The sequence below is a fragment of the Colias croceus genome, chromosome 13 (genome assembly GCF_905220415.1).
Source record: "Colias croceus chromosome 13, ilColCroc2.1".
Classification (NCBI taxonomy): Eukaryota; Metazoa; Arthropoda; class Insecta; order Lepidoptera; family Pieridae; genus Colias; species Colias croceus.
Window position 1 is genome coordinate 7,694,739 of NC_059549.1, and position 288,358 is coordinate 7,983,096.

General features: G+C 32.3%; 16 protein-coding genes and 1 long non-coding RNA gene across 27 annotated transcripts; 10 read left to right on the forward strand and 7 right to left on the reverse strand.

The window, feature by feature from the left end:
- The first annotated feature begins 19,888 nt into the window (after window positions 1-19,888).
- On the forward strand, window positions 19,889-24,851 carry LOC123696718 (vegetative cell wall protein gp1-like). The gene is made up of 3 exons (XM_045643076.1): window positions 19,889-20,082; window positions 22,363-22,825; window positions 23,602-24,851. The coding sequence occupies exons 1-3, from the start codon at window positions 20,013-20,015 to the stop codon at window positions 23,717-23,719; spliced, it is 651 nt and encodes a 216-aa protein (XP_045499032.1). The 5' UTR covers window positions 19,889-20,012; the 3' UTR covers window positions 23,720-24,851.
- A 46-nt stretch (window positions 24,852-24,897) lies between these two features.
- LOC123696717 (crossover junction endonuclease MUS81) lies at window positions 24,898-27,192 on the reverse strand. The gene is made up of 4 exons (XM_045643074.1): window positions 27,079-27,192; window positions 25,947-26,911; window positions 25,460-25,871; window positions 24,898-25,359 (listed from the first exon to the last, which is right to left on the reverse strand). The coding sequence occupies exons 2-4, from the start codon at window positions 26,852-26,854 to the stop codon at window positions 25,033-25,035; spliced, it is 1,647 nt and encodes a 548-aa protein (XP_045499030.1). The 5' UTR covers window positions 26,855-26,911; window positions 27,079-27,192; the 3' UTR covers window positions 24,898-25,032.
- Window positions 27,193-34,743: 7,551 nt separating this feature from the next.
- LOC123697055 (THAP domain-containing protein 2-like) lies at window positions 34,744-37,435 on the forward strand. Its single transcript, XM_045643473.1, has 7 exons — window positions 34,744-34,973; window positions 35,277-35,451; window positions 35,624-35,686; window positions 35,909-35,968; window positions 36,288-36,347; window positions 36,965-37,127; window positions 37,401-37,435. The coding sequence occupies exons 1-7, from the start codon at window positions 34,903-34,905 to the stop codon at window positions 37,433-37,435; spliced, it is 627 nt and encodes a 208-aa protein (XP_045499429.1). The 5' UTR covers window positions 34,744-34,902.
- A 275-nt stretch (window positions 37,436-37,710) lies between these two features.
- LOC123696801 (RNA polymerase-associated protein CTR9 homolog) lies at window positions 37,711-47,578 on the forward strand. The gene is made up of 19 exons (XM_045643167.1): window positions 37,711-37,872; window positions 37,960-38,058; window positions 38,156-38,395; window positions 38,600-38,868; window positions 39,312-39,507; window positions 39,612-39,839; window positions 40,274-40,480; window positions 40,792-40,946; window positions 41,179-41,349; window positions 41,709-41,923; window positions 42,215-42,372; window positions 42,594-42,722; window positions 43,004-43,266; window positions 43,498-43,708; window positions 45,035-45,237; window positions 45,780-45,909; window positions 46,225-46,472; window positions 46,724-47,014; window positions 47,273-47,578. The coding sequence occupies exons 1-19, from the start codon at window positions 37,837-37,839 to the stop codon at window positions 47,454-47,456; spliced, it is 3,633 nt and encodes a 1,210-aa protein (XP_045499123.1). The 5' UTR covers window positions 37,711-37,836; the 3' UTR covers window positions 47,457-47,578.
- Window positions 47,579-52,749: 5,171 nt separating this feature from the next.
- LOC123696940 (solute carrier family 35 member F1-like) lies at window positions 52,750-56,065 on the reverse strand. Its single transcript, XM_045643334.1, has 6 exons — window positions 55,874-56,065; window positions 55,599-55,790; window positions 55,033-55,280; window positions 54,372-54,739; window positions 53,936-54,078; window positions 52,750-53,291 (listed from the first exon to the last, which is right to left on the reverse strand). The coding sequence occupies exons 3-6, from the start codon at window positions 55,082-55,084 to the stop codon at window positions 53,114-53,116; spliced, it is 741 nt and encodes a 246-aa protein (XP_045499290.1). The 5' UTR covers window positions 55,085-55,280; window positions 55,599-55,790; window positions 55,874-56,065; the 3' UTR covers window positions 52,750-53,113.
- Window positions 56,066-56,957: 892 nt separating this feature from the next.
- LOC123696739 (THO complex subunit 7 homolog) lies at window positions 56,958-57,988 on the forward strand. Its single transcript, XM_045643101.1, has 3 exons — window positions 56,958-57,093; window positions 57,191-57,314; window positions 57,446-57,988. Exons 1-3 carry the CDS (start codon window positions 57,084-57,086, stop codon window positions 57,918-57,920), a joined length of 609 nt encoding a protein of 202 aa, XP_045499057.1. The 5' UTR covers window positions 56,958-57,083; the 3' UTR covers window positions 57,921-57,988.
- Window positions 57,989-64,684: 6,696 nt separating this feature from the next.
- Window positions 64,685-106,143, forward strand: LOC123696690 (5'-3' exonuclease PLD3-like). Of its 2 annotated transcripts, none has more exons than XM_045643039.1 (11): window positions 64,685-65,015; window positions 91,266-91,378; window positions 91,658-91,819; window positions 92,061-92,238; window positions 92,490-92,624; window positions 93,514-93,636; window positions 94,183-94,251; window positions 97,030-97,161; window positions 102,096-102,235; window positions 102,921-103,086; window positions 105,492-106,143. In XM_045643039.1, the coding sequence occupies exons 1-11, from the start codon at window positions 64,752-64,754 to the stop codon at window positions 105,771-105,773; spliced, it is 1,764 nt and encodes a 587-aa protein (XP_045498995.1). In that variant the 5' UTR covers window positions 64,685-64,751; the 3' UTR covers window positions 105,774-106,143. The 2 variants fall into 2 exon arrangements, with proteins under 2 accessions (XP_045498995.1, XP_045498996.1); XM_045643040.1 differs by lacking the exon at window positions 64,685-65,015 and adding an exon at window positions 90,993-91,187.
- Window positions 106,144-110,967: 4,824 nt separating this feature from the next.
- On the forward strand, window positions 110,968-115,760 carry LOC123696947 (serine protease inhibitor dipetalogastin-like). Its single transcript, XM_045643341.1, has 6 exons — window positions 110,968-111,235; window positions 112,551-112,695; window positions 113,456-113,619; window positions 114,137-114,328; window positions 114,859-115,059; window positions 115,468-115,760. Exons 1-6 carry the CDS (start codon window positions 111,214-111,216, stop codon window positions 115,674-115,676), a joined length of 933 nt encoding a protein of 310 aa, XP_045499297.1. The 5' UTR covers window positions 110,968-111,213; the 3' UTR covers window positions 115,677-115,760.
- Window positions 115,761-116,170: 410 nt separating this feature from the next.
- LOC123697057 (circadian clock-controlled protein daywake-like) lies at window positions 116,171-117,803 on the forward strand. The gene is made up of 4 exons (XM_045643474.1): window positions 116,171-116,521; window positions 116,705-116,829; window positions 117,030-117,182; window positions 117,652-117,803. The coding sequence occupies exons 1-4, from the start codon at window positions 116,517-116,519 to the stop codon at window positions 117,801-117,803; spliced, it is 435 nt and encodes a 144-aa protein (XP_045499430.1). The 5' UTR covers window positions 116,171-116,516.
- A 3,106-nt stretch (window positions 117,804-120,909) lies between these two features.
- LOC123696610 (monocarboxylate transporter 4) lies at window positions 120,910-155,018 on the forward strand. 6 transcript variants are annotated; one of them, XM_045642908.1, is made up of 14 exons: window positions 120,910-121,059; window positions 133,418-133,694; window positions 140,625-140,768; window positions 148,060-148,307; window positions 148,490-148,618; window positions 149,120-149,281; window positions 150,054-150,217; window positions 151,479-151,548; window positions 152,136-152,352; window positions 152,713-152,891; window positions 153,399-153,542; window positions 153,847-153,925; window positions 154,323-154,554; window positions 154,813-155,018. In XM_045642908.1, exons 1-14 carry the CDS (start codon window positions 120,973-120,975, stop codon window positions 155,015-155,017), a joined length of 2,337 nt encoding a protein of 778 aa, XP_045498864.1. In that variant the 5' UTR covers window positions 120,910-120,972; the 3' UTR covers window position 155,018. The 6 variants fall into 6 exon arrangements, with proteins under 6 accessions (XP_045498864.1, XP_045498866.1, XP_045498865.1 ...); XM_045642910.1 differs by having other exon boundaries at window positions 150,054-150,202; XM_045642909.1 differs by having other exon boundaries at window positions 149,123-149,281.
- A 20,217-nt stretch (window positions 155,019-175,235) lies between these two features.
- On the forward strand, window positions 175,236-200,583 carry LOC123696645 (monocarboxylate transporter 2). Of its 2 annotated transcripts, none has more exons than XM_045642969.1 (9): window positions 175,236-175,546; window positions 188,295-188,413; window positions 190,329-190,454; window positions 195,805-195,893; window positions 196,013-196,128; window positions 196,892-197,077; window positions 197,563-198,582; window positions 198,810-198,935; window positions 199,194-200,583. In XM_045642969.1, exons 2-9 carry the CDS (start codon window positions 188,303-188,305, stop codon window positions 199,343-199,345), a joined length of 1,926 nt encoding a protein of 641 aa, XP_045498925.1. In that variant the 5' UTR covers window positions 175,236-175,546; window positions 188,295-188,302; the 3' UTR covers window positions 199,346-200,583. The 2 variants fall into 2 exon arrangements, with proteins under 2 accessions (XP_045498925.1, XP_045498924.1); XM_045642968.1 differs by lacking the exon at window positions 175,236-175,546 and adding an exon at window positions 185,715-185,818.
- Window positions 200,584-203,351: 2,768 nt separating this feature from the next.
- On the reverse strand, window positions 203,352-205,573 carry LOC123696708 (ubiquitin-like protein FUBI). The gene is made up of 5 exons (XM_045643063.1): window positions 205,540-205,573; window positions 205,257-205,341; window positions 204,801-204,966; window positions 203,851-203,944; window positions 203,352-203,467 (listed from the first exon to the last, which is right to left on the reverse strand). The coding sequence occupies exons 2-5, from the start codon at window positions 205,329-205,331 to the stop codon at window positions 203,410-203,412; spliced, it is 393 nt and encodes a 130-aa protein (XP_045499019.1). The 5' UTR covers window positions 205,332-205,341; window positions 205,540-205,573; the 3' UTR covers window positions 203,352-203,409.
- A 1,177-nt stretch (window positions 205,574-206,750) lies between these two features.
- On the forward strand, window positions 206,751-207,948 carry LOC123696661 (dehydrodolichyl diphosphate synthase complex subunit NUS1). The gene is made up of 2 exons (XM_045642998.1): window positions 206,751-207,196; window positions 207,281-207,948. Exons 1-2 carry the CDS (start codon window positions 206,896-206,898, stop codon window positions 207,739-207,741), a joined length of 762 nt encoding a protein of 253 aa, XP_045498954.1. The 5' UTR covers window positions 206,751-206,895; the 3' UTR covers window positions 207,742-207,948.
- Window positions 207,949-208,279: 331 nt separating this feature from the next.
- LOC123696660 (arginine/serine-rich protein PNISR-like) lies at window positions 208,280-219,712 on the reverse strand. 2 transcript variants are annotated; one of them, XM_045642997.1, is made up of 12 exons: window positions 219,217-219,712; window positions 218,332-218,449; window positions 217,940-218,104; window positions 217,375-217,487; window positions 216,718-216,884; window positions 216,121-216,267; window positions 214,505-214,610; window positions 214,179-214,244; window positions 213,195-213,274; window positions 210,505-210,631; window positions 208,634-209,516; window positions 208,280-208,388 (listed from the first exon to the last, which is right to left on the reverse strand). In XM_045642997.1, exons 1-11 carry the CDS (start codon window positions 219,509-219,511, stop codon window positions 208,657-208,659), a joined length of 2,244 nt encoding a protein of 747 aa, XP_045498953.1. In that variant the 5' UTR covers window positions 219,512-219,712; the 3' UTR covers window positions 208,280-208,388; window positions 208,634-208,656. The 2 variants fall into 2 exon arrangements, with proteins under 2 accessions (XP_045498953.1, XP_045498952.1); XM_045642996.1 differs by having other exon boundaries at window positions 208,280-209,516.
- Window positions 219,713-221,014: 1,302 nt separating this feature from the next.
- Window positions 221,015-261,966, reverse strand: LOC123696859. The gene is made up of 2 exons (XM_045643239.1): window positions 261,708-261,966; window positions 221,015-222,099 (listed from the first exon to the last, which is right to left on the reverse strand). Exons 1-2 carry the CDS (start codon window positions 261,796-261,798, stop codon window positions 221,243-221,245), a joined length of 948 nt encoding a protein of 315 aa, XP_045499195.1. The 5' UTR covers window positions 261,799-261,966; the 3' UTR covers window positions 221,015-221,242.
- Window positions 261,967-266,392: 4,426 nt separating this feature from the next.
- On the reverse strand, window positions 266,393-284,951 carry LOC123696725. 3 transcript variants are annotated; one of them, XM_045643084.1, is made up of 3 exons: window positions 284,763-284,951; window positions 278,786-279,171; window positions 266,393-267,397 (listed from the first exon to the last, which is right to left on the reverse strand). In XM_045643084.1, exons 1-3 carry the CDS (start codon window positions 284,827-284,829, stop codon window positions 266,951-266,953), a joined length of 900 nt encoding a protein of 299 aa, XP_045499040.1. In that variant the 5' UTR covers window positions 284,830-284,951; the 3' UTR covers window positions 266,393-266,950. The 3 variants fall into 3 exon arrangements, with proteins under 3 accessions (XP_045499040.1, XP_045499042.1, XP_045499041.1); XM_045643086.1 differs by lacking the exon at window positions 284,763-284,951 and adding an exon at window positions 280,964-281,196; XM_045643085.1 differs by lacking the exon at window positions 284,763-284,951 and adding an exon at window positions 279,292-279,343.
- On the reverse strand, window positions 276,930-278,095 carry LOC123696726. Its single transcript, XR_006752116.1, has 2 exons — window positions 277,570-278,095; window positions 276,930-277,471 (listed from the first exon to the last, which is right to left on the reverse strand). It is a non-coding gene; the product is annotated as an uncharacterized LOC123696726 (long non-coding RNA).
- Window positions 284,952-288,358: the final 3,407 nt, after the last annotated feature.

Here is a 288,358-nt window from a genome sequence, read left to right on the forward strand (position 1 = left end):
TTTCGCAAATGCCTTCGCAAATGCCCCCGCAAATGCCATCGCAAATGCCTTCGCAAATGCCTTCGCAAATGCCTTCGCAAATGCTTTCGCAAATGCCTTCGCAAATGCCTTCGCAAATGCCTTCGCAAATGCCCCCGCAAATGCCATCGCAAATGCCTTCGAAAATGCCTGCGCAAATGGCTTCGCAAATACCTTCGCAAATGCCTTCGCAAATGTTTTTCGCAAATGCCTTCACAAATGCCTTCGCAAATGACTTCTCAAATGCCTTCGCAAATGCCGCCGGCATTTGAGGTTCGAAGACCTGGATATGACTTTGGGTATATACAGTTGCTAGTAACATGTTATTACTTTTTATTGTTGCCCCACCTTGAGCCCATGGCTAGCTACGCCCATGCCGGGTAGTATCATTAAATAGGGCCAATAATGGTGACAACTGGCAACGTAATTTATAAAGATATTTGCTCATATTTTTTCCTCCAACATATTCTTTTACCTCATATACACAAAAGAAATGATTTTCCTATTGTATCTATAAGTACCAATATTTTCAACCAGATTTTCCTCGTTATATAAAGTGACATAGTAAATAAAAAACGACGTTATTTTTGGAATAATAAGTAGAAATATTTTCGACGCAAAAGTTGAGCATCGTGTCTCCTACACAATAATATTAGGTATATGGAAAAATATTTTTCGAGGAATACTGGTAATATAACAATCAATATTATTCAGTAGCCATTAAATCACTCGCATTTAAATGTAAATAAGTAAAGTATTCAGATACTTCAAACAGAAGTGGATTTTCCATTTCTATTTTCAGTATCAGAAGTATCTGGAAATTACACACTTGAATTTAATGGTGTTGAAAACACAATATGATATTATATTCATAGTCGTACCATATATATTAGAGGTAAATAAATATACTAATTCATTTTTAACCGACTTCAAAAAAAGGAGGATGTTATCAATTCGGCCGGTATGTTTTTTTTTATGTATGTACACCGATTACTCCGAGGTTTCTGAACCGATTTACGTGATTCTTTTTTTGTTCGATGCGGGATGGTGTCGAATTGGTCCCATAAAAATTTTATTCGTATACTCTCAGTAGTTTTTGTTTTATGAGCATTTTTGTCTGTATTTGTAAATTTTGCAAGTGCAAGTTTGAAGTCGGTTGTTTTTAACGCAGTTATCACTTGTCTTAATGTTTGGACGTCTTTATTCAAGTTATTATAAGCTCTTTAACTACAGAGAACAGTTAACTGAAAAAACTAAATATTATTTTAATCCTCTTAACTACACAAAAAATTTAAAGAATGACATTTTAAAAATGTTCTCCATCTTAAACAAAAGGTGAAACTTGTTCCAACCTACTGGCAGTCTATGAATAGTTTACATCCTTTGACAGCGACATCCAAAGTTAGTTTTAGGATAAGGCTCTGAGTCGGTTGTTCTCTGAGGCTCAGAGAACAGCTGACTTTCTTAAGTTAATTTTCGACGTGTACACCCCGAATAATAATATTCAAGATATAACATGATAGTTTGACAACAATTCGGAAATAAAATTGATATCATACTTTCAGTTACAGCCTTATACCATATTCTTTATACGCCACCTCTGTCGTCTATAACTAAACCACACACAAATAGATAGGTACTTAAATTGCAAATACCTATGTAAATGGAGTTATGTATCATTGTGATTGGACAGGAAGGTCATGATTGCACCCAAATGTATTAGAGATGCATTCATAGAAGACGTGTCATCACTACATAGCAAAAACCAAAGTCGCTTTCTCTGTCCCCTGGTCCCTATATCCCTATGTCCCTTTGTATGCTTAAATCTTTAAAACTACGCAACGGATTTTGATGCGGTTTTTTTAATAGATAGAGTGATTCAAGAGGAAGGTTTTAGTATATAATTTATTAGGTTTTAGACAAAGCGGGCGAAGCCGCGGGCGGCAAGCTAGTATTACATAAATGGGTGTTGTACAATTGACGTCGACTAGTATTATATTATGCTCAGCTTTTTCTAGACCTTGAATCGGTACCAAATGTTGTTGTTTAATAAGAAGTCTTCAAAATAATATAGGTTGTTGTTTTTATAATGTATTTTACTCGTCACGTCATTTGTCTTACTGCGACACATACCTTCGTAAAAAATATAATTGCGCATATATAGTAAATATTTTTAACTTAATTTAAATAGGCGACGTAGTATATTGAAAAATAAACACAATTATCAATGAACGCAATGGTTGTAATATATCTATAGTCCCTAATGAAACTGATAATATTACGTAAGCGTGTACTTAATGTTTATCATAATATTATTGTCGTTTATTACATGTGTAATTGTGTATGTAGTTATAATGAATTTGCACATACGTAATAACTTTAATATAATATAAAGAACGTTTCCTTATATTTGCTATAATCTTTCCGTTTCCATTCATTATCAGTTACAAATTATTTCTTTAACTATAGCTAAAAAATTGTAAATACACACAAAATTTGAGAAACACTCTAGGTAGAGATTTATTACTTGTTAGGTTTTATCCATATACTGAAAAGTACCGAAAGTAATGCATATTTATAATATAGACTGGATTGTTTTGGATGATAATATATACCTCAAAATAGTCATAGAATAAGTTTTATCCCGGAAATCCCACAGGAACGGGGACTATGCGGGTTCGTCTTTAACAACACGCTCGAAGCCATGGGCAGAAAGCTAGTTCAGTTTTATATAGCTCTAACATAAGGGTCAGATCATCCATCAAATAATATGTGTAAAGTAGATTAAGATTTAGTACTAAGATTAATAATCTCGATTGAAGTGAACTAGTAACCCTGAGATTGACGTCATTAACCAATGTTCCTCGAACTTGAACTATAATGGAGCGTGCAAATATAACAATATCACACAACATACAATTATTAAAACTTCTGATTTTTATAGTTTTTAATATTAAATTTAAAAATACATCTAATTGTATTATGTTCCTAAGGCGAAAAATCTGTGAAAATCATCTCGTAAAATAATGTTATAATTAGTAGATTTATTGTTTCTGCAAACTACTTGATATATATTTTTGTACAGTTTGAAAAGTTGCGATCAAGATTATGAGTTGAAAAAAAATCTTAACAAGAGTGAAGTAAAAACTATCAGAAATAAAATAAAAATAAAACTTCTACGATAATCAAATGTCAATCGAAGGTTTAAAGAATGGATAACGAGCTGACGATGTACTTCGCAAAAACCAGGCATATCCAGCATTTACTATAGTAAAATTTAACCTTATTTGAGACTAAGTAATTAGTACCTAATTACTATTTGTAATTAACAATAATATTTATTAAAATGTACTTAAAGGAAAAATAAACAATAACTCTTACAATTTTAAACTACTGACACACTATCAGAGTTTCTGATTGAAATCAATAGACTTAATCTGAACAGCAATTAAATGTATATCTATCGGCTCTCACCGTCTCCTAGCTAATATGTTTAGATCAAATTCCGCAATTTGACGGCTCGTCTATCCTTTGCATCCCCTGCGGCAATGCGATGTCACGTAACATCAATTACTTCAATTGTTATCATTGTACAATTTGTATTGTATACACGGTACAAAGATCCATTAACTATACCTAGAATTATAAATTAAACATCACGTAAACTACTATTTGAAAAAGTCGTCTGGGAAAAAAGTATATTATTTATTTCAGCGCGTCGAAGCTCATTATTAAAAACGATATTCGAGGAAACATTAATCAAAGTCAAACTATTATCCGATAAATTTTCAGCATAATATATTCGGAGTTTTAATTTTTTATAAAAAAGACGTACATCACTTTTAATAATTGCACAAAACTTATTGTATATGCGTAAACAGAATATTTGGAAATGCCCACATTAAATAATTTCTGTAGTGTATTTATATATAAGTTCATGACTACGCTCTCTGCAAGAGAATAATAAGAAAAAAATGCAAAGCAAGAAGGCAATCCAGTCAGCAGATGGGGCATGCATTCGTATGGGTACGTAGGGAATCAGATTTACTAAAAAGGGATTAAAATTTTATTTATTGTCTTATTTTTAATAATAAATAGGTAATTTGCGATATTAATTCATACTACATACAATAACACTTCGTGTCGATTACAGTAGACATAATCGAATAGAGGAGTAAATATTTTCTGTTAAACGTGAAGGGGATAAAACGTAAGCATGTTTATTTACATACTTCTAGAATAGGTTAGTCTATAAAATACGTCGCAGGCTATGACTTAGTTTGCATTTAAATATTGATCTTACTACCCTATTTACATTTTATTTAAATTATTAAATAAAATGTGTATTATGGACTTGTATGCATTATGACTTATGTCATAACTCATAACTAGAAAAACGCATAAAAAACATTATAGTAATAGAGAATAGAGATTCTCTTTTAGCGGTGATAAAAATGAGTTCCTGTTAGAAATAGTGTCACCAGACCAGGCTTTTTTAATAAAACATTTTTTTCATAACAGAACCCTTCAAAACTATAACTTTACGACAAAAGAAGTCCAAGAAATTGCTATTATTGTACCTACAAGTTATTTTCCAATTAAAATTTAATACTTACTTAACTTTATTTACTCCAAGGTTTGCTTGTAGCGTTTGCAGTCGTTTAGAGTTTTTATCAATTGTACTCAAACTTTTCCTGAAGGTGTCGCATTAAGCAACTTGCAACCGTTGTTAATTATTATCCTTACATAAAGCTGGGTCAATATGAATACGTTATAAGTATTATAAATTTATAATAAATGATTGAATCGTTATATTAATTGATTTACATAATATAATAGGTACGTAAAAGTACGTAGTTTTCCTATGAGTAAGTACGATTATTGATCCATCCAATGTAGTATTATATTTTACTACCAATTAGAAAGTGTTCCGGATTCTAGAATGGTAAAACAGATTTTAGAAAAAAATATAAATACTTATTTCATCTTACGGTTTGTTTTGAAGAATTTTATTAATTTAAACTAACGTGTGGCATATTAACATCATACGATTTTGTTAACAATTTTGCTGCGTGAAATATGTATCTCAAACATTTTCCTACTACCTAACAAATCACTCAAGTGCGGTGTGTTATGATAACGTTTACTAAACAATTATTCATACCTTTATGATCATAATTCCTTTATACTGAGAAAATAATACTAGTTAGATATAAGAGGTAAGTACATAGTCTACTTATATATTATTCAATTAATATCTGTACAAGTGACACGCGCTAACACAAATTATCTGTAACTATCTATACATCTCTATACACTAGTTAATAGGTGGTTTGTACATAATTAATATTATTACACAGCTGTTTGATTTTTATTATTATTGCACTTTGCACTGAGCTAGTTATTTTAAATTACGGTTATATATTTTTATGTGAATATCAAGTATCATGAATATTTAATATACTGGATAGTATTATACTGGATGTATTATATTAATAGAAATAAGTTTCTTTAAATGAATGTTTACATCTTGCATACAGAATAATTCAGGCGGGAATGCCAGGTCACACGGCTGTTAATTTTAAATGAAACATCTATTTCAGATTTTTATGAATAAAATTGAACTAAAATAGAGAGCAAGGTCAAAACAGTAAGCTGATTGTACATTGAAAAAAGTTTCATAAAATTAAAAATAATATACATAAGTAAACCTAAGTACGTACCATACCATACATACGAAAAGTTAATATGGAAAGAAAATATCATATTTTTCCCTCTTTCACTATATTAGTTGTCTTGATATAAATGCAAAAAAAGTTTTAACTATACTTTTAGTATTTTTTATTTTAGCCAACTACTTATCCCATTTGACTATAGGTAGAGTTAGGTTAGTAGGTACCGGGTGTACCTACGTAAAATATTCAGCGTAATTTCGGACTTTTGATTTAATCATTACTGAACTATAGGAAAAATATTATAGAAACAATCTAACTCTATGCAATAACAAAATAACAGAAACTCTATGCTTTCAGAACTAATAAAGTTAAGTTTTAGTAAGATGTCCATTATTTCTATTTATTCAATCAGAAAGAATCGGCCTCGCAAACAAGGGGCGCTTTACACTTGAGACCCCATAACATAAATAAACATTGCCAATTGATTTTCTATTGTAATACATATAATATTTACAATATAACTCATTGAGTTCATAAAAGTTTTCCGCTCAGGAAATGTGATGTTCACGTCGTAACCACATGACAGCATTACGGCATCGTTTAATAGGATGTCACTCGATACATGTATCCTACACGCGGTTTACTCGTGAACCTTTCATGACACTTTCATACCTATTTTTAAGTAAAAAACACATTTTATGATAAACTTTTAAAGTTTGTTTGATATTTTCATTAATTCAATTTGAAAAATAGTTTTTTAGTTAAAGATCATAATTCGATGCAACCAGCTATGCAAACATACTTTCACGTCATCCAAAACTTCGCAGGAAAGTAAACTACCTAAACGTAAATTACCAAAACAGAATAATGACATAAATATGAGAGTGTAGGGGTAGGGATCGACAAATCAAGAGTAATTTAGAGCGCATTATTGTCTGACAAAATAATTTGGCAGCGGTCAATGATCTTAAATGCAACATTCAGAACAGTATAAAAGAGTATAAAGATCATCAGGCACATAATGCATTTATTCAGTAGGTACAATTATCTCCTCAGTACTCACGTTCAGTAGATTAATCATTATCGCATTCATCGCTAAAATTTCCACGTTTATTTATTAATTTAATATTTATGAATAAGATTAGTATTCAACGGCTGTACAAGCAAGCTGTTTTTGTTGTCGATCTTAATCACGTGCGACGGCAATTATTGTGGAATATTTTATCTGTATTGTTTTTAAACATTATTTAAACGAGGTGCGAGCGGCTGAGTACCTTTTAACATGATTAAATTTCACTTAGGGTCAAAACAGCAATACCTAGTTAAGATAAGACTTCACAGATAACATAAGATACCTACATAAAATAGATAATAGTATATTAATCAACAAATAGTATGATCTTATCTTTAAGCGTAATAGTTCTTGTCCCTCGAAGAGGTTAAGGTTATCATCAATCGTTAAAACCAAACTATTTATCCAAATCAAAGTACCTACGAAGGGTGTTTTGTAATAACAAACAAATGAAGTTGTGTAACTATATAATTAAATCTTTATCGTAAAAAATTGATTCTGTCGAGGCATTTGTACTATTATTCTAAATTACTTTAATTAATAAATTTAACCTGAAATTACGAAGCTTTTATTTCTAGAAGCTTTCGACTTATGAAGCAACTTTCGTAAATATTGAATTACTTACCTACTAGAATAATAAAACGTGATTTAATTGAAAACAAACACTTCAAATTGTACACAAAAATCCTTCCATTTTAACGAAATAATACAACGCTTCAGGCAGCTTCGACAAAAGCTCCAAATTTTTTCAAGTTTTCCTCTCTTATCACTGCCCTTTGTGCGCAGAGTGCGAATGTTTTGTTTCAATATACTTGACCTAGAATACCTTCCTTGACATTGTACTGAACATTTTGTGTAACATAAGCATATTCATAAGGCAACATATACTATGGAGTTGATCTCAAATTTCCTGCTGGGAATAGTGTAATGAAAATGGATAATTTATACATTGACGCGCATACAAATTTCCGCTCATGTGTAAACTTCTTGGAATACGGCTGGATAAATACATCTTATTCGATTAATTTATTAAGCAAAGCTCGAACTAAATCTATTATTAGAACAAACTCAAACTCACACTTCTAGAAGTAATTTAGAATCGTCTCATCACATAGATAATATAGGTTCCAGTTACCTACCATCGCATCGGTAATAGGATAAAAGTTAAAACTAGTTATTTTTCACCATAAAATTAAAATCGATCAATGTCATTCGTACTTAATCCGAATATATATTATTATCATAAAATAACGTAATTACGATACAGAGTAAAATATAAATGAAAAATTCCAATGAAATCTATCAATTTTGCAATGTGTATGTGTGTGCAGACGAGAAGGCAAACATTGTTTTTAAAAAAAGATAATACTTTTGATAGGCCTTCACGTATTACTTTTTAAAAGCTGAAATAATATTTTTGAGTATTTATTTTAAAGTAGGTATCATGATTTCGGTGCGAAGTTTCGATAAGCTATGAAGAGTGATAATTTTCATAAAGGACCACTTTCTTAACGCTATGTTTTGAGACTATTATCTTACCGTTATAATATAAAATATAAATTCATAAACGCGCATGAATTATATTGCCCTTCGCAACTTATATAGACTTTATTTTGTAATTATACCAAAACCTATTGACTTTTTAGAACTTCTATATATCAAACGACAATAAATAGGTTACGTTTCAAAGTAAGCTGAAGCACGACATCACCTGAAAGAGCAGTTACGGTGGTAACAGACAGTTGTTTTTATTTGTAAAATGATTCTAATTATAACTATGTATTAACAGATTGTTCGAAAGGACGTAACAGGAGCTATTTTACACCAATAGTTAATTAAGATTAGGGTAATCTTTCCGCTCCACGTTCCAACGCTTTATTCATGTCACTGCGAAAAGTTAAGAGAAGCGTTTCAAAGAACCTTTGCACACTGAAGAATTAAATGACTCATTGCGAAAAAACATGCTTACTAAAAAGTCTAAAATTTTGTGAAAGAATTTTTAAAATCGGTCCAGTAGTTTATGAGCCTATTCATTACAGTCAAACAAACAAAGTTTTCCTCTTTATAATATTAGTGTAGATAGACCGGCTGCGATTGATCGAGGAAAAGCTAGAGAAAAACTTGTGTCTCTGAAAAAATAATCAAAATATATTAGACTAGCTTTCCGCCTGCGGCTTCGCCCGCGTTTTCAAAGAAAAACCCGCATGGTTCCCGTTCCCGTGGGATTTCCGGGATAAAACCTAGCCTGTATTACTCGTGGATAATGAAGCTTTTGAATGGTGAAAGAATTTTTAAAATCGGTCCAGTAGTTTATGAGCCTATTAATTACAATCAAACACAAACAAACAAACAAAGTTTTCCTCTTTATAATATTAGTGTAGATAAACAAAATATCCTCCCCTCATACATCTTACCATTTTTACAGTTCTGCTTCTGTATATATTTAACAACATTAAACATCAGTGCGTCTTGGTACTGAGACAACCAACATTCTTAGCATAAACATGAGGTAAGGTCACAGGGTAAGGTAATTAAATCGGTTTAAGTCAGGAGGACACGTAAATCACAAATTTCAGCAGTCAGCGCTCTCCTGCCAACACAGGAGTACATAAATGCTTACCTACTTACCAACATTATAATATGACGTAATTTATAACAAAGATCACGAGTAAAAAGGGAAAACCTTACTTGTTTACCAACTTTTGCTAGTTCATTTTAATTACTGCTCAATATTAGTTAAATAAAACTATTGCTTGAAGGCTTTCAACCGCAGCTCAACTAAAATTAGATGTCAAAAGTGTCAGAAACTTGGTCGTTTAATTAGCCTTTGGTAGAGTTTGAAACAAAATAGCCTGATAATATTTTTCAGGTCAGCTAAATTAACAATACCTATTTCAATTTTAGTTTTATACCATTCATATACATACTTTATAAATTATGATCTATTTCGTACAGCGAAAGATGGGGGTTCGAATCCTACCTGTGATCGTTTTTATTTTTATTCCAAGGTCTAAGACTAAGGCATAGACACATAAAACTGAAAGAGTAGAATAAGGGTCTCGGCACACATATGGGATCGGAAAGGGATCGTAACCGTATCGCCTCGAGCCGTTCAGAATGGTTTGTATTAAACTCCCTACTGCAACGCACACTAATCGGAATAGTAACGTAATCGCCTCCCCTCGGGACAGGCTCCGAACTTGCAATTCAAGCGCTAACGGCTCATCGTCCCCGTGCTTACGTCTCTCCGTCCCCGCGCTTACGTCTCTCCGTCCACGCGCTTACGTGTCTGCCTGCTACGACTTGCCGTACTTACCGTTTTTAGGCGTAACGCCGGTGTCGCCTAGCCGTAGCCGAGTTGACGTACAGGCGCTGCTGATACGCTTTCGTCACGTGCATACGGTAGGTTGACGCCTGGTTGACAGCGAGGCGAAAGGCGTTACGGTTACGATCCCTTTCCGATCCCATATGTGTGCTGAGACCTTAAATTCGATTGCTCTGACGGGATCACGTGTGGCTGAATTGGTCAGGCGTCGTCCCGGAATGGCGGAAGACACGAGTAAAGAATCCCGCCTCGTGCATGAATTTGTTCTATTCTTCATTAATTATATATTTTAAAGCATTTGAATGCTATCAAACCAGTATATCAAATTCAGAAATAATATGTTTAAATTTCCCAAATATCACTGTTTATAAAGTATTACAGAATTGTAATTGCATTTTTGATATTATTATAATTATGCATTGTATATTACGTTTATTCAAAAAAAAAATATTTCAAGTATCGCTGCATACATGTTTCTATTACCAACCTAATTAATACGAATAGCTTTTCATTTTCACTGGAATAATAATTATAAAGCTATTTCAATGCGCTGTAATTTCGTTGATTCTATTCAGTAGATATTTATCTACTCGTGCAGATCGTTGGACCTGAAAGAAAAATAATTAAACAAACTTACGACTATTTCTTAAACATTTCTTTTAACAACATCGTAAGTTTCTGAGTTAAAATACAAATAACCGCCACAAAATAAATGTCATTCCTCACTCTTTCATACAACTACACCTGAAAGCTTTCGTCGAGATACGGAAGAATATTCTCAGACTTTCATTTTAACTTTTGTCTTTCTTCAAATCCTTATCTATGTTATATGATATACCAGTATATTCATATTCATGTAATATGCCTTCACTTCAAATAAAGAAACTTGATGAATAAATTCATCAAGTTTCTTTATTTTAATAGATTGCAGGATATTTATTTCTTTAATAGCATTTGAAGCGTTTCGCGTTCCTCTTATCAAGAATCAGTATAATAATTTCATGACTAAATCTTATTAAAGCAAGTTTTTTGATTTATGTGAAAAAGCATATTTATTTTCTTTAACCTACTAGTATGTACCTACGTGTATTACGTTGACATTCAATTGAAATAAAGCTGTACAGAGTCCAATTACGGAGGCGCAAACTGCAGAAACATATCTTCATTTCGGAATGTTGTTAAGTGACACACTAAAAAGAAAAATGGAAGGTACGACGTCCCTTAGGTTTTTCACTGACATTCTCATATCACGTACTACCTATGTCAAACTAACGAGCCGTTTATCACAAAGCTTATTCAGCTTAGCATATGACTATAGCCTATAGTCTAGATGGTCATACTTTTTATAATGTTTTGAACATCTTTTAACATTTTTACACATTTTAAGTGTTTACACAAGTTGTTATATTAACAAAACTAGAAATAAAAACATTAAGAGAGCAAAAATGTCATTTTTATACGATTCAGTTTGCATTGCTTTTTAGAAGTTTACACAATATATTTGATAGATTAGGTAAACATTAACAAAAAGGCTGACTGGTTTTACTACCTACTCTTCAAATGGTGTATTAGCGCCTTGGCGGGGTATTATAACATTCAGAAAACGCTTTATTACTTAATGACTGACAAATTCACGCCGTTCAAGCAGTCAATGCATTAGCTTATTCATGGGCGTAGCTAGCCATGGGCTCAAGGTGGGGCAACAATAAAAAAATAATATGTAACTAGCAACTGTATGTACCCAAAGTCATATCCAGGTCTTCGAACCTCAAATGCCGGTGGCACGGCCGGCGGCTGTGCCGCCGGCATTTGCGAAGGCATTTGCGAAGGCATTTGCGAAGGCATTTGCGAAGGCATTTGCGAAGGCATTTGCGAAGGCATTTGCGAAGGCATTTGCGAAGGCATTTGCGAAGGCATTTGCGAAGGCATTTGCGAAGGCATTTGCGAAGGCATTTGCGAAGGCATTTGCGAACGCATTTGCGAACGCATTTGCGAAGGCATTTGCGAACGCATTTGCGAACGCGCTTGCGAACGCGCCTGCGAACGCGCCTGCGAACGCGCCTGCGAACGCGCCTGCGAACGCGCCTGCGAACGCGTCTGCGAACGCGCCTGCGAACGCGCCTGCGAACGCGCCTGCGAACGCGCCTGCGAACGCGCCTGCGAACGCGCCTGCGAACGCGCCTGCGAACGCGCCTGCGAACGCGCCTGCGAACGCGCCTGCGAACGCGCCTGCGAACGCGCCTGCGAACGCGCCTGCGAACGCGCCTGCGAACGCGCCTGCGAACGCGCCTGCGAACGCGCCTGCGAACGCGCCTGCGAACGCGCCTGCGAACGCGCCCTCGAACGCGCCCTCGAACGCGCCTGCGAACGCGCCTGCGAACGCGCCTGCGAACGCGCCTGCGAACGCGCCCGCGAACGCGCCCGCGAACGCGCCCGCGAACGCGCCCGCGAACGCGCCCGCGAACGCGCCCGCGAACGCGCCCGCGAACGCGCCCGCGAACGCGCCCGCGAACGCACCCGCGAACGCGCCTTCGAACGCGCCCGCGAACGCGCCTGCGAACGCGCCTGCGAACGCGCCCGCGAACGCGCCCGCGAACGCGCCCGCGAACGCGCCCGCGAACGCGCCTGCGAACGCGCCCGCGAACGCGCCTGCGAACGCGCCTGCGAACGCTCTTGCGAACGCGCTTGCGAACGCGCTTGCGAACGCGCTTGCGAACGCATTTGCGATGGCATCTTCTTTACCTTGAAAACTTTTTTATAATTCTCACTTTATTCTGTGTAATATTTTCTGAAAGTTTTTTTTTCTAAGGCATTTTCATTTTTTTGAGTTGTAACTCACGTGACACGTTCTTTAGAACGTGAAACTTAAAACAAAATTGAAATTGGATAAAATAGTGGGGTAACTAACTGTACTACACTCATTTTTCTTACAGTTTATGTAACATAGAAGCCTCAGCTATTTTCTTTTTTCGTGTGTAATTCGTTATTCGAATTATTCTTATTCAAAACACCTTATTGTTCACCTACCACATCACGAAATAGATCCAAAATGTGTCCCTATCTTCAGCCGTTTGGTCGCTGGGCGTATGACAATTATTTGTTAATCAGTCATTGTAGAGGTAAATAATACTAATGTTTTGGTCTCATTTTCTGTGTCGACTGTCGACTTTCGAGAATCGAGTGTGAATTTTCTTACGGATATCAAGCTTAGTAGTTAGTACCTGGATAATTCAATTTTTAGATTTGGTTAGGTACCTTCCAGGTCAAAGCCTGGGTGGGGCAAGCGCCCCACCCTGCCCCACCGTGGCTACGCCCATGAGCTTATTAACGACCTATTATTAACGCTATCTGATTTGATGTAGAGCTAAATGCTTGAAACCAAGGATATTATAGTGCTAAATATTTTACTATCATAAAGCATAAAGTGTTGAAAATAATGTAACAGCTTGTATGTAGAGCTTAAAACTCTCAAATAACTGAACTTCTGGAAACTTCAATTCGTAAGATTCCAGTGCACTAGCTTATTGCATTGACCAAACAAAAAACTTATCCCGGAGACGAAGCCAGCCTTAGAAGCATAGTTTTATGAAGACTGACTTTTGGAAACTTTATTATATTTTTTTATATTTTTATTTCACTTCGATAATATGGTAGGAACATAAAATAAATTGGTAATGCAGAAAATCATGATTCTACCTCGTCAAGTGGAATAACTATGAACAGATAATAATATGCTCCTTTTAAATCTCAGTAGGCAACGTAAAAGCGCTTTAATAAGATTATAAAATATCTACAAGAATAGCGTTGTTGAAAATCTCAATCCCATTCTTGTTACCATAATTAGAAAATATTAAAAAATGTTAAGAGAATATTTTCCTCGACCCTTAATGGAATAACTGGAAATATTTTGTATGGAAATAATTTTCAACGATCATTTATATTTTTCAATTAAATGGTACCTAATACCTATGGAGGCTATAACTTAAAATGACTCATGAGTCCTTATGAGTAGGTATTCAGAATGAAGTGTTTATCGTTTATTATTTTGCAAATGGGACGATGTGTCGCTTTTTATGTATTCAGTCTGTCAAGGTCAAGAGGCTCGTGAAATTAATAAAACCTATTTTCTGGGGATATTTGTGCATGATGGTCCGTTGAAAATTCATGAGTAAGAGGGTCAGAATGCGACATTATATTCATTGGCCGTTAATTAATCATACGTAAAAATATTTTCCATTCCAGTAACTGCGAAAATTGTTTCCGCTAACTGAATATTATATTTTTAAAAATTAAGTACTTCACACGAAATTTTTGTAAGGAAGTGAATTATGACCATATTTCGTGTAACATTTTAAAAAGCCAATAAAACTTGAGCAATAATTACTCAGCTACGAACTCTAGCACTGTGTCTTGCATGAAAATGACAGGCGTTATTTTTCCAATACTATTATATACTATTGTACTTATGTTCCCTCAGAAACAACATTCTATATTTTTATTTTTATTCATTATAATATTTGCGCTTTACGTTGTAAGGTACAATGTTTTTTTTTTCTAATACATATCAAAAGACACATTTTTTTAGTATTTTCATAATTATTACTATTTTTAACCGTATAAATGCAAGATTTTTCATTAACAATCAAAATATGTAGGTACGAGTTTATCTACTTCTTTACTTTCCTTAACTCCATTTTAACTACCTAGGTACATTTAAGTACATGTAATAACTCATTAGTTCCGTTCGTTTCGTTCATTTATTTATTTTAATCAATTATCCTTAATCCTTTGTTAACTCTCAAACAATCTAAACATAGCGTGCTGAAAATTCACGCCAATACGGTGAAATCCTTTGAAATCTTATTTTAGTGGAATATTATAATGCCAAGAAATATGTATACTTCAATTCATTCAGGAATCCGGGGAACGGAAAATGTATTTAAAACTGTATTGAATTTCTTATCTATTGTTTATCGCTTAATGGTTACGCAATTTGCAATTCTATTATAATCGTTTATTAATTACCTTGCCGTTATTAAAGACGTACGGATTTTGAGGTTATAAAATATATAATTATGTATTACATACTAGATTTCCGCCCGCGGCTTCGCCCGCGTTTTCAAAGGAAAACCCGCATAGTTCCCGTTCCCGTGGGATTACCGGGATAAAACCTATCCTATGTGTTAATCCAAGTTACCCTCTATATGTGTGCTAAATTTCATTGTAATCGGTTCGGTAGTATTTGCGTGAAAGAGTAACAAACATACACACATCCTCACAAACTATCGCGCATTTATAATATAAAGTAGGATTAGTACCTAGGATAAGTAGTAGGATAGGATGATAATTACACATATTTTATTAACCGACTTCAAAAAAAAAGGAGGAGGTTATCAATTCGACTGTATTTTTTTTGTATATTTGTTACGCGATTACTCCGGCAATTATAAACCGATTTGAATAATTATTTTTTTATTTGGTAGGTCATACGTCAGAGGTGGTCCCATTGTCACCGGGTCAGGATCTGATGAAATCGGGATCCTGGGGAAATCGTGGGAATCCCTCAAATTCTGTAGGCATACCTATACACTGTTTATCAGAAATTATCTTAATATAGGTATGTAGATTTTTGCATCTTAATGGTCACCATCTGATGTTGCTGAGCTGGTGATGAATGGTAGGGGTATGTGATCTCTGTAACAAAATTGTGTAATACCATCAAATTTGAATGTGATTCTACTTTGTAGTTTAAATTTGTACATAATATAGGTATAGTCTTGAAGTCGGTTTTTGTTTTTTTTCAAAAAATTTACTTCATATTATTTGATTTATGATACAAACACATATATTTTAAAATATAAAAACAAGACATACCTACTGTTATTAAATATGTACCTATACAAATATAAACAGTGGTCGATGCTATATTCGTATATTGTAACCGTAAAGTGTTGTATTATGTGCTATAAAATAGTTACCTACCTGCCTAAATCGTAGTATTTTTCATAGAACATTTTATTCGCAAATAAAAAACGTATGAATAAATTACTAAATAAAATTGAAATATAATGGATGGCTGTACCTATGGCTTTGGTTGTAATGGTATTGATCTATGCTGCAGATTCAAAAGAGAATCATTGGTAGGTTTACTAATTTGCCAATTACATAGGTTTTATTACATAATTATAGAAAGCTTTTAATTCGTCGTTCACTCATTTCTTGAAAAATTCCGAACAGTTAGGTAACTTGTTAGAAGTTTAACGTCCAAAGTCTTGTGTCTTGTGGTCATGATTTCGCACATAAATCACGGTTCCATAAGCCGTAGATTTCGTCGTTTATCTGCAATACCATGTTTCTCTTACTATCGAAGCCTTTGGTAAGTCCGGGATTGACATGGACTTTAAGTTGAATGGCCGTTCCTTCCTTAAATTGTAGGTATATTCGTTTTAGATTTGATAACATTGGTTCATTTTATTTCCTTAATAGTAGTTAATAGGTAAATTAATTAATATCCTGCTAGCATTATAACAAATTTATAATTAAAGTCGATCTAAAATTACAAGATTATTAATTAGTACCTATTAACTAGAAAGTGTTTGTTACCTAGATAGCCGATAGGTAGGTACCTACCTACTATAAAATTTATGAGAATAGGTACAAATTACAAGATAAAACTACTTAATTAAGGTGAATAATTATAAATTAATTTTAAATTAACGACTAATTAATAATTCGAGTGAAATCTTCGACTCACTAAAAAGGAAATTACTGGTTTAATTATGGAAGTTCCATTATGGTCGTGACAGGTTAAATGATTTTCTCTAAACCAATTACATAATAATTTTTCCCCTGTAAAGATTTACCATGCGACATTTGATTAAAAGTCAGTTACCTACAATTTACCTACTGGCTACTACAACTGTTTATACAGGGTGTCCCACTATCGGTAGGTACTTATATAGCGCGAAGGGACTTGTAGATTTGCATACACTGATCGCGTAAAAAATACTCAAACAACAATATTACGCAAAAATTTTTTCGCTAAATGTTTCCTTAAAATTCATGTTTTACTTTTAAACAAGTAAGTATAAAAAATAATCATATTTTTAATTGCATATTTTTTACGGATTTAGAGATCATATTAATAAGAATTAATAATAACGTTTCATAACAGCTGTACCTACGTATTCTGTGCATGAGTATAAAACAAAGTCGCTTTCTCTGTCCTTAAGTCCCTTTGTATGCTTAAATCTTTAAAACTACGCAACGGATTTTGATGCGGTTTTTTTTAATAGATAGAGTGATTTAAGAGGAAGGTATATAATTTATTAGGTTTAACCTCCTGGGGCCTGCGGTCATATATATATTACATAAACAATAAAAAAATATTTCAACGCCATCTTTTGCGTATATGCGCGAATAATACCTCAAATCGATGTAGTGGTATGTCATCCACTATACTAAACGGTTTTTGGTTTTATAAGTGACAGTGATTTGAAGTATTCTCATTTCGAAGTTGACGGTGGCTGTGCGACGGCAAACACGTGGTCAGTAATCTTATATTTCTAGTGGAACCATTCGTATATTGCAGTATATCTTTGTATATCTAATGATAATAGATATTATTTCTGCAACTGCAATAGTTATTTTGTAAGATAAATCTAAAACTTGTGAAAAATATTAATGTTTTCTTTTATGTCATACTGGTAAGACATTTGGTCTCAATTCTTGCCAAATTGGTATTGGTTACTAGAGCCCCATGTATTACCTATATGACATTCTTTAGTTTATGTTACAGATTTTATTATAATTTCCAAGGATTATAAGATACTGAGATCTACCAACACCTGGATGAGTCAAATATTGACCTATATGATGGACCTATGGAGTTTCTTGCCGGTTCTTCTCCATAGATACTGCTTTCCGAATCGGTGGTAAATGTTAATACTGTTGTGACGATTCAAAATTGCTTTTAGAAGAAGTCTAATTGAATAAATAAATGTTTGAGATGAAGGTAATACCCCAAATGATACCGATGAAGCCGCCCAAATACCAGAACATGATTCTACTTCCATTCGTCCAATGAGTATGAGTCATTTCAGAACAGAATCGTCACTATGTATGTCATCTTCAGTTGTTGGCAGACCATCTCGGGGACGCACATGACGTGGACCAAGCTTATGGGGAGGCTGACCGAGAGGATGGATTAGAAATAAGACCTAGGGGTGGACGTGACAATATAAATACACCACCACGCCGGTGCAAAATACATGAACTGGTCGTTTCTCACCCTTAAAAATACCTATCTATGAACCAAGGTACAAAAAATAGACACAGAACAATGGATAGAATAATAACTATTTAGATTCAAGTTTAAAAATATATAATAACTAAAAAAACATGTAGTTTTTCTTCATTTTCATAAACTTATTACACTTGGAACTGGGACCCCCTGTAATATATACATGACATAAAGAAAATCCAAGTTTTCCACGAAAGATTTTTTTTACCATTTTTTTGAATATCTATAATTGCATTAGAACAGATACAGCTAATTTTTATTACAAAAGAAAGAGAAAAAAATCCTGGGTCTCAGGAGGTTAAGACCAAGGAGGCGAAGCCGCGGGCGGTAAGCTAGTATGCAATAAACTTAAGAATATTCTTAGAGTAGATAAACATTACAAGGTTTAATATAATAAAAATAAGTGATAGTAATTAACATAGTATGAACAAGGTTCTGTGTTCTGTTTTATTTTTCCACTTCAGTTGGAGAAGCGGCAATAGACGGCAGAAAACAAACTTATATGGGGTTTATTACCTCAATAAATAATTTTTTGTTGATACAGGTAAACATAAAAAATGTAAAAGGTAAATTTAATGCAAAGTTTAGTATAAATAGAATATAAACGTGGGTATCTTTGGAAGATTTCCCCACTTTTAAAAAAAAAGGTCCCAAAGTTTATAATAAAGTTAATTACGTTTTTTTTGGCATCTACCTACTTCAACGGATAAGACGTACCTACTCTAATAATTCTAACTACCTAAAAAATTAAAATTAATTCTAACTACCTAAATCAGAGCAGTGGTGGCTCAGTGGTGAGACCAAAGACTACTATGTATATACGGACAGGTGAGACCTCGGACTTCGAATCGATAAGTCCGTGGTTCGAGACCAGGCGAGCGCGCAGGAAATAAATTGATTTTTCAATTTATCTGCGCATGTTGGAACATCACCACTGCTCGAACGGTGAAGGAAAACATCGTGAGGAAGCCGACATGTCGAAGAATTAAAAAGTTCGACGACATGACATGACACATTGTGTTGTGTCATCCGCCAACCCGCACTTGGCCAGCGTGGTGGATTATGGCCTGTACCCTCATAGGAGGCCCGTGTCCCAGCAGTGGGAACGTATATGGGCTGATGATGATGATGATGATGATGAAAAAATTAAATCTGTTCTGTAGTATTCTATTATTAAAAACAATGAAAATTTTATTCTAATTTTTTAATGCCCCTGCGTCATGCTAGTTATCCAACACCATTATTTTGATGCATAATGTAGTGGATTCACAGAGTGGATTAGACAAAGCGTCTAAGTAAATATCGCTTTAATTAAAGACTCATAAAATTTTTGCAAGCAACAAAGAGAAAGAATAAAAAAGTAGGTAAAACATCCAATAATTTAACATGATAATCTGTTCTCTTCTGTCTGATGTTTGAATAAAAATAAAATCATTTATCTGGCAACATTAAGCCACTTCAAAAAGACTCCGCTCTAATGCCGTCAATCGTACTATTAAAAAATCACGATACGCACCGCACCTATCTCTATCTATTGCTGGCGTTTGTAATTTGTATTCGTAGAAGCAGTACTTTTCGACGTGTATTTTTAATAAATTAGTGTAATTACCTATTGAAAATATGAGGAAAGTAATATTTTTGTGTTTATTATCGCTGTCTCTGTGCCTCGGCAAACCTGCTGATAATCAAGGTAAGATTACCAGACCAATCTGGCGTCCATCAAATTATATTGCGTTTATATTCATTTTTTCTCATGGATAGCTTGTGCTAACGATTACAAAACAAGTTATTCTCAATAGTTGATCACTAATGAGTATTGCACCATATTTTGTCTCCAATGATATGAGACAAGTTATTATTTAGTATTTTCCTTTTCAATAAGCCAGAAATTGCAGAAAATAGCTTTATTTACTTAGAAGTATGGTTTATTTTTCTAGTAAGATTCATGATAATATTATACGGAGAGTTTTTACGACAAAAAATTGACTTGCGACGAAAGAATTCAGAGGGAAAGTAATGTTCGCTATAATAGATTGCAATTAACAAATAAATAACTGTATTATGATCGGCTAAATAATGAAACATATTATAGGTACTGAGATAATGCAGGCATTTAACCTAGGTATCATACATAGTTAACTCTTTGTTTTGGTTTAGATACATTTAAGATGCATACAGAAAACTAAAAATATTTCGAATAAGTAATCCTATCCTACTAATATTATTCGAAAGTGTGCGTGCAAATACTACTGAACCGATTACAATGAAATTTAGCACACATATAAGAGGGTAACTTGGATTAACACATAAGATAGGTTTCATCCCGGAAATCCCACGGGATCGGGAACTATGCGGGTTTTTCTTTCAAAACGCAGGCGAAGTCGCGGGCGGAAAGCTAGTAATTTATAAACAAAGCGAAAGTAACATTTATTGTTTTGTGTTCATGAACATTTCGTGTATCCGGAATTATGTTGAAATTAACTATAAAATTTATTTTATTATTATATAGCAAGATATTGGTATAATCCTGTCTAATTTTCTAAATGCGAGAGTATATCTGTCTTAGTGATTCTACTTCGCACCTCACCCGCTGAAGCAATTTAGATGAGTCTTGGAAATCTCATGCGAACGGAAACTATGCGGAAAAGCTAGTTTCTTATAAAAAAAATATACATATTATATGCATTATCAATCAACCAAAGTCAACTTATGTTTCTAAGAACATATTTCAATGTTTGCACCTCTTCTACAACTAGATTTCCTTTTAAACTGCAAGGTAGTAATTTCCAGTTAGTCAGACGTTGAACACTACCATTTACATACATAACTATTGAAATATAGTGTCTTGAGGTAATTGTAGGAGCCATTATTATAATAGGTATCACTAATGCCACAATAATTGGTTGGTATTTTCTTAAAATAATTTCATAGGCCTAAGTAAAGGTTGCATGGAACTTTCAAATGTATACACATGCATGTGAATTATTTACACTTCACTGGCTTGCACACACACATATCTTTTACAAATATCAACAACCTCAGGAAAAATATAGAATTACATGTCATCTTATCTTTTACTTGGTCTGAACTCTAATTCTATTTACTGTAAATATGATGTTAAAAAATAATTTATTTAAGTGTATTTAATATTTATGACATGATGTCTCAATTAATACATAATTAGAGGGAATGGAAAGTATATTACTGTGATAAAATAGTGATGTAAATGACCTTAGATACTTGTAATTGGAAATTCATATTATCATTAAGTAAACAATGTACCTATGCAGTTAGAATTTAATCAATGTTTAACAAGTACCTACCTACATTATATTTTTATTGCAAGTCTAGCTATCTTAAAAACTCATCATTAGATTAACTAATATGAATATAAAGTAGTTATGTCAACTCTATTCCAATAGATTATTGATAAGGTCCAAAATAATGTTATAATACCAGTTTAAAAATATTCCAATTTGCATAACCAGTATGAATGTGTATCAAACCTACATGAGGTTGATTCAATTCCAAAATGGTTGTAAAAAAAGTATTTTTTAAGCAGTCGCTTAGTTTGGTTTCCCATAAAAAAAATTATATTAGATAATAATTATTTGTTTCACAACAGTTTGGGCTCACAAATAAGTAGTGTAAAATTGAGCTATTTTATTCTCTCTTCTTCTTTCTGTTCAAGTTATAGATAATAATAATTATCTCTAATATTATTGTAATACTTTGGTATGTAATACATGGTATTACATCATATTATATATTTTAATCCTTTATTTCGAGTCAAACTGTTGCAGTCTCTTCCCATTTATGAAACTGATGAGCATAAATTATTCCAATTAATAAATGAAGCAACTAAGTTTGAAAATGTTACTTTTAATTGGTCTCTAAACCAAATACAATACAGTACTGTAATGTTAAAAAACCTTTGAAGCAATAATAAGCAAAATATTTTTATTTTCAGGTGCACCTGGTGTTCCATCCCCACCACCAGCTCCCTTACCATCACAGCCTCCAGTCCCAGTTAGTTCCAATGTGCCTGTAGACCCTAATGCGGCTAAAATCACTGCTCCTATTCCAGTTCCCATTATTGTTCCAGTACCCGGCCCAACGCCCAATCCCAATCCACAGGTGAAATCCGAACAAGCTGCTAGTCCAGCTGCACAAGCACCTGCAAAACCTGTAGATCCCGCTCCCGCGAAACCTGTTGCGCCTGCGCCAGTCCCGACCACAGATAATAATATAACTACAGAAAAGAAAGTCGAAATCCCCCCTCAGGGCAAGCCTCAAGAAGCCCCAGCGAACAAAACAGAGGAAGTACCCAAAACTCCCATTCCAGTACCTACTGAGAAACCTAGTGAGCCCACAAAACCTACTGTTGCACCAAAGGACGATGCTGCAGTTCATCCCATTGAAGCACGATCAGGGTTAGTTAACTATATCTTCTATTAGATTTCGTAAATACTTTTCTTTATAATATTACTTGAAGAATGAGGTGGGTTATTATGAAGAGAAAACATAAACATGTGCCACTAACGAAGCTGGGGCGGACTACTGTATAATTTGATTTTCCTCCGTCTCATACCTATAAATAATCAGCATGAATTTGATGTAGTCTGAAATGAGATTTTAAATCTATAAAATTAAGATGCATATCTTGTCTTTACAAACACAGATAATATTTAAATTTTAAAACAAGTCTCAGAGAACAGTTTCCACTTGTTGATTAATGTGCTTCAACTTATAAACAGTCCACAGACCTTCTTATTTCTTAAAATCGAATAAAATATGATGTGTGAAAATAAATTAAGATGATAAAGCATTTAGAATAATGAACAATACTTACTTTTTCGTACCTACGTTATAAACGCGAAACGTAAGAAAGTTTGTTTCTCTTTCATGAAAATACTACTGGACGGATTTAGATGATACTTGGCAGTCAAGTAGCTGATATAGGTACCAGAATGAGACAAGAAAATAAATCCATACTTTTGTCAGTTGGTTCGAATATGGAGGTGTAACCGCGCGACAGCTGCTATGAAAGAAACTAAGACATTTTTCAAAAGAGAGGATTTTAATTTGTAGCAGTTATTTATTTTACTTTTACAATTAGATACATACAATTATAATTCCATTTTTATTTTCATATTCTAATTATTGACCTCAAACTAATATTCATTCATTTTACAAATTGCTTTTTCAGATTTGATGGTCCTAGTTTCATTGGAGGCATCATATTGACTTTGGGACTACTTGCTATCGGCTTCATGGGCTTCAAGTACTACAAAAATCAAACTGAGAGAAACTACCACACTCTCTAAGTTTAATGATATATTTTTAAGTGCACCAAGCTATTTTAAGTTTGTTTAATATATTGTAACCTTGGGTTATAATGTATTTGCTGCAATGTTGTTAGAGCATTGTTTTTTTCTTTTTCATTTTAAACATATTTAAGTAACTATAAATTATATATAACATTACATTTTAGTTAATGAGTCTTATATTTTTGTTTTCTGATTCTATGAGGGAAAGTTTAAAGAATCAACTTCATTGCAGCAAAACAATACTCAATTTTTATATCTGGATGAGATTTGATTAAGTTTTATTAGTTAATTTTAAGTGCACTTTTTAATACGTCAAAAAATCTATAACAGGGTTTTATTGCGTGTAGATAAATTTCTTACGTAAAGATTGTGTAATATTATGGTGGCTGGTTATTATTTTTATAACATGTCCGAATTTATATACTAGATCTGTATGAGCCACTAATCTGTAGTTTAGTTTTATGTTACATTGATAATTTGGCATTTAATTTTAATTTTTCTTCTAAACATTAACTTTAAAAAAAATGTGTGTATATATGTGAGCACTTGTGATCTAAAACAGTAATCTTTTCTAAGATCTGAAAATTTGCTAAACTGATATTCTATAATATTGTGTGTTGAATTTATAATAGAGTTTTAAAATTTATAAATATATTATATTATATAAATGTTGAGTATTTCGAGTGCAACTAAGCCTTAGGCAATTTTATTCTTGTATTATTCTGTGCCATCCGCTCCTCAACCACAAATTGTTTGTTTCACGTCTTTTTCCAAAATTTGCCTAAGTAATTACTGCACTAACATGTATATAGGTGTAAGTTTATAACTAAGTCGAAAATGTGATTACGAAAATGAGGGTCTAAAAATGTAATCTAACCAAGGTTAGATTAGAACATTCTGTTCAGAATCTCTGTATTTCTCACAAATATTTGTCTAGCTTTTTTATTGAGTCTCAAATAAATCAGTAATTGCGCCAAACTATCCTGTCAAATTATTTACCCTTGTTTTATACTGACAAAAGTTGATTCCATCCTAAAGTGCTCTTAAATCTGAACTATTTATAATAGATTACTCGGACATCACTCATGTCACATTCAATATTTGTGTTTAATAAATGTTTAAACAATAATGTTCTTTCATTTATATTACAAAATCAATGAATTAATAACGTAAAATGTAGTAAAAATCTTTATTTACACCTTATATACCTATTAATTTAAAATAGAAAAATATGTACATGATTTCTTGTTAATATTCTAGTCATTCATGATTTATATTATTTGCAATATGTATACATAATTTTAAATGGACTAAAATGTAAATAAATGAAATACAGCAAGACTTACGCTGGGGCCGACATTACGATTTAGGTCGCCATATTTTAAATTAGCAAGTAAAAATTCTCCTTCCTTTTGAGAACAACTTTCATATGCAGTTAGCAATGATTTTGGAGTTTTATACGCATTTGTTATTGCTAAAGCTTTTTCAACAGACATTCCTTTCAGCTGAAGCAACATCTTTATAAACATTTCTGTGACGGTTAATACCTTATTTTTGATAGACGATTTATTGAAATACTCAAATGTCATTAGCATGCCATTAGCTGGGTCACAACTTGAACCTTGCAAGAATTTACCCTGAAATAAAACCATTATAGATGGCATTATACTAGTTATAAACATTAAACTTTATACCTAAATCTTTTGATTTGGTTTTTTTTTAGTGTTCTTAAATTACCTTGTATTCTTCATCCAGCCTCTTTGTCATCATAGCCAGAAATCTATTTGTTTTCACCAACGAATCAGTTGAATATACCTTAAATCCATCTTGAATTCTAGTATTAGCAAGTGCTTGTAAAAGAGATGGCAATGGCAATCCTACATGCTTATTCTTTTCATATGATTCTATTAAATATATAACATTATGCAAACCACTTTTACGCAATCTGAATTTTTGTTCATGAAATCTACCATCTTTTATACTTGATCCTAAATCATCCATCCTCTTTCTTTCAACAACATATGGTAGAACTAGTTCAGTCCCATTAGTTTTATGTCTTGCAATCCATGTAAAATCTCCCACTTTAAGACTTCTTGCCTCATATTTGAGATCAGGATAAACACGAAATGGATCTGGTGTATTTGCATTTCTAAAAAAAGGCGTATAAAATGTTAATTTTATGTGTAAGTATATAAATAGGATAGAATTAGTGAAAGAAACCCACCCATGAGTTTCATGTTTATCAATTATTAATACAATATCAAATGAATTTGGTTCCATTGTAATTATACTTGTAGCTAATTGTGGAACACCTTCAGTATCATTATTCTTATCTTCATTAGTTCTAATTGGATTATCTATCCTGATTAATTCTGGAAGGGGGTTTGTGATAATTTGACTTCTAGTTTCTTGTGGTGGAGATTTGTGAAATATCATATTGTTGATAGAAGGTTTATCTTTATTTTCCTCCCATAACTTATTTGCCAATGAAGTGCCATCTTCAGTCAGAGAATATTCTGCATACTTATGTTTTACCATTTTCACAAGACCTTTACTTATTAATCTTCCCATGTTTGACCAAGCAGAATATCTTACAGACTTAGACACTGTGTATGATTCTTCACAATACTTTTGAGCTATTTCAATCAGTTCACCTTTTTTTAAAGAAATTCCATTGTTTTTCTTTGAATGTTCCAATAAACCCATAAGTATTCCATAGCCGCCTGATCTAAAGGCAGGCTTATAGATATTTCTTTGTTTTTGGTTTGGAGATGTATCAGATTGATTTTTATCAGTAACCTTTTTCACTAATTCACTGGCACTGGATGGATCATCATCATCAATATTTATTACTTCCAAACTATTGTCTGTGCTTATACATTTAGAATTCTTCAAAGATTGATCCAAATATAAACATATCTTTTTATTGAACCCTTTAAGAATTGCACAATCAGCTCCAGATTTCAAAGGTAATGGATATTGGGACAGGGAATTTAATGCTGTTCTAAATATTGGTTCATGCTTACTTTTTGTTGCTTGTGCATCAACCAACAGATTTTTAAGACATCTCTCAAAATATTTATTTGGCTTCCTTCTTTTAAATGTTATTCTTTTTCCTTGAGGTGAATTCATTGTTGTGTTGAAACTGACAACCTATGTTGTTTTGTTAAATTGTATTTTATGTAGATACTAAAAAAGTAAAAAGCGAGTATAATAAAAAACAAGGGCAAGGGGTGGATATTTTTCATTGCAGTAGAGACCACAAAACTGAAGACTTCAGAGCTATTTAGGGAGCCACATGTTATATATTGGGCTTACTAGTTAGTAATTTTTTTTATGCTCACCACTTTACTTACCTTCGTGATTAAATAAATATCGCGTATTCTATATTTTTATTATTTGTTTTTCGCGCATGTTTTGAAATTTGAAACCTGAAGGCCTATCTCTCATCTATTCACAGAGTAAGTAATATTATTATGTCATTGTCAACTTTTTTTTTTTTTTTTTTTTAATATTTAATGGCCTGGTTACGAGACCTTTAAGCCAATTTTTATTTTTAATCACAAATGTTCAAGATATTTTTCCTTCATTTGTCCGTAATTAGATCGTTCCCACAGTATTTTTTATGTATTTGTATACCGCACTATAACACTTTTTGTTTTTTAACAAATCACACAACTGGCGGCGGGAGGAATCACTTACGTACTCTACTATTTCACTTGCCAATACTAGTCTATGAAATATGAACATATGGTTTTGACAGTTGAAGAAAATATGGTTCATACGTAGACTGAGAAACTAATAGACAAAGGTACTCTGTAACCGCGACTGAGACAAAGATAGTCTGTCAATGTATAAATTGAATGTTGCCACAGTATCCGAGCTCCCGGATGTTTTGGAAAGGGTAAATATTTTTAGGAGCAATTAAATAAAACCAGTTATGAGATTTTTCTTTTGTCTTTATAATCAATTTAGTAGATACAAAAAATATAAGCAGATTAATTATTGATGACGAAACACATTTCTTACTTTTTCATTGGCTTGTTCATATTTTACAATATTTTGTGAGAATCCAATCTTTTCTACCACTTCGATCCATTAATTACGTAGGTCTGGATCATCTGGAAACAAATCGATAAACATAGGTTAATAATAATTAATGCTCGCAGGTAGTTCAGGTTCTCTAAAATTATAAGTGTAATTTTATGTCAATCACAATTATTACTATGAGAAATAATAAATTAAAATATGTTTTCGATGCCGAAGTCTTCCCGAAACACTGGGTTATTATGGGATTTCATATTCATTTACTTTCGAGTTTCGCCATATTGTCAAATCGATATTTTTTTATTGATGATCGGGGTATTATTTTTCCCGACACTGGCAACACTTACTTGTTGATGTTTATAGGTTATTGAATGTAAAAATCGATATTACGCTAATATTTTCCTTGTTTTAACGCGACTTGTTGTTACTTTAAGCTAAAGTATAAATAATCATCACTGAGAAACTATAAATAAGGACAATAAAGTCGTACTTACGCGTGAAAAGACACACCGGCAATTTTCTTCTCACTATCGCTTATACTTGCAATAACACGACAACGCACCATTCTATTTACTTCGATGTCTATATTAAGATAATTTCACCGTCTTTTCAATGTACTCGTATCGATTTTTTACTAAATAATATCCAAAATTCGAACACCAAGCACGATGAAGGCACGAACTGTCAAAGTTTGTTTCGCAACTCAAGTTGCGGATCTTGAAAAACAGGTTACACACTAAGGGACAAAAAATTGGGTATTTGTGTCTTTGTCTTATGCATTTGTTATGGTATTTTCGCTCTCTTTCTTGTGTAAGTGAGAAAGGTATCGTCATTGGGTCTATTAGTTACTCTGTCTACGGGTTCATATCGGCGATCTTCTCATTACAGAAAGTGCATATATTGCTGTTAATTATGTTCAGTCTTGCAAGGTGTGCGGGTGCTTTATTGTGGCCAAATCTTAATCTATTGATTGTGGTGATAAACTCACGACTAGCTATATCCAGCTCATCATACCAAGGTCTTCTCTGTAAATCCTCTTGAATATTTCCATACCATTTTCCTTTAAATTTCTGATCCTCCTTCCAGAATTGTAACCACATACTATTTAACGAAACATTTACATCGTAATAATAATCAGTCATAGGAACATGTATCACATTTCTGACGTCAATAGCATTGACCCCTACATAAGCAGTTTTGTCCGCTATTTCGTTGCCCAGAATACCTTTATGTGAGGGAACCCACATAAATGCAACTGTAGCTCCTTTATTATGCAACCGCCATACAAAATCCTTAATAAAATAGATAATATAATTAGTTTTAAAATTAAGATTTACAAGTTTCAGACTATTTATAAGACTTAAAGAATCTGTTAAGATTAGAAAATATTTACAATTATTTACACAACTAATCAATTTTAAAGCTTCAAAAACTGCATATGCCTCTGCCGTATAAATAGAGCACTGTTGATGTAGAACAAAGCTTTGAGCAGTACCCCTTTGGGGATCATACACTGCACTTCTCACATAATCTGTACCTTTACTACCATCAGTGTAGATTGTATAATAGTTTTGGTTCTCTTCTAAGAATGCTAGAAAATCAGAATTGTTATCAATTGACCTAGATAAAATTGACATTGGATGTATAATACTATTGAATGAATGAGTGTAACATGACCAGTGAGATTGTTTTTTGACATTTGAACATTGAGATTTTATTTCCAGGAAAATATGGCACAAAGTTGGGCATATACCTTTTAGCAGATCATTAGGTGAAGTCAGTGGACCATCTGTGTTTATTAAATGAGGTGAGGTGATTTTATTTATAATAAGGAGATTATTTGATGATAGTAGTTTTAAACAATATCTTTTTGCAAGTTTGATTCGTCTCAATAACAGAGGCATAATATTTGTTTCAACTTCCATGGCCCTTATGGGAGTCGAACACATTGCCCCTGATATGATCCTCAAAGCTTTGTTCTGTATTATATCCAGTTTATGAGTATGAGTGCTATTTAAATATGCCAAAGAACTATAATCAAAATGACTTCTGACTATGGATTTATATAAAATTGAAAGTATTTTGGGATCAGCACCCCATGCTACACCTGCTAGACATCTCAAAATGTTAACACTTTTTAATGCATTTCTAGATATATGTTTAATATGTTCTTCAAATGTGAGCTTGTGATCAATTATGATACCCAAGAATTTGTGGGACATTACTCTTGGAATAATATCACCATTAAAAACAACATTGATTAGTGGTGAATCCTTACCAAATAGCATAACACTACTTTTAGCAGCATTTATTTTCAAATTTAATTCATGCTGATAGTAGTTACTCAACTGCCTTAAAGCAATGTTAACATTTTTAATGGCTGTGGTTAAATTCACATCTGAACTGTACAATGCTAAATCATCTGCAAACTGAAGTATATTTACATTTTTAGTATTTACATATTTACATATCTCACAAGTATACAAATTATATAATAAGGGTGATAAAGTTGCACCCTGCATAGTACCCTTTGACACAGTTCTGGGTCCATGTAAGATATTGTTATGCTTAACATATAATATTCTATTATTAAGAAAATCATAAATCCATTTACACAATTGTCCAGGTACACCTGCATTGCTTAAAACCTTCACCAGTATGCCAGGATCTACATTATCAAATGCACCTTGCACATCTAGAAATACACAAACTGTGTGTAATCTCTTGTCTTTTGCATTTTTCAGATCACTTATAAGAGAAACGAAACTGTCAGCACAACTTCGTCCTCTGCGGAATCCATATTGAACATGAGGGATAACACTATTTGATTCTGCATACCAATCAAGGCGAGTTTTCACCATGTTTTCAAATATCTTTCCAAGACATGACGACAGTGAAATTGGACGATAGGAACTAGCCTGTTCAGGTGGTTTATCTTGTTTAAGTATAGGTAGAACACATTGAGTTTTCCATGAATTTGGTATTAACTTTTTATGCCAAAGATTATTAAGAACATTCAAAAATAAATTTTGTATTGATTCAGGTAGATGTTTAATCAATAAATATGGAAAATCGTCTAAACCAGGACTAGTATTTCTCCTAGATTGTAAACTCATTAGGAATTCAGACCATGAAAAAGGATCCAATAAAAATCGTGATTGTGGATTTTCATTATTAATATTAAAATAATTGTCTAATTGAACCCGGTCAGTCAAATTGGTGCTATCTGATAGTCTATCCAGTAGTGGTTGCACAAATTCATCTTTATATGACTTATTACTAATTCTGATATTCTTAAATCTTTTAATCAGATTCCAGATTTGACTGATGGGAGTAGTTCTATTGAAATTGTTACAGAAACTATTCCAGCTAATTCTTTTTTGTTCCTTGATAGTCCTTTTTTTTAAAGCATCTAATTTTTTATAGTTAATGTAATTATTAATGGTTGGATCATTTCTGTACAATTTCAATGCTTCATAAGATTTAATAACAGATTGTTCACAGATGCTGTTCCACCAGGGAGCTGGTGGTCTACTCCTGAAGTTGGTCCTGGTGAATCTAGGAATTACAATTTCTTTGAGTTTATCAAGCCGATTACAGAACTCCTCATAAGTTTTCATCGGGTTCTCTGCACTGACTATCATGTCTTGGAAGACTGAATGTGAGGTTTCTGCATAATGAGTCCAATCAGTTTTGTTATATAAAAATTTGTCAACATGTTTATTGATTGTGTATCTTTCAATGCACATAGTAATGTCTGTGATGGTTGGGTAATGATAACTACCCATAGGATCATCATACACAGACCACTCACAAAGTGGGGCCAATTCAGGGCTAATAAAACTGACATCTATTGCTGAAGGATTGCGTGTAGGATAATTTACAGTAGTGAAGCTACCATTATTCAAAATACACAAATCATATTCATCAATTATATCATACAAGTTTTGACCACGAGCTTTAGTAGATAGACATCCAAAAGCAATATGGTGTGCATTGAAATCACCACTCACAAAAAGAGGTTTTGGTAAATCTCTTATAATATTGCGCAATCTATTCATTCTTATATGTCTGCTTGAGGGAGGGCAATACACACAAAGAATAGATAGTGAGGTATTTTCTGTATATAAACTTATTGCTATATTTTGTATATCTTCATAAAAAGAGGTATTTAAAACATTGTATTTCAAATGTTCCTTAACTAATATTCCCACACCATTACGAGCATTTTTAGAATTTCTGTTGTAAAAATTGTAATTAGAAATATGAAATGATTGATGATCTTTCAACCATGTCTCATTCAATAAACATATATCAATATCTTTTTCATTTAAAAATTTTATAAGAAGAGGTTTTTTGTGATTTGCACCTTGGACATTGAATTGCGCAATACGTAAAGAGGGAGTTCTATGAGTACTTGTATCCATTATGTTGACAAATTTTTAATGAGGACATCTTTAATTAATGAAGAAGTAATTGGTTCGTTATCACTTTTATTGCCTATTTGGACCAGTGTGTGTACTAGGGCCATAAGCACATCACTGTTTCCAATGATTTGTGATTTTATATCGTGAATATTTACATTCTTTAATACAGGTTTAATATTTACAGACTTATTTACAGGTTTTTGTACAATATTTACATTTTTATTTACAGGGATGCCACGTGATGGAAGAGAAGGGAAGTCAGTACTTTCTTTTGTTTTAGCAACACTAGCATAGGTAATTTTATTTTTCTTCTCTAATATTTTATTCATTTTAATAGGACATACTTTAGAAATAGCTAAATGAGGTCCACTGCAATTCACACAGCAAATCTCATCTGGTCTATTGCATTCTTTATATGAGTGATCACCTGAACAGATTGAACACCGCTGTTTGCCATTACATATATTAGCAGAATGATTAAATTTAAAACATTTGTAACATTGTTGAAGAGGAGGAATATAATCAAAAACTCTATATGAGAATAAATCATATTGTACGTTCTCCTGTAAGGAATTTGTCAGAAATGTGATACTGACAGTTTGTGTTCCTACTAACTCGTGTCCTACTTTTTTCATAAATCGCCTAACTGCAATTATTTCATATACTGAGGTTAACTTTGTAAACAATTCTTTATTTGATAGATTAGTTGGTACGAATCTGATTATACCGGTCTTTTCTATTTGCGCTGCTGGAATGTAAGCTTTGATGTTGTATTTTTGCAGAAAGTTGCCGTGGTTGAGAAAATTGTTAGCAGTGTTGTGCTGGTTGAAAATCACAACTATTTTATTGGCGCTAATACGCCTCAGTGCCACCACACCTTTTATATTGTTAAATATATGATTTAAATAAACTGGACTTTTATTTCCTATTCTTTCTTCTTTGTTGTTACTTTCCACAAATACTTTGAATTGCATGTTAATGTTATTTTCCGGATAAAGTCTTTTATAATTTGGTTTACGGAAAGGTAGAAAAGAAGAGTCACTCTCACCACCGCCGCCAGTACCCGAAACATCTCGATCTTCTGGATGTCGTGGTCTCTTCTTAGAGGTGGGCGGGTTATCGCCGCCCCCCTCATTTCCATCCATTTTTTATGAATACGCTATATTAATATTATAATTTTAAACTTATTTCCACTTATTTATAAAGAAATTGTATTTAATTTAATTTAAAGTTCAAAACTATGAACCGCGCTTTTTCAAATTCCCGCCAGAATCGTCATTGTCAACTATTGACATCACAGAGCAAGTAATATAGACTATAGTAATAGACATCTTATTCTAGTACAGTGCCTGTGGTACACCGTAGTCCGTTACGTAGTAACTAATACCTAATCTGTGGTAGTCCGTACAGTGCTAAACTGCTAACTGCTACGCGCTTATAGGCTACGCCGGAACATTTAGCGGGTGGAAATTTTCGAAAACAATTCGGGAATAACGCTGTAATCTTGACAAATCGTCCTTTAAGGACAGGTCCCATTTTAGCAACTAAATTAATTACCTATAATGAACTCTAAAACAAAGGAGATTTTTGTGTTAACAAGCTTTATATTTCTGCACCACAGTTCTGCACTCACTATTCGCTTTGCGCTCGCTATTTGCTTTACACTCTACTTCTCAGAAGAAATAACAAGAAACAATTTAGCTCCTTTGATTTATCACGGGGTAGGTATATTATGTATGATAATATACTATATTATAGTAGCACAGTATTACAATATTATTTCCTACAGTAAGGAAACGCCTTTAATGTCACGCGATGCCGCCGCCAGCGTAGGTACTTACGCTGCCACACGAAAATACGCTAGGGTTGCAACAAATGGGAAATAAAACATTTATTCATATGTACATTAAAAATAATTGCGATTATTAAATCTGATGTTATTTTTTGTTCATAAATATATAATTACAGATATTGCACTGCTAAATAATATTTACGTGGACACTTTATTTTTGAATGTTCTTTATTGTATATTATAACATTTGACTAAGTAATGCATTCGCATTGGGAAGTACAATCTGATAAGAAAATAATGAGGACAACATATACACAGCTTGGGATTTCAATGTACATCCGAACACGGAACAGTTTGTGCGCGCCATAATAGAATATTATGTAAGTACCTATTTATAATAAAATTATTACACAAAAAATACGACTGCGTCGTTATTTCGCGCTAGGTAATGCAAACTAAGCGTGTTTGCGGTACGCGGCCCGCGTCGCCCGACTAGTTCCCCAGTTCCCCTCCGTTCCTCTGTACAAGTACATTCGTTTCCGTACTGTATAGATATTGTAATACTGTGATAGTAGAATATAGGATGAATAAGGTTAGATTTTAAATAAAACTAAATAGCCTTGTACTCAGGCGTAGAGGGAGAATGAACTATAGAGGAGGCACTAAAATGACAAGTAATGCGTGAGAGAAATACACTTATGACTATAAAGCTAAGAGCAAGCGAGACAGAAACATTGTTTTTTGTTTCTCTCATGTTATGCGATTTCTTTTGTTGGGGACAAAGGCAGTTTGTCCCAAACAAGCGGCTACAGTCCATTGTTTTGCTAGTTTTCTGTTTTTTCTCGCTGTTAAGTGACTTCAAAGTTTAATAAACGTTGACAGTGATCTGTTTTAATCCGACTTTAAGTGAAAATATGGTGCGTTGTAGTGTGATTGGTTGTAAAAATCGGCCGGAACGAAGATTACCAAATATTACCTTTCACACGTAAGTAAACTTATTTGAAGTATATTGTTTTATAGAACTGGATATAGTTGATACATTTTCATTAACTCTAATGTGAAATTATCTACAAATATATAATATTTTCATCGAAATAGACGTAAACATTTTTTTGTGTTATCCGACTAAATTACGAAGTGTTCTTGTTGTTCAGGACGCCATTTGTTTTTACGTAGTTTCAAATTAATGGTATAATCATGTGATTAACATTAGGGATACCAGTACAGGGTAAAATTTTCCCCAAAATCGTGAAAATGTTTTTTTAATATTAAATAATATGTTTTTTAGGTTTCCAAAAGAAACAAGTACATTAAACAGATGGATTCGAGCTACCGGAAGGAAGAACTGGTTACCAGGAAAAAGTCACAGAATATGTTCTATACATTTTGAGTCGCGTTATTTTCGAAAAACGAAAAAAAAAACCTATTTGATGCCCAATGCAATTCCAACACTTTTTACAACAGTGAGATATTTTTGTGATGCGTTTAGTTTGGATTTAAATGTTGTAGTTTAAATATTCATAGACCGATTTTGTTGCTACGTCTACATAATAAACAAAACAAGTTATTAATTTATTTTTATATATTTTATATATGTATTTTCTAATTATACTAAATCAAATTTTATTTTTTTAGGATATTATTGTTGAGCGACTGAGTACTGCCCAACAATCAAAAATCCATGGACCAGGTCTTAAGGTAAATTAATAATTTCATTGCACTTTCCCACGAGCAACAACACTGCACTATTTTAGAACTGCACGACATACCGTGGAGAGGAAGTTTATGTGGTGTTGTTGTGTGTGTACACGGCTCATATGAATGTGTGAAGCCTGGATTAGTCACCGGTTTTTTTACACCTTTTATTTTGTACATGGATATTCTAAGTATTATCTGATTCAACTAACTTAATCTTTTCAGGATGTTGTTGAGCTACCTAATACAAGCGAACAGCCGAAAACCCCTGAACCAAGTCTTGAGGTAAATTGATTATATTATAAAATTATGGTGAAATATATATCTATACTAATATTATAAAGCTGAAGAGTTAGTTTGTTTGTTTGAACGCACTAATCTCAGGAACTACTGGTCCAATTTGAGAATTTCTTTCGGTGTTAGATAGCCCATTTATCGAGGAAGGCTTTAGGCTATATATTATCTCAACAGACCAACAGGAGCGGAGCAATGCGGGTGAAACCGCGGGACATAGCTAGTTAGTAATAATTTCATTTGGGTACATTTTGTACATTTATGTTATTTGAATTTTCTGGTTTACCGAAGTTAAACTTTATCTTTTCAGGATATTACTGAGCTACCTAGTACTAGCAAACAGTCGAAAGCCCCTGAACCAAGTTTTGAGGTATATCATTATTTCATAAGAGTACAACAATAAATTAATGAATGAATACATTTATTTCTGAAACAATGAAGTAGATAGAGTATAGTAATAATTTCATCACGCCGGTGCCAGCGCATGGTGACAGCGCTTGTGGCCGATCACGGATCCAGGAGCAGGAGCCGCCGTTGTGAAACTATATAGTGCTCGCGCAATAACTAAAACCGTAGCAAATGTTAAAGAACAGCCGAAGTGATATCATTCTTTAATGGCGTATAGGAAATGTTGCCACAGCGTGGTTTTATAGCGTGACCAAAAAATATATTTTGAAGAGTTACCGTGGGAGCACTGTAACTGTTTAGAGTTATTTGTATAAGTAGTACATTTTGTCTTATTTAGGTACATTTGTGTGGTCTTATATTTTTTTAAATTGTAAAATTATTTAAGTTGGAATAGGCATCAAATCTACTAAAATTGTGAGGGGAATCTAAAGCCTGTAACATAGTTTTGAACTAATACATGCTTTAATTTCCCCAAATATATAAACTGTATTATTTTAATACTTTTTAATTAAAGATTTTTTTCTATTCTATATTTCTGTTTCCAGTTTGCAAAAAATAACTTAATATTTTTTTTTCCAGGTGGAAACACCGAGAAAAATCAAATTAAGAAAAAAATTAATAAATAAAGAACATGTAGCCGAGCAAAGAAAAAAGAAAATTGCAGTATTGAGGACAAGAGCGTGGCGGTTAAAGAAAAAGAATGCAGAACTGTGCAGCATATTAGAAGATTTAAAAGCCCGATGTTTATGTTCTTTCTCAGGGTCTAAAGATTGTCTGTGCCAAATTTCATCAAAATCGGCCCAGTAGTTTATGCGTGAAAACCATACATACATACATACAAACCTTTCCTCTTTATAATATTAGTACAGATTTAAAAATTGCGGGTCGTAGCGTTTGCGGCGGTACCGGCCAGCCGGCTATATATTTTATACCCGTGCGAAGCCGGAGCGGGCCGCTATGTTTTTATATACAACGTTCATAATTTTTCTGTAGTGTATTTACTATTTGGTATCAGCATTGCACCCGTGCGAAGCCGGGGCGGGTCGCTAGTTAAGTTAATAAATAACAAAATCTTTTCAAATCTGTCTTTTTCTTCATAAACCTATCTTACAAAAAAATACCCAAACATTTATAGATATTTTGCCAGTTTTTCGGATAAAAAGTTTTTGTAATAGTTGGCAACATTGACGTAAGGATTTGCCATCTCGTTCGGGTATACGCCGATGACGTCTCTATAGTTCATTCTCCCTCTACGTACTCAGGCATGATTTTGATTTTTGACATTTGTAGTTGATTTGATGACAGTGACAGGATCTGGACAGACGCCGATACTTGTCAACATCGCGTATCAAGTTCAAGCGAGATTTTTCAGTGAATTTAAAAGAATTTTTTATTTTTCATCCATCTAAAATGTTTAATTTGTGATAGAGGTACTCAAATAAAGCCTTAAAATGTCGCTCGAAATACCTTTGATGAGCACCGATGAGGTAAGACTTAACATATTCTCATACTATGTTTACGGCTGGAATGAAATGTCATCAGCAAATTTACATTTTGTTTTCATAATACTTTAGGTGATTGAGCTCGACCCAGAACAGCTACCATCAGGTGATGAAGTTTTGAGTATATTACAACAAGAGCGCTCTCAACTTAATGTTTGGATCAATGTTGCTGTGAGTATTCTTTTAACCTCTAAAATGTTTTGAATCGTTTTAATTTTTTCAAATAAAACAAATCTATAGGACTAATCTATATATTTTTCCACTTCAGCTTGCGTACTACAAACAAAAAAAGATCGATGATTTCCTCAAAATACTGGAGGCATCCCGTGTGGATGCCAACATTGACTATAGGGACTTTGAAAGAGACCAAATGCGTGCTCTCGACATGCTTGCCGCGTACTATGTTCAAGAAGCAAATAAAGAAAAGTCAAAAGACAAGAAAAAAGAGCTTTTTACAAAAGCTACACTTCTGTACACAATGGCAGATAAAATTATTATGTATGACCAGGTATGTATAGTGTATATATACAATGTTTTAAACGGCAAACATATTGACATTAATTATTTGTAGAGCTTGTTTTAACAGCACTATAATTTAATAATATTATTTGTATATAATTAGTTTAGAAAACTTTAATGTAACTAATTGAATATATTGATAAAATCTGAATAGCCTAATTTGGATGACTTTTAAGTTCAAAATCAATTTCAGAATCATCTACTTGGCCGTGCATACTTTTGCCTGCTTGAAGGTGATAAGATGGGGCAAGCAGATACACAGTTTAATTTTGTACTAAATCAATCACCAAACAATGTGCCTTCTCTACTTGGTAAAGCTTGTATTGCATTCAATCGTAAGGATTACAGAGGTGCTTTAGCGTTTTATAAGAAAGCGCTGAGAACCAACCCTAACAGCCCTGCTGCTCTTCGTCTGGGAATGGGGCACTGCTTTATGAAATTAAATAACCAGGAGAAAGCTAGGTAAAGTATTTTATTATTATCTAGTTTGTTTGTTTAAACACGCTAATCTCAGGGAATACTGGTCCGTTTTGAAAAATTATTTAAGTGTTAAATAGCCCGTTTATCGAGGGAGGCTATAGGCTATATATTATTACGCTAAGACCAACTCCTGTTGGTCCTGGTTGTCACGGAGCCCAGCTGGTGAAACTGCGTAGCACAGCTAGTTATACATAAGGTTAAACTTAAATGTGCAAAACAGTGTTTTCAGTGAAAAAAAATTATAATTCCATCTATTATATACCATTTTGTTTGATTGTAACTAGGTATTTCTTAATGGAAATTATGGAATATTCAGCAAATGTGTATTTTATCTGAAACATTTCCAGCTATAACCTCTAGCTTAATAATATAAGGATTTTAGCTCATATTCGTATTGCATTTTTCTAAACTATCAAAAATTTCAGGATGGCTTTTGAAAGAGCATTACAACTTGATTCACAATGTGTGGGAGCACTTGTGGGCCTGTCAATATTAAAACTCAATCAACAGGAGAGTGAGTCCAATAAAATGGCTGTGATAATGCTGTCTAAAGCATATGCCATTGATCCCAAAAATCCAATGGTATTAAACCACTTGGCTAATCATTTTTTCTTCAAGAAGGTGCAGTATAATTTTTATAATATATAAAACTACAGAAAGAAATGTACTTCCATAATGTTTGTTATTTTTTTAAATAATCAATTTAATTCATTGTTTTGTTTTAGGATTATGGCAAAGTGCAACATCTTGCATTACATGCATTTCATAACACAGAAAATGAAGCAATGAGGGCAGAGAGTTGCCATCATCTAGCCAGAGCTTTTCATGCCCAAGGTGACTGTGATCAGGCTTTTCAGTATTATTATCAGGCAACACAGTTTGCCCCTCCTAACTTTGTATTGCCGCACTATGGTCTCGGACAAATGTATATCTACAGAGGAGACACTGAAAATGTAAGTCATTATAAAGTACCAGTAGTAAGTAAAAATTTATACATAGGGGGTGCAGTCAGATCTTTACATCTTCAGAATTATCTTTTCGAATTTTATTTATTATATTTTCAAGCACACCTATTAAGTTATTTATTTTATATTAATTAAGTTGCATAATCTTAATGATAAACTCTCTTTTACCAATCAACTTATAAATAAACAATTAAGAATTCTATCTAATCATAATCATAATCATTTATTCACCATAAATACAAAATTAAATACATAGAAATCATTATCTTAATTTATTAAACATAAAAAATACAAGGATATTATAATAGGAAATGATGATTAAAAATATAATATGACCTGCATATCTATATATTTTTTGGAAAAATCTAAAAAGTATTATATCTAAAAATCTAAAAAGTATTTATACATTTATTTTCCCACAGGCAGCACAGTGTTTCGAAAAAGTACTTAAAGCACAACCTGGAAATTATGAAACAATGAAAATTCTTGGTTCGTTGTATGCTAACTCTCCTTCACAACTACAAAGGGACATTGCAAGACAGCACTTAAAGAAGGTCACTGAACAGTTCCCTGATGATGTGGAGGCTTGGATTGAATTGGCACAAATATTGGAACAAAATGATTTACAGGTAAGTACTTACTAGACTTATGTACTCTTTTAAGCTCTTTTAAAAGTGATGGCGTATTGAATTTGATATTTTAGTTTTATTGTATTTAAATGCTTTTTACATGCACATTTTTAAAGAATATAAATATGTATGTCATACTTTTTGGGTGTACTGATTGATACTGATTAAAATTTTAACTAAATCTATCTTTAACAAACAAAAGAAAAAATATTTGCATATAATATCAGGCATTAACCAAATTTAATTTGGATTTTTGTTTGTGTATTTAACTTTATTCATATTTTTTGCTAATTATAATAAAAAAATTTCAGGGATCTCTAAATGCTTATAGTACAGCTATGAAAATTCTGAAAGACAAAGTCAATGCTGATATTCCTGCGGAAATCCTTAATAATGTGGCTGCTCTTCATTATCGTCTTGGAAATTTACCTGAAGCTATGAAGTATTTGGAAGAAGCCTTGGAAAGGTATGGTTTATAGAAATAGTGTGTATTTTGCATAATTTTTTTTTTAGGACAAGGATTAAATTGGAGACTATCTTTAACCCATTGAGCCCCAAGGGGCCCGATCGGTCATCGACACAATAGATTTTCTAATGTGTCTATGATTCCGGGGCCTGAGTTATTAATAAAACACAATATCATATCTTACATACTTTAGTCTTATAAATTAATTATACTTAAAAATATTATTTTACAGAGAGAAAGCAGATGCCGAAACTTTAGACGCACAATACTATAATTCTATTGCCGTTACCACTATGTACAATCTAGCTAGGTTGAATGAAGCACTCTGTGTATATAATAAAGCTGAAAAACTGTATAAAGATATATTGAAGGAACATCCCAATTATATTGATTGCTACTTGAGGTAATATTTAGATTTTTGTACGTATTTAATAATGTCCGCTCTCCTAGGTTCTAAAGAGATTAAATCTTGATAAACAAAAAATACTGCTTCTGAAATCTGAGTCAATTGGGAACCTAAAAGAAAAAGTGCATTTAATAATTACAATTGCATAAAATTTTTTGTATTGTTTTTTAGTTGTGTTGGACTAAGTTTTTTTCTTTCCTCCTAATATAGCATTCAGTTAGTTTCAGTAAGAAATTACTTTCTAAAAAAGTTAGTTTTGTCATTTGTGTACTTAGCATGGTAAAATTAAAGGACACTATTTTTGTTAAATCCATTCGTTGAATGGGTTTAAAATCAATAAAAGCATGCATTTTTAGGTTAGGTTGCATGGCGCGCGACAAGGGTCAGATCTACGAAGCGTCCGATTGGTTCAAAGAAGCGTTAAAAGTGAACATAGAGCACCCGGATACGTGGTCTCTGTTGGGTAACCTGCATTTAGCTCAACAGGAGTGGGGCCCGGGACAGAAGAAATTCGAAAGGATATTGCAGAATTCGTCTACGTCTACCGATGCGTACTCGCTGATCGCTCTCGGTAAGTTTTTATTATTTGTTTTAAAACTAGAAGATGATGGAGATGATTTTATTTTTATTCTTTTAATGGTATAAAATATTTTTTTTTACTTAAACTAGGTATCTTATTATTTAATCAATTAGCTTGCTGCTTGGTTTTATCCGCAGACAAACAACATTTCCTTAAGTCATGTGTTATTCTGATGTGCACCTGTAAATTCCTTTAATTTTATGTAATATACGAAAATATAACAATTTTTCAGTTATTTATATTTGCCTATTCGCAGTTGTTTAGTTTTTTTATCTATTTTAGGAAATGTCTGGCTTCAAACTCTTCACCAGCCGTGCCGGGAGAAGGATCGCGAAAAGAGACATCAGGAGAGAGCACTCGCTATGTACAAGCAAGTGTTGAAGAACGACCAGAAAAACATTTGGGCAGCTAACGGTATTGGTTGTGTACTGGCGCATAAGGTGAGAAATCATGGCTTTTTTAAATGAGACACAGATTTATTACAATTTAAATTAATTATTATTATAGGATTTTCCATCATATATTAGTTTTGTACCCTGGTTACTACTTAATAAACATAAAAATACTAAAAGAAAAAATTGTAAATAGTATAGAAATAATAGTAAGTTTTTCTGCTTAAAAAATTCTGTAAGAGTAGTAATTTCTGTATTTTTCGCTTCAGGGTTGTATAAATGAAGCGCGTGATATTTTCGCCCAAGTGCGAGAGGCAACTGCCGACTTTCCAGATGTATGGATGAACATCGCACACATATATGTTGAACAGAAACAGTACATCAATGCTATACAGATGGTGAGATTATTTTCTTAAATACATCGCAAGGTATAAAGTGAAGTGTATGTTTTTAAGTCAGTTACAAGACTTAAACAACTTAACAGTATATTTAAGTAACTATTTATTTAAAGAACATTTTAAATGTCATGTTTTATAACTAGTTGTCTTGTTTATATTTTTCTTATAGTTAAAATGGAGGTTTTATAATAATAATTAGTTTAATTCATGATAAGCATCAATTTAGTTGTATGATGAACTCTTATTACGTAAGTAACGCGTGTGTTGCGTGCACGGTGCAGTACGAGAACTGCATCCGCAAGTTCCGTGCGGCGCACTCGGTGGAGTGGCTGACGTGGCTGGCGCGCGCGCAGACGCTGGCGGGGCGCGCGCGGGCGGCGCGGGGCTCGCTGCTGCGCGCGCGCCGCGTGGCGCCGCACGACAGCGCGCTGCTGTACAACACCGCGCTGGCGCTGCGCCGCCTCGCCGCGCACGTGCTCAAGGACGAGCGCTCCGAGCTGCGCGTCGTGCTGCGCGCCGTGCACGAGCTGCACGTCTCGCACCGGTCAGTCCAAATTCTTTCTGATTGTTATTTATTGTGTATTTTATTCAATAAAGAGCGTGTGTGCCGTGCAACATACGTGTCAGAAGTGAAACTTTTTTGGAAGATTCAAAGATACAGAATCGTCGCCTTACTTCATGACGTGACCTTGACATTTTACTCTCAACGCGTCTAAAGAAGTTTCACTTCAAAAGTCTATTAAAGTAACTAACCACTTGTTTATGTAATTCGCAGGTACTTCCAACGTCTGGCGACAGTGGAGAGCGGTGAAGGCGCGGAGCGGGCGCGCTACGAGCCGAGCGCGGCGGCGGGCGAGGCGCGCACGTGCGCGGACCTGCTGTCGCAGGCGCAGTGGCACGTGGCGCGCGCGCGCCGCCAGCACGAGGAGGAGGTCACGCTGCGGGACCGCCAGCGCGAGCAGCGGGAGGCGTTCCGCCGGCAGCAGGTAGGGCACGCACGAGCCGAGCGCGGCGGCGGGCGAGGCGCGCACGTGCGCGGACCTGCTGTCGCAGGCGCAGTGGCACGTGGCGCGCGCGCGCCGCCAGCACGAGGAGGAGGTCACGCTGCGGGACCGCCAGCGCGAGCAGCGGGAGGCGTTCCGCCGGCAGCAGGTAGGGCACGCACGAGCCGAGCGCGGCGGCGGGCGAGGCGCGCACGTGCGCGGACCTGCTGTCGCAGGCGCAGTGGCACGTGGCGCGCGCGCGCCGCCAGCACGAGGAGGAGGTCACGCTGCGGGACCGCCAGCGCGAGCAGCGGGAGGCGTTCCGCCGGCAGCAGGTAGGGCACGCACGAGCCGAGCGCGGCGGCGGGCGAGGCGCGCACGTGCGCGGACCTGCTGTCGCAGGCGCAGTGGCACGTGGCGCGCGCGCGCCGCCAGCACGAGGAGGAGGTCACGCTGCGGGACCGCCAGCGCGAGCAGCGGGAGGCGTTCCGCCGGCAGCAGGTAGGGCACGCACGAGCCGAGCGCGGCGGCGGGCGAGGCGCGCACGTGCGCGGACCTGCTGTCGCAGGCGCAGTGGCACGTGGCGCGCGCGCGCCGCCAGCACGAGGAGGAGGTCACGCTGCGGGACCGCCAGCGCGAGCAGCGGGAGGCGTTCCGCCGGCAGCAGGTAGGGCACGCACGAGCCGAGCGCGGCGGCGGGCGAGGCGCGCACGTGCGCGGACCTGCTGTCGCAGGCGCAGTGGCACGTGGCGCGCGCGCGCCGCCAGCACGAGGAGGAGGTCACGCTGCGGGACCGCCAGCGCGAGCAGCGGGAGGCGTTCCGCCGGCAGCAGGTAGGGCACGCACGAGCCGAGCGCGGCGGCGGGCGAGGCGCGCACGTGCGCGGACCTGCTGTCGCAGGCGCAGTGGCACGTGGCGCGCGCGCGCCGCCAGCACGAGGAGGAGGTCACGCTGCGGGACCGCCAGCGCGAGCAGCGGGAGGCGTTCCGCCGGCAGCAGGTATGCCGGTGGTGGACCTGCTGTGACCTTACGACCATCGATAAAGTCACTATTAGTGACTATTATTTCAGTGTACCCTTAAAATTTCTACGATGAGCTATCATGAAACTTTTTTTAAAAACTGACCTCAATTTCTGTAACTGTTTAACCCATTGCGGCCCGATCGGTCCACTACTCAATAGATTTTCTATTGTGTCTGTGATTCCGGGGGCTGAGTTATTAAAATAATTTATAAGCCTCATTTTTTTAATTCTTAACAATCAAATTGCATGTTTGCTATACATAAAACTTCCCACAAAAACACCATCTAAACCAAATTCGAACATACAGGAAGAAGAGCGCAAACGCCGCGAGGAAGAAATGGCCAAAAGCACAGTGGAGATGCTGCAGAAGCGTCAAGAGTTCAAGGAGAAGACGAAGAACGCGCTGCTGTTCGCGGACATGCCGACCGAGAGCAAGGCGAAGGGCCGCCGCCGCCGGGACGAGTACGTGTCGGACTCGGGCAGCGGCAGCGACCGCCCAAGGGAGGAGGGGTCAGTGTACACCATATGTACTATATTAATTACTAGCTGCTCCGCGCGGTTTCACCCCCGTGGCTCCACTCCTGTTGGTCGTAGCGTGATGATATATAGCCTATAACCTTCCTCGATGAATGGGCTATCTAACACCGAAAGAATTTTTCAAATCGGACCAGTAGTTCCCGTGATAAGCGCGTTCAAACAAACAAACAAACAAACTCTTCAGCTTTATAATATTCGTATTATATTACCAGACACACACACACGCATAAATACACGCATAAGCACATAACACATACTTATTTCTGCAAATATTCATGACCAAGATGGTTGGATGGATGGAGGTTATTGTCCATATAAGTAAATAACCAAATTAATAATTTTCCACACTACACACATTTCATTGCACATGCACATTGATGGCTTATCACATATAATACACAACGTTACTTGTGACATTCATGTGTAACATAATATCAAATATGTTTCCAATTCCATTTTAAATGTGTAAATCTCCAAAATATATTACATAAATAATTAAATAATGAAATTTGCAGTCGCGAGCCAAAACAAAAGAAACGCAAGCGCGAAGCCGGAGAAGGCAAGAAAGGGCGCGGCAAGAAGACGCGCGACCGACGCGGCAGTGGCAGCGACAGCGATCCGCCCAGGAAAAGAGGCAAGAAGAAGGTATGGCATATCTTTATTTTTTTTTATTTATCTTTTTGTAGAAATTACGTTTTGACCTGGTGGAAATTAATTGATGTGATACAAATTGTTCTGAAAGTGTAATTTTATTTATTTTTATTTGTATAAAGAAGTTTCGCGGGATTCACTTAAACACTCGAACACTATATTAGAACAATATAAATCTAATTATTAGGCAAATCAAATGTTTATTATGTGGGATGGAAATAAAACGATCAGATTAACTTTTCAAACCATATAAGAGATTCGTTAAGCCACTTATGTTAAGTTATTTATTTATTTTTTTAACAATTTTAGGGAGAACGGGGCATCGGCCGTCGCGAAAAAGCCAAAATGGTTGAAGAGAAGCTCAGCAGCAAGCAGCGCGCGAAGATTGTGTCGAAGGAAACAATCTCGACGTCCGAATCGGATTCAGACGCGAGTCGCAAGTCGCGAAGTCGCAGTCGCAGTCGCAGTCGTAGTCGCAGTCGCAGTCGCAGCGGCAGTCGCAGCCCGCCCGCTAACAAGGGACGCAAGAGGATTATGTCGGCGTCGGATAGCGATAGGTATGTGTTCAATTATTTTTATTTTTGTGTAATAGTGAAGTGTAATAAAGAGAATTAATAAAATGTAATTTATTAAAAAAAGTAATTTAATGCGTTTGACACAATATGATAAGGCTGATAAATAATATTTAACGTAAATTTGATTAAAATATTTTTTTTTTATAATTTTGCTTTCTTTACATGTTGTCACATCAACAATGTTTTTTAAAATTCATAAATAATATAAAAAATACTTATGTACTTCTCTATAGGTCTCGCTCGAAAAGCAGATCAAAATCGCGTAGTCGCTCACGTTCTGGTTCAGCGAAAAGTCGATCTAAAAGTCGATCCAAGAGCCGATCCAGGTCCAAAAGTGGTTCACGATCGAGGTCCAGGAGTAGGTCCAAGTCGAAGAGCCGCTCCAAGTCGAAGAGCCGCTCCAAGTCGAGGAGCCGCTCGAAGTCCAAGTCGAGAAGCAAGTCGAGAAGCAAGTCGAGATCCAAGAGTAGATCTCGATCGAAGAGCGGGTCGAGGTCGAAAAGTCCGTCGAGATCTCGTTCAAGGTGGGTTACCTTTTTTATATTTGTATTTTTATCTATGTATCTACTACGCCGTCTTGACATTAACAAAGTATATAAAGTGTTTTATATTCATTATAGTATACTACTTACTCGTTTTTGCCCCCGGTCTCGCTTACATTCGAATTGTAAATATAAGACATTCTTTACAATCCAGGCATTAGGAAGGAGTTCGTCAATACAATATAACATTTATTTAACAAGTTTTTTTTTTTATATCATAAACATATTTTTCTATTTTAGGTCCAAAAGCCGCTCCAAATCAAAGAGCGTTTCTAGGTCCCGATCCAGGTCTAAAAGTGGATCCCGTAGTCGTTCTGGATCACGATCTAGGTCTGGATCTAGATCTAGATCTGGATCCAGGAACTCCAGACCAGCAACGCCTGAGTCTAGGAAGTCTGTATCAGCTAGTGAAGACGAAGCTTAGTGTACATATGATTTTAGATTACCTAAAAGGTATCAAGTGTTTTAGTTACGTGTTAAAAAATAGTTTTTTTTCCTTACTTCCTTATCGAGTTTGGTTCACACAACATTTCTTTATATTCTTATTGTTTGTTTAATTTATTATAATAGACCAATAGCAAAGTTCAAAGTCAATTATTATCCAAGCTCGCAATATACAAGACAATATAATTAATTCTTACATGTTCATACTGTATACTAGATTTTTCATTTTCCTTCTGTATTTCATTCTTTTTTGTATTGTAAAACCTTAAGCGTTTGATATTGTAAAATAATATAATAAAAACGTTGTAATGAATTAATTTTGTTTATTTTAACCTGGAATATCCTAGAAATAATTATTTTAAGGTACATACATAATACATATTATTAAGATCTATATAGTTTATACATAATTTCTGCTATTTCACTGCAAACAAATTATTATATAAGGCTTGCTCAAAAGAAATTAACACTAACTAGCAATCGAGATAGCTTTTAATCGCTAATAATAAAAATAACTACGTTAAAAAACCCGACTTCAATAACAAACAAAAGTAAACAATAAAAAAGATTTGTTATTATTAATTACTACATATTATTTAGATGTGCTATTTACTAAAAAGGTCGGTGCCCGTTTTTGAACGTAGTTATTTTTATTTAATACTATTTTAGAGTATTTTTCAACACGAATCATAATCAATTAATTATTGAGTTCATGCCACCTTCCGATTCCATCATCAAATCAGCTCTATGTCATGATAATTTTTCATCGGTATCCAATTTACAAAATTTCAGCTCAATCGGTAACCGGGATTTGAATCAAAGTTACTTGCTAGATTTCAATTAATTCATCGAGAACAGACAAAAATGCTCATAAAATAAAAACTACTGGGTCTATCCGAATCAAATTTTTATGGGACCAATTCGAAACGAAACTATCCCGCACCAATCAAAATAAGAATCACGTAAATCCGTTCAGAAACCTCGGCGTTATTGGTGTACATACTTAAAAAAATATATATACCGGCCGAATTGATAAACTCCTCCTTTTTTTAAGTCGGTTAAAAAGAGAGAAACATGAAAAATGTTATTGTTATAGGTTTTCATGTAGAATGCCAGAATTGAATAATACAAATAAAACAAAATATATTAAGAATCGTGATGGTAAGTACGAAAAATGTTATTACATACCTATAACATTTTCGGAAATACAATTATTATAGAAATTTAGGTGTACTTTACCTATAAAATCTATCAATTGCGACGTGAAAGAGTATTTGAAAAGAAGACTAACTGTAAGGAATACAATTTTGCCAAAAAATGTTCAATGCGTAGGTAGTACCTATGCAGGTAAAACGAACTTATGTAATGGGACATTTCTTCACGATAAATTTTCCACCAATAATGTGCGAGGATGAGTAGCAAGGAATTTCTTTGTATAGAACTAATAATAAAGATAAATGAAACCTCGCCTCGCCCAGCACAGCTGTTTTTGTACATACAAAGCAAGCGAGATATGAGTTCGAGGAATGATTGCGATTTGCGAGGTATGTTTATTAGTTCTATAATTTTGAACAATAGACGACATTATGACAGCTTCGCAACTAAATTTTCCTCGCAATGCTTTGGTGGAAACCCCCACACATTTTCGCAGCACAGTAACATCCTCACACATTATTAGTGTAAAAGCACCCTTAATCTATACTAATATTATAAAGCTGAAGAGTTTGTTTGTTTGAACGCGCTAATCTCAGGAACTACTGGTCCGATAGCCCATTTATTGAGGAAGGCTATAGGCTATACATATCATCACGCCAACACCAACATGAGCGGAGCAATGCGGGTCAAACTGCGGAGCAAAGCTAGTAAGTAATAAATCATTATTTCTTTGAAACTGGGTTCCCTTGGTTTGAAATAAAACAATTTCATAAATATTGTATAATTTATTATATTGTATTGATACAATCTAAAGATTGTTAAATGCAGTTTTCGATAAAATTATTTTAAAACATGTAAGTAAACTATACAATAAAATTTTACAAACACTGTTACATTTATTAAAGCAAAAATATATTTCGTTACAATCATTGGTGTTTTAAATTAAATTCTTGTGATGAGACTTTGTGGTTTGTATGTAGATTACCCATTTGTTCTTAATACTAATGGTTATGACTAGACTCCACTATATTTTCCTATACCATGATAAACAAAAACAATATATTACGAATAGTAATTTTCATGTGTTTTGTTATATTTTTTTGTGTCAAAGTAATAAAAATTATAAACTATACAGAAAAATATGATAATTGAACTAACTTTTGATGGTATAAATGAACATGGCATAGTGCATTATATGGAGTTTCAAATCTAAACATTGATCCTAAACTAGCCCTACTATAAGCGATTACACAACCATTCCATCCATCCATATTATTTTTTACAGTCATGTGTGTGGTGTTGGTGAAATTTTCATGAAGAATGTACTTTGAAAAATGGCGAAAATTTATATAAGTAAATATGAATGAAATAATTAAAAAAAAAACTGTGCGTTATGAGTAAGTTTCTCTCTTCTTGTCGGTTTCGTAACGTGATAGGATTATTATGAGTAAGTAGTCACAAAAAATATATCGTTTGATAGCAACTGAAAACTTTTTGATTTTCATGAGTTTATTATATTTCTTTTTTTAAATATACCTTTCCTGCTTTTTAATTTATTTACCAAGTGACAAATTTTAGCTTTAGGTCTCCCACATATCCTTTAATCTTAAAAGTTAATAACACATTGACTAGATTCCGCTTAAATAACATGGTTTTTTAAAACATAACACATAACAGTATTTAAATAAAATTCTTAGACAAAGTCAAAAATTAATAGCATAGTATAATTTTGAGTAAGTATATAACAAAGAGATAGTATTTTATAACATAGAAATAGGAACAAAGTAAGGTCAGCATTTTAATAAATACTAAATTTATTTAAATAATTTAATTGCATTTCATCCACCTGTAATAGCTCTTATAGAGAAAGCTTTTAGCTGGCATAATATATTGTTTATATTTTTGTGGTAATATTGCAACAAAAATATGTTTCTGCTATTTTGATAAAGTTTCTTAAATATTTCATATTTGTGTTTAGATGCTTTTCAAAAATAATTATGCATGGAAAATAATTTATTTTCGATACATCATTATAAGTAGACATTAGAAGTACCTACAATGAGAGTGGTAGCCATTGTTTGAGGCTTTATTCTTACTTCAAATCTTACAATAATCTTTTCTCTCAATATTTAATTTAAACATAGTTAGATCTATATTATCTTCTAAAAGACCGATAAGTCTAAAATGTTATAATAAACTTCTATATATATATATATATATATATATATATAAGAGTAAAATTCGATTATGGCAGTTATCGTTAAAACCTTAGGGGGGTAGTACTGGTCTTTTATAGAGCCATCTAAAAAATGTTGTTGGTATAAATAGTTATCACAATATACAGATACATACAGTAAGGAAACTTCATACAAAATGTTCGCAATGGCTCCCCCCCCCCCCATAAAGCGTGTTTTCGAGGGTATTGAGGGGGATCGATAGTAGCGGGTGACACATCCACAGATTTTGAATATAGTATGGAAAAAAGTTTAAAGTGATGTCATTTCACATTAAATAAATATCGATTGTTCCAGTTTGTAGCCCTTTCAATAAATATATATCTGTATCGTATCTGACTACAAGTTAAAAAGAGACTATTTTTTAATTTCTATAGATATGGCAGTATGAGTTTTAAATTATGTTGACATATTTTCTACCAAAATGATAGCTACAAAAAGACCGCATCTATTTTTTACGCAATCTAGAAGAGCACGAAAATCTAAAAAATGGAAACCTTAAAAAATCTTGTTTAAATTTATGTGCATAATTACGTAAATATTAGGGAAGAAAAAGATAGATATTAAAATAATTATTGTATTTTTATCGATACGTGACTTTACCACTTTGTCAAGCACTAAGCCTGTCAAACTATTTTCTTTTTCATCCTAAAACAAAAAGGTTATATAAAAGGAGGTTCTATGTTCGTATAATAATAATTTAAATTTATTTTTGCATATTTTGTGTTTTTTAATTTAATTTAATTTATCGTTTTAAAAATAATTTAGTAGGTATACCTACATACAAGTATTGTTAATTCTGGTTTAAAATAATTATTGAATACTTATATGTATCATACAAATATCAAGCATTATAAATAATTTAGGTAGGTACCTACATTAAAATAGCCTTCGGCGTCCAAAAAAGACAAGATTTCGAAATATAGCACTGAAAAAAACGTACCTATTTACTTTTACAAGGTATATATTTTATTGAGATTGTTTCTTCTTGTAAATTCATATTTAGGCTACACCATTTTTTAATTTTAACGGGTTTTAATCTCAAAATTACCACAAAGTCAACTGTGAAAAAAAGCAAACAGAAATATACAGGCCGAATTGATAACCTCCTCCATTTTTGAAGTCGGTTAAATATCAAAAAGGTAACAGCCCTATAGCTATACGTCATAATTTCATCGCAGGGGCTTAGTTTCCTAACTGTATGTACGTAGTATATATCTGTCAACTGTGTAGTTATTGAAGAAGCAATAATTGAGCAATAGTATACAAACATTCCGATTTTAAATATTTTTTTTAAATTCTACTAACAACATTCTTTAGAAGATTTTTGATTAAATATATTTGAGTATAATATTTAAAAGCAATACATTTGACTAGATTATCTTGAGTATATTGTGCTAAGGTACCTACTGAGTAATAACAATAATACTACATTAATTTCTATGAGTTGGAAAGCTAGATCGAGTTTAAAATCACTTTTATAATATCTTCAAATATTCAACTACGTGAAAATAAATATTTTATAAACTGGATAAAATCTGAATGTGAATTTGAATAGGAATTATAATCTGATAAAATCTGAATTATTTAGAATATTAGAACAAATCCATAGTTTCATATCACTGATGCAAGATTAAAAATAGCTCATTAAATATATAATTAAACAAGATATTCGATATTAAGCCTGAGTAATATAACTTTTTCGTTAAGAAAAAAAAAACAAAATAATGTGCAGCACACTCCACACTTAAATACAATTTATACACATATTATATAATAAACAGATTATAGTAAGAAATTGCCCTTTTTATATGATGGAGTCGGACAGTTAAGAGTTCATACAAATATGTATTACATTTTCTTTTTTACCCACAACTCCCACAAGAAGATTTTTTTTGTTTAATGAACTTTATGAGGCACACAGAAGTTCATTTGGTTACTGAACAAACATTATTTCTTTCGATTTAAAAAAAAAGCGTTAAATAGATTTTTAGAGAGATCATTATACATATGAGCAGCAGAGACTTTTAAAAGCTATGTATTATATATCGACATTCCATATATTATTATAGAAAATAAAATTGTACCATAAACTTTAAGTCACGGCAATTTCATACTTAAAATCTAGCAAGTAACTTAAAATTTAAATTTCTTCTCGAATTTTTGTTCAATTTTGTGCGTTAGATATACCATTGGTATTTTCTATCGAATTTCGCAATTTCATACTTTATACTGATTAAATTTAAGTCTAAAGTTGTTCTTGATCTTTTGTAGAATTTTGTGCGTTAGATATACCAAAGGTAGCATTTCCATTAGGGATGTTTTGTGGGCCTCCGAGAAATGATGTGAAAGTCGTATCTCGGCTCATGGGCGGTTCCAATCCTTCTGATAATGGTATACAGTCTAATGTTGGTACTGTATATTCCCTGAAACATAATTGATATAAATTGAATACTTTAAGCCTTTTATGATTAGGTATTGAAAGTGACATGGATATTTTGTTATAGTTGCCAGGGTAAAAAAAAATACAAATAAAATATTTTGCTAGAATTTTATCAGATATAAGGTTTAGACTGTTCTTAAACATACACATATTTTTTTTCTCTTACTCCCTATTGTAACCAATTTTAATTTATAATAATTAAGTACCTGCTAAGAGGCTTTTTGTGTATTTATTTTAGAGGCAAGCTGTTTCTCCTAAACACAGGTTGCCCAGTAACCTAGCTAGGGAAACATTGGCTTGTATAAATAATTGTTTTGGTAGCCTTTTTATTTATATACTTTTACATGAATATTAATTGTATACCTATTGTAATAAATTGTAATTGTAATTATTGTATATGTATGTATGTTTAATAATAATAAATAAATAAATAAATAAATAAAATAAAAGACAACCTAACAAAAATCAACACAAAAATTGCTAGAAGTTTGAATGGTCTTTTGACTGATTCCTATATGCTATTATTATTATATTCTTATTTTATTCAGAGACAAATAACTAACTCACTAGAAATTTGTATTTGAACTCTGATATTATTATTTATTCTAACCAAAATATAATACTTACATAGAAACATTATCCTGCGATTGCACAGAGTCGTTCACAAGTTGCGGTAACACAGGCGCTGGGGGCGGGCGAGTGGGCCGCGAACTGAACAGAAACACTCCCACCATCGCCAAGAGATATGATAGGAAGTATAGTGCGTGGAACTGGAGCAATAACGTTTTTTTTTTTACATTCAGTACAAAAGGTTATTTATATGTTTTCTTTAAATACATAAAGTGGAATATATTATCTAGAAATGTGATCTAGTCAAGTACAATATAATAGCTAAAATAGGTACTTTGTGTGAAAAATAATAAAAATATGATAGCATTTTGATACCTATAAAATAACCTTCCCATTTCAGGTTGAATATGAATCAGTAATATGGTTGGGAATAGGCAAAAAAACCTGATTATTTTTTTTCTTCCCTTTTCTGTGATGCAAAAAAAATCCTTACCTTAAACTGAAAAATGAACATCCCAGCAATCAGAGTATAATAATCCGCTGATAGGAAAGACAAATGCAGTATAATTGCACCAGCGTCCCTCAACATAAAGCTTTGTAATATTTGAAATACAGTTTGTACACAGCAATAGCCTCCCAATTGTATGATAGTGTCCACTTCATACCAATAGAATGATATCAATTCGTTAAACTCCAGGAAAAATGTTTGTAAACAAGATAAAGAGCCACCAATGAGTCCGAGCATGGCTAAATATTCTGAGCAGGCTTGTGTTTCGAGCATTATTTCTTGCAGCACTGTTACTAATGCATATAGAAGTGATCCACCGAGACATAGCATGTCTCCAACTAACTGGTTCTTTCCTGCAATGTTTTATTGAATTAATATTGCATTTTTTTAGATATATCTTTAGCTTGTGTATTTCACTCGTTATAAGATATTAATCCTATGAAATACAACTTACTGGATGTACAAAATGAAATTTATAATTGAAATAAAGAGATTTATTTATAGTTCTAACTCAATCATACAAAATCAACTGAACAATTATATACTGCTCAAATTATTTCTACAGGCAAATTTCATCTAATTTAGTGCATATTTAGATATAGCACACAGCTTTAGAGCTTAAACCATTACTATAAAACCAAATTACCATCAGTAGGAGCCCCTTCCACATCAGCCCACACTACACAAACAACTGCCATCAAACCAAGAGTGGCACCCGCTACATGAGCCACACCGAGCCTCTGTCCCCTCCAGGCCCCACCAACTAAAGCCGCACCCACACCGCTGCAGGCTAGCAGCTGTCAGCTCAACACTGATGTGAACCGCTGCGACATTACTAGCAACCAGCTGGCTTCTACATCTAGTATGCATGCTAGGAGAACTATTAGCCATTTCCTGTAAAAACAGTGTTTTTTTAGCTTTGGTTATGTTATGTTGTATGTTAGTATACAAAAGACATAGGTAAGTTCCTGATAACACATCCAACAAATACTATTGAGCTCATTGTTATTCAAATGAATGTAAGTAATTTATTTTTAATTTTAATTCAAATAAATTAAAGTCAAAATGTTATGCTTGGTCAATCGAAATGAAAGATAGTTCTTAGTCTTCATAATAATTTGTCATGTTTAGATTTAGATTAAAATATAAATAATTCAACTAATTACAGTAAGTTAGTTCTAATAAGCTAATTTTAAATAAATACAAACTTACTTTGATAATTTCTTAACTCCATTACAAAGTAAAGACGGTATGAACAGAATAAAAAGAGCTAAATAAGGGATTACGAGTTGACCTGTCGTAGGAAATTGCCAAGTCGCACTTTGTAGAAGTGTTGTTAATATGCATTTTCCACTGAGTAATAGGGATAATATTTGACCCAGCACAATACTACGCCAAACTTTCCTGAAATAGTAATTAAGTAAATAAATTAATATTAAGCATTAAAGAACCATGCAAACAACATTTCATAAACAAACTATCCCGACCATCGCCCTAACTCCGAAAAGTACACCTCTACTTTTTCACTGAAATTCACATTCTCCATTGCAATTCCTTGAATTTTTTCCTTCTTGATCAATATTACGTACTTTGTACACAAATAAGTTTCTCAATACGGAACACAGCTAAAATTATAGCCATTATTTCTACAATTTATGTAAATACAAACCAAAGCAAAATATTATAACAATTTAATATGACATTGACAAATGACAATTGACACACCATTGACACACGAAATGCGCATATAACAGATGATAAAATAAATAGATAAAATATATAAATATATAGATAAGGTTAGCCGTTTATAGCCGTGCCAATAACGTGCACTCCTGATAGCTGCTACCTGATCGCGCGGCCAATGTGTGGATGATGCGCCAAGCTTGCGACAAGTGTCCTTTGAAGTTGCCGATACCGCACGGCAAGCTCGCAAACGCGCCGGCCAATGTTCAAATAGCTACCGCCAGTGCGCATTTCGCCCGTTCTACACATAGACAAGTGCATGTGCCAACGCGCTTGCCAACGCGTTGGCCTATGTGTAGTGCCGGCATAATGCTTAGTTAAAATGATTTTACACCAATTCCATACATTTTGAGGTTAGAATAGGAAAAATGATTTTTCTCCAAAACTATTGGTTTCCTAACTTTCTCCTTTTGGTGGGAGGGTCCCCCCCTCCTCCCCCCTCTCCACAAAAACCTATAATACGATACGTGCGGCAGTTCTCTAAAGAAACGCCGATAACCTAACTATATAGATAAATAGATGTTATCGGATGATTAAATTATTTTATTCATCCGGTAATCGGACAACTAATTTATTTTATTCATCCGTTTAGCGGACGACTGGCACTGTTCTAAAATAAATAGAAGGACGTGAAAAGGACATTGTTCCTTCCTTCCTAGTACGAGTCTTGTGTATTGAAAAGTGAGGCCGCTATTTCAATCACAACAAAATCGCGCGGTTAAAACTTTAAAAACATGTTAAAATGGCAATGTCAATTAAGTGTCAAAATAATGATCAAGCGGCAACTGGCAAGTGCCCTGTGCCATCTGTCAAATCACAAATGTCAAATGTAAATTAAAAACGCAAGCCTGAAGCCGTCGTGAGCCCGTGAATGTTTATGTTTGAAAATGAAAGTTTTAGCATACCTTAATATTATTAAGCTGACTTTGTAAATCAAATTTCCAGCCTTTTGAAATGGGTGACGGTTAGTATATATTATATACAAAATTATTGATTTATCGCGTAATATCCCATAGAATTATGATTGCTATTGTATATTTTTCTTTTTCCTTTTTATTCAGAGGACGTTATACGCAGAAGATTATTGATTGATGGTGATGGTACTGGTGATGATAGGAGGCTTAATGTTTTGTTGAAGACACTAATCAGATGGTGTAATGCTACCGACGAAAAACCAGAAGACAGGTAACCTTACCTACCTTATTGTGAATTGTTGAATGAAGCAATTTAACTTTTTGTACAATAAATAAATTAACACTTAAATAACTACTTACTATATTAAAAAATAAATACAGTTTTATTCTTCCTTGTTCTAGCAAAACCACACATGATCGCATGTTAGCACAACTTGCACAATGTGAATTTGCTGTAACAAAATCTCAGCTCGGTACCGAGATGATGACAGCAGAACTTAAAAGTTATGAGGATTTATCGAAAATATTTGAAAGCGGAATAGAGATAGCCAAGAAGAATATAGAAAAGAGTAAAATTGATCTGGCCCAAGCAAAAACTGTACGCAAAAATAGAATAGAGTATGATGTATTAGCCAAAGTGATAAGTGAACAGCCAGATAGGAAAGAAACATTGGAGCAATTGAGTACTCTAAAGAATGAATTAAGTACATTGGAGACAACAAAACAGCAGTTAGAGAGTAGATTGGCATTAAGAAAGAAACAATTCCATGTGTTAGTGACTTCAATACATCAGTTACAAGCCTTGTTAGATGAACCTGAAGAATTAGAATCCATTTCTGATGATGTAGAAATGAAAGAATCAGCTATGGAAACTTGAAATAATACTTTTTATAGTTTATAAAATTTATCATAAATCTGAAATAATAAAATTAATGAAATGTCCAATTATGATTTTATTTTTTTAATATAAGTTTAGTTTAATCATGAAGATAACCTGTGCTTCAAAGGCGCTCCTGATAAATCGATGTGTGTATAAAATCTGCTTCTCTACCAAGTTCTGGTCTTCTCTACCAAGGGATATTGTTTATTTGTCATCAGTACAATAGTGTTATATCTCGTAATATTAATATAACGAGCACAAAAATTAAATATGTTATGATGTGTAATGATGATTATTATTTTCAGAGCGATTATATTATAAACTAGCTTCCGCCCGCGACTCCGTCCGCGCGGATGTCGGTCTTCGCGTGGATGGTTTATTTCTCCATTTTGAGACCTCTGACAATAACATCTTATAAATATCTATTGGACCCAATTCCCGAATACGGTTAGGCCTATAATAATACGCAACGTGTGTTCGCGGTTCTACGGAACAACGTCTATTGATAAAACTGAAAAATGAAGATTAATTTTTTTCTACGTATTTTTCCAGGATAAAAAGTATCCTATTTTACGCCCAGGATAATAAGGTATAATTATACCAAGTTTCATCGAAATCGAACCGCTAGTTTTCACGTGATGCCTTCACATACAGACAGACAGACAAAAATTTTTTTAATCACATATTTGGGTTTGGTATCGATCCAGTAAAACCCCCTGGTATTTATTTTTTCAATATTTTCAATGTACAGAATTGACCCTTCTACAGATTTATTATATGTATAGATGACTGGATAGTACCCAAGATAGTACCTATAAAAAATAGTCTATATTTACTATAATATTATAACACTAATAACAAGAAACTGGGATTTAGTAATTTTTTTTCTAGTGGTCTAATCATTTATTTATAATTTAACTATATATATATAAATACCAACTTGGGCACTAAGTTGATCCAGCCCGACTGCCGTGCATTCCTGACTCCACCTTTTCCCCGATATTACTCGACTCCGGTTGCATAGATCTTGCCCGGAGTGGCAACGGCGCAAATATTTGGGCGATGTTGCCAAACGTATTCATGGAGAAATTGATATACTCAACATTTTTATTGCTAAGATCTCGAAATGAATCGACTCCGTAACGGCCGAAATTCAGAAACCCATAAACACTTGTTGGCTCCGTTTTATATACCAAATCCAAAGTCGTATGTTGATCAGATCCATTTATATTATCAAAATTACAGCTTTATTTGATCCGACAAAACGAAACTGTATATTAAGTAACATAGATTAATTTTGCGTAAACAGTACAGTATTTGTTGGCTCCGTACACAAACATATTATAGTTAGGTAATGTTCCATACATTGCTAAATCCGCCTAGACTAGACGAACTCGACTCCGTAACGGTTCAAATTTTGAAATGCTCAAACACTTCTTGACTCCGTTTTATATACCAAATCATAAATCGTATGTTGATCTGTTGATTGTTCCATTTATATGCACTTGCATGACATTGACATGGGGATATGAAATTAGGGCTAGCAAAAAATCTCCTGAGTTTTATGGAAGTTGAAGAAGTCGACCGTAATTCAATTGAAACTTATAGAAAACGTTGTGAAACTAAAAATTCGGAACCCTAAAAAGATAGATATTTGGACGAACCTTTCGTCATACAGTGACGGTGATAATTCTCAAGTAGAATGCATCCTACAAATAACAACCTACCTCTTGAATCATCAGTAAATATCAAGATAATTATCATAATATTTATTGACGTGTAGCGTTCGCCTATGCCCTGATTCTGATATCAATCTGATAAAATAATTAAAATGTTTGATTTAGGTCAAACAAATGACGACTCATATTCCTGCACAAATTATCCATTACGGAGTAAATATGAGTGTACGCAGATCGCCAACACGTTTAACCAGCAGTGGTGCAGTGGGTACTGCCGGTGGATCGCATCCCGATCTATCGAAGCTAAGTTCGTTTTCTACGAGTTCTACGCCAACTGATACGGAAAACGGAAACAACCGCTAGAACAAGATTGCAGATTTAGTGATGATATGTAGGATATTCGGTCGGAGTTGAGCCGTATTAGTACATTACTTGAAAAATATGTATGCTCAAATGAACAAATAGTAAACAAAATTCATGAAAACATTTCTGAGGTAAAAACACAAATTACCAAAATTAAATCGTCCAACGAACAATCCTTGAATTTAATTCGCCAAAATACGAATCAAATCAATGAAATTAAGTCATCAGCATGTATGATAATTACTGAACAAAACATATTGAAGAGTACTATTTCTCAATTAGAATCCCAGATAAACTAGGGTGAGAGTAAAATAAAATCACTGGAATTAAATCTTTAATCATAATAAACTTCTTATAATTTAAAACTTAATCAAGGAACTACGAGACAGAAAGAGCCGCGAAAAAAATGTAATTTTTACTGGTTTCCCAGAATCGACATCTTATAACTCAAAGGAGAGGAAATCTAAAGACAACTACGAAATTTTAAAAAATTACCTCACTAATAAGTTCAGACCTACCGAAGCCATTAAAAAAATATATAATTATAAATAACCTTAATTCAAACTGTAGTTCAGGTCTTGATGGTATTACTACAAAAGCAAAATGCATCAAAGAACAAGTAGATAACTGCGTTAAAAACAACCGACTTCAAACTTGCACTTGCAACATTTACAAATACAGACAAAAATGCCCATAAAATAAAAACCACTGGGCCTATCCGAATAAAATTTTTATGGGACCAATTCGACACCATCCCGCATCGAACAAAAAAGAATCTCGTAAATCGGTTCAGAAACCTCGGAGTAATCGGTGTACATACATAAAAAAAAAACATATCGGCCGAATTGATGACCTCCTCCTTTTTTTTGAAGTCGGTTAAAAATTAAATCATACCTTAAGCGACTGTTTTAACCAAGCCATAAGTCAAAGACGTTTTCCGGACTCGTTAAAAATAGCGAAGGTAACTCCTATCTATAAGAGTGGCTCAAAATTTGAACCTGGTAACTATAGGCCGATTTCGGTTTTGCCAGTATTGTCAAAAATATTGGAGAAGATTTTACACACGAGATTAGAAAAATATTTAGACTCATTTAATTTTATTTCAGTGCGTCAATACGGATTTAAGCCAAAAAGTAACACTCTGTCAGCGACTATGGACCTAACTATTAAAATAAAACAGAACATTGACGCAAACAATATAGTTTTGGGAGTGTTTATTGACCTATAAAAGGCCTTTGATACCGTTTCTCATGAACTTTTAATAAAGAAATTAGCATCCATTAACATTAATGGTAAAGCACTAGATATGCTGAAATCATATTTAAAAAATTGATCACGAATAGTTAAAATAGATAAATAAATGCAATCTACTAAAAATAAATGTAACTAAATTCAAAGCTCATAACAAAATTATTCCACCACACGCTCCACTTAAAATTAACGGTGTTGTATTAGAACATAAAACCCACGAGAAATGCCTAGGTTTGCGAATCGACAGCTCTCTGAAATGGAATTATCACATCGACCACCTAAAAAATAAATTATCAGCACTTCCTAGATCTCTGCATAATATTACTTCTTGCATTCCTCATAAATTACGCCACACCATCTACAACACGTTAGTAAAGCCGCACCTAATGTATTTAATAGAAGTATCGGGGAGTGCTTACAAAAATAAATTATCGCCACCCCAAATTTTACAAAATAAAATCATTAAAACTATCTTTAACTATTCTTTTTTAACTTCTACAAATAAAATCTACGACGACACTAAAGTAATGAATTTAAAACAATTATACTTTTATAATACGTGTATGTTCATCCGCAAAGCGCTACATAAAAACATAAATACAAATATTATAATCTCAACATCAAATCGCCACTATCCTAATAGACGAGCTATAGGTCTACCAGAATCTGATGGCATATTTATATTTAAGAAATAAAAGATTTTCATGTGGCAACTTATTTGACAACTATCAAATTGTTTGTCAAATTATTTGTCTTTTTTGCAGTTGATGAATAATTTTTAGGATTTTGTCTAAAAAATCTTCGAAAATGTCGAAAAAGCCGCTGCGATCACAAGCAAGAGGTGTTGTTTATAATGTGTATAGAAAAACATTCGATGAAGAAGGGTCAAACACATCACAATTTTCAATTTTCAAGATTTTATTGGTAAATTGGACTTACCCGTTTTGATACTTTAAATTAAAAAATATTATATGTAGGTAATTATAATATTGTTTGTTGATTAGAATATAATTTTATGAAAACTTATTACAGGAGTTTCCAATACGGCTATTCGTCAAGTACAAGCTGTCCAAGTCAATTTTATAATGTGTGTTTCTGTTATTACTTACGAAAATAAACATAGTTTTATTTTATTTTATAAAAAAAATTGTAGGCAGTTTTGATCTAGGTACGTTATCATTATATCGATATTTTCAAATGGCATACTGGTAATGAATATACAAATATAGGTGTGTGTAAATAATAATAATATGTATTACCTGTATAAAAGTAATATGTATAATTGTATATTATACATGTAAATATGTACCTACATAATATTAAGTGGATATCTCATTATTAAGTATAGTATTGTCCACTTATGTAATGTGACTAATGATATTGAGGACAAAATAAAAAATAAGCAGTATCAAGATCGTTCAGTCCATTTTCCCTAGGGTTGCACACTCAAAATTTTGATTTCCCTAATTGCCATCAGATTCTGGTTTACCTATAGTTATCTTGCCCTTCCGAAGATCCGAACAAATTATGGAAGGCGAACGGCAACATACGTTTCTATAACGGGAATAAATGTCTTTAAATCTTCAAATGGCTAAGGCCGCAAGCGACCAATGGCTGAGCTCGGTGGGCTCTGATTGGCTCATTTGAATCGGATCAACAAGAGCTAAAACGCAAAAAAGGTGGATTTGTATAAAAAGCACGTAATTATTATTATTACTGATGATGACACTTGTGGCTCCGTTCGGATCCACATACGGACGGTGGTGTGGCAATGGATCCACAAATACCAACCGGATCAACAAGTGAAAACGGATCAAATAATTACTAACTATATGGCACGTTTGATCAACATAGTGCCCATGGAGATATCTATATATATATATATATATATATATATATATATATATATATATATATATATATTAATATAAGCTTAAGCTATACAAGCTAATATAGCAATACAGCTTATATTAATCAAACTATCAGAAATTGTATTTTTAGATTATTATCAACACTATAAAACGGCGAAGATATTACCTACCTTTATATTATTACACCTAACCTATTTTTTGAAATAGACGTATTTGAAAACCAAATCAGAATCGGTACATACCTTGGTACTAGGTGCCTTGGTACATACGTTCGATAATCCTATCGACCACAGCCACAGACAATAATTTATAAGTATCATTAAAAACGTAAAAAGGAAATAATAGATAATCAAAGTAGGCAAGTACAGGGAACAGCTGTAATTATAATTCTAGGTACCGATTGTAATCATAAAACGTTACTGTTGAAAACTGTGGTTGAAAACTAGTTACTAGACCTTATATAATTTAGAATTATTAGTAACGAAAATAAGGGACTAAACGATTATTACATCCTAGATTAGAAACTGTCCAGTCATTACAACCGAAAGTTCAGCTCGTTAAACCGTGGCGCCGCGGCCGCGGCCGTAAAAGAAACATTTATCGTGTGTCATGGTATAATAACCCCTCTCTACGGACTTACACCTAAATACAAAAGCGCTTTTATGTACACAAAGTAAAAGGTTACACGACTCAAGGACGACCTCCAAAGAATTTACATTTCCTAAATGATAAATGTACCTACACAAACAATAAAATTCTTTCTTTAACTAAGTATGTACATAATTTGAATGTATGATCAAGAATGAGATATTATCAATAATATAAGGTAGCTTTCCCTTCACAGCTTTGCTCAAGCGGATTTTACGTTTTAATTTTGAGAGATTTTCCATTTCCGCGAGAGAAAATTTATGTTTCTGGTATTAAAATATTAAAATCAGTTTAGGGCACCAGAGCCGATAGAGTCCAAAAAATATTTTTATACCTAAATTCATAGGTATATTTGTATAGGTATACCTAGTAATTTTAAAATTCAATACAGAGATTTTAATATTTCACTACTTATGTATATTATTTTACATATTATACTACCACACTAAGGAAAATAATTATCCACACGAATAAATAGTAAACTTTTAGACTATGCTTTTAGTTCCGTTAAATTATAGAGCAGTACCTAGAGCTATAAGTTGAATTAGGAACATCTTTTTATTAAATCTGTTTGTTTGAACGCGCTAATCTCAGGACTACTGGTCCTGAGATTAGCGCGCAGCTAGCAGTACCTACCTAGAGCTAAAAGTTGAAAAAACATTTTTTTATTAATTAAAACTGTTATGCTACAGCTACAGTACCAATATGGAAAAAGACATTATTTACATAGCTACTATGATTTACGTGTCAGGTTCTGTGCACGTAATGTATACTTAGCTACTTTTTTATTTTACAACCATACTCAGAGGAATACAGTGCAACGACATTACTATATTGACTTAGGAGAAGTAAATAAATAAAGTATGATGTAGAAGTCCATATATAAGTAAGTTTACAGCGCAGGTCCTCAATATCACTAAAGTGTATCGTGCCGTCAAAACCGCGACGAAACTCGACGTGAATAGACTAGCGCGTGGAAAGTCATCTAACTTTTTACCCGCGTTTTTCAAATAAGAATGCCTTCTTGGTGGGACTATTTACATTTCAACCGTCAATATAATAATAAAAGAAACCTCGAAGAGGGGCTGTTTCAAATAGCATCTCAAACGTGTAATATTTTGGTGAAAGTAAACAATACGAACAATATAAATTTGACTAGGAATGACAGAAGCGACGAGTACGGTTGTGCTGGTCCACCTAAGGGGAATAGTTCGATGCAAATCTGCGTTCCGAAGTTTAGAAAGAACTCCATTACGGCCGGCTGCAATCCAGGATTGTCGGTAATGAACCTTTTAATAAATACCTATTTACAAAATCATAGCGCTTCCATAACGTTTCATTTGTATTTGTATCTTGAAAATTCTCAAACTACTACCTACTTAACTTAAAATACGTCATAACTCATAAGCTTTTAATGAAAATATAATAAGTATATAAATATAATAATTACCTAACATTAAAATAATTATGGCACATGAAAGCTCCGTAATATAAAATTCGATATGGTACGCACTAATTAATTATTACTTACATATTTATTTAGAAAAAATATTATTACAAATACATTCTACGCTTCACATATTGTATTAAATATTCATACATAGGTCGCGATATTAACATAAATTTTACAATAGATATATGATTACATTAATCAAGAATATTAAACCCATTAAATATAATTCTTAAGGTAGGTATTGTAAATAAGAAAGTTGAATCACGTAGTTAAAATGATGACTGTGCATTCTCTGAAGATGAACATTATATTTCCCTAAAATCGCGATTGTATCATTTCATATTTAATAGATACAGTAATTTATAAGTTTTGTATGAATAATTATTTATTAAATAGAGATGTTTCTTTTTAATATAGAAACTGAAAATTATTCTCACTACGAGGACATTGGCCTCTAATTAGGCCATTATCCACTACGCGACAAGTGCGGCTTGACTCTTGAGGATGATACATATCACATTTATAAGTTCTAACACATGCCTGTTCAATGATGACGTTCACTGTTTGGAACAGTGATAGTTTGATTAGTGTGCAGCTAGGTAAATTCAAAACTTGAGTTAGGTAAATTAGCGCTCTTTGTGGAAATCCTCAACTGAGCTTGAGCTACCACTGCTCCAGTAAGATTTTCATAACTATTACTCCCTTGAAAATTCAAAATCTGTGAGCTAATTAACTCTTAATAAATAAATTATAAAAGTTTTGCTCATTACTAGTAGGTATATTTAGATATATTAGTACCTATTTAGTATCTATCTAATGAGCTCAATTTTTAAACTGTGCTTCATAATAACGTGGTAGCAAGGAGGTAATAACAAAAAAAGTAGACAATAGGCGCGGCACATAAATTATTTTTTTATATTAAATAACTACAAATATATAAAATAAATATAAATTTAAAAAATCAAAAGAAAAACAAGCAATTGTATAAGTGAAATGTGCAGCAGAAATCAATATTGCTGTTGTTCATTTTAAAAATAATAGCACATGAATTAATGGCGTATATTCTAGGTGTTTCCAATGACAAAACTTTTTAAAGTTTACTGAAAATAGTCACACCGCGGTAACCTTGAATCAAAACATTTGCAACAAAACCGTTCCATCAAACTATACAACCAATAAATGTCTTCAGTGTAAAAGATGCATACGCGCGTGGGACATGTGCAGCTTATGTCTATTAGTCGGAAATAAAGGATATATCAAAAAAGACAATATTCTGAAACTTGTTTTTTTGTCTGAGGCCTGTGACAGTCTTCATAGTGTCGGCAAGAACCATTGCAAGCTGATTCGCTTGGAGGTGAACAAACTGTTTTCAATATTAAAAGGTTTTGGTCATTTCGTTGCGTGCTAAGTTAGCGATTATATTATATCGATTTTAGAAACAACTAGCCGCTGCATAAGCTTCGCCCCGCCGTACGACCTTGTTCCAATTATTCACGTATTAGCTTTGGGTTTGTTGTTTTTCGGGCATGCCGCGAATTTCACGATAATAGTTTGTGGAAACAACGGCGGTGCAACTTCGACAGAATTGCTCATATTTTCCACGAAGCTTTTTAGGGGAAAGATTCCACGAAAAACATTGTGCATTTTTTAGATTGATAAATAATAATTTATAGATTTACATTACATATACGGTTTGCACACTGAAACATGAAACACAAAATAAAGAGAGGTACATTTTATAAAATGGGCATAAACAATAAAAGCTGACAAAAGTTTTAATACGTTTACAATGCCTTCAAGTTAATAGAATACCAGAATTTTCCTTTTAGTTTGTTTTGTTCAGACAGTAGAGGAAGGTATCGTTTACGGGCTTGGCTGTATTTTTTAATATTGAAAGCGTTCGTGATCGTGAGTAATTTAAATTGCTAGACAACATATTTTACGTTTTAATATAACTATTGGTATCATTATAAGATTAACAATCTGAGCAATTGACATTTATAACACTTTCTGTTTTGAATATAATAGACGAACCGAAGGACGAACCGCATATACAAATATAATAAGTTTCGAATTTGGACTTTGGTAGCCAATAATATTTTCAAAAATTTTTTCATTCGATGACTTTTTTAAACTAATAATACTTTATTTTTAAATTATATTTTAAGCTATTGCGACAAGATATTACTTACTTTGAATTAGGTCGTGTCTTAAGTGTAAATTAGTTAGTAACTTGGCAATCGGTAGCCTAGCCGTCACCCATAAAGCAGTCGTGGCCTAGTTTTACAATCGTATTGCGTATCTACGCGGCCACTACGGTTTTCGTAGCACCGTAGACATTACCTACGTCTACACCATTGCAAAACTTATAGGTAAGATGTAAACAAAGATTTTAATCACACATTGAGCTTCGTTGGTGGGATTGTTATATTTGTACAAACATAATTATTGTTCGTAATTCATTGGAAATTACTAGGATCGAAAATGTTCTGTCCTACCTTTTTGTGGACGTGAATGACGTTAATGTCCTTTAGACGTTAAGGTATAATTATTTATCCAATACAATGGGCAACTTGCTTAGCATTTCCAAGGAATTACATCGATCGGTCGTCCTTTAATTATATTATAAACTAGCTTGGCCCCGCGGTTTCATCCACGCGCGTGAATTAGTTTTTCTTTTTAATTCTAATTTTCTTGTGGGAATAGCAGTATAAAAAATAGCCCAAATTACTCCTTATAACACTGATGTTATATATATAGATAGCTGACTATCTGTCAGTCAAAATCGGTTCAGCCGTTCCTGAGATTAGCCGGAACAAACAGACAGAGAGACAAAAGTTGTAATACTATTTCGGTATATGTACCGTGTATACATCCACGTGTACTAGTAAGTAAAAAGCGGTTATTTTAATTTTAAAAACAGACACTACAATTTTATTATTGGCATAGATGAATAATATTAACGTTAAATCTAGGGAACCTTCTATCTACCTTCTATTGAAGAGCCCCCCTCTTAGGCCACATCTCAGCCAACAATGCGACAACTATTATTGACTAATAAAATGAATATTAAACCTAAAAAAAAATTGAAGGTGTCATAAATTTTACTAAATATTATATAATTATGATTGAAGAAGAATGAATTGCTTATGGCGCAGGGTTAATTTTTATAAAAATAATCTACACAACATTTGCGTCATAGTATATAAACAACCTTCATATTATGCAAATGCTTTACCATGCGCTTAAATTCAGTCACCGGTGACAAGTTAATTTATGTAATAATTTTTTTTCATACTCAAGCCAACCTCACATCGATTTCACGTTCAACGGAAACATGAAATAAATTTTCATTTAATTGTACGCACATTTATTATTAATTATTTAATTATTAATAGCATATTATAATTATTAATAAACTGGTAAATTTTATTCATAAACTTTTTAAAGATTCAAATTAGCTTTCTGGATCTTTATAATTAATATATTAATTATTTGTATAAAATCACTACATAGTATAAAGCAGAGTCGCTTTATCTGTCCCTACGTCCTTATAATAAATATGCTTAAATCTTCAAAACTACGTACCTAACGATAAAGTGATTATAGTCCTTTCCACCTAAGATGATTTCTGTGACACATCGATTTTTGACACGTGTAGAGATGTCTTTACTGAAATCATATCAATTGATTCCGATAATCGATAATATTTTTTATGGAAAGGAAATCGATTTGAATAAAGTACCAAAATTAGTTTTTTCGGCATTTCGCCAACAATTAACTAAGGAAACTTAGCAAACAACAGCAACAAAAAGTCAACAATAACAATTACTAGCATTAACAGAATACCACGTAAAGTATCAATATAAAAATGCAACTTGTATACAAGGCTGACGCACTCGTACAGACGATTGACTCGATTGACAAACGATCACAAGATGGGCGCCGATTATATGATTTTCCAACTCTATGATTTTTCAACGATCCATTTCATGTACACGAATTGCGTAGATATTATATCCCACCAAAACCATAAATGTAAAAATTGGAGCCGAGTTCAATCGTTGACTTAATTTGCCAAAAAAAGGAATGAGATCTAAATGTGTGCCAAGTTCTGCAGACAGTCCAGAAATTTATTTACAAAGATGTATTAAGTTCTTAGGTTGACTGAAAACTCAATTGTTTTATTTTCCCTTAGAGAACAATGTTTATTCCAAAATATAACTTTTTTAACTTGAATAATTTAATTATTTTCACAAAGCAAACACCTAATGACCTATTGAACCCCATAATTTGATGAGGCTAGTTTTACATACACTGTTTATATTTTGTGAGGTTCTAAAAACTAGCCTCATCAAATTATGGGGTTCAATAGGTCATTAGTTGTTTGCTTTGTGAAAATAATTAAATTATTCAAGTTAAAAAAGTTATATTTTGGAATAAACATTGTTCTCTAAGGGAAAATAAAACAATTGAGTTTTCAGTCAACCTAAGAACTTAATACATCTTTGTAAATAAATTTCTGGACTGTCTGCAGAACTTGGCACACATTTAGATCTCATTCCTTTTTTTGGCAAATTAAGTCAACGATTGAACTCGGCTCCAATTTTTACATTTATGTTTTTGGTGGGATATCATTACTTTTTGTACAGAAAATTACTCTGCAAATTTGATTTACTTTATGAATATAATACTTTTTATATACGATTTTTTTTTATTTTTTCTTGCGGTTTCTCTGTATGGTTTGTTTAGTATTATTTTCTATATTTTCTTGTATGTTATGAATGTCAGCGCACATTGCCCCGTCATTATCTGCAATTTTTTAAACTCGTTTTCTGTTTAAAAGATTACATGATTTTCTAAACATCCAGTGTGAATTTGTACACACACTATTACCTACCACTATTACCAAGATGCGAAAAGATCGTTGTAGAAGAATCGTCGCCTTACTCCATGATGTTACGGTATTGCCATGACGCGATCTTGAAATTTTACTCTAAACGCGCCTAAAGATGTTTCACTTATATTAATATTACGCAAATGAAATCATTTCGACCCTCGACGAAGCCTTTTCCATTAGGTACACTGAAATTAAAACTAAACTGAACACTCATAAATAAAGAATAAATAAATGTGAATATGTAAAATTATATAATATTATTTATAACTGTATGAGCAATATTTTTATTACAATTTTCTTTTATTTTACGTTTAACACGTTCACTGCGGCACAGAAATATCTGTACTTTCCATTACTGCGTTACGGGTCGTTTTAAACCTTGTCCTATACCAGATATTGTGGCGGCACGAGGCATATTAAACCCCACCGCCCGTAGGAGACCAAAATCGTTTTTTTGGCGCCAAATAAGACAAAGTGTGCGGCTTTTGTCGTGATTATTATTAACAATGAGTTCCTTAACCTAAATCTAGCGTCGCCCGTGGTTAGATTAGTTAGTTTAGATTCTAGAGGTAAAATAAAATGTGGGGTCTGATGTACCCCATACCGCACTGAACAATAGCAGTTTTTCATATAATTTAGTGATGGGAAAAGAAATATCGATTTTATTTAATTGTATTTATTTATCAAACTTATGGATGTTTTTCATTAAAACAGGCCAAACAATAATAGTTGATTCAATGAACAAACACACTAATAGTAATCATGATTATGAACCTATTTGAAGAAAGTTACTCAACATGTCACATTCACGATTCTATTAACGATATTTATTATAACGAGTAATTAGGATGTTTGAAAATTACCTATATCCACATTCAAGTCCTTCTTTGTAAAAGCTTCAATAAGTTGTTCCACAAATAGTCTCGAATGCGTTACACAACACTAACCGCGTGAAGCTAGCTTAGGGTGCGGTACGAGGTGCGTGGTGGTACGAGGTGTTCGCAACCTCGTTCCGCACTGTGTTAGAATTTTTATTTTTTCAGTGCGGCACGAGGTCTAAGAAACCCGGTATTAAGGTCGGTATACCATTGAACTAGGAATCAATAGCACATCTCAGATGTATAGATATCACTTTCCTACACTGAACCAGATGGAAGTTATGCCTCCCGCACGACAGAGAAGTTTAAGTTTTTTCCTACCGCTATAACGACGAGACACGGACAGGGTGTTTCAAGCCCTGTTTCGCAGCTAACGTGTTAATAACAGTTTTGAATAAAGAAATCATGCAATCGAAGTAATCCGCCCTAGCGATACTAGCGCGAGTGAGTGTGATGTCAGAGGCGCATCGAATCTACAGATGTTTCGCGCTAAAATATGTAAACTTCAATAATATATATCTCAGTCATTTATCGATGGATTTCAAAATTTTTTTCGGCCACTGACTAGTTTTGATCTATTTTTTAAGACTAGTAAGGTGAATATACAATTTTCTATTTTTTTAAACTTTTCCATTTTTCCATACAAACAAAATTAATGTCATTGAAAAAAAAATTAAATACAAATAAATTCAGTATTTTCTGATTTTTTCCTTTGTATACTCACTATTACCTAGTTGATTACAAAATTTGAACTTTCTAGGTCATCTGGAAGTGGGTTAGGTTTTGTATATGTCTATAAGTCAGTCAGTCTTAAAAATTGCGATTTTTGGATATTAATATCTACGCAACTGTTTAACCTGTATTTATGAAATTTAAGGTTCTTGTTTATCTTGAGGTCCTCTTGATATGTACCAAATTTGGTTTATTTAACTTAAATAGTTTTCGAGTTATAAGGGGGTGAAAAGTGGCTCGAAATGGTTCGTGTAAATATACACACGGCTGCTGCTCGCCAGTTCTCTTCGCTTGAACTCGGCTTGACACGCTGCCGCGTGTCTAGATTTTTGTGTTCTTTTATTTTATTTTTCATTATATTAAACTAAACAATACTGTTTTTGATTTATAAGCTTAAGATGTTTCATTTTTAAATTTTTTGTATTAATGCCGCCATAAATTAAAAATATTATGCACTAAAATTATTTTGGGGTTTTAAACATAAAATACGTAATTCGGAACACGATGAAGTGTCACAGGAATCATCATAGCTGAAAAGGACTATAAAAAGGAAGTTTTTAATATGTAAATAATTTAATAGGTTTTGGACAAAGCGGGCGAAGCCGCAGTCGGGGAGCTAGTATTTTACTATAGCAAAAATTATAGTTATTTACAAGTACTAGTTATTTTATGCAGTACCTACTTATATGTACCTGTGTATAGGAATGAGTTAATTTATAAAATATATAGAGCGTTAAAAATAAGTTACAGAACAAATATCGCAAATATGCTAATTGGATCATGAGATAATTTATTATTCTCTTCTGACGTAGAGATTTCTAATAAGCTGAAGAATTAAGATTATATTATCATAATATTATGTAGGTTCTCAGTCATTACATAAGTTTATAAATAAGCTTATTTGTCAATTTGCGCATAAATAGGCTTCGTATTAACTTCCTATAGTTATTAGCTGATTAAATTCTACTGTCGTTAAGAGTTTCTTTGTATTATTACATTCCTTTATAGGTAATGGGTTCTGATAATTGAAATCCTATGGTGACGAAAGAGACAATAACGATACCCATACAATCTAGAATAGTAGACATGGTGTAGACAGTAGAGTGAAGACATTAGATTAGAAAATTAGAGCTTAGATTTTAATACTACAAAAATAATTTACTTCTGAGTTTGTATAGATTTAAAATACAAAATCATGGTTTTAAATGTCAATGCCTCCTGAAATTCAATCCATATTGCCGCCCACATGTTTGTTTGTTTGATTAAATCGAGTGGTGTTCCCCGGCAAACACCACAACGATAGAAATATAAACATTGTTTATTCGTTGTCTTTGTATCTGATTGGTTTGGCAACATGCCAATAATTTTCTTGAGAACATAAATTTCACACATTGCTATTTATATCTTTTAAACAATTTATATTTTGTATGAAGTAAGGCATGTTAATTCTTCAAGAGTACCTACTCCGTATTATTATTTAAATTCCAAAGTTCGTTCTATGTAGGTATTCTATATAGATAGGAATACGCTAAACTTGACAAGGATCAATAAAACTCCTCATCTACAAACACAATATCACCGCGTTATCTCTTTATTTGTCTCAATTCGTTAGGATTGCTTACGCAAGTTACTTTTGGCGTAACTGAAACTCAAGAAAAGTAATTTAGTTTATGTATTTATGTCTTTGCCTCAGGTATGCCTCAGGTGTGTCACACGTACCTATATCTTGAATATTTTATAGATCTGAAGATGTGTTCATTTAAGATCATCATAGGTTATATACCTAGGTATACTTAATTATTTTTACATTTACTACCCTAATTTTTATTGATATTTGTTTAATTTTTTGGAGATTCGAGTACCTATCACCATTTTAATCCACATGATGGATATTTTATAACACAATAATATAGTATGTATAATGGAGACATGTCAATAATTTAAAAGAGAGAAGTGAGTCTCTATTACCTTTTTACCCACCTTGTAAAAATAATTTTTATCACCAGAACAAAAAACCTTATGGTCAAATGTACGTTTTGAATGTATCCAAACGATAAACCATAATTTCATTACCACCCCTTTGAAGGACAGAGGTGCTCGAAGTTCGTATCTTCCCTGAATTTTGGTATGATCATTGATCATATCTATACGACTGTAGTCATGGTAAAACAATTTCAAATAGATCGCGATAATTAATTTGGTATATCTATACTAATATTATAAAGCTGAAGAGTTTGATTGTTTGTTTGTTCGTTTGTCGTTGAACGCGCTAATCTCAGGAACTACTGGTACGATTCGAAAAATTCTTTCGGTGTTAGATAGCCCATTTATCGAGGAAGGCTATAGGCTATATATCATCACGCTAAGACCAACAGGAGCGGAGCAATGCGGGGGAAACCGCGGGGAACAGCTAGTAATATAAAATATTGTAATAAATGCCTTGTTTTCATGATTAGATAATAGATAGGTACATACTTATTAAAAAAAAATATAAAAAATATATTATAATAAAAAATGTATTTTGAACTGGACAAGAAAATTTTCATGTCATTATTCTTCTTAAATATTTATAAAATGATTTTTTTTAATTAATTGTAAGAAATACGTTTTCGTTAGATATTTGATTTTATGAGTTAATACTAATTTTGATTTATGTAGAATCAATAATGGAACGAACTAAATGTACCGAGGTGATCGTTAAATTCTCTCGTGTCCGATGTCCCTGACCAACGACCATGTTCAATAAAGTTTTACGATTCCTAATAACTCGTGTTATAGCAGCCTTCGAAATCTTATCAAATACTTCAAACATATATCTGTATGAACTTTCGGTATTTTAAAGTTTGCATCATATTGGATTTGCAAAATACGTTTCGCTCACTAATAAAATTTTTATTCGCCAACAGATTTAACAAACATAAAAGCAGAGCGCCATTTTCTATTAAATAGCTTCGATATTGGATCAAAACGTAGTTGTTATTAGAATACTTGCATAAGATAAGTAAGTAGCTCTACTGGCTACTTTACTATGAGGCATTTAAATAACGTTTACCACTGAAATCTCTGGATTTTTTTTTTGCTGTTAATAATTCCATCGTATCCATAGAAGTTACAATTTGAAATAAATTCATGATTGCTCTAACTTCTATTAATTTAACCTAGTTACTCGATTTATAGGTTTTCATTGTAAACCATAATGGTTTTATAAACACGAATCCATACTCCAAACACGATTCATGTATATTATGGCAGTAATTACAAGCTGAATCGATTTACCATTATATTGTCTATCATTTGTTTATCTTTTTTATTATCAATGAATTTTCATCGAGTTTCAACACGATCGTAAATTTTGTTTACCTTCGGCGTAGCGTGGTTACCTGTAGATACCTACGAAAATTCTCCAAGTATACTTTATTTCAGGGAAGGTTTTGGTAACAACTATCTGCCAAACATAACATAACGTATAACCATTGAGGTTATGAATTGCAATAAAATCTACATCAAAAATGGTGTTGTTTAATAGCCTATGTAGGTACTTTGGTATATATTACATAACTGGAGAATGTTCCTTCGATTGCTTTGCAAATTTCAATACACCGAATTCTCAGAATAATGCAATCATTATTAGTTATATCGCAGTATCAACCATAATGACTAAAATACCATTATCACCACAGCTCCAACTTTTAAATTGTAAAATTCAATATTTGCAAAGTAAATCGATCTACTATAATTTTATGTAGTAGTAACTATATACACCAACCTAGGTTAAGTGTTGACAGAAAATTTAGCCCTAAGCTAGATTTAAACTAGTATGTAAGACAACAGCTAAGCAGCCTTTTTCCATTGTACATCAAAATATTCAAGGCTTGGCTAGCAAATTATTAGAAATAGAATTATTCTTAAATCATTATAGTATTAAAGTTTTTTGTGTAACAGAACATTGGCTTAAACAATGTCAGTTGTTAATAAATGTTGATAATTATGAGTTAAAAAGTATATACTTTAGGAAACATGCTATTCATGGAGGTTCTCTTATTTTTGTACACAATAGTGTAAAATGCAAAGAACGAACTGACATTGTTAGTCTATCTGTAGAACGCACCATTGAACTGTCCTGTGTTGAACTTGAGCGTTACATTATTGTTTGCGTTTATAGGCCTCCTTCCAGTGACTATAATATGTTTGAGACAGTCATGGAAGAAATATTAAAGCGTTTGAGCAGAAGTGAAAAGAAGGTTATAGTATGTGGAGACTTTAATATTGATTTACTTTCACACACACAAACGGCAACACGAATAGTTAATTTATTTCAATCATTTAATTTACATAAACTTTTTGATGAACCCACACGAATTACACCTAGTTCTGCAACTTGTATTGATAATGTTTACTGTGATTGTAACTTTTTAGAAAAAAATATTCTCAATACACTGACTTCGGATCACTGTGGCCAGAAAGTAGTTTTTGAATGGGATTGCATACCTACATTTAAAAGAATTAATGTTAGGCCTATAACTAAAAAAGGCATTCATAAATTTAGAGATAATATTAATAATAAATTGCCTGGCCTGAATGATCAATCCTTTCATAATAATCCTTGTGAAATGTTTACAAATCTTTTTAATTTAATTCATAATGAGTTTGAAAAAATCTTTAAAGTTAAATCTTTAAGTATTACCAAGGATTTACCATTTAGCCAATGGGCAACACCTAGTATACACAGATGCAGGAATGTTTTATATGAGTTATATGGCATGAAGCAATATAACAAAGACATGTCATTTCTTAGTTATGTTAGAAATTATTCAAAAACTTTTAAAAAAGTTTGTTTCACTGCCAAGTGCTTGTATGTCAGAGATAAAATACGCAACTCTGATAACAAAGTTAAAACGGTTTGGTCAATTATTAATGGTGAAATGGGCAAAAGCCAATCAAATAGTACCATAAAACTTGTTAATGCTGGTAGGGTCATTGACAAAAGTGCTGATGTTGCGCTTGCTTTTGAAGATTTTTTTAGTAGTGTCCCTGTTAGTATTACCGAAAAATTAAATTCGTCATCAGCGCTTGCGGAGTCCTACTTGAGGGACCATGTTGCTGAGTGTAATGTATTATTTGAATTGCGACATGTGACTGCAGAGGAAATTGTTAAAACTTTTAAAACATTAAACTTAAAAAAAACATGTGATCTCTGGGGAATGTCTGTAAATTTAGTAAATAATATTATAGAAAACATTGCCAACCACTTAGCGTTTATATTTAATCAATGTTGTGACTGTGGTATATTCCCTGATTTATTAAAGTTAAGTAAAGTAATTCCTTTATTTAAAAGTGGTGACCAGGAAGACTGTAATAACTATAGGCCAATTTCCATTTTACCAACTTTGAGCAAAGTCTTCGAGAAATTAATTTTAAACCAATTATGTAGTCATTTTGTATCAAATGGTTTACTGCACGCCAAACAGTTTGGTTTCACAAAGGGGCGCTCTACTACTGATGCTGGAATAGCTCTTTTGTCACATATATATAAAGCATGGGAAAATTCAAAGAATGCTTTAGGGATATTCTGTGACCTTTCTAAGGCTTTTGACTGTGTAGAACATACCACTCTATTACGGAAACTAAATTTTTATGGTATTAAAGGTTTATCTCAGGACCTCATAGCTTCATATCTTCAGAACAGGGTACAAACCGTTGTTGTTAATGGAGAGAAATCTCGCGGTGCGCCGATTAACATAGGTGTTCCGCAGGGATCTATCTTAGGACCGTTTTTGTTCTTAGTATATATTAATGACCTACCTTATTATTTGCAGGGTATGTGTGAAATAGTACTGTTTGCAGATGATACCTCATTAATATTTAATGTGGATAGACATGACTCAAACGTTGACGAAGTAAACTCTGCTCTTTTACGCATATCCAATTGGTTCACTGCTAATAATTTATTATTAAATGCAAAAAAAACAAATTGTGTAGAATTTATCCTTCCAAATGTAAAAAAGGTAAAAAGGGATATTATTTTAAACGGGGAGGTATTATACCCTGTGGATTCTACTGTTTTTCTTGGATTGACACTAGATGAGAAGTTACAATGGGGGGCCCATGTTGCCGCCACCGCTGCTAAGCTTAGTTCAGCTGCATATGCAGTTCGAAGAATAAGGCATCTCACCGATGTAGACACGGCTAGATTGGTTTATTTTAGCTACTTTCATAGCATTATGTCCTATGGAATTCTTCTATGGGGCAGGGCTGCAGATATTGAAACTATATTTATATTACAGAAAAGAGCCATACGCTCTATATATAATTTACGTGCTAGGGACTCACTAAGAGATCTCTTTAAGAATACTGGTATCCTCACTGTACCATCACAGTATATATTTAATAATATTTTATATGTACACAAAAACGCAGACTTACACACAAGAGTAGGAGATAGACACTGTTATGGCACAAGGAACAGAAATAAAATTGAAATGCCATTTTACCGGTTAGCTAAAGTTAAAAATTCATTTATGGGTCAAGGTATACTTTTTTACAACAAAATTCCTCATAGTATTAAAGAGTTTAGTAGTGCTAAATTTAAGAATTATGTAAAAAACGTCTTAGTTCAGAGAGCCTATTACAGCATTAAGGAATATATGGAAGATAAAAACCCATGGAGGGTTGTCGCGTGAGAACCGCAGGACAGTTCTTTGGCATATTATGATAATATATACGTACGGTTACTTACAAATTTTGTAAAATTAAATTGTAATACTGAAATGATTTAAAAGAGCAACTATGGAGTTTCTTGCCGATTCTTCTCCATAGATACTGCTTTCCGAATCGGTGGTAAATGATAAAAATATGTATTGACGTTTCAAAAGTGCTTCTCGAAGAAGTCTAATTGAATAAATAAATGTTTGAGTTTGAGTTTTGAGTTTAAACAATCAGCTATTTGCGATATACATATATAGATATATATTCAAAAATATGTATGCAGTGTGCAAAATATGCAAGAAGCTCTGATATAAGAAGCAAGGAAGGCTACGCAATATTCTGAGCCATTAACATCACGTATTATATTGGATAATATACCTCTAGAATGTATTACGTGAATGCGTTCGAGACAACTGCCTTATATCATGCTATAAGGAGATCTTGTAGAATCTGGAATATGACCTTAAGTGGCTCCATTGGATGCACTTTGCAAAGGAATATAGGTCATGCAATGCGATAACTTTACTAACGTTCGAGGACAATCCAATCCAAGTCCAACTAAGTACTTGGCGATAGTGGGAGTGGTTTAATAAAAAAGTAAATATATTTATACGCTTCGATTTTCTGTTTCAAGAATAATAAATGGTTGTAACATGTAATGGCGATTATAGAAAATCACTAAGTTTTTCTTCGATCATTAATAACAACGATTATTTATATGAATCAACAAAATGCTTTCAGGAAAGTAAAGACGAAAAGGAAAAATATTCATTTTTCCTTTTCGTGGCCCAAAATTACCAAATTACGACGTTCAATATTATATTACAGCTTATTATGTTACATCTCTTAAAAAATATTCAATAAAAATCAAAATCACGCATCACGCCTGCTGAACCCTGAATCTCTACCTAAAATATTAACTAGCCTTACTACTTCACATACGCAGCGAAGATACTTTTTCAATTCGATTGATATTAAATTACGATCAAAACAAAGAAGTGTAGAATGGCTACCCTACTTGCACATAGACTCGTATACCGACGGCTACACCACACGTGATGTCACTTGCTCAGCCGCGACCAAGCCGCGACATTATGTCAACGAAGCGATTGAATCGTAGATTAAAATGTTGATAGTTATCTTACTTTACGCAGGTAATTTATTTAGTCTTTATTTATTTCTTTTATAAATATATATTTATGCTCTACCCTTCACCTTTCCTCTAATTTAATTTCTCCTCGTACGTCCGGTTGTCTGGAAGAAATCGCTGCATAGCGATAAGACCGCCAATTGTTGTAATGTATCCTTAGATTAAGTCTTTTTGTAATGATTCTAAGAGCAATAAAGTATTAATAAATAAATAAATAAATAAATAAATAAATAGTCAACTATCGAATGGTTAACCTTAAAACGTCGTTCTTATCACGGATTTTGCAAGCTACGAGTTTGTTAATGAATTAAGTATAAACTAGGTACGCGTTCCGCGGTTTCACCTGCGTGGCTTCAAATTCAAATTCAAATTATTTATTTCTTCCTTTTACAATAGGTCCTTAACTTATTTGTGATTGGAACACTCCTAGTAAGCAAATAAATGCTTGTGTCAGGATGTTCCGCTCTTCCTTAACACTATTAGACACAGAAACAGAAATAAAACAATATGAATGAATTCAATGCAAAAACACAAAAGAAAAGAAAGAATTTAATAAAATATCTGTATGAGTGTGTGTGTGCATGTGTGTGTGTGTGTGTGTGTGTGTGTGTGTGTGTGTGTGCATGTGTGTGTGTGTGTGTGTGTGTGTGTGTGTGTGTGTGTGTGTGTGTGTTTGACAGCACGTTTATTTTTTATATTGGAGCAAAGCTTCGGTATCTGAGTAGCTTAAGGGTTTCAACCATTCCGTTAATACTTTTTTACAGTTTTTATTGAGCAATTTACCTACATTTAATTTTTTATTTATTTTATTATACAAGTTTGAAGATTGAGCAGCGAATTGTGTTTTAGCAAAGGATGTTTTAGTATGCGGAATTTTAATAATATCATTTCTTCTTCCAAAATCAAGCGTAGGATTAAATAGCAGGTTTTTGTGAGTTTTTAAGACAGAGTTTAAAATATATAATTTTCTAACAGACAAGAGACCGCAATGTTTATATAAATCTTCTGTAGGAAATCTAGTTGGTTTGTGGAACATGACCTTCAATAAGCATCGCTGGCCCCTCTCAAGAGATATTATTTTAGATTTATTGGCACCGCCCCATATTGAAATACAATAGTTGAGTATAGATTGAGCCAGAGCAAAATATACTTGATTTAATAGTTTTACTGTAGCCACATCACGCAGTAATTTAAAAACCCATATAAGTTTGCGGAGCCTTCCGTTAACAAAATCAATTTGATCATGCCACGAAAGCCTGTCATCGATAACGACTCCCAGATACTTAACGGAACGTAATCGCTCAAGAGTATCGCATCTGCAGCTCATTGAGTTTCCTGTACAATCTTGGTGTATTTTTAAAGTTAGGCTACTTTTTGGTTGAGTTCTCTTATTTAATGAAAAACATACGTAATTGGTCTTTTTAACATTCAATGTTAAGAGATTTATTTTTAACCATTTGGCTACTACCAAAAGTCCTTTTTCAGCTAAATTAAAAACAGTCTCCCAACATGAACCTGTAAAAACTATAGCAGTGTCGTCAGCATATGAGAAGACTTGACCTCCTTCAATATTTAGATTCAATAAACTATCAATATAAATTAAAAACAGTGTTGGACCCAATACGCTTCCTTGTGGAACTCCAAATGTTATGTCTGAATAATTACTTGTTAGATTTTCAATTTTAACACTTTGACTACGGCCTAGTAGGTAGCTCTTAAAAAGTTTAAGTGGAGTCCCTCTGATACCTATATTTTCAAGTTTGGTTATAAGGGTGGGTAAAGAGACGGTATCAAATGCCTTTTTAAGGTCTAAAAAGACAGATAAACACTTTTTACCACGATCAAGTTGTTTTGAGACTAATGTTGTAAGTGAATCAATGGCATTTTCGGTTGAGACCCCTTTCCTGAAACCAAATTGTCTAGGTGATAAAAGTTTGAATTTAGTGAGATAATTTATTAGACGAGTGTTAATTAATTTTTCAATTACTTTTGAGATTGCAGATAAAACAGAAATGGGCCTATAATTGTTGACATCGTCTCTCGCACCTCCCTTATAAATAGGTGTTACTAAAGATCTTTTAAGCATGTCGGGAAATGAGCCAGTTTTAAAACAAAGGTTTGCGAGATGACTAATTATAGGTGAAATTATATTTTTAGAAATTTTTAGAAATTTTGTTGGAATATTGTCCCATCCAGGTGCGCTCTCCGACTTTAATCTCGAGATGATACTCTCTACTTCCGCTGGGTTTGTATCTAACAGTACAAAGGAAGACGAGTGACGATTTTGAACGGGGCTATTGTTGTGTAACATAATCTGGGGCTCATTATTAATTATATTGTTCGCTAGATTTTTTCCTATGGTCGCAAAATAGTCATTTATGTATTCGACTGCTTCATTTGGGGTTGGTTTAATTTTAAGTAGGTGATCGTTAGTAGATTTATTATTATTAATGTAAGTTATATTTTTTATTGTGTTCCAAAGTGCTTTAGGATTATTTTTGTTAAGAGACAGCTGTTTTATTTCATATTTACGTTTCAGTTTTTTAATTAACTTGTTACAGAAGTTGCGATATCTTATATACGAAATTTTTAAAATTTCATCAAAAGGAGCCGATTTTGATTTAGCTTGCAATTTATTTCTGTTCCTAATACATCGAAGAATTCCAGGTGTTATCCAGGGTTTAATGCAGCGCTTTGATCTTGGTACATGTTTAATTATTTTACTCTCAGTCAGAGAATGCCTTATCTGCGTAGTTAGTTTTTCTATAACAATGTCCGGATTTTCGTTTAACAAAAGTACAGATATATTTTTTTCTAATAATTTTGTATATGCCGTTTCGTAATCAGTAAATTCGAAAGTTGCTCGTCTAGTCTTATTATTATAATTATTTGATTTTAGGGAATGTAGTGCTAGAAATGTACAACAGTGGTCTGTTATAGTAGTTGTAAAAATAGCAATGTTAGCAGTGTACTTCTTTTTATTAAACTTAACCATAAAGTGATCCAAGCAACTATTTTCTCTTGTCGGGAGATTATGACCAGGTACTATTCCGTGCATTGCCAGCATATTCAAATATTTTTCTCTATTATTAGTATCATAAGAGATTTCATTTTGCTTGGATATCAAATTTATATTTATGTCTCCAGTTATAATTATATTCTCAGATGTAATCGTGTTTAAGTAAGAGTCTAATGAGTTTATGAAATCAGATGCATTTGTTTTGGAGGGTGAACGATATATACCTAATATAGTAGTATTTAAAATGTTGATTTGAATACATGATGCATGAATTAATTTAATTTCCTGGATGATAGGCTTAAGATTATCTTTAACATAGACCACGACTCCGTCATTTTGATTAAGGTGATTAGTGGATTCGAAACAGGTATACTGATTTAGTTGTGGAATGTTCTTGTGAATATTTAAGCGGCATTCAGTCAATACCAAAATATCGGCATTAAAATTGAGATTAGATAGGTTAAATTGTAAATCGTCGAAATTAGAATAAATACTTCGTATATTTTGTGAAATTATTGTCATGTCCTTATTATTAATTTGAAAATGATTTTTTAATTCATGCATATCGCATTTGACCGAAAGTGTTATGTTAGTTTTGTCAATGTCATTTATTGTTTGTAAATAATTATTCATAACCAGTTGAAGTATACAGTTTTTGTTTTAGATAATTCGTGTTAGCTTTTATATAGCAACTAAGCACCTTAGGTTTAAGAGATATGTGTTTTACAGCAGATATATTGTAAATAATTCGACGGTAAATAATAAATTTAAAGTATCTTATTTGGAATGGGATTATGACTCGAGAGGTCGTGCTGTTTGGTTGTGATTCAAATTTTATAATACTTTGTGGGTAATTGTGAGAGGTGTGTGAGTGTGTGATTGAGTACAAACATTTTTTCACTGATTTTATAAAAAAAGAATAACTTAATACTATGCTTACAATTTTAAGTAGTGGATACATATTATATACGTAGATCAGAAGAACCGTGGAGTTAAATTTAGAACTATAAAATAATGGAACGATTCCTCGGCAGTGGTTGCTTATTGATAGTCATTTATCCTTCACTAGATCTTGTATTTGTGCCTCAGACTTTATCAAAATGATTGAAGATGTGTCATTTTTACGAATGTACACTTTTCCATATGCAGTCCAGCAATATTTGTACAGTTTTTGTTTAACTAAGTCTCGAGCTAGGAAATATAGACGAGCTCCCTTTGCAGTTAGTTGGTTTGAAATGTATATGGGTGTATCTTCAAAAGTACGAAATCCTAAGTGCCTTGCACATAACTTGTTTTTAGTTTTAAAATTGTAATCCTTGCACATCTTAAGAATGTCGTTCTTTAAGATCGTTGAAGAAGTTTCAACCACAATAGGCATATTCTTTGCATCCTGCTTCTTGCCGCGTACTCTGTATATATCTTTTATATCAGATTTATTTAAATCACACCCAATCGTTTTGGAGAGGCACATAACCATGTCTACTAAATCAAGTTTCGTTTCATTTGGTTTTGTCGGAACATTTTTTAATTCGAAATTGGGCTTTCTATTTTCTTGTTGTAGATTTTCAATTTTGTCTTCCAAACTAATTATGTATTTATGATCTTCCTTTATTTTATCTTCCAACTTCTCGATCTTCTTTTTCATCTCCTCGTTTTGGGCGGTCAAAAAAGCAAGGGCATTTTCAATGTTAGTGTTTGTCTGTTTTATTTCTGTTAGCGCTGTGGTGTTATTTTCAAATCCCTGCTTTTGCGCTTTGAATACAGATTCTATCATAAGCTTCATCTCTTCTCTTAAATCTGATAAGTCGATTTCTTCCGTTACCCGTTTTCTCTTATTGCGCTTAACGACAAAGTTTGGTGGTGTATTATTGGTGGGAATTTCTGAGTCTGAAAATGACTTATCTCCTGAGACATCCATGACTATTAAAACAGATATGCAAACAAATATATGGATGTATCAATATATCTTATCCCAAAACGCTTATAATTCGTATTAGTGAAAATAGCACTATTTTGTAGCGGAATGTAAACTGGATCTTACACTATTAACAGGCTCCTGTGCTATAATCCAACGAGGCAATAATCATTTATCCAATCAGGCATACATTAGGATGCGCAAGCGCACCATTCGTGCAGTTAGGATAGGCGTGGTTTAGCACTGTCGTAGCACGTTAATTATGATTCGCTAATTGCAATTAAACAGGGGGCGTGTCCTTTAAGTAATTGGCTAATTAGTAGGCAATAACAATTGAGCCCGCTGAAGAATACTTTAGGAGAGGGCAATGACGTGTTCTCTTGTCTTTTGTTATAGTACTAGGAGCACAGAGTTAGTGGCTGGTTCGGATGTTGATTGGTTAATCGTCAAGCTTGAGAAGGATAGACATATTATGCAGGTGACTCACGTGAAGCTTGGTGGGGTAGCTCGGCAAGCTTATGTTTGATTTTACGCGAATCTCCTTGAATTTATGCGTTCCTATTATTTTCACTGATTTTATACTGATTTAAATTGAATTTTATTTAAAACAAATTAAGAATACGTGGACACGTCCGTTTGCTTTTGCATCCAAGGGGGCTTCGCTCCTGTTGGACTTAGCCTGATGTTATATAGCCTTTCTCGATGAATGGTCTATCTAATACCGCAATAATTTTTCAAATCGGGCCAGTAGTTCCTGAGATTAGCGCGTTCAAACAAACAAACAAAGTCTTCAGCTTTATAATATTAGTACCTACAGGTTTAGATTATAACTTATAAGATTCTTTACTACTGAAAATAACAAATTGTGGTGTTCCGTTCCCATATCCTGTGTAATAATAATTAGTATAATTAGTCCCCCAAAATATAAATGTCTTATGAATTTGATTAAAGTTTAAAAAAGCTCTATCGGAGAACTTACAATATCGAGGAGTCTATAAAGTATTATTATTTAATTGTTCTAAATTAATAGGTACCATATAAAGATGCTCCATATTATACGGATAACATATTTTTATTCGTATATTAATGGCCGTTTTGCCTCATTAAGTTTAATGATACTGTGATAAATTGCTTACATAAGCGAAATTATTGCGTATCCCATAAAAATGTTTGATGTTTCAGAAATTTCACGAAATAGCAAAGTATCACGCGATTTTACGATTACCGAGACCTTTAACGACATTATGAGATTGTGATTTAGTTATTTCATCATAATCGTATATTTTCTTTTTCACCGAAAAATCGTGTAGTACCTACACAGTATTGATACTATAAGTATAAAACTCTTACTAGTACAAGTACTAATCTTAATATTTTTAAGGCAAATTTACCAAGGTTCTTTGGCAACTGATCACAAACTATGCATGAATAAGCATATCTATAAAAATTACAAGTTATTGAAAAAAAAAGAAAAACTAACTGTGAATGAGTAATAGATAACGTTGTTATTGTTTTGCATGAAATAAAAAAAAATTACATGACGCACGGTAGCTATAAGAACTCGAATAAGACCTTTACATTTGTTATTTTTTTCACATGAATATAAAGATATATATGAAAAAGATAAGCTTTGAACAATGAACATATTCAAAAGCATGCTCTGTACTATTCGCTGATATGATATTGAGTTGTACCGTGGTTGATGTATTGACAGCTTCCAACCGTTGCGTTGCCGTTGGCGTAACAATGACCGTTTAACAAAAGCTTTTCAAGTGAAATTAAATAATAGCTACATCAAATAATTTATTTATTAATATTTCGAAATGATGCTTTAATATGTAGGTAGATATCAGGATAGATAATTTTAAAACTACTTAAACCTTTTAGGTAAACTTTCGTGTCTGTTTGTCGCAGAAAATTTGCTACAGAACACTTTTTGCTTTTCTGTGACCAAATTACATAAAACAGAATGTGTAACGTATATACCTCTAAGGTATCGGGAGAGAAAAATATTGTTATGAATAAATGGTTTTTGCAAATTAGGCACCACCATAGGGCACCACCTTTCGTATGGCATTATCAAAGGCCCTAGGAAAACCTTTAAGAAGTCTTGGTCTATAAACACAATAGTGTCAGTTATGGTATGCTAATTTATTGCACATTTCCACTGCTATTGTCCATTATTCCATAGTCCATATTTTTAGAGACAATATTTGTAAAGCGTTCAGAGTTCAACTGAGGTTTTAAAAACATTTACTTAATACACTCTTTCAACGGCCAGTGAACTTTTATTTGAACGCTTTGTTTTTTTCTTGGGTATTGTAAACATAAATTTTGTAGAGTTTTTGATATTCAGTTAGTCAGTTGTATTAATAAAGATAAAACCGTACTTAAATTAAAATAAATTTTCATTATCTAATGGAAAACTTAAAAAGATTTAAAGCGTTTTTATTTATTGAGTACCTAATACAACAAAGTAGAGCAATACAAAAATATATTTATGTAATCCTATACCTGATGTCGATATTCAAAATTTGAATTTCAAATATGTACCTATTAAGATACATTTTTAATGAAGAAACTTATTCAATTACCGATCAGCTATCAAATAAAAGTAGATGATTAAAGAAACCTGTCTTTACCTATAGTTCCTTTATCAATCATTGTCCTAGATTCATCAATTTTGACCACATTAATCATGCCGTTATTGCCGTTATTTACCTAATTTGTTATTAAACGCGTTGCCGTGGTAACGTCGCAATAACTCTTGCTTATATTCAAATTACAAGTACCTACCAACTATTCATACCACCTAGCACATAACTACTAGGTATGAACCAGGTTTAAGTATATAAGCTTTATTGCATTGAATAATCAATAAATGTCATCATTATTGCCGTAGGACCGACGTGAAATCATAATTATTTTACAATTCATCGCATCATTCTAGTAGTAATATCAATGTAGTAGTTACAATTAAATATCTACAGAAATAAAAAATGATATATAACATAACAGTAGGTACACATTTAAAAATGTGGTGCCTTCATAGTAAGTAGATAATGTAGGTCATGTGGTGCCATAAAAACAAACATCATTAAAAATGTACAGTAGATAAATAGATGATGTTCTTTGTTTATATTAATTATTAATAATGTACGTAATTTCATTTATGCAACTACATATCAACTTGACTCACCTTGTAGTTTCTATATTATACACTCGCAACAAACTAATATGATCGTCGGGGTTGTTAAAATATTTAGGGCCTGAGAACGTTCGTTACAGCTTTGCAGTCCTGAATTTTTTATCCCTTTTCGAAAGAGCAAAAACTACGAGCCATCTGCATGTAGGTTATGCTTCTTAGTTTGTTAGTTTATTTTCAAATCCTGCACATACGCGTATATATTTTACTTAATTATGGACAGTGGATACCTACCGTGTGGCCAGCAGCTAGTAGTACATACCGACGCACGGTATAATTAATCAATAATAAAAATAAAGTGGCACGATGGTTTCATAGCCCGAGTCATTATTTTCTTTAATGAAGAAGACTAAATGGTAGTTATTCAATAGTCGTGATTCTCCGAACAGCCATTTCAATTTTAAATAACAATTAAAACCCAGATTAGACTTTCTTCGCCATTCTCGTTAAATGGTATTTTATTTTCCGTTCGGTAAAATGGATAGAAATTTAAATATTTTGCATTGTATTTCACGTTCGTGCTAGTTTCTCTAATGGATTAAAATGTTCTATAATACCTCCCTATCTCTATAGATACACTTTAGTAGCCTTCTTTAACTTATGATCTACTTACTAGGTAATTAACTTACTGATGCATTAGCAAAAGTGTTAGAGTGTTTTAAAATAGTAGGCACCTGGAAACATACATACACACAGACATACTTTCACAACAGACTTTCTTATATTATCTACCTATATAAAATAAGTTTATGAATCATCGTGGGAAAACTTCAAATAATATACGTGAGGTATTGTAATTAATTTTGTATAGGAGGGTACACAAGTATGTACCTATTATAATTTGACAGATGGGAATACCTAGTAGATAAGTAATAATTTTATAGTTATAAAAATTGAGTTTGAAAGAAAGTTACACGATTTGCCAGTGGTCACTGATAGTCTAGTGTCTACCTAAAACATAGGACGTAGGTAAGTAAGGTAGGTAATTTTTTATCCATTAATTATACTTTTTAACTGAAAGCTTAACAACATATCGATTAAACCCTTTATAATACACGTTCTAGGTATCATAGGTAGCTAGTGATTTCGACAAAATTACAAGTAATGAAAATACGTGTTATAAACGTCTTGTCACAGTGTTATTTCGGCGGCTATCGAGTTAACACGGTTTAAGGTTTTATTACGTGTTTGATTTTGTATCGGATATCAAAAGTGATTTATTATTCTGTATTTTACTAATCACTTTGCCGACAAAAGTGTGACAACAGGTCAACACGCAAGTCCTCTAACAAGACCAAGTTGAAGGTTAAAGGTAGGGGTGTATACAGTATAGTCAATAGTGTAGTATATGTACTTAATATATTAAGTATATATTAGTATATGTACTTTATTAAGTATTTATTATAAGAATCATCTTATAATATAATTATTATCTACTCTATAAATCTACACTATAATTACATAATATATAAGCTGAAGAGATATTACATATATATGTTTGAACGCGCTTATCTGGTGAACGGCTGGACCGATTTCAAAAAAATCCACATTGGTTATTTACGTGATCCCTGAGTGTTATATTTATGTAGGTACTACAGAAAAGCACGAACGTATCGCTAGTATTCACAGATCACAGAAACTATGCTAAGTAGTATTATATTCACAAAATTTCCAATGGATATAGGCACCTAGTGTTTGACTAGCCATAGGTAAAACAAAAATTATTGATAGGGATTAGTTTTATTTTTTGCATACTTATGCGCGCCGCTTTAATAAAAATACAAATGAGAATCTCAACTATCGAAATGTTACACGCATTGAGCTATGATTACTATGGTTACACGTACCTTTTTATTTTTGCGTCACGCGCTGCGCTATATATCTACTGCAGATTTTAACCGATCGTTGTAGTAAAAAAAAATGATTGAATTAATTTTTATGATTCGGAAATGAACAAAATTAAACAATTTTAGTCAGTAAAATCGAGTAACTACTGTCGGGGAAATGCGTTGGAAAACAATTTTTTTTTCTTATTAAATTTGAATATGGCTTGGGTGTTACCTGTTACAAAAAATATATACCTACCTTTCAGGCAAGCGCTTAGGCTTAGGGCAAGCGGGATCTTTATAATATATATTTACTTTCAGGAAAGATGTGCTCATATAATCTGAAATAAATATGCAAATAATTCTAATTTATTTCAACTTTTTTTTCATTATGGAAAGATTGAATAATCAAGCGATCATCTGTTGTATAAAGTCGTTCCAAAATCTTTGAAATAACGCAAAGATTCACTGAAATGAATAGATACACGGAACGGAACTAGTATAATAGTAAAATATTTGTGTACCGAACTAAAAAGTATCAATTAGCTTCTAAGTATAAGTCAAAACACTATTATAAAAATCATGCAACCTGCCCATCAAAAATGATTCGTACAGTAATTATACCATTAGGTGCCTGGTATAACGATAATGACTATGTTTAAAACTGTTGCCCTGGATAGTTTTACGGTTTGAACTAACCTAGTATTTAAAATGCACATGCACAATGCGGTTGTCGACGTCATTTACTTTGCAGTTATATTTTTGAAGCTATTGCGCCTGCACGAATAATAAAGGAATGCAAGGATACAGTACTATACTTAAATTAAGGCATTGCGTTCATGATGCTAGTAGAAACAGTAACTTATATTTTATATCCATCTCCCCAAAGTGTCAAATTTCTCAGTACGGTGTGTGTCGTAAATTCAATAATATGGTGAGTTATTTTTGTTTGAGTTTTTTTTAAATTATTATTATTTATCGATGATCATAACTTAATTTTAAAATCTTAGTCTTTTGAACTTTTCATTTATTCGGTGTTTAACATTTCCTTTCTGTATGAGCTAAATATTTTATCTTTATTGCTTAGAAGGTGTTAGGTGAGATAGGTAACACATAATATGTTGAATGAAACATGATATGACACATAGATTAAAAATGAAGAATTAAAATATAATTTTCTAAATATTATCTTGCCGAACTAGTTTTATTTCCGATCATAACAAAGTATATTATTGTATGAAGTATTTTATCAGATGTTAAATGTGTAATGTTTTTATCTGTGGGGTTATTGTTTTTTTTTTTTTAATATTTTAAATTATTATGCAGTTGCCTGCAGTTGCCGTGTACCTTGTTTCGATTTGGTAATATTTTAGATTCTAAAATTTAGAAAACCTAATAGACCCGTATCATTCGCCTATTTCGCGTCACTGTCAAATAAATATTTAATTGCCAGTGCCTAGTTGTCACTGTCAAGTCATCAAATCAATATTTATCATTTATTTTGAAACGTAAACAAATTCATGAATTTATTGTTTTCATGAATTGAAATAAGATAACAATGCAATAATTGTATATTTTTGTGAACTCTTTTTACTTTTTATTCACATTTATTATCAACTGTAAATATTCTATTTATAAAATGTATTCAAAAATCTTCCAAAAAATTAAAGTAGGTTGGATTTAAATTTTACGGTCTTTGAATTTTTAGAATTGATCGGAATAATTAAGTTTATCTTTATTGTTTTAGACTGTACTAGAATCAGGGAGTGTGGGGAACGCGTCGTCATCTGATGAAGAGTTGGAGCAGTGGGAGCAAATATTCATGATGAGAGATGAAAATGGAAATAGCTACCATGACAAGTATGTTAATAATATAAATCATGTTTTACTTTTTATGGAAACCAAGAACGAGGACATAATTACCTACTTTTTTAAATTTGCAAATCCACTGACATGTTAATAACTTGTTATTATTATTACAATACTTTGACTGTTAAAACTGTTTTACATGTTAAAATTTGAATTTCCTTTTTTTTTCTTTATTGAGAATGAGATGCCCTTTATTTTAGTATTTGTGTACTTGTCTACTCACTTGATATTAAAATATAATGCACTTTCTTCCTTTCAATTTGTTCTTAGGAGAAAGAAACGCAGTATATGGTGTAGGCCATCCTGCATACCTGTATCAATAGTGATACTGTTGATAGTGCTTGTGGTGTTGGTGCCACTGTTAGATCAACCAAATATAGCACATGTATTGCCAACTGCGGCAAGAGATTTGCATTGCTCAGATGAGTGTAGGTAAGGATTTTGTGTGTTTCTTTGTATTATATACTGATAATTTACATGTGGATTCTACACAGTACATCCATTAAAGAGTTTATTCTGAAATAAAGTACATAAAAAAAATCTGATAAAATTTCTGAAAATAGATTTATGTACATATTATGTTTTTTTTTCCAAATATACAAAATGAATTGTTATTTATGACTTATCAATGAGTTATCTTCTTTCAATATTTTACTAAGAATATTTATTGCAGGTTATCGTTAGTAGAAAGTATACCTGAGGGCCACATGTATCCGCCTAATTCGACACATGCAAAAACGAAAAACGTGTGGCTCGACTTGATAGATGAAGCTCAAAACTCTATAGAGATAGCGTCCTTATATTGGACACTTAGGTTTAACGAAGAATATCCATATAATTCCTCTATTGAGGTAATCATTTTGTTTTTTGTTATTATGCTAATAGAAACAGTGTTTGAACTGATAATTATTAGCAAAAAAAAAAAGAAATTTCAACAAAGTAATGCAATGTCACATGTATTAATTTCTATCTTGATTAGTTCATTTTTTAAATGTGTGTTTTTGGTTAGGAGGATAACATGCTGTGCACTTTTTATTATTGACTGTACTTTTGTTGTTTAAGTAGTAATACATCCACAAAAAAGAAACATTATTTGTTTTAGGGTGAACAAGTATTCCAAGCCTTGCTTGCAGCTGGATTGAAAAGGAATATAAAACTAAAAATTGCTCAAAACTGGCCCTCTAAGACTCATCCTAATATAGACACTGAATATTTAGTTAAGAAAAAAGCAGCACAAGTAAGTTTCTATACATTATGTATTCTCTCTAGTCTTTATATGAATGTTTATAGAAGAAGTACTTAGGAAGATTTTTATGAGAAATAAAAACAGATTTTTTGTATTTTTTTATACTTTTATTCACATAACAATAATTAATTACTGCTATTATGATAGTTCTTATTTATTTAAAGCAAAAGTTTACTTAAAACTAATTTTTCTGTGAATTTACGTGTTTCATATTGATTATTTTATGTTCTATCAATATCATAGAACTACTTATACCATACATTGATCATGTTCAAACTCTTAAAAAACTAGCTATTATAGTTATCGTATTGGAACTTCATTTGAAGCATACTTTTATATACTGGCTTCAGGTATTTCAAAAGGGTATAATAAGCCAGTCACTTATCAGTAATGTCGGCCTTAATGATTGTTACAATAAATGACCCATACAATGAACAACCTGTACCGCGAAAAAGCGAAATAGTTTTATTTTAATAGAACAAGATTAATTCTACACGCGATTTTTTATTATGTAATATGCGAAGGTTTATAAGAATGTATGGATGTGTCATGTCAAATAATACGTTATGCTTAAAACTACATAGTAGATTTAAGATTTAGTTTTATATGCTGCTCGCCCAGGTAGACTCTAAAACGGCTGTGAAAACCCTTTTTTTGAATGTACAAAGCTTTTTATCGAAAAAAAGTCTCACCTCTGAAGTTCTTTTATTTATTTTATACCAACTAAACTTTCGAAAGTTGTTATTACGAAGAGAGCTTTTTGCATTCTTACAATATTTGATATAGTCTTAAATTATTAAACATTCACAAAATACTGAAAAATTTACATACTACAGGTATATAACGTATAACGTAATGTTATCTATTTATTAAAATACAGGTACGCAGTTTAAATTTCTCCAAGTTACTGGGCGGTGGCGTACTACATACGAAGTTTTGGATAATAGACAGATCGCATTTCTACATCGGCAGTGCTAACATGGACTGGCGATCGTTAACACAAGTATGTATAAAAACAATATTTTTCCAAACAAATATTAGTTATATTACTACGTTTTTAATAAAAAACATCCTTTAATAATAATATATATTTTTTTCTTCTATTTAGGAACTATAAATTAGGTTAAAAAGACATTTATTTGCAAACATAAGTCCCAATTGATTCAACTGTGATTGAAAATAAAATTTATTTGTATTTAACCCAGTAGGTATAAACATCTTGTTTTCTTGCGTGTATAGCACTTTAATTAAATATTTGTGCTATCCACTGAAAAATTTGATCCTGGATAAACTAGGTTGAAATCGAAACAAATAATACCCATTCATCTAGGTTTGAAATCTACATTTGTTTGCAAAATCGTTTTCCGATACGTCTTAGTTCGCAGTATCCGGATATGTCGACTTCAAAATATCATAAATATTCCAGGTATTTCGTAAACAACACACCAATTTCTATATATATGTATTAGCCCTTTCTTGTACCTGTATCTTTTTCTTGTGAAATTGGCAAAAAATTATATGATAGTATTACGTATTATATGTTTTGTAGGTAAAAGAATTGGGCATCGTAGCGTACAACTGCTCCTGTCTCGGGACCGACCTTGGCAAAATATTCGACGTAAGTAGATAATTTGTATAATTTTTTGTATTTTCAGTTTTTTTAATACTTAATGTTTTTTTTTTGTCAACATTGCATTAAATTAGATATAGTTGATTAGACGATTGATCATACAAATCGAAACTATTCTGACAGATATTTGTTAGAAATCAGAAAGAAAACTACAATATATGATTTATTTATATGTTTACTTAATAAAAAAATACTCATTACAATTCAGAAAAACCACATAAGTACTAACAGTCAGTTCATCATAAAATATATTGTGACGAACTCTACAATCTACACAGTGAAACGAGACGTAGGTACGTTAATTGTTCACTCGGGAGCTATCGGCTAGGCCTGCGTAAAAACAAAATTAAATACCAAAACTTTATATCAAGGATTCCGATGATAAATGACAGCAATAAAAATTAACAACTTATCGCCAAATCCTTGACCCATATAAACTTTCGCGTGAAAACATTCGTTAGCGCAAAATACAACATCGTTAAGTCGACTAGCATGTACACAAAAACGGACTAATTGCGCATTGTATGAAATGCTAATGAAAGAACAACGCTATACGTCGCTATATTCGCTCACAAAGAAGCCTTTGAAAGCGCTCTTAATAAACTGCCACCTGTCTCGTTTTCTTTAAAACATGTCTTAAGAACAACGATATTTTATGTTTTTTTTCTAATATTTGGAAACTCCAGTTTTGCTGTATTTTGTACTAACATCACGGAATCGTTGGCTCTGCAATTACGGTTATCAGTACGGGGATCTCTTAACGGTTAACCAGTAGCCGGTAGGCATACCAACAGTTTCAAACACGAAGCAGAATAGAGTTTGAATCATTATCATTTTTGGACGTGTACATGCTACGATGCAGATTAGATTTCGCTCTACTTTATTTTCGTCATTCGTAGCTCTACTTAATTAATATTAAATAAAAAAAATGTGTGCGTGTACCTACTAGTGTACACACGTAAGAAGTGAAACTTCTTTATGACCTTATTTTTCAAAAAATAATTTACTATATGCAACTTTACAGAAATACGACGAATCACGCGTGGTAGGGATAAGAAAAAGATGGCGCGTAACGGAAAAATGTCAAGCGTAACGAAAAAATGTTATACTAAATTTTTTTCCAACCCCGATAAAGAAGTTTCACTTCAATAATAATGAAATGAAAATCAATATATCAATATTAATGAAAATATTCAACAACTTGCCGAACACGTTTTTTAGATAGATAGTTACTTATAAATAAATAATAAATAAAAAACATTTTATTGTACAATGCACAGATATAAAAATACAACGATAAACAAAATGAATCTTCACCGTACAAATTGGCGGCCTTATCGCTTTAAAGCGATTTCTTCCAGGCAACCTTGGGATATAGGAAAATGAAAAGATATTAATTATCAAAATAATATTCCATGATATGCAGTTAGAATCTATTATTATTCCCGTCTCACGAAACGTAGCCATTTAACATTTAGCAAGTTTGTGTAAGTCGACAGCGAAGTGGCACGAGGTTGCACGGTGCCGTCGCGTTTAATTTTATAATGGATTCACTAACTTTTATTGTTCGTATTCAGCATGAAATATGCAAATTCGACGATAAAACACAAATATTTTCATTGCGGTAATGGGTTTTATGGTAACTAGATAGGTGTACGTTCGCAATTTTTGTCTCTATTTTACGTATTTTAATACTAGTTATAGAAATGATAAGGAAATTTATTCCTATTTATATATTTTTGTTTGTTCTACAAAATAGGCATAGTGTGCAAATAACTTTCAGATTTATTGATAATTAAGTATTTTATGTTTACAGAAATAACGTAAAGTACTTACGTATAATGCAATGAGCTTCACTTTATTTATAGCACACTGATTTATAGTACAAATTTAAATATATCTGATATCACCTATAAATTATAGCGGGTCTGATCGATCGTGACTATTAATTCAATGCACTGTGTTATTTTAGCTTGAATATGTTTACAAACTATCAACTTTAGCTTAGATATTATTTATGACTCACTAAGATTTATACTTAGGGCTAAAAATATGACCAACTTTCTCACAAGAAACGAATGAATTACTTACCAGACACGGTCCAAGTCTAAAATTTGTAGCTTAAAAAAAGGTCTGGTTGTTATTTATATGTTTTAACCGCGAATGTGGCGAAACTTCCATTTAAAAATTACGAAAAATTCTTCGTTTAAAACTTCTTCTAAATATTATAAATATTATTATCAATTGAATTTATTCATCTCTCGTGAATTCGTGATTGTGAATGGTTTTTAGATACATGGAAAGAAAAAAATAACTAGCTTCCGCACGATGTGTCGTAGAAGCTACGAAAGCGTTTTCGTAGATAGGTACATTGTGTATTTATGTGACTTTCCTCTTTTGATTTTGTTTACATCCTTTACGTTACGTTACGGATATTTTTTATCACATTACAGAAATATATAATTAGTTTAGAATACTTCATTTCTCAATTATGAGAATTGACGCGATACGTAGCTTCTGGATTACTTTTAGTTTAAAAATGTAATCATTAAGTTTTCATATCCGAGAAAACAAAAGACTATTAGTAACAGCAAATGAATTTTTCAATATCACGAACGAAGATCTATTAAATCATTACCTATATTCTGAATTATATCACGTATTGAAAACTTATATTGTACTTTAGTTATATTTATTATTCAATAAATAAAAGCTGTATAATTTAAGACTGTTTCAAATTATTTATCTCACACGTTTTTATCACAGGTATACTGGAGTCTGGGCACAGCAGATGCCGTCGTGCCGGACTCTTGGCCGAAGGAGTTGAACACAGAGATCAATATGGAACATCCGATTAACATATCTGATGGTCTCGGTCGATACGGGGCTTTTATAACGGTAAGAAAATTAAAGTTTTTTTTTCAGCTCAATAGAGAGCCTGTTAACGGGCTAGTAATTATGTTTTTCAGCACATTGTAGGTAAATAAGGAAAGGAAATATAAGCGAAATAATAAGCATAAATTGTTAAACGCTCGAAATAATAAGCATAAATTGTTAAATGCTTTTACATAGTTGCTTTTACATTATATACAGAAACCTTCCTCTTGAATCACTCTATCTATTACAAAAAACCGGATCAAAATCGGTTGCGTAGTTTTAAGGATTTAAGCATACATAGGGACATACAGACAGAAAAGGCGACTTTGTTTAATACTATGTAGTGATGAACCAAATTAATTTTGCCCAATTCAAATTTACTCTAGACATTTAACTAATATAAATGCTATTAGTTGTTTTTTTTCAATTTGTTGGTTGAAAATATAAAAGAGTATATCAAAAGACCTAAGTAGGGTCGGTCCCAATTCAGATAATGTATGTCTAATGCTCTTTTCATGTGAGAGTCTCGTAACATCTCCGGGGAAAACTACTTCTAAGTTTTATTTCATGTACATTTTAAAGGAAATTTATATAAGAAGGTTCCGAAAATAATGATTGTATTTGATTTCGTCTATTTTGCAAAAAAGATGAAACACATTTAACTTAGAAGTTAAATGATGTTTATAATATTAAAAATGTAATCAATTTATTATAAACTAATCAAATTAATACACATATTTTTAAAATTACCAAAACGACTAGTCCTAAAAAAATACACAAGATACTATGATTTAATCTCATTTAATATTTTTTTGTTTTTCTTACAATATCTATACAAAAACATTGAATCTATATAAAACACATATATTACATAATTCCTAACACAAATATTGCACTATATTCCACACTATATTGTATTATGTATAGCAGAAGGCCGTAATACAGCCGTTTATGATTCTCCCGAACATCAAGACAAGACCCGAGACACTCGCTATTGCAAAATTCAATTTTCTTCGCCCTACTAAATGTAGCGTTTGTATATTTGGTGTCTTGTAGTTTCACCTTGAAAACATATTTTTATTAATATGTTTTGTAAGATATTTTGTGATTTTTAGTTTTCAAAGGCTTCTATTCCTGTGTATTTATACAGGGTGTAATCGTTAAGTGTGCACTGGCGATTATTCCATAACTATTGCAGACATCTAAAAACTTTGAACTCATATCGAAAGCTCTTTACCTAATGAGTAAAACGAGAATAATAACTTTTTAAAAATAAAACGTTAAATATCCAAAAAATTTAATTCAAACACACCTGTTATTTTAAAACAAACACAAACAGTAGACAAACCAATATTTCAATATTTAAAATAAAGTATTATCATATTTTCATATAGATAACATTGTACCATTATATCATACACATATCATTTCTATAAAGCCGTAGCACGAGTTCCTAACGTGGAATATATCCACATAGACTATAGAGACATCATTTTGAAAGCCATTCCCATATAGCACCTAGTTTAATGACTCTTTTGTATTCAGACATGAATATTCGCGACTGACTATTGAAGTGTAGTATCGCTCGTAGTTACTGAATACGTTTTCAATTTACATGTGCTTTCAGAACTCTCAATTTAGGTGTACGCATGTACAAGGTTAGGCTGTGATTCAATTCCCGATATCCAGTTCTTTTCATAAGAAATTGACTACGAATTTTATATATTTCATAGAACACGTTTTCCAATTTTCGATTAGCTTTCCCAAATTCAAGCGTATGGATATTGTGACTGGAAAATCCGATATATACCTAGAAAAGATATTTCAAATATCAAAGTTTTTTTACAAGTTTTTCATTTTCTAATCCGGGAAGTGGAATATTGAAAAAAAAGTGGAAGCTAAGCTAAGGTGTCAATGATAAAATGTGAGATGAAATACACCACACAATCAATACTTTTTCTATTACTAAACTTCATGGTCCACAATCCATATTATTAAATAATGTTTTCATATTATATAATATGTTCCGACTCTTCCGTCCGTACTGCAAGAAAACTTCGTAGGTAATATGAGTTGTTTTGTACCGATTAGAGAAATTGAGAATTGAATTTACAAACACGGTTTTTTGCCTTCAAACGTTTGCGCGATTGAATTCAAACCCTGTGGGGTATATGTATATAGCATAAACAGCTATTTATATTTTATAGTTATTTAGAATTCACAAGTCACAATTCAGAGCAGACATCTACCATTTTAAAGTTTAAATGCTGCCAAGCGTTTTCCATTCCATTTAGCCTTCTATTGATGGCTTCAAGTTAATCTTTATAAAAGCTACAACTGCTGACTCATTACATTGAATGCTAGAACCTTCGAAGCACCTTCCTGTTAGTGTTATTTAACAATGACATAGAACTTTCTGTGTTTTATTTACGCGAATAGTTTGATAATAGAAGGTTTTGAAAATTAAAAAAAAAAAATTCTTTGCTAGCTTTTAAATATTTAAACGAACTTGATCTAGCTAATTTCGTATGTTATGTACCAGGATTAGCTCGAAGGATAATAAAAAAAATTCATTATCTTTCATCATCATAATTACTTTGAACATCAAAATCAAACCATTCCATGAAGAGTCTAAACATTACTGTTTGTTTTAGCTTATCGTCTTGTTCGTCTATACCTATTCAACTAAGCAATAAAACACATTAGAAACTGTGTTCACATAAACTTCGTGTACACATACAGTTCAGTTCATGCAAATATACAGTTCATAGATGCATTAAATTTGAATGTTCTGAAGAAAACTTGACGTCAATTTCAGTGACACAAAGTAGTAAGTTGGTAAAGTGGACAGTATGCACAAAATGGACTCTAACATTCTGATAAGTGACAATATAGATTTTATACATTTTCCTGTTTGATAAAAATATGTTAATTTATTTATGTATAAATTTTATACAGTGTTGCGATATTATAACACGGTTTGAGCACTTTTCGCAAAAATCTTTGGTAACGTTCGCGTTACTATCTTTATGCAAAATATTGACTATTTTTGTACCATATTGTTATCACAGATATATTAATTGTATTCAGAATTGAATAATTTTGAATATATAGATATGTAAGTAGTTCCTATTTTTAACTTCAATATTATTGAACCAATAATCTTAAATTATAAACTTTTCCTACACGAACAGAAATTGTGCGAAGATTTAAATAATACGGCTCATTTGTTGATTCCTTCGCTTTTTAATATATGCCGCCCAATGTTCTCTGGATGTCTTGTTCAGAAGTAAAATAAGTGTCTGGGGTAAAAGTCTATAATTGAAAAAAAAATCCATCACCACGGAAAATGTATCCCAAACTTGAAGAAAAAATGTTAGGATGAAAACCTGAGTCACCATGTCACAAACGATGGCAACACCTAACAATGAGACCATTCGCCTTGCTTTCATCCGAGATGCACAGTTTACACCCGATTTTACCACCGATTTCACGACACTCACAAATAATAACAAGTTGATATTTATTATAAAACAAATACTTAAATAGTCCAACATTATCTTCTCTGTTAAGGTCTCTATTTCATAGAGTGTACAAACGATACCCATCGTTATAATCATTACAACTGCTTGAGTCCCATATGCCACTAAGGTGGCCTTTCTCTTCTCATAACTTATTTTTCCCGTATGTACCAGCACTAATTTAAGAAAGGCGAACAAAGCTGCACATAAAGACCAACTTATAGAGGCAAATAAAAAATAACATGATATGCTTATTAAAATCTCGCTCTCATGATCTTCTTCTAAATATTTATTGCTTACGTAATCTGCAAAAAGTTGAAAAGTTCCGTACAAAATTTGATGCACGCTTAAGAAGTTATGCAGCGTTCGCCATTTTGGTAGAAGGCACCAAGTTAAAAGTACCGAGAGAAGGCACAAAGCTGAGATGCCTAAAGCGAATAAACCCATTATAGCACTGTGGTCCTTTGATAGTACGATAAGCGACTGTTTTTTAATACGATATGTTTTTTCAAATTAATTAGTAAACTTCATTTGTAATATTAATTAATTAATTAGTCCTTCGGTTAACACAACGCATAAACTCATTATTTAAATAGTAGATTCGTTGCGATTTGTGAGCTATTAAATTTTGGACGTCATGTAAATATTATAACTTTTATTCTCTGATCCGCTTTTAAATAGTAACAAACAAATAAAACTACCTTTTTAAATACCTAATATTTTTTCATACAAAATTATTAATAAACAATTATATCATAATTTATAATTCAGCTTTTCTGAAATGAAATAAAAATTACGATTCATATTTGAATAAAGAATTAGCCTTATTTAACGCTCAACATTTTCAATCAAATCCCAAATTATTAATGTGTTTGCATACTAAAGGTTAAATGTTGGTGTCTTGACCTTTACCCGGCCTGGCATATAAAACTTTTATGGGTTTACTTTGCATGGATGGGCTTTGTCATCGTTTCAGTTTTTATATTGAAAGCACTGTGGCGTTTTAAAACCGCTCAACCCATTTTCAAATAGTTTTTTTATATAAATTGATAAGCAGCTCAATAAACTGTGCTTACTTTTGATAAATTAAGGACTATGTTCACTTACATTTATTTTTTTAAATAATGTTTGCAATGCAAGGGATTGCAAATCCCTTCTTGATGACTGATAAATGTTGCCGTTACAGTCAACAGATAGAGGAATGCAAAAACGATATTGTTATTTAAAAATTGTACATACTTATACTCTTCTTCTCACTATGATCAATTAAATAAATAACGATGGACGCGTGTTTACATGGTAGATCTTTAAATAGAAATTATTGCTAAGTCCAGTCTATTTCTCTTCTCTTATCTTAATGTAATTGTTTCTACAGGCTGTTGTTGGGTTTATATTTTACAAAAAAACTTATACATAATTGTTAACTCTTTCTAGAGTTCTCCACCGAAACTTAGTCCCGTGGGTCGCACGAACGACGACGACGCGATTGTTAACATCATCCATTCGGCTGAAGAGTTTGTGTACATATCCGTCATGGATTACGCTCCTGCGTGCGAGTTTACGCCGATACCGAGGTGAGTTGCGTGAAACATTTATTTCTAGAATATATTTTTAATTTATCTTTTATACGCAAACGTTTATGTTCTGTTTGATTGTCTTGCTTCTTAGTTACCTTTACCGTCATAATATATTTTGAATGTAAATTTCATAATCCGTTATGCCGTTAGAGCGTTATTTGATAATGTTTCATTCTTCATATCATAATATCCTCCTTCTATGACGCTAAGTTTAATAATGTATTTACGAGTATTTACCGAATCAACAATCAACATCTAGACTCAGAATAACGCTTAAAAAATGTCTGAAGCGAAACTCTGCTTACGCGATCATTAGGCAGAGTTTTCTAATAAGCGAATACAATAGACGTTAAACATTATTGTCAAGAATTTTGAATGAACGTTTTAATGATATCATTAAATGTTAAAGTATGTACAAGGCCGGTCGGATATTAAGCTATTGCATAGCTTCTATCGCGCGCCTTGAGCGCGGGGACCGAATCGAGAAATTCCGTAACGAAAAAACCTCACGCTCCCCACTCCGACGGGCTCGGAGGTGTGGCTTGAAGGCATGCTATGCAATAGCTTTACCGCGGCAGTCCCCGAGTGTCACACGTCTTTTTTTTTTTGACTTCTAAGGCGTTTTTCAGTCGTTGTTTTAGTAGGTACATCAATGATTTACCGTCTTCCATCTGGATTTCAGGTACTGGCCAAAAATAGATGACGCGATCCGTGCTGCGGCGGTAGAGCGGCGAGTCCGTATACGCATGCTCGTCAGCTGGTGGCGGCACTCGTCGGGCGCGGAGGAGCACTACCTGCGCTCGCTCGCCGCGCTGCACAACGCGCTGCCCCGCCTCGATGTACAAGTGGTGAGTGTGTGTGACCAGTTTCCGTACAGCAACGACATTTCGTTTGTTTGGGAATTCCAAGCGACAAGAAACTTGCTTATGCCCCGCCTCGATATACAAGTGGTGAGTGTGTGTGACCAGTTTCCGTACAGCAACGACATTTCGTTTGTTTGGGAATTCCAAGCGACAAGAAACTTGCTTATGCCCCGCCTCGATATACAAGTGGTGAGTGTGTGTGACCAGTTTCCGTACAGCAACGACATTTCGTTTGTTTGGGAATTCCAAGCGACAAGAAACTTGCTTATGCCCCGCCTCGATATACAAGTGGTGAGTGTGTGTGACCAGTTTCCGTACAGCAACGACATTTCGTTTGTTTGGGAATTCCAAGCGACAAGAAACTTGCTTATGCCCCGCCTCGATATACAAGTGGTGAGTGTGTGTGACCAGTTTCCGTACAGCAACGACATTTCGTTTGTTTGGGAATTCCAAGCGACAAGAAACTTGCTTATGCCCCGCCTCGATATACAAGTGGTGAGTGTGTGTGACCAGTTTCCGTACAGCAACGACATTTCGTTTGTTTGGGAATTCCAAGCGACAAGAAACTTGCTTATGCCCCGCCTCGATATACAAGTGGTGAGTGTGTGTGACCAGTTTCCGTACAGCAACGACATTTCGTTTGTTTGGGAATTCCAAGCGACAAGAAACTTGCTTATGCCCCGCCTCGATATACAAGTGGTGAGTGTGTGTGACCAGTTTCCGTACAGCAACGACATTTCGTTTGTTTGGGAATTCCAAGCGACAAGAAACTTGCTTATGCCCCGCCTCGATATACAAGTGGTGAGTGTGTGTGACCAGTTTCCGTACAGCAACGACATTTCGTTTGTTTGGGAATTCCAAGCGACAAGAAACTTGCTTATGCCCCGCCTCGATATACAAGTGGTGAGTGTGTGTGACCAGTTTCCGTACAGCAACGACATTTCGTTTGTTTGGGAATTCCAAGCGACAAGAAACTTGCTTATGCCCCGCCTCGATATACAAGTGGTGAGTGTGTGTGACCAGTTTCCGTACAGCAACGACATTTCGTTTGTTTGGGAATTCCAAGCGACAAGAAACTTGCTTATGCCCCGCCTCGATATACAAGTGGTGAGTGTGTGTGACCAGTTTCCGTACAGCAACGACATTTCGTTTGTTTGGGAATTCCAAGCGACAAGAAACTTGCTTATGCCCCGCCTCGATATACAAGTGGTGAGTGTGTGTGACCAGTTTCCGTACAGCAACGACATTTCGTTTGTTTGGGAATTCCAAGCGACAAGAAACTTGCTTATGCCCCGCCTCGATATACAAGTGGTGAGTGTGTGTGACCAGTTTCCGTACAGCAACGACATTTCGTTTGTTTGGGAATTCCAAGCGACAAGAAACTTGCTTATGCCCCGCCTCGATATACAAGTGGTGAGTGTGTGCGGTCAGCTGCTGTTCCAGATTTCTATACAACAATGACATTCGTTTGTTCGGGAATTCCAAGGGGCAAGAAACTTAATTTGCTTATGCCCCGCCTCGATATACAAGTGGTGAGTGTGTGCGGTCAGCTGCTGTTCCAGATTTCCATACAACAACGACATTCGTTTGTTCGGGAATTCCAAGATGCAAGAAACTTCGTTTGCTTAGGAATTCCAATTGCCAAGCAACTTCTTTTGTTGATAGTTCGATGGTAATGGTAAATTTATACAATTAAGTTTATTTCTTTTTTGACAGTAGTTAAGTTTTGAGATTTTGACGTGACAACGTCTTATAATTCGATAGAGCCGGCTGCACGCACGAAAAAAACATGACTCATGCGGCGTTACCTCGCTCTGAGGCGTTCCATGTGAGGCTTGAAGTGCAAGCGAGAGCGCGAAACGAGCGACAAAGAAGCACAATCGGACGTTGTCTCGTTCAACTATCGTCAGTAAACCGAGTTTACAGACAACCAATTTTTTGAAGTTATACTTCTTTTGGCGCGATGGAGAAAAATGATTAGAGTGAATTTTTACGATTCGCGCGCACTCCGACACCTAAATTTAACAGCATGAAGTTATATTTTTTGGTTTTTATGGCATTCAAATGCTTTATAAATATAAATTTATAAAGAATAGAAAAAATTCGATCACGAGGCGGGACTTGAACCCGCATCCTTCATCCTAGCATGAAGTTAGTTCTAGGTGGTATGAAAATTGATAACTAATAACATAGATAAACAAACGCCAAAGAAGTATAACTTCGAACGCGTGTACATAAGTACACACTCTTTTTTTTAGTATGTATCCTCTTCACTTGTGTCAATATGGGTAATAGGTTCACAGTAGTTACTAGGTTAACCAGTTTGAAAACCTTCTACTGAAAACGAATGGCCAGTACAATAAGCTAATTTTTCTTTTCCTTGATTTCAGCGTCGCTTCATAGTCCCATCAACACCGGATCAAGACAAAATACCGTTCGCACGAGTCAACCACAATAAATACATGGTTACAGACAAAACTGCGTACATTGGGACTTCCAATTGGTCGGGCGACTATTTCATAGATACAGCGGGTGTTGCGTTCGTATATCAACCGGAGTTAGATGATGTTCGAGATATTTCTAGAAACTTCACGAAGAACATTCGACAGGATTTGCAAGAAGTGTTCGAGAGAGATTGGTCGTCTCCGTACGCAGTACCGCTGCGGTTATAGCATTTACGTGTGATTTAATAACTGCCAACTTGTATTCCGATTCTAACCATTTTTATTAGTGTTTTTTGTTTGGTTATTCGTGTTTTTTGGGGTGTTGAATGCTAGTGATTTATAGCTGATATTTTAAAGAGAAAAGTTTCAAACATTGTTATATTTTGCGGGTAGTAACGTTCATTGAAAAAAAAATACCACACCTTATTTAACGACACTTCATCATTATACATATTAAAATAATCAAGTCTTTATTTTACTTCGAATAAAAAAAATGTGGTCGAAATTTACTCTATCGTTGAGAAGTTTTCTTTTATAATTAATTTAGATGTATGTGCTTCTTTCATTTTATTTAGGATTCAAGTATATAAATAATTGTGTTTTTTCCTTTTTTCAACTGGTGTGTATTTTGTTAATGAATTATTTTTTATTCATGGTGTTAAACGATTTTTTATGATACTTTTTATGGAGGCTATACAAATACAAATGTATAATTTTTAAATATGTATTAAAATTATGAACTTGCGTTTAAATGTCATCATTTTTAATACCGTTTTTTGCATTATATAATCGTAATATATTACGAACTGTGTATATTATTTGAAGTATTACTAAATACTGTAAGAAAAATTATATTGAAAGATTTATAATAATCTAAATTCACAAGAGTGATCACTTACGTAATTGAATGAACTCCTATTAAATATAATTAAAACATATTGTAACGTTTTATTGATCAAGTAAGCGAGTAACCGGTCAGAAAAGATAGGTATAAAAAGTATACAAAAATATCAACCCTGTTTATGTCTAAAGCTAAATATTATTATTTTTTATTATATTATTTGAATCAAATAAATGGCTATCTGCAACATGACTCTTAATTGCTATGGTCTTATAAACGTAAAAGAATTGTGCGTAGATACAGATTAACAAAAAATATGTCTAATCTATGAGTTTATAAAGTAAATATAAAACCTCTTTTATGTATATCTCTCGTATTGAAGTAATGATTTTTGTTTTGAGTAGATTTACATACTATGAAATATAATACGGTAAATGAGTGGTTGTCACGTTTATTTCTATTTGTAATGGTGAATAAATAATGTACTTATAATGTTACTAGCGATCATGTAGTTATTTGAATGTATTTCTATATTTTTAAATTAATAAAGCGTGCCTTTCCCTTGTATTGTACTTAAGAGTTTGCGTAGATTTTTATATCCCGTAGATAGTTTTTAATTAAGAAATTAAATACTGCTGAAATATTAGTGAGATAATACTACGATTAGAATGTTATTGAATTTTGTAAATAGATTGCCTCATTTAATTAAGTCTATATTAAGAAAAATAATAATAATCAATACTTAGTCGTATAATTAAAACTAAATAGTCGTATATCTACGAAACGCTCTTAAATGTTAAGGCTTAAGTCATTGTCTTGGCCATGAAATGTTTTATTACTATGTAAATGGGTATTGGTTTATTTATCAAGTACACAAACCGCAGATCAAGTACACAAATAGATAACGCAAGTGCATCCGCCGGACGTGACATGTATGCGGAATATTCCGATTTTCAAATACAATGGTTACATCTAAATTTGTATTAGTTCCAGGGTTCAAGAAACGATCTCTCAAAGTCAATCTACAGCGAAGCTAAGACTGGCTTTACACAAAACGCAGAAAAACTTAGGTCATTTGCCTATTAATATATTATTATGTACTACATTTGCGCTCGTTGAAGTGTTTAGTACAATTATATACCAGGATCCGTTGAATTAAAAGTTGTATAACTATAATCTTATGTTTTCTTCCCAAGTAAATCTTGCCTAAGAGCGACAAAGACAGCATGCTCACGCTCTAGCGATTCATTATGAATGGAAGTAGTTATTCTCGCTCGAAGAAAACAGGCACATGTTATATAATGACAGGAAAGGAATATTAAAACAACATTATGATACGACAATTAATATGTTAATGCCAAAATATTGTGTAGTTGGTTTATGAAATAGTTTATAATTATTATATTTTTTGGACCAAATGTATGTAATATGTATCCTTAGCCGGTAATATTGTTTGTTTAAGAATTTGATTGTATCAGCTCATAGTATAAGTTTCATTAAGCAATAGTTTTTAATTTGACAATATGAATATAAATTTCTCTGCTATTGTAAATAAATTATCTATTGAAATATTTTGTTTTATTTATTTTTATATAAGCCATGCCTTTGTCGCAGTATCTAAATCAGCTGCATATGGGTAGTATTAAACGAATGATTTGGCGTTTCATTACGAGCTCAGTCTCTATATTTAAATTATTAGAAATTTCATAATGAAATATGACGTCACATTATACCACAAAAGTATAAAGTGAAGTTAGAAATATAAAGTTTCTACAAAGAAATTTAAAATATGATGGGACACATCAAATTCAAATTCAAATTATGTTTATTTGCAAGAATGTAGTACAAATTATAGATCAGACAAGAAGGCAAGATTCACTCACCTTACAGTTAGCTACCTAGTGGGATTTTTTTACCTAAATATCAGTGAAAATACGAATTAATTAATGCAAATAATATATCAAAATTTACAGAAGAACAAATAACTACACCTGAATTTCCTTTGAAAGACAAATCTTTGCCATAAGTCATAAACACGTTCAAAGAATTAAATTAAAATTATTTAGACACAGCAACAGACCGTTTTGACCTCAGTAAACAAATTATGAATCAGTAGCATTATATTATACGGGATACGAAAAAGGATATTTTCAATACATTATTCATACAAAATTCTTGTACTATTTGTAATACCATGTGAAACATGCAATTTTGCAAAAGAACCGCAACTACACATAAATTTTAATTGACACATGTCCTATAACACGGAAACAATGGTTTTTGATTACTCGTTAGATATGTGTTGTACTTATTTGTACAGCATCAGGTACAAGTAATTACTAGGAATTGAATACATAGGAAAATACATGTAAAATTATATAATAATTGAATATTCATTTTATTTCATATGAGAATAAAGATTTATGATATATTTTGTATTATACTTAGGGCTGATTTTTCAATCCTTGGTTAAAACTTATTCATCGAATAGCGTATAAAACTACCATTTCAAATTGTATTCTAATTGTCCGTATTTGACAGTTTACAGGTTACATTTTAAAATGTTCGTGTAGGTAATACTTTATCGGACGGATAAATTTTAACCAAGGATTGAAAAATCGGCGCTTATTTGAGTATAATATGTTTACCTGATTTTATTCGTCTTCTTGGAAATAATTTTTCACTGGTACCTAGAGCAATTTGTACATCTGTAAAAAATAAAGAGACAAATTGAAAAATGTGTTCTTTTAGATTTGTCTTTTTTTTTAGCTTTTTGTAATCACTACATCTATTGATATGTAGAGTTTCTTCAATGTTATAATTTAAAAAGTAACTGACGGTCAAGGACTTGGCCAATTTGATTGCTTTAAAATAAAAAATGTGGCGGCATCACCCATAGGGCGCCGAAGCAGAATTTTTCTTTACACAATTAAAATATATAAATAAATCGGAATGAAACATTATTTCGTGCAGTAAAACGGAAAACGCGGACTTATAATATGGGGTGATGCAGGTGTTAGGAAATATTTTATCCTGCTGAGATAGGTTGTTTATAATGATTAAATTGTATTTTCAATTGTTTTAATACCAAGTACTTAATGTAAATTAGTTATTATTACTACTTACTAGGTATCGTTTGTGCACGATCTGTTAATTTATTGATTCTTAGTAGGTAGCTATACAATTTGATTACACTTGCACCTATTGCCGCTACCTCGTAAGCCATAACTTCAACAACAGTAAGCTCTACCATTACAAACATAGTTTACAAATACAGTGTTTAAAAGGTTTTGTACTATAGGTCTTATGGAATATATCTATAGCTTTCATGGATTACGTACAAATTCAATGCTTAAATAATTTTGGAAATTGGTCCTGTAGTTCCTACGCTTACCGCGTTCAAACAAACAAACTCTTGGTTTTATATTTTAGTATAGAAATATAGATAGTATCATGAATATCAAGGACTTGTTATAATGATTAAAAAATGTACTATCAAAAATAAAATACAATATATGGGTTAGGTACCCACGGCTGCGGCTACTAGGTATAAGACAGCCTACCAAGTATCTCAAATCGAATTGAGCATTATCCTATTTATGTATAGTGTTAAATGCATAAGTAAATAGAGCAGAAATATGCCTACAATATGCAAATTAGTACTTAACAGATTTTAGTTAACTTAAATCATTTTCCACGTTTTCCACGTTTGTAAATGCATATCTGTAGATAGTTTCAAAATATATTGTTTAAGTATTGCTATTTTATTCAAAAGACAATTTGTATGGAATAATTTCCAGGCATGGTACGGTAATCACAAACGGTATTACAAAATATGTTATTGAGAACGTTCTTCTATGACTATAATCTATACATATAATAAATCTGTAGAAGGGTCAATTCTGTACATTGAAAATATTGAAAAAATAAATACCAGGGGGTGTTACTGGATCGATACCAAACCCAAATATGTGATTAAAAAAATTTTTGTCTGTCTGTCTGTCTGTCTGTCTGTCTGTCTGTATGTGAAGGCATCACGTGAAAACTAACGGTTCGATTTCGATGAAACTTAGTATAATTATACCTTATTATCCTGGGCGTAAAATAGGATACTTTTTATCCTGGAAAAATACGTAGAAAAAAATTAATCTTAATTTTTCAGTTTTATCCATAAACGTTGTTCTGTAGAACCGCGATCAAACGTTGCGTATTATTATAGGCCTATCCGTATTTGGGTCCAATAAATATTTATAAGATGTCATTGTCAGAGTTAGTCAAAATGGATAAACCATCCACGCGAAGACCGACATCCGCGCGGACGGAGTCGCGGGCGGAAGCTAGTTAAATAAATATTACATTTTATAGTCTGTTTTAAAAGCAAATATAATATAATAGTAGTAGGTACCTACACTATTACAAATTATCTACGAGCACTAGCACCATTTCATATATTTATCTAATTATAGGTATCCCGTATCAGTCTTTAGTACCTACCGGGATTTTCCCCACGTTACCTTTGTTTGATGCTTCGATCCCCTGCACACTGCCTTCAAAATATTATGATTCAGGCTCATACAGGCTCCTACATTTTCTTTGACAAGACCTTCGGTCTTTCTACAAATTTAATTTAGATATCCTATTGTGACTCAGTTAATATACGCCTTAGTATCCGGTAAGGTAGACGCGAGGTAAATTTTATATAACAACTCGCGTATCACCGTGGCCGTGGGTCATTTTGTTAACTAGCTCTGTCGTGATGTGTTATCTCGAAATAATAAACTAATGAGTTTAAAATTGTGACTTGAAAAAATATTTTATATATCACCAATGGATTTCAAGATACTATTTTGTAAGTGTTGTGATATTTTTTTATTCTACACAAATTATTTGCGGTTAAGCAGTTAGGTGTTTAAGATTGTGCTGTGAAACCGCATTTAACTGTGTTTATAACGTTTGATACGATGTTTAACTTGAATCTTACGATGTTCAATGATTATATTAGATCTCTTATAATTTGCGAAAAATGTATTCAAAATTGAACATCTTTTATGTTGGTTGAAATTATTTACTTATAACTACAATGAAGTAAGTACCTAAGTAAATACCTATGGGTTGAACTTATTAATGAATTTAAATGAATGTTTAACTTGAATCTTATGATATCATAAGATTCAAGTTAAACATTCATTTAAATAATCATTGAACAATTATTATTAAGTGATTATTTGCAAACACAATTTTATTTAATTTTATTAATTATTCCATTCGTGCAGTCATATGAATGTAAGAATGGTAGAGTCTATTGAATTTTACCATTATATAAAATTATATAAAGACCCCGTAAGGTGTAACTGATATGTATGATAATAACTGCATACCATGTGCATAAATAATGCTAACTAAACCTTACTTATCGAGGTAATAACCTGAGTAATAACAATAACAACAATTAATTTATGTGCCCCGGTATTTATGTAGAGTTCTGCTCTTAACCGGCTCATGATCCTTGTAGCGACCTTTTTTTACTTTTTTTGACGGTACTTACGAAGAAAAACAAACTTCTCTTTATGTCTTCGATTACTTCTTTGCTACGTGTATTTATAGTGTTTTTCTGAAGCCCATAACCAGACCATAACAGAAACCCAACGTCTGGAAGTCCGAAACTCCGAACAAAAATACGAGAAATAAAAAAATAATTGTAATTTTTGAATAGTTAATTGTTTATTGCATAAAGCCGATAAATTTTTAGATAAAACTTATAAAAATAGAAATTTGCCCAAATTACTTATTGAAACGACAATTAGTTTGGATACTTCGTTCACTTTGCTTCGTTCTTTGTAAGTATGTTTATTTATATGCATGATGCATCATCAATAGGTGCATTATTTTGTTCATTTATAAATATAATCATAACTAAGTACTTGCGTTATATCGCACTTTTCCTCAATAAATATGTTTAAAATTAAATTTAGGCTATACTGACATGGTCAACTTTAATAATTGCGAAGGCAGTAGTTTGTGTATTGCCAGTCCCTTGAATAACCTTTACGCAATATACGTATTTTGTAAGAAAGTACGTATGGTATAAAAAATGTATAATCATCACTTATAATAGGACTTTGCTCGTTTAAAATGCCGTATTGATTATGATACTTTGTTTACAGTTGTTTTGACGGTATGCCATCAAACACTTTCATACCACCGACATTGGCGAAATTCAAATAACGGGTATCAGGATTATGATTATCCATTCAATCAGGATAAGGGCACGGTGGTTTTCCCGGATTCAAGTGAAGAAGATTATCCACGGTAAGCATGTGTGATGAAAAATTAGCAATTAACTAACCTTAGTTAATAGTAAATAATTCTGCTGAATCTTCCAAAACACAAAAATACATAAGTAATTAATATCTTACCTAACTTAGACCTTCCTCTTTAATTGAAACGAAACTATATTATTACAATTAGTACCGAGTTATTTTAATACTCTTTTAAAACCATGTTATTATTAGTGTCCAGTGTTCAGACAATTACTTACAATGAGCAAATGCTAATAGCAAATTATACGCCGATTGTGCAAGTTGTGCCATCATAATAAGCAAATAGATTTCATAATATCTACGCAGGTAATATCCAAGGCAAATAACTACCTACGTATAACAAAATTCCCGTACTGATTACACACAAGCTTGGGGAAGATATTGGCTTCTTATTGTACTGTCGTGCGTAATTTTTCGTTTGACGCATCTTGTAATTGAAAGTCACGACTGGTCACGACCTTATATGGAGGATAACTTAAAATAGGTGAAACCTAGGTTTATAAAAAATATATATGTATCAGAGTTGGTTGGTTCATAAATACGACAGAAATATAATTAAGTTTTTTTTTATAAATGTAAATGAATAGCTCTACAATTTTTCAATTAAAATTTACAGAACTCTAAAGAAACTTTCTCCAGTGCTATTTATTCTCATTGCAATTCTATTAATCTTAGCTTTTACAATAGGTACTTACTCCTTAAACTTTGATCATTCCTTGAAATAAAGTTCAACTATATTATATTTTTAGATGGAACGTCTTTCCGACGACTACTAGAAGGCCATATATAAACAATATACAATCCTGCATATCCACATGTCGTGCCTCATCACAATACAGGCCCGTATGTGGCACCAATAGCGTCACATACCAGAATATCGATCGCTTGCGGTGTGCAATGAAATGTGGAGTCGGTAAGCGTGAATATCGAACGATAAACTAATGCTCAATTAATAAATTAACCTAACGATGTTGGGTTTCCTGATGGCGCGTGGCATTTGACGCCGATGATTTTAATAATTTATTATTTGCTTGAAACTTCTTTTAGATCAAATAGATTTGACTCTTTTGCTGATAATATGTACCTACTCACAAGAAAGACACGTTCTCTGGTTATATTCAACACACGTCGTCAATACACGCCTCCCAAACTTAGTGGCGGATTTGTTCAGCTCTTCTGACTTGTAGATAATAATTTGTTATAATTTTATCACCTTTATACATTAAAAAAGAATATCCCCGATATTCAATGATACTTCGATATACCCATAATATATTATGTTAAATATAAAAACTTTAGATGTATAAATATGGAAAGAAACTTCTGATAGAGTCAAACATTGAGGCCGATCATCGTCAGCTTTGTAGAGTCATCATTTTCACAATAATTATTCAGTAGGTAATAAAAATTCATTTGTACCTACATTGCAGATGTTCAACTTAAATACAGGTATGCCTGCGGTCAATTTAGTAGCACAGAAAGGCCAACAAACAATGGGAATAATTTACAGGCTTGTATGAACGAATGTCCGACAACTTCGGAATACAACCCTGTATGTGGTACGGATAATGTTACGTACAATAATATTGGTAAATTATATTGTGCTAAGCGATGCGGTTCTGGTGAGTAAAAAACTTTTATTTTATATTAAATACTTATATATTAATTATACGGGACGGGAGATAAAGACATGCGAGTAATGTGTAATAGAAAACAGAGATAGGGTAAAAAGTATTAGTTCCTAATCTTGTTTTCCTTTTTTATTTTGAAACCAATAATCCACGCGAAATGGGGAAATATTATCTAATTATAAACGATTATGTATCTAAAAGTATATAGTTAAATTTTCGCTAATCATTTAAATATGAGGAAAATATACCTTTATTACTTACCATCATTTATTACTTTGTACATGATGTTGCGTATAATTAAATAAGCAATATCATGTACATGATATTTTGCTCTTCATACAATAATTTATGATCGATTTTAATAATATTAATTAGTGTATAGGTAATGAAAAATCCTTATCAGAATGACTTACAAAAAGTGAAATGCTCATTGCAATGACAAGGCAGAATTCAAGAGATGAAGGCACGAAAATTCAACATCTAGGTACCTAGACTACTATGCTCAACATCGTATGTTTCAGATGTGGATATCAAAAGAAAGTTGCCATGTCCCAAACCCACAACACAAGCTCCAACGGAACCACCCAATAATTCTGTAGAAAATGTACAAAGTTGCACAGCAACTTGTCCAGTGACATCAGAGTACAATCCTGTCTGTGGCACCAATGGCGTCACTTACAATAATGAAGGACAGTTAGAATGCGCAAAATCGTGTGGTGTCGGTAAGTTACTCTGTGATTACCTGCTCGCATGGTAGTTGGTACTCGTATTATAGACTAGATACTAGCTCGTATGCTTCGTTATATATCCTACTGTAAAAACACTATTACATTATCAAATTATGCTATGTCGAACTGCGTCTTAAGCATCGGATAGAAATTATCTCTTGTTAATTTCTCTAAAGCAACAACGATTAAAAACTAGGAAGTTATGCTGCTTATAAGTCTCAAGTTATTTTGAAATGTTAATTTAATCCGGAACACATTAAAAAATTCCATATTGTTCTTATTTAAACTTATTTGTAGAGCTTTATGCCTATTACAGTGAAATCATAAAAGTGAAAAGTTTGAGTTCCAAATTTCGTTTTCTTGACAAATTTCTGTGTTAACAAAGCAATTCTTTTTCTACAGACGTTTCTCTACGAGGTCGCACGGCATGTTTCTTGTTAACAACTTCATCACCAACCGCCGGTGATGTGCCGTTCCCAGACATGACAACAAAATCAACTTCATTCACCATCCCTCAAGACATTTTAAATAGCATTTTCACAAAAACCCCAGATGATGACGATAATGTGGAACCCCAAATCGATCCTAGATTTGAATCTAATTCTTCTTAAGGATTATAAACATGTTAATACTATAGTCATTATACCTATGTATATAGAATTATATTATAAGTCAGAATAAATAATTTTAGTGTATTATCAGCATTTTATTTAAAACCCAAGGAGTAGTGCAGTGCAGTTGACTTAATTTGCTACAATATTAAATTACTTAAACAATGTTGAGATGCCATTTAAAACTATCTTAAATAGTCTTTTAAAATCAATTAACAAATGATAAGAAACCATAACTTCATTTCAAATCTACCTTGTCTTATATCAATTGATACAATCATCACTAGGTTGCGACACAGCTAGTACTGTGGTGGACGGTGGTTGCTAATTTCAACAATATTCACCGAAAGAAAATATGTATAAATTTAGTTTACTAGTGATTTTATGTGTTTGTCTTTCTATTTTTCTTAATGGAGTACTATGTTTTCGTAAGTAATATTTTCTAATAAATACTTGTTACATAAAAAAAACACTTATTACTTTACATTACTACTATAAGTGAAGTCCGTTAGTGAGGGAAATGAGCTCACGTTAAATATAACATACGAAAAACTCATGTCCCCCATTAACATTACATACGAAAATTCAGATTCAATATAATATTTTGTTTATACCGTTTCAGAGGGTTTCAGAAAAGTATGTACAGATACTACACCACAATGCTTAAGAGAGACGGTGCAAGCCGCTCTACCTGACTTCATTCAAGGGATCCCACAACTAGGGATTAATTCCTTGGACCCTTTTGTTGTGAAATCCCTTAATCTTACTTTGCCTGGCGGATTAAACGTCGAATTTACAAATGGTTACGCAAAAGGTTTGAAGAACTGTATTATAGAGTCAATGACGTAAGTAACTATTAATTTGTAATTGGAAATACTCACTATAATTATTATTTTGCTAACAACTCGTAGATGATAATTATCGATATTTATAGTTATTATTTAACGAATATTCTTCGTTATGTACTGTAACTTAAAGTTATAAAGTTACGAAAATTGTTTAAATAACTGTTTCATTTTATGTTCTAGGAAGTCAGGAGATACTTATGAATTAATATATAAATGCAACTTTGTCATCAAAGGAAAATACCATTATTCGGGCGACATTCTTTATTTCAATCTTCATGGAGCAGGGGACACTATCATCACTTCTAGTGAGTATTTTTGAGAATATGTATTTTTCTTGCTTTTCTTTTATCACGTTTCATTCAGGTAAGGTTACCAACAAATAAGTTACAAGAGACATGAGATAGCTATTCCAATATATTTAAGTTACATATTATAATTGGTTATAAATTTAAAATACTAACTACACTTTAATAAAGTCGTTAAAAATTCAATCTTCATTTTCCAGAAAACGTCGTAACTAAGTGGACATTCCAATTGGAAACTATAAACAAGGATGGAAAAGAGTATTTCCAAATGAAAAATTTTAATTCATCAATAAATTATGAAGGTCGAGTTCATTACTATATGACGAATCTAATACCAGGGAATCCCGAAATGAGTAAGTATCGAATATTATCGACCGTGACTGTTAACAATTTGCATGTGCAGTTAAATTCGGTCCATTGAAAATTATAAAAATTGGTTTTGTTCTTGATATTTTGCCTTTCCGCTAATCTAATGAACCATATTGTAAATTGCATCTTTTTCAATATCGACGTAAACAAAAATAATGAGGTGTGAGAGAAAATAACAAATTTAAAACCTTTAAAATTAATAAAAAGTACATATGATTCTGTTTGTTATTGATAATATGACGAATCATGTATTACTGCTCTATTAGTGCATTATTCACCTGTCACAACTCACAACTCTATCTTTGTTCGTTGGCGCTTATTATAACAAGCGTTGAGTGTTCTAGAATGCCATTATCTGCCCTCCAATTAATAGTTATGTACTTTATAATTAAATTTAGTTTTAGTTTAAATTTTACTATGCAACCTATTTTATTTAATTTTGATTGTTTCTAGGTCAAACTATCCTGACATACATGAATAAAAATTGGCGCAGTATAGCACAGGAATTTGGCGGCCCGGTCTTTAAATACGGCGTTGAAACGATCCTTCACAACGTTTACAAACTTTTTGACTCAGTTCCAAAAGATAATATAATTCAACCTTAAACATTACAATAAAATAAATTAAGATATATTACATTTTTATTATTTTACAATAAAATTCCTGTGTTTGTGTGTGTGGACGTCGTAACTATAACCAAAAAGACAAAAATCTTAATTTAATGAAATCAACACTCAAAGAACTGTTTTAAAATTATTATAATTTCAGAACGCGTGCTATTGCTTTACATTAGGGCGAGGTATTTTAAAGTTTAGACACTAATTTAAGGTAAATAATATTTTGAATTTACTTATTATAAGAGTCTATTGAAAAATACAAATTTAGCACATTCTCTGTAGAATTTACCTAATGAACAATATTAACATGTAAAAAATTATGTTAATAGTTTGATACATGCTTTCTAAATAACCAGTTATCGACAAGTCTCAAAAATATCTCGCCAATCGCCATAATGTATGTTCATAACATAGTTCAAAGATAGATAGGTAGTACATAGATGTACTAACATAAATTAAATACTGAGGATGAGAAAATTCAAGCAATGTGCATAATTTGAAGTATAAAGATCAGGTATGTGGTAGTCACACTTACAAATTTAAGTAATAATTGGATGTTTATATCGTACATGTCGAAAGCAGTTATGTGAAGCGGCCAAACTTCTATCGCTTTCATAAAAGTCTTTGCTTCAATTCTCTTTACACTCGGAGTCTTATAATTTATAATAACTTCATTAACTAAAGCCTTAGTCTGGCTTCTGATTGCCAGTACTTCTTCACAAATATACGCTATCAGGACAAGCGTACATACTTCAACAGAGCCCCATAATGTAATAGCCAGGATGTAAATATAAATACGACTATAAAAGCGTAAATAGGTGACTAACGATACTAAGATAAACACAAATGTCGATACTATAATTGCAAAAAAGTTTAAATCGAAAACCGTGTTTATTAGTTCGCAAGATTCTCCAATCAGACAATACGCGATAGCCAATGATTTAATCTGCATATTTTTTTCTAAAACGTTTTGGCCATTATAGAAAACATTATTCCTTCTCTTCCATCTGAATGCGATTACAAGATGACTTTGATTTATTTTTTCCAAATATTTATTTATGACTCGTTGCCTTTCTGATATTATATTTAAATAGGTATATAAGGCAAAGACTTCGACATGACGCTCAATAACTAATAGTATGAATATAATGACAAAAATTGACCAAATGTTATTGTAAGAAAATTGAAAAATACAAAACATAAGAAATCCAATAATCATCAGAAATAATTTTAGTGTAACTTTCCATTTAAATTTGAAATAAAAATTTTGATCAATTCTCAACAATGAATCAATCTGAGCAACATTTGTTATGATGCGAATGTGTTTTTCGCCAAAACGCGTATAATTGAAAATCATAGATAAAATATACTTAAGCAGCACTAATAAAGACGGTATAGCATTTTCAAAATGAGGGAATATTGGCGTGTTAAATACACCGAGAGCATAATAAATAGTAATCAAGCAAACCAACGAAACGGTGTATTTTCTCATATTTGCTGTAGGCGCAGATATGTTTCCTTCTTTACAACAGTATCTAAATATTCCAAAACACTTTTCCACATTTGCCAACCATTTCAAGGATTCTACAATATGACCGAGATGTGTTTCCATAGGTCCGGATATAAAATGCGAAATATATTAATTATTAATCAATTACTTAGTTACTTCAAACTTTTTTAATTAAAAATTACACGACGATGCGCGACAATATATAAATGGAAAGTGCAGGCAACGAATGTTTTACAATCAATCGATTAAACACTTAGATTAATAAGTGTTTAATGTAATGGTTTTAGAGTTCCATAAATGAAATACATTTTTTAATATCCAACACCTACTATAGATATATTTGTGTGTTGTCAATTAGTGAATATAGGTATATTTAATCAGTACTATAATTATTGTGATGAACTAATTACTGATATCTAATATGAGATTCCTATCCAGAATAATCCAGATTGCAGTATCCATGTTAAAACTAAAAGTTTCATGTTTAGTTTTATAGCAATACATGCTTATATATAGGTACATAATTGAAAAAAAAAATATCTCGAGGCGGGATTCGAACAATTGTTCTCTCAGCCACCCGCGATCCCACCTCATTGCTGAGTCACAGTATTCGATACGGATCTACCAGTTTATGAGTTTACTATCGCTGAGTCTTTAAAATTTTTCATGTTTTGATTACAGTTCGTAACTAGCTGTTTTACTTTTGACAAATATTCTTATTTTTAATGTAATAATCAGCGAAAGAGCTTTAGCTGTTTTGCTTTAGCAAAGGACACCCCCGTAGAAAATCGGCGTCCCAAACGATAGCGATTTTGATGCCGATTAATTATCTACGGGGGTATTTTCCTTGGTGCGAGCTTGCCAAAGCGTGCTCAACTCCCACATTAAAAAGGTCACTTAATAAATTAAGATATATTTTTAACTTAGAACGTAATCTTGCTATAAAAAACTCCTCCAAAAGAAAAACTGTTTCATTTGGATTTTAAAAGTTTTACTATTCAAACTGCGATGATGAGAACTGGATCAAAGGAATGGAATTTCAATTCAACTGTCAAAAATCCCAGCTGAAATGCGGACTTGCGCTCGTCGTATCGACCGTCTCAATTTTAGGCATGCCACTAACTTATCGATACTATGGATTTTAACCTCATATCGGGATATGCCATAGAAGTGATAGACTAAAGAATAAGATGACTCTTATAAGAAAACACTGTATGAATTTTGCATGTAGGACAAAAATTAAGCTGTTCAAAAAGAAAAAACTAACAATTAACTCTACATATTTTACACAGTTTTCCGTTAAAGCTCGCCTACTAGGCTCTGTACGAGATTTACTGAGTTCTGTATTTCCTGAATATTTACTACAAACTTTATAGTACAAAGAAGTATCAGTAGGTAGATATTGTGTTAAAAACTTTAATTATTATTTTTCTGCAATAGTGGGGTGTTATTCCGTTGAAACAAAGTTCATGCGTTAGGTAAAATAATCCCTTCAAAAAAGTATCGATGTTCATCGTCGCTCCCTTCAGCTTAGGGGTTGTATTAAGGCACAACGACGCGGCTGCGGTCGCGCGACGGACGCGCGGGAGGCTGCTATTGCAGCCAACCGTCGCGTTAGACAAACACATCGATCACAACGCGACAACCATGGGTCAGACCGCTGGTGCCGAAAGTAACCCTGACAACGACGACGAGGAGCCGCGTATCCACGTCAACCCGACCGAAAGCTCACTGGTAAGTTCCGAGTTATGTCATTTAGAATTCATTCAATAATCCGCATTGCTGCTGCTTGCAGAATAATGATTTAAAAAGAGTCACTAACTAATTCTGTAAGGATTAGGTGTTTATTTTTATAGTTTTTTTTATACTTAATTATAAAAGTTGGTTACGTAACCATTTGGAATGGTAGAGCTTTTTTAATACGGGGAAATTATATAGTAGAGCAAGTGTGTCAGGTACCTTTATAATATTTTTTAAATCTTTGAGGTAAATTTAATATCATTTCAAGAAGCATAAAGACAAAATAAGATTGATGTTAATATTTATTGAGATTTTAGCAAACTAAAGAGTAAAGAGTAACATATTATAATGTATTGTATTGTTATTTATCTATTTTATATAGGTATGTATTTATTACTGTAACTTTAAATGTAAATTCATGATTATTAATAAATATAATATTTCAACTGCAGCATTTAATAATTTTTACAAAATACACACTTTTACTCGTCTACTAAGCAGGCGCAATAATAATTCAGCGTGTTAGCTTTTCGGAAATTATTTTTTAGCGTCTACAAGTAAAAACTATAAATAAAAAAGCAGATTATATAATGATTAAGTTTATATTTTAATACATTTTAAATGTAACTTCATTAAATAAGGTAGTACTTACTGCTGTATCAAAAATAGAATTACATTTAAATATATCGGTGAGATTTTCACTAATTAAATACTAACTACTTAAAAATATAATATTGTATTTGTAGAGTTTACATAAATATGGAAATATAAACTTAAAGTATCATCCAAACAGTGTATGAATATTTCATATTGTTTGAATATTAATTATTATCCTAATAAATTACCTTTATTGAAGAACTGGTAGGGGGGATGCGAATAGTCATGAATGTTGTCACTTGATAAAATTCCTTCTCAGAAAACGAATTAAATTTTCGCGCGCATGTTACGCACTTGGCGCGTGTTTTTATTTTGACAGTTGTCGTTCCGACAGCAAGAAGAACACAGTGCTTGCGTTGTTTCGTGTAAAACGAAACGTTTCGACTAGCCCCATTGTTAATGAAATCAGCTGTCAAATATCCAAAAGATTAAATAAAAACATTTAAAGAATTTAATTCAGTGCCTGAGATTGTGTATTTTATTGTTATTGAAGACTGAATGTAACGCTTACCACCATGGGGGTTGTGTTGTGCAGTTAATATTATTTGTGCTGTCAAAGTATAAAATCAAAATAATCTATTTCGTGTTTGAAATGTTCTTTAATTAAAAATAAAATATAAACATTGACTCTTTAAATCACAAGTGTTCAGTGAACATATTATTTCTAGTTTAGGCTAAACGTTTTGTTAAACGTCGTCTTAGATAATAACATTAAAGTCCAAAATGTCTAAAGTGTCTTTGAGCAATATTCCATCAAATCCAAGAATAAATCGCTTACGCACATTTTCCAGGGTGAGTGGATTATATTTAATATTTATTGTTCACAACTATTCGTAATTTGAATTTTCATTATCGTTCAGTTTTGTTTTGAGGTTAGTTAACATTGAACTTCATAATTATTAATGTTTTGTAAATAACATATCTTAAGCTTTTTAAAATATTTACAAAAGCATTTCGCTTTTATAGGGTTCATTTATTTTTTTACAATTGGCCGTAGATAAGCAAAAAGGATCCAACCCACAACATGACCAAAAATGAGTTAAATATACCAAACTGCTCGTCTAGGTCTATATTTTCAATTAGCAAAAACAATCAAAGTAAAATATGAATATTTTGACGTTTAAATTAGCTTTGTTGGCTATATAAATTCACTGTAAATCAAAATTTACTAGGTACACATTTTATCAAAATTTATACCTAGTAGATCCTATTTCGGCTAAACTGTACATTATAGGGCGTAGAGTTGAGAGTCGTAATTTTTTTTATGGTTAGCTATTGTCCTATGGAACCTAAATCTGAAATTTCACACCAAGGAAACTTTTAGTTTTTGAGTTATGAATTTTTGAAAATCGTAAAATTACTATAGAAAATTACTCCATCTTGTTCTTGTTACGCATATTTATTGTTTTGTCAATGTCAACCTGACACACAGCACCTGCTTAGTGTGATTCATTTCAAGTACAACATTTCTAACCATTAAATAGAGTAATTAATTTTATTTAACTTTTTACGAAAAAAAAAACACTCCGAACTCGAAACAAGTTAGGTTAGGTTATGTTAGACTTTTTTTAAACAATCGAGCGGAGCGAGCGCAGCGAGCGGAGCGTCTCGAATTGTTTTACGTGAAATGCAAATGAATAGCCAAATTTGACACTTAATTTATTTTGTTTAACTTTTTACGAAAAAAAAAAAACTCTCCGAACTCGAAACAAGTTAGGTTAGGTTATGTTAGACTTTTTTTAAACAATCGAGCGGAGCGAGCGCAGCGAGCGGAGCGTCTCGAATTGTTTTACGCCAAATTTGACATTGACAAAATAATAAATATGCGTAACAAAAACAAGATGGAGTAACTTTCTAAAGTAATGTTCCGATTTTCAAAAATTCGTAACTCAAAAACTAAAAGTTTCCTTGGTGTGAAATTTCAGATTTGGGTTCCATAAGACAATAGCTAACCACAAAAAAATTGTCGACTCTCAACTCCACGCCCTATAATGTACAGTTTTACCCCTATTTCTATGATAATGTTAATACATACCTTCAACAAAGAAAACAATGTAAAAATAATGTATATTTTTTTGCTCATAAGTTATTATATTGTTGCTAAAATTGAACATAGGTAGGTAGTTACTAAAAAATTAATGTTCTGTATTGATGGATCTTGATAATTTTAAAGTTTATAAGCATACAATGCAAGTATATAATGCTACATTTCCAATTTTCTATATCAGTGGGTGTTTTTTCCTCTGTTGCTCTTTGTCTTGAATAAAAATCAAACTAGTAACTACCTAGTTATAAGCTATGGAATATTCCATTAATTATCAACTCAAGTAATACAGATTAACTATACTTTTATTTGAAATTAATTAAGTTACAATAGTGGTTCTATGGTGAAGACCATAAACTTCAATTATAAAGTTTAAGTTTAGAGACTAGATGATCATAATATAATATTTCAAATATTTTTTTGAAATTTATCTGTATATCACCACTGCTCCTAACAGTGAAGAAAAAACCATAAGATAACTGGCATGAACGGCATGTGAAAGAATTAAAAATTTGAGTGTGATCCTAGCCTGAAAAGAAAGTGAATTGATGATGATTACTATAAGACAGATACCCACTGGCCAAGACAAATAATAAATAATATGTTATATATATCCAAAAATAATTATAGCAATATTACTTGAACCTGTGATTTTATGACCTGAATTGTTGCATAAGAAGCCTTGTCAGAGCTTGATGGTCTTTATTTAAAAAAAATTACTTTCATTGTTATTTCTTGACATTAATTTTTTTAGAAGAGTTCTAAGCCTAGGCTTTAGAAAGTTATGAATAGTTCTCAAGATTATTATCATGTAGTTTAAAGATTAATGTTATGTTTATTTTCCAATGATAGTATAAATATTTACACTGTATACTGTAGTAGTAGGGGAGCCCAGGATGCTAAATGTGGATTTACTTGAGCGTCACGGGAACCTATTAGAATTGGTAGATTAGACCATAGCGAGAAAAAAGGTCCTATAATGTTTTCACTTTTAGCGGTGGGGAAGGGTTTTTTGATTTTTTTTAATTTAAAAAAGAAAAAAAATGGCTTGGAAATACTCAAGCGCGTTAGATATTGATATTTTGCATGCTCCAGGACGTCACTGAAAAAAAGTATACGTTAATCTGACGATTAAAGTGGCGATTTAATCGCTATGAAGAAAGGGTAAAAAATTAAAGTAATATTATTCGAGCGCGTCAGATTAATATCTGGGGGGGTTAATTACAATATAAGAAGTCCCCATTTCGCTAATCTGACGATTCGAGCTCAACCTTAGGGAATTATGGATTATTCAAATTTTCCAGCGGGGCCCCTGAGCGCACCCACCAACCATAACTGCTCATATTGACTAGAGGTACTAATGAATAGCTAAGGTACCGTCCCTAATAGTAATCTGACGTGCTCGAGTAAATCCCAAAATCCCCTCTTGGGCTCCCCTACTATAGTGTATAGCTATAGAAGTAAGTCACAAGGACATCCATAAACATTGCTTCCAACTCATTAGGTTCAATGTCACAAGCTTTAGGCTGTTTAATATGTCAGCGGCTATTATTTTATTGACAGGATACACACTTGAGTGCTTATGCTTTGATAAATAGAAAAAATAATCTTGGGACAATTTCCATCCTACTAATATTATAAATGCTATAAATAATGTTTTCCTGAATAAATGAATAAATAAATGCAAAAAGTTTGTGAGGATGTGTATGTGTGTGTTTGTTACTCTTTCACGCAAATACTACTGAACCAATTACAATGAAATTATGCACACATGTAGAGGATAACTTGGATTAACACATAGGATAGGTTTTATACCGGAAATCCCACGGGAACTGTGTGTCTTTAGATACAATCATGGAAAAAATCTGATGGTGGTAGAAATATTTTTCTATTCTTTTTATAATATTTTAAAATTGGTACACTAGATACATGGCATTAAAAGACAGCCTCATGTTTTAAAATTTCAGGAACAACCCACAGCATGCTTAAACATCTTACATTATATTAAGATTATTTTAGGTTCAGAACATATCTACAAAAAAAATGAGTATATTTATTATCCCTGAAAACAACCTATTTTTCATGTCTAACAATGATGTTGTGTTAATTACTCGCCGTTACATCAAAACAATTATCTCACAAACAAATTGCTGTAAATGGATGTAGCTTAAAGTGACAACATAATATTCATGTTTTTAACATCACCTTTATGGCTGTTTACATTAGTTAATCATTATAAATCTGTATGTTTAAATTTACATTCTTTATACAGAGCTTAACATTCTAACTCTACAATAAAATGCTTATATTCAACAGGGATTGTCATAAAAATATATTTCAATGACTACAATTTAAAGTAGCATACAGGATAAACAGATAAGAATTACTGTCCTCATATTTGTTTAGCTCTATTGAACAATAAGACGCATACAGTTCTTATGAAATCATTAAGTACCGTTTTACTGATAATAATTGCAAGTTGATCTAGCTAGGTTAAGTAGGTACCATCATGATAATCATTCTCGTTTGCTTGTAGATTATTGATGTCCAAGCAATTATAGTCAATCAAAATACGACATTCGATTTTAAATGCATAAGATATATTTTTTTGTATATGAATAAAGGTATCATGATATAACTGAAAAAATAAACCTTTGGTGTTATGGAACCCGTTAAGCTATTTTAAATAATTACAAATATGGCATGTGAATTAATTTTATAGGCATTCCAATTCCTAATTACATTCTTTATACTGAATTTGGTGGACTTGAGGAATTTTATTTTATTACTTTGCAGAACCAATTTACTATGTTATTTAGCTACCAACCTAGTTTACGCGTGTGTACTCGTATTTTCAATACGCCTAAGTACGCTTTCAATTGAACTTTTAATAACAAACATTTTAAGACAATGCTGATATTCACTTTCTCTGAACTCTAAGAACACTGAGTTAAAATGAGAAACAGCCTCGGTTTTTATTTTAATCTTTAATTTATAATGCTGCTTTAATTAACTATTCTGAGAATAAAATATTTTTGTTTTACGTCATCGTAAAAATTAACAAATGCGTTGGAATATTCCATCTAAGTGTTTGAAAATATTAATTAAAACCACTTAAATAATCGACAAAAATAAAGTATTGGAAAATAATGTAGAGAATCAAAAATACGTATACATCTACTCGGTATATAAGGTAACAATAGTAGCTCCTAGTTACTAGTACCACTAGAGCTATTGAAGTTGCAAATGACCTGACGATAACAGCTGTTTACATGCAATCGATCGCTCGGTCAATACAAAATAACACCCATTTCAGTTTTATTACAGTTTCAGTCTATTCGATGGTAGATTATTCACAGAGCCACTGGGGATGTGACCTGCATTATACTACATTATACTCTTATTGCGTGACGGTACAATTCACTACAACTGGGCTTCGTTAGTAATGCACTCATTGCCGATTGTTAATTACGTACATATAGGTAATAAAGTGGACTAAATGATAGATGAGATACATGTCTGTGATCTCGCCTGTGTTCTACTTTACATAGAACAAAACATTTCTATCATGCCATTCACGGAGAATAACATGAGTGAACGATTCTATCAATTGTCGGTGATAATTCTTTAGGAAATTTGCAAAAATTGTAGCGAAATTGAAAAGGATTTATGAATGTTCCCAGAATTAATCTGTGATATAATGTGCGTTTCTATGATGAGTATAATATGTCGAGATAGAAATGAAAGTCTCGCCATTAGCATCTGCAAAACATTAATAGCTGTTCTAAACATTAAGTAGTTTTGTAATATCTTACTTTGATTCTCATTTAACCTGAGCCCTCTTCGAGTCTACCCGATAAATTGTGTAACATTGGGCATGAGGCCAAGTAAAGCATTCATAGATGCATCGCGCTGCATGCGAAATGGGATGAACATATTTTTCTATTATATTCCTATTGATAATCATCCGTGCGGATAAAGTATTGAAATTTGAAATATATAGAGTAGGAGCTATATAAAGGCATATATTTTTAATGTATATAATACGTGTATTGGTACTTCACTTTTTTACACGCTTTTTATTAGCTTCACCTGTTTACTTAGCATCACAGAAAAAATTTGCTTACAATTTATTTTACAAGAGATAAACACATTCGTGCAATTAGCTAATTACATTGAGTTAGTTTGTTTTAGGTAGTCTTATTATCTAACAGCGTGATGACTTTATGATTGTTGTCAAGTTTGGAATGTTAATAATTAAAGGTAATTTGTAATGGCCCGGTTGTGTTAAATACACAAAATTTACATTTATTAAGGCCAGAGTTATTATCGGACTACCACGTTACCATTTTAAAGGAGCACATTTTAAATTTAATTAATTTATTTGCTTTATAATAATACATACTTTACGTTTATCAGGACATCGTTGATTAGGATATGTTTATCGAATTATTGTATATAGCAGTTGATACTTGTCTTATCATTACTAGTTGACTTTTCAGCTAAGTGAGTGAAGTGTATTTTAAATTTTTCTGTGACTTTATCTGAATTAAACTTGCTTTGAATTGAAACTCGAAAGTATGGTGAGTTTGAATTTTTAATCGTTATTTTAGTAAATCGTCGAGTTTTACATAATTATAATTACTGAGCAGTTTGCGTATTTCATGAAAATGCTTTTGCCGGATAGATTATATATTTTCTTTCTTTCATCTTTCTTTATTCAATGGCTCGGTACAGTCCTCAGAGCTTAGGTACCCTGTAAAAAGAGATTCTTAAAATAAATGTCCAATTAAATTGCTTAAATACCATTGCACTAAATTAGCCAATTATAAATTATGTCATCGCTAACAGTTTATATTTTATTAACATAAATAAAAGTCGAGGTATGCTGAATGCTCTAAATGACCCGACTTCCTAATTACTAGTTTTTTTTAATTTTTCCGGTGCAATAGAGGTTTTCAGGTCACGGAAATATGCCTAATCGATTAAAGGAACATTTTAAACGTCGCTTTCCGTGGATATAATTTCTTACATCCTAAAAGCAAACAGTAACAATGTTCAATGCCAGAATATTGAACGAATTATTAGAATATTTTTAGTTTAGAAGCGATATTAACTAAAACTAAACATTACTTTTTCTAAATCTTAACATTTCGTAGCTTGAACAAAGATACTCCCCAGTCCCCATGCAATACAAATGTAGAAATAGAATACTTAAAATAAGTAGTAAGTACCTAGTCTCTTTTTCTAACAATTATTTTACTACATTGATAAAAGTATACAATATCGGCTTGCTAGGAATTGATACTTCGAAAATCAAATCATGTTTCCACTCGTCTCTGAGAGCAAAGTAAGAAGTTTGACCGTAGCATCTTGAAGTCAAATAGAAACCCAATTACTCTTCCACTAATAAAACGAGAAACGTGCGACACTAATCAATTAATGGCAATCATTATCACGTGTGTGCCACGACCAAGCGTACGTTTGTATTTACAAAATTTTCTGAAGTGCCTATGGCGCCAAAGTACAATTAAGATTTGATAGAATTGAATCGAGGTCAACTTTAAACAATTGTTGGTTAATGGACAATACTTGTGATTAATTAATGATCATGTTTAGATTAATATTATCGTTGGAAGAATTTTGGAAATTATCCACAATCAGTCGGTGACAGTTGCACATGTCGTCAAACTTTTGGATTCTAGGAAGTGCCGATGTTTTCCTTCACAAATTGAAGCAGAAGCAGTGGTGCAGATATTATTCAGATAAACATTTAAAAAACCATTTCATAACCGTTGATATATTTATTATTGAATCGCAAAGCTGTTCTGAAATCATTACTTTTACAAACTTTACTAGCGTCGGATTCAAAATTACAAATATGTAGGTACGTACCTATAAATGCTTTGTTATTATACTCGTATTCATGCCGAGAGTTCATTACACTGATCACTTCTTTGTCCGAAACATTTACATAGCCATCGCATTTGCACTTTATGTATTTTTCTCAGTGAAATGGAAGGGCTATAAATGTATTATCTTCACTTTATTACTAAGGATAATAAGGATAATATAATTAATTACGAATAACAATGAAATTTTATACTTAACTAGCTTTCCGCCGGCGGCTCCGCCCGCGGTTTCAAAGAAAAACTCGCATAGTTCCCGTTTCCGTGGAATTTTCGGGGAAACCTATCCTATATTACCTATCCTATATTATGAGGAAAACCTATCCTATATTACTCGTGGATAATGTAGCTTTTGAATGGTGAAAGAATTTTTAAAATCGGTCCAGTAGTTTATGAGCCTATTCATTACAATCAAACAGACAAACAATCAAACAAAGCTTTCCTCTTTATAATATTAGTGTAGATATTATTTCAGCCGTACTTTATAAAATATGTTAGCGTATAGGTACATACATACATTCTTTACAATCATTACTAAGCGTTTTAATGAGAGCTTTTTATGAGAAATTCAAACCCTTTGAAGGTCTAAATAACCTTCCGTTAACATGGAATGAGGGAAGCGGTATAGATGTTATAATTATAGGTATTGTTAGTAATTAATTGCATGTGTTTTAATTAAATTCGCATTTAATCTTTAATTGCTATCTTATTAAAAAAAAAAAAACAAAACATTTAAAAGAAATACAATAAGGATATGCTTACTTAAACATGTAAATCTTTATTCTTTGCCACGTATAAAACTATGTCTAAGACAGAATTTTTAATAAAAATACCCAATTATAAATTATTAGTATAGAAATACCTAGATTGTGAAATACGTAACATACCTATATATAATTTTCGACTTGATAGTATAGTAATTATTGTATTTATCAACATTTTTATCACTTTAATCGTATTCAATAATGAGACACATATTTTTAGCTATATGTTACTAAGGAGCAGGTCGAATTAGAATTACAATTTACAAGGTCAAACATCCATTTTCTGTAAACAAAAATGACATTAGGAATACATAAATTTTCCGTTAGATGAATTTGATCATACCTATCTTCTTAATATATATAAATCTCGTGTCACAATGTTTGTCCTCAATGGACTCCTAAACCACTTAACCGATTATAATAAAATTCGAACACCATGTGCAGTTCGATCCAACTTGAGAGATAGGATCGTTTAAATCTCAAATCGTTTTAGAGAAAGCGGGCGAAGCCGCGGGCGGTAAGCTAGTAGCTATTATATAATATAATAAAGGTATTTTTAAACAAAATAAACAATATTATGTTGACAACGTTTTACACACACTACGTGCATATTATGTACGTCGGTAGGAGTAAGAGGGCTCTTGTATGGGCTAAATATATTGACTTATTTTTGTATAGGTATTCACAAATAAAAATTATTCAATAAAAGTTTATACACATTCAAGATTCAAAACAAAGTCAGGCAAATGCCTTTCATTGATTGTACATAATATATATGTAGTATAAAATACAATAATGATAAGACAATAGGCGAGATAGTAGAATCCGCTTGCATTGATAATAATTAATAATACATACTGTTTTCTCTTAATCTTTTTATAGGTACGTTTATCAGATTAATTAACATCGTGTTTCTTGACTGATTCTTATACAAAGTTGTCTGTTCTTCTATCAAAAATTTTCTTAATATGTTATTTTAACAAAACAATTAACTGTGTATTCAGTGTTAATGATAAAACATTTTATTATAACTAAAATAATGATAAACTACATCTGACAGCTTGTCACTTCCTGTAGAATTTTCCTCTCATGTGACGCGAATTTTAACCACACTAACGTCCTCTTGGATTTCTAAACAATAAACAACGACAAAGCTTAGATTACAAAATAAAATAGGTACCTACATTTTTTGATAATTAAAATAAATTGATGATGATATGAACGTCTTCCTATATTTTTTTTATAAAATGTACTCTATAGGTATATTTTTTTAGGTTTGGTAGGTAGGTGTATCGCTTAGACCAATTAGCAATATTTTAAGTTGATCTGAGGTAACTACATATGATATCCATTAAATTTTTATTACTGGAAATAAACTACAGGTTAGTAAATTTTTGATACCTACAAGCGAAGCGATCGATGGTCAAACGCTTGCCTAACCCTAAAGTAAAAAAAAAAAACAATACAAAAGATTCCCAATATCCTCTTATCATCAGTGAGTTTAAATTAGATAGCATAAATATATTATTTCATACAGAAAATGTTCTCGGATGCAGGTTTAATTCACATGCATATGCTGCACGCGCTCCGTATGACCTCAAAACATTTGAATTTGTCTTTGACAATGACCCTGTAGTTGATTGATCATACGATAATGTTACGTGAGATAATTACGTTATATTTGTGTTATCTGAGATAAACATTTTTCATCTAATATGATTTTGGAAGTTGCTAACTTCTTATTATGTGTATGATAATGTGTAAATTGTCGAATGTTCAATAGGTACATTATTGCTTATAGATACTATACATATAGTAACGTAAGCTACGTTTATTATGATGTCAATGCGGCGCTGAAAATATGTTATTTATATTTATGAGCTCAATTAATGGAAATCTTATGACAATTACTCATAATTTTATGATAACAAATAAAACTGAAACACTTCTGTATATTAAGTGAACTAAAGCAGAATGACGTAGACCCTTTTATGAGTTCTTAAATTTAATGAATCCTATCAAAATTATTATTCCTATCATTAAATTATTGAAATTAATTTGTTACAATGGATATAAAATTTTATTATTTCGTAGCAGTTGTGGTAGTAATTATACAAATTGGCCATAGCAAATTAAAAGAACACCTAAAATGTAAGTACCTAAATAATCAATTCATTTAAGAAATGAAAACCTCTGGTTAAATAAAATAAATAAAAATAAAAGAGAAGAGCCTTAGCCTTGCACATGCAAGTGCCAATAAAAAACGTAAAAGTAAACAAAAATCATATAATTTGTTACACAGAAAGATAAACTTTAGACGACTAGAAAATATTAACGAGAAATAAAGAAAATTTCTTCGCTAAAATGTTAACTATGTAGGCAATATGTATGATCAATTGTTCCACTAATTTTATTGTATTGTATGGTGTATAGACCATCAATGTATTTATTATATTTATTATGAAGAAAATTCTAGAGCTTTTATTACGTTAAATAAATTATCTGGTTTACTTTGCCTTGATTGATCTTATTGTGTTTACTTTAGAGACACGTTTACTTTGATAATAAAAGTCAACTGAGATAAAATTCGCCGAAAAAGAATACGGAAGGATTTTCGTAGTTTTCGAGTAAGATAAAAGATTTATTACGGTAATTAATTTTACTTTTTACAAGCTAACATTGTGAATTATTATACCTTAATCGAACACCGTGAATAAAGTATTTTACAAACGGTTTTCAAATATAGAATATTTTTTCGTTCTTATGATATAAAAACGTATTGCTCATTATTTATATTTGCATGCCACTGTAATGAGAGGAGCTTTTGGCTGTGATTTTGTGCACGGGACACACCTATTCAATATATTTTAGAAATATAAAAGTACTCATTGCCAACTCAAAAAATGAAGCCCTGAAAACCTATTCTATTTGTCTTCGTAGTACTAAAAGCTCGAGACTCAACGTACATTCTGTTTCAGACTGAAAGTGAAACGTCGTGCGAAGAGGCCGCGCGGCTGACCGCCGAAGGGGCAGATGACGATGACGAGGCTTACGACTATGGGGAGCTTCCACCCCCACCAGACGGTGGCTATGGCTGGGTGGTGGTATTCGCCTCTTTCATGTGCAACCTCGTGGTTGACGGGATTGCCTATACCTTTGGCATCTTCTTGTCGGAGCTTGTGACGTTCTTTGGGGAGGGAAAGGGCACGGTTGCGTGGGTCGGAAGTTTGCTGTCTGGAGTTTATTTAGCGGCTGGTAAGTTTAGTTTTAGTATGAAATGTTGCATGGCAGACACGCAGCTGTATGGTCGCTGATTCGTCCTTGTTAATGTTTCAATCAATGGAACGTTGATTGTAGTACTTCTGAGGTGGTCTTATGACGTTAAATATATAATTATTTACTTTAACAAACTTACTTTTACGATTAATTCAACGATATTTCGAAATAAATATGCAGCAATGTTCTGAATGAAAAATCATCAATGTTAGTTATTAAATTTTTTCATATCATTTCATACATGAAAACCCAAAATATGTATTTTGCTAAATGACAGATACACGATACGTTAATAACATATAGACCGGGAGATACTGACACAAAATTTCGAGTCATTTGTAACAGGATGGCGGTTCTACAGGGGTCTTAGTACGCAATGACAAAAAGAAAAACGATGGTGTGAACGCTGGTACCGGCGACTTAGTCGCGTGGGTGTTAGTCGAACTCGTCGGAAAAATAGCGAAGTCAAACGATTTGTAACACAAAAATTTTAGAATTTACCGATAGCCCATAAAAAGAAGTAGGCGGTAGTGTCATGCCATACTTTTCCGGTGTGACTTACAGCCCGCCATACCGACGCGAATGTGTTGATTTAAAAAAAATAATTCAGCCATTTGTACCAGGCTAACTTTTGCACAGGTAACCATCATCGTGCAGCCATTTACGAAAATCGCCATGCCATACTTTTCGGACGATTCCAAATGGTCGCCATACCGCCGAAAATCTGCAAATTTTTTTTTTATGGGCTATCGGTAAATTCTAAAATGTTTGTGTTACAAATCGTTTGACTTTCGCTATTTTTACGACGAGTTCGACTAACGCCCACGCGACTAAGCCGCCGGTACCAGTGTTCACACCATCGTTTTTCTTTTTGTCATTGCGTACTAAGACCCCTGTAGAACCGCCATCCTGTTACAAATGACTCGAAATTTTGTGTCAGTATCTCCCGGTCTAATAGATTAGGAAGGTGTTACATTGATTTTCATATGGTGTAACAAATTAATAGTTCGTGTTACATAATATATTCCTATACATTTATTTACGCTATTATGTCTAATAATTCTAATTCTATGCATAATAAGTGTTGTTGTGAATTGTGTAACTTATGTCATACAAATATTTGTTGACGTAAATGTAATAAGAAGCTGCGATGTTGTATAATTACATCAAGTAGGCATCTAATAATACACAGGTTTCTAACGTGCTATAATATAATCGCTATAACTTCTGCCTTAAAAAACCTAATTTGCGGATATACGTCAGCCGAACTGGTAAAGTTGGTGTTTTCAGAAGTAAAAATACACGTTCACTAAGTGAGTTTTAAAATACAGTGCAAATTCTTGTTAATCCGAAATGATCGACGCAACTGCAGTTTCGGATAGTAGTTAAATTTTGGACAAAACAAAGTCCTCTATTTTCACACGTGAAGCATCTCAAATTACGTTAATATATTCCGCGAACTATGATTACATAATTTGCATAGGTAGAATGCATATGGATATGAATAATTTTCTACTGAAATAATTGTGTTTTCGTGGTTAAAACTTTAAAAGCGCCAAAGTATGAGTGAAAAATATGTTCTTCCAGAAAATATACGATCTAATTATACGACATTACCCTTGCCGTAACTAATCTGTCGAATAGTTTATTGGAAAAATTATTTCGGATAAAGCGTGTTTCGCGAGTTTACTTTGTGCACAATAAATGCACGAATAAGAATCTATGATGTTATGTTATCTTCATAAATTGTTAAAGTTAAAAATCTACGTGTATGAATGATGGTCGAAATTCGAAGCTTTAACAATCTCGTTTGAAGGTTTATTTCGCTATGCATCTGGGATTACTGCAAGTCCGCATCTCATAAAATAATCCTGCTAGCGTATTCTAATTTAACCGGGTCACGTTTTTGTAACACGTGGACGACCTACGCAGTCCTACTTTATATTCTATATCTAGATATACAACTATAGATGTGTACTCTATGGTTGAGAGCAAATTAATATTAATGGTCATATTATAATGATAATATCTTAGTACATAAATGTGCATATGCTAAAGTTACTTTATAAAGTTATCATACGCTATAAATCAAGATTTAATTACCACATAAATTATCTTACCCTAAAATATTATACACGGTATGAAACCTTTAATTTGGCTGCCTGTTACAAAAGTGAACGAAGTAGGTATGTATTCGAATAATTGTATTAGAGATTTTTTCATGGTAAATAACTCTTTAGAGGTTAGTTTCAACATTGCCTTAAATTTCGTGAATTATAAACATTTATTACAACAATGTCAACAACCCAGACTATTTTTATATAGGTACATACCTTATAAAAAATCGATAAATATTTAAGATAACAGCGGTTAATTATCACCATTATAAATTCGTTTTTAGACACGTGAATTTCACTTAATCAGATATGAAATATCGATTACAATGCTATATGATTTGTTGCTAAGCGCAAATTATATAGATGCTTATGTAATCCGATATGCACAAGATGGCGAGTGTTCACACCGGGAAAATAATTATACATATATTATAAGTATATAGACAATTAGCAGCTTTAGCATATCAAATAATATATCGTTGGGATACTATTTGCATTCCTTACATTATATTTAATACTAGCTTCCGCCCACGACTTTGTACGTGCATCCCCGTTTTTCCCCGTTCCCGCAAGGATTTCGGGAAATCCTTTCTTAGGGGACGCCTACGTACATCTACCTGCATGCCAAATTTCAGCCCGATACGTCCAGCGGTTTGGGCTGTGCGTTGATAGATCACTATATCTGTCACCTTTGAGTTTTATATATATAGATTAATTAACACTTAAGTGAAAATCTGTCTAACTAGATATCCTGTGTTTCTTTATCTCTATTTTATTAAAATAATTAGTAAAAGGTGAAACTGAAGTGATTCTTGTATTATCAATTCCAGTAGCGCTGTCATTGACCCAAATTTATCATTGATACCAAAGTCCTTATTGCTTATCTTATTATCTAGATTCTAGATTGCTTAAATATATATATATCTATCTTATACTTTTAATTTAAATCAATTCCCAATTAAATGAATCTCAATTTAATATGGACGATATATTAATTATTCAAATTAACTAGTTTAGAATAATCAGCGCCGATAACGTATGTGCCTGTTACGAAACAGTAGTTATAATTAATTTATCTAGAAATGACCTATTTCGAGGTTAATAGACTTTACTCCTTGTAATACCTATAATGTGTGAGATTGGATTATTGTGCCCGCTTTATTGGCACCGTCAATCCTGGGCTTCACAAAAATAATGAGATATATTAATATAATAGGAGATTTTCACTACATTTTACATGTGCAATGAAAAAAATTGTACAATGAAAACCCCTTAAATTCTGTACTTAAATATATTTTTAATATTAGTAGATACTTTATCTATATATTATTATCTTAGCGAATTGTTAACAAATTTTTAAAGTTTATTTCAACCAGTCATCGATCGTTCTTATCAGTAAATCACGATAATGTTTTGGAATAACACTAAAAATGTAACATTTAATCAATTAAGATATCACTATACAAATATTCGATAGCAGTCGAAATTTTTTAATCTCGCTAACTACTATTGTTTCTTTATAGGTAATTTAATAGTATTTATAGAATAAAATATAACTAAAGGTATTTAAATTTTAATATGTTAAGTTAATTTACCCTGACAACTCGGTAACAAATGGTACTAGACCTGTTATGTGTACTACTAATGGCAACCCTGCGTAGAAAATGTATTTTCTTAAGAGGTTAAAATAATTTTATAACTTTATCCATTAAATACAGTAAGCACACCTGTAATTGATTCCTTGAACTGAATAACGAGTATTCAAATGATACATCGATGTTAATCAACATTATTTAGGTTTTAGGACAAGGTGTATTACTTTGGTGTTAAATCCTAACTTAGCAACAGATTTCGCAAACATTGATATCTCGTACAATAAATAAACTTACTTTATTTTTACAATAAAATCCTCACTTTATCACATTTTACGATTACACCGCGACCGTTGTAAATAAGATTACGAAAGCATTCTTTGTAATTTGTAATGGATATATGCACGCGTAGTCTCCTTATACAGAAGCTATTCGAGTTTTTGTTTACATTTTATCTTGGTATGTATAGGGTAATCTTTGGAATTTGAATCTAATCTAATTTGTTGATAGGTAATATACTTCGATGGGTTTTTTATGACGAGCTCTACTCGTAAAAACTTTGAAAGAGTCAGAATTCTTATAAAGTTCATCAATAACTATATTCTTTCTCATTCAATTTTTTAAGCTATTGCATAGCTTCTATCGCGGGCCTTGAGCGCGGGGACCGAATCCAGAAATTGCGTAACGAAAAACCTCACGCTCCGCACTCCGACAAGCACGGAGGTGTGGCTTGAAGGCATCCTATGCAATAGCTTTACCGCGGCAGTCCCCGAGTGCCACACGTATTTTTTTTGTTTTAAAATATAAATTTAATACAATAAACACAAAATGTAATATACAAATTCCAACATCAGATTACGACACTTTATAATGGTTAAATTATTTATTACTAGCTTCCGCCCGCGACTCCGTCCGCGCGGAAAAATTAAGAAAAATTAAGATTTTTTTTTCTACGTATTTTTCCGGGATAAAAAGTATCCTATTTTATGCCCAGGATAAAAAGATATAATTATACCAAGTTTCATCGAAATCGAACCGTTAGTTTTCACGTGATGCCTGAACATACAGACAGACAGACAGACAGACAGACAAAAATTTTTTTAATCACATATTTGGGCTTGGTATCGATCCAGTAACACCCCCTGTTATTTATTTTTTCAATATTTTCAATTTACAGAATTGACCCTTCTACAGATTTATTATATGTATAGATATAGACTATTAGTTTTAATAACGATCCAATGATCAATAATAATCATTTGTTTCTTTTAAATCTAATTACACTCATTGCATAACAAATTACGATCACAAATATGGCAAATAGCCAAATTCTTTCTAGCGGTTCAATAATGAAACAATTGTTATCGGTTTTCCTCATAAATGGTAATAGCAACATTAGCGACCGCACTCAGCAAATGGCGGATGTATTTAATTATGCATATCCAGCTGTGACGAGCTTCCGGTTGAATCACAATAAAGATGCATAAAAGGAGGTCACTATTTGACCTATATCCTTATTGAATAGAGTCCCACTTCCGAAACTCTTGTGAAGCCTTGGTGGTCATCAGAATCTTGGATATCATATAGGCTCGAAAATTTTCCGACTTCGCCAGCAACATTTGTATTTTAAAGTGTATGGGGAATAAAATTTCATGCTACATATATTTTTTGCCTGCCATAAACCGTATATGGTTCTAGGAATTTTAGTTAAAAAAATGTTACTTAAAACATTAATTCAAATCCAACACATGCTTATTAAACGTGTACTTTTTGCACCAAAAATGTATGTCTCTAATATCAGCTATCAAATAAGACAAAAATATTGAAATTTAGAAGTGAGATGAGATATTAAAGAAAATACATTCTCAGCCCAGTTGGATTTTGTTTCAATATTTCATTTCGTTGTATTGTATTATAGTAGGTAATGCGATATCCGACTTATCGAATAAAGGCGTGAAGACGATTATCGACAATCGGATCGGTTAGTCCAAGGTGTAGTCATAAGATGATGGCGCCACTGCGACGTCGTTTATGTGATGTATGTTTACCCATTCCATCTTGTACAAGGCCTTTGAAATGTTGTTTATATGTACGGCAAAGAATAATAAAAAGGAAAAAAAATCGTGTCTCTACACAAATGTAGAGTCCTTATTAAATACATATTGTTATTTGTAACTGGTTATATCAACATATAAAAACGATTAGTGATTTATTTTTTTCTACTATGGATTATGTATGAGTCATTTGTTTATAAAATCGGCAATAAAATGTTTTGGGCGTAGGAGTAGGTATTATACAAATACAGCTGACATGGGCCGATAGATGAGTAACTGATAGATATTTATTTAATTATCATATTTATTAGTAGGCAACGTTTTTATTTCAAACTAGCTGTGCCCTGCGGTTTTACCCGCATTGCTCCACTACTGTTGGTCTTAGCGTGATGATATATTATACTATATAGCATATAGCCTTCTTCGATAAATGGGCTATCTAACACCGAAAGAATTTAAAAAATCGGACCAGTAGTTCCCGAGATAAGCGCGTTCAAACAAACAAACAAACTCTTCAGCTTTATAATATTAGTATTGATATGAATGAAATGTTTATGAAACAATTGTAACGTTTTCACAAAGGCATGTGAAGTTATGTAACTTGTGCATGTGCAGTCATAGTGTGATTGTTTGTCTAATTGCAATTATCGCGCTGAAATGCAGTTTTGATAAAAACGTAATAGCCTTGATATTTTTCTGCATAAAATGTATAATTTTTCTTTAATAGTGGTATGTTCGTCATAAATAAACGATGTAATAAACAGAAAATAAATATGAAAGCATAAAGCATAATATCATATTGAATTGACGAAAGTGCATGATAAAAAAATTAAATAAAACTACAATACGTAAAACTAACATTGATGGTTGTTAATGCATTTACCTAAATAACGAAGTCGTTGTTAACAGTTCATTAGAGTCATTTTTTAGACCGCTTGTATGATTGAATTAAAACATTGAATTGTTTATTTAGAATTTTATTCATGAAAACCAACACATGTTATAAATTTTCATTAGTTTATGTACATACTATTCTATAATTAATAGGTAAATATAGTAGGTATTCCGTGACACTATATAATTACAATGTATCAATCTAAGCTTAGTAATTTCCAATATTATCTTCTAATATAATGAATATTTCAGGTCCCGTGGTATCAGCATTATGTAATAAGTTTGGATGTCGCGCCGTGTGCGTCGCCGGCTCCTTCGTCGCGACCATAGCTTTCGTCCTGTCTACATTTAGCAAAAGCGTGACTATGATGATGATCACGTATGGACTTTTAGGAGGTGAGTTATCGACTTTTTATTCATTTTAGCTCTAATCAAAGTATAGTGTAGAATATAGTGTAGAGCCCTTCCATAAAATCTGCTCTACATTAAGCATTAAATGATGCTTTTTCATTTTTCAGGCGTTGTGATATGTCTTTGTTGTCAGTTAGAATGTTATAACCCCATTTAACTAGCTAATGTCTTATTATATACACAGTTTCTACTTCTACTGATCCTTATTGTAATATGACCAATAATTATAGTCAAGCAAATATCAACTCAAGTAGGTACGCGATCACACTCATACTGAAAAATTTATCATATACTTGTCTAGAAGAACCGTACCGCAAAGGCGGTACAATAAAAATACCAAGTTTCATTTGATGATTCAATGATCCCATCCTTGATAATTGATATTGCCGCCCTTAAATATCGATAAAATAATAAAAAATTCATGGTTCTGTATAATTTAAAAATTTCTTATGACAAAAGCTTCAGATTGATACCGACATTATCAAGGAACGATTCGAAAGATTTTCCATGCTCATGACCTAAATCTCGATAGAGTAAGCAATATGATAAGCGCCATGGCCCAGTTAAACTATGCGACATAGATCTTCTCCTATAAACCTTGTTCCTTAACTCTGACGTCATTGAATAATGGCTTCGGATATTTGCATGAAACGAGTTAGGTACACAGTCATTAGAAACAAAAGACGATAAATAACTGTGTTATGGCATAAAATGTATTACATACGCGTGTACAGTTTGTAACTCAATTTGTGAAATATAACAGACACATTCATGGTACCTTTGATATTTTATCATTTTATCTTTCATCTTCTGCTATGAACATTTCTTTCTTCAATAAAACATGTTACAACAATTTTAAATTGCCCTTGAGATATCTATGTATAAAGTACATAGGAAGGTAATTGTTTTGAGGAAATCTTTATCGATTTATTATTGTGGTGAAACAGGACGAGTGTGTGTACGAACAGCTGTTATGTTTTCTTTCATTCTGACAGACAAAGGGTTTTGTGGAACGGAAATCCGTTTGATCCGTAGAGACTAGAGACCAGCTCTTCAAGGCTCATAGGTGTGGAAGGGCTAAGAAACCAATAAAAATAAACAAAACTATTTCCCGTAGTAGCAAAAGAATAAAAAAAATTTATTAGTATTCATACATAAATAAGATCGCGGTACGCATTTCAACTTCGTTAATACGCTCCCCGCAGTACATAATTTACGGCCATTAAAAGTAATTCTAGCTAGAATGAGTTAACAACTGGCCTGAATCCAGGTGTCGGCGGAACGTCATTCTACTAGAACAATAACGATTGAGATTATCCACGTGTGCCAAACACTAGTGATTTATATATGAAGGTATTAAATGTAATAAAATCCGCTTGATACCTGATTGGCCAATAATTGTATTAAAATGGTGTTAGTGTTACTATATTCTCGCTCTGCCTTCGCCAGGTTTAATTCTAAATAAAAACATACAATAAATATAACGATGTCATGCTGATTATTCTTTATATGCATGATGCATTAGTTTTTATACTTAGTTCTTTTAAATAAATTATTTTACAAACTTACAGACTATCTAAATTTTCTACAATAATCCTATATAATTAAATGCGATAATTAGATTGTACACAATAAGATAAATTAAATAACCGCAGTAATAAGATAAATTAAGTACCAGTTGCTGTAACACGAGTAAAAGAGATAATCAGTGCTTTTTAGGTGGTACAAAGTGGGAATTAATATTTTTATATGGATTTAAATCGCAGAGAATACAAGTTTTAAACTCTCTAAAACTTGGTTTTAAACTCTCTAAAAAATCAGGTTGTACCTGATTTCTTCCAAAACCTTGCACATATTCCGCATTAGCTCTATTTGCATTAATGCATATTACATAAACAGAAATCTATTTATATATTTTCTTAATAATATCATAACATAATATATAAATATCTTCTATGGCGATATTATCTTTAAAAATAGTTACTTGTCTGATACGTTTGTAAAACGATAAGCATCATCTGATAAACATTTACCTTTTTATTAAAAAAAAAAACTCAATAATATTATGATAAAATTATTTATAGACTGCAAAACCTGTATAAATAAACGCAGAACGCATATGCCAAGTATGTCATTGCTATGTGGGTATTGGCATATTATGTATTTAATTGTTCCAAATAACTCATATCATCTAGATATTTATTATTTTCTATGATTGAAAATAAGAATAGATATTGAACGTACGTACGTATATGTAGAAATATACAAATTTAATTGATACAGTTGAATTAATTATAAACCAAAGAGGATTGAAGTCAAAAGTCACATAAATTTTTTGGTGTTTACGTTCAGAGGTTATTTATACAAAGTCAAACGTATCTAAAGAGAAAATCACATCGCATTCAATGAAACTGTCTCAGAAATCAATTCTAAAGGATACGAAGGAACGTGAACGTTATATAAATGTTTGTGTTGGCCTTGGCTGATTGGCACGAGCCTCACGGGAGGGCTTTGAAAAGATTTATGGTGCTTTCAAACGGTATAATCGCTTGAGATTACTTCAAACTAAAATATAGATATATTTTTCTCAGGGAAATAACAACGATTGCCACATTAATTCTCGGAATAAAACGACATAGAAGTCAATAGGTGCCGCAATTCCGCATACTGCGCTGAAGTCACGTTCGAAATTATGATACATAGTACGGTCTGTTATTTTTCACAGGATAAATTGATTTTTAAATTTCCAAGGAATGCTGATACGATATAAAATGAACAGATTGTACTAACGTGGACTGTTTATCAGATATGAACAATTAATTCGATTGGATAACTTATGATAATTGGATAAGATATTTTTAATTTTATATTACGCAAGTATATTTACCGATTACATTAAAAATGTCTGGTTTATAATATGTTAAATTAATTTGTTTTATTTTATGCTACAATTTTTAAATGTTTTCGATGGAAAAGATTACGGAGCCATCTTTAAATACAATACATCACAAAGAACGCATTTTAAAACAAGTTCATTATTAACGAAAGGGTTTACGGCATCACTTTCGCTCTTTGTTCCTACGTTGAGTCGGCACAAACTGATATTGGACATATGCCAACGGTGTAAACAATTTGTTTAATCGCTGCGTTATATTGCACCCCTTGTCGACAGTCGATTAGCTTCACAAATCGGGTTTCCCGCGAATTCGCCCTAACTTTCAGAAATGTTGGTTTTCCCTTTATGACACGTAGTGGCGTGTTAACAGTTTGTTTTATTAATTCTCTAGGCTCTAGGGTGATGAATGTTTCGGGGTATCCATAATATATTAAATCCTTAATATATTTCATTAATGTATTAAATTTTATTTGTTTTGAGGCAAATTTTGTATATTTTTTTAGTTACGTTATGAGTGAAAAAGATGCAGCTTCTACCTGAAATGTTAAGCATTTTGTACACATTCTAGTCTGCATAAATAAAACTATTTTTCCTTTGTGTAGTAACTTAGGCGATATTAAGAAAAGTAAACAGGTTAAATTAAATTATTATCCGCAATGCAGCTCGCTAACATTTGCTATATGAAGTTATATTTTTAATCATACTCACGCAGGGTTCCTCATTATTTAATAAAGAGGCTATTTATAATATGAATAATTTGGCAAATATTAACTTACCAGCTTACGATATAAAATACTAAATCAGGTCAGTTCGCAGTGAAACATTTATACAGTCATTCTACTAATCTTCAAACAATAAAGGAGCGAAGAATATTACAACCGCGATATTCATTGTGAACGTTCGTGTTAGCATTAGAAGTCTTTCATGTTTCTCAAGAGCTTCAAGGGTCGATAGTTGAAACGGACGTGCTTTATCACCTCTTAGGCTTATAAATTTTATTTTCAGTTGTTTTTTAGTTCTAATCATGTTTAAATGCAACATATGTGAACAAATTATTAGATATAGGTAGTTATCGGAATTTGTTAGATAGATGTAGGTCACAATTGTGTATACAGCGTTCTGAATGAATATATAAAATATATTTTCAGTTAGTAATATATGAAATCATCTCATTAAACATACCAAAAAATAAAATGAAATAACCGATACTCTTTTGAAATTCCCGACTACTGCAGTGTGTTCAACAATAGGTACCTAAGAACTGAGTCAAATGCCATATTTGTCTCAAGACAAGGTAACGTAAAGAATTAAAGAAAAGAGGATAAAGCTAGTTAAGCAATACAACCTTCTTTTATCGTATCATGGATGTTTTTGTCAGAATGTCATTAGCCTACTCCCAACCAAGCTCCCAACAGAGCTATTGTTAATCAACGCTATAAATTCAATAGTTGTTAATATCTACACTTGTAGATTTTTTGTCTATTTCACATTTGTGTGAAGGTCAGGCGAGGACTTGGCACCATGCCAGGAGCTGCAGACATGACGGCGCCATGCTCAAGTGTGGCAGGCTTTATCTGATAACAGTTCGATAATGACGCTGTATTCGCTTGAATGGATATTGGATAAAATTGAAAGTACAATTTTCGGATTATGTCCAACATCATAAAATACTCATAGGTGTATAGACACCTATATAGTTTCTCACAAACACATAGGTGTTTGTGAGAAACTATAAAACTTCGATGGACTAAGGTTATTCAATTTTATTAGAAACACATGGAATGGGGAATTTATCCCTCAATATCTTCCTGCTTGAGATTTAACAATTCAGATATATTGAGACAACTTCAGAAACGATATTTCTATATATCATTAGAACTTACTCATGTGGCAAAAGCTATTAACTTACACCTGCAGAGAGGAGTATGTCAAAAGTCCCACGCAAAATTTAATTGGGGAACAAGACTTATTATTATAACATTTGTGACCACATAAGAAATTATATAAAAATATATGTAATCAATAATAATACCTACCACACGTCAGAATATCCCAAAATACGCTAACATTTTGGAGAGTATTATTTACTTCAACTCCCTGACAGATTAAGGTTGATACAAAAATAGTAAAAGCAATACGAAACTTCATAGACGATGACCTAATTCCTAAGAGTGGAATCAATTCTCTAAGTGACCTTACCTAGCCATTCCATTTAAAAATTTATATGCCCTTCTAAGCGATGGAAATAGCTGTTTAGTTTGTTTGCTCGTTACAATTCTTCCTATTATTATTTTGGTAATTTGTCACATAATCCAAAGCGTGTTTGTCACATTACCCCATATTCCTAAAACGTCCATTCGATGTTTACTTTCGATCATGTTAACATTAATTTACAACTATCTCGTGCGAAAAGAATCGTGAGATCATTATTAGTCAGATTCGTTGAATTACTAGTTGATCAAAGGAACCATAATGCGGATGATGTTTGAGATCTATGTAAGTAGTTTGTACGTTGTACATGATGACTAACGTGCCATGATTTGCCTACATAAGATAGGTACCTATACATTTATGTAATGGTAATGACATAGAATTTGTTATTTTATTTGCAAAAATGAGACTTCCGGATACATGTAAATTCCAATAAGCACATCCTTGGAAGGTATAAGGGCATACTCTATTTAATCGTACCTTTTAACAATGTCGAAAACGTGAAGAATATTTCAATTGAATTCCTTTTACATAACATGCAAAAATATGACGAGATCAGCAAAAATAAATAAATTAGGTAATTATTAATTAACATAGCTTGAGTTCTCTGTATAAAAGCAACATACAAATATTTTTGTATAAAAGCACTTTTACACTACTGTTAGCTTTCACTAAAAATACTCAGTAAAGTTCAAGTTCGAAACTATAAACAACGGAAACCAAAATAGTTTCAATACTGTTTCCTTGCCATCTTTGCGTTCTTGCCAAATTTTCGTTTACAGAACTTCGATTATTCACTACCAAAAATATACCTCAGTATCATTTTCCTTTGTATATACATATATTACAAACATGGTTGTTCGCTACTAAGGTACTTTATTAGAACTGCAATGTCTTTCAAGTTTTCATTCATTGCTTAAAAAGATGAGGATACTGTTTTTGTGGGGCAATGAAACTTATACTTGTACGATTTCATTTTTAAGAAAGCCCTTTAAATGCGAAGTTCAGACTTCAGTCTTTGTGACGTTGTTATTGTACAAAGAAATATTTAACCTCCCGGAAAATGACGCATGTAATGCTGACGACCTCCCGGCAACAGTGTGAATTCCTTTGTTCGTAACAAATGCTGATTTGTGGGCCGCAAACTCTGACTCACTTGTTATCATATTCCAGATACATTGCATGTTTGCACATGGATGTGTTTGTTAGAATAAGGTCAAATAAGTTTAAATGTTTGACCCCGATTACATAAATAACAATAGCAGTTATAATAGCGGCAAGTCAATATTTTTCCAATATATTCCGGTTGTGTTTAGTTTTGCGATACATGGAAATGTTTTGATCAAATTCATGTTAAGATAAAACAAATCATTGATAAATGTATGTATCAAACAGAAATGTTATATACCTACCTAAATAAGAAGTATTTAGAAGATAACAAAGTTTGATAGAATATAAGAAATAGACACATAAAATCAATATCAACATAAACATATTGTGCCATATCATTTTCACATACCTAGTTATAATATATTTATCACTAGAGTCAATTTAGGTTACTATTTCATTCAATAACTAACATGAGTATGGGGTATGTCGTAACCAAGCCTAAATAGTATCAATGTGGTACATGATTGATGTCGAGGTCAGGGAGTCTCATAAGAGACGAAATTGTAATTGGTGTCCATCTCAATGGAACTAATGGAAAATTTTGTGTTAGAATAAATATCCCATTAGCGAAATTATTCAGACTAGGAAGGTCAACTGCAAAGTAACTAAACAAATGTATAATGATAAGTGAGAAAACAATCTGACGGACTGAGGAGTTTGTTACCTAATGTTTAGACTAATATAAATAATGCTTAAAAAACTTGTGAATTTTGAGTCCAATTTTCGCAAGCAATTGAATATTTAAGTCAATAAGCAAAGTCTGTTTTTCTCGAAAATTATCTAGCAATGTAAACTTGTGCCGTGTTATTTATATATGTATAATACGGAACAAGTATAAGATTAGATCAATCTAGCTATAAGATAATAATTTATGAAATAACTTCTCAGAATGGGAATCATATTATACAATTCACATACATCCATCAACATCATTTAAAAAAATGTTCATTTACTTAATGAAAACTGGAGACTCTACAATATTCTTTTATTATATTCCAGGAATCGGCTTCGGAATGATCTACCTCCCGTCCGTAGTAGCAGTGGGCTACTACTTCGAAACCCGCCGGTCCCTAGCTACTGGTATAGCAGTATGCGGGTCGGGGGTGGGAACATTTTCGTTCGCACCCCTAGCTTCAATTCTGCTTCAGGAATTCGGCTCCTGGCAGAATGCGAATTTGTTGCTAGCTGGTTTAATTTTGAATTGCGCTGTTTTTGGAGCGCTGATGAGACCGCTTGTTTATCCTAAGGTAATTAAATTTATATTTATTAGCAGTAACCTTTTATTTTTAGTGTCAAAGCTTACTTTAAGATCCGGTCTGCAATAAATCTATAGCTAAAATATTTTAAATAGGTGTATGTATTTTGCTTCTAAACTCTTTAATTATGGTATATAGAGGCGTTTTTCATAGTATTGTGTTTTATTTTTCAGACATCAGGTGAAAAGCCACTTCTACAAAGAATGGCTGAAGAGAAAAGATTGCAAATGGAGAGAGGCTCAATCGGGGGATCCTATTTCGTGGTCCAGCTACCAGATGGTACTATGGAGAAACGAATGAAGGTTTTAAACTAATAATAATTATAAATACGCAAACTATTAATTCGACTCACATACTATACAGTTTACTTAGTCATAGTTTGTCTTCTGTTCTGCAATTCATTAGTTCAGTTAATTGCTCAGTTTTATTTAAAGACCTGTCATAATGGTCTTGTTAAGCGTGTTAATGTATACGAGGAATTTTATCGAATATTTGATTGCTTAATAATCTAACAAAATAAAATGTCTTTCTCGATATAGAAAGAAGCATAGAAACAAAAAATATACTTACCATTCATTATACCCATGAACATGTTGATATCTATTTTACCATAGAAATTGACATAATGTGCGATCGGATAGACAAGATGATATATATGATGTCTTTTAGTCGCTGAAACCGTTGCTTATGAAATAAGTAAAAAACTCAATTTGAAACTCCGTTTCGGAACTAAATAAATAAAACATTATTCACACATCCGTAAATGTACGAACCAGATTAATAATTTGATACTCCAATAATTGCAGGCACCCCTGAACATAGACCCTGGTGTACACTCGTCCCTAAACCTGGAGGCACTTGCCCGCGTGCCCACTGTGCCCAACATGCCCAATGTGCCCACTGTGCCCACACTGCCCACTATCACTGAAGTTAGAGTCGCTGATGATACACAGGAGAAGAAGAAGGTAGGTTTTTTCAATTTGGTATGGTGTCAATTTTAGAGTGAATTTGAATGCATTCTTCACCCTGCCCTGTATGTTATTTGCTTTATGAAGTACTAATAGATACATACTTATTATATAGTGTCTTATTACCGAACTATACTAGGCTTCATAGCTATGCTGTATCGTAAAATATGAAACGTTAATAAATTGATATTGTAGTTAAAGGGTATGGAATTGTAGAGCTCTTTTGTCGCTTACTAATGCACCTTACCAATATAGTTGTTCGAAAAGTCGAAAGTATATAAGGAATTCCTATCAAGTTTAATAAAGTACGGCCAACGAGAAGCGATACCAAATGTAAACAAAACACATGCAAGGTCATTGGGAATTGCAGGGGAGCGTAACTTTTTGAAAGTTGGATTTATATAGTTTTAATAAATTTCCGGCAAATTGAAATAATACCAAAAAGGATAGTCTACTTTTATAAATTTTATCATAATATGAATTATTGTATAATGTAGATTTAAATTAAATAACGCGAATCATAATAATTTTCTGGATCATAAAATATAAAAAGAATAATAAAATGGCCGCCCGAATGTTGGCGAATCCGTCTTGACGTTGTTATGTTTTTGCCGGGAGAACGAGACATTACGACAAAGGCACAAGATGGAAAGAGATTGTCAACGCCACAGTTGTTTTTTAGGTGAATGACCTTTTGTATCGCTTCTCGTTGGCCTTACTTTACTATGAATTTGTCTATCTAAAAATAACACAATTATTTAAATTCCAGAGTGAAAACGGCACAACCCCAGTGAACCCAGCCAGCCACATGTCGCGCAACGTTTCGTCTCCCGCCTTCAGTGCACAAGCGCCGGGCTTACCAAAGAATGGCTCCGTTCCCTTCTTCGACAGACAACGGAAACAGAGCACAGGCGATAGGTCAGATAACGATAGGTATAGATACTTTATTGATTACGGGCACCAGTGGGCTGCATTGTGGTATGTACTGTGCAAGGGGATCCGCTTCAAAATGTAATTGGAATGTCTTTTTATTCAAGTTAAAAGTGTAATAGAAACGTCTTTATTTGAATTATATGGCATGCTGGTAACGGAAACAGAGCACCAATGTTAGGTCAAATAACGATAGGTATATACACTCTTAATTACGGGTACCAGTAGGCTGCATTGTGGTATGTACTTTGCAATGGAATCTGCTTAAAAATGTTATGGGAATGTCTTTATTTAGGTTATGTGGCATGACGGAAACAGCATCGACGATAGGTCAAATAACGATAGGTATATACACTCTTAATTACGGGTACCAGTAGGCTGCATTGTGGTATGTACTGTACTACTGTGCAATGGGATCCGCTTAAAAGTATAATAGGAATGTCTTAATTTAGGTTATGTGGCATGACAGTTAATGGAAACAGGCAATCGGCGGGATATTGGATAACGATAGGTATCTGCTCGTAATTATTCGTAATGTCGAGCATGACAAATAACGGAAACAGCACCGGCAATTGGTCAAAAAACGATAGGCACATATAGAGGCACATGCACAATTGAATACATCATGGGATGCCGCTTTGTGGTATGTACTGTGCAATGGGATCTGCTTTTAATTGACTCAGATTGTCTTAACTCAAGTTCCGTAGCATGACAGAATAGGACGTAGAGGTAGTTCTCGTAAGTCAGATAGGAATAATACATAAAAAAAGCTAAATTAAATTATAATTATAAAAATATTAACTATTTGGAGAGGGGTGTCAATTCAAAGTGCTTTTGGTATGAACTGTGAGCTGTAAGTGCTTCTTGGAAAAACAGATTTTGTGCATAACGTCTGCTATAATTGAAGTTATGTTGTTGGTCACGGGATGGGAAATAGTACATGTTTTTTATTACGTTTTATGAATGTTTTTTGTTCAAAATTACAGATTTTGCTGATATATTTCTATTCTTTCTTAATAATAATTCTAAGAGCAAATCTAGTGATTATTATTTATGAATGCAATGCCTGTTATAACCATAGCATGTTAAATAATTAAATTTATTACAAAAACAATTGATGCGTTATAAAATATATTTTCAATAACTCAGCCCCCGGAATCACAGACACAATAGAAAATCCATTGTGTCGTGGTCCGATCGGGCCGCTCGGGGCTCAATGGGTTAATATTTTTTTCTGAGAAAAATATAATATAATATTTTTCAGATTTAAACCGTCCTTAGCTGCTATCAAAGCTACGTCCAAAACTTCCATTGGCAGTCATCTAAGGAACGAAGTAAGTAGAAAGAACTTTGACCTTAAAGCTTTTTACAACATTTGACTGAATTTATTGTGAAAAACTTGAATTAATAATAATTAATCAAGCAGTGGTGGCCCAGTGGTGAGACCTCGGACTTCGAATCGATAAGTCCGTGGTTCGAGACCAGGCGAGCGCGCAGGAAATAAATTGATTTTTCAATTTATCTGCGCATGTTGTAACATCACCACTGCTCGAACGGTGAAGGAAAACATCGTGAGGAAACCGACATGTCGAAGAATTAAAAAGTTCGACGACATGTGTCATCCGCCAACACGCACTTGGCCAGCGTGGTGGATTATGGCCTGTACCCTCATAGGAGGCCCGTGTCCCAGCAGTGGGAACGTATATGGGCTGATGATGATGATGATGATGATGAATCAAACATGTTATTAAATACAAATGTAGGTGTAAAACATCGCACAAGTGAATAAGGTTGTTGACTCGAATAAAATGACACTAAAAACCTATAATAAATATTAGAAATCTTTTTGGTACAGAATACTTATTTGATGGTATAAATAAACAATATTTAATTCAATATTAACGATAAACCTATTTTCCAGGACACAGAAAGCGGAGTATACAACTCGAAGCTATCAGTTGCCGCGCCGAAAGAACCTTCTAGAATGGTCCGACCGATGTCCAGGAAGGATATCTTCTACTCCGGTTCTGTGTTGAACCTACCTCAGTATCAGAGCCAGAAATCTTTGCAAGGATACAGGAATTCCGTATTGAGCCTGCCACAGAGTAGACAAGCTGGCGATTTGGAAAGACAAGAACGTAAGGGTCGATTTATCACGTTAAAATTAATTTTAAAACCATTAGTGCCATACAATACAACCTTTTACTCTTTAATTACTTCATAATATAAGTTTAAGAAAACCTTAACGCATTCCAATGAAAATTTACCTTTGCTAACCGGATGGTAAAAAAGTAAATTTTAATTCAATACTAACCTTTTAATAACTACGAACACTAATCGCCACTTAACAAAAGGAAATAGGTGTATGTACATATACATACATATACATATTATACGTACATATACTCTATATTATTAACGGCCTGACTTGCTTCTGATTGTACTTCAATAAAAATTCTTCTTAATTGAAGACAGAATTTATATGCTTTTTTTTCCAGAATACGACCTCTGCCCCTGTCTAAGCCTGCCCGCATCATTCAAGTCCGCATTATCGTCAATGCTTGACGTGAGCCTGTTACGTGATCCGGCCTTCATGCTTATCGGAGTGTCTAACGTATTCGGAATGGCCGGTTTATATGTACCCTTCGTGTATATCGTGGACGCTGCTGTTATGAATGTAAGTTGAATTGCATTTCGGGATAAACTGAAATAACAAAAAAGATAGGACGGCATATAAAAATAGGAAAATTGGGGTTCGAATAAAGTCTATTGCTCTCTTATAGTCAGTATGATCAGATGTGGATAGTTAACATGATATACACAACTTACCTGTGCAGTCAGCAGTGGTGTGTCAAATTAAAATTTTTCAGTGTAAATTAATCTATCTAAGAGCTAGCGCGCAAGAGAAATTTTTGTCTCCGAACTATTTTGTCTCTCCCATCAACTCTATGGGCTAGTAAGAAAGAGCGCGCACGTAGCGACGCAACTTCCTATAGAGTTGATCTCTCCCATCAACTCCCATCAACAAAACAGTTGCGGAGACAAAAGTTGCTCTTGCGCGCTAGCTCTAAATGTGAATCCCAGAGACACTATTAAAACTTCTTCTTATCTATTTCAACACTTAAACGTATTTTAGTATCCTAGTTATTTAAACCACTATTTCCAGTAATTTCTTTATTTTCAGAAAGTTGAAGAATCAAAAGCATCGTTCTTACTGTCGATTATCGGTATAACGAACACGTTTGGACGTATCATGTGCGGTTGGGTGGCCGACTTCCCCTGGATGGACTCGCTCTTGCTCAATAATATATGCCTTGTTATTGCTACGGTCAGTATCTTTTTAAATTTAGACTTTAGTGGCATTTTTAAATTTTTGAAATATTTTCTTTTCCCTAATTTACATTTTCTGCTCTTATGTAGAATTCCTTCTGGTGTACCAAAATATCTTTTATCAGTACCTTGGTTACTAATTTTAATTTATAAATGAAGTCTGCATTATTTTTGCATCAAGATTTCTGAAAATCAAATTCAAAGCAAAATGCAAATAAAGATTAGTTTCACTATCGCTTTATAACGCAAAAAATAATTTGTAACATAAATTTAACGTTTTAAGTATTTTTTTCTTATTTTAGATATCAGTAGCTGTGATTCCGTTCTGCACAACATATGCGGCCTATGTAGTGGTCGCCATTGCTTTTGGACTCGCTATCTGTAAGTAATTTTATAAGTAAAACTATGATATAAGTGCTTTAAAATGGAAAACATTCATGATTTGTAACACATAATATGGTTGAGTGATGTATGCATATAAAGATAGTTATATCTCGTTCGAAAAATCCTGCATGTAAGGAATTTTTCGACGCAATTACTGAGCGACTTTAAATTGATTCTTTTTTAGCTTATTTCGAAGCAGTAATGTTCAAATAAATAAAATCTTTATTTGAATTCCTACATTAATTTGTCACAATGGATTGGGCTTCAGGCCACAACGCTCCACGTCTATCACTCTAAAAAACTCTGCCCACGCGTAGGCAGAGTTTCGCTTCGGCCAATTTTTTTACGTATTTGTGAGTAACAGAAGAATTAACAACATAATTAAATTTTACAGCGGGCTACATATCCCTAACCTCGATCATCCTAGTCGACTTACTCGGTCTAGACAAGCTAACCAACGCGTTTGGTCTGCTCATCCTGTTCCGTGGTGCGGCCGCCATAGTGGGCTCACCGCTGGCTGGCGCAGTGTATGACGCTACTAAGAACTATGATGCTTCCTTCTTTATGGCGGCTGCGTTCTTCTTAGCGTCGACTCTGACGTCATTCGCAGCACCTATGTTCCGCCGGTGAGTTTAGTGATACTTTGTTTGGTTTAAATTGAAGGATAATGGAAAATCAAAATTCTAGTAATGTTTCAGCTGTTTTAACTATTAGTAATAAGTTAATAATTAGCATATCAGTTCATACAATATTAACTTTTTAATTTTAGTAGTAATAGTAAGGTTTGAAAAGTTTGGTGTATAAGAGTATTAACAGTTTAGCGATAGTTTTAAGTATAAATACTATTAACGTACGTTTTAACTTTTTATACTGTGTGTTTACAGCAAACCAGAAGAAGCACCACAACCGCTAGACGTGCTCACACCGATCGACGAGGATCTAGAAGAGGATGAGGATCCAGACGACACTCCTATCACTATGGGAGGGCTGGCTCGGGCCCCTCCTGCCATTACTCGCACTGCTCCCTCACCCTCTGACCCGCCCTCACCGGAACAAACTGCTGGGTTAACTAGGGAAAGTGTTTTGTAGGCTATATAATGGGGAGATTATAGTAATAAAAGGGGGGAGTGAAGTGTTAATGAAGTTAGTTTGAAAAATATATAGGTAATGGTTAAGGATGACAAACTAATCACTATGGGAGGATTAGCTCGAGCTCCTCCTGCTATCACACGTACTGCTCCCTCTCCATCTGACCCGCCCTCACCGGAACAAACTGCTGGGTTAACTAGAGAAAGTGTTTTGTAGGGGAAAATATAGTGTGTCGTAGGGGGAGTGTGAATGGTGGTTCTAAAATGTGTAGTTAATATAACGTGTAGATCAGGAAGCTGTGATCAGTCGCATGGTGAAGGGTAAAGTTGATCACAATGGGAGGGCTAGCTCGAGTTTCTCCCACTATCACACGCCGAAACAAAGCTCTGGCCTTACCACGGAGTGTATTGTAAGGAATTAAAAAAAAAGTTGGGAAAAAAATCTATTGTAAAAAATAGGAGAGTATTGTTTACGTTTAGTGGGGAAAGGTTTTGTAGAGCTTGTAGGCAGTAAAATGTTATGGCTGGACATTGATAAACAATTAGACTCACAATCGTGTGTTAAAAGTTTGACTAGAAATGTCCGAATGGCGTTGTAAAAAACATTCATTGCAATTGATACCTTATTTCGTGGCAAGAATGTTCAATGTCGATTGTATCGCTCATTAGAAAACTCTGCCTAAGAGACGCGGCAGAGTTTTGCATCAATTGGGATTGTGAGTTTAGTTGTTAATAGTACGTCAATGTGCGAGAAAAGGAATTTGCTAGTAGGAGTACTTGTGGAATGTACCGTTAGGAAGAAAGTATTTGCGTAGAAATTGAAAACAAATTCAAATAAAATATATTCTAAAAAATAAATAAGGTTTAATATTGTCAATGAAAACGGGGAAGGAATAAATTAGGTGGCGAGTGCAGTGTAGAAAAGGAACAACAGTGTAATACGCAAAAGAATTTACGGCTGCATAATTCCTCTTATGATCGATTTAAGTAAAAATTCGGTTCACCAAAACTTGGTATATAGATACAATTTGCCTTGCATTTGGCAAGTAAGCCTTAAATATACTCGATGTAAAATTTAATGTAGGTATCGATTTACAAAATAAAACGTCATACAAAATGTTAACGTACGATAAAAATTGTCTATCGAAATAAGTATATGAGATTTAAATTACCCCCAGTTTTAACAGTGATATCAAGGCCGCTTACTTATATACTTTTTTGCAATTTTGTATCTTTCATTCCAAGAAGCTTATATCTAATACACTGGAGATTGCACTATGAACGTTGACAAGTCACGGGAAGGTATGACCTTGAATGACGCCTGGTTGTTCCTTCATCCCTTTCACACCAACTTGCCAAGTTAGGTGTGAAAGGGACAAAAAACAACCAGGCGTCATTCAAAGTTATACCTTCCCGTGACAAGTCAACGTTCATAGTGCAATCTCCAGTGTATTAGATATAAGCTTCTTGTTTCATTCTTAAATCATAATTTAAAAATAAAAGAAGCATAAGTATACTCAATGTCCATTTTTTATAACAACGGCCAAGGTATTTAATGAAATACAATGTTAAAATTGAAATTCAGCACTTGTTTATTAGTTTGACAATAAAATATAACATTGCTCAGTCAATATAAAGAAACTTTACTTGACGACATTTTAAAATAAACTGTATAATAATATCAATCCAGGGAATTGATGTATAATGAGCGTATATGAAGGTAAATTTTACTAATAATTGTGTATTTTGTATGTAGATAGGTATTGACATTTTTTAAGCTTCTTAATAGATACAGATAATATTTAATAAATAAATTTGATGTTGACGATCTCAAATAATGCACCAGATTGTATAAGTTTATTAGTAAAGTATCAATTATGGCGTTTTTCTATAAACGCTATAATAAATATGAAAAAAATGAAATGAAATCATTTCAATATAAATTACTTTAAACTTGCTCTTATTATAACCATTTTTCAAATAAATTAACATTAATTACAATAAAAATATACAAAAATATTTATTATTACCCACATAAAAAGATTTTTCAGAAATGTACGGAGCTTGAAATTTGTACATTGTACATACATGTATTGCATATGGTTAAATACAATACATACATGTATTGTATTTAACCGATTTGTCACTTTTAATAACTCAGGCCCCGGAACCACAGACACAAGGGACCGATCGGGCCGCTTGGGGCTCAATGGTTTAAGCCAATAATATTGGTTTGTGGAAAACCAAAAATTTTATAAATCAATAATGAAAATATAATTATTTCATTTTATTATATTAAATTGAATTAAATTCTTTGATTTCATTGCTATATTAAAAAGTTTTATTTTATGTGTTATTTAAATAATTTTCTATACTTTCTATTGTTTTTATGCTCAAATTTCAATGAGATGTTAGTAAATTGTTTATGGTTTTGTTTGCCTTCTGACTGTAGTGTTGCTAGTAATAAATAAAAAAGCTTTTCAGTGTGCCATAGACAAAAATCCTAAACTAAGAAATAATCGCACACTAGATAGTCTTGTAAAACAGATTAAAAAATCACCCCTTTAAATAAAAAAAAAACTTAAAATAAGCAATAATATTAGTACTTATAACTAGTACTTAGAGAAGGTCAAAACGACTTTTCAGTTCTTATGGTCTTAAAATTTAATGATCAGGTGATAGAAATTTGTAAATACACAGAAAATATGGCACTTTCATAAAATAAAAGAGTCATTTTGTAATAGGTTTTGGATGAAATAAAACGAATGAAATCTTTGGAAATGAAGCCAATGTACAAAAAGCTTATTTTCAATGCATTTGCTTTTATTTATGTTATATATTATGATATACATATTTATAATATTATATCATACTCTATAGGAAACTTTTAACGCTCTTTACAAGATTGCTTAATTAAATAAAAAATCATAATATTATGTAAACGGTTTCGACTTCATAAAAACAAAACTGTTTTAATCCATGCTTCTATTTTTTACTAGTGTGAGCTTCAAATTTAAGAGACATGACTCAAATAGTATCAACAGGGTGCTTTATTCCCTAGTGTGTGAATGATAATAAAATACCTTTATAATAACGTTTCTTAATTACGCCAAATAATAAAAAAGTTTGAAATTTCAATAAAAACTCGTTGGAATGTTTAAAACAATTATAAATTATTAATTATTAATGATGAATAATAGTCTTACCATTCTGTTCATACATGCTCTGATACTTACAATAATAACGGCCCTAAATATGGATCATTTCAAATATTTTCAAGGTAAAAATAAATGAAATACAAAGTACACTTTTATGATACCAATTTGGTATAAAACTAGGCCGTTGGCGGAGTGAAATAAAATTTATTTTATTATAGACGTAAATCACGTATCGAAAACCTTAGTGTCTCATGACCATAATGTTTTATTCAATTAGTGGCTTTATATTTTTGTATTCCTTTTTTTGTAAATGGAATATAAATTTTGTCGTATTCTGATTTAATTTAACCTTGTACTTGATTTGTATTTGAACTTGAACAGTAATTTGTTTAAAAATCGTTTATAATACAATTTCTTTGTAAGATGTATCATTTATCTTTGTTTAATTATTTTTCTTGGATATTCAATAACATAATTCGTATCTTAGCCACGATTAAGAAATTACACCACATGGAAAAAAAATGTATGCTATTATTATTTTCATGCTTAGCCACCTTAGTTAGCCACATAAACTACACAAATAAATATTTAAGGTCCACACAATCGCTCAGTTCAACTCAATACAAGCTTGCTATCCTAATTTTTCGACGTTTTTATCGTGTGCCATTGCTATGAACAATTATGTAAATATTGTGGTAAGTTATTGTCTAGATTTGTGTGATGCAACGCAGTCAATTGTCCTTAAAACCAAAAATCAGTGCTTAACCGAAAATGGCCGAGGCCCTGTAGCACGTGTACATAATTTTACGCAGAGAAAATATATTTTTTTGTCATGTATTATGTCGGAAGTACATAATTTAGCTTTAAGTGTAACTAAGTAGGCGTATGTGATAAAGATGCTATGAATGTTAATATTTTATTTTATAACAGCCTGTATTTTAATGTGTTATAACGGATTATTTAATAATTATGTTTGTAAGTATTAGAATAAATTGTATAAAATGTATTCGTAAATATCCCGAGAGTTATTAACGTTAACTGTTGTTATAGCTTTATGTAAAAACCAAAAGTGTTATTATGTTTTTAAGAATGAATTTAAAATATTTAGGCGTTGAAACGGAAATGTACTCTATTGTATTACATATTATGTGTATGAAATTGTATTGAAATGTGTTGTCGAATGAAACGAATATAGCCGGCTTAAAAAGTCTTGCGTTATCAAATGTTTTAAATTGTATAAATCATTTTACTCACGTGGTTTTTATCATTACGCCATCAGGACAAGTATACAAAACACAGTACATTGCTTCATTTATTTCAATTTTACATTGCATCATTATTACTCATCATCATCATCATCATCATCAGCCCATATACGTTCCCACTGCTGGGACACGGGCCTCCTATGAGGGTACAGGCCATAATCCACCACGCTGGCCAAGTGCGTGTTGGCGGATGACACATGTCGTCGAACTTTTTTTTTTTTTTTAATTCTTCGACATGTCGGTTTCCTCACGATGTTTTCCTTCACCGTTCGAGCAGTGGTGATGTTACAACATGCGCAGATAAATTGAAAAATCAATTTATTTCCTGCGCGCTCGCCTGGTCTCGAACCACGGACTTATCGATTCGAAGTCCGAGGTCTCACCACTGCATTATTACTCTATTATATTTATTTTATTTCCTAATATAAGGATAAATCATGTTCATTTTGTGAAGCAATGTACTGCAATGTAAAATCGAACGGCGCTTGCTAAGCAAGATTCGCTCAACGGGATTTGTTTTTGTTTGCGTATTTTATTTCAGTATTGGCTCAAAGTATTGTTTATTCTTAAGCCGTTTACACACGGATGCGCGTAATTACTATGCCGAGTGGCAATTTTGGTGAGTGTGTAAATAGCTTAAGCGGCTTTTGAAATCGGTTATGTAGCTAAAGTCAACAACGCCTGCGCAGTGGTACAAGTAAAAGCTATTGTTGATGATGTCCACCGAGTGTTTTGTAAATAACCGACTCATTAAATGATAAAGATGACTGAAATTCGTATTATTATTTCATTTCCTACTATCGAAATTATGCATATATAATTATTATTAAAAATTCGTAATGTTTACCTGGTTTTTTATTTACAGGTTTTGGTAATACCAAAGTGAGGGTATTTTATTTTTAACTAATTACCTGTGCAGGAAAATCTAATTTGTGTAATAATTTCCTACGTTAAAATTTAATAGTCAATAACAAATAAAAGTCAATAATAATAATTAATCAAGTTAATTTAACAGTCAATAATGTGGAGACCTAACTACACTTCAGCTAAGACTTTTTTAATTCCAGTAGGTAGGTATATTATCGCACTATCCTGTCTCTCTGACTGACTGAGCTTCAATTATAAAATGTTGCATAAAGCATACTTTTACTTAATTATTTTATGTACATATGTACACAATGTACATGTCTCTACATTTATTCACAAATTACTTTCTGTGTTACTGTATACGCAAGGTATATATATGTACTATGTATTAATTGGAAGCAGCTTCGAAAAGTCATAATATGATCAATCACGGAAAATTTAATATTGTTTATCAACATTTAAATATTAAACGTTACTAAAAAGACAACTGAAAATCAAAACTTTTCGTAGAATGAATGAATATTCAATTGAAATTAACGGAAGTCAACGCAAAAATTACCAAAACAAGGAAAAAATATATTTAACTTCGATTTACGGGTAACTACGGGTAAGTACCTACCTAGGTAGCACAAAAACATTCACAGCTGCATGAAAAATAGATTCCATTAATTTGCTAAATTTAATCTATTTTTTGTTCCTCAATTCTCAAGGCCTATAATATAACATAAGTAGTGTTTGGTCAGACATGGATAAGAGAACTAAAATAAGTTAGGTACGACAATAATATTAGGTACTAGCTTCCGCCCGCGACTCCGTCCGCGCGGATGTCGGTCTTCGCGTGGATGTCGGTCTCCGCGTGGATGGTTTATTTCTCCATTTTGAGTAACTGACAATGACATCTTGTAAATATCTATTGGACCCAAATACGGCTAGGCCTATAATAATACGCAACGTGTGTTCGCGGTTCTACAGAACAACGTCTATGGATAAAACTGAAAAATAAAGATTAATTTTTTTTCTACGTATTTTTCCAGGATAAAAAGTATCCTATTTTACGCCCAGGATAATAAGGTATAATTATACCAAGTTTCATCGAAATCGAACCGTTAGTTTTCACGTGATGTCTTCACATACAGACAGACAGACAGACAAAAATTTTTTTAATCACATATTTGGGTTTGGTATCGATCCAGTAACACCCCCTGCTATTTATTTTTTCAATATTTTCAATGTACAGAATTGACCCTTCTACAGATTTATTATATGTAAGTATAGATAATTATTTTAAATAATAATATTGGTATTGATTTCAGTACCTACTTACAGGTTTTATTTATCTACCATTTTTCAAAAGCAAACCCTCAAGAGAACTAGGTGAATAATTAATATTTTTTGTTATAGATACCCTAATAATGCTATCTAATAAGGTAATAATGATTTTTTTAATGATATACCTATAATAAGTTAAGCATCGCACATTCATGTACTTCTCCCTTGTGACTCACAAACACAACAGCTAACTAAAAGCTTTTACCTTAGCTTTTATAGTTTCGACATAATATTTTGACATATCTTTTTAGTTTTTAATATAATGTATGTAATGCATTACGATATAATTCAGAATGATTCAATAGATAAAAGACTCGGTGAAATTAAACATGAAAGTTTATTCGTATCACAAACATATTTACGAAACTTATGGTCCTACTATAAATGGTAAATTTATTTGAAAATTAGGTTCATTACCTAGCAAATGCATGCATATTTATGAGATTTAAATGCGGGCTCCATTGAACCACAGGCCGCAGCCCGCAACCTAAAATATGTCGGTCGGTCGGTGTCTGCCGTGCATGGAAAATCCCCTATGGATATATAACTGGTTTTGAGATATCAATTTGTTGCAATTATTTAAGAACCAGATATTTTAGTGCAACTTGTTCATTTATAGAATCCAGGTACGGTTCTATTCAAGTGCAATAGATGCTTTTCTTGTTTTATCATTAAAAGGAAAATTTAATTGAACTCTACATTCTCTTTTTCTTTCTCTACACTTTCGTTTGAAGTTATTCTATTGCATACAGCGTTCGTAACTTGAATGTATTTTAGTTTATATGTTTAGAACATGAAAAGGAATTCCGACTAAGTGCAGGTCGCATGGTGTGGACGGTACCTATCTAGTGTCACAATGTCACATACCGACAGAAAAGGGAAACCTATGAACAGTAAAATTGGTATCTATTAATAGCCCAGTTCGACAAACTAATAGGTGTCAAGCGAATGGAGAGTTTGCAAATTAAAATCTGTCTCTATTTCTACTGTATATACTTATCTAATCAAATAAAAATAATAGATATATAATGATAGCGCAATTAAAAATAATATGACCTATAAGTAAGTAAGTATAGTAGATTCGAAATTCAAATATACTTTTTATTGTAGCAAATAATAAGTTTAAGTAATTATGGCCAAACTACACATTATATTTATTATGTAGACATAGGCATTACCGCATTAGGCATATAGGGAAAGCATTTTTTGCTCCAAATTACCTGTCCGTTTAAAATGGGGCCTTCAAGAGTCAATATATTAGGCTAGTTCCATGAAAGTTGGTAAAGCCCACACACACACATAGACTAGAGCTAATTATTTGTATGTCACTTATCCGTCATCGTTACATTGGTAATTCAGAAATCACGTCAGTCAAATAATCTCGTTATATTTTAACCTTCTTATCATCATAACCTTGTGAACGATAATATCCAGTTTAACCTATTAGGTAACTTAACAATTGGATGTTGATAAAACTGGTTTAATACTTGTATATTTCTGTCAAGTACGAAGTTAAGTCAGGTCGTGATAATTGATATCATTACGGGACAAAAAAAAAATCATGAATGATGTCGTAAAGAAACTTAATCAATGAAACAAAAAAAGCTCCAAAATCTAACGTAGACTTAAGACTATACCTAAGTATTCTGGGCTAAGTATAAAATTCACATAGAGGTATCCTTTATAATTAATTTCTTGCGACATAAAAAAATTATACCTACGCAAAACCTAGATCTAAATAAATTTATTTCCTCATTTTTCATGCTTCGATCCCTTGATTTTACAATAATTAAATACAGAAACTTTACCGGTTTCTTCCTGTAGGAAAATGTTGACTTCGTCTTCCTGGAAATTACTCAATCTACATTTTTCAGTTGTTTCCCATCTTGCAAGATTCATAAGGAAAAAAAATGAAACAGAATGTGATGGTATATTTTTAGGGCTCAATTAGCTACAATTTGGATTTTCCTTTCTTATATTTCATATTAGATGGGTTCATTTCATTGCAAAGGCGCGCGATTGATCATAAATCGTGAAAAAATCTCAATTAAACCTAAATACCTATATCTATATAAATATAGTTACCCCATTACTAAACGCTAAAATTTTTATTCATATTATACTTTGTCTTTGTATATAAGATTGATAAAAAGTCTAATTATAAGCCTAAAATAGAATGTAATACCTATGTGAGAAAAAAGTGTAACACGCCCAGTTCACGAGAGTGGTTACAACGCAACGTGATCCTTTAACGTAAGAGCTTTTAATAAATCTCTTACATGATCAATATATTAATGTACATTGTATAATTGCATCTATAGTCTGGATAAATTATTTTATCTACTAGACTTATTCATTTAAAAAGAACTAGGAGCAAGGTTGTGCAGTTATCACTCTTTGATACAGTGATTAATACGTGAACATAAAACCGAGAGGATTTGAGGATCAGCTTACTCGTAAAAAACAACAGTTGAAGAAAAATAAAAAATAACTTCGATAATTTCTTCTTTTATTTCAAGTACCGATACGAATTACAAAGAGAGAGACCTACGTAAAAATTTACTCATTAAGTTATTAAAAATTTAAGTTCAAAGTCAATAATGCAAATAGCACTGTAATCCAGAGTATAAAACCGAATTGTATCTAATTAAGTTTTAAATTTAATATAGGTACGTACGTTTTATTTAAATTAACTTTCGATGTAAATAATAAACGGCTCTTGAACTAAAAGTCATAACGACAATGATACGCAATATAATTTACAAACATTGACTATTGACCTCATGTCGAACACGCGATTTTACAACGCACAGACAAGATTTTAGTAGAGCCTCTTATAATATTATGTCGTGGCTCGTAATAACCTTCTCAAACAATGCGATAAATAATATACCTAATATGAAGGGTGCAGGAAACAAAATAGAATATTTCTCCTCAATGATACACAACATTAACAAAGCAAAATTCAATAAAACAAACAAATCTATGATTGTTAAATGCGGTTATAGCTACAACAAGTCTAGTATTTTCAAATTTCAATCAAACATGACGTATTTTAAATGTGCTTAATATTTGCATTTTGATATAATCAAATAGATAAACACTGGTGAACGTAAATATAAGTTTTGTTTGTTTACTAGTCAGTAGAAAAGTAGGTGGGTACATTTTATATTAGGAAAATTTCCTGTTGTCCGCAACATTGGGGTATTTTATCTTGACCTTTAACAATTTAACGAGTCAATCACAATAGCTCTACTTTCAACAGTAATATTTAATCTTATTAATAGTAAACTGTAAAGCATTATTTAGAATATGTATCTGTAATAGGTTAATATATTTCATCAGCAGTTCAACACTTTCAATTATTTCTAAACAATACCAAGTTAATTTGTCCGTGAATTTTATTAGATAAATTCTGCACAACCTTGCTCCTAGTTCTTTTTAAATGAATAAGTCTAGTAGATAAAATAATTTATCCAGACTATAGATGCAATTATACAATGTACATTAATATAAAAAAAAGATACTCACATTACATGGGTAACCAAGTGTTAAATTCACTGTAGCAAAAAATCTTTTATGATGGTATAGCTATTATGACGGAGAATGCTGAAGGTTGGTGATTATGGTAACTTCATGACTAATATTTACTATTATATTTGGTTTTGTCCGTCTGGCCTAGCTACTAGTTATTATTCTGTGGTCTGGCGTCAAATATCAGCGTAAACCAAATATTTTTATCAGGCCTACCTATCTTCTCCATTAAATCCATGACTTTTAACTGTAAATTAGTACCTATCTATTAGTAGAAAAGATTCGTAGCAAAGTAAAATATGTTATTTCTCAATTCTATATACGTAATAGTTTATTTGTACAAAAACAATAGCAGTTAAGTATACTTGTTACCGCAATGTTTGTATTTTCATACGATCAATGAATTTGAATATATAAAGAATGACGTTGGTAGGTACATCGTTTTACTAAATTGTTTTGATAATATGGTTACATAAGCTGCATGGTTTTTTCGCGTGTTTTTCAGCTTGTAAGAAAATTCAGAGGCTCGAATTCAAATACTAGGTAGGTATTTAACCTTATGTCTTTGCAAATCATATGTAAGCAGAAGTAAATAAGTAGCGTTTTGATAAAAATAGTCGAGAAAAAACTTATATATAAACATGCATAAAACCAAAATAATTGTAATTATACAATTAACCATTTTCCGTTCTTATTTAAATCGTAGCTACGCACGCATTTCTTTAAAAATAGATAATTCATACGTCACATGTCTGCTCGTACAGTTAATCACATGCACTTCTGGGTCACTAGTGATGTACAGCACGTTTTGTAGTTATCGATAGGCCGCGGACAAATGCAAGGTCATTGACCGCATGTCTGCTGCAAGCGCCGCTGTTATTACATCAGCCGGCCTTGTCCGACACGGAACAATGCCGCCGTTTTACTGTAACACCCATACAAACTTAGAAAATAAAATAATTGAATTATAATTAAAATATTCTAGAAATTACGAAGTAGGTAATAATTTTTTAATATAATCGATGTAGTACCTTTTGTCCGAAATGTTTGGTCACCCTATCGCTGGGAGAAGTCACGTGCTGGTTCAAACCGCATTGTTGTGAATGTAATATAATTGTATCGTGGATTTTGTAAACACGTGCGAAATCCTCAAAATATGTAAATAGTTAATACTCATAAGACGTAGAGCTGATCGAGTGAAAAATAAACAAAAGTGGTTATTTTGTAGAGAATTAATTCTTAAATCTATTTGTTGAAGTTTGAACATAACCTAATCTCAAATAGTATCACTATGGTAACCACAAATTCGAAATATAGGAGTTAAAAACATTATTTCATATTATTTTTATACATGGCTCAGTTTTAACATAATAATATGTAGGTACCTAATTATGATTATTAATTATAATGTATTCTAAACAGGTAATCTAATTTTTCCATTCTAGTATCAATAAACATTATTAGAAGGAATCATTGGTCACATAGACCTCTTTTAAGTTATTAAGAAATCTCTTTAATTCAATAAAATATCAACAAAACCCAATTTGATAGAAATGACCTCGAGATTAGTTTTATTACTGACGCGCGAGTTGTGACTAACATCTGGAATTTCCTTTGCTTTAAATAACAATTGTGTTTTTTGCTAGAACAAAAAATATATTACGTTTCGACCTTACAAATTACTCGGAAGATAAAACGACGCAATTTTAGTAATAAATTACGTTATTTGACAGTAATCGAAACAATTAGTTGTAAGGTTTTTGTGTTTTAAACATAAGATTGATAGCTATTTAATTAACGATTTAATTAGCTAAAAAAGTCCGGCCTTAATACAAACAGTTTTGTTATGTTTTAGTCCTATGTTAAATAATTAAATTTCAAAAAAATCGTCAAAAAACATGTAAGCAGCGAATGTTCTTGGAATGTATTGAAGAGAAAAAAAACATATCAATATAAAACTTCCGTACGAAAGTTGTTAATAAATCATGAATGCCATTCTCAACGTAGGAGCGAGATGCATTCCGAAACTGAATATGATAACACCAATTTTAAATAAGCGAAGGCACGCAATGTGATGCCAATTCAACGACCGTAGGTAAACGTAGTACCAAGGCGCGTGAAAAGTTCTTCATTTGCGAATATATCTATATGTCACGTCTTCCATTGAAGCACACGTTAAGATTAACATACGACACTGAAAACATTGTCAGCAATGAAAGTAAATTCAGATCATGTGAAATGTGCTCACGTCTTATAATGAATGATGTAACAGTCGGCAGACTTGCACCAGACGAATTCTTGAAAATGAAACTTATTTTATTATTATTTTTTTACTTTTTACACGTGTAGGTACATAGCAGATGAGCTGTCAAAGAAACTGTAAAAATTAATTACTTATCTTACTCAGTAAAAATAATATAATTTTAATCATAAATGCAAAAAAATTAATTGAAATACAATCTTAGTATCATACCCATTAAAACTTTGTTTGTAAATTGTAGGCCAACGGAAAAGACAAAAAGTATACCAGCAGAATTCATTTACCCGTTACCTTTACCTACCGCAACATATATACACTTAACAATACTTCTCTTTTCGTATCAAATTTTATCAAAAAATTATTTCTCCACCTATTTGTTAGGCCGTGAAAAGCACCTACTTAATCGATTTCAACAATTTCAAAAATACCTACGTAATATATATATATAAAAGGAAAATATATGCGGTATTAACATCTTTTTAAATGAATAAGTTAGTTAATTACTATTTAAATTTAAATAATATCGAGTAACTCCGGAACATACCTAATCAAGCTAAAATGATAAGGAATGTAAAAATATTGTTTAAAGTTTTAAATCGATAAGTTTGAACAAAAAAAAATACTATGTCTATTGTTATGGTGCTGATTTATCAAAAAAGAGCATGTATGCCGAGCACATGTGTCAGAAGTGAAACTTCTTTTGTAAAATTCAAAGGTACCTAGGTACCTAAACGCGCCTATAAAAGAAGTTTGTATTGTACTGTGTGAACATAATACGTAGGTCACATACCTACCTAAATGTAAACAAGATCAGAATAGTTATAATATGAAGTTTTATAAAACCAAAGAAGACCAAAGATTCAACAAAGTTTAATGAAATGTCGTAAAAATCTATAATATTAAGTCGATTTGACGTTTTTTGTAGCTAAGGTTAAGGAAAACTAGAAAAGTTATTCAATAGTTCTATTTCCTTGTCAGGAAATCTTTTTTTGCTGTTTCAGAGTAATAGATAACTATTCATAAATCCAAAGGCAAAGAAAGTGTTAAATTTATTCTGAATCGGAAGATTTTACGTTGTAATGAGTAAAGCGGCCAAGGTGTCAGTCAGCCAATTAGAGCTCTGAGGCCGACATAATTGATAAACTTAATTTAGTGTTCATGAAAATATAACAGCCAGTAAAACCATTATCAAAAACGTAAGATAATGGACTTCCTGACTAAAACATACCAAGGGAAACCCTAAGGATTGCTAAGTGCCTATTAAAATAAAACTCAACCTTGAAGCTTTTTTAGCACTTAAACTTTTATTAGTGTTTATGAATGTTTATTGTATTATAATGTTGCATATATAAGTACCTACACATACATTGATAAGTCCCATTCATGGATTCACAAGTGGATTTTTTACTTAACTTAAACATGTCGGTTAAAATTGTCAAACTATAATATTATAACATGGTAAAACTTTATATTCATAGATATAATTACTTACAACATCTTTATGAAATAACAAAGACAAACAACTGACCACGATTTTACAATCTAGTTTCCGCTTATGTAGATAGTGTAATATTATTATTGTACATTCACTTCCGCTACGACAAAATGCTACGATTTCATAAGACTTTTCACGTAGTACATAGTCAACGTTGCTATCATTATTAATAACGTAAAAGTTCACTTAAATCTTTATGAATACAAAAACAAATATTGAATACATAATCACTACATACCTAGTATAAAACAAAGTCACTTTCTCTGTCCCTATGTCCCTTTGTATGCTTTAATCTTTAAAAAAAACTACGCCACGGATTTTGATGCGGTTTTTTAATAGGTAGAGTGATTCAAGAGGAAGGTTTTAGTACATATATAATTTATTAAGTTATAAACAAAGCGGGCGAAACCACGGGCGGTAAGCTAGTTTCAAATAATTTATAGCTTACGAACTATAGTTATTACGGAAGTTTAACAAATTAGGGAAGTACGTTGTAAGCAAATTCTAAGAAATTGATTAACAGTATAGAGGTTAACGCTACTAAGTACATAGGTAAATATAGGTACATTTTTCTATTAAAATTTATGAGGGTTTATTTGTAATGAATTCCAACTACCAGTGAGCAATTGAAAGATAGTCTAACTGTCATAAAGATGAATGTTGTAAGTAGATGTAACAACAACCTTTAAAGGCCAAATTGTAATTGCAAGGAAATATTGATGACACTACCCTGATTGAATACCAATTAATTTCATCGTTCCTTGACATTGTTTTGATTAAAAATATGTTTCCGTTAATGCAGAACTGTAGTTAATGCTTGTAAAAATTCTTACAGGTAAGGTTCATTTTGTAAATTCCACAATTTGAAAAATATAGGGAGATAACTTTTAGCTTTTATTTTTAGTTCTTCTTATTTTCTTATAAACTTCTAAGTAATATGATATAATATGTATTTGCTAAAAACATAAGTTGAATTGTAACTATTTTTTACATAAAAAAAACCAAACTAATCTTACGAAGTATTTTGTGACATACGCAATGACGTATTTTAAAATAAGTAAGTAGGTGTTTTTATTTCCTTACATTCCATTTGATCTTAATATCGGATGTATGTTTATTAGATGTTGAATCTGTTTTTATCTATATAAAATTATCTACTTTTGGGTCATCGTTTCGATAATATTGCCTCATATTATATGAGGCAATTTTATCAATAGTTTAATAAATAATTATCTCTACCATTGTGGCTTATAATTGGTTTTATCTGTGAGATTTACATACATAAGGTACATATTATGTACTATCCAACTAATAACATAAAAAGCGTAAGTATGTGCAACCAGAGCAAATACGATTAATGTCCATACCAGTTAAAAAAAAACAGTTACTTTATAGAATATAAAAAAAAAAAAAAATTATAATCAGATAGATTAAGTTATTTGGTATATGATACAAGTATCGAAAATTTTACTAAAGCATCTACCATAGTACCTAGGTCTACATACTATATTATGTGACTCTACATAAACAGACAATACCAAAAATAACAAAATGGATCGTCTATTTACTATTACCTACATACAATTTACATTTAAGCATTAGTAACAGAACAGATTTGGTTAGCTAGAGAAACAATATATATATACAAACTAAACAAATTTGGTTTCTCTATATTGATTATTGTGTTTATAAACGTTCAATAATGATGAATTTATGACAATAAAGTCAATTAATATTGTTACCGTTTATGATTAGTGTGATAGTTTATTAATTAGATACAGACATTATGATACCCGAGAAAGGACATAGTATAGGTTTTATCTCGGAAATCCCACGGGAACGGGAACTATGCGGGTTCTTCTTTGACTGCACGGGCGATGCCGCGGGTGGAAAGCTAGTAATGAATAAATTGACAAAATACCTGCTTAAAAAGTAACTTAATATAATAACTATTATAGGCAATGGGTGGTTATAGGTATATTATAATATGTACCCTATGCACCTGCTTAATAACAGTTTATTTAATTTAAACTGGTCTAGGCCTCTTTTTCTGTTATAAAGTTAAAATTATTTGTCAATTAACCTAAAAACGCAACTGTTTAAAGTTTAAGGAATGTACATTTTATACGACACGTTTAATTATATGAAAATTTAAAAGAAGAGAGCGTACTCCTCCCTCAAAGGCCGGCAACGCAACCACAATACTCCAGAGACTGGTTGTTCATGGGCGGCGCCAATCATCGCTTTCTGTACGGTGACGCGCAAGCTCGTTTGCCGACTTATACATAAAAAAAAATCTGAAATAATGAGGATGCTGTTGCATTTGCAAGAATGAAGTTGCAGTTTCATTGAAACTACTGATTATAATATAAGTATTATCTATGCAATAGAAAATTATAGTATAAACTAAGGCCATATATGACAAAGTAAATAAGGAAGAAATATCATGATAGGAAAATGTGCAAAATTGCCTGCTATATCGTAATACAAGGATAGATAAATAATTGTAGCATATAAAATATTACAAAAATGCGACTAGATTTATTGCATTAATCCAGACATATTTTTGTGACGGTATTCAAAAGATATTCAATTAATCGTCATTCCATTATTTTATAGTTTAATCAAAACATTTCGTTAATATCAGAATCACACAGATTTTTATTATACTGATTTTTAAAACGACGTTTATCGCATTTTTATCGAGGATGGCTTTTTGCAATAAAATAAAACTCGATGCAACAGTAAGCATTACAACAAAAATATTAAGTTCAATTACAGGTTAATTACTTTGCTAAAGCTCCCATAAGGTTGTGGCGCCATAAAATAAATTCTCCAAGCATACTGATGGCAGTCACGAGGTACGAGACCTTACAGCATGCGTGATGAGGACGATTATAGCATAAACTGGAAATAAAACTAGCAATAACTAGTATGAGAATATGTCACCTGCTTAGTATTCTAAAATAAGAATTAGCATAAGGAATAAAACACATAAAAGCTATAAGCAGATTTTTACTTATTTAGATCCATTTTCGAGTGCGTTTGCTTAAATGATTTTTATTTACTAAAACTGAAAATCTTAATTTTATTTTTAGACTAAGCTTTTCTCTTTTTGTATGCTTTACTTGTACTAGTAAAGAATATTATTTAATATATGCTTTACTAGTACAAGTACAAAAAGAGTATACATACTAAGCATACACCTATTTATAATGTGCTTTACTTGAGTGACTCTATAACAGAAGCACAGATAACGGACTACGTCCATCGACGTAAATGTGACAAAAATATTTTACCTATATGAATATTGTACGCCTAATTCAAGTAATGATGCCGTGATTAAGCTTATTAATTATTATCTAAGTACTGCCTAAAAGTTTTGTGTAATTAATAAAAATCTATAGTGGTAAATTTACAGTAATAACTATGTAACACACATACAACTATGAGTAAGTACTTTATATCACCCTAAAAATAATTTAATAAATAAGTAGTTTTGCTTTATTATATTTATTTACTAAATAAAACAAAAAAATACCAATTCATACGTCCATCCCATATATTATTATTATGACCTAAAGACCAAGCAAAGAAATAGAAGCCTATATACCTAATAACGTATAATATTTTTCTATGCCAATCAACAAACAATCCGTAAGGTTTCATCATGCAATGCATTGCATTTTTATTATCTATTTCTTATCAGAATTAAATTGATGGTGTAAATATATGGATATCGCTATAAAACTTAAAATCAATAAACTTTTTGTCTTTCCTATAATAAGTATAAATAAAAATATAAGCTTGGAATAGAGATGGATTATAAACATTTCCTGTCATTGTTTATTGTCTTACGGAAACACATGACATTAAAACATTATTTATTTGTGTGGTCCCTTAGATCATCATAGAGTAGTAGGTATATAGATTTCTTTAGTTAACATATTATATTATAAAAGATCTATCATATTTTGTATAATTTTTCGTATATGAGAGAATGAAATGGTGAATTGTGAAAACACTCAAATCTGATTTTTTCTAGTATTTATATCTTGTATTTGAACAATGCTCTTAAAATATTTCTGAAAATAATTTTCTATATACTTACTATTAAATATTTATACCAGAATAGACTTGTGTATTTTATGCAACATTAATTCCCATTTTCTAAACGGAACATATTCTATTCGTGTTAAGTGTCTTTTCTCTCCATAACAAACGCATAAGTTATTTTTTGTTCCAAGTTTTATTTATTGCTATTTACTTTCCATGTAGAAATAAAATATAATTAGGTACCACTACCTTGTGGTATCCGGTTTAAAATTAGCCTATGTCCTTTGAATCTTTTGTTTTAGGACATAAAAAATATATTAATTATTTCTATACCAAATTTCCTACATAGGTGGGAAAGATACCTATCCCATTACCCATGAGTTGTTTTGGGTGAAAGATTTGGAAACATAAATTTTCGCGTTTATAATACTTACATATACAAAATTGCTAGGTTATCGAGTTTCCGTGAAATGTTTGTTACGCAGAATAAATATTCAATTAAGTATGTTGTTTATTTTAGGGAAAATACCGGTAACCTCTTACGATATAACTTGACTATTTTCCTTAATCTCTGTCGTTTGGATCATGTGCATTTTTATCTAATAGCATGCCATTGCATTGATAAAGTATTTAATCCATGTAACAAATAAAATATTGCCTTCGTTCCATAATCCATATGAATTAAAGGCTTTTAAATTAATATTAATAAATTGATAAAGCCAGATTTCCCTGGCGACCTGACTACAAATAGGAAGGTTTTCCCTTATATCTCTATAATAAAATAAATAAAAGAATCCCTTTTTCTCTTAGTTGTTTGTACGTTATTGCCCGGAAAAAGATCTTTTGATCGAAAAACTCAATAAATTTGTGCCAAAAATTAAAAAAAAATACGAAAATATAATTTTACGGGTTTGATAATTTGCGCGAAACCATTATGCAACGTCTGTCGTGTCAGCTAGTAATAATACATTGTTATGTAAACTGTTTATTTATATACATAGGTCTCAAAGAGTAACTAGCCTATTGGCAATCTATTAAATGCGGTTCAAATTTTTTGGCTCCTTGATTGACTGAAAGGTTGCCAATCATATGGATACTATATATAGTTTTCCATAATATATTTTAAATATATCGTCTTTATAAATATAGATCAATTCAAATATAAAATTGACTGCATGTTAAGTACATTTTATAAAATACACGACATTACGTGGTTTTAACTTCGTAAGTATATAGTTATTGTTATGTTATCAGGAAAATTACATTCATTGATGTACCAAATGTACGTTATTTTTGTTTCGTACAATTTAAAAATAAATAGTGTTTACCTACAGATAAAAATGTATTTTCGTAAAATTGTTAACTGTTCTCGAGCATTTCGAATTATTTTCTTTTGCATTTTCTTTCAACAGACGATCTAAAAATAAAATTATGGGGGCGTATCGACTAATGTATTTTAAAGATAATACTGTATATTTACGATTCACTTAATGTAATAATTTAAACAAACCATAAGTTTTGCAAAATTTAGACTTAAGTAGATACTTAAATTTATTTTCACGCGCTTGCTCATCATAATGTAGAGCTTAGAAGTAAAATCTAAGTAATATTTACAATTTATAACCAAAACTACTTATTTAATGTAAGTAATAAGAATCCGGTTTTGTTAAGCTTCATTTAGATGCCAATTTTCCTTAAAGCTAATTAATTATTAAAACCGTTAAGATAAGACTATTTTTGTTGCTGAAATATTAATTTAATTATTAATTTGTTTTCAAGTACAATGATTATTGCTATCTAGTATACATAGGTACTAATTTTAAGTGAGTATTTTTCTAAAGAAGAAGTGTTTAATATTCGTTTTATTGTGGTGATCTAATTATATAAGTATCAAAAAGCTGGGAAAGTATAAGAAAGCAGAAGTGAGGGTGATATTGTGATAATCTGTGCTAAGTTTAAATAAATTGGCGTTTCAAATATATAACAGAGTTAACGAGAGACACCTAATGGATATCAAGTATGTCATATATGTAATAATATGTATTTATAGTTTTTATGCTCTTTGGGTCGTGAGGTAGAGCAAAAGTTTTATAATTTAGAGGGTATTGGGCAGAGTTAGGTCATATTGTCAATTAAAGCTTGTGACGTTTACTGACCCTCTGAATGCACAGGACGTTCGCTGAAATGGAAACAAAATATTTTTTATCGACTTAACTACAACATGCTTTAAACATGGCCGTCGGTCGCCGGCGCCACTCAGTACATTCTCAACCGGCGATGGAGACACGCGCTACCGCACATTAAATATATTACGATAACATTAAAATTAATCAATTATATTTAAACTCAATGTGTATTGTGAATTAAAAATCCCGCTTTCTTCATTTTAAATAATATCACGTGTTAGATTTTGAAAGTCTGAAAAGGCGGGAGTGTAAGCGACGCGTTCGCGTTTATGCTAAAAAGCCGGCATTTCGGAATCGGTGATTGCTCGGTGGTACTTGTGAAGTTCAGGATTTTTAGATTTTGCACGGACAAGTATCTACAATAGTGTCGGTGCATTAGGGTGAGTGACATTTAACGAAGCTAGTTACAGCTTATTTTTAAACTTTAAGCACGAGATGCGCAGACGTAACTATTTTTGGTCCACGACACGTTCTCACCTCTACAACAAATGTCATTCTCGAGTTTCAAAATATCGAGTATAATAAAATACAGGTTTTTGTTAAATAACAATTAAACGTACTGATAAATTGATATTCACGCTAGAGGGACATTTTTATACAAGGTTATATAAATACTTATTTAAAGTTATATACTTTTTAAAATGAGTTTAAATGATCTTTTAACGAGGAAACTGTGTTTAATTTAGTTATTGAGTATACATTAATTCATAAAGTGGGTTTGTTAGCATTTTAGCGTGAAGAATGAACCCATACATATTGATTTTGCATAATAAACACTCAATCATACAGGTTTAATTTACGCGGTTTCATTTAATTAAAAGTAATCATAATCAACCAAATTCAAATTTTTATTGAATCGCGTACTGAAAAAATTGCATGAGATTAAGTTATTATGTAGTTACTAGAAATATTAAGTAATTAAGTAACTAATAAACACTTGTTTTATGCAAATTGCAAGTATATCTGCTTCATACTTTTAAAACGTATCTATATCTAATATTGAATTCTATTAACGTATTGTTTTTATTATTTAAGTAAGTACCTAATTTAAATTATTATCATCAAATACGTCAATGGTCATGAGAAACTCAGTTGTGATTGCTATATTTGACCTTACCCTCGACTTCAGTTAGCAGATAACATTGCTTAGTTCAAGCTTAACTGTTCACGCAAATTTATATCGTAACGTATACTATTTAAACAGTAAATTCCTATACACATATTTATTTTATGCAACACAAACATAACTTACGGTAACCAACATAAAAGTTGCAAGGAAAATTTTGATGTCAAAGACCTTTTGAAATTCAATAAACGAAGAGAAAGTAAGATCGTTTAGGTAGTCAGTTTGTTTTATTACCAATCACTGTTCACAGGCTTTTTATGTTTCAAGAATAATGGTTGAAAATTGCAATAAAATGCATATGTAGAGTTTTTGTATAGAACAATTTTAAGCAGATCAAAAATATTTTATATTAATTAACCTTACATTTTCTTTCCTGCTAACTTAGTCCATATAATAATTTTCATTTCCGCTACAATTATTACATTAATATTAAATTAATATCCGCAAAATAGGCTAAATAAAATAATATAGAAATAGTTCCATTAGCGTTTATTTTAATTATTGTTGTATAAATGATAAGTAGAGCTAGAGGGCAAGCGACGGTAAATGTCAATACAGATAGTAAAATTAACAATAGCTTTGGAGTCCGGATGAATTTCCGCTCCCGGTAGAACGCTAATAAGGATTCAAATACATTCCTACCTATCGAGTAAAGGAGTAAATACTGTTACAAATTGTTAAAGACGAAACAAATCCTTTTGAAACTGTTTCATAGAAGAAAGCTTTGTGTGCGGTTTAGTACGTGCAATGTATCGGACTTGTCTCAATTTGTGGGCAGTGCAGGACCATCTGTTTCACCCACTGAGCCTTGAAACAAAAAACTAGTTTCCAGTGAATGTAAACACTAAACACGTTACAAAGCTCATATTGTATTCGACCTTTACTGAAATGCATTTTTTATTTATTTACGTTCAGACAGGACATAAGTAAAACTTGTCGGGCTCAATTGAGACGGATTGGAAATTTATTCCGCACCTTACCGCTGATGCTGATCGCGAAAGCTGCTTGTGTTGTGTTATATTATTACAATTTGAATATCCTCTTTTTGCTTCTTGCATTCCTGGTTCTAAAATTCTACAATTTCTTGTAGCAGGAATATAAATACGATTTTAGATGTGCATTTGAACAATATCCGTATGCATGTATCCTGAAGTTAATAAATATATAAATAAGTAGGTAATAAATCTCATTAAATTGTAATTTTCTAATTAGTAATAATTATTGTTTCTGCGTAAAGAATACCTATTCATATAATTTAGTGCGACATATGACTAATTAATAAAACTTAATTAATATATATATATATACTAAATAGGTACATAGTACGTAATTATTTTTTTTAAATAGTAATGGAAACAAAATGTAGCATGGAACAATGATTGAATAAATCAATATACTAAACATTTTTTTAGCTAATAAGGAAACCATTAAACTTTGCTGTAATGAAGTGTCTGAAAATGAATTCAAACTCAAACTCAAACATTCATTTATTCAATTAGACTACTATTTAGTAGCACTTTCGAATCATCATTACATAGATAAGTATTTTTAACATTTACCACCGATTCGGAAAGCAGTATCTATGGAGAAGAATCGGCAAGAAACTCCATAAGAATCGGCATAAAACTGAGAAACTAATTGTTAAATTAGTTTTGGACTTCACTATGATCTAGTGTTACATTTGTTTATTTGAAATACCTTTAATGCAATAGTAGATGAGTATTCATTAGTATAAACCTTAACCTATATTTTTGTATAAATTAAAAACAATCAACAAAATAATACTTAATTCCTTACTCTGGGCAAACATTTTTAATATTGCGTGCTGCGACCAATGATATTATATATAGAAACAAGAGGCTGCGACTCACATGTTTGTTTGTCTGATAACATTATTGATATTTGAGATAAACGACTGGTTGTCAAATTGTAAGTTGACCCCATTCCATAGTGTGTTTAGAGATTCATGTGAAACTGTGCCAAAGAAAATTTTTGTGGTTAATTAAAATAGATTAATGCCCTATGCTTTTCATATTATGTATAATTTTTATAAAATTTTAAACTATATTTACAGATTTCAAGTTTGAAGTACAACTTTTCGTTTATAATAAAATACACGGCAGTCGATATGTAGGTACATAAGAGTTTTCTTGTCTTTCAATTTCATAACAGGCATCTTAATTTTTGATCAAATAAAGACTAATTCGCGCCGCTACAGCTGATGAGATCCTCCTACAAAATATTATATACTTACTTAAACAAATGACTATGACAAATTTACCTAAACAATACTAGTTATCTTCGTTTAATGAACCTAAAACCAAAAACAATAATGTTAAAAAAAATATCAAGCGGACAATTAAACCCTTAAAACATTCACAATATATAAAGTGCCACAAAAAAACAACGTGTGAAAAGCCGTAGGAATATTCCATAATGTGGATGGGATGTATCAATAGATGCTTTTTTTTACAAAGAATAATGTTTTCTTAATTCCTAGAAGTGACGACCGCGATCCTTTACTAGGCGTGGGACAACCGTGGCGCTTCAAGTTCAAAAGAATTCTTGGGTTCACCGTCTTTGGCGCCAACAAATATGAATGGGCCATTCATCGATACCATTTTTTCATTCATTCGTACAGAATGAATTATATTGCTGTGATAGTTTTGATTTATAGGACAAGCTATTTGGTGAACTAATAGGTAGAGTTTTTGTGTCATAACTTTAATGTAAGTATGTGTAATTTTTAATATACATAGTTATGTAAATTAATAATATGAATATTTTATTACTTATCTACTGCTTTAGAACAATAATGGACAGGATCATTTTGGCCACTGTTTTTTTTTTCAATAATTTTGTAGAGCCGCATAGGCGCATAATATGCAAAAAGTTTCAAATAATTGGGCAGTATAAATTATAATTGATTATATGAAATATGTCTTAGATTAAGGATTGGTCTCCGCGCGCGCTACGACTAGATACCGCCGGCGTACTCGAAAAATGCGGCAACTAAAAGTACGCCGAAATCGGCGTACCCGAGCCAGTCGTGTCACAAGCATTGTGTGGAGAGGGCGTACCGATAGTTTCTAAAGATTTTGGACAAAACCTGAAGTAAAATGCCTGTTTGTGCCATAAAACTGTTTAAAAAAAATACAACAAATAATAAGAAAGACACTGGGATCATGTACCATCAGGAATAATCGTATTATTCAATATTTCACCTGTACTTTGAAAATGTTGTTTACGAAAATACGACGCCATTTAGTGTTGCCGTACTGCATATCCCAAAAACCCAATTTTTATTTGAACTTATTTTATTCATAATGTTTTTTTTTTTCAATACTATTGTCTATTACTAACGCATATTATAAAAAAATTATAATAACAATTATTTATTTCTGTTTAACCTTATAAATTTATAAAGAATAGAAAAAATTCGATCACGAGGCGGGACTTGAACCCGCATCCTTCGCGCCATTCCGGGGCGGATGCCTAACCAACTCAGCCACTCGTGACCCGCCTGAGCAATCGAATTTATTCTATCCTTTCAGTTTTATGTGTCTTAAGGGACACACCGCGCGCCATCTATTGAGATGATTTAACAACCATTTCAACCAATATGAAGCACTTTTCAGTGAATACAATATTGTAACGATGGAACACGACCTTTCTTGAATTTATATTTTTTGGTTTTTATGGCATTCAAATATTCAAATGACTCATATATTATATGTTATTTTTTTTATTACCGCTTTTTTACTTTTAAAAAACCTTTGTGATAGTATAGTAGCATCGCAAGTGGATTTGAGTCACATGTTCATCGGTTCGATTCCCGGCAAGGCCAAAATGAAATAAAAATATTTTTCAAACTTCTTTCCAAGATAGCCCATTTCCCATTTATGGGGTAAAATTTATGTAGCTGGCAGTACAATTCTTCACACACACTAGCGTCCTTACAAATCGCCTTACACACACTACAGAACTGAGTTGCCGCACTCACGGAGCTATTGTTTTTAGGTGGAGCGGTATCTAGTCGTAGCGCGCGCGCGGAGACCAATCCATAATCTAAGAAATATGTAAGGTAGGTGTGTCAATTAACGCCCTCTGTTAAATAACGCCCGAACTTCAAAAAACCCACTTATATTCAATAGACCCGCATCGTACCTCACGCACAAATGAATTGCACCAATAGGAACGCGCCTAGCGCGGTTGCGTAAGTCTGGAGTCGCCATCTTTGCCAGTAGCAGCTTTCGTTTCAAGAGCGTTAGACGTGCACTGGCTGTTATAAAAATTTCTTCTAACGAAACTATAAGTTTTCAGTTGTTTTTTCAGGTTATTTCTTGGATTATTTTATAATTTGGCAGTAATATACATAACCACACTTCATATTCTGTAAATATTTTCAAAATGATTTACTTAATTACTTCAAAATTTAAAAAATATGTCAATAACGCCCAGTCGCGTAATAACGCCCAGTAAACGGACCTTGGGGCGTTAAATTAGTTTTTTTTTTGTTTAAAGTATGGTAGAAGATTACTAATATTAACGTTGATTAGTTAAACTAAAATAAAAAAGTATAAAATCGTTACAACTTGAAGAAACAAGTCACTTTATGTGAGTTACGAATTTTATAGTTTTAATACTTAATTTTCTTTCTTGAGCTTCTTTTATTTTTAATAAAGAAATTTTATAACGTGCTTTTTATATTTTACTTAGCAGAAATTCTATATGAACGTATTTTAGGCATACACAATTTTCTTTCATAAACGGGCGCTATTTAACACAGTATTTCTATAAACGCCCAAGAAAAGGTTTTTAAAAAGATGTCTTTATGTCATGAAACATAAATAGTTTCACGTTTTAATTGGTATATTTCGGTTTAGAAAGAAATATCAAACCTACTCGTCGTCTGTTTATGTGCTTTAAAGTAGTTTTAATAAATAAAAAATTAGATTTTTGTTAGGCGGGCGTTAATTACCTCTTCTACCTTACTTATCAAATAACTCAAACTTTCAGTCCCAATATATATCTATTAAAAACATGACACCAAACTATCCAAACCTGTTTTCGTAAATAAAAACTAATATTTGCAATTAAACAAGAGGCCATGTTTATCTAGAAGCCAATATGGTTATCTGACCATAGGAAGACTGATAATAATTATTAGTTCTATCACACAATTTTTAAAAAAATATTTGGTTAACGTACGACGTCATTACTCATTACATACCTACTCTATAACCACCGCTATAAATAATAAGCAAAATCTTATCATAACATATACCTAGGTAGTTATAACTTTTCGATTACTTAATACATTATATATATATGTATATTATAATAAATCGATTTATGTAGCTGTGCATACCAGTTTTCCCTGTGGCATTTTTATATACAGATAATTTATATAAAGTAAAGCAAAATTTTAAAGCGTATTTGGAATTATTATTATAAACATTTTTATGTAAATCTGTATAATACCGACAATATTATTCATGTAGTCATATTGAATTTATGCGTATTAAAGTGTCTGTTTACAAACAATCCCTTCATAGACTGTAAGGTGATATATAAACATGTTTTCCTTGCTTTTCCTTAATTTGCAAGTTACTACGACAACGGATATAATTGTTTTATTATCGCTAGTGTTTTGTTTTTTGAAGTGAAACATCTTTATCGGGGTTGAAAAAAATTTTAGTGTAACATTCTTTCGTTACGCGTGACATTTTTTCCGTTACGCGCCATCTTTTTCTTATCGCTACCGCGCGTGATTTGATGTATTTCTGTAAAGTTGCATATACCTAGTAAATTATTTTTTGAAAAATAAGGTCATAAAGAAGTTTCACTTCTTACGTGTGTACAATAGTACACGCACACATTTTTTTTCTATTATTTCTCACTTGTAACGTACGTAGGTACCTATAGCTTTTTTGTTTCTTGAATTAAAATAAATAAGTTAAAGCATCGGAAAAAAAATAATTACATTTTCTTGTAATTATACTTGATCGAATTGCGCAAGTAGGTACATACTTACTACCATGATAGACCTATATACTTATAGTAGAGCCATTTTAATAGGCAACATTTGACAGTTCAACAAAATTCAACAACGTAACCTAGTAACGACGACATAGAATAACATGATATTTCGTTTTGTTAGAACTGCACATTTGCTTAACTTTTTTAAATTATGATTACATATTTATAATAATAATAACCAATACAAGTAATTTTAAGATTTAATTTTACTGATAAACCATTCTAAACATAATAAACAATTTCTGAATTGAAGAACTGACGTCGCTACAATTTTGTGTCAATAAACCTTTTTTCTTTTTAAATACCAGAGATGTTACTCTAAAAATCGAAATCTGACATCTAGAATCGAATGCATTGATTACTTGTGAATAAAAATCATCATAAATTAATAAATTCGATTGACAAATGTTTCAAATCCGTATCGATTAATTCACTTTAATCGATGTTTTTATACAAGTTACATCTCTTCGAAGATAAAATTGATAGACGTCAAATGTTGCCTATTAAATTGGCTCGACTATAAAACTATTTTTTGCGCTATTTTTCCTTTTTCGCCATTTAGAATGAAAACAGAAATGTTTGCAAATTATGCGCTGCTTGACAAGTCATTTAATATATTATCCATTTTGCATGCTCTACATCAGCTCTTACTTTAAATTCAGCTCCTTCAAATGAGTTTTTGTATTATTATTATATTTCTTTATGAACAGGTATGTGTTGTTTAGGTACATACCTGTTCGAATTAAATGCATTTCATCTAAAACACTTGTATAAATGTCAAACGATCATGGAATATAACCGTATAATTCATGAAAACCTGTTGCGATCAACTTATATTTTATGATCTTCTGAAATGAAACTCCAATAATTATAAGAGGTATTTCACGTTTATAATGGATTATTAATAATCTAGTAAAAGTACAAAATTGTTATAAAGAAAAGCTTGCGTATCCAGTATTAGGAAATTTTGAAACATGGATAGGTAGTTACTTGAATAATTTCTCTTTTACGCGGCTGAAACTTCGTATTTTCTTTCCATCCAAGTTTAAAAAATGAAGCTCCATTATAATCACAGATTATAATTAAATGTGTCTATGATTAGCTACGATTATTTCTAGTATAAACTAGTTGAAGATATGGAAAGTCGCCGCGACCACATTTCGCGCGCAAATCGTTTGATTTACACAAGAAGCTTATATCTAATACACTGGAGATTTCGGTATGAACATTGACGTGTAACAAGAAAATATTGCCCAGTTCATGTTTTTTATCACTTTCACACCTAACTTGGTATTGCCACTGTTAATACGAAGTTTTCCCAAGGCTACTATGTATGCTGTAATATTCTGTGCAAAAGGTTAGTTTTTGTACATGAGTTTGTTGATAAATTGCCAACAACGTCATTCAGAAGCATTGTTGGATGAGACAATTATTATTTATGCTAAATAAACTAAGTATCTGAACCAATTATTAAAAAGCGATACTCCCTGATTATGGGTAGTCACCATAATAAAATTGTAGCAACTCTCACTTTGTCAATATGGCATGTGTGTCAAAAAAATTGCGTCGCTTCGAATATTTAAGTTAATATTGTTGCTTATTTAATGAATATTTTCCGAATATAAAGAATGCATTGTATTGTGCAAAATTGCAGAAGTGTTTGGACACCAAATTCTGGCATAGAATTTCACAGGCAAGTGTATATTTACGTTATTTACAATATTCCTCAATACTCCTGCATTTACCTGTTTAGAATCATTTCAATGGCAAAAATTGTCTAATTTAGCATCATTTTAGTAAGCAGTCATGTTAAATTTGTTATTTCCCTAATACTTTATCATTTTTCAACAAGTTTTCAATAAACAGATTTAACAAGTAAGGTAACCATGATGACGAGTTTTTATGGATAGCGAAGAGAATATATTGTAATAACAATATTATGATGAAAATTTAGAACACCATTTTAAAGATTGTTACTAGTAATGAAACAACACATGACATCGGTATTACACTCACATGTAGTTATAAGATTGTTCGTTTTTACATTGAAATTTATACTTTTTTAACTTACCTCATATTTTTTTGTTTTACGTATTTCAGCTTTCCAAAAAGTAAAATAAAAAGAAATATATGTGCCCATCAAGGTTACTGAGGATTACGACCCAGAAAAAAATACCTTTTGAAAAATAAACTTTGTAAAGTTAGCTGAAATTTGTGCAAGGCTGCTATAAACAGTTTTTCTTTGATGATTCTGGCTTGAAATTGACCCGTCGAAGCAACGCGTTTAAAAAGAAGATCTGAGTAGCTAACAATTTGGTAAACAGCATCTGATGCAAAACACAACTTTCCTCTATTTACAAAGGATGTTAATGCTATATATCGGTTCATATCCAAGCTTTGTAGCCAAAAGTTATTTATAACTATCATTCTATACCAATTAAAATTGTATGTACCTACCTATAAAGTATGACCATAATATTATAATATAAATACTGTTAAAAATATATGTCGTTATTATTTATAGACCATGATTTTTAGTTTTTTCTATTTTGAAAAATCCTGAATTTACAAACCAGCGTGGTCACTCGACAGAAAGAGACAAATAACATGACTGACGTCATTGAATGTCATAGTTTCTTGTTTCAAGTTAATGGTCATAGTGCAATCTCCAGTGTATTAGAGGATATAAGCTTCTTGGATTTACACGTAAGCTTCTGACAGCTGTAACTAGTTCGAGTCGATCTCTATCAGATTTAATGACTAAATTGTACCAATTAACTACTTATATGTTACATACAAATATTTAACTTTTCCTTTGGCGCATTTTCAATATGGTTAATGTTGAAATTGTTCTACAAACCATCCGTATAATTTATCCCATAGAAAGGATTTAATTGCATCCTGCCGACAATTTAGCTTTACACGAAAAATGGTTTCAACAATATGTTCTTTTTCTCTTAAAATCAATTTAAATTATTTTTGTTACATATTAAGTGAAATTAAACAATTAATTATAAAAAATGATTTTAAAAAGAAAAGCTTTCGCAAAACTTATATCGTAACTCTTGTACGACCGAATAATAATACATATATTATTATATATTACCTAGGTAGGTACCAATATAATAATTACTTATGTGGTTAGAAACCTGTATAAAAATATGATCATTTTATGGTAACAAAAACTTCATATCATATTTAACTCCATTCCTGTAGGCTACTTCTGAAAAACTTAATACGCAGTATTCAGAACATTCATAGCAATCGCCAACAAAACCTGATTCTGATCACTAATGTGTTGAATGGCATAGAACTTGAAAATTTACATAACATTATGCGATATAAACATAATATTTTTCGAATAATTAACACAGTTACGTATTCACTGCGGTACATACAAGTAGTCTGCTATTTTGCTAAATCTAATGAACTGGAAAATACAATATTGGTTATTCCGACATCGCAAGACAGATTATGAATAACAGTAAGTAGCATAACTCTTAGTATCTTACGTTCATCTCGAATATTTTTACATCTTTATCGTTTAAATAGGATTATCAATAAAAATAGGTACAACTTAATTACGTATGATTGAGCAACGATCCGTAATCTTACCTTGAAAGCTCTGGAAGAATCGAATGATCATATTATATAAGTATTTCATCTTGTAATTCTATAAATAGTATTAAAATTTTAAATAGCTCCTCTAATGTGCCTTCAATTAAATCAAGTGTGATTGTAAAACATTACATGTTAATAATAATAAGAAAACGATAAATTAAATACTCATTAGATAAAGAATAAGTATATTAAACACAAAGCCAATTAAATGCTTATGGATGTGACTTATTAAGATTTTGCTTGGAAAATTTCAAACAATAATAATTATAGCTTGATTACAACAGAAGATACTACTTATTACTGGGTTCACATAAGGTTCAGATGATATATCTGTATAATAGACGCCGGGATGACGAGCTGCCGGAAGAACCACATTAACCAAAGTCTATCAAGATTACAGTCTTATTTAACCTTGTCATTAATTTTAATTACATTCCATATCAAATTGCTTGAGCTGTAGATTTCACAAATTACCATTTTCGACCGAATTTTAAAAGCAATTACATCGCTGCTCCCAGCTGCTTATTGAATTCATGTTCTAGGTATCTGACTGTTTTCTACAAACGTAACTTCAATTTTTCGAATACATGTAGTCTTTCTGTGTTTTATTACGTAAGAAAAGCTTTATGATTCACGCGAAGATAAAGCTAAAATTTTACATAGAAATATGCCCATTTTTCGCAATAAATATTTATCATTATTCGCTATCTTGTTTTTTCATATGTGACCTCTGACTGTTAACACTGCAAAGCAACCCCCGCAAGAGTAAACACGATAATTTACATTTCGTCACTATCAATTATCAACAAACGTATAAATAGACTGAAGTGTAACTTATAAACAAGCTGCGACTTAACTATAAATTCGTTCATAAATAATCACTACTTATCTTATTTATCTACGTATAAAAGCTATTCTAATAACAATCTACGTAACTCATAACGCATAAATATAATATTATTTATTTATAGAATCTTATCACGAATCCCACCACTAACATAAGATAAATTAAAATACCTACCATTAATGTTAACTAAATGACTATTGAAGTCGTTATATTTATAGAGCTTTTACCTATCACATACCTATTCTATAGACTGGTGTAATGGTGATTAAAGTTATCGGAAGTTAATATTTTATATCATATTTCCATTTCAAATGCATATTAATTACCAATTAAATGCGCAATAAATGAATATTTACTTAGTTTGGATAGATTAATTACTTTATGATATTTGCACGATAATAATAAAAACATATTTGTTTTTTTACAATATATGACGTAAAACTGACACAAAATCTATAAAATTGCGATGATTACTTACAGCATCATACCGAATCATGGATAATATAAGTTGTTGTTTGTTGGAATAATTATTGCTATAAAGGCAATTCAAAATATTTATCAATATTATGTATTATCTTGCTCGTCGTGATTTATGCGGCACTTGCAGAAGGGTTACACGGTCATCGATCCACATACCCGAGCTTATCATAGGGCTTAATTTTTCCTAAGCGATAGGAAAATTACATACTTACTCACCTTTACAAGGCGGGCTTTTCATCGTACTGTATTCTTGTGAATATTTAGTTCAAGTAAAATTACTATTCAAATGAAACTTTATTTTATTTCAAAGATGTCGGTAAAATAATTCTCATATTAAGGACATTCTCGTAGTAAACAATGATTTATGAGCATTTTCCATAATATTATCTTAAGTTAAAAACGCAGTTAAACCAACATATCTGTAAACAATAGATCTATTTCGGAAACAATAGCTTTTATAGTTTCAAAATAAGTGTGAAATGGCATTGTTTAAAGTTCCGTCTAAGACAATAATATAATATTGAAAAGTAAAATCCAATACGTAATAAGTTTTCTGGATAGAACCAGTATTGACTATCATAGTCAGGGTCAATTAAATAGTTATTTGTTGTGTTGCGTCCATAATGCGACACATTTATTGTACAGCTGTGTCTTTAATTCTCCTCTATTCACGTTTACGTTTGCATTTGTTACACGAGAAATAGTCATACACGTGTCATAATATCATAATACGTTATAATATCATGATTTTAATACAAATGGTCATGCAGAACTGGAAGGATCGTCTAAATATTTCAATACATAATTTTCGTACATATATAATAACCACTACTGATCTCTCCAATGTCATATTATGCCATGCATACGCGGCACGCTCATGGCTTTCTGAATAAACATATAAAAAATCTGTAACACAACTCTATGATTACGTACATTACCCTTTTTCTGAAATCCCATACATCAGATGATAAAGAAAGTGACCTGGTTTATTTATCTCTTCATATTGTTGCAGTGGACACGATGGTGCAACGAGTAGCCACGGACGAGCGTCCGTTCGAGACCCCTTCTTCAGACGAGAGCGGCCTGGGACGAGACACTCCCACGGATGATTCCGAACCTGAGGCAGCTTTGGTAAGCAATGGGCCATGTTTTTTGCACCTTCAGGTTAAATTTACTTGGGCTGGTATTCTTTAGTTGACTTTGCTTTACTTTAGAGACCGTATAAGCTGCTTACAAGGTATTTTTTATGGATACTTTACAAAAATGTGGAACTCTTGCTGGTAAGTATAATATTATCTGTGTAAGAATATATATTTTCTGTAATTTATTAGAGCCTTTGCTATTTGGATACTGGCCGAAATCGTTTATAGATAATAAAATTAAATATCAATTAAATTATAAATGTCACAATATTACATAATAATATAGTCTTCCTGTCAATGTACAAATTAATTCATGGCCATCTAATTTTGGACAAAATTTAATAAATGGAAACAGCAGACATGTCTCAGTTTACGGATTTTTGCTATGAAATTAGCCTTATTCTATAATTCATTCATAATTGTGGTTGTTGGTTACCACATTTATGCCGTTGTTGTAAGCTTCGAAAAAGTGCAGTGGGATTGTAAAAAATCCATTAAAACACAAACAGATATTATAGAAACGAGGTCAGTATGTATAGAAACATGCAATTGTAATGATAATGCCTCTAAACTAAAGGTGTAAAGTTATAAAATATGCAAATGAAAAAAATGAAAAAGTAGAAATGTACAGTGCATGCTATTGATAAAGTGATAGCAAAAAATGTCTGAATTAGCAAAGAAAATAAGAAGGAAAAGGAAATTGAGGAACATTGCAGAAAAAATAATTAACGGCTGCCTATTTTCAACGATTTTTCTTGCCTTTGCTGAGATTACTGTGACCTTGTTGCTGTTGATTTTCTAGGATATTTAGGTATTAACTTGCAATTGAATAATGGCTGTTTTAAGATTGTGGAACAGAAGAAAGGAAATCGCTAAAAAAATTGGAACGTTTATATTAGACTCGCTTATTTGGGCGACTCTTATATTTGGAACATATATTTTGGTGGCTTTTTAGGACATTGAAATACTACTTTTTGATAAAAATAAATTTGCAACATGTAACTCTAATAAACGATAGCTTTGCACCAAGAAACATGTTCTATTACTTCTAATTGCTCTATATACAAATATGATTTTGTAAATGGCTAGTAACACTGGTAGCACTAACGATATTAGGTGATTGATTATATAGGTGAAATGGATCAAATTTCGATGACAAGGTCACTATGTCAGAAGCTTTTTTGAGGCTATTCTTAGTCTAGTTACTAAATACATCTTATATTCATTTTTGACCGTCTGCTAAACAATTTAACTTTTGCAGTTGGTAATTATATAGGTATATATAGATAATATAATAATAATCTCTATATGAAATGATGTTATATATGAAAGCAAATTTTATTACCTATATAAGCTGTACGAAATGAACATGTCAACTTAAGTCAAAATTTGGCAACAATACAAATCAGTAGTTTTATAGATGCAATGCAATCTTACAATTAGGTAATTTAAAGTTAATAGTATCTACCCTCAACGAATACAACAAATGAATAATAAAGCGGGAAAATAGTAGTAGTTTTATTCATGTCTGAAACAATAGTTTCCAAGGATGCTAAAGGGGATTTTCCAGTTACCCCCACAACCGAAAGTGATGAAAAATTATTTCAATTAGAAGAAAATTGCGTAAATAATTTATTTATTCATCATTACCTAAAGTATCTAGAGTCTAGATGTTATCTAAATATAACTTAGCTTTAAATAATCACTTATTATATATATAATAGTTAGATGAAAAAAATCAATATAATAGTTAGATCAAAATCAACTCTATACCTACATTGGTAGATACTTAGGTAGTTTATTTTTTACACTTGCAACAAAGTCAGTTTTAATAATGTAGTATCAGAGTTGCAAATAATATAATAAATTATAAAATCGGATCTCTATGTTATATTTATTTTCAGGTTGTTCCTCCCGATGGCGGTTGGGGCTGGATGGTGGTAGCGGCTTCGTTCATGTGCAATTTTATCGTCGATGGAATATTGTTCTGTGGAGGAAGTCTTCTTAAACCAATACAGACGGAATTCAATGTAAGTTTTAATGTTTATCTCTACCGAATATAAAGCACATTACAAATAAATGCAGTTTGATCACCAACTTTTACTTAAATGCACATGCAACGTGTTCATTTAACGATAGTCTTAACTTACCCTTCTTAATTATTATTTGCACAAAAATACGCTGATACCTGGAACCCTAATAATCATAAATTAATATGAATCTTCAATCAATGACTTGCAAAATCTATATTCGTTTATACGTTTAGCATTTAACGAACACCTCTAAAAATCGAGTAAGTATAACAAGAGCAAAAAAAGAAAAACTTTAATATTACCGGTCTTCCTAATTACTAATTCAAAACGAAACAATCTTGTGACGACTATTTTAAGTGACTAACCACACCCTCGTACGACGCTGCTGTTCTCACGTCACAAACGTGCCTCCATAAGTATATATTAAATAGCTAATGCTTCAGTATTTAAATGCGTTTTAAAATGTAAGCCTTTGAATTGGACATATGTTTCTAGAACTAGATAATTTATTCCATCTACTCCGGTCGATATCTGACGAGTTATATAATTGGTTAAATTATGTATCAAATGATATATTTTTACTATGTATCAGGCATAAAGATTTACAGTAAATATTATAAACTAATATAATTTAGTAGTGTGTAAAGGATTTAATTAAAAACATAAATTAAAAAAATATAGAGTTACAAACAAATTACATACCTACTTATAGATACTATTACTTTTTGAGATTGAGATTACGAGTTTTGTCTTAATTTCTGTTTTTGAATCTCTTTATCAAATCCAAGACCTTTTTAAAGATACTCACTGCGTATTTTAAATAATACTCAAATCCTATAAGCTACAATGATTCTTATATGCTTTAACAATGAGTCATGCTTACCTAACGAGGCGTTAGCCGTCACGCTTAAATTTAAATTTTAAACTTACGCACATGACCGATATGCATAGACGCATTTTATTGTTCAAAGGCTTTTTCTACAGTACTAATAAACATCAAACATAACACAGTTATAGTCCAAGGTTTCAATAAATGTAGGTCGCTGCAAGATTGAATACTAATTAACGAGTAAGTGTGAATGGATTGGTAGTTTAAAAATAATCGGACGTTGGTCTACTTCTCTGGCAGGTGATCTGCTGTAAATGACAACTAATAAGAGGCTAATTTCTATAAAAATTTAGTTGACTGTCAGCTTAAGTGAAGTCCCATGTCCCCTATTGGGGTAAGGGGCAGATGCATTATACATCTGTTTCACTGATCGATTTTCTTTACGGACAAGTAGGTGATCAGCCTTCTGTGTCCTACCAGACCGAGACATTTTTTTTTCTTCGTCTCCACCGGGAATCGAACCCAGGACCCCTCGGTGCTACGCTCACGCGTCAACCACTGTACCAAGGAGGCAGTCAGTGACTGTCAGCTTAATGCAGATAAAATATTTAGAGATATTAATTAACGCTTTAGTTTATTACGTTGTTTAAATATTGGGTTTTATCGAATTTCAATTTCATGTGCATACGTCAATCGAACATTTCTTATACTTTTGAAATAATAACATTTTTGCAACGACACAAATTATTAATTTTCTTTTTTTTTTTTTGTACTCTTCCACCCACTTTTTTCCTTGATAGAATTTTATAGCTCTACAAGTACCTAAACCTTTATATCACTTATTTTTGTTTAAATAGGGTTGTATTCACAGACTATGGAGAATCCAAAAAAAAGAAAGTTAAAAATTGTTATTTTCCAAAGCACGTTTCGGTATACATATTTTCCAGAATATTAAAAAACAACAAAAGGGTTTAGGTGTAATTTGGATTTTGGAACTCAAGTTCACAATTACCATAAAGTTAAGGCCAAGGCTCCGTCGCGTTTAACCCTTCATTCATTCATAGAATTCATTCATCTAGTTATAATGGTTTGCTCTACAATTGATTTATCATCCAAATGCAAAATTAAAGAGGAGAAGTGTAGAGGATTTTTTATTTACTTCTTGAATGTACTAAGTAATTTAATACGAGCTTTCACCTAACCTGTCTATTCGGACTTGATTCGGACGGTCATTTTAATAATTGAAATGACATTTATCATTAATTATTTAGATCAATATCAAATGAAACAATTATTTTCCGATACTGTTAAACTATGAACAAAAAATTTGTCAAGACTTGATTTCAATTAAGGCGGGGACAATCTAGATAACTTTTAGTATCTACTTTCTTAATATAAAAAGTCACCAAAAAGTCAAGGACGATGATCATGCATGCTTGTCAAGCCTGCAATTACGTGAGCAGCCAGCCTCAATAGTGGACAGACGTCAAAGAAACTTGCTGGCGACGACGCGACGTTCAATTAATTACGCGGTTTACGCCATATCAATACGAATGCGTGGAATTATTCCATTTCCACTTTCTCAGGGTTGCCTCTGCGTACAGTCTATAATTAAAATGCGTGCTGAGTACTCAATATTTATTGCTAATACTTACTAGAGAATGTTGTTTACTATCTAACTATACTACATATCCAAGAGCAATGCTACGGGTATTTTTACTACCATTGCTGATATCTATAAGTTTTTACAAAAAAATTTACAATTTTCCTGTAGGTAGGTATACTTCTCTAGTACGTATATCGTCGTGGACTATTTCGTATTTAAGTAAGAAATAATATCATTTACTATTATTTTGATATTTTACCAAGCTAATGGAAAGTAAAATGAAAATACATTGACCTTTTTATGAAAAACAAATCGAAAGATTAAAAATAAACGAGATAAATCAACTACTATACTACACGCAACTATTGGGAGTTTGCCAAACAGACAACACAAACTATTTCAAGGAAAATGTTGTAGGCGTGAATACAGATTTTCGCAATGCATTGTTAACTTTTTACAAATAAAAATGTAAAAAGTGCGCTTAGGCTTTGGTTAATTATTTGAGTAAATAATGATACTACGTTGGTATACATTAATAATTACATTATCAGTTAATTTAAATAAGTCGCATGTACCTGCCATTAGCAATTTTATTTGCATAATTAATTTTATTATTAATCATGTTCCATAAATACCTATATATATTACTTACTTAAGTCTGATTTAATTTTGATTAAAATTTAATTTTTCCTATAGCAGTGATAATGCCTTCATAGATTTATATGACAAAATGCACAATGCTAACTTAATAATAATTATCTTTTATAAAAGACCCCGCTTTAATAGTATTTGCATTACCTTAGATATTTAGTCCCGTTAGTAAAGACTATAGGATATAGAGTATAGACAATGACCTAGCCTAGAGAGGCTTCACGGTTCACATTCCACACTCAATTTTCTATACTCTATTATTTTTATTTTTAATTACTTTAAAATAGGGATCGTTACCTATATTTTATTAAAGTAGTACCTATGTGTAATTAGAATTAAATTAAGTAATACTACAATGTAATTCATTATTATATTATTATATTTCATCATTGAATTATTATAAGTATTCGAGAATCTAGTTTAGTCATAAATATTAATGATAAGATAATTTTAATAACTAATATTATTACAATGATGGTTCAGGTCAAAGAACATATTATGTGTGGATTTATCAACTAATTAAGTTTGAATTCGTTATCATAATTTGACAACGGATTTATGAATTAAATGTAACTTAGTTATTTGCACATATACTGTTAAATTTTTTTGGATTTTTTTAAAGAAAAATATTATATATGCTTCCGCAGCTCTTTGCACATAAAAATTGTATGGTTCATGTAAGGCTTTTATGTATTTCAAATAACAAACAACTGCGCCCAGCAAAACGCTCATGATTTGTGTTGGTCTAGCTAGACGTTCTGCTAATATTACGGTACACGATCGTTCTATGAACTCTACATTCTACAATGTTTACAATGTTACTGCTATTGTCTCTAATTGGTAAACATATCAATTTTGTTAGCTTTAGTCCCTGGTTTATTCAACATTTCCTAAATAGATTATTTAAACTACACCTAAAATGGAATTAATTTAATTATAACTATTAAACGTTTTTAAATTCCGTTGGTAATTTGTATTCTATAAAGGTGTACCGTGTACCAACATATCTACGAGTGCGTCGCGTCGGTTACTCGTATCGTAAAATTGATCTTATCAAGATTCTAACCGAATTAATGTTCATCCAAGCAAAAACCCCAGACGCTGACATGTGTTTACACAAAAAATTAAGTGCGACAGTAATTAATTCATACTAATATGTGCGTACATGCCACTGTCACCTAACAAGGCTATTCGGTCATTGAAAGAGTAAAAACTCGGAAATATTTGTTTCCCGCCTCTCGGAAATGAATTTTAACATGCGTGATATTTATCTAAGTAACAATTTCATTTATATTATACTTCCTAGTGACTCATTGTAATATGCGCCGTGAGGTATTTAATATTTAATTATAGTCTATGGGTAATAAAATTTAGCCTGATTTATCTACTTACAATAGGTACTAACCATTTGCATCTACTATAAAAATTAAAAATACTATTTAAAATGTGAAATTACAGTAATAGTTTCAAGAAGAAACTACTGGACCGATTTAAAAAATTATTTTATCATAGATTCCTAAATTATCCCTTATGAACATAGGCTTAATTTTAAAAAGTTTTTATCCCGGGTCAACCCGAGCGGAGCCGGGACGAGCGGCTAGTATCTATATATATATAAAACTCAAAGGTGACTGATATAGTGAGGAACGGGGAAAAACGTGCATCCCGCACGTACAAAGTCGTGGGCGGAAGCTAGTACATATAATATAATTACCCAATAATTAACCAAGAGACAATTTGGGATGTATAAAAATGTAGTTAGGTAAGTATGCGATATTTCTATCCCCAATACATGAATCGTTAAATTGCTTATCATTCTTAATTTTAATTTATAATTGTCAAGTCATTCATAAAACTCAATTTAAAAGCGAATTATAATTGGCGCTTGTAAAAACCGTTTAATATAGATGTGTACCTGAGTAACAAACGCCTTTGTTTTGGTTCCCAATCCTACAACTATTATAAAGGCGAAAGTTTGTAAGTATGGATGTATGGATGTTTGTTACTCTTTCACGTAAAAACTACTGAACCGATTACAATGAAATTTAGCACACATATAGAGGGTAATTTGGATTAACACATAGGATAGGTTTTATCCCGGAAATCCCACGGGAACGGGAACTATACGGGTTTTTCTTTGAAAACGCAGGCGAAGCCGCGGGCGGAAAGCTAGTAGTCTAATATAACTGAAAATCCATTTGTACCTACTAGAGAGATAATTTATTGATTACAATATATTCAATAGCATTTTTTATCAACAGGTAAGCGGTGGTCAGGTGGCTCCAGTGAACTCATTGCTACAGGGTTTTTACCTCTTAGCGGGACCGTTTGTTTCCGCTTTGGCCAATAAGTAAGTACTTACCTAATTTTTGGCACAAATAACATCAAGAATATCTCCCTTTTGAAATCAATATAAAAGAAGATTCTGCAGATTGGGCGCTTGATAATTATTTTCTAACTTCTTTACAGATATGGTTTCCGCGTGGTCACCATTGTGGGTAGTATTATATCGAGTGTCGCCTTCGCCCTGTCGTATTTCGCAACGAGTGTTGAATACTTGTACCTGGTCTATGGAATTATGGGAGGTTAGTATCTACTAATTATTAGCTACTTAATATTAGCATATCTATGCTTACAGGACAATAACATCCTCATAAAGCCTGTTTAAAACACATATCTATCACGTATTTATCAAGCCATGAGCGTGGATTTATACCAAATTAGTTCTACTACTTGACAGAAAATCATTTTAAAATATAAATAAATTTAATTTCTCATTTAGTCTCGAACTCTCTACTTTCGCTCGTAACATAGTTATGAGTTATGACTAATTATGCATCTCTTAATCTATATTCTATTTTAACACGAATGTTGACTTTAAGCGTGTAATTATCAGTTAAATGACACCAAAGAACGTGATAATAACATAATAGATATAATTATACGGATGTCACACGACATAAAAACTACTATTTGCTAGAATATGCTACTACTACCTATACTTAATTAAAATAAACCTGACACCATAGCCAAATTTTGCTTGCAAACAAAACTTTTGATAACAATTACGTCATACCAGAGTTTGGACCTTAGTTTGGACGTTATAAGCAAATATGTATCTTCTATTAACAGAGATATGTCTGTCTTTTTGTAGTTAAAAATGAACATACCTATAACGTTTACGTTACGTTAATGTATGTTTCATATAAATATATTTAGGTTAACATACTTACATAATATCCCAATGGATACACTTTGCTGCTCAACACAACAAAATCAAAAGTAAAAAGTATAAACCCTGTTCCATTGCAGCTCTACATATACGTTAATCTAATTATTCCGTTGCAGGTATCGGTTTCTGTATGATCTACATGCCGGCTGTGCTGACGGTTGGTTTCTACTTCGAGAGATGGCGCGCGCTGGCCACAGGCCTGGCTCTGTGCGGCTCCGGTGTGGGGACCCTCATATTTGCGCCTCTCACTGCTATGCTCCTCGAAAAATATGGTTGGAGAGGCACTATTCTTGTTAATGGATGTAAGATCAATTATATTATCATAGTATACATGGCCCTTTCATTTAAATATGTACCTACATTAAAACGATTCGGTCTACCATTGTTGAGTTTTAACTCATTAATTTTATCAAAATCCTACCGTATGTAAGGAAAACATATTTAGGTACTTGTTATCGTTTTACTTTATTCCTTGAAGTAGTTACGAATATTATTTGAATAATAGCACTTCAAATGATTTTCTGTTTTACATTTTTTTAATTAGTTATTATTTGACATACCTATGGTGGTATGAATAACTTAATAATTGTGTATTTTTACATGCAGTTAAATTGCAACTAGTTACTTAAAAAGAATATAAGCTCAAAATTACTTTTCGACGTAGGTATTAACCACACATATGTGACCAATAAAAACCCGAGGTCACATGTGTAAACCGGAAATTGTTATCTTAATGCTGTTACACAAAATAAACACATTAACAATACAATTTATGTTTTTTTGACAGGTTTCGTTCTGGTGTGCCTGGTCTGCGGGGCCATGTTCAGACCCATAAATCCGGTCAGAGTGACCTTGGCCGATAAGGACGAGGAGGACGACACTTCCCGTCGCCACGAAGAAGCTGTTGAAAAATTAAACTCAATGCTCAAACTGCACAACAAACTAGATTCCGGTATAGGAATGCCAGAAGTGCAATTCGGTAACAAAGTGAGCCCCCACACGTGGATGGGCGTAGCCAATAACACTCGCTATCCGACCGCCGAAGAAGTTTTTCGAGGAAGCAATTCACATTTAACCAGGCGATCGTCCGCAACCGCGGGAACAATAAAAAATCATATGTGTAATAAGCCCCTTTTCATTGCCGTACCGGTGGCTGAGAAAGACGAACAGGAAGACTCCAATAGCAACATTGATAATGCTGAGCCATTGATCGCTAACTCTGTTAAAGTCATGACACAGAATTCACGACCGCGCCGTTCTCACGTCGATTTAGTCGCCCGGCCATTTTATCGTGATGACATATTCTTTGGGGGCAGTTTGGCGAGGTTGCCTCAATACACGTCACGAACGTCGCTCGGCTATCACTTGGCCGTAACTCATGTGCCCACCCAAGTAGATACTCAAGAAGAACAATCTGGAAAATGCAAACTTTGCCCAGAAGCCGTCCGAAGGGCGTTGGCTACTTTGCTAGACGTCAGTTTGTTCAGATCGCTGACTTTTAACATTTTAGCGATTAGTGGATTCTTTACGATGTTGGGTTTCTTCGTCCCGTATATGTACGTAGCTCAGAGAGCGAAAGATAATGGCATAGATAAAGATACTAGTATTTTGTTAGTGTCGGCTATTGGAATTGCCAATATAGTGGGACGTGTTGCTTGTGGATTGGTGTCATCGATGCCGAAGGTGTCTCCTCTGTGGCTGAACAACATCGCTCTCTCTGCCGGAGGGATCGCGACGATGATTAGCGGCCTGTACTACCACGACGCCTATCAATTTGCATACTGTGCCATCTTTGGACTCGCTGTTGGTAAGCGAAATTTTCTTATTAACTACAATTATATTTGATTTACAAAAATAAATATTGAATCGTACCTATGTGAAATCATTACTTTTTTTTTAATTCTTTTTACATTAAAATATAAACGTTCAAACCTTTTAAATCTTAATAAGAGTACACAAGTACCTAATATTTATTTTAATTTATGTATTAATTAATTGGAAAATGGGGATATTACAATTAATTTATTCTTACAGCTTGCTTCGCGTCTCTACGGTCGATCCTGGTGGTGGAATACATTGGACTCGAACAACTGACCAATTGTTTCGGATTATTCTTGCTGTTCCAAGGTTTGGGAGCTGTGCTGGGCGCCCCCATTGCTGGTAAGCATTCGTGTTTTATTTCACCGCAAAAACACAGGACCAACTACAGAATAATGTACCTATGTAGGTATTGCATTTGCCTTTTCCTTACAAAATTCGTTGAAGTGCTAAGTGCTATTAGAAAAAGTAAATGGATCAAAGTGAAATTTAATGAGACACTTAGGTACATTAGGGAAATCTATTCGGAGCCGCTAGATAATCTGGAATGAAAAATGATTGTTTATTAATCTTATTAAAATGAACAAAAATTATTTGCAGGTGCTCTCATGGACATGACTCAAAGCTACGAAATCGCGTTCTACGTGTCCGGTGGCTTTTTGCTCTTCTCGGCTGTCATTTGTTACCCGATTGACTACATTAGCAGATGGGAAAAATCAAGAAACAAACTAGCGTCCAGCCCAAAAGTCTGAAACAATCGAAATTATACTCTGATTTTATAACTTCAGAGAATTATGAGTGCTTGAAGTTATGTCCGTTTTAGGACGTTTTGATGAATAAGTACGTGTTAGCATTTTCTTCATCCGCGCACTGCCTAAATCTTTCCGCGATTCTATTGAATCTAGATTTTAGATTTAAGTGTCCAAACTTGGCATTTGCCGAATGTCATTTTGCCAAATTGAATCCTTCCATATCGAATTACCTACCTACCGTTGTGTGGAGTGTACAACTTGTAACTAATGTAATCTATTTGTTATATAAAAATTGAAATTGTACTTACCAATGAGACGCGCTGGTCGCGACGGTAACATATCGTTGTATATTTAAATAGATAAGACAGAGTTGATACTCAGCTGCCAAATTATTTGTAAGAATTTATTCAGGTCACCATTTGTACTTAATCGAAACATCACGATCAAGAAGCCGACACCTATAAACTTAAATAAAATTTACAAACGGCAGACTACATATTTTGTGAATTGGTGAATAATTGAGAATCTATTGTTATCTAGTGGAATAAATGTGATAATATTATATCCTATTTTTGATACCTATTCATAAATCATAAACCATAAAAAATTGAGGAACAAATGAGGAACAATAACATTTAACGGAGTATCAAAAACTTTACAGAATCATACCTATGTTATGTATGTTAATGTTATGTAACGAATTATTTTGAATCATAAAATTTTGGTAACATAAAAAAATACTAAGCGGTCGATATGGTAAGAAATTTTATTTGTGATAATTCTGTTATGTTTTGAAAATGCATTTAAATTAGGTTTTAGTTTTAGTTTAAAAAGTACAAAGACTCGAAATAATATAAAATTAACATTTGATTGCTATGTTTTGTAGCTTTATAATGAACTAGATACTTTTATGCTAATCATATAACATCAGGGTGAATAAAAATTGACTAGTGTGTGAAAATAGCTAATAAAGCTTAATTGTATGCTCCTGACTTCTTAGGTATAGTATGCTCCATAAAGTAAAAAAAAATATTACCTACCTAGGTACTTCACAATTAAAAATAACCTAAGTCAATCTCAACAACATATCAACTAGTTCTGAGTTTGACACCGTTTATCTTTGTGTAATTAGTAGATATGTCGTGGCCATATCGTAGATTTGCTCATTTCATGAAATGGCTAACATAGTTTGATCAGATCGTTGAATCGTCAACGTTTCACGATTTGGTCATCGACATTTGGCCAGATCGTATAAAATATAGGTTAGGTTAGGTTAGACTTTAATAAACAACGCACGAGCCGAGCGAGCAAAGCGAGCGTGCCGCGGTAGCGGCCGGAGAGTGCCAGAAGCGAATCGATTTTTAAAAAGAAACAAAAATGGTCACATTTCGTGAAATGCCCATCCACGTTTGGCCAGATCGACGATCTGGCCAAATGTGGATGACCAAATCGTGAAACGTTGACGATTTTACGATCTGGCCAAACTAAATTGGCCATTTCATGAAATTAGCAAATCTACGATATGGCCACGACAGATACATATTAATTAATAGCAATTATATTTTATTGTTGTATTCCACAAATAAAAATAAAATAACATATTATACCTAGTTAATAATTTTAAGTAGGTATTTATAAACACAAGTGACTACATTTTTAGGTTCTATAAGATAGTTGTATAATAATATTATGTATGTGCCTTATAATCTTGTTGAACGAGTGTATCCTATATTTAAATTGTTCATGTATCATATATCATGTAGTTTATATGAGAATAGACTTTACTGTATATTTTAACTAAAAATATTAAATTAATTATCGAAGCATATACTTCATTGTTTAATTTAATCTGTGCCTTATTAGGTATATTAGATATGAAACTAAACTTGGAAATTGTTATGTTATTGAAGTCTGTGAAATCCCTACATATTATGAAGAACGAATAATTTTACTACGACTAATTATTACCTACCTACTTATATATTTTATAATTATAATATTATTAGATTAAGCTACTTATATACGACTGTGGTTGTGGTCTAAGAAAACGAAATCATAGTCATCGCTTGTATGTTGCCGACTAATCTAGTTAAATACTTCTATATCAACCACACTTAAAAGAAATAAAAAAATAATTAAAAAATAGTACCTACCACCCGTTTCTCTCCTCTTTCCTAAAATGCACGTTTCCAAAGATTGTGTTTATTTATTTTTATGTTTTCATTAAATCTATCAACATCTATCGTCGTCATATTATGGATAGACCGCACCCAGTCAAAACGATTCTGGTCAATTCTGGTCTATACATTTTTTCTTATTATTATATAATTATGATAAAATATTAATCATAAAATAAACTAAATTTATTTCTTATTTAATTGAAAATCATTGTTGATATAGATGTATGGCTCGTTGTTTCGGTTATTTGTAATGAACTACTTAAATGACTATGATTTTTTGAAATTCAATAAAGGTGAAGTAGACGCCACAGTGCCATACAAAAGTAGATAACCCAATGACAAAAATATATAAAATTTGATCGAATGGGATATTAAGTGTGTAAGTATCTTAGAAGATATTATGAATGAGTTTAGATTTAGACAATATTTTTGTAACAATTAATATTAAAAACTATATCAATAAAGTGATGTTATTAAACCATTTCTTATTTTATTGTATCCTATCCTACTTAATATTATAAATGCGAAAGTTAGTGAGGATGTGTGTGTGTGTGTTTGTTACTCTTTCACGCAAATACTACTGAACCGATTACAATGAAATTAAGCACACATATAGAAGGTAACTTGGATTAACACATAGGATAGGTTTCATCTCGGAAATCCCACGGGAACGGGAACTATGCGGGTTTTTCTTTGAAAACGCGGGCGGAAAGCTAGTATGTATATCATATTGCATACATCAAGAAGCGTTAGTGAGTAGTGAGGCGTGGCTCTACAAGTTTATCAGAAATACTAGATATATTATAATACCTCCATAATTTATATTATCTGTGGCACTACATTATTGCCATAATAAATCCCTCTCTATACTCCCTCATATAAAATTCTCCATTTGGTGGTGAATGCGTAAAACCGGAACCTACCTACATTAAAGTCGCCATTAATAATTATTATTTAAAGTAATATCATGGGTAATTTGCATTATTCACTCATGTTGTTTTCTTTATTGGATTTTTTTGTTTGTATGTATTGTTTAAATACTGTTACTTTTTTTAAAGTCGGTTTTAGAATTATTTTCTCATAACTTTCCCAAAAGTATTGTTTAAAATAATAATTGGCGCTTTTTATGGAGATTGGAGTCTAATAATATACCATCGCAGATAATGTAACACTGGTAATATGTACCTATGTATATATCTATTCTTGTTTATTCTATAGTTGCCAACAATTTAATTTGTATTCAAAGCATACAACCTGTAATTTTGAAATAACAGTCATTACGATTGTTCATTGAAATATTGCGATGAAAAATAAATTAGCCAAATTATGTTTGTTCCAACTAATCTCTGGAACGGCGAAATTATCAGGAACTGTCGTCATACAATGAAAGCACTAGTCATTCAACCAAATGACGGCGACACATATGTATACTAGCTTTTTGCCCGTTAATTTATAACCGTGAACTGCAGTAACTGCTATGGCATTGTTGCCTGGAAGAGATAACTGTACAATGATAGGGCATAGTGATACCTCTTGTTGCATCATATTATTGAAGTAAAACTTCTTTATCGGGGTTGGAAAAAAATTGAGTGTAACATTTTTTCGTTACGCCTGACATTTTTCCGTTACGCGCCAACTATTTCTTATCCCTACCACGCGTGATTCGACGTTTTTCTGTAAAGTTGCATATAGTAAATTATTTTTTATAAAAAGGTCATAAAGTAGTTTCACTTCTTACGTGTGTACACTAGTACACGCATACATTTTTTCTTATCTCTATATTTAGATTTAAGATTAAGTGTAAACTAAAAATAAATTAAAAGCAATTTGGCGTCAATTCAGATGTTATTTATTGACATTTTTATAAACACTATCATATTATATTTAAGAGTTTGAGTTAGGTCCTCGTCTGCGGCCGAAGGTCTGGACAACATTGACGAATCTGTAAACAAAATATTTTATGTAAAATAAAGCATAAAAAATCTATTTTACGTGTAAAAAGATTACCAAATAATAGCATTGTAGTGTTAGTAAAGTAGTATCTTAGAAATTCCTTGTCATTTTGGGAGCACTGAACAGATGCAATTTCATTATTTTTAATAAATAATAAATAACATTAATTGGAGCTCAGTCTTAATAGTTCTGCTGTTCTAGTTCTAAGCATTAATTTAATTATGTTTTGGTTCACATTAACCAGTGCGTAGTACAAATAAGTAACTGGACCTTTTATATTATGCTAGTATACTTATAAAGATACAAGATGATTTATTAATTTAAAAATATTACAGCTTATAAAAAACAAAAAATTTTGTTAATATTAATTACCGTCTGTTGTATTGGATCCTACGCTTGGCACGGCCGGTCTTCTTCTTCTTCTTTTGCTGCTTTTCTACTTTGGGTGTCTGTCCCTTTACCTTACCTGGAATGTGAAAAATATAATATGGTAGGTAATATATGTGTTCACAAAAACATCTTTTTTTTTAATTATTTATGCATAATATTGGAACTATAACATACTATTTTTTTATGTATAATTGTTGATGACCTTTGGTTTGCCATTATTAAAGTATTAGTATCTATTATTCTCATGATTTTTGGTGTAGTATTGCATAAAAAATATATTCCTACAAAAAGATAGAAGCAGATTTTCCAATGTTAACAAGAGCCTTTTTGTTTTTATACCACAACTTGTAAAAGAGCAAGCAATGTAGTTGGCATAAGAACGTCTCTCCTACCCAGCAAATGTAATGTAAAGAGGTGTTGTGATTGTTTTATAGATTTAAAGTTTTTTTTTTTATTTCTAATTGAAGAAAAAGCTTGTATATTTTTACTTTTTAAGTATAAGCTGATATACATAATATATACTGATAAGCAATTAATATACAGCCATAACCTCATATGTTTGCCTCAGAATTACTAAAATATTCACTTCACATATCAATAAATTGTTATATTTTATTATTATTGGCATTTTACACTATCACACATGTTCACTTATCTTCTAGAGTATATAACAATAATTATACCTAAAGTTATGATAAACAATGCACTTGAAATAACCATTATGGAAATTTCTATGATGAAACAAATAAACTTACATTGCAATAGAATATATTAATACTTTTTGAATCTTTCTGGGTTTTTGAATAAATCGCTATTATTTATATTATGGTGAAGGCCATATTACCTATTTCTTACTAGCAACACTACTACTAGCATTTTATCTTAATAGCAGATTAATTTTAGAACTCAGAATAAAGTAAATTTGTACATACCAGCACGAGCCAAGGATCCGTGCACTTTACCACCGAGAAGTGGGATTGTAAGGTCCAAGTCTGTGACGGACAGCTCGGATACGAGAACACTGTCCTCCAATGGGGCACCGCATACTGACAAGGTGAGCTCTTCGGCGCCTACATCAGCGAGACTGCGGATGCGCTCCTAAAAACAATAATAAATAATTAATATGCAATAGGATTTAATTTTATTCATTGTTATTGAAGTTTTCACATTCAGATAGAAAAGTGAACACTAGAATAGATCTTCCTCTACTAAACGCAACAATTTAATTTGATTGCTAAACAAATTTACAAACAATAGTCAACACTTTATCTGATACATTTTTACCACATTTAACTATTAGAATAAAACATACAATTCAAATATTAAATTTGTTGACAGTTTCATCAATAAGGTTAGGTTACACATTATGTGTTGGTGGCATTTCTTACCTTGATCTGGGCAATGGATTCCTCTCCATTGACATCAAGGACATGTGTCGATTGACCTCTAATATGCAATTGCATCTTGGAGTTTCTGGAAAAAAGCAACACCTCATTACGGCGTGGTAACCACGACACTTGATTTTATTACACCAAGTCCAAAATGTACATAAAATAATAATAAAAACATTACACAGATAAGTACTAAATTAAACTAACTATTTAACGTATATTTATGTAAAAAATAACGATATTAGATTTTTTAATAAATGAAAATGTTTTACGCACTAACCTATCAGCCAAGTCTGACAAATAAAAGAAACAAAAATGGCTGATCGGAAACGGATTTATAAGGAAAACGGATACGCGTACAATATATTTATTTATAAACAAATGTCAAATGAGCGTATTTTTTTAAATATAAAACTTAAATCAAAATATAATGAAATTAAAACAACGCTTTATTAAATGTTTTATTAAGTGAAAAGTATTACTTTACCAAATACCACTTGGCTATCATAATAAAATTTATAATAACAAATAAATCGGATATTCCTACTCAAACTCAAACTCAAACATTTATTTATTCAATTAGACTAGGTACTAATTTTATTTTAGTATCACTTTAGAATCGTCATTGCATAAGTGTTTTTAATATTTACCAAATGTATTTTATTTGTTTATTTGTAAACACAGTTTGTAAACAAAGAGTAGGATATAGAATATTACTGGAATAGTTATCACTAATTGTCTATCCTAAAAAATATAAAAGCAGACGAGTTAATATTACTAGGGCGCTGTGCCTTGCCTCAGATCATTAATTAGTAATGATCTAAGTGCCCTGCGGTTTTACCCGCAGTGCTCCACTCCAGCCTTTTAGTTTTAGGTAGTAAATTACTTGCTCTGTGGTTTCAACCTATATCAACGCAAACTTAGCACCCCATCATTGGAATTTTGGGTCGAAAATGACCTTGATCGATATGTCTCCGTTAGGTCCTTTAAGGTCCCACAATTTTTTCGTTAGCTCCCCTTAAGTTTTTTTTAAATATTTTTTTTTAAATTTTGGGTATAAAAAAGTGTATTTTTTTAATAACTAACCTAACCTAACCTAACGAAAAAATTGTGAGACCTTAAAGGATCCAACGCAGACCTATCGATCAAGGTCATTTTCGATCCAAAATTCCATTGATGGAGTGCTAAGTTTGCATTGATTCAACCTATCCAGTAGTTCCTGAGATTAGCGCGTTCAAAGAAACAAACAAATAAACAAACTCTTCAGCTAGTTTATAATATTAGTATAGATTACTTGGATAGAATATAATTTTCTAATAAATAATTTTTCTGTCAAATTATATATTGTTTTGTTTTTAGCACAGGTTTTTAGCAATTTTAGTTGTTGCATGGATAACCTTTCTTTATATTTCTGAACGTTCTAATTTTTCGGAAAGTTGGTAGCAATGTGTTGACACCCATGAGCTCGTGATTGGTTATCTCAAAAAGCGGTAGAAATAGACAGATCATACAGATGTATATATTGACGTGATATTGACGATGTGAGTTCCACATTTACAGATGGGTTTTGGTGTTTTAAAAATTGTTTCAAGACAATGAAATACAAAAGCGCTTAGAAAAATTATACTCCTTGATCATGCTATCGAAGCTTATTCGTCAACTTTTATTTATCCTCTTACACTTGGTTGTGAACATACTTGTTGCTGTTCATCATGTTTATCACCGGCTATGTGTTAAAATAAGGAATATACCAAAGCATCAATCGATAAAATCAGAAGTAGTCACTGTACTAAAGCATGTACCTTTGATTACCAAGAAGCTGAACCATTTGGTTGTGTTAGCAGACACAGATCACCATCGTATCGCAGACCTAGCGCGGATTGTCATTTGGAGTCTTGCGTTTGGAATACCTTACATCAGCTTTCATGATACAACAGGTAACTTTTTGGCATAAATATTTATGTTTTACTAGGGAACTTTATGTGATGCAATATACCTCTTTGGTTAATCTTTTTTTACAGGGGACTTACAAAACAAAGAAGAAGCGTTTTTTTATGAGGTGGAACGAAGAAAGAAAGGAATACCTGGCTGTATAAAGTGGTCGAATAAGCCTAATCTAAATGGCTACACAAATGGTGTGCGGGCAAATACAATTTCTGTAAATATTATATCTTATAAGGATGGTAGGCCAAAATTAGCTCAATGCATACAGAAACTATCTCAAAACAAAGAATTATGTGAGAGTAGTAAGGAATTTACTTCCGAAGAGTTGGACAGGATACTTCAAATAATGTACCCGTCAATCCCTGATCCAGATCTAGTGTTGTATTCTGGTCCTGTCTGCTGCACGCGAGGGCTTCTACCATGGCATATAAGATTGACAGAATTTATACAAATATCAATTAATCATAAAATAAATGTGCATAATTATTTAGGTGCTTTATATAAGTATAATAAATGTGATCTTAGGTTTGGTAAATGAGAAGTAATAGATAGTAGCTGGCCTACAAATAGTTCCATATTATTTATTGTAATATTTATTGCTGGAGATTACATATTCAAATTATGCATGTAGTCCAACTGATGTATTGAGAAAACTTGTATTGTTCTATTACATGTTGACTCTGAATAATTGTATGAAATGTTTCTGTAAATACTTATATGAAAACAATTATATTGTAAACTGAAAGTTAATATTTTATTTATTTATACAGCTATGTCCTAAAAGGTATTTCTTAAATGAATACATTAAATACTATGTACTCAAAAGTACACAATAATTTACAGACACTTCAGAGGGTCAATAAGAAAGTTTAAGATAAAGTAAAAGATGAGTAACACAAATAATGAATAAAGTTTTGAAGATATTAATTAATAGTTGGCTAAAAATCTGCCAACCTGCCTTATATAGGTATTGTAGTATGTATTTGAATATGGAAAACAATAATAATATTTGCTTTTAATTGTGATTAGATGTATTTAGAGGTTTATTTAGGTTAGGTTTATATTAAAACACATTCTTAATATCAAAGTTTTTTAATATAATGCAATGCATGTAAAGCCAATAATATACACAAGTACTAAATATATTTACAGTTGTAGAAGCAAACTATATCTCAGCAAACCTACCTGCAAAAGAAAATATTTATTTATTACTATATTATCACAGAAGTGAACCTATCTCTAATTTTATTTTAGGCTTTAATTTACTATTACAAAATTACATTACATTTTCTATACAAACTTCTGAAGAACTACAATAAACAATTCAAAGTTCGGACATATTGGCATCGGCGGAATTAATCCAACCATTTCAATATACTATTACCAAAAAACTGATATGACTCATGTGCACTAAGAAAAACAAATACCACCTTTTGTTCATATAACCTGAAGTTCATCTGCGGTGTCTGGAATGGCTGCCGCTGCGCGATCGTCTCCGGTGGTCGTCCCTACGCTCATACCTATCGTATTTATCGTACGACCTGTCCCTGTCGCGCTTCGAATTGTCCCTATCGTAAGACCGCTTGTCTCGCCTCCGAGATCTATCTTCGGACCTGTCCCGGGAACGCCGCTTCCCAGAACGAGATTCATAACTTATGGACCTCGACCGCTTCGAACGTTTCTTCGGCCTTTCCTCCCCGGAGTCCCTTCGTCTATGCTTCTCCTCTCGTTTTGACCTGTGATTATCGTGTCCCTCCCTTTTTGACTTCCTTTCGGATTTGGAATAATCACTCTCATAATCGTCCCTTTTTGATTTCTTATCTGACTTAGAATAATCACTTTCATAATCGTCTCTTTTAGATTTCTTTTCTGATTTCGAATGCTCGTCGTGTTTCGACTTTGAGTAGCTCCTATCGCTCTTGGAAGTCTTTGACTTTTTGCTCTTTTTGGACTTTTTGTGCGAGTCGCTCGAACTGGAACTTTTACGTTTGCGCTTTTTAGCTCGAGTTTCGACTTTGACTTCAGGTTCACTTTCTGACGAAGAACTACTCGAGCTGGACGATGGATCTTCAGAATCACTAGTGGTGGAATTTTCTTTATTATTATTTTTGCTATTCTTCTGTGGACTGGGAGTGTTTTCAGATTTGCTAAGCTTCCGTTCTCTGTGTTTATCTTCATGTATTGTTTCTAATTTACGGACACCATCTACTTTATCATTTGATTTATGATTAGGTTTTTTGTCTTTCGATGGGCGCCGTTCCGGTTTCTTCTCTGGAGTGGCACTTTCTATCGGAGGAGGAGTAGCGGACGACCCTATAAGAGTAATATCTATAATTAATATAATTTGAGGAGATTCAACTTTTTCTATTATGAAAATTTAAAATAAGTTAATGTCGAAGGTCTCTGTCTGTATTTTGTTTTTTTTTTGTAATCGGTTGCATAAGTAGGATTGCGATAAAAAAAATAAAAAGGTCAAATTATTTATGTACGTAAATGGTGAAAAAATATTTTATCTACTTCCGTTTTGGTTGTAGAATGTGCTCTCATGATGCAGTGATTGTCTTATTTGTCTTTATTATAGTAAAATAATAAACTTTCAAATAAATTACACAGACGTTTGGCATTGACCCATTTGAATTATAATTTTCTGACTATGTTATTTTTTTTATACATTAAACAGCGCATTATTATACAATATACACTGAATATAAAACTACTGCATAATGAATAATGACTGCTTATTAACACGAGCGTTTTCCAATTACTTAAAATCAATTAATCCAGAATAGTGTTTAAAACGGTCATCAAATATATATACCGATCTTGTATAGTATTGAAAAATGTGTAATTATGGGAATATAATTTGAGATAGCGAGAAGAACTCTACAAGAACTCTGCATTTAACAGAAACAGATCTTGAGCAAATTTTTCATTAATAGGAAAATACTTAGATATATTTATTGCCAATTAAAAGACCAAAATTTACTTTGCACAATGGCAAGATAGAGGGCGGTCAAAAGATTAGTATTAACGTGTTTTGTACACGTAGAATTTGCATTAACAAAGCAAAATCATAGAAACGGGGATAATTAATATAGTAGGTAACGACATATTTTAGACAAGTCGGGTATGTTATTTTAATAAAAAAAATCTTATATCTATTCATGTGTCCATATAGTGTGAATACGCTTGAGTGTGTGCATTTTTAAAGACGGGTGTGTTATTTTCATAAAGAAATACCTAATATGTATTCATGTATGTATGTGCATGCATGTGTGTTTGTGAGTGTATGTATACGTACTGGTCCGCTTGGGCGTGCCGGCGGGCGAGAGCGTGTCCGCGTGCTCGCGCAGCTCCGCGCGCTTCACCTCCGCCTCGATCTCGCGCGACGTCCGCTCGAACTCCGCCCGCTTGCGCCGTATTATCTCCTACACATCACACCAGACTTAATTTGATACGCATTTACTAATCCATACTAATATTGTAAATTCGAAAGTAACTCTGCTGTCTGCTGTTACTCAATCACGCCTAAACTACTGAACCAATTTTCATGAAATTTGGTATGGAGATATCTTGATACCCGAGAAAGGACATAGGCTACTTTTTATCCCGGGAAAATAACGCAATCCCGGAAATCCCACGGGAACGGCAACTAGGCGGGTTTTTCTTTGATTGCGCGGGCGAAGCCGCGGGCGGAAACCTAATTTATTATAAGTACATCAATGTTATGAATCTGGGTGCTTTCGATAGGAAATCGAACGTGCTAAGTGTTTGCTAAATACCATAATAGCTATACCATAGTAGCTAGTCAGTACGTTTAAATAGTATGTTTATTATTGTTCAGCCTCAAAGTGAGCGCCAATCACCATTGATTCTAATTTCAATCAGGAAGCATTAAGTAATAAACTAGATTGATCGATTTATGGAACTGCACTTTTAACTATTTTAATTAAAAAAATTGACGTTCAAATTGGAGGCGATCTAGTTAAATAAGGTATCACACGTGTTGCTACAATGTAACACAATTTGTAAACTACATTTTTAATTATTGATGGATATATGAGTCATGTGCAAAACGTTCGTAAAGGCCACAAAAATCGATTTGATTATATTTATTGATCCTTTATGGACTTCGGACATTCTTCGTCTTCCGGTAGCGTTTATTTTAAAAACATTGATGATGATTTAATTGCTTCGATTTTTTAAAATAAATGCAACCTTCCCAAACATAGTAGAATGCAAATGTAAATAAAAAAAATTGTTATAATAGGCTAAATGCCTGCGTGCAATTTCACGAAAGTCATTTTTCCTACATCCATTTCCATTACCTGTTATTAAAAAAAAAAAAACCGTGGAGAGAACCTTGTTGTTTAGCGATGTAGCTTTAAAATGGGATAGAAAAACAGAACTATTCACGCTTAACATAAAACAGGATGATTTTAAGTAACACCCAAAAAAATATCATTATTACTTTATTAATAACGTTTTTCATAGGTATTCTTGCTGTCACAGCTTACAAGTCAGTGTACCTACGTTTTTAAATTATTAAAACAACAGCAAATAATCCAAGTCGTCTACGTATTTGAAGAATTAATATAAAGCACATACCTACCTACTTACTACTTATATGCACATGTTTTTACCAAAGTTTAAACTCTAAACAATTGTTACGTCAATCAATGAGCTACCATGAATTGTAAAATTCAATGTATACCAATCATGTTGATTTAAAATAGCTGAATAATTAAGTTTTTATATGCTTTTTAATTATTGAATATTTAAATTTAACTCCATTTAGTCTACACTTAATGTGACGTTTCCTATCGTTTACTTAGTATTTTATTTTATAATATGGGGAATAATAAAACGAGCGACAGAAAATAACTGAGCTGATGATGAGATAATGATTTAATAACTTGAGCGGTATTTTTACTTATTAGGTACTCAAATAAACTGAGTTAATCCTAAATCTAATATGGACATAAGTTTAATTGAATAAACTCACAAGTTATATCGAAAAGCGACATATTTTAATGCGCATTTATAATATTAGTAGCTGGTGCCCATGGCTTCACTCGTGTGATACCCGACTAAGAAATAAACTTTGTGCTATCCAGGCCTATCAACTCTCTGTAAATTTCTCATATTATACTCATTAGTAATTTTATTCTCTTACTATACTGTATTACAATAATACTGATTCAGAAATGATGAATATTTCACCTTCACTGGAAACAAAGGATCTCCAATTTGTTCCACTACTACAGAAAGAATCATTGTCACAACAGCTATATAAATGTAGATTGAATGCATACAATGTCTTGGTATATGAATATATTTTAAAGTTTTGAACCGATTTTAATAAACCTTAATTTATGCCATAACTTAAGCTAAATTCAATAGTAATCAATATAAAAGGTAAGGTCACAACCCGATTTATAGTTTCTAAAACTTGTGTGGACGAATGTAGATATGACATTATTACATAAACCCACATTTTTGTGTTACATATTATTGCCAGTCTAGTAAATTAATTATCCTACTCATTATACATGAATTTTGTACGTTTTGTTTTATCTATGGACGTTTATTACCTACCTTCTCTTTCATATAAAATCAACTGATTAAATTTGGATAAAGTTTGATCCTTTTTGCGAGTAGCAACAGCACATCAACTAAAGTAAAGTGTAGTAATAATTATAACAAGTGAATGCATATAACACACGTATCCAATGGATTCAGATTATTTTAAAGATGGTTCATGAGAAATATTTAATTTGCAGGAATTATTGCCATCCGGCATCCCGACCTGCCAATGCTCTCATCTCATTGTCTACATTTTCTAGTAAACAGTATACAGAAGAACCGAGAATGCGCACATAAATCCAAAATAAGATTTAAATTTTACAAAATCCGAAGTTGTTTATTTGCTTCTAATGCTCAGATCCTGGTCTATATTATTCTAGTATATGCCATTAAACATAATAATACCTGCAACTGTTGATCGGACAGGTCCTTAACATCCTCTTCGTTGTCGGTGTCGTCGCTGCTGCTCTCGTACGCGCCGAGCCCTGCACACAACGCCTCAGATAACTAGCGATCGATTGGCGCACACACGCAATAGATACTATGGAAAATGTTAACATTCCGTCCGTTTATCGGTGTTAAATATACTTGAAAATGTGTAATGATGGTCTGTTGACATTTTCCAATAGCACTATTCGAACAAAAATTGGTACATAGCACGCCAAAAACAGTTTCGGTGTACGATATTGCCTTAGAATATACATCCGCTCTTTCTTTTAACTATGATTGTAGTAAAAATTTATAGGTAAGTACCCCTTTAATATTTTCAATTATTATAAAAAATGATTTTAAGACATGAACATTTTTTCGTAAAATTAACAACGCGCCATCTTGTTATAAGATACTGCTGTAGGAAGAGCGTATTTTACTGGTAGTAAATTTAATTTATAGTTACGGCTGAAACAGGATTTGGTCTGTAACGTCAACAAACTTTGATCAATGGATCATTTACATCAATAACCCTTAATATTGTTATTATTAAATCTATTTTAAAATTATATAACATGAAATCAAGGTCTCGAAACATAAATAAATGATCATAACATAAGATTTATTGAACCCAAGAAATAGCATACACTTACGTTAGCTAACATCTATAATAAATACTTTTTTCTTACCAATTTCATTCCACAAGTCGTTATATAAATCACTTGCAGTTACATAATAAATTGCCAATATGGTCAATAATTAAACATCAAAACAGCAATGCTGAAATAGAATGCTCTCGTAACATACGTGGTGGTTGTTAGCCGTGGCGTGGGATAAACCACCATGTATGTTAGAAGCAAATATCTGGCAAACGAAGGCAAAAAACATGAGGGTAGGCCGAAAATTGACGCAAAGTTTGCGAGATATTCGCATTAGGAAATCTTTAGGAAAAGCACTCACCGAGGCCAGTTGCAATAGCGGTGAATGCCTTAGATTGAGATGCTTTCATAGCGTTGAGGCGCGACGCTTTTACCATATAAATAAAACCAATATTAATCACACAATACATGTATTCATTCAACGGGCAACATCTGAAATAAGACTTTATTAGCGATGAAATTAATTCACAATAGTTCACACAATTTTCTTCCTGTACACTTCGAAATATAATCATGGATGTATGTATCACAAATGCAATGATAGTCAGTACACGATTCACGTTGGATAGAGCAATGTCTTGATATAGAGTCTGGCCATTGGGTATAAGCCTATATGAGTGGAAATACCTTGTGCGGAGGTATACCGGGCCAATTCTTCCTGGCTCACCGTTTGGATCTCTTGGTCCGTCACTTCTAGCAGGATTTCTGTTAGCGAGCGACGGACTGCTAACATCTGAGAACAACAATAATTACATAAGATGCATTGCCTATAAATAACTAAACTCACAATCACCGATTAAAAGATCACCAAAAAATGTCCAATTGGCAATGTGTAAAACATAAAATGGCCTTTTTCATGGCAGTCATGTTTAAAATCTATTTTAGGGGTAATGCTCAAAGTCAATGCAATGTATCGCAGATTGGAGAACTTTGTTCAATAATGTAGGCCTAGTTTTGTTTGGGCCAATTTTTGTTTGTAGATATTGTGTCCTATTAATTTAAGGCAATTAAGTTATTGAAGTCTTTATCAAATGATAAAAGTAAGAATTTTCCTGTAAAAACATACACGTATTGACTGCAAACAGTACTTCTACAAGTAGTTAAAAACCTCAGTCACTTTGATTTATAGAAATTATGTAATTGAAATTGACTCAAATTTACACGTGAACACCCTGAGAAAGAACATAGAAATATCATTTATTTCGAAATATGTTCCACGGGCAAAGCGGGTCGGATCGCTAGTTATAATTAAACTAGGGCATTGTATTATGAGATTCAAATAACAATTTATTTATAATATTGAAACAGTTTGCTTTTCAAGGTTAGAAAACTTGTCATAGTAAGAACCAATAAAAATACAAAAATGGACATTATTTTTGTATGTAAACACACATTATCATTACATGACACAGTAATATTGCGATAGTAACCTATATTTTAATCACTTTCTTAATGTGATAGCTGATGTTTCAATTATTGTCAATTAAAATAATATATATTATAGATAGTAAATCTTTTGCAATGCTAAATTTAATCAGAGATTTTTATTTATCATTTGAATTAATTTAGATAACACTGCTTAAAAACAATTTGCCTTTTCATAAGATAAGATTTTGTTAAAAATGAGTCTCTGCAGCACAGCAATAGTAACTTGCCCCAGTAATTACAAACGTCATCTCACTTTGATTGATGCTGCTATCATCGGTAACGGTAATAATATAAAATGCTACATGTTTGTCCCGAACCACGAGGGTAGAAAGTTACTTTAATTTTTAAATTTTTTATCGTAAAAAAATGTGTGCGTGTACTAGTGTACACACGTAAGAAGTGAAGCTACTTTATGACCTTATTTTTCAAAAAATAATTTACTATATGCAACTTTACAGAAATACGTCGAATCACGTGTGGTAGGGATAAGAAAAAGATGGCGCGTAACGGGAAAATGTCACGCGTAACGAAAAAATGTTACACTAATTTTTTTTCCAACCCCGATAAAGAAGTTTCACTTCAAAATTCTGTTTTACACAAATATAACAAATTTAAAATTTTTGTCTATCTGTATGTTTGTTTGTTCTGGCTAATCTCAAGAACGGCTGGACCAACTTTCACTGACAGATAGCTGTTGTTATAAGGAGTAACTTAGGCTATTTTTTGTGGTATATCACATGAACATTAGGGTAAAACGGACTCAATATCGCACGCGGGTGAAACCGCAGGGCGCAGCTAATGTAAAATCAACTCACAACTTCCTGCATTATCTCTTCTTTACTCTTCTTAACGAGGTCCTGTTCCACCGGCTCCTCTTTCACTTCTATTGGCTCTTCTTCTTGCTTCACTTCCGGCTTCGCTGGCTCTTCCTTCTCCGATTCCTCTCCTTCAGAGTCCGTCTCCTGCAGGAGAAGTTCGTTTTGTGAATAGTTCTTAAATGTGCTGATGAAGATGAAGTTTAAATTTTCTAGCAATGATATAGATAATATCAATATTTATTTCATGTTTCTGGCTTGAAATATTAAAAAGAAAATACAACTGGACTGTTTATAAGAGATTAATATTTCTCATTGAACATATAGACAGAACTCTTCCAAACGAATAGCTTCCATTATTTCCATGTGAAAAATGTTTTTTGCACGAAAAAAAAAAACATAGAAAACTCTGTTACTCTGTACCACATATCATATACTGTTCAGTGTGTGTTTCATATATATTTATAGCAGCATTTTTGCGTGAAAGACCTATAACCATAAATTCTTTCAAAACTTCACATTTAATTGTTATGCAAACCAACTTTATACTCAATAAATAGTATTCTAATATTCTACTATCAAGAAAAAAGAACTTACAAATTTGCTCTTAGCTGGCATCACTGGTCCACCACCTGCTTCCGCTTTCATTCTCTCCAGTTCTTCTTGTTCCAGTTTTTTCTTCTCCACCTCAGCTGCTTCTCGAGCTTTCTTCTCCTGTTCCCTTTCTATGGCCTTTTGTTTTTCCCTTTCCATTTTTTCTAGACCTGTTAAAATAAACATAATATGAAGAAATTTATATACTGACTGAACCTTATACAGTTGTGCATATAATATGCAAATGTGTGAAGATCTTTCTTTTAATTTAGCTTTTTTTTTATTATGTTTAATAAAGTATTAAACATTATTAAGAAAATCTTAATATTTCTCAGTTCAATATAATAATAGGTACATATTGAAAACTCTTTTGATAATATTGTCTTGCTCTTATATTCTATCTTGTATACTTTTGAATGTCTCAATGTAAACAAATAATCAATGGTCTAAGATCCGAACATAAGTCGACCTGCAACGGCGTGATAATAGAATGAGACCAATTTTATAATAAATTTAGTGTTTTAAAAAATGTATTAAAAATGGGTTGACTGGGAAAATTCTATTATCACGCCGTTGCAGGTCGACTTATGTTCGGATCTTAGACCACAATTATTTCTACATGTAGTAGTGAAATAGAGCATATGGTCTAGGTATATATACCTTCTCTAATCCATGCTGGTAACTGCCTCCTCTTAGCCGCATCAAGTGTAGATGCTGCTGTAGGTGCCGGAGGCACTATTGGCTCCACTACTGGTGGTAAAGATGGTTTGTCTCTGGAATTATAATATTTTATTATCATTCTTAATAACCATTACTATTTCACATCATTTTCCATGACATCAATGTGAGATGGGTGAATTCATATTGATTGCATTCTCATACACAATATCTATGTTAATATTTTATATGAAAGCATGTTTGGATGGATTTGTACAAAACTTCAGAGTCTATACATTAGAAAAAGACATGAGCAATGTAAATATGTACTGCATTTTGCCTACGGGTTAGTCCTCAGGTGAAATAGCGCTGCACGGCTAGTAATTTTTTTTTATTTTATTTTTACATAAAATATAATAATAATTTAATAAATTACATTATTGATAATAGTCGTTTTATAAAAACATCAGGTTTTAAAATAATTATATGTATAGATAAATATGTACATTATGACTAACACTGAAACTATTCAATGTCATGTACAATTCCAAAAGAAATATTGACATACCTGTGTGACCTGCTTCTTGATGATTTGCTATCTCTATTTTTGCTCTTTGATCTTCTATCACTACTTCTACTTCTATTTCTACTGCTGTTGCCCTGTTGTTCCGCTTGAGGTGCCGTCCAGTATCCATGTTGAAATGAAGGCGTTTGTACTGTTCCAGTTGTATAGCTGTAAATATGTTTTTTGTTTGTTAATTTAATTTCTTTAAAATAAATAAATCTTAGCCCACACATTATTTATTTATTATTAACTAGCATTCTGCCCGCAGCTTTACTTTCATGCTCCAAAACTTAAGTGAAACTCAACACTTACTTGACTCTCAAACTCACTTTTATTGAATCAATCTATCTACAAAAAATCACACCAAAATTAGTTTATACTTTTGATATACTTACCCAGGCATTGATGCAGAGGAGTCGGTAACTGGGTATCCATCCATCATTGGAGCCATTGGCATAGATGGGTCCCCAGGCATTTTAGGATCCACAGGACCAGACCCTGGCCATCCCCAGCCTAGATATAGAATAGAAATTTAAGGTAATGCAATGCATCCTATTAAAATTATATGCATACAACTTTTATAAATTAATGATTTTAACGGATTTTAAATGAGATTTATTCTATAAATAATTATCATGACATTTCACATACTTTCTCCCCATGATTACACACATGACATGACACAAGAAAATACTTCATATACTACATACCTAAAAAAGTTAATAAAACTTAATTTTTGGATAAGGATAATGATATAAATTTCAATAAGTATAAAGACCAAGTCTTTGAATTAATCTTATGTAAGAAAATGTACCTAAACAACCATAGAATCCACAAAACAATTGATTCCAACATATTCTTCATACATTTTTTTTTTTCACCTACCACACCTTTCATCATCTAATAAACACATTTATCATAATGCTGTGTTTATTGTTTTGTATGGAACATTTCCAAAATATTCAAATTATTATTGAAGGATATAGGAGCTGTGCCACGGGGCAAGGTGCGGTGAAACCGCGGGGTTTCATCCGCATTGGGCTGACACCAAAATAATTTTTTCAAATCCTAAAAGTTCCTCAGATTAGCGTGTTCAAACAAACACACACACTCTTCAGATTTCTAATATTAGTATACCTAGGTAGGATAAACTCTAAATATTATAAATTCTTTTGAATCAGTAAAGTTAAGAATAATATAAAACAGTTAACATAATTTGTACATACTAATACAGCAAACATTTTGAAGTTTTTAATAGTTATAGAATGTGTAATCCTTACCCCATTGGCTCCAAGAATTTCCACCCCAAGAGTTGGTAGCCGCATTCCATTCAGCACCCGGTGGCATGGAAACATCTGTTGAACTTTCCACCTCCATAGGTGCCTCACCACCTTCGTTTTCGGCCTTTGCTTGAGGTGCTCCGACAATTGCCGCAGCTTCTTTCATAGCAATCCATTGTTGAGCTAGGGCTGCCCAGTCTACTTGGCTTGCATCTACATTTTGATAGGCATTTGGGTTAAGTGCCCATTGTGTCGGATACCCTACATTAGTAGCGGCATCCTTCCCCGAAAACATGGTTGTAGGTAAATTGTTTTATATACAATATTTTAGTAAATTCCAATTATTTATACTTAAAATTAATCTTTATAACATTGGCACGTGATATTAAACTTTTCCGTTTGGTAGTTACAGAAAAAATAAAGCTTTCATTCGCACGCAAATTTAGCACAATTTTTTCATAGACATATGTCCATTTTTTTTAACAGTCTAAATGTCTGTTGTCTATATATTCTAGTTCACAGATTAAATATATTATATTCTACGCATAGCCATTAATTATTTATTCTGTGGCATACTAGACCAAATCCCTATGATTGCATTTTTATTATGACAATGTAAGATGTAATTTTGTTTTTAATTCTTTTAGTATTTGAAGTAATTACTTAAATTATCAATTATTGAGCATTAATTGAATTGAGTTTAAGTTCATATCTAAAATATTTTCTACATGTGACAGATAAAAATATGTTTTGCTATTCACCGCTAGATGGCGCGGTAAAATGTCAGTCTACTATTTATGGTCAAGGCTCCGAAGTACGGTCTATATCTCTATATTATTTATATTGTACCATAGATGGCAGCACTTGTTATTTTGTTTGAATCAGAAGGTCTAGCGTTGATTTTTGGTGATATTATTGTATTTTTTTTAAAACAATCGATGATGTTTTTATTGCACTAAACTAATATTTTGCAGTAAACTTGAAATATTTTAAGAAGAACAATTATTATACCAATAATTATTTTTATGGACATAAACTGTGAGGCCTGCATCATATTACGGTAAGTGAGTAGGGTACCTATTTAGTATTTACTATACTTTTACTAGGTATTCGATAATAATTATTATGCTAACGTATCCATGAACATGCCACATTGTAGGGAATCGGAAGAAAGTATTCTAATCTGATAAAGCTTATTTCGTGATAATGATTTCGTGAATTCGTGGTACCTAGATGGAAACTTGTCATTAAGTATAAGTACCTAGGTTTACTTTCTGACTACAGAGGATCGAACCCAGCCTTCTCATAATTTGTAAGTCATGGACTTATCAAATTCTTGTGGAGACGACGATACAAAAATGAATGAATGACCCATTCTATTTATAGTTCATAATATTTTTATGAAATCACAAAAAATTGCATCATCAAATAAATAAAAGCCAATTTTCTACAAATTCACAGGATATCTACAGGATGCTTTGTATTAAAATCATGAAAACTGAAAATATTGATTTCTGGCTTATTAATCTATTGGCTAAATTTAATTGATTCTGGTATACATTTTATTATACATAATATATGCTTTAGATATATACGTAGTTAAATTCATTGTTGTAGTGTCATCTCCACTGTATATTTTTGGTTAAAGGACAAGATAAATTAAACATGTATAGGTAAGCAGCAGTCGGAGCAATGCTAGTGAATTAAGGATTTAGGTAGGTATCTATTTAATTATATTTTATTATTCGTCAATCACTGCAAAGTGCATCTAATGTAAGATTATAAATAAAAATACAGATTTAATATACTTAAAATATTAATTTATTTCCAGATTATCAATCACTCCTTAAAATAAACTTTACAACAAACACTCTCGGGACTGTACATTTTCATTTACATTAATTTAGTTAGTGAGCTTTTACCACCTTTTGGAGTGATAAAGTGCTGCAACTATTTATATCTATGTATAACTAGGTTACTTATAACACTTAGGCAATAACAAGTCTTTTGTATTGTAACTACATTTTTAACTTAACGCTAATAACGGTTCTTCTGGATCATGTTTTATGCTTGAGAGTTTCGATGATTTATTCCATTTCTCTTTTTTGTTTTGAATCTTTTGTTTAGTCGCTGCTAATTTTGCCTTTGACTTCGATACTTTGGGGGCAACTGTCGTGTCAATTTGTTCTAGAGTTTCGATTATATTTTTAGGTCTGTATACTACTTGTTTCGTCTCTTCACTTATTTCATCGATGGTCGCATTTTTGTTAACGTACACAACCACGTAGTGAGAATAATCCGAATTAGAAGGAGTGTTGATGTCAGCGAAATCTTTAAAGTTTGCGAATTGATCGTGATTGTAGTTAGGCCGAGGATTCGCAATGTATCCCAAGTTTAATGATGGTCTGCCATGGCCATTATTGTAGTAAGAAAGACCGTCACCGAAGTCTGACTCCTCGTCATTTTGGGCGAAAAATGTTCCTCCTCTGATGATTCCAAAGTTTCCAGAACCAAGTACACTTGAACTAGCATCTACGAGAGGTTCAGACGCTGGTGCGCTTTGTTTAGAATAATTGTCGATAGCTCTGTAGCCTCCAAATAGAGGAGAGTTCAGGAGAGATCTGTAGGAATTCGGTCGCTGGCTGAACGCAGCCTCTTGGTTGCCAAAGCCGAATCTAAAGTTATTTTGTTGTGGCTTTGGTTCAAAAAAGTTAGCAAACGTGGGGAAAAATGTTTGTGAATCGCCGACAACTTCAATAGAATGGTCCGCATGACCGATCGCTGGTGCTGTATCTCGTGACCTAAATTGCCTTAAACTTGCTGGTGGAGCCACTGCTTCTGATATGATTTCTGATGATTCTGCTTCAAGATCTCCAGTGAATTCTGTAACAATAACAAATTTCGCTTAAGTTTTTAATGCTCGAAACAAAATGAAACACATAGACACCAAAAACAGTGTGATTTATGTTTATTTTTGTTGGCAATTGAAATTAGTTATTCATGCAGATTGAGTAAAAAAGTAGTAACTTTGTAAGAAGGTTCGTTTAACAAAAGCGAATTTCAAGGTGACCGGTAGCTTAGCCTATTTTTTATCAATGCGGTTTGCAGATTTCTGCTAGAATAAGCGAAAGGTTTATTAGTTTTATGGTAGCTTTGTTAAGAATACAAAATTTAAAACGTATTTCATTTGCGTTTTGCGATTAATACATAATGGATAATGCCTCATGCAATTATTATATTTAAGTCACATATCCACTGATAAATATTTCCATGCATTGTACGAAAAATGCACAACGGCATACATAGTACGAATTTCGACCATTGAAAGTGTGACGTATACAAATGAAAACATAATATGTTATCTGCAGTCTGTAGGCGTATGGAGTACTTAAATAACATTGAAATGGTTTTAACGAGACATATAATATGAACGTTTAAGTGACTACCGACTAGTAGAGTGACTTGTACAAAATCACTCTTCCTGATCGAATAAGTAATGTGTGAGGTAATCGGGAAAAGCATACCTACGCTAGAAACTATTTCCGTGTTCCATAAGTCTTGTTTCCACACATGTTTATATATCTTTTTTCTCAGTAATCCAATATTATGTAATAAATCAGTGAGAGATATAAGTACCTATCTGTAAATGCGCTTTAAAATTACGGTAATTTTACTAACTAGTAACTCAACTTAAACATATGCAGGGACATAGGGATAGAGAAAGCGACTTTTGTACTATGAAGTGATAATTCTTATAGGCATTTTGAAATACAATCATAAATTTTGTTTTTAATACAATCATAACAAATGAACACTGCGAAATGCTTCTATTTTGTTTACTTTACAAGACTACAATTTCAACCATTTAGAAAGAAATTAATGCTAACAAATGCTAATAAGTCTTATTTTTCCCACGGTTTGCGAATCTGAATCATCATAACAAGAGTAAGGGCCATCATTACATACTAGAAATTAGAATATATCCATAAATAAGTAAACAGAAATTTTTAAAATAAACCAAATATTGTACAATGTCAAGCAAAATGAGGTAATATAGTTAATGTGACCAATGTGACCTTATCTTTTCACGCTTCTATGAGTATCGATGGAAACAATTATTTATGATGTTAAAATTTATTGGATTAAAACGGTTGGCCAGTGCATTCTTACATAAAACGGCTGTGAAGTGGAAATCTAATTTACATTTTATACATTCACCTAGATATTATTGGGGTCAAAGGTTAAAAGGTGCTTGATGTTATAATATTTGTTTTGATGAAAAGAGCTTTTTTGTGTTGTTCGTTGAACCGTATTAGATAAATTATGCGAAATTTTAAAATAGACAAATAGGTTTTAAATTTTAATTGATTCTGTATAAAAATAACTTATGAATATTATGTCCATTATATAAATGTTAATGTAAAATTTACATTTTACATTTTTATTAAAAATATAAACAGCAGTTGAAATAATACACATTTTAGAAAGATTCCTCTCGTTTATTATATCAGTAGCGTTCTAAAGAAGCTCATTGTATGCCTAGCTAATAAAAGAACAAACAATTATACTTAATTCTGTTACTTTTATTTGATTATGTCTCACTATTACGTAGATACATATTACGTGTGTGACCGCGGTTTCCGTTTGTATAGGGGAGACCGGATACAAAAGTAACGGTGGGTCGAAAGTAACAAATGCTCTCTAGATTTATCCAATGGGCGAACACCGCTTAGCCTCTGTCAGGTGATAGCCGAGAGTGCCCCCCTTAATTGTATTCATTCGCCGCGTGCGCCACGCGTTGTTAGGCTGTGTGACAGGACACAACGTGTTTTCACGAATCAAAAGTAAGATTTTCGACATTTTTTTATTAAACGTTTACGTAGTCTTAAAAGGATGATAGAAATCTGAATGTTTGCAGCAAAATTCTTGATTAGAGTAATTGTGAATTGCTCATAATCATTTTAATGTAGCACGTTCCGTTTTAAAGTTTTGTTGCACGTCTTGGCAAAAATATAGACGGGTACAAAAGTAACATAGCCCTATGGGTACAAAAGTAACATGTTATTTTTGTCCCATTATGATTATGTATATTTTTATTTACACCTTTACTTCAACAGAATGCCGTGATAACGAACTAGATCGAGGAATTACCGACACGGCTGACGAGCATTTTGAAAGATGATTTTGGCACACGTCACATCCTGTTACAAATGACTCGAAATTTTGTGGATCATTTGTAACAGGATGGCGGTTCTTAGTACGCAATGACAAAAAGAAAAATGATGGTCAGAACGCTGATACCGGATACCTTAAGATACTAAAACGTTTTATATTAGAGAATCTTAACATAAAATATTATAGTATCTTCACCATGTGTGACGCGCTTTAGAGGCGTTGCAAAAAATATAATATTTGCCATATTATCATATTATTAGATTTATAAAAAAAATAAAAGCCGGGAATACTAGTTCAGCTACCTTGCGTCGATCGAGATTTACTAATAACAAATAAATTGATCTACGCGACTATTTAATCGAGTGCTCTACAGTTTATTTTCGGTTATCTCCATCAACGAGCATAATGTGAATAATTTTTTTTTGTTAACCTTGCTGAGGTATTGGGAAAGGTACCAATTTGAGCCAAAAGATATTTGGAATATGGACGAGACAGGGGTGACCACTATAATACCAAAACCTAACAAAATTGTAGAATAAAAAGGCATTAAACAAGTACATAGGTGCCATAACCTTAGCAGAGCCTGGAAAATTATTAACTGTTACTGTTGCCATTAATGCTCTAGGAGAACACATCCCGCTTTTTTCGTTTTGCTGAGGGTCCTGGTGGTTGTGATGGAGCTGGGAATGCTTGTGGATGGATGCAGGATGTAGAATTTTTAATTATAAAAGAATGATTTTAATTAATCTCATTACTTAAACTAAGAATATTTTTTATCGATTTGTTTTGTATTATATTTGTAAGTATTATATTTAAAATACAAAAGTTGGTTTGTTTTACTAATACAAAGTCTTTAAACAAATAATTTGTTGATTTACCATCATAATATTGTATTAATTACCAACCCCTTTATCTTGTTACTTTCGACCCACGACGTGTTACTTTCGACCTGCTTACGGGGTCGAAAGTAACAACTGACGATTTTTTTTTAAATTTCGTTTATTAATATAAAACACTACATAATGTAATAAATTGAAACGCTAGTGTAAAGAATATGAACTAAATTTATATATGGTTATATTAATTTAATGATAACAGTAACACCCAGTGAGAAATCAAGGCAAAATTACAAAGTGTTACTTTTGTACCCAGTCTCCCCTACTTTGTCTCGCCTTATACGTGTTTATTTCTCTGATTATGTCACATGACAAATTATTTAGAAGAAAAATAGACACGAAATAATAAAGCCTAAAGTCTTTCAGAAAATATTTATAACCACAAATATGTAGGTAATATGCGTAGGTGTGTGACTGTCGTAGTATTGACGCTATGATGCTGTAGATATCGCATTCAAAACTACATTACCATAATATTATTTACTCTCTCGTTAATACTAACTTCGACTTCTCATGTAATTAGTCAGTATTTTTAAAAAGTAGATACTTCTATTAGTAAAAAATAACTTCACTTTTGTATGCGCATCTGCTGGCGGAATAGCTTTTTGCTACTATCAAAATTCAAAATAATGAATGAGGGTTCGAATATTATACACATATTTCGTTCAATAATAATTAATCTATAAGTTGAAATATATATTTGCAACAATTAAGTAGTTCTTTGTTGCGAAACATATTATCAAACTATTAGTTACGTGTATTTGTAACACATAGTTGCGTTTGAATAATGGCCGGATTATGTATTTGGCTAACCTTTGTAACCTCCGGCCTACAATCATCCAAATATTCATTAAAATGTGCATTTTTATCGAAAAACTCCATGTCAGTTTTGAAACTGTGTCAAAGGTGAGGAGAAAGTTTGGGGTTACCGTGAATAACGAGGATTTGTATTTCGTATTGAAATACGTGACTTATCTGTGAAGTTTTACGATTTTGGTCACGTTCTATGAATTGTTTAGGGCTAATTGGATGGGTCACCCGCCTCGTAAGTCATCAGAGTTCTGTGTCATGATACGAGAATCATTCCTAGTATGAGCTTTTAAAGGTTGCGAAAGCATATTTGTTGGTAGTTATTAATTTGGTACGTGATTAACGTGCTTTTGATAAAGTATAATATGGTCATATTTATAATTTTAAGATAAATAAAAAATATTAAAAGTAAAATAAAAACGCGCTTTTTGAGGCTTTTTATACTTTTGATTATAGAAAAAGATAAATTATGTAATACTCTATCAAAAAGTAGAGGTAGAGGTACTTCACCTCTTTTATCTACATAATTATTAGTTAAGAAGGGATAAAATTTAAATTTCTTCTATTTACACTTCTTTATTATTTAATTTGCTGCTTCTTTCATAATGAAAATTGTGTTTGATCATTTCTCTGATAGCTTTGTGATTCAGTGCGTAAAATTTCTTTGTATAAATTATTATACCTACTCTTATTATAATTGCTATTATGTAAAGCCTTCTGTTTATTATCTTGATTATTCTTTTTTGTTACATTGGCTCAACACATTTTACTTTAAACATAGAGTGAAAGCTAGATTATATTCGTAACTCAACGCCTATGTCATAAAATTTGGTAAATATGGCTATCCGGGTTACACAATGCTTTTAGAACTTATAAAATATGTGAAAAATATTTTGCAATATTTTCTCTTTTCGGTAAAAGTTTATATTTTATAGCGACGTAAGTTTTCTGAGTTTGAACACTATAGTTGTATCGTATAATATTTTTATTTTTACTGAATGTTATTTCGTACATTTATCAATATAACGTAATTCATCAAAAAATAAAAGAGCCCACTTTACTTCCATGTCGTAATGTGATCATCTAAGATAATTATCAAATTGGGAACGACACTAATATTGTGGTTTACCGATTCCAAAAAACACCATGCATTGCGTATTGCCATAATTTGGGAAGTTACGTAGATGGTATTAAGATGCCCATAGATTGAGTAACAGTAGAGAACTAGGCGTTACCTGCGGGTTCTGATCTACGTAATAGGGAAATTATGGAGGACTAGCTGGGCCGCGTGGCTCCCGTGGACGAACCCTCTGGTAAAATCAAGTATTTCTATAGCTCATGTGTTATTCTGATGCATAACCTATATTAATGTAAAGTATCATTCAAATCCGTCCAGTAGTTTTTTTATGAAAGAGTAACAAACATCCATCCGTACTCACAAATGTTCGTTATGATATTAATATGATTAGTCGTCGTTTATATTAATTATTAGTAGGATTGCGATCGGAAAAAATGGTGCTGATTTCAGTGTTGGAAAATTTATTGGAAATTTATGCATTCAGGTTTTATAATATTGTGATAAATGTGATTATGGATGCTTCTACCATTTGGCTAATTTTTGGGTCATATTTAAGGAAATTTGAAATATTTTCTGAGATAATAAACGGTGCCGACATCTTTCAACCAAGTCTCACATTGCCGTTTAAAATACCTCAAATGTTACCTCAGCAACTGAACAATCTGGGTGATCAAGTTGAAAAACACTTGAAACTTTGTTCAAGAATTTAACTGACGGTAACAGAGGGAAACATAAATTTTTCTGTAAAATGCAAAATAACAAATACTTAAACATTAAGTAAGAACAAGCTAACATTTGGGCACGTATATTTAAATGTAACACATTGAAGTGTCAAGCGACACATTATCGTAACACAGAAATACGTAATAGGCGATTAGGCTTTCAATACGTGCATTTGCATTAACCATTCAAGTGAGGATGTAATGTTTTCGTGTTACACATCGTATAGTATGTGTTGCAATCGTTTCTATCAATGATATCATACGAATAATATCCTATAGGCAAAACTTTGCATATACACCAGTTTTAAAATAATCTATACTTAATATTATAAAGCTGAAGAGTTTGTTTGTTTGAAGAAGTTAATCTGAGGAACTACTGGTTCGATTTGAAAAATTCTTGCGGCGTTAGACTGCCCACTTATCGAGGAAGGCTATGGGGCTAAATACAGGAGCAGAACACTGCAGTTAGTTTGGTTATTAGTACTTATTAATATTTCAGTAAAATATTCCAGATGGACGTATTTTTTTTAATAAACCCTTTGTTTATGTTTCCATACGTAATTTATATCTATTGTAAAAATTGTTAAGGATTTACACACAGCAGTTACTAATTCCACGGATACAAGATAATAGCATAAACATTACAATACTTGTTTAACCTGAGGCAGTCAGGAAAACGTTATAACTGAAGGAAGCTATTACTTCGTAAATTACCTCGCCTATGACATTAAACCTATTTCATTTTTGCAATTGCTATAAAACTGGTACTTTATTTCAGATGTATCTCAGATCAATAAACAATATAAATTATGCAAGTGACAAAGGCATTGTTGAACTATAGACAGGTTAATAACATGTAGGTATAAGAAGAATTCACGTTTCATTGTTATTAAGAGATATGACAGACATTTAATGAAGTTCCCTCTCTTGTCCAGGGTTGATTACTTATAATTTCTTTTCTTTTTATTTACTCCAAAATAACATGACCGGAAACTCATGATGGGGAATTTTGTAAACTTTGGTAATTTCTCTAATAAAGTGTTTTCTTAAAATGTATAATATAAAGCACTAATAAGATAAATATAACAATCCGAACGTTTTAAACCTTTCATAAAACAAAGGTGACAAGTAGTAAATGAGCACATTACATAGCTCTATAATTTGCAAACTTGTAACGTTCAAAGGGTGTAACTAGCAACGATCTGTGAACAGAAATGCAATAAGTAATCTTTTATCTTACGAACATTGCGGTTTCTTAACTCATCCCTGTGAATAGTGACGAAATGTGGAGCATGACATCAATTCGCATACATTATGTCAACTGAAGCGACTCTTGTGTTCGTAACGAATTTGAAAGCTCGAGTTTGAGTGATTTCTTGTCACGTTCTTAACGTATGGTGGTGATAGATCATAATGTGAATTCCGTACCGAAACTTAGGTATTTGTATTCGTTAGTAACATAGCTGCATATTATTTTATATAGAGTCACGATCTTTTCATTCGTATGTTCTAATGTATCATTACTAACACTAACTACATTGGTAAAACATCGGCTAGTCATGGAGATGTGAAATTTTTAATCATCATTCATCATGTGATATACGAACGAAACTGCACTTTCGTCGTTTTCATATTGCTTTACAATTACAAGTAATTTATATAATTATTTCCTGCAGTATAAAATTATAACGCACTTTCTACTCCCTGATTTAGCTTTCGCGTATCAACAAGTCATTAAGAGTATAAAGATAATATTTATATGTATATCACACCATTGAATTGACTCATCATCGTATAAGTATCTTATTATTGCATTGAGTGTGGGATTACGAAGGTATTCAAAATTTCAATGTCTTCAGTTCAAAGAAACCCGGAACATATAGATTATGATGTTAATGCATTTATGAGCACATAATTGTAATCGTGACATACGTTTTTAAAGCTGGTAATTTGATATGAGGAAGTGAAACATGATAAAAATAGAGCGGTGTAAACTGTCAAATATGTCAGACTATGTAAATCATAATAATAGACTTTGTTACATTTCAATACAATGATTTATAACCATATATGACGTATTTTGTATGATAGTTATCGATCACATGCTTAATGTATTCATTTTGTGACGTACGCAAAAGCATGCATGTACTTGAACTTTATTTTCAAATGAGCTTTCCGCCCGCGGCTTAGCCCGCTTTGTCTAAAACCTAATAAATTATCGAGAATCACTATAACAAAGCTCCAAAACTCCGTTGCGTAGTTTTAAAGATCTAAGCATATACTTATGTATATTTGAATAATACCATAAAAAAGAATGACAATATGTGATCATGATTAAAAAATAATTTCTAATAAACACTTATGTAATACATTCTACAGTTACCCAAGATTTTTTTTTATTTTAATTTGGGTCGCACATAGTGTAATAATAATTTTTGTCTCAACACTTACATCAACTTTCATTAAACTCTGCCTCAAGCAAAAAAAAAAATTTAAATATCATGAACTGTTAAAAATTGACCTTTGTGCCTTTGCTTGATTAATATTTTTTCCCATGTCATATAAAAGGTTTATGGGCGTATCAAAACAAATATTTCATATTATATAACGTGTGGCATTGTTGATATTATGTAAGACATGTGATCAACGATTTATTGTTTAATAACAAAACCCTTCCGGCATGAGAATCTGAATAATTGAGAATTAATTAAGTACATATAATAAATATAATGTAAAATGACTACGACTACAACTATATTGTGTTTATTAAACGTGTTAGCTTTTGTAATAATCTTCTCTTATAATATATATATAAATCTCGTGTCACAATGTTTGTCCTCAATGGACTCCTAAACCACTTAACCGATTATAATAAAATTCACACACCATGTGCAGTTCGATCCAACTTGAGAGATAGGATAGGTTTTATCCCGGAAATCCCACGGGAAAGGGAACTATGCGGGGTTTTCTCTAAAAACGCGGGCGAAGCCGCGAGTGGAAAGCTAGTAATTATTTGAATAAATAAATTAATTGATACTTGTTAAATAGACTGTATAAAGATACAAATACATACATTTAAAATACTCGATAACTAGTGTTAATCATACAAATAAAGTTTCTATTTTACCCTTGGGACTGTATCGTTTATGCATTTCCGTAATTACATGTATGATTATCATTTTAATAAACGATAATTATATTTTTATATCAGTAGTTGTAAGATTATATTGTTTATTTTTCTTGATTATTATTTAATTTGCTATCGCTATGTTTTGGGACAATATCTGCGTAATATTGGGATAATAGGTTTATAATATGTTATCGTTGGTATGATTGAGTACGGTAGATATGTATTTGCGTTGGTTTAATTCAATTCACAGTTTAATTATACGAACTAATAGAACCTCCTTTTGAAATAATCCTTTTGCAAATTTATGAAATACTAGTTTCACTCATTTTGATGATACTTGTATAATGTATATATGCAATTTTTTCTATGCTATCCCCTAAGATGACCACGATTCCAAACAATTTTTTTTTGGTAAATATTTGATAATACATATTATTAGTAAAATAAAATAAAAATAAAAATCATTTATTGAACAATTTGTGGGTTAGGTACAAACATGTTGGGGTCCAGTAGTACCTAGTAGTAATGTTATTGATTTTAATATAATAATTATAATCTAAAATATGTAACATAATATTATGTATACAAACCCTATATGATTTATTCATTGAACAAAATACGATAATATGTAAATGAGCTTTCTAAAGTCCTCTCACGGAAGTGCAGGAGGTTCATTTCTCACGATTTTCCTCACAAATTGAAATACTGAGCATTGATATTATCGTTTACGAATTGCTATTCTTAGGTATCTTGATATATTAATAATGAAATAATACAAACAAGTACCACAATAATACATGTATGTACGAGAATTTGCGAAAATTTATAACGTTACGAATACTTTCACTAAAATATAAATCTGTTTGCCATTTCAGTTAATGATCGTCTTCATTCTTTGAACTTTCTTTATCTGACCTTTTGAGAATTAAACGATACTTTCGATTTATTGATATTAATGCATTTAATATGTTCAGAATAGTAGAAAGATAAGTTTATAAAAGTCAAAGGTTTAGAAAATTGTTGTTGTCTATAAGAAAATAGTTAATCATAATATAGAAATGTTATGATGTTCCGTAGTTTTTATTATTTTATTGTCCTTATTTTGTAAATGAAAGAGGGTCGTTCAACTATGTTTGGGCTGTTCCGCCTTTATTTATTCTTAAGCGGCTTAATGCTTAAGAATAAATAAAGGCGGAATTTTTTCTGTGTATGTTAATATGTTGTGTCCCAACTTTATCCAAGCTAATTTATCAATGACTTAACATAACAAATTTCCCCAAAAACCTTACATACATCTTTGGTTTTTGACCATATTACAGCAAAACGCACTAAGAATTGTTTAATAAAATGTGTTATGTACAAAGTATTACCTACAATCTTCCATGTTAATATTGCGAAAAACTTAAACATCTAACACAATAAATAGATTGGAATTTAACACAGGTATTAACAATGCAGCCATCGTTGTTGCAATGCATGCTTGTTATCAATTCATCGCAAGACCATCAAAGCATAACGTTCTTTCAATGTTGAAAATTACACAGTTTCATAGTTCAGTGCAACCTTGAATAGTTACAAATACGAAATTAAAATAACAATAAATATTTGCCAAATAAATATTAATATTTATCCGTCTGCTAACCCTTTGGTCATGCATTTCTTAATGTTTATTGGGTCATGCAAAACTGGATATTACTTTATTGATGTAAGTTTTTGTATTGTTTACTTAATGCATAAAGAACCACAACAATTACCGATTTTTGATTGGTATCACGATTGAAAATTAATATTGGAAGCATAGCATATTTTAATGTGGATAATAAAAACAAAAATTGATATAATTCGTAAATACCACAAAACTTCAAGAGCAACAATGAAGATTTAAAAAAAATATCTACATTGTATTCCGATACATACTAATTACTAAGTGCAATAAATATGCAGACAGAAATAAATGTCTGACCAGTAGGTAACTGGACATTTACAAACATTCTCCATCTGTTTACACAGGGGTGTAATATTTGTTCATGATCTCCAAACCAATAATGTACTGCTTTCTTTTTATTCTGCTCACTAACGCTGATTTGCAAATACTTGCAAAAGCGTTTTGTTAGCACTTTCAGTGTAGCTAGCTAATTCGTATTGTAAATATATTGTGCTTTAGTTTTAAAAGGAATGTTTTGCAAGCTTGTATTACGGTGTACCTAATATATTTAGGTTAAATAATATTGCTTTGACTGACTTTTGTTATAGTTACAAATAGTCTAAACAAAGCTATCGTACTATTATATATCTATATATCGTACTATGTTATTAATTGATTAATATTGTGTATGTAAATTGTACATAATATTATTATTATTCAGAAATTCATCAAGCATTTTATTTTTGAGCTGTGCGCTCGTTGAATATCTCAATATAAGTATAGAAGCGACATGACAGTTTAAACTTTTCATTATATTTTTGGAAAGGTAAAAAATAACTCAGTTAAATATGTATATAGAATATAGATTTATCTTCCTCCTCCTAATATTAAAAAATTCGATAAGATAAATTTATTAATTTGCATCAACACAGTTTCCATAAATAAATCATCATATTACATAATGTAAAATGAAGTCAAGTAGATTCTTGGACACCGTATTTGTTCGAAGTTTTAGTTACGTAACAACATAATGTCTTCCGATGATCTTTTATCATTCCGAAAGCCAATTAATGTTTACTTATCTATTAGTAACACAAGTATATTACGACGTAAAGTGAATACCATTACAAATATTACTATTACAATGTGGATGTTAAATAATAATTGCCCTGTGAATGATTTTTGCGATTAACGGATTTTTAAAAAGAACAATACATTCTCAGAATTAAGTTCATGATTCTCAAGGCTCCCTTCTAGATTATCGTAGAAGATATTAAGAGGTTACATACTTGGTTTAGTTTGAAGTACAATTAGGCAAATATCATCAGTCATGTCGTATTTAATTGCACATTATTCTAATTTACTCAAAAACAATAGCCGTAAGTATTACAGAACTCAACTGGCGTTTTAATAGTTTTAAATAGATTTTTTTTTATTGGTAATAGGGAAGCGCTTGACCACTATCTCGCCTGATGTTAAGCTGAGATGTGGTCTAAGATGGAACCCTGTTCACTCTACCTACGCTTGAAGATCTCAAATATTGTTTGCTGATAATTTATTACGATATAATATATAATGAAATAAGGCAACCAACGGGTATTCCAACTAACAAAACTACAAATTAATGCCACAACCGATTAGGAGGGTCACTAAAATTTAATAAATAGCAGATTATGGGACACGCAAACCTCACATTATTTCAAAATAAGTATAAAATTTTTATTTATTTCGTGCATAAGTAAAAGCACAGAGCTTTTGAAGAAGGCAATTCTGTTTAAGAACGAGATCAATTTGATAGCGAAGCATTAGCTGACTACTAATAGGAATATTAGTTAACATTTATTTATTGTTCATATAAACCAATAACCTATTGAACCGATTCAATAAAGTCATATATATCGACTAGTTCCCATGAGATTTAATAAAGATCACGAATGCCTTTTCGGAAGTTCGATAAAATACAGGCGTGTACATGGCTATTGTGCAACTATTTGCAATCATTATAGCGCTTCTCAGCGCTTTTAATACGACAGCTATTATTCATATAACAACAGTTACAGCGCTCCAGCCGATTGTTAGTTACAAAATGCAGGGTAAGTATAGGTCATGCAGATCCGAATGCCGCGAAGATCACGCCTAACCGTTCAAGAAATACTTCAATTCTACTCATGTAAGGTTAAAAGGTCGTGTCTAATATAACTAGCCCTGGAACCATCAAGATTACTCATGCATGTATTGTAAAGTCGCTTATGCTGATGAACGTTATGGTTTAATCTGTTAACCTTAATTATAAGATATTCATAAAAACCCTGAAGGTAAATTTCCGCCAAGATTAAGAGTTGTTTCATTTTCGTCGAGATTTTATTTAAAAACTAGCTTCCGCCCGCGACTCCGTCCGCGCGAAAATATTAAGAAAAATTAAGATTTATTTTTTTTCTACGTATTTTTCCGGGATAAAAAGTATCCTATTTTATGCCCAGGATAATAAGGTATAATTATACCAAGTTTCATCGAAATCGAACCGTTACTTTTTACGTGATGCCTTCACATACAGACAGACAGACAGACAGACGGACAGACAGACAGACATACAAAAAATTTTTTAATCACATATTTGGGTTTGGTATCGATCCAGTAACACCCCCTGCTATTTATTTTTTCAATATTTTCAATGTACAGAATTGACCCTAGATTAATGCAATCAAAGAACTCGTTACCTTTAACAGGGATGTCTTTTAAATGTATGTGAATGGATTGGAAAAAGGCGATTTCACGATATTTTTGACGCTACTTCATATAATATGACGAATCACGGATTGAGTACACAATCGTATCCTTCAAACTACAATAAGATAAATAAATATTGTAAACTGAATGCTCAAAATATGTAAAGTTAAATACGTCTTATGTTTAAGTACAATAGTTAATTATGACGTGAATGTTCAAACATTTTCTACTTTGATCAAGGATTCATAAGCGTATTGTTTTGTGCTCGTTACTCAGCTATTTCTTAATCATCCTGAATGCAGTTAGTGTAATATACCGATTATGTTTATTTTAGAATGCTTTATAGCATAATTGCCTTATAATTTATTATAAAACATTTTCAATTATTTTTGTCTGTATTCATAAGACGATTCTAATGATTATAAACGAAATTCAAGACAGTGCAATCAAAATCAAACTTAGTTTACATTTGTTGCAATTTCATAGTTAGCTTTAATATTAGGTATTTCCCTCAACGAAATGCTACGATTATCATTGTATAAGTTAATTGGTAATTCGTGACTTGCTACATTAATATCTTTATAAAGTTCCGTTTTATTTTGACAGTAGCAAATATTAATTGCTTAGGCGATTGCGGAATGGCTCGTGCTTAGAAATTCGTTGTGGATTTTTTTTTTTACTTTTTACGCTATCTAGTAACCTTGGACTAATTATAAAATAACTTTCTAATAGTTCAAATTAAGTTCGATTTCGCTTTATATTTTAAGGTTAAATAAATTAACGCATTGCTAACGTATGTAAATATTTATGGACATTTTGCATTACAGGATGCGTTTCCTATGAAATGCATAAATATGGATATGTTTCAATTAAACACGCAAGATCTATCTTGCAATAAGACATACCGCCTTAACATGAAGGTGTTTCATTTGCATATTCTGAAAATCAATATGATGGATTTGAGGTAAAAAATGTTCAAAAGGTAAGCGGGTCAGATCGTGTTACAGCTTTGATTCATTCAAAATCAAGACATGAGGTACAATTGTGAGGTAAGTAAGATACGAGAACATAAAACAAAAACAGATTTTATATATACATAATATATATTAATTTCATGTTTATATTTTAATGCAATATGATCACTAAATTTGATACCCATATTTTTTATATTTTCCTATCAAACACTAGCTTACCGCCCGCGGCTTCGCCCGCTTGGTCTAAAACCTAATAAATTATTTATATATGTACTAAAACCTTCCTCATAAATCACTCTATCTATTAAAAAAAACCGTTTAAAAATCCGTTGCCTAGTTTTAAAGATTTAAGCATACAAAGGGACATAGGGACAGAGAAAGCGACTTTGTTTTATAGTATGTAGTGATAGTGATGGAAAACATATTGTATACAAAATTTTACTGTTATAAGAAACACATTTTTTATAATAAGTCAATTATCGAATCATTTCATGACAGTAGTTATTATACACACACGGCATTAAATACCGAATACACAGAAAAACAATAATTAATATTAACGTAGAAAGTACCCGACTGTCCACTTGATTGATGTAATAGCAGCTAATTAAAAACAGGTGTCCTTGACCTAAGCTAAACAATGGCGTTCAGATCTATAGATGGATGAGTATCTATGGGAATGGGCATGCAAAAAATATGAGCACAGAGTTGTAAAAATTGTGCGTAATGCTTGTTGCCTTGCTTGTGGCAAAGCCTATTAGGTATTATGAGATTAAAATGAGATTATCTCAACAAGACTTGAAATAAGATTTTTGCGAATACACAAACTATGAACATAAGAATCGACAAAAAATCAACAGAATGTCTTGAATTCATTAATAATTGTAACTGAAAATGTTTGATGTCTTTAACTAATACACGGACAAAAAACTATTGCGTAGTATTTTCGCGTAGCGCTTAATAAATATTTTAGAATAGCTTTTAAAATAATAAAAAAATATTCACCATGAAATGACCAAGGTAAATCAATTACTATAGCATTCATATAAAACGTAATTACAAGCGGTACAACTAACTGTACAACTATTGTATGTTATGTTCTATTCAGTACAAATATTAAGGGCCATTCATCAAACGATGGCACAATATTCACTAACAGTATTTTGATATTTGTTTGAATGAAGTATTAACAGCCGTAACGTAATGTTGATTTATAGGCTACTAGCGTTTGTCTGTTATGTTGTCCATTATAATTTTCATTTCTTGTTTCTTTTGCGAGGCAGCATATAGGTCCTCTATGTAGTTTGAACTGCTTCTCTAAGTGCCCTTACGCACTAGCGGTTAACCGCGGGGGCGGCTAACCGCGCGGTTAGCCGCTTTCCCATTTTAAATATGCAACCGCTTATGATTGTACGCACTAATCATAAAAGCGGTTGCATATTTAATGCTAACCGCGCGGTTAGCCGCCCCCGCGGTTAACCGCTAGTGCGTAAGGGCGCTAACCCTGTACTTTGGCTATATTAATAAAGACATCAATTTTAAGTATAAAGCATTAGGTACCTATAGAGTACACACGTTTGAAGAAAATAAAACAACAAAGCTCTATCGAAGTATAAAGACTGGTAAATTATGTAGACTGACAAAGTGATTCACGAATTGATCGGAATTAGGACAAGTCTTTGGAAGTAAAGTGTTCCATTGACCATATAAGAAGAAGAAAGAAATTTATCTTACAGTTAGATACTTCGTACATCTTCTTAATTTAGATAGTAGGGTTGTCATTTTAACGAAACATAACCTATAATTGAGGTCTTCATTATGTTCAGAATGATACAATTTTTTTAGATTAATTCATAATGAAAGAATATCTTTATTTCTAATAAGTAAGTATATCTTTATTTTAATCAATTTTGGCCAAATTTTTTCACAAATAAGCAAAGATTTGGCCTAAGATGGAGCGCGCTTTCCTAGAAAACTTAAGGTCTTTTAGAACTGGTACTTGACTAAATCTTAGATAAGATTTTCAGTAAATATTGTCCCAACAATAATTATATTCTATATACTTTATTTTCTTCAATCATTCTAGACATTTTATGGTCATACATTTTTTCAGCCGACTGTATTTAGCAGCAGCCCTACAGACGCGATATTTATGCAATATTTCTTGACCAAACAATGAGTCAGTGCACGTTTTCTGTTTGATTGCTTGTGCGAACATTGACACGGCGAAGTTTATTGCACTCGTTCGTAAATATGTGCGAACTTTGGTTTATTGTCCCACTTTTTAAATCCATTAATTTTATTAATGAGTTATCGTTAGCATATAGCATAAAAAGATTAATTTCTTGACAAAACAATGAAGGTATTTTCAACGCTTAGCCGGCTTGAGGCTATCAACCTATTGATAAAATTTTAACACATAGGTATTTAAAAAATCGATATAATTTTTTGATTTCAACGAAGACAAAAATAATTCTTTTAGTTTTTTATATTAAATGAATAACATTGCAAAATTCATACAAAAACATTTTTTGAAAGCACACTTCCAAGTGCTCACGAACGTTTTGCACGTGGTATCAAGTTATCGCACAGAACTTCCGACAATCGCTGAAAATGTGTCGAAAAGTCACTGTTCACACGTCTGTATCAATTCTTCCGAGACACATTACGGAAGTGTAATACGTAACTGGTTATGTCGAGATTCTTTTGAAGATTTATCTTAAGACTCAATTTACATACAGTTAACGCCTTAGCATAATAAGGTGGGTAGCGTAACTAATCACAATAATGGATGATACGTACCTTATGGTATGCTGCTAGTGCGGGTTTGACAGTCGCTTGTTATAATAATTGTTTTGCATAAGACTTACACGACGTGTACAAGGTTGGGAACAACAATAACTTTGAAGGATTTTATTAAAGAGCAGACTATTCTTACTTTGTTGTAAACCAGATATAAGCTTAAGATCGCACAACTAAAAATAAATAAGATGCTTGTGCGAGAGATACCTACTTGGGATGTTTGAGCCAAAGTGCTCGTAATGCAATAGAATACCTATCTACTGGATATAAAACTAAGTAAAAAACTTGGTGGCATAGTCCTTGGAATTAAATAGTTAAAAAACTTGAGCTTTTCACACTTGAATCATAGAGTAGACTTCTCATAATATGTTGAGAACCTGTGAGAAAATATCATGTGAAACATTCTACAATTAAAAAGTTGTTAAGATAACAGCTGAATAGGTGTACAATATTTAATGTTCTGTGATCGTTGTTTACTCTGCGCTTATGCTTTTGTCCGATATTGCACAAGAAATTGTGAAAATATTCTTATTCAAATTGCGTTTAAGAGGAGTTGCGAAAAAAATGTAAGTTTATAATTAGTTGTGGCTCGTTTTGTAACTCCATTGTCACGATGCGACGCTCTCTGCTGCATAATGCTGAGCGTGATCTGTTATTGGTAAACATCTAAATATTGTTTTTATTTGAATCATTAAATGCAATATAATATGTACCTTTAACGGGTAACATTAATAAACGAAAACAGAGACCATTCCGTCAGTATTAAAAGTTTTTTTTTAAGTATCTAACATAAATTATTACATCTGCCTTTATGATAACCTTACATTCTACCATCTAATATAATTTTATTCACTAGGAAATAGCTATTAATCTATAAGAGGACCGTTGTTATTTCGAAACGGACTTCAATACGATAGTTTGTAATAAAAATTTATCTGATGCCTTCTACTTTTATTTAACACCTTCCTTGTTAAAGATAGAATGCGCGATATTAAACATCGTTATTATTTATCGATGCAATCGTTATAATCTAATAAACTGAATCGATGAAAAGAATATGATTTAATACTTCCTGTTTGCTGTTAAACAAAATGTTATAGAATTTTGCAATGCTCGATGCTGTTTCTCTTTTTCAATTAAAAAATAACTTAAAAGTTAATTTATTTGAAATATATCATAGATGAGTAGGTGAAATAAGCGAAAAACTAGTATAAGTTCTCCTATGTTGTAAATGTTACATAGTACCTCGTTATATTATGTATCTCAAAAATGTAGTATTTTCATTATAAGAACTCCTGACCAGTTTGATATCATTATTTTAATGACATGCAAACAAAATATCATGGTTTTTATGACGAGTGCAAAAAGTGAATTGTACCTATGTAAGTACATAATAATAATATATATGACACATAGTTAACCTAGACGAAGGTTTATTTGAGACGTAGGTAACTAGGAATTTTATTATAATTGGAACTAACGCGTTCCTGCAGTAATCCCACTGTAGTTACCTAGTGTAATATCTATCGTAATGATTTTTGATAACGTCATGAATAAATACGGTTTCCCTTGTTTAACCAAGTTAGTTTTTAGTACAACGGCGTGAATCCGTGACTTGTCTTAAGAATAATTTATTAAGACACGAATTTGCGTTGAAGGATACGATTATTTGATCCGATGATTGAATTCATGATCGAGCTGCATGAAAATATATCAATTAATTAAAATCATCGTTAAGTCTTAGATTTTACACTTAATTGGTAATTATTCCTATTTTGTTGGTGCGCAAGGTTGTAATGCTAATTAAACTTGTGTACAGATTATTATCTATTGTAGTTATGTATGAGAAATCTTCTGATACAAGATTGTTTATTAATATTTCATAAAGGACAATGGTTACTTAAAACAATTAAATACTGGTTTTAGGCGAGCTTTTGTAGATTTATCTGGAGGCTAGTTGTATGCGTATGCAATATGATTTGTTTTCAGTAAATAAATCTGATGTGTTGTTAATGTAAAAAAATATATTTACTTTTATATAATTAAAACATAATTTAGTAATGTCTTTACTATCAATAAAATAGAGATTGTCTTTTAAAAAAATACTGGACTGAAATAAAAAATGTAATAAGGAAATTAAGTAGCTTTAGAGCGGACACTACATAACATAGAAGTAAGAACACAAATGATCTAACATAAATTGCCTCATCTAAACTAGATTTACAACGTAAATTACCGCGCACACAGGCCATTAAGTGATTTATTTGCATGCGTATAATATTGTACTTTGAGATGTTACATAGATTGATGATAGGAGAAAATTTTACGGAAGAGATGAGCTTAAGGAAGAACACAGTTACGCGGCTATGTGTAAAAGCAATTACAAAATATTATATAAGTCATTGAAGGAGATAGTTGTGCGCCTTGAGATAGTATCTAGATTCTTTGCAACGCATACAAAAGGTGAACTCGTTCCATCTATTTGTCTAGTTAGGTAAACCGGTCTCAGTACTCCGATTTACACTTTCAGTTTCTATGTAGGTTGATGGTAATGATATTGTGTGTGTGAGCGTCCGTAGTTCAAGGACACCTTTTTCTAACATTACTTACCGAATGAACAACGAATTTAGTACAGTGGTACTGAACAGTGGTTCATACGAAATCATTCTTAGATAAAATTAGTATTTTATTAATTACTAATAAATTATATAATGTTCCTATCTACATATTGAAAAAGAATGGTTTTAAACTGTCACGAATAATATAAAACTTTCACAGACAGACAGATGAACTTTCGCAGTCTAGTCAAACAAATGTAAGTACATATTTTGTACATATAATATATTTGCCAATGCGTTATTGATAGGTGACCTTTTTTTTATTTAATAACCGGTACAATGTACATATTGTAAGCCGATTAATATTAATATGAAAATAAAAAATGCAATCGCATAATTGCACCGCGAAAGAGGCAGAGGCCTATATTTTAATAACAATATTGTCCTACATTTTTTACGACAACTGCATAATGTTCATCGTAAACACAGCAGATAAACTACAGATATATAAATATTTGTCACGAAATTGTGTAAACCTCATTACTATCTTATGCTTGTATGTGACAATTTGTCATTACATTTAAGCAATAGCAATTTAGATACAATTTTTTAATAATTGTGATCGGCGTGTAAGGTTCCCTTTGAAGCGAATTTCTAAATACATTTCTCACGTTATTTCTTGGGTCCACTATTCGCGTAATTATTTTTCTAAATAATTATGGCGTTTTTATTTATTATGCTTCCTACTTTCGCAACAAGGATGTGGCTATGCGATAATTTTAAATTTTAATTATTTCATTCAACCTCGAATTTGACTCTGTGCGAATGTACCTACATACAAATATTTTATAAGTCATCGTAATATCTATTTACTATTTAGAGCTGTCATCAAAGCTTTTGCGTGAAATTTGAGTATTAGATAATAGGAACATATTTATAATGCATAATATAATTGCAATGCAAAAATCCGATTCCCGGAATATAGATTTGCGTCGCGTGAACAGAATATCTCGATGCAGATCCGAATCGATGACATAACCGCGCATCGTGTCGTGTCCAATGCCCATAATAATGTATGGAAGTTTCACTTTCGCATAAGTTACAGTTTCACCGACACTCGTATGTATTGTTCAGTTTTTGCACGATGAACGTATTGAATTTATATATGAAATTAAGAGATGAGGAAATTCATAGAAGGATAAATTATAGAAGGTGAACTGGGATTTTCTATTGAAAATAAAACCCAAGTAGTGATATAAAATGGTCGTTAATTTTTTTCATTTTAGTTTTAGTTTTATAAACGAAATTAATATGAATATATTATGTGGAGAAAATATTATTAAGCAATACATTATGTCAGCCTTTTAAATCAAACGGAAAACCTCGTTATTCAAATCAGTAAGTCGATATTGACATAAAAGATTCGGAACCAGTAACCGATTGCAATTCTTTAACGATTTTAGTGGGCTGTTCGAATTCCGATGCTTTATACGGATATTTTACGATATTGTTGTAAGCATTGGATTATACGCATGGGCGAGTGCGTTGTTTATCTATGTTTATTTCCGTCAATATTGACACTCGTAAATTACTTATTCAATTTACATTGCGTATGAGGTATGGAATGGTTTCGATATATCGTTTTAAGGCCTGAATCGGGTAGAATCCCCTTTTGATACCGAAAATTAACTCTACTTATAACCGTTTTTCTTCTTAGATTATTTATGTACATATCTAAAAAAAAATGTATATTATAGTTTCGAATATGATAAAGGGCATGGTTGTTTTAATTTGTTTATTTTACAATCAGGTTATTTGGAAAAATATCATGAACCGAGGTCGATTTTTGTTCTTTAAACCAAAACGCTTAGTCAATTTAATGTCAATTATTGTAGTGTTTTTACAGTGTGTTTATGAAATTGAAACACAGGGCATGGTTGTTTTAAATTTTGATTCAATATCCAAATATCTTTTTAAATAATTTTTATACGTACTTTTACTACGATACATTCGCGCCGGTCCCCCGATTCCGCCTAGTAAATCGTCGCCAAGGTCGCTAGCCCCTATTAACGCCTTAATAACGTTCGATGAAGACAATTTTATTATTGAGTGCACAAATCGTGTGTTATGCTTGATAAAGCGTACAACTGGTTTGTAGAGTACCTAAGTAGGTATAACGGAAAGTGTAAATCAAGAGCAAATTGTTACTTGAGGCTAGACAAGAGTATAGTCAGCAAAGAAAGTCGTAAAACGTAGACAGGTAATTACATAACATTATATTTTATTGACATTTAGTATTCACTGCGTTTCTTTTCCGTAATTTATGCACATAACAACAATTCAATTATATTATTTAAATGGTATCATTTTGCAACACTATAAAATACTATTTTGTTATACTTTATAATTAAAAAAAAATGAATATTGAGCGTCGTGATTTAATTTATTGTCAAAAATGTGTAATTGTTTAATCTATAAATTATATTTCTCTTTATCTGTACATAAACTTAGAGATATTGTTATTAATGGTTAGGGAGCCAGGTGCACATTTGGTTAATTATTTCCTCTCAAGAGATAATTCGTCAGACGCATCAGAGTATAGTATAAAGCCTCGTGAACGTCAGCTGGCGCTCGGTTGGGGGGGTGAGCGGTTGTAGCCTCCCACGCACGTAGGAAAAAAAATACATTCATTCATTTCCTCTCAGCTAAAAATTTGTCAAATTGTAGCTAACCCAATATCTCAACGAAAAAAAAAAATCAGCTGGTTACAACATGGTGTATTATACGTCAGCTGGTGTCTCGAACATGAAAAAAAAAAATTATTTTCCGTGATTTCCTCTCAAACTAAAATTTACCTGATGATAGCTTATATGTAACTGTGGATATATATATATAGGTCAGCTGGCTGTATCTGGGTGGAAAAACCGTCAGCTGATACTTTGAAAGTTATTACATAGGAGTTAGACAGAAGCATCTATTGCCAATTTATATGCATCAACTGACTAGGTTTTCCTCGAATTATTGCTAGCTGATTTTTTTTTATTTATCGCATCAGTATATTAACAATCAGCTCACAAATTTTCATCTGAGATGAAATGACGTATCTTTAATTATTATCGTTATTTTTAAAAATTCAAGCAACACACGCTAGCATAATATAGACAGTAATAAGGTACTTGGAGGTGGTTAGTTGTGCACATGATTACACTACGTACATTCAGCCACATCGGTAAACATGTTTTTACAAATATTATAAACTGCATTTAAAAATAACTATCATATCATCAAATTCACATAACTACATAAAAGTGTAACAAATATGAAATAACCCACTAAAAACATTAGTTAACTATAATTATTAAAAAAATAATAGTATAATATATAATTAATAACGTTATTACTTATCTTTTACGGGGACTTATGTTGATGGAATTCCACGTATCTCGATGATTTTGTTAATGTCTCATTATATTCGAGACTAGCTGTTGCCCGCGACTTCGTCCGCGATTAGGTCGTTTTTCGTCATTCGTAGTTTAAAAAAAAATACGTGACAATTTATTTTAAAATGTTCTTAATTATAGTCTCTTATAAATTTAACTACATTAAAATTGAACACTGATAAGAAAATCTTAAAATCTGAAGAAAACATGAATGAATGTGATTTAAATTCTACATTACTTAGTAGTTAGTATCAAATAATAATCTAAATTAAATGTAGATTAACAGTTTGAGCACACCATTATAGAACATGTACCTAAGTACATATTAAATTACGTTATTTTACATAGTAACTTTACTAAAAACACGATGAATATATTTCGCGCTCGGTACCACAAACTAAGCATGTTTGTGGTACGTTGCCCGCGTCACTTGACCCCCCGCGAGTTCCCCTCCGTTGCTATGCGAAAATACATTCGTCGCCCTACTGTAGGAAAAATTGTAATACTGTGTCCTGGGCGTTATAACACGTCCAGGGAGTTCCTGAGTGCCGATATCACCATCTTGAGGAAAAGCTTCTAATGTCGATTTAAAACTGCAAACACACGAATTAACCTGTTCTAAAATTGTGAAATGAGTTCAGTTTTAAATTTGAGAAATATTGATTTCTTGTACTCCACTATTCGTTGTAGTCGAATACAAAATATATTTAAACAAACTTAGGTTGGCCTTCAGGCAAAAGGGATCCTATCAAAAGTTAAACTTGACCTTGTATCTTAAAAGTAAGCATGAACAGACCTTCTGATAATTATTGAGCACCAAAGGATCATCAAAGGTTCCGGTGTATCTTCAAACGAAAGCCGACTCCTTACTACACTTTAAAGCATTACAAAAAGAACATACTACGTTAATATCGCCTATACAGAAGATGATCTGTAATCAATTGTGTGAGCAAACCCACTTTTATATTTGTCAGACTACACCACCGAATTCGTAGATTGTTTACCTCATGACGAAATCTGTCTGCAGTAAGACGGGCCTCTCGCTATTCGTACGTTTCCAGAGACCGAATAGTTTCAATTCTTAATCTTTCATTAAACAAACTTATTAATCGTTCTTGTCTCATATAATTGTAATATTCGCGTCCCTACTCTAGTCATTGCTTATGCTCATGTTCATCTTCAAGAGATCGAATAATATTATGATGCACCCTATCATTTGTCAAACGGTCTTCATATTGAGCAAAGTTTCAGATTCTCGAGATAAAATATGACTGTCGTGATCAGCTGTGAGACGTCATACCCTCTCAGTGAAGGTTTCGGTCTCACGGGATAGTAGGGGAGACCGGGTTTGGTTGTCTCACGGGTTGGTTGTCACAGCCAGCGGTCTTAATACAAAACTGAACTATCGAATAAGTCTGTTGACCAGCGTGGCAAGAGCGATACAGTGACAACGCTGTCCCCACTTCGCGTCAGACCGCCCCGATCTGCCGTGAGGGCCTCACACGTGTTTATTGTTTTCGCACAGATTTTTTATGATATTATGAGGACCGAATATTATGCTCCTCATAACACACTGTGAACGAAACGACAGTGCGGTTTAATTCAATGCCAACACCATCAGAAAAAAGGATTATTTTTAATTGTGAAAAAATATATTATGATTTACACTATTAACACTCTTTTAACATAAAATATAAGTCTGTGAGTGTGTTAAAATAAATCCAGCTAATTACACATCAAACTTATGTTTATAATTTGGTATACGACATAAAAATATATTAATTGTCAAGCAATAATAATACAGATAAATACTGAACATAAGTATAATAGATATTAAGTAGTATTAGTTAAAATATACTTTGACTACTTTGACTGTTAGTCAAAGTTTATTTTTACTAACAACATGTAAATGAAGGAGAAATAATAATTACCAACGAACTTACCTTTTCTATAATACTTAACACGGCACATTTTTAAAATTATCTTGCTCAACTCTACTCAAAAATTTGAGGGTTTTGTTGGAACTTTAATATGTAAAAACTATGATATATCTAAACTACCATACAACTTGCATGCGGAAATGCTCATTACAATTGTGAATCTAAAGAATAACTAACAACATACTATTCAATTTTATTGAGCTGATGAATATCTTTTGCCTGGAAGAAATCACCGTCGCCTAATAAATATAATGTGTTTTCTTATAAAACCGTTACATAATTTATTTTATCTACAATACTGAAAATGATACATTTATAAAATATAAAACATATTATGTAAAATGATTAAAAATAAATAAATGAAGCAACTACGATTCAAAGAAAACATCTTTTTCAGTGTGAAAATGCTCTTAGCAATCCTGGATGATGAACTGTATATCATGTACTCTGATCCCAGTATGGTCGGTACCTCGATAGCCATAACGATAAATATTATAATCAGATAACCTAACCCAAAGTCAAAATAAAAACATTACTTGTAAAGTTGTGAGTGCAAAATTTACGTTTCATTTGGCAATAACATTTTTTTCGGTACTAAAACGTAGTAGTTTGATATATGGTTGGCTGCCCCTCCTCTCCTTCCTGAAGAATATCCTCCAAAATTTCCCGAGATACTTCCAATGATTGAACCATTGGACGTTGGACATTAACTTCAGTCAAAAATTGACGAAGCGGATGATTACTAATTTCCACTTAATCAAATCATCAATTTTCAAGTGGTGTAGTAAAAATATCAGCAGAAATCGTCTTCCAAAGGCGATATAATTTTATGAGCATTGAATCTGTTAATAAAAAAATCTAAAGTTAACTGTAAATCTATAAAAAAAGCTACTTACAAATAAAATTTTATCAAAAACTACTGTTCCCAATGCACCTCAAAATAATAAAAGAATTCATCATTTTATTATTTCATTCTAAAAGTGTAATACCTATAATACCAACAAAAAACATGAATTGCTATCATTATAAAAAATAAATACCTATAAGTAACAACTTACCTTTTGTGGGAACGCATGATGGTGAAAATTCACAAAACACGAAGATTGCATTTGATATTTTTGGTTTTATGGCATTCAATTGCTTTATAAATTAATAAAACTACATACTACATACTTTAAAAAAAAGTCGCTTTCTCTGTCCCTAAGTCCCTTTGTATGCTTAAATCTTTAAAACTTCGCAACAGATTTTGATGCAGTTCTTTTAATAGATAGATTGATTCAAGAGGAAGGTTTTAGTATATAATTTATTAGGTTTTAGACAAAGCGGACGAAGCCGCGGGCGGTAAGCTAGTAAATTTATAAAACACGAAGATTTTTAAAATTGTAACTAATGAACACAATCATTAGATTAACTGTAGATAATGGTGTCTAGTTTTAGTTTTTATTTTTTTAAAGTGAGGGTAATAAAAATCTACCCTCACTTTAAAAAAATGTAGTATATTTATTATTTACACGAAATATATCTTATAGGGAACGGAAGATATGGGTTAAAGAGTTAAATAAATAAATAACATAATTACATATATTTAAAATATTAATTTTTAACATTGTGTTCAGTAGTGTTAACATGTAAATTGATTTGATTTTTACGAAATCTCATAGATGGCGCTGTTACAAAATTAACATTATACAACTAACATTCTTTATACTATGTTTCTCTTCCCAAGTTACTTAAATGGCATAATTTATAGTGTCAATCTAGATATTGTCAAACAACATTTATATATGCGTCATTTGATTATTATTAATTTCCAATATATTTAACGTGTGTTTGATTTTTATAACACTACATAGATGGCGCTGTTTCAAATTTGTCTTTATACTGCTAAGATTCATTTAACTGTTTCTCTGCCCAAATTACGTAAATGACATAGTTTTTATTTTGTAAAGCTAGATAATAGCATGGCTTACTCGAAACCAACATTTAAACATGAGTCTTTAAATTGTACGCTGTCGTAGTACACAGAATAGGTAAGAAAAATAAAGGTTCACAGCTCCTCCCCCGAAGGTGATATCATGATAATATGTATAAACTATCCTCACCCGACCTCTAAGGAATATTCATGCAAAATTTGAAGTAAATCTATGCAGTACTTTCTGAGATTAGCTCGGAAATACATACAGACAAACAGACAAACAGACAAACAGACAAACAGACAAACAGACAAAAATTCTAAAAACTATGTTTTTGGTTTCTATATCGATTATAGATCATGGATCAAGTATTCTTTTAAAAAAATATTCAATGTACAGTTTTGACTTTCCTACGATTTTATTATATGTATAGATACCAGCTGACGCATAATACACCATGCTGTAACCAGCTGATTATTATTTTTCGTTGAGATATTGGGTTAGCTACAATTTGACAAATTTTTAGCTGAGAGGAAATGAATGAATATACTTTTTTTCTTACGTGCGTGGGAGGCTACAACCGCTCACCCCCCCAACCGAGCTCCAGCTGACGTTCACGAGGCTTCATAATACTATACTTTGATGCATTTTACTAATTACCGCTTGAGAGGAACTTGGTCATAAAATCTGCTTCTGGCTACCGGACCATAATTATTATAATCATTAATTAAAAATTAATTGCAAAACCCTTCCGGCATTCGTCATTAACATATCTAATATATAAAAATCAATGCCACTTTTCGTTGTAATTCCATAACTCGAGAACGGCTGAACCGATTTCGATAATTCTTTTTTTATTATATTCCTTGAAGTACGAGGATGGTTCTTATGTAGAGAAAACGTTAATATGTACCACGGGCGAAGCCGGGGCGGACCGCTAGTTATTATTTGAATAGATAAGATACGCGATCATTAAACAAACGTCAAAGATCTTTGTATGTCTTTAACTTATCGATTTTGAATCTATTGTTATCGTTTTAATTAGTTAGAGCTTGTTAATACAATGTCGATGATCTGCAACGTCAAATTAAAGGTCAAACTGGATGTAGAATTTACCTTGACCTAGTTAAATACTTAAATGCCAATCCATCACGTTTTATTCGATTGAATTAGACGATATTGTGCAGAGAAAGTGTTGATTCGATTTAATAATTCCAAAAATATGCACGCTATTATATTTCATATCACTGAGGCAAAGGTGTCAAAGTTGCAACAAGCAATTTGACATCTGATATCGAGTATCGGGTGTATGTTATTGGGTGATTGACTTCGACTAAATGCCATTAGATCAAGGTCTTATATATGTTTTACACGTCAGTAATTGTTAGAGGACTTTACTGCATTTTTGTTAGAGTTTTTTGTATCTTACCAAAATATGTACCTATGTACATTTTATTTTACTCTACTATAATTAATTAAACTAAATTACTTAAACCTAGGTACTTATACTAAATTTGAGTTAATATCAATAATGTCTTCCTCAATTGCTGAGAGAAGTCAAATGTGAGTAGGTAGTTCTATTTCTTCTAGCGAGAGGAAATCATTTTTTATTTATTTATAGTGCGTTATATAATCGTTGCGTCGTTTCAATTATAAAAATTAAATGAATTCTGTTTTCTTATGAACAGTCACTTAATTAAAAAAGTAATAACCAAGGTTCTCATTTATAAATGGGTATTAAGAATTAAGATTAGTATGTAGCTTCTGGTCATTTCGATATTCAATTGTCAATTGAATGAGATTTGCGAAAGTACGGTGTAGTTCATGTATTACTGGCTAACAAATAAATGGACAAGCGCGAGTCGTACTCGCGAAACTAAGAGTTCCGTGCAGAGCAACTGCAAAAATAAAATTAGTTAGGTACCCGTGAATTTATGACCGTGTTAACCGTTAATTAACCTAGATTTTTTTATTTTATGTAATTAAAGCGGCAACATACATCATGTCTGAAAATTTCAACTGTTTATCTGTCGCGGCTTATGAGTCTATGAGATACATATAGCATGGTTTCGGACGGACAGACAGACAGTCGGGCAGCGACGTTTCAGTAATAATAATATGGTTCCGTTTTACCCTTTCGGTACGGAACCCTGAAAACAAAGAAAGAATGTTACGAAACTTTATAATATCGGTCAGCTTATTGATCATAATTATTACGATTGTGCCCAACAACAGAAGACTGTTAGATTTTATAAATTGGAACGAAAGCCTATGCAACGTTTGATTGCTCATAATTTTAAATTTTAAAATTTTTTTCAGGAGTTATATTTGTTTTGTGCCTAATTCAAGCAAGAATTCTTATTAGAAAACAAAAATACGACTGCAAACTCTTTAGTTTTATATTAATAGTGTACCTAAGTGGGATTTTTTAGAATTTGCTTTTCGACTCTGCAATAAAACATGATTTATGTATGTATATCAGAATCACCGTTAAAAACTCCACCGTTAAATTATTAAATTGAACACTCTGGAAATAATTCTGATTTAAAATACCATAGGTCGGGGCAGGGCGTACCAAAGAAATATACCTACGTAGGTACAGCATACATACGTACTCTCTAAAAACATGAACATCTCGCTGATTCAGTCGGGTAAATAAGACATGTTCGTATCGACCATCAATCGCAAATACCAAAATAAAAAATGTAACATAAAAGCTCTAAGTAATTAAATCGATTACAATCGATATCAAAGCAATTAAGATCATGCATACGATGTGTCAAGGAAGCTCAGTTCAGCACAGATAACAGAAAAAATAAAAACATTTTTAATCATCGCAAGTAAAGCGGACACAAAGCGGAATACCTATAATTTTATTTTATGTAGAGATTTTCGAACAGTTTTATTAAAAGCTTTCATAATGTATTAAGTTTTTTTACAAGGACTTAAATACAGTTTTAAGGATTGCAGTCTTAAGGAAATTTTACGATTTGAAGTGAACTGCATGTTTACACTACAAATTAACATTTAAAATCATAACTATATTTACGAAATATTAAGTGCTTAATTTGTCCTAAAATGGTGCGACGTAGTTATGAGGATCAAAGGCGCCTTCATTATTTTTTTAATAAAACATGGTATATTGTGAAATATGTAAGAGCGTTGGAGATTATGAAGTCAAGCGTTAATATGTATGAAGCAATGTACTAGTTTTGGATTAGTACTAAAAATTTCTCGCAAGTGATTACGTGCATGAGTAATTGAAGCTTTTGCCCTCCGGTGACCTTTTAGTGCTTTAATTTTATAATTTAATGCAACAAAGTTAAAAGCATTTCCATTGAAAAGGTTAGTTAACTACGAAGGCGTATTTGCGTATTTTGTAATATTTCATTACACATTTTTTTTGTCTAACTTTATCATACAAAACAAACAATAATATTTAGTTTTATGTAAATCCGTGCTATGATGCGTAACGATGTGTTATTGGTAATATGCAAACATGTAACAAATTGGACGTGTACCTAAATCGAAATACACTTAAAAAACTTCTAAGTAAGTTTTCATAAATAACAGAAACACGGAACAATGCTTATCGTATCTTTTAACATTTCCGTATGATTGCGGTTAGTTTGGTTGTTATTTAATGCAAACAAAATACTAAGTTACCTAATCCTAATATACCTAATGAGAGAAACAGTTCATAATAACACATTTTCACACGAAAAAAAATAATACAGTTTACTCATAGTATTATGAGTAAACTGTATTATTTTTTTTCAACAACAATTCCATCAAAACATTATTGAATCGATAACGCTTATGATATCAACGGACAACTTTGTTTGTCATGTTTTCATAGTAATTTATTAATGCAACCTTATATCTTGCAACCTGTGTGTATGAAACACAAAAGTTTTGAGCAGTAATTAAAGATCTTAGATACTATTATGTCACAATGAAAGATACCTAATGTATTACAATTATTATGAGGCGACTATCGTAGCGACCTTAGGTATAAGGACATGAGACAACAATCAAAAACTTTAATTATATAATTTAGCATTAATGTTTTGACCTTTACTGTGTTAATTTACTTGTATACAGTAAGGTACTTGGTTTTTATTAACTTTAAGTCATATTTTTACTTGCTAGACAATTACTTCCATGTTAGAACATATTTTTGAAAATACCTAAAGAGACCTTAGATTAAAAATGTTCAGTAGCAAACTGCCATTTTTATGAAATCGATTAAATATTTGTGTTATTAAATAGTGGTTAGTGCCATCAGCCGAATGAGAAGAGGAGGAGACCTTGATTTAATTTGAATTCTTACAGAATATCGTAATACAATTTACCATACCTACATTATGATTGAAAACAAATTGTATCATAACAGTACCCAATGTTTCGCAAGTGGTGAGTTGATTGAATCAAACTATGAGGCTAATTTTGTTTAAACTGTGTTGCAAACTAAATCGAATAATATCAGTTCAAGGTCCCTCTAAAATTTGCAGCTAAACCACTTTTCTTGTTGAGTCATTGCAACGCTAGCTGCGCTATGGCGTCAATTGCTAATCATGTCAATCTTTGCTACAATTAATACATGATAGCTGAATTATAATAACAAACATATAAGTACTATAAGTTTAACGAAAAATAAAATAAAATACTATGTAGGTTCAGCAATATCATGAAGAGGGACGATTTTTTGTAACGGGAAAACATAATATTAAGTAGGTAAGTAATCGATTGCTTTTTTTTTAATTTTTAATTCATAGAAAAATGCCTATTATATTACCTATTCCTTGGAGACATTCATTTATTATTCTTGATAAAGGAGGGCGGAGTCAGGGCGTCAGGCGACTCTATAAAATAAACGTAACTTTCTACGCTATTTGTCTTTCAAGATGTCTGTAGATATGAAATGTGCATTGACCATTGTTCGTCAAATATGATATGAATAACTATGATGAATTTACATGTTGACAGATACCTACAGCATGATCTACATACAATGACATGCCGAAGTTAATATTAAAGATATAATAGTGGTTGTAATAACGTTTTAAGTTTGCAGGTCTTGTTTCAGTCCTTGTATGGGTAAGCGATTATATTTATTATGTTTACGTTTAGTTTGAGTTATAGTCTTAAAATGAAAGTTCGAAACTATTTCCACATGAAATAACACTGATAAATAAAAAAAAATGAAAAATGGTGTTCTATTTTAATGATTTGCAGCCTAATTGAATAGAATATAGGAAAATACGTTCAATTAAACCTATCACTTCATTTGATCGCATAATAAATTTTATCCGGATATGAGAGACTTCCATTGACTTAACAATACCACGAACGGCGGATTTTTCTCTTCAAGCGCATTGACATAGTTAGAACAAGTAAAGCCTGGGAAATTAAACCGACATGTTTGATGACAATGCTATTGCAGTGCCGTACAATTTTGTTGAAGGCCACAAAACGAATTGTTCTTACCGATTATACTATTCGGGACAATAGTACCCGAGGTGATAATTTTCTATTACATTTCATACGGTTAATAGTTTGTCAAATTGCAGTGATTGTCTTACGTTGGTAACATCGCGTCACGAGTTCGCTGTGTGTTGCAAAAGTTATTTAGACAATCTAAATCTATAGAATTCCGAAAATTAACATCGTTGATTTATGAAAATAATTTAAAATTAAATACGTTGGTATTAATAAAATTGGTTGGTTGCTTTACGTCTAATGTTTATACATAGGCAAATTTGGCAAATTACGTTGAAGCCTTTTTCGTTCGTGAAATTTCCGCTGATCGTAAATTTTGTATGTAGTACGTATCTAATTATATGTAAAATAGTTAGTGTAATTAATGTTAATTAATCAATTTGAATGAAACCTTGAAAGTTGTAATTCCTAACTTTTAGTCGATACAGCAAAATGTTTGTCTCTATGTTAATTAAGTGCCAAAGTTTATTTATTTGTTTAGATTATAATATTATAACACACCCACAGTTATTTAAGTCAAAGCTGTTGAATTAGAACAAATGAGATAGCTTCGCACCAAGAAAATGTATGGAAGAAAGGAAAAGATTTCAGATCAATTCATTTTCCTTATTATCCTTTTATTATACCACTGAACAGTGACCAATTTTTTTCCAGAATCCATAATGCGTCAAGAAAAAACTGCTTGGATAATCTTGATGTTCTTGGAAATGCAATAATGATGTATACAGTTTCCATTAAAAATATGTTCCATTCTTCCTGATTTTACCCTTCATTGAAACTGTACATACCAATAATAAGCTAGTTGAATTGTGGATTAGGAATAAGGAATTTCCGATGAGCCTTTAATATGAAGGACATAAGTGGTAGACAGTATTGTATGTTTTAATTACGTGAATATTTATTTCCTCGTTTACATGTGCGTTGCCACATCCTGACTAATGCATTAAATGTTTTCATATCAATAGCCTTTTATCTCTATCCCACGCAATACTACGATTACACGTCTTGCTTAACGATAATATTGTGTACATAATTGTTATGCCCATACTAATCTGACACCTCATCTATTGTAGTAAAGAAATTAATTATAATCAATTAACTATTTTATCCGCTGCAGGCTTCTGCTAGTTCTGTAGTAGGTAGATATATTTGCTTTAATCTAACAACTATAATAATTCTTTTGAGTTTCAATTTATGTATAAAGGAAAGCATTTCTTGACCGCAGATTGACCAAAAGCTGACTTTATTCTACGAAGTATAAAATTCGTTGGGTAAATATTCAAGCCATAAAAATTTTTATGTTCAAAATAAGGTGATAGCGCGGCCTTGTACACTGTAGAAGACAAACTTATTTGCCTTTTAAATCCGTGTAATGTTAACCAATACAGAGCACTTAAGCACAGATACTTTTCAACGAGACCGTTTGCGACATAGCTGGCAACAGACACACGTTGCATTGTGATCGGATGTTGCAACAAAGTGTCATACATTCAGTTCCGACATCATTCCTTGAAGACCTTTGGAGATGATTGTTCGACAATCATACATGTTCGTATTTTGACATATTATAGGACCAAAATGCTGGTGTGAAATCAGTAATCATTGCTCGAACAATGAACGGCGCATACTGAATGCATATAAATTGTAAGGACCAAAATTGTTCTGACAATTTTCCTGTTTACAACAATATTTTTTTATATGTTTCATATATAATTGTACATCACAGTATGATGCGATATAAACTTTCTTTCGTTCTTGGAATTCATTTTTGTAGCTTCAATAGCCTACAGCTACTACTTCTAACTTAAAAAACGCTACTAACCTATATACATATCTGGACTTAAAATATATCGTGAAGAAGGAATGAGAAAATCTTTCACTATATTGGATATTCTATCGTTTTCGGTAGTGACAAATACCTAATTACAAATTGAAAAACACATAAATGTGTTGGCTTATCAAAGACACTTTCGATTTTCGAACTTTCACTTTATCTGTATGTAGGGGAATGACCTTAGCTTTGACGTAAGCCCTTTCGTTAGAGGACACCATCACACACCATGGACACCGAAAGCCTTTATTTCTAATAACTTTTGCGACTTCATATAAGTCGGCTTTGCCGTAAAACCGATTATATCGTTCATTGTGAATCGTAAAATGTATCGGTACTTATATCGACGGTTGAATTTATTGCCATCTGGATCAATTAAATTTTTACGCAGCGGATTATCATAAAATGTAATGTTTAGGTTGTGCTTACGAGAAAATTTAAAGAAAAGCATAAGATATGTACTGAGCTGAGACCCTTCATCACTTATGTAAAAAGACCATTAATCTGTAACTTATCAAAACAAAAGTGAAGAAGAAGTGCAGCGCAGACCATGAAGCATACAAAAAGTCTAGCTTATGTATAAATATTGCTACAAACTTATAGAGACAAATATATACGGTAATAGAAACGTGTTAATAATAATTATAACTGATGGTAAAACCGATGGCCTTAATTTAATTGTAAACGCTATAATTTAGCAAAACAATTTTATAATGTGTCAGCTCTGGGTCACGTTCTTGATCCTCAGCCGTCTCTGTATTACACTTTGAACGCAATTTTCATCAATATTGCAGTTGATTGTATTGTTTATTATAAAACTATTCACGTGGAATATGAAGGGACGCAGATATTCTCAATTAAATCACGTAATTATGTGTTAGGATAAAATTTCCCTATAAGTTGCGATGACTTTCCTACTAGTATAATTATTATAAAATCTCCTTTCCATAAAATTAGACCCTATGCACAGTAAAAGTAAAGAATCTAAGTTAATATACAAATGACGTTATTTAGAGCAATTACATAAGAGACAAAAATAAATAATTAATATAAATGGTTTGAAAAGCTTCTAAACATTTTATGAAAATGAAGATAAGATCAGAAGCGCCGTAACTATCTCAATTATTATATAAATCATACACTGCAACGTATGTAAAGTGACCATTAATGGATTTAAAGATCCAATTGCTATAATTACCTTTATATACTTTCATTTAGAAACATAATTTTTTAAGTATTCGCTACTAAAACTGATTAGCCTTAATATATGGCATTTATGTAATCTCGATGGCATCATGACATAAGTGTAACACTATCGATAATAATTACACGTAATCAAATGTATGATAATTCCGTGCAATCATTTCTTAGAAAATACTATATTGCACAGAATTAACGAAACAAATATTGCCAATAGTGCTGCAAGTGAACCAAAAATGAAGTCGATACAATCAAAACGTACGTGACTTAATTGATTTATCGATATGTCGACGTTATCGATGCATCGGGTAAATAGCTCACCTGTTTAACGGTGGTAATGAATCATCGTGTTGTTTTTATTACTTCATAGCAACATTGGTTTATTTTACGTCATTTACATTTTTATCAAGATTTAAAATTATATCAACTCATTGTACTAATAAACAAAAGAGGAAAACGCCAGAGGTCTGATCTAATTAAAAATATAAGACTGAAATTACTGATTGATACAAACGCATAATTGCGTTTATTCAATTAATAAAAAAAAAACTTCGTTGTACGGGGTTGTAGGTCCCGTACAGAGTAAATAAAAGAATTAAGTACAATAATCGCCTTTATTGCCTTAACTCTATAATATGGTTAATGGTTATGGTCATGAGAACGCGCGATTCCTGTGGTGACCGAACGCGAACTAATGAAATGTATTAAAATGCCGCGTGTCCGCGTAAAATGCTGACAGCGCGCAATGAAGCTAATGTACGAAGACTGTACATTCGTAATAAATTTAACCAGTTTTCAGAAGGTATATTAAAGGCAAATTAAAGCTCCGGAGCTGTGTATGAAAACCAAACCGCATTTACCATACCATGTAGGTATGAGAGGGGTTCGTAAGTCGTAAACGTCAGTCACAATATAAATATTGAATTCAAGATCCTCCCAAGGGTAACGAACTGAAAGACTTAACCGCATTACGAAGCAAAAAGTAATTTCGAATACCAGTTATAAATTTAAAGAGCTTTTCCTTAAGATTCGTACATATTCAGATTTAATAGCATCATACATTTTAAAAGGCTATGAAATCGAAATTGAACGTAATGATTAAATCGATCTTTTGAACAAAACATTTTTGAGGTGTAACATGATTTTTAATTAAATATCCAAAAACATCGTCATTTCGTCGTTATACGAGAATCATATAGGGATAATTTCATAAATGAAATTATGTGTATCTGATATGATTTTATTAAACTATTAACTCTTCAGGATATACTGGCGTTTATAAGTCACTGATTGTGATTTCTTTATGCAATCAAGGCTGCATGCAATAAATAATAAAGAAGCTTTCAGTTTTTACGTAATTTTAATAACTATGCGAATTCTTTAGGGTCAGATGTTAACAAATTCTGATAAATCACGTAATCGAAGTTCATTTTTAAGGCGTTTTATCGGATGTGAAAATTGATGGCAATAAATTTTATGTGACAAGTGATGACCCGGACCAATAGATAGGGAGGCGAAGAGGGGAATTTTCTGCAATACTCGAGCGTGGCAGTTTAAGATATGAGAGATACCTTAGACCTAATAGAACAACCTTGTTAACTATTTAGCTCTTTAAGTAGTGACGCGCGCCCAGGATAGACGATCAGATTAGTAAAAAAAAATCGATAGTCTGAAATACTCGAGCGCGTCAGATTAAGATATTGGGGGTTGATTTTAGTGTTTTAAGACTAAATTTAACTAATCTGACGATAAGTCCTTGACGCCGCCAAGTTATAGGGTCGCGAACTTGTAAAAAAAAAACGTTAATCCGGCATTCTCGAGCGCGATTGTTTTTATTTTTATTTTGAAGAATATAATCTAAAACTTACTAAAAATACAAAATCTGCCGGTTTCCGCGTGACCGGAAGTCTGGAGGAGCCATTTCGTCTTCCGAAAAACGCGTTGCAGTATATAAGTCGCGAACGATACATTTTACAAAAAAAAAAGTTTGAATAAACAAAAAAGGTAATTTTATTTTACACAAAAAAGGTCTCTTTACATTTTTGTCCAAAGTTAAAACTTTTTGACTTGAAGCATCATAAAAACTCAAACTCCCGGTTTTTTGAGTATATCTCGAAAACTGAGGATGTTAAGAAAAATTGATATGAAATAACGATGATTAAAAAAAAGAAACTCTCAAACCTTTTTCGGTCAGATTAAGAGAACCCACCAACATTTTTGTCAGATTAAGAAAATATGCTTTCAGGAGACCGAGATAAACCTCCCCTATGAAAATCTGACGCGCTCGAGTATTTCAAAAGGACTTTTTTTTTCTGCATTTTCAAAAATTCATCGTAACTTATCGTCACGCCGAAATCGTCAGTTTTTTTAAGGGGAGCTTCCTTGGGGCCTACTTAACACCCCTTCCGAAAATCTGACGCGCTCGAGTAAATTTTTTTTTTGTGCATTTTTGACGAATTAATATGCCTAGCCCCACCACGCAAACCGGCAGATTAGTATACCGTTGTTATCAGAGGCACTTGGGGCATACGTAGTATGAATATCTGACGCGCTCGAGAATGCCCAAGTAACTATTTTTTTTTACATTTTTGAAAATCCGTACACGCCAAACCCACCGCTAAAATGGTTTTTACCATAGAAGCTTTTCTTTTCGAAATTATTTTATCTATCGATTTTGATAAGTCTCGACGGCGCCGTTTAATTACGCCATTTAGCTACCTCGCCTCCCTATCTACAATAAAATTGCATTTAAAAAGAGATTGAAATCGTTTTATTATAGGTGCATTAAAATATTCCGCTTTGCAATTTCCTTTTATAACTTTTGTATATAGAGAAAGGTTTTATTTGTTTTTTTTTTGTATTTCCAATACCTGAACAAATAGGTAGTGGAAAAATCTCACTGACTATTTCTAAATGTTTTTAGAAGAGTTCTTTTGGATGTCAAGGAAGGAAGGTGCAATTCCTCCATCGAAAAAGTTTAATGAATATTTAATTAGGATTCCTAAAGCTCTAAATCATTTTCGGCTAATGTGTTCTTAGGAAGTGAGGGGTTCCGTTCCATAACGACATATTGAACAATGCTTTAAAAATTAACTAAGTAGTTGTGAGCATTACCTTGGCTTCCATTGTTACCGGTTCAAGCAATTAGGCAACGCTAGGAACGAGGGAAAACCTTGGCTAGTGAAAACTTTATGCGTAATTTGTTAACTGCTATGCATAATGTTTTAAATTTGTAGCAAATAAAGGTAGCCTTCAGTTTACGTCAACTTGTTGCAATTTTTTTTACATAAATGAACTCGAAGATTGTTAAATAAATAGTTACAATTATTAATTATTTTTGTAGACGATTAATAAGGTTTTGAGCACGTATTCGTATATTTTTTAAGGATTTAGGTATGCACTAGTGGACGGTCCTGATTTTGGTCACGTTTATTTATATTTCTTTAAGCTAACCAAAGCAAAGTTATTAGTTATAATAAAGAATCTTTAAGTGAAAATTATTACTAGATATTAGTTGCGATATTAATTATTATTGTCAAGGCTGATCCGGAAAAAGTAACATTAAACTGTCTTTTAAAATTAGTATTTATTAAAAAAATGACCTTTATCAATTATTTCATAAATCTTGAATGGAAAACGATAGTTGAACGATTTCAACGAACAGTTTAACAGGCCATAAAATCGTAATATAGTATAACGTGGTTTCAGTAGGTCATTGTCATTGACAGGCCCACAGCGACAGATTTCGTTCGCGTGAAATTAACTTGCGCTGTAGTAATTCTTGCAAATTTAACCCCTTTGCGACACTTTGTGCAATTATTTTTACGATCGCAACGGCTTATTGTTAATTTATTAAATATTATAAGGTAATATCGATTTCATATTTTTTGTGATGTTATATTTTTTATTAAGTTATATGTATTTCTCACTAAATAAATAATGATATAATTACATAAACTATTATTTAATAAATTAAAATAATATATAAAAAATGTTGAAAAGTATGAATTAATTATGAATGAACAAAAAATGTACAATAGGCAATTAAAATGTGAATAAAAAATGCATTTTTATTATTTTAATTTTACTTTTTACTACTAGGTACAATAATGCTAATTATTTTTTAAATAAATATTATAATACCATACCATCGATCTTTTCGCTTTTCTCCTTAACGGGAACAGCTGTTATTGCAGAAATCAGAAGAAACGAGGCCACAATCCTGACACTGACACTCATTTTTGCAATGTTTTTTTTGAGATTTTTTTTTTAATTTTTTTCTCTTATTATCTTTGAATGTTAGTACACGAGGACGCAACTATATTCCGCGGGAAGCCGGTAAAATTTGCGTCGACACCAGCGTGCAGCAGCGTCGGCTGTCAACTGCGGGCTACACCAGTATGCGGCGACTTTCTATCAGCTGACGGTGTGCGGACGCAATGCACCCGTATCGTACTGTTATCAATTATTATCATACATTCTTTGTTTGCGCGGGAAATGGAATTTGTGTGAGCTTATGGATGTTATCTATCTGGTATACCTGGCCTGGGAGCCTTATCCCTTGTTCTATTTATAAGGCAAAAACTACTTATAGATTTTTTTCCAAATATGCAAAAAATTAAATTTAAAAAGTAAGCAGTACATATATTTCGAACATATACTTTTCAATATGTTCTGTAATCTAGAGCACTAAAATGTCTATATAAAAATTTGTATGTTAAAAATTTTAATGAATTAAATTTTTCACAATAGGGTTAAACCATAGGTTAAACGAAACAAAAATCATTAATAGTATCATTAAATTATTAAATCGTTTTTTTTTTCAACTTAAATTATTGAGAAATAGAGCGTGCATCAAATGTTTGGAAAAACATTTTTAACCTGATTTTCATGGTTTAATGGTCAATGAATATTGAATTTATCATGAAATATTCATGTAAAAATCTATTCATAATTTCTTAAGGGTTTATTGGGTTTTGATATTATTTTAATATAGATAATTTATTTGAAATCTATACTATCTATACTTACTTATAATCAAGTTGAAAAGTTTGTTTGAACGCGCTAATCTCAGGAACTACTACTCCTATTTGAAAAATTCTTCCGCTGTTAGATAGCCCTTTTATCAAGGAAGGCTATATTATTTCATTACGCTAACCGCGAAGCGAAGCTAGTTAAAAATATATTTCAAACTAGCTGCGCTTCGCCGCGGTTTCACCCGCGTGGATACGCTCCTGTTGGTCTTAGCGTATGATGATATCACGAGCTATCTAACAGCGAAAGAATTTTTCAAAAAGGAATAGTAGTTCCTGAGATTAGCGCGTTTATAATATTATTAGTAATTATTAGTATAGATTTAAGAATAATTATTATTCGACCATGCTTGTACTATGTTTATCTTACTGTCCATAACTTGTCTGTATTTTTAAGTAAACTTTAAAAACTTGCCGCTCAGGAAGAGCGCATGACATTGCATTGTAGGTCCTTATAATACAGTACATATTATAGACTAGCTTTCCGTCCGCAGCTTCGCCCGCGTTTTCAAAGAAAAACCGGCATAGTTCCCGTTCCCGTGGGATTTCCGGAATATAACCTACCCTATGTGTTCCTGTTGTGTATCCAAGTTACCCTCTATACCTATGTGTGCTAAATTTCATTTTAATCGGTTCAGTATAGTATTTGCGTGAAAGAGTAACAAACACAGACACACACACATCCTCACAAACTTTCGCATTTAAAATATTAGTAGGTTAGTAGGATATACCTAGTAAGTACCAGAAAAATAAATATTTTTATTAGAATAATAAATTGATTATTATTTTTTCACGATTTAGAGTTTCTTTTTAACGTAGATAGAGGTATACAAATACCGTTAACGTTTGGTGAGCATTATACATTTGCAGACATTGAAATTGATTATTATAACCTTAACATTATTTTGGAATATTAGAAATTTAGTTTTTAATGAATTTTTTTATTCACATTTCAATGACATTTTAATTTAGATTTTAGTGCAGTAATATTTTCTAGCGATAAATTTTTTCACACCTTTTTAAAAGTGATACATATTACTTAGATACCTATAAATACCTAACCTATATTTTGTTGTTAATAATATTTGGAAATTTGAACAGTTTCCATTTTCATCGATCTAGCTTTACCTATTTATCACCATAATCTTCGCAATTAAATCTACTAGAGCCTTTTAAATCTGCACCAAAAAAACTCCTAAGAGCCAGCGCTCACGAGCAACTTTGTCTCCGCAACTATTTTGTCTCTCCCTTCAATTGTATGGGGAGTTGCGTCGCTACGTGCGCGCACTTTCATACATAAACATACTACCTACATAGGTTGGAGAGACAAAATAGTTGCGGAGACAAAGTTGCTCGTGCGCGCAACCTCTAAGTACTTAGGTACCTACTTGAAATACTGAAAAAAAATTACCTAGTTGGGTTTTCGAAAATCTTTGAATGGAAGTTCTGTTTCTTTTTAAAAATAAAGGAAAGTTTCCTTTCATAAAAATTTGCTATCTCCTGTATTATCAAGGACTACTGAACAAATTTTTATAATTGCTGGTTTGTTAAATAAACTTTAAAGTCTGCAAACCTACAGTTTAAGACAGCTGCAAGCGGGGCGAACAGCTATATTATAAGATTTATAGTACAAATAATATAATAGAAAAATATTACATAATTAATTGTTGAACATAATTATTGACAACTTCATAATACATTTAAAATAAACTAAGTTTTCATTTTGCCAAATTGTTTATTAAAATTAATTCATTATTTAGCGCTTCGGTGCGGCGCTGCGAAGTTGCTTGCAACACGGAATAATTGTCCATATCGACGGAAGGAGCTTGATGAAATACTTCAACTATGAAATATGAAGGCCGTAAGCCGATCCGATTTAAACAAAGTTCCACGTTGGTTGCAAAAAATATTTTCACGCTAATAGGTAGGTATTATGCAGCGATAAAAATGATAATCTTATAATGCCCTTTCTAGTTTCTACATTACTTATCTTGATACCTACTTACTAATATGAATGTTAATTTTAGAAAACAAACGTCCATATTGAACTCTATTTATATATTTATAATTTTCTATAAAATAAGTATGTTACAATATAATCTGTAATTGAATTGACGGCACACGCTAACAATATTTTTTCGTAATAATGATTATTGTACAATAAAAGAAAGCGCCATCTAGCGACGAGTGGCATTATCTGTAGAACGATTAATGTGACCATAGACTATAAAAAAAAAACTAACAATAGATGGCGTATTTAACATTTAATGTAATTGAGTATAGCGCCATCTATATTTCGTAGTAAGGAGTACATGAAGGAAGAAACTTTAAGAATGTATAAAACTGCATAAATTATTCAATAGATGTCTCTTATATCAAATAAATATAAAAAAATTATAACAATATTAATGAATTATTTATAGATAACTAGTGGTCCGCCTCGGCTTCGCCCGTGATACATATTTCGCAATATAAGGTAGCCTATGTCCTTCCTCGGGTATCAAAATATCTCCAAACCAAATTTCATGCAAATTGGTTCAGTAGTTTAGGCGTGATTCAGTAACAGACAGACAGATAGAGTTACTTTCGCATATTTATAATATTAGTATGGATAGATTCTAATATTATATTAATAAATTTTTCTGTGTGTCTAATGTCTATTGGATTAATAAATTGATTTGTATTTTACTTGAATTTGTTAATGTTACTCGCAAATTTTAGCTTACCTGCAGTAAGTAGGTAGGTAGCTTTTTATAAATTACTAGCTTTCCGCCTGCGGCTTCGCCCGCGTTTTCAAGGAAAAACCCCCATAGTTCCCGTTCCCGTGGGATTTCCGGGATAAAACCTAGCCTATGTTTCTCGTGGATAATGTAGCTTTCGAATGGTGAAAGAATTTTTAAAATCGGTCCAGTAGTTTATGAGCCTATTCATTACAATCAAACAAACAAACAAACAAAGTTTTCCTCTTTATAATACTAGTGTAGATTAAAAAATTATTAAAATCTTTCCAACAAAATCTTATTGTTGTTCTTAAATATAGAGACACAATAAAGGTAATAAAAATAGTAAATGAAATAATAGTCGGTAAATGTAAATTTGCTATAATCAATATTTAAAGTAGGTACTTTTCCTCCATAACCTATTAATTACGTACCTACCACATCCAAGGGTGAAAGAATGTTTGGAAACGTTCCAGTAGCTCCTAAGAGGAGCCCATTCAAACAAACAAACGAATATGAAACTCTTTAGCTTTTTATTATTCAACTAGCGGTCCACCCCGGCTTCGCCCGTGGTACATATTTCGCAAAAAAAGGTAGCGTATTATTCTTTCTCAGGATCTAAAGATTGTCTGTGCCAAATTTCATCAAAATCGGTCCAGTAGTTTATGCGTGAAAACCATACCTACATACATACAAACCTTTCCTCTTTATAATATTAGTATAGATATCTAATAAATTATAATATTAGTAACTAGTAGATTTGTACAGGAGATAACTTAGAATAGTTTATGATTTATCTATTCAGAGTTCGAATATACCTAATCAAATTTCAAAGGATTCCAAAAACTCATTTTCTTTAATCAAAGGATCATTTCTATCAATTGTTTAAATAGGTAAGTAACGATATCTTATTTTATTTATACCTTGATCATTACATAATAATCGAAAAGCTTTTACCTGCAGTAAGTCTACCTACCTTTGTATAAATTATAAAATTACCTAATAAAAAAAAATCAACACTGTCCCATTGCGTAGTATCTTAATATTAATAAGGAGCATTATGAACAAAAGCAACAGAAATATCATAATCAGTGAATTTATTTCATTGCAATCAATTTTCAGATGTAATACCGAAATATCAATATTATAAAAATATATTTACATTGTCATAACTCACATGGTATCAGTTCATTGATGTTAAAACTAACGGCACGTTTATAAGTACGTTTAAATAAACATAAATAAGCACTTAATAAATACACTAAAAGTCTTTCTTTTCTAAAACGGCAATTGCCGGCTAGTAATACTAGTGGAGATTTATTCATAGGATAAGTTTAATACTTCTCAAGATAATTTCACAGCAAATTCGAAATAGAAAACAAAATAAATAAGGACAGAGATTTTTACACGACAGATAGGTACACAGAAACAGAGGAACTTAATTATACTTAAGTACTAGTTCAATAAATTAAAATCACTAACTAGAGAATACTAAATATCACAGAGCGAGTACCCATTACTTAATCAACAAAACGTTTCGTCGAGCAACTCAGTATAACACGTCAGAGAGCGAACACTTACATCTAACAATAAATAAGTACAAGCGACAATACATCACAAACAATTAATACAAAAAGCCTATCCTTGACTCGACTTTTTATTCTTCGGCCGCTTATTGCTCTTTTCTCTCAGCTTCGCGTGGAAATCTGCGCATTTCCTGTCTTTCTTGTTGAGTGGGCATTTGAATTCTGAATACCAATTATTGAGTAAGTTGCCGTAACCTCTGAACGCAATGTAGTCGTTTTTGAGACACTGCGTAGCGTCCACTTTCATGGCCAGCGAGTCCAATTTCATCTTGCCCTTGTCGAACGCCGGCACGGGCATGTTGACTGCCACCATGTTCTCAGTTATTTCAGCGATGGTGCTGTAAAGCCGGTCTAACGTGTCGGCTAACAGTTTTTCTCTGGTTGCGACGTAGGTGTTGAACGGGTCGTCGGATAGGTCGACTTGTACGTTGCGTAGCCTTTTGAAGATCACTTCGTATTCTCGCAACGACTTGTATAGCTTCGGCATCAGATATGTAAACTGTAACAAAAGAAAATAATCATTAGAATTACATTTATACATCAAAAACTATAATATACATTGCAAAGATGTGTCACAAATGTGGTCTTATAATACGTGCGTCTCTATAAAGCCCTTTATCGTGAATATTTAACGACGTGGCTAATTGGTGTCGAGGCTATATGATCCAGTGTCTTGATCCGTGTAACTATTGGAATGGCATTATTCAGTTACAAACAATATGCCGGCATAAGTGGCTTTAATATAAACAAAAAGCTCCAACGAGATAATTTATTGATTTGTTTAAACTTTAAAGTATTGTTCAATCAGCAGACAATTTATAATATTTTGATAGCATATATGGTTTATAGTAGTGATTGGGAATTATTTTGTATATCTCTATTAGTATATAATAGTTAATAAAAAAAAACTTTAAAGTTTACTAGAGCATAATTTTCTCAACGATTCAATACTTGTAATAATGTTCATTAAATTGTTTTGTTTTCTGTTCATTCAAGGTATTAAACATTTGAGGTTATGAAATCAACGGAATAAGATCGATGTATGACATAAGCTCCACAACCGTTAATCGTTTATAGATTAGGAAGGACATTCATTCAACAATTTATAATACAGCAATTAACTATGTACCAGATATTATATTTACATCATCACGATGAATTGTTTGTATGGCATTTATTCAACAAACCGCTCTCTTTATTGTGTGAATTATGCAATGTTTTAAAGAAATTGATTGTTTAATTTCGAAGTTTAAGTATCAAATAAGTTCTTAGACACGCTATACCGTCTAAATATTCGTGAAAGCTTTCACATAAAGGCTTATAAATCAACGGGCCTACGACAATATTACTCTCAGTAGGCACGAGTCCTTACAACAATGATGGATGTCCGACAAAACTCGGTTTACAGGACCAACCGGTTACGCCAATTGTTGCATATTACATTGTTTTTATCGTTAGTACAAGGCAGATATTTGCCTTTTTATTGCTACTGGACAATTTTCCCGAGGTGAAGCAATCACTGTATAATAATTTTAAACGAATTGGTTTCTGTCTAAATATAATATCTAATAATATATTTATTATTATTATTTATTACAAAGAAAATATATTAACATTATAATAATTGAGTTTATAATTTAATATCAAAATATACGCTTGATGTAGTTTGTGCAGGAATGCGGTAAATTAACGGTTTTCCTATTAACAGTTCAAGTTCAATAACATAATTGTAACGCATGCGACACAGTGTTGACTAATACGTTATGTCATGGTCTGAAAATCGTGTCGCATTTCCGTGAGTAACAGTTTCAGGAAAACAGTCTGGCTGAACGGAGCAGTGAATGAAATCATCTCATTGAGCATTCCGGGAACGGGATCACTCAATGGCCACTAGACGAAGCGCCACTTTTAATTAATGATATTTCATCTGAATCATTCATGAATTGTGATTCACGATTCTTGGCCCAGCTCTGAATGAAATTTAAAGGGCTATTAATGAGCGATTCTAAAATTGATCTTTAATCTTTTACGGTTCATAAAACCGCCCAGATGAGGGCATTGTGAGGGAAGAAATTGTCGAGTGCCATAATAAAAGCGTCGAGGTCTGAGAGCAAATATGGCGAAGTATAAAGCTGAAAACCCGACAATGAGCAGTATTTTCGCATTAAAGAGCTGAGCTTAACCTGTGAAACGTGTCGGAGACAAACGCGTTGCGCCGGAATCGTAAGTCCACATTAGTCTCACTTGGACAAATAATGTGTTTTTAACATTTCGTGTTGTTTTGTTAAATCGTAAATACTGAACAAACATTTAGACGTATGAGCGGCTCGCGGGCCCTGTCACCGTGAAAGCGTTCCGTGTTAACATCTGTGGAATGTCTGCCCTTTAGTCTTTGCTCGCTGAAATACATAATCCTTATTTACGACGCGATTACTTAGTCCTTTATGTAGAAGAACGGAGTGCGCGTAAACTAAGGCTTGGTTTCTAAGTGAATTCTAATATTTTATGCGCACGCTGGTTACTGTGATTTATTTAAACCTTATCTTAATTATTGTCGATGTTACACCGAAGGTTTATCCATACATTGATTTAGTCACGGCTCTGGTTTAACATCTCATTTAAGCGGTATTTAATTTTTAAATTGTCCATAAGTCAACTAAGAGCCGAGCGATGCTGAGATCACTTGAATTCTAACGCTTTCCTTTGCCCAAAGTTAAATATTTAAATTTCTTAAGTGGGCATGCATTGACGAACTGTCGAAACATACACAAGAACGATTTAATATTCATTGACATTTATACTGGGCGACTCGACACTGGCATGTTAGAAACGATTTCGTCGATGGCGCGCGAGGCAGAAAGCTCTTGTGTGTAAGGACATCGGACACTGTATGCTCACATTCATTGTCTCGTGTCGCATTTACTTTTGTGTACTAATTAGTGGGTGTCCAATATGAATACGTAATAGAAAGTCGCGGTCCAGATGTGTGCTCGGTAAATAATAAAAGCTTTGAAAGATCCGTTACAATGCGTTTGTCGATATTTTAAAAGCGGAGGTGTTACGATGAATATTTAAAGAAAAACTCATTTACCGCTATTGCACCTAAGCTTTTTAATTATCGTGGAAGCCGTTTGCAAATAAAAGGTTTATTGACACAATCAATTTGTCCGTGTGAGTCAAGATTGTTTGCTTTCTTTTATACCACTGTTTAGACTTAAGGCATTACTTACTTATTTACATGTTTTGTCATTTCATTTGACCGAAAATTAGAGAAATAACTGTTACCTATGCGTTATTATTTACTGATAAGGAGTCTAGAAATTAACCCTCTTTTTAATAATTCTGATAAACAAACAAGATTCTAAATAAAAATAAATCGCACCATTGTCATGACTAAAAAATCCCTAACAACGTTGTAATGAGTTTCGCAAGATAGATGGTATTTTAAAGTATCTCTTTTCAACTTAAATAAGTTGTTTGGCATTTACAGATCGCGTGCGTGGCCGGTCGGTATCCATCTATGCAAATTTCCACGAAAGCCTTAATTGGATACTTTGACCATGTCTGGTTCATTACATACAAAACAGGATTAATGCCATCCGACTACCAATAGATGCCGCTAAGTGTATCATTTTAACCAGCAAAAAATAAAATTAGATTTAATTGCAATTTCATTGCTTTTTATAATTTTTTACATACTTTTGTAAATGGAACCTACCTATTTAATTTCATTTTCGCTCGATTTTAACTAATTTTACAGAAAAGTTTATATTCAAAACAACGCCATCTCATGAAACTACTATAAACAAGTTATTCTCCTCCGATTTGGCGATGCTAAACGAATAATAGATGGCACTACAGACTTTTTACGTTACTTTTCACGTTTTTAACACAGACTAATAATAATATCACAGACCACAGACTAATAATAATATACTACGTTTTTAATACATAGTCTCATTGCCTTTGCCACCTATAAAAATATTGTAAATGGGTTAAAGCCGTTATTAATTATTACAAACTGCGTTCCTACTTCCTGTAGCGGCCTATATTAGTCACATTTAATTATATATAAATTATAAATAAATATTAAAGGACAATATTACACAAATCGACCTAGTCCCACAGTAATCTCAATTAAGGCTTATGTCGTGGGTACTAGACGACGATAAATATAATATCACAGACTAATAATAATATACTACGTATACAAATAATATAATATTTTATAAATACATAATATATAGATAACACCCAGACCCAAAAACAAATAATTAATCAAGTACATCACACAAATATTTGCCCTGACCGGGGATCGAACCCGGGACCGTCGGCTCAGTAGGCAGTTACTTTACAACTGCGCCAACCGCGTCGTTAAGAATATCAAGAAATCATCATTAATGATAATAAATCGAAACTAAAGTTAAATACCTACCTACGTCATCTTGTTTTATTTTCTAAATAATCCTATCAGATTACCTTTATATGAAGTATGAACCAAAAAGTTTTGAGATTTAAACCGTAGAAAAGGTTTTGAATGATCCTTTGCGTTTTTTTTCTTTATGCGCCTATAATTAAATATTTCGACATCGATTCCCATAAGAATGAAGTATTTTTAACCGACTTCAAAAAAAAGGAGGAGGTTATCAATTCGGCCGGTATATTTTTTTTTTTATGTATGTACACCGATTACTCCGAGGTTTCTGAACCGATTTACGTGATTCTTTTTTTGTTCGATGCGGGATGGTGTCGAATTGGTCCCATAAAAATTTTATTCGGATAGGCCCAGTAGTTTTTATTTTATGAGCATTTTTGTCTGTAGGTATTTGTAAATTTTGCAAGTGCAAGTTTGAAGTCGGTTGTTTTTAACGCAGTTATCACTTGTCCCGTTATAAAAAGTAGCTTATGTTCATCAGGTAGGTATAATTTTTGCTTCGAATGATGAAAGAATTTTTCAAATCAGTCCAGTAGTTTCGGATCCTATCCAATACAAACAAACAAACAATCAAATCATTTCTGTTTTGTAGATAAATACGAAAGTTACTCCGTCATAGTAGGACAAAATAGTGGGACCACGAGAAAATAGGTATTCCCGCACGCGTCTGAACCGACTTTGACGGAAATTTCGATATATGTACATACCTACGTTGAAAAAGGACATCTCAATTTTGTTGCATAAATAGGATTCAAGGGGTAGGAACAGGCATTGAATAAGGCACACGGTTGAAGCCGCAGAATGAAAGTTGGTAATTTATAAGATTAATTTATTGTAAAATAAACTACTTCATTTTACTTAAACATATTCTATTTATCATTCATTGACTTATCATAAACTTTTGAGTCTAGTACCTAGTTAAGTACCTATTATGTGAAAATTTTGAAAAAAAAGTTTTCTTTAGGAAATTATTAGCATTAATTGATTACCTTGTCTTGTCATTAATTTATTTACCTACTTGGTAATAATCGGTCGAACACTTGTTTAAAGTTTATTTTCCTTGTCCTTTCCAGGTAATCTAAATTATTTAATTTTTGCAGTAGGTAATTAATTCATTTCGGCTTGAACAGACAAGGCCATTAGGTGAAGCGAGATTGCCAAATATGGGTGATCTGTAGATATACATAATCCACAAGGAAGCATCACATTTGCTGTAGCTTCTTATGGGTAGGTGAACGAAGTGCCTTAGGGTCAACTCACACCAAACCGAAATGTGTGAAATAAATCATTTTATAGTACACATTTCCTAGGAAATCTATACATTTCCTAACAATCGGAAATGTAAAACATATAAGATATTGGAAGGTACGCGGGACGAGGGGTATGTATGTCGCAATCGGATTGTATAATCCGCCGAATTACAAACGGCCGGCATTTTTGTATCTAAATCAAAATTTTATTTCAATTATTAGCTAAATTAAAAATACTTGTCGATTTCTTCATACATTTTGCTCTCGCGGGTCGTCAGACGGCAGACCGCGCTCACAGAGCAAGTAATACAGAAGCGCTCTTGGAAGGACGGGTGTATCGCTCCTCGTCCCAAAAATAAAAACGAATAAGAAAAAGATTATTGTGCGTACACTGTCGTTTTCGTGATTTGAAATATTTGATACTTTATAAGTAAGAGTAAACTGTATAAGTTTCATATTCAAATTATTTGTAATTTAAAATTATGTTTTAAAAATTACGTTGACTGAGATCCCCTTTTTTATGGGTTGTTGAACGGATTGGTGGGGTAAAGCAATTTGACAAAACTTAAATCCAAAATGGCGCCGACGAAAATTTTACATCTTTTCGTCATGGATGTCATTTTCATGGTTTTTGGGGTAGCTATTAACGAATATGAGGTCAAAACTAAAATCCAAGATGGCGCCGACAAAAAATTTACATCTTTTCGTCATGGATGTCATTTTCATGGTTTTTGGGGTAGCTATTAACGAATATGAGGTCAAAACTAAAATCCAAGATGGCGCCGACAAAAAATTTACATCTTTTCGTCATGGGTGTCATTTTCATGGTTATTGGGGTATCTATTAACGAATATGAGGTCAACATTATAATCCAAGATGGCGCCGACGAAACTTTTACATCTTTTCGTCATGGGTGTCATTTTCATGGTTTTTGGGGTAGCTATTAACGAATATGAGGTCAAAACTAAAATCCAAGATGGCGCCGACAAAAAATTTACATCTTTTCGTCATGGGTGTCATTTTCATGGTTTTTGGGGTAGCTATTAAACAATATGAGGTCAAAATTAAAATCCAAGATGGCGCCGACGAAAATTTTACATCTTTTCGTCATGGATGTCATTTTCATGGTTTTTGGGGTAGCTATTAACGAATATGAGGTCAAAACTAAAATCCAAGATGGCGCCGACAAAAAATTTACATCTTTTCGTCATGGGTGTCATTTTCATGGTTTTTGGGGTAGCTATTAACCAATATGAGGTCAAAACTAAAATCCAAGATGGCGCCGACGAAAAATTTGACATATTTTCGTCATGGGTGTCATTTTTGTGGTTTTAGGTGTGTCTCTTTAAATGATGTATCTCTTTAAAATTATTTTTAAGACTGTCCCACTCACACTCTGTATAGGTTATAGCTTTGCATACGCTAAGTACGTAAAAAATACTTATAAAATGCCAGGTGTATCTTTTTTTTCAATTAGATTAATTCATTAAACTCTTTGTGTACACCCCGTAAATGCAACCCGCCCAACATACAGGATATATACAGGATGTCCCACTATCGGTATACTAAGTGCTAAGGGACTTGTAGTTTTGCATACACTAATCACGTAAAAATACTTAAACAACAAAATTACATCAAAAAAATTTTGCTAAATTTTTCCTGAAAATCCATGTTTTCTTCTCTAACTTCGTGCAGCCGGCATATACCGTTTCGCTAATGTGATTATTTTGTCTATGAAAACATAATTAAACGATAGCTCACGTGCGGGTGACAAAGTTGGGCGGGTTGCATTTACGGGGTGTACACAAAGAGTTTTATGAATTAATCTAATTGAAAAAAAAGATACACCTGGCATTTTATAAGTATTTTTTACGTACTTAGCGTATGCAAAGCTATAACCTATACAGAGTGTGAGTGGGACAGTCTTAAAAATAATTTTAAAGAGATACATCATTTAAAGAGACACACCTAAAACCACAAAAATGACACCCATGACGAAAATATGTCAAATTTTTCGTCGGCGCCATCTTGGATTTTAGTTTTGACCTCATATTGGTTAATAGCTACCCCAAAAACCATGAAAATGACATCCATGACGAAAAGATGTAAAATTTTCGTCGGCGCCATTTTGGATTTCAGTTTTGACCTCATATTCGTTAATAGCTACCCCAAAAACCATGAAAATGACACCCATGACGAAAAGATGTAAAAGTTTCGTCGGCGCCATCTTGGATTATAATGTTGACCTCATATTCGTTAATAGATACCCCAATAACCATGAAAATGACACCCATGACGAAAATATGTAAAATTTTCGTCGGCGCCATCTTGGATTTTAATTTTGACCTCATATTGTTTAATAGCTACCCCAAAAACCATGAAAATGACACCCATGACGAAAAGATGTAAATTTTTTGTCGGCGCCATCTTGGATTTTAGTTTTGACCTCATATTCGTTAATAGCTACCCCAAAAACCATGAAAATGACACCCATGACGAAAAGATGTAAATTTTTTGTCGGCGCCATCTTGGATTTTAGTTTTGACCTCATATTCGTTAATAGTTACCCCAAAAACCATGAAAATGACACCCATCACGAAAAAAAGTCAAATTTTCATCAGCGCCATCTTGGATTATAGTTTTGACCTCATATTCGTTAATAGCTACCCCAAAAACCATGAAAATGACACCCATGACGAAAAAATGTCAAATTTTTCGTCGGAGCCATCTTGAATTTTAGTTTTGACCTCATATTGATTAATAGCTACCCCAAAAACCATGAAAATGACACCCATGACGAAAAAATGTAAAATTTTCGTCGGCGCCATCTTGGATTTTAGTTTTGACCTCGGGTAATAGCTTCCCCAAAAACCATCCACATTTGCAAAATATGTGTTTGCTCCTAATAGGAAAAGTTCAGATTTCCTAGGTAATGTGACGAATCTAATTTATTTAATTCGGACCGTAACTCGGAATAACATACATATAACATACATACATATTTTCTAAGAATTGTATACAATGCCGGATTTAATACATTGCCGGTAACATAATAATAATATGTATGATAATTCTTAAAAAAGTACATATTTTAAACATTTCTTAAAAAGCTTCTAAGTAGATATTGCATACAATTCCTAGAGGTTTTGTAAAACACACACTTTTTTTAAAGTTAGTTACTAACATACTTATCACAATAATTGTACCTACCTAGTTACTAATCTTATCTTATCTTATATATATAATATATATAAATCTCGTGTCACAATGTTTGTCCTCAATGGACTCCTAAACCACTTAACCGATTATAATAAAATTCGCACACCATGTGCAATTCAATCCAACTTGAGAGATAGGATAGTTTAAACATGTAGGTACCACGGGCGAAGCCGGGGCGGACAGCTAGTAAAAGTATAAAAATGAATTTGTAAAAATTCGTAATAAATTAAAAATAATATCAAGTATGAAGATGGTCTATAAAATGGAATGCGCTATGTTTACGTGAGCGTGATGTTCCCGCGAACCACGTGGCGACGTTAGATACCTAAATTTAACGCAGATTTGTGACAGCGTCCTTAAACCACTAGGATTTGTATACAATTCCTTGATTTCATACATTTCCGGTAACATATACATAATTTCATTTTATTTATTTACATTAAGTATATACATAATTACATACTGATATTATATCTACCAACTACCTATATTACATGTTTTAACTGATGTATTTATTTATTAGTATCTATCATATTAATAGAAATATATCTTTCACATAATATACTCATGTTAAATTATCATTATATACAATTCTAGACTGAAACTCCAATAGTCACTTGGGGTCACTGAAAATCAGTGGTGGTAAGGTATTAATCACATTGCCATCATATACTGAGTTGGCTCCATTTATCAGGTCACTCACTGCCACATTACAGTTCTTAGGAATAAGATTATTTTTATTTAATTATTTTTCTTTTTATTTCTTTTTGTTTTTCCTTTGTTTATAAATGTATCTCGTGTTGTGATCTTGACAATAAATGTGTTTTATTTATTTATTTATTTAATGTCTCTTACTGCATGTTTTTCATGCAGTTGTCCGCACCATATGTATTGTGGTCTTTGTCCATATACACACTTTCTCCAAAGCCCTGCTTTGGTCATGTTTCATGTATAAGCTCCTGTATAGTAGTAAAATTTAATCAAATATTTAATTCTTATTTCTTGAAATTTGGTATAGTATTTTTTGTGTGATACAAATCAAAACCAACAGTCAGGTTAGGTAGACTACAATTTACAAAACTGGCAGGGTTGCCATGCAATGGTTGGTGGTTAATGAAACACTTGACTCGACTGTAAGCTTGTATTGAACTGCTTAAACTGTAGAACAACAGGACTATATATTCTAGACGCACACATACAATAGATTACACACTACACTGTAAACTGTAGAATTAATATTAAAGACATACCTAGTTCATTATATTTTGTAGTCTTTGATTATTTATACAACAGACTAGAAATAAATACTATGTATGTGATTATACCTATTCTAGCCATCCATTTTCGTGTTCCTTAAAATTAAGTACAAGTTATTAGTCAAAGGGCAACTTATTGTGCCCTTGCCCGTAATGCACTCATAATTTCAAGTTGAATGTTTGTCATTCTTTATGTACCAAACACAGTCACGGCCACGGCGCTCATTCCATTTTACTGGTATTAAAACAGATGATCCTTCATGATCCCATATCCTTCTTAGTAGCAAATGTAGAAATCCCTTTCTTGTGTCTACAATTTTTTTGTGGAGAATCGTATTATTATTTACATTTGGGATGGATTAATTCTTCTCCTCTCTTGAACAAATTTGTTATTGCGAACGTAAGCAATAAGTCTGTAATAAAACAATCTTATATTGGGTTACAAATCCATAAACCAATCATTAAAAATCATGTTTGTAAAAATTTATGTTCTGAGAAAATATCAGTTTACCATAATATAAAGCTTATTTTCTGCCTGTAGATTCTACATAACCTCACAGTCCATCCATAAACCATATTTAGCACTTATTTTTAAAATATTAGTCAACAATTAAAAACGAAAACAAACAAAGCTTCTCGTTTTGGTTTTGACAGAATCTCGTAAATAAACTGAACTAAATACCAGTCATAATAATGTACTCTGTGACTAAATAAGTCAGTTTACTTTGTTTATTTAAAAATCCGAGTAGGTATTTATTATTATGTTGATTGACACTTGACGCCACAGACTTGAAAATAAAAGGTACGTGTACATATATTTACATTAGTGCCATCTAGTAGCTCTGGAAGGAAAAGAACTTCAAGTCTGTGTTTAACGTGCCATCTAGTGTGTTAAAAGCAAAAGACCAAGAGATATAATCGAACATGTAGTACGTTTTTTCCCCACTGGCGCTTTAATTGCGCAAATTCATAGTGCAACTTTTTTTGTATGGAGTGAACCGTCTGTTGTATACGTAGTATATTATTATTAGTCTGTGCTTTGACTGTGCTCTTACTGCGCTTACACAAAAGCTTCAGAATTATTTGCCACCAGTCTAACGTGAACTTTTTCCCTCGCTTATTATGGTATTTCAACAATAAGATCGGACATTTATTTGTACTCATTATTCATTGGGTATGAACTCTACCTTAGCTTTGTTTTTAATTATCTACTCACGTCAATACATTTTACATTTTTTATTTTATACTTAAAGTAATAGAATACTACTATATTAACTATCTTGGCAATTTATTTAATATTATAACGGATTTAAAATGTGAAACGCGGCGGATAAATTAAGGGTTTATATTTGTAGTTATTGCCCTTAAGTACAATGTGAAGTAAATAAACGGGGTACAAAGGCCGCCACATGTAATTTGGCCCGACGAAACCTCATTTAAGTTGCAACGGTACAGCCTCGAGCCGAGCTAATATACAAGGGATTCTTTGTCTCAAATAAGGCAAAAATAAATTAAAAATCATGTAAAAACAGTGAGAAAACAAAAAGAGTAATGGGCTGGACCACCACACCCTCGAGACGCGAAATGATCGGGCTACGGTAATTATACTGTCAGAGTGCTTAAAGCTCACTTCAAATATTTAACTCGTCTTTCAAACCATAATGCTAATCATAATTTGTGACAGAGAATTAATAAAAGGCGATATTATACATTAAAGTGATATTTACCTTTCGTTCTGAAATCGATTTCCCCAATTTCCTCGACGACCTGTACTCGTGGAAGTGTATGTCCACGAAGTTAACTGCTGGCAGCCAAGACGGCATCCCGTCCCGATACTCTTTCGTTTCGTTCAATACTTTTTTATCTTGATCGAAGAACCTTTTCGTGTTCCTTAACTTGTGTTTGATTTTTCTAGTCGCGATCTTATAATTCTCTACACTGAGGTTTTTTGGTCGTTTCAGCGTTGCTGACATATCTTTGGTAAGTTGCGCCATGGTTTCTGACTGTCTTTGATGGCGTTTCTTGTGAGGCAGGCTGGCACTTTCAGTCGGCGTTATACACATGGCTATGATTACAACTACGGATACAGCCACCAATAGCCTTTTGGGAAAACCTGTAACAAGGAAGTTATATTTGAGTATCGACGTCATTTGCAGTCTAGATTTTCAATTTGTAAATGTAAATGAACTCATTATAAAGTTGAAGGTCGAAAGGACTCAGTGCCATCTCGTACACTTAAATATTTCTGTTCGACAAAGCCGTCGCAGACACGAGCGCTGCATAACTACGACCGCGCAGGAGTCACATACAAAATAATAACCTCCGTGATTTTAGTGAACGCACTCCTACGACCGTAACATGATGTGCATAAACCCGTAGCTACGCACAATCTTCATCTCCAGGCGACCATTAGCTGCTTGGGACACGCACGTAATTTTTTTTAACAGTTGCGCCTCCGGTGAACGAGTTTTTATTATAATAAATTTTGAATACGAAGTCAGTGGGAGCGTCACTTGCATTGTGGAATTGCGTAAAAATGGCAAGCACTATTCTTTCGATTTATCGTTTGACTGTTATTGAGGGTTTTGATGTTTGCGCCGACTCATAAAACATATTTTATGTTCGAACACTGACTAGTAATTCTGCGAGCGACGTTTTCAAACTTTTTAAGAGATAAGCCCGTGCGATGTTAGGCTTTGTAAGCCATGTGCTAAAACGTAGAAAGTTGCCATTGGATGTGGTATATGCACACAAGTATGTTTTGTAAATATGCATATTGCTCTCAATGAATACAATATAACAAGTAAATGGCTACGAGTATTTATTCTGAATTGTAAATAGTGTTTCTTCAAACAATGTATGCGGTGAATTCCAAATGAAAAATTCTCCGTAAAATAATTGCTTATATGTAACATTACGTGTGTCTAGTAACGAGAACTGCCATTAAAATGTAAAAGGTTATTATTAAGTCAAACACATAATACAGGAACTGGCGCTACCTATTACGATTATTACGTCAAACGATGATAAGCGGAGGTTTATGGTCAGTGAATCATTAGGTCAATCCGTGTCGTTGACAATCGAATGTGTGTTAAGTCAATACAGCCTTACGATAAAGCGGGAGCCGCGAATCGTTTGTTCAAATTGACCAGAGAATAGAACTTTTTTAGCGTGTGCCCATTGTTTGTGAGTTTGTGACCACTGATTTCTATATCACAGATTGTGCCCGACAAACAATGCTTACCTATATTACAACGAAAACTGATGGTATAGTTATGACGTGATTTTCCGTGGGGATTTCCCAGCTGGTTTTATAGATAACCGCGATATTGTTAGTAAATTGTTTGGAAAACTAAAGAGTGGTTTCGTTGGACCAGATACCTAATATAAATTTATTACTTTATCTGTTTAAAATATTATGTATCATATATGTTTGGAAATTTTGCTGTCAATCGTATTAAGTACTTTGAACTGCCGGCGCGTTTGTTGTACATTCCCACACGAATTGCTCGCTCAGCTAAACCGAACTCTTTCTTAATTCGTATTGTCAACTTCCAAAAACGATCGATCAATTGTATCTTAATAATAACAATTGATTTGAACACGTACATACATTAATTGAATTTCAATATTTCACAACGTTTTGTATTTTTAACCGTTACAAACATCTAAATAAAATTAATAAAAAGAGGTATAAAAGACAATTTTAACTTATTTTACTACTTAACATCGCATATTGTTATTTAAATCCTTGTAGATACCAATTAGGTTGTACATGTCACACATCAAATAAACAAACACATTTGATTCGAAATACGGTAACAACGATTTTTATCTACCCACAGTTATTATTATTTAATTAATATTTTTTGACAAATAGCACCAAAACATAAGCTTTCACACACCAGTTAAAAAGACATCCATGAACAACGCATTGATGTAGCTCCTTTAGCCAAGTCCATATTCATGTGAATAATTTTCCGATCGAAATTTTCGCGACGATAATTCACAAAACACTCGAAACACAAGTCACTAGGGGTTTATTCTGTCACAGGACATTACTGAGTTACGTGTTATCGACGAGAGAGCGTGCGAGACCGGCGCGCGGGCAATCGTCGCTCGTTGAATGAGCACCGAAATGCGGCACCGTACATGAAATAGCCACTCAAACTATGCGAAAACCCTTACGCCCGCCGGAAAGCGAACTCCGACCCCGTCGGAGACATCCTTCCAACGTTATTATTCGCCGCCCACGGGAATTCGAGTATTCTAATCGCTATTATAACGATACACATTCGATTTCAGAATTCCAAATGGATATTAAATCACAATCTAAATTACGTCATAGACATTACTCACCTAATAGGATTATTTCACTCGAGAAAAGCGAACATTTCGGATATTTTAAAACGTATATTAAACGGTTTTAAAATAAATCGCAATTGTTTGGACTGATTATTGAAATGCGGTAAATTATGATAATAAACAAATTTACATAATTTATCATCTCCACGCCATTCGCTTTCTAAATCTTGTGCAAGTGAACAATTATTATTCGGTTAGACCTCGACGCTGATTCATCGATGAGTCTATCCTAATGTTACTTTTTATCGGACGTTAGTCGCGGGCGAGCACGTGTGCGACATTTTTTACCTTACGAACTGTATCAAACAAAAAAGTGATTATCAAACGAAATAATCACGGATGATATAATAACTACCATAACATCCGCGTTTTTTATTAGGTGATAATAGATAAGTACGTAATTAATTATCTGTGTGTCATTACTAGTAAAAATAAAATGTAGCACTTTATAATAAATATTATTTTTAGTCTTCCAAATAAAATTAAGACTTTTTAGGCCGTTTCAATGATAGTACCTAAGTAATTTAATGCATTTCGGTTAATCAGTATCTAACGTTACGGCAATTATCATTCTGTGTAGTATGAATACTATCCTAAAACCCTATCGGATAATTAATGCTTAAAATTATTTGCAACGCCATTAAATTCCGCAGTTAATTTCATTTTACGTAAACTAAGTACAGATTAACACATTTGCGGAGATTACGTTCAAGCCTTATCGATAGCAGTGAGCACTCGTCATCGACAAACACATATCATTCATCTATTAGCTTGAAATGATCGTTTCATTGTTATTTACATGTTTTATTATCAACGCACACGGTTGACGTTTTACATATTTTAAATTAAATAGCCAAAGATACAATAACACTATAAAATTATTGTGACCCTAGTGTCATATCAATTTCACGGAGCCTACTAAAAAGGATGTTCACACGTAAGCCTGTGTTATTCTTAAATTTTCAATTTATTTAATCTTCGATTATCCTAAAGAATGATATCGTGATTTATTTAACTGTTCGACGCTTAAATATTCTCTTCAAATTATAAAACAAATATTTGGCTTAGAGGTGCACAATAAAAGTAACATTCGTTTTCTTTTTACTGCTCGGTCTTAAACGATGCGAACACGACGCAAAAGAACAAACTTGAACAAACTAACTTTAAAAACAAAAAAAGTATTGAAGTATGGGAAAGATAGTCGTCCAGATTCTTCTACGTAGACGCCAGAACGATTGTTGTGATACAACACTCATAAAAATTACACATGCAATAAAATAACCCTTTTATTGTTTGACCTACTGCTTTTTTTCTTGATAATCTCCAAGCAACATTACTCGGATGAGGTTTATGTTATAAACATTTGAACGGGCACTTGGTGTATTTACATTGACACTTTTTTTTGTCCCGCGGTTAACAAGGAGATGCCATTGTACTCGACTGCTTATTGATAGTGTCAATAGATGATTATTATGTCCATGATTAATAACACTTCCCGAAAGTTTTACTTTTTTACTTTTTCTAAACGGAAGGAATGTAGATCAGTAGGTTATGGTGTAATGTCGTATAAGTTGCAGGGTGTGATTGTGCTGGTGCTTTAAAGATATCGCACAATGTAACATGTATCCTTTGAAATAAAGTTTCGTTATTTGTTACAAATTCATTAATAATGGGTAGACACAACGTTTTTTACGATGACACAAAAGAGATTCCCATCGTCATTCCATCTTGTGACATGATGACACAGCTTTCGTCAATTAGTAGTTTTTATGTGAAAATGAGTTTGTAATTAGCTTAAGTAGAGGCTTTCCGGTCGGCGATTGTGTTCTGTGCATTTACTCAAACGAATCGTCAGGTTTTTACGGAGTGTTGTGTCGTGAATATAAAATGTTATCTGTTGAAAGTAATAATGGTTAATTGTTGACTGAAGGCATCTTTTGATTGCCGATGGATGGAGATTGAATACTGACGACTGAAGACAGTGCCTGCGAATCTTTTAATGTCCTATAGTTACATAGGAATTATGGTGTAATTATAAGAACAATGACCCTACTACGTGACTGATTGACTTGCTTTTTTATAAAAGAAGGGTAAATGTGCGAATAGGTTATCTAAGGTAAAAACCAACGAGGAGATCCGTAACGTTCTAAGAGTCACGATTCACGATTGAATATAAAATGCTTCGATATTAGATGGTTTTGCTACTATAAGTAAAGTAAAGAATTAAGTTCTACAATGAGTTGTCTCATCGATGAGTCACGGATTTCCCAAATTTTCGCGAAACCCACGTCACGGTGGAAAGCGTCTGAAAGCCTACAAGAGCGGTATCGAGTCTCGGATGGGCAATTTCTTGTTATTACTCATAGATTTATGAGCTCACTAATGTTTTTCATATTTTATATAGTATGTAGTATTTGATTAAGGTAACGAAAACTTGTTTGAGTATTTAGCGATTAATGGAAAGCTCTGGTATCTATTTAACTTTTAAAAAGTTATACTTAGTTCCATGAAATTGTATTAAATGCAACCAAACATAATTTCGGTTCGTTTAAATTTACCGTAACCAAACACGGCTTCCGCGGCCGCTAAAACTAAATAGCATTGTTGCCGCAATATAAATCAAAGCTAGCTTGCACACTATTGTGAAGCTTCAACTGTTACCCGTTAACACCACAGAGTATAGACTAGACAGGTGACAAAAAAAAAAAAAAAAAAACTGAAAGTAATGGTATGGGAAGTGTTTGCAAATATCTTATGATACCTACTCTATTATTTGCAGGATTTGAGCATTGAAGACTGCGCTTAACTTATATAATACTTTGATATAGGTAATTATTTTGTACGTGTGCGTGTGATTTAACTTCTGAACTGTTGGACCGCTTTGGATGAAATTTTTATGAGTCAATATACTTATTATTATAAATCTAATTAATAATGTAATTTTTGTTACAGGACAACGTTCATCGGCACTATTTATATAATTTAATCATCCGTATCGTGTTTTTTCCTGGATTCAATAATTAAGGAAGCAAGTACCTATGCATAGCTTAACTTTTTGTAGTTTTCATATTTAGGTGGGTACCTATGTATAAAGAGTCTGCGCGTGCGCTTTATTTTTAATTTAGGTACCAGTTTATGAATTAGATCATCAAAATTATGATCGAGATGATAAGATTGGAAGTTAATCAAATTTCAGATACTGTTTTTTTGTTGAAATATTATCTCTTACTCAATGCACATTAGGTCATAATTTTGATGTCATTATTATATTTGCGGATAATACTAATATAACATATACAGAAATTGTATATATTATCTCATAAAAAAAAAATCATATACCATAAGGTGTCCTTGCCGGCGCTTTCTTCAGTGAACATCCAATGCACAATGCACAATTATCTATCATCTTTGCTGTTACAATAATTATATCACAGAAAATACTCTTTGGTACGCTGACACAGTAATCTGTATCTAATATCACTGGCACATAAACACGAAAGTATGGATGAATAAATAGTGAATATTTGAAAGTTGCCTACGGGCTTTCGGACCGCGTGGAGGGCTCTGTGCGGTTACGCTCAGATCGCCGCGTTACGTGTAATGTATGTCCTGAACGGATTTCCACGGCTTTTATGTAGTTGGCCGGCGCTCCTGTGATAAAGGGTGCAAAAAACCGATTGTTTGCAGAGGGCCCGCCATTACGTCACAGATACGACGTCGCGCGCGATCAGAACGTAAACGGGCATATGTTATTACGCAACTCGCTGTTCAAATAAATAGATACATGTGGTCCCTAGCCGGATCCTGGATAGATGTGTGAAAATTGAAATTGGTGCAAACTTTTATTATTTATAGCTGTCGTCACATAGTCTATTAATAGATACATACTAAAAAAATAAATAGGTACATTTTTTTACAAAATGTTGTAAACATTTTATATTTGAGTAAGGTCACGTATAAACATTTATTTTTGTACACGTGTAGGTATATATTTGAGCCCCTTAAAAATATTACAAAATCTTAAGTGACCTTTCCCAATCATTAAAAGAGTTAACGCTGAAGTATCCTGTTCTTATTTCAGTTTGTTTATTTAATAGATTTGGCATTGAAAAATGAAGTAGAATGTATATTCACACTCGCCATGAAGTAAGTAAAACACAGATTATAAATAGTCTTTGGGCGAGCATAACGCTTTAATCGTCTCTACATACATCTTTCAGTATTAATAATGGCGGAATCCTTGATACGTACTTGGCACACGACGATTAAAATTAACCATAGATTATTATAGATTTTTGGCGGCAACGGAGCGAAACTCATTCGCAATTTCAACGGGGGAGTTGCTTACTCTATCATCCCGCCTCCGAGAGAGTTCCGCCTCTCGATTTAAATCCCAAAATAGTCCTGTTTGATTGGCCGCCTCTGTAATCTCTTCGCCTATTACATACAGATGGTGTTCAAACTTCAAACTTATCAAATTCAAGCAAATTGCGCGCCAGTCAATAGAATTACAGCAAAATAGGTCAATCTGGTTACTGTTTTCGCTATTATTATAAATATATATCTACTAGTTTGGTTTTTATAGTTTCTACTTATATTTTAAAACTTATAAGAAAGCTATGATATGAGGATGAATCGAAGGTCGAAGTAGAATAAACAATTGTGCAAAAATATACTCTTTAGTATTAACAACATCAACTGAGCCGCGTTATGGCTAGGTAGATAATAGAATAAAAGTTGAGCATCAAATTAAAAAGTTGTGTAGGTACCTATTTTATGTTTGTATCTGGAAAACCATTCGAAATGTATTAATTTTAATAATGAAAATTAGACAATATTTAACAAATTATGTTAACATAATAATTATTATGATCGTTTTTTTTAATATCAATAAGAGGAATTTCTATAAGAAATTCTATCTAAGTTACACATGTGTGGGATTTATGAGACACTAGGTAAACACTCAATGTATTTTTTTTATTCTACAGTGTTCATAAATTTACCAATTAATTATACCATAGCATTAAACTATTTTCTTTAATTGAATTACGTTAATTACCCACTTTTTATGAAAGAAAAATAAACCATTCAATATTCATAATCACTTACAATCAATACAGATTTTGCAGGTAACACGGAGACACAGTTTCCAACGTAATAATTATTACGTATCGATACGCAATTAATAGAGACAAAAGAAACAATTACGTTTGGCTCTTGTCACACCGTACCGTAACACCGCTCTTTAATAAATACATCGCATTGTATGGTAACTTAATACAAAAGGTTTATATTTGTGATTTCCCTCTTTAATTTTAAATTATCTCTCTAATTATCACTAATACTTATTTAGGTAACATCAATTCGTTATGTAAATTGAATAAATATTCCTAATGTTACAGTTACCTACGTCACTAAATTTGAAGGAAAACCATACCAAAAATTTATATTTACCATTTGTGATGTAATTCATTATTTCTGTCTTAATAATTGTGTAAAATAGACAATGAAAAGGTTCGTATTTGTAAAAACGCAAGGCGGTGTGAATAGCGGCCACGCTATCGTCACAATCGTAGGCTAAATAAAAAATGGGAATTTAGAAAAATCTAAGGTATATAAAGAAAAATAATTGGTGGGGTTATTTGAATATCCTTGATACACGTGGTTTCAGAGAAACTGCTTGAGGATGACCCGACGAAAAACCCCGCTGAAACATTTGTATGCTCATTATGCAAATCCGCAATTCTATTATGATGCTGTCATATCCGATGTTACGTGGCATTCTCACATTTAACGCACACGTAGGCACGTACACTGCATCTTTGAATCTTGGAAGTACCGTATCCATTTATTCATTTAACAATGGCTTCACGGCGCTACGAATTCGTGCGTTTCGATGAAAGTAGGTATATTAAGATATACTTTCGTTGTGGGCGCTGAAGTGTTCCTAATTTTTCCTTTTTTTTCATTTAATAAATGACAAATTAAATGTATTTTACGATTTTAGGTGAAAAATGTTCGTGTCCTAAATTATTGCAGTACAAATATGTGCCATGTATTCCATGGCACATATTTTTATATTTTACTCATATCTATAAATTAAAAAAAAAAAACTAGGAAGGTGCCTTTAAAAAATCAGCTGTTCGTAATTTGTAATTTAAGGTTTGATATTGTAAGATGGAAACATTTTTTTTATAAATTATAAAAATATTTTAGTAGTTTATTATGTAAATAACATAATTACCTAGGCGTACATACGTAACGCGTTTAAAAGCTTTGATGACATTCATGTAGCTTTTTAAAACTTATTTTTTTTAGATATTATAGTAATTTAAGTAAGTATTCTCTTTTTAATATTTTATTTTGTATATACCTATATATAATTTTGAAGAAATTGATGACTAAAATGTTACAATTTTTATCGGAAATCGATAGCGGTACATTTCTGAATATGGTATGGTTGAAATGTAAGAGTAACTTTCCAATAAAGGTGTGTTTTCTGTTGATTATATATTAATTAAATGATCAACTTTCAATTAAACTTATACATTTTATAATTGTTTATTATGATATTTTTATAAATATAAACCTGCTAATCATTTTATAAAGTAAAAATAAAATATTTATGCTTTGCGTAGACCACTTTAAAATTTACTCTGTGTCGATATTAAAATATAAATGATTTTCATACGCAACTCCTGAACATCTCAATAGCATAAAATCAAGAATGCTTTACTGTTGTTTAAGATATTTATTATATAATGACGAATTTAGACTTTAGAGAGAGTTAAGGTTTTTACGAGGTCAAAATAAACACGTAAGAGTTAAACAATGCCTTATAAAGCATGTAATTCGGTTATGATTTATAAAAATGCCTCCGATGACTAACCACATCTTAGATATTTAAGACCTTAGGCGTTCCGAGAACAATAACA

What these genes read in the sequence shown, in the direction of transcription:
- LOC123696717 (XM_045643074.1), bottom strand. Translation starts at nt 26,854, where the DNA reads ATGAATTCACCTCAAGGAAAAAGAATAACATTTAAAAGAAGGAAGCCA. An exon ending in GATAAACATGAAACTCATGG is followed by an intron (nt 25,872 to 25,946) that starts GTGGGTTTCTTT and finishes GCCTTTTTTTAG; the next exon opens with AAATGCAAATACACCAGATC. An exon ending in GGCTGGATGAAGAATACAAG is followed by an intron (nt 25,360 to 25,459) that starts GTAATTTAAGAA and finishes GTTTTATTTCAG; the next exon opens with GGTAAATTCTTGCAAGGTTC.
- LOC123696859 (XM_045643239.1), bottom strand. Translation starts at nt 261,798, where the DNA reads ATGAGTGTCAGTGTCAGGATTGTGGCCTCGTTTCTTCTGATTTCTGCA. An exon ending in GAAAAGCGAAAAGATCGATG is followed by an intron (nt 222,100 to 261,707) that starts GTATGGTATTAT and finishes TTATTGTTACAG; the next exon opens with AATTCACTGGAGATCTTGAA.
- LOC123696801 (XM_045643167.1), top strand. Translation starts at nt 37,837, where the DNA reads ATGTCGCTCGAAATACCTTTGATGAGCACCGATGAG. An exon ending in AAATTATTATGTATGACCAG is followed by an intron (nt 38,396 to 38,599) that starts GTATGTATAGTG and finishes AATCAATTTCAG; the next exon opens with AATCATCTACTTGGCCGTGC. An exon ending in AGGCGTTCCGCCGGCAGCAG is followed by an intron (nt 43,709 to 45,034) that starts GTAGGGCACGCA and finishes TCGAACATACAG; the next exon opens with GAAGAAGAGCGCAAACGCCG.
- LOC123696940 (XM_045643334.1), bottom strand. Translation starts at nt 55,084, where the DNA reads ATGGCAGTTGTTTGTGTAGTGTGGGCTGATGTGGAAGGGGCTCCTACT. An exon ending in TGTTCATTTTTCAGTTTAAG is followed by an intron (nt 54,079 to 54,371) that starts GTAAGGATTTTT and finishes TTATTGCTCCAG; the next exon opens with TTCCACGCACTATACTTCCT. An exon ending in TCGCAGGATAATGTTTCTAT is followed by an intron (nt 53,292 to 53,935) that starts GTAAGTATTATA and finishes ATTATGTTTCAG; the next exon opens with GGAATATACAGTACCAACAT.
- LOC123696725 (XM_045643084.1), bottom strand. Translation starts at nt 284,829, where the DNA reads ATGATAGATAATTGTGCATTGTGCATTGGATGTTCACTGAAGAAAGCG. An exon ending in GCCGGCAAGGACACCTTATG is followed by an intron (nt 279,172 to 284,762) that starts GTATATGATTTT and finishes TCCTTGTTACAG; the next exon opens with GTTTTCCCAAAAGGCTATTG. An exon ending in AATCGATTTCAGAACGAAAG is followed by an intron (nt 267,398 to 278,785) that starts GTAAATATCACT and finishes CTTTTGTTACAG; the next exon opens with TTTACATATCTGATGCCGAA.
- LOC123696708 (XM_045643063.1), bottom strand. Translation starts at nt 205,331, where the DNA reads ATGCAATTGCATATTAGAGGTCAATCGACACATGTCCTTGATGTCAAT. An exon ending in CGGATCCTTGGCTCGTGCTG is followed by an intron (nt 203,945 to 204,800) that starts GTATGTACAAAT and finishes TTCACATTCCAG; the next exon opens with GTAAGGTAAAGGGACAGACA. An exon ending in AGGATCCAATACAACAGACG is followed by an intron (nt 203,468 to 203,850) that starts GTAATTAATATT and finishes TTTTGTTTACAG; the next exon opens with ATTCGTCAATGTTGTCCAGA.
- LOC123697057 (XM_045643474.1), top strand. An exon ending in GGACACTATCATCACTTCTA is followed by an intron (nt 116,830 to 117,029) that starts GTGAGTATTTTT and finishes TTCATTTTCCAG; the next exon opens with AAAACGTCGTAACTAAGTGG. An exon ending in ACCAGGGAATCCCGAAATGA is followed by an intron (nt 117,183 to 117,651) that starts GTAAGTATCGAA and finishes GATTGTTTCTAG; the next exon opens with GTCAAACTATCCTGACATAC.
- LOC123696645 (XM_045642968.1), top strand. An exon ending in GTTTCCGCTTTGGCCAATAA is followed by an intron (nt 195,894 to 196,012) that starts GTAAGTACTTAC and finishes ACTTCTTTACAG; the next exon opens with ATATGGTTTCCGCGTGGTCA. An exon ending in CACTATTCTTGTTAATGGAT is followed by an intron (nt 197,078 to 197,562) that starts GTAAGATCAATT and finishes TTTTTTTGACAG; the next exon opens with GTTTCGTTCTGGTGTGCCTG.
- LOC123696947 (XM_045643341.1), top strand. Translation starts at nt 111,214, where the DNA reads ATGGATTTCAAGATACTATTTT. An exon ending in GGATTTCAAGATACTATTTT is followed by an intron (nt 111,236 to 112,550) that starts GTAAGTGTTGTG and finishes CTTTGTTTACAG; the next exon opens with TTGTTTTGACGGTATGCCAT. An exon ending in AGTGAAGAAGATTATCCACG is followed by an intron (nt 112,696 to 113,455) that starts GTAAGCATGTGT and finishes TTATATTTTTAG; the next exon opens with ATGGAACGTCTTTCCGACGA.
- LOC123696610 (XM_045642908.1), top strand. Translation starts at nt 120,973, where the DNA reads ATGGGTCAGACCGCTGGTGCCGAAAGTAACCCTGACAACGACGACGAG. An exon ending in GATAGGTCAGATAACGATAG is followed by an intron (nt 150,218 to 151,478) that starts GTATAGATACTT and finishes AATATTTTTCAG; the next exon opens with ATTTAAACCGTCCTTAGCTG. An exon ending in TATGCCTTGTTATTGCTACG is followed by an intron (nt 153,543 to 153,846) that starts GTCAGTATCTTT and finishes TTCTTATTTTAG; the next exon opens with ATATCAGTAGCTGTGATTCC.
- LOC123697055 (XM_045643473.1), top strand. Translation starts at nt 34,903, where the DNA reads ATGGTGCGTTGTAGTGTGATTGGTTGTAAAAATCGGCCGGAACGAAGA. An exon ending in CCAAATATTACCTTTCACAC is followed by an intron (nt 34,974 to 35,276) that starts GTAAGTAAACTT and finishes TATGTTTTTTAG; the next exon opens with GTTTCCAAAAGAAACAAGTA. An exon ending in TTCCAACACTTTTTACAACA is followed by an intron (nt 35,452 to 35,623) that starts GTGAGATATTTT and finishes TTATTTTTTTAG; the next exon opens with GATATTATTGTTGAGCGACT.
- LOC123696739 (XM_045643101.1), top strand. An exon ending in GACGAAAAACCAGAAGACAG is followed by an intron (nt 57,315 to 57,445) that starts GTAACCTTACCT and finishes TCCTTGTTCTAG; the next exon opens with CAAAACCACACATGATCGCA.
- LOC123696718 (XM_045643076.1), top strand. Translation starts at nt 20,013, where the DNA reads ATGAGGAAAGTAATATTTTTGTGTTTATTATCGCTGTCTCTGTGCCTC. An exon ending in CAAACCTGCTGATAATCAAG is followed by an intron (nt 20,083 to 22,362) that starts GTAAGATTACCA and finishes TTTTATTTTCAG; the next exon opens with GTGCACCTGGTGTTCCATCC. An exon ending in CCCATTGAAGCACGATCAGG is followed by an intron (nt 22,826 to 23,601) that starts GTTAGTTAACTA and finishes TTGCTTTTTCAG; the next exon opens with ATTTGATGGTCCTAGTTTCA.
- LOC123696661 (XM_045642998.1), top strand. Translation starts at nt 206,896, where the DNA reads ATGCTATCGAAGCTTATTCGTCAACTTTTATTTATCCTCTTACACTTG. An exon ending in CAGCTTTCATGATACAACAG is followed by an intron (nt 207,197 to 207,280) that starts GTAACTTTTTGG and finishes CTTTTTTTACAG; the next exon opens with GGGACTTACAAAACAAAGAA.
- LOC123696690 (XM_045643039.1), top strand. Translation starts at nt 64,752, where the DNA reads ATGCCTTCTTGGTGGGACTATTTACATTTCAACCGTCAATATAATAAT. An exon ending in TTAAGAAAAAAGCAGCACAA is followed by an intron (nt 92,625 to 93,513) that starts GTAAGTTTCTAT and finishes ATTAAAATACAG; the next exon opens with GTACGCAGTTTAAATTTCTC. An exon ending in GAGTTTACGCCGATACCGAG is followed by an intron (nt 102,236 to 102,920) that starts GTGAGTTGCGTG and finishes TCTGGATTTCAG; the next exon opens with GTACTGGCCAAAAATAGATG.
- LOC123696660 (XM_045642997.1), bottom strand. Translation starts at nt 219,511, where the DNA reads ATGTTTTCGGGGAAGGATGCCGCTACTAATGTAGGGTATCCGACACAA. An exon ending in TCAAGAAGCAGGTCACACAG is followed by an intron (nt 217,488 to 217,939) that starts GTATGTCAATAT and finishes TTATAATTCCAG; the next exon opens with AGACAAACCATCTTTACCAC. An exon ending in TGCCAGCTAAGAGCAAATTT is followed by an intron (nt 216,268 to 216,717) that starts GTAAGTTCTTTT and finishes CTTCTCCTGCAG; the next exon opens with GAGACGGACTCTGAAGGAGA.